At 39.2% G+C, this 248,809-nt stretch overlaps 14 protein-coding genes, 2 long non-coding RNA genes and 1 other non-coding gene across 22 annotated transcripts; 6 read left to right on the forward strand and 11 right to left on the reverse strand.

Moving 5' to 3' along the window:
- Positions 1-29,011: 29,011 nt before the first annotated feature.
- LOC129782105 (uncharacterized) lies at positions 29,012-30,798 on the reverse strand. Its single transcript, XM_055789519.1, has 2 exons — positions 30,650-30,798; positions 29,012-30,497 (listed from the first exon to the last, which is right to left on the reverse strand). Exons 1-2 carry the CDS (start codon positions 30,796-30,798, stop codon positions 29,012-29,014), a joined length of 1,635 nt encoding a protein of 544 aa, XP_055645494.1.
- Positions 30,799-33,270: 2,472 nt separating this feature from the next.
- Positions 33,271-34,374, reverse strand: LOC129782116 (uncharacterized). The gene has a single exon (XM_055789527.1). The coding sequence runs from the start codon at positions 34,372-34,374 to the stop codon at positions 33,271-33,273; it is 1,104 nt and encodes a 367-aa protein (XP_055645502.1).
- Positions 34,375-54,557: 20,183 nt separating this feature from the next.
- Positions 54,558-88,647, reverse strand: LOC129773605 (putative aminopeptidase W07G4.4). 3 transcript variants are annotated; one of them, XM_055777243.1, is made up of 4 exons: positions 88,489-88,647; positions 73,614-73,713; positions 54,926-56,294; positions 54,558-54,865 (listed from the first exon to the last, which is right to left on the reverse strand). In XM_055777243.1, exons 2-4 carry the CDS (start codon positions 73,622-73,624, stop codon positions 54,698-54,700), a joined length of 1,548 nt encoding a protein of 515 aa, XP_055633218.1. In that variant the 5' UTR covers positions 73,625-73,713; positions 88,489-88,647; the 3' UTR covers positions 54,558-54,697. The 3 variants fall into 3 exon arrangements, with proteins under 3 accessions (XP_055633218.1, XP_055633224.1, XP_055633230.1); XM_055777249.1 differs by lacking the exon at positions 88,489-88,647 and adding an exon at positions 73,812-73,963; XM_055777255.1 differs by lacking the exon at positions 88,489-88,647 and adding an exon at positions 73,777-73,905.
- LOC129773623 (uncharacterized) lies at positions 64,356-89,375 on the forward strand. Of its 4 annotated transcripts, none has more exons than XR_008742695.1 (4): positions 64,356-64,452; positions 64,704-64,945; positions 65,011-65,287; positions 71,689-72,082. It is a non-coding gene; the product is annotated as an uncharacterized LOC129773623 (long non-coding RNA). The 4 variants fall into 4 exon arrangements; XR_008742693.1 differs by having other exon boundaries at positions 64,388-64,475; XR_008742694.1 differs by lacking the exon at positions 71,689-72,082 and adding an exon at positions 87,183-89,375 and having other exon boundaries at positions 64,394-64,648.
- On the forward strand, positions 80,295-80,435 carry LOC129763891 (U4 spliceosomal RNA). The gene has a single exon (XR_008741065.1). It is a non-coding gene; the product is annotated as a U4 spliceosomal RNA (small nuclear RNA).
- Positions 89,376-91,791: 2,416 nt separating the features above from the next.
- LOC129777120 (protein BCCIP homolog) lies at positions 91,792-93,160 on the reverse strand. The gene is made up of 3 exons (XM_055783196.1): positions 92,902-93,160; positions 92,711-92,837; positions 91,792-92,482 (listed from the first exon to the last, which is right to left on the reverse strand). The coding sequence occupies exons 1-3, from the start codon at positions 93,010-93,012 to the stop codon at positions 91,830-91,832; spliced, it is 891 nt and encodes a 296-aa protein (XP_055639171.1). The 5' UTR covers positions 93,013-93,160; the 3' UTR covers positions 91,792-91,829.
- A 4,832-nt stretch (positions 93,161-97,992) lies between these two features.
- Positions 97,993-98,727, forward strand: LOC129782125 (uncharacterized protein K02A2.6-like). The gene has a single exon (XM_055789533.1). The coding sequence runs from the start codon at positions 97,993-97,995 to the stop codon at positions 98,725-98,727; it is 735 nt and encodes a 244-aa protein (XP_055645508.1).
- Positions 98,728-100,039: 1,312 nt separating this feature from the next.
- Positions 100,040-100,879, forward strand: LOC129782153 (uncharacterized protein K02A2.6-like). The gene has a single exon (XM_055789534.1). The coding sequence runs from the start codon at positions 100,040-100,042 to the stop codon at positions 100,877-100,879; it is 840 nt and encodes a 279-aa protein (XP_055645509.1).
- A 2,269-nt stretch (positions 100,880-103,148) lies between these two features.
- LOC129761743 (COX assembly mitochondrial protein 2 homolog) lies at positions 103,149-103,589 on the forward strand. Its single transcript, XM_055759490.1, has 2 exons — positions 103,149-103,348; positions 103,413-103,589. The coding sequence occupies exons 1-2, from the start codon at positions 103,268-103,270 to the stop codon at positions 103,587-103,589; spliced, it is 258 nt and encodes an 85-aa protein (XP_055615465.1). The 5' UTR covers positions 103,149-103,267.
- Positions 103,590-103,598: 9 nt separating this feature from the next.
- LOC129761742 (protein Abitram) lies at positions 103,599-104,223 on the forward strand. The gene has a single exon (XM_055759489.1). It carries the CDS (start codon positions 103,599-103,601, stop codon positions 104,154-104,156), a length of 558 nt encoding a protein of 185 aa, XP_055615464.1. The 3' UTR covers positions 104,157-104,223.
- A 4,753-nt stretch (positions 104,224-108,976) lies between these two features.
- LOC129774768 (regulator of telomere elongation helicase 1 homolog) lies at positions 108,977-112,648 on the reverse strand. Its single transcript, XM_055778721.1, has 5 exons — positions 111,520-112,648; positions 110,526-111,466; positions 109,793-110,469; positions 109,425-109,724; positions 108,977-109,370 (listed from the first exon to the last, which is right to left on the reverse strand). Exons 1-4 carry the CDS (start codon positions 112,567-112,569, stop codon positions 109,615-109,617), a joined length of 2,778 nt encoding a protein of 925 aa, XP_055634696.1. The 5' UTR covers positions 112,570-112,648; the 3' UTR covers positions 108,977-109,370; positions 109,425-109,614.
- A 14,047-nt stretch (positions 112,649-126,695) lies between these two features.
- Positions 126,696-128,285, reverse strand: LOC129774808 (myeloid differentiation primary response protein MyD88). The gene is made up of 3 exons (XM_055778778.1): positions 127,808-128,285; positions 127,533-127,741; positions 126,696-127,475 (listed from the first exon to the last, which is right to left on the reverse strand). Exons 1-3 carry the CDS (start codon positions 128,175-128,177, stop codon positions 126,816-126,818), a joined length of 1,239 nt encoding a protein of 412 aa, XP_055634753.1. The 5' UTR covers positions 128,178-128,285; the 3' UTR covers positions 126,696-126,815.
- A 21,608-nt stretch (positions 128,286-149,893) lies between these two features.
- On the reverse strand, positions 149,894-177,423 carry LOC129774763 (zinc finger CCCH domain-containing protein 13). Its single transcript, XM_055778707.1, has 13 exons — positions 176,939-177,423; positions 176,440-176,546; positions 155,380-155,469; positions 154,722-155,320; positions 153,971-154,354; positions 153,739-153,873; positions 153,509-153,649; positions 152,775-153,347; positions 152,334-152,655; positions 152,104-152,276; positions 151,229-151,420; positions 150,903-151,166; positions 149,894-150,841 (listed from the first exon to the last, which is right to left on the reverse strand). Exons 2-13 carry the CDS (start codon positions 176,498-176,500, stop codon positions 150,431-150,433), a joined length of 3,345 nt encoding a protein of 1,114 aa, XP_055634682.1. The 5' UTR covers positions 176,501-176,546; positions 176,939-177,423; the 3' UTR covers positions 149,894-150,430.
- A 6,088-nt stretch (positions 177,424-183,511) lies between these two features.
- LOC129774852 (uncharacterized) lies at positions 183,512-184,292 on the reverse strand. Its single transcript, XR_008742790.1, has 2 exons — positions 184,154-184,292; positions 183,512-184,092 (listed from the first exon to the last, which is right to left on the reverse strand). It is a non-coding gene; the product is annotated as an uncharacterized LOC129774852 (long non-coding RNA).
- Positions 184,293-191,705: 7,413 nt separating this feature from the next.
- On the reverse strand, positions 191,706-193,508 carry LOC129774810 (endochitinase-like). Its single transcript, XM_055778795.1, has 3 exons — positions 193,375-193,508; positions 192,617-193,235; positions 191,706-192,403 (listed from the first exon to the last, which is right to left on the reverse strand). Exons 1-3 carry the CDS (start codon positions 193,385-193,387, stop codon positions 191,818-191,820), a joined length of 1,218 nt encoding a protein of 405 aa, XP_055634770.1. The 5' UTR covers positions 193,388-193,508; the 3' UTR covers positions 191,706-191,817.
- A 14,327-nt stretch (positions 193,509-207,835) lies between these two features.
- LOC129774793 (endochitinase-like) lies at positions 207,836-209,719 on the reverse strand. The gene is made up of 4 exons (XM_055778755.1): positions 209,634-209,719; positions 209,224-209,289; positions 208,600-209,155; positions 207,836-208,541 (listed from the first exon to the last, which is right to left on the reverse strand). Exons 1-4 carry the CDS (start codon positions 209,644-209,646, stop codon positions 207,917-207,919), a joined length of 1,260 nt encoding a protein of 419 aa, XP_055634730.1. The 5' UTR covers positions 209,647-209,719; the 3' UTR covers positions 207,836-207,916.
- An 8,021-nt stretch (positions 209,720-217,740) lies between these two features.
- LOC129774775 (endochitinase-like) lies at positions 217,741-232,864 on the reverse strand. The gene is made up of 5 exons (XM_055778734.1): positions 232,707-232,864; positions 219,030-219,802; positions 218,775-218,972; positions 218,422-218,715; positions 217,741-218,367 (listed from the first exon to the last, which is right to left on the reverse strand). The coding sequence occupies exons 1-5, from the start codon at positions 232,708-232,710 to the stop codon at positions 217,843-217,845; spliced, it is 1,794 nt and encodes a 597-aa protein (XP_055634709.1). The 5' UTR covers positions 232,711-232,864; the 3' UTR covers positions 217,741-217,842.
- Positions 232,865-248,809: the final 15,945 nt, after the last annotated feature.

The following is a 248,809-nucleotide window of genomic DNA, read 5'->3' on the forward strand; positions in this document are numbered from 1 at the left end:
AGATGAAGATCAAATTCGACATGGATAACTGTGTTTGAGAATTCCCCAGGCAGATATTCGTGAAATGCTTCAACGCGTGATTGAGTATTGGATCTCCAGAACGAACCATGAGAACCACTAAAGGCATCGGACCGTTTATGCAGAAAACATGTAGTAAAGGACAAAGCTGATAAGCAAGACATTTGCATATAATATCTAATGTTGTTTTGTTCAACATTTTTCACAAATGCACCTTAATAGAATAAGTTCACCATAAAGCCGATCATAATGCAATTGCCATCATCATCAGCATTAAAACCGTCAATATCGACACACATACAGGATTCCTTTTCCTTTTCCTACCTTCCAAGCCTCGTTCTCACGTCCACTGGCCCATGCGAACATACCGTGACCACTCCGAGCCGGTAGGGGCACAGCGCGTTTATTAATATCGATTTATTTACGGTCTGCCCCTTGATCCCCCACCTCGAGCACATTTACTTTCCAAACGAGGAAGAGGAGCGTAAAATGATATTAATAAAAAGTTCACGAACACGCACTTTATCTTATTTTTATTATGACCACGACCGCGAAAAATGTTTCTCCGCCGCGCGGTGTACTTTCTCACAGAAACGCGCGTGCATGCAAAAGGTTCCTGGTACACGGCTCCACCGGTGACCCATCACCGACATGCTGTGGTCATGATGAAGTGCGGAAGTGGTTCAGAAACGCACGCAGAAAAAGGTTAAAGTGGTCAGAGAGAAAGAAAGAGAAAGAAAGCAAGCAAGATGGAAATGATGGAAGTTTGGTTGATCAGTGAAAAGTGTTGGGTTGACAAGCTTATCGGCACTACAGAGCTGACCCCGCGCAAGGCAGCGGCGAGGGGTAAGTGATAAGTTCACCGAATAAGATGACAACAACGGATACGGAAGAAGTATCGCTGCGCAAACTTATTCTCTTTGGTACTGACTTTTATCTGGTACCACACAGCTTCCAATGTTTTTGGATTGCATTGAAGAGGATGAAAATACGGAGGGAAGAGAAAATACCCCCAGGACAATCGATGTAGATTGACAATGATGAGGAAACTCAACGAGGAAAGCTCCAACCATGTGATTTGGTTCGCGCTGGCAGTGGTAGCAAGCGTTCGGCGACAGTTGGGACCACGGAAGGGATCGTAAATTTTAGCAGTTGATTTATAACGACCATGTCCCCCGAAATGAGCGCCGAATTGATTCGTTTCCCACAATTATAAAAATTACAGCGTTGAACTTCGTCCTTTTGTCTCGATTCGCCTTTCTCGGCCACGGTTACATTGGTTTGTCGCAGACCGAGAGAGTCGTTTGTGTTGAATTACAATGCTTGGGGTCAATCGGGTACGATGTTGGAGCTTGGGTCTCAGCAATAAAAGAATTAAAAAGTTATTTGATAATATATGAGCAGGATGTGCAATTTGTCGTTTGTGCTCATTTCATATTCGATAACACTAAATTTGGAATGATCGGAAAAATCTTATTTTCTTTTTTTATTTTTATGCATAAAAGTAGAATGAGAAAATCAAAATGGAAAAGTTTGATAAAGACATAATCGAACAGAATAAATAATGGATAGAATTTTGTGAAAGCTTCCAGTACAAGAGATTTTTAGGTATTTTCATGACTGAGATAGAAACAAAAAATATATGAGGAGTTTAGAATGAAAGGGGTGTAAGTGATTTGATCGATTTCACTACATCGACTTTCTCTTTTGGTCATAACTTAGCAAGAAATACATTCTCAGCTGTATTTGACAATGCGGAAGATAGGTCAGAACCTCATCTATCGGATTCTATAGCAAACTCAAATTGGAACGTTTTTGCAGTTGAGTTATTAACTGAAGAAAAAGTTGATGAAGAGAAATCGATCAAGTCACTTACACCCCTTGCATTCTAAGCCCCTCATATAACACTTATTATTGGTGGTTCAAAATCTACCCTTGCCATTTATTTTTGAAAGATTGTTCCATGTAATTTTTTGTCACGACCAGTCTTCAGAATGCAACGCGATGCTGATGTGTAATCAGTTCTTTGCACTCTCTTGAACTCTCACTTCTTGTATACACATGCGCTCTGGCGAATGAGCGCGCTCCGAAACACAGATGAAATGTGTTGTTGTCAGCACCGAGTTTTGCACCGTATTTCTATACCTATTGCACACCGCGCTTAAATATGGATTGCTTTCTTTGTTGAGTTATTTTTCTTCAGACAAGCGTATACGGTTGGTATGGAGGCGCACTGTTGTTTTTTATGCATTGCTTTGCTCGAGCCGAGACAAAACGGGCGCTAGAATTGGATGTGTGTGTGTACAGAATGAGGCGCCTATCACACAAGTGAGAAGCGATGTTTAGTATTCAAAATCTGTGCCGTGTTCATTCTGCGCTCTCGTGTTTATGAGTTCTGCACACTTCGCACCAGGGGAGAATACGCGTTTTTATGAACGCGCGCTGATGAAAACTAAACTCAAGTGCAGCGCAGCGTATGCTTTCTGAAGACTGGTCACGACTAGAGATGGGCAAAATGGTTCACTTTAATGAACCGTTCACTTAAGTGAACCAGTTCTTCTGAGCAGTTCACTCACTGTTTCGTATATTAGAGGGATCTACCAAGGCAAGTATAAGAAAGTGTGGGATGTTATTTAGAACTGTTCTGTTCATTCATAAAATGGTGTTTATCAGTAAATAATGATTTGTCCGAAATTTGTTAAAAACATCTTAGGATGATAGCAAATCAAACTATGATTTTAAAATTTTGATTTAGTTTGAGCCGTTTATCATTCTTTCAGCACAACGCGCTGCTTTACTTACGAAGTTTAGCAATAAGGCGTCGTGCACAAATTACGTAACGCTAAAAAGCGATCTTGTGTTCTACTAGTTAAGCCCTTTCATTTGATACCCATATTGATGGGGTTTTGAGAAAATATGTAATCCGCCATTTTGTGGTGGCGGCCATTTTGAATTTGCCTTCCTCATAAAAAACTGTGTTCTACTAGTCAATCCCTTTCATTTGATACCCATATCGATGGGGTTTTGAGAAAATATGTAATCCGCCATTTTGTGGTGTGATGGTTTTAGTGAGTAAAAATCTCACACACCCAGTCAACATGGCAACTGGGTATCTATTGAAGATTTCCACCTCCTTGCCAAAAAAAAAAACCAGTGGAAGTATCGCTACGATTTTCATGTCGTCTGGTGAAGAGTGTGTTTATATTTTTGCATCAAACTGTAGGATTTAATCGAAAGTTAAAAAACCACAAATAAAAAACAGGGGCTACACTTTTAAGGTCGGTTCAAGATCACCTCGATTTTTTTCGAATACTGAAGGCAGCTGGTAGATTAAATTTATATAGCTGGTTTGATGAGCGGAGCATGTAGAACCAAAATTGGCATGTTTTATAGTTTTTCCCCATCTAAAATAACAATTGATTCATTCCCCAGACAGGGAGAAAAATCTATTCTTCGCTTTTTGAAACACTGAAAACACAAAATGGTTCTAAAAAGCTAGAACGAAGGAAGCAGAGAAATGGTCATCATACAACCGAATTGCAAGCAGTAAGACACTTTTCATTTGACACTACTAAAACATCAGTAGGTAGCATCATTCTTGAAATACAAGGACTGCTGTAAGTGATCTAAATGTCAATTTTCAGTGCAATCTGTCATTTAGTTTGTTTTCAGCTTCAGAACAGGTTAACTTTAATTTTGCTCGGCGATTTTCACATGGATAATTGTATTGTTGAAAGATAATGTGAGAAATTTGGTATTGCAAACACAACTTCTAGAGTCAAAACGGTGATGTTCCGGTGTACATGTGGTGACTCAACTTTTCGAAAACACGGGTGTATAAATGGTATAAGGTATAAATGACATTCAATGACGGCCGAGAAGTGATGAACGATTTGCCACGACAAGAACGATCAGCCACCTCTTCCACTGATGAAAAAATCAACAAAATAAAAGGAATGATGTTCGGAAATCGTCATTTATGTTCGAGAGAGCTGGCCTGTGAATTAAATATCTCTGTAAGTTGTTAACTCTCGATGAGATGAGTGTTCCGGAGTTGGATGAAATCTTTTGATTTCATCTAACCGGTCACTCCGAAGACGGCGTGCTCTGGACAAGGCTTGCTTTCGAAAGAAGTTTACTCTAGGAATGCTTGATGAATAATGATATATTTCAGGAATTTTACAAGTATTTATATGCTTTTGAAACTGCTCCGCCCGTTGTTGCTGGCCGTACCTCTGGCCCCTAACTCTCGTTGATAGATGTGAGTGTACTGTTGTTGATGCGTTCGCTTGCTCGATGATATGATGGTGCGTTGCTTTGGAACAGGGTTAATTTAACTTACTCCATTTTCTCCCCCCCTTGGGGCGCAGTCTGTCGCCCCAAATTGTATCTGCAGCTCTAGGGGGCGGATCTTCTTCGACTTCTTCTCGCAAGGAATCTTTAGACTGCAATGATACTTCAGATATTGGCTGTGATGAGTTATTCTCGCTGATACTGCCGGCTTGGGGATTTGATTCATTATCGTAGTCTATTGGTAATGGGGCCAGCAGCCGAACATTTCTCTTGTATGTACCAGAGCTGGTCTTAACTGTGGCTACCCTGATGATGTTATCGGGACCCGCGAAAACTTCTCTTACAATTCCGATGGGCCACTTTGACACCGGAATATTGTCATCGCCGATTAGAACTATTTGTCCCACCTGGATGCTCGGATTGGCCTTGATCCACTTGGCATAATTGCGGAGAGTGTGAAGGTACTCGGTCCTCCATCGGGTCCAGAATTGCTCCGTTTGATTTTGTATCCTCTTCCATCTGACTTGAAAGTTTGGGTCAGCCTCTTCTTGTATTGAAATGGGAATTGCTGTCATTGGTCTTCCTATGAGGAAGTGCCCGGGTGTTAACGCCTCGGGCGTTCCTGGTTCTGTCACAACTGCTGTTAGTGGGCGCGAATTCATGATCGCTGCTATCTGGTAGAATACGGTTTGTAATTCTAGTATGTTGAATTGAGCGCCTCTAGCTGCGCCCTTAAAAAGTCGCTTAGCAATTTTTATATTTGACTCCCACAGTCCACCAAAATTCGGACTCCTGGGAGGTATAAAGGAGAAGTTGATTCCTTTTTCTCCAGCCATAGTTGTATTTTATCCTGCTCTATTTTTTTGTTGTACTTTCTTCTGAGTTGCGTAAGCTCTTTGCTGGCTCCTATAAAGTTTCTTCCGTTATCTGAATATATAACGTCTGGTGTGCCTCTCATCGACACGAACCGCAATAGAGCAGCAATGAACGCGCTTGTGGATTGGTTTTCTACCACTTCCAAGTGCACCGCCTTTGTTGAGAAGCACACAAAGATGCAAACGTAGGCTAAAGTTTTGATACGAGATTTGCTGTTCAATAAAACTTCGAATGGACCACAGAGGTCCACTCCTGTGTGTGTGAAAGCGGGTGAGGGATTCACTCTGGCTGATGGTAGTTGGCCCATTCTTTGGGTCAGTTGCTTAGGTCTGTTTTTGGCACAGATTACGCATCTACTTAGAACTCCTTGTGTGATTCTCCGTAGGTTCCGCATCCAAAAACTTTGTTTGAACTCCGCTACAACAGTTTCAATCCCAGTATGAAATCTCCTCTCGTGTATGTGCTGGATCAATGTTCTAGTGAACGGATGTCTACTTGGTAAAAGCATTGGTTCTTTACATGTGGGAAGTACATTTGCCTGACTCAAACGTCCCGATACGTGAATAACTCCTTCTTTCATTGTCAATATAACGTGTTGAAAATGTCCCCTTTGATCCAGTGATCCACCCTTTTCTAGTGTATTCCATTCGTCAGGGTATATCGATCGTTGCATGGTCGTTACAATTAATTGTGTGCCTCGTTCAAGATCTTCGGATGTGAGAGGACCCGTGTGTGCTTGCCTTATTATCCCTCTTTCTTTGAGAGTTCTAGATCTGCTTGTGAAGTTGAGAGCAGCTCGGCCTAACCATGCGAAGTGTCGTTGCGTCTTCATGAATGAATTATGATGCTTGTACTGAAACAAGTAATCCTCGGTTGCTATCACCTGTACGATATTTATGATTCTTTCTCTGTTGACTTCTTCGTCAGTCTGGAAATTGTGCTCCTCGTTGGGCCATGCATATCTATCTTTTAGGTATTTTGGACCGTACATCCAAAACTTTTGCTTTGAGGTAATAAATGTTTTCACAGATATACCTCGTGATATTATGTCTGCCGGATTATTTTCCGAAGAAACATGTTGCCATTGTTCAGGCTTAGAATGTTCGTGGATTTTGTTCACTCGGTTTCTCACATATTGTTTCCAACGATCTGTTGGACCTTTAATCCAAGCTAATGTTACTGTAGAATCACTCCAATAGTACTCTGAATGGATCCTGCTTTCAATCACGTTTCTGATTCTGTGAGCTAGTTCTGAGAGAAGCACTGCGGCTTTAAGTTCGAGTCGTGGTAGTGAAGTTTCTTTTATGGGCGTAACTCTAGATTTAGAGCACAAAAGATTTGTGCTTATATTGCCTTCCTTGTCAACATGTGATAAGTATATGCACGCTCCGAACGCTTTAGTTGACGCGTCACAAAACCCATGCAGTTCTAACTGGTGAGGCTTGCTTGGAAGTACTTGTCTGGGAAATTCGACTGTAGTTAGTGCTGGCAAGTCGGCTTTCAGTTTGAACCATGTTGATGCCATTTCTTCGGGAATGAGGTCGTCCCAATTCAGTTTGTATCTCCACAACTGTTGAAACAGAATTTTTGCTGTTATTATAATCGGTTGGATGAGACCCAATGGATCATAAAGCCTTAGTATCTCAGAAGCCAATTGCCTTTTAGTAAGAGAAACAGTCGAAAACGTTTGATTTTCCTCGGGCTTGAACGAAAATGTATCGTTTCTAGGTGCCCAGTTGATACCTAGCGTTTTTATCGTTTCTCTGTCGCCTATTTGAACGGTTTGCTCCAGATCATCAGATGGTATACCTTCTAGAAGCTCCTCTTTGTTCGATGCCCATTTTCGAAGTGGGAAGCCACGTTTCGCAAGAGCGTTTGTAACACCTTCTTTGATTTCCTTCAGCTCTTCTACGGTTGCAGCCCCAACCATCAAGTTGTCTACGTAGAAACATTTCCTTATTACTTCTGCAATTTTCGGGTGCTTATCCTTGATTTCTTCACCGACTTCATGTAGAGCCCTACAGGCCAGATAAGAAGAGGATGCTTCACCGTAAGTCACGGTGAGCAGTCTATATGTGCAAATTTCATCATTCTCGCTGAATCGGTACAATATACATTGTGCCCAAGTTTGGGTCTCTTCAATCATTACCTGTCGATACATCTTCGTTACATCCGCGCTCAGAACTACATCGGCTCCGCGAAACTCGATGGCTAGGTCAAATTGATCCCTCTGGATTACAGGACCAACCGCTTGAAGATCGTTGAGCGATTTTCCCGTTGAGGTTTTAGCACTGGCGTCAAAAACAACCCTGAGTTTGGTTGTACTTGAGTCTGGTTTAATTACGCACGAGTGTGGTATGTAATAAACTACGTTCTTTTCTTCATGTTTGCTCACCAAAACCATGTGTTCCAAATCAATGTATTCTTGCATGAATTTATTGTATTCGACTCGCAGGCTCTTATTGAAATGTAATCGTTTCTCTAGTGTAATTAGTCTTCTATATGCTTGTTCATAAGAATTACCAAGCATGCTGAATTCCTTAGTAAAAGGAATCTTGACAACATATTTTCCGTTTGAGTTTATCGTTGTGTTCACTTGAAATTCCATTTCCAGGTCATCTAAAAGTGGCTCGGTAATCTCCACATCATTTTTATTCGTGTCTTCGATTTGCCAAAACCTTTCGAACAGATTTACTAACTCTTCATTCGTCACATGTTTGCCGATAGCTGGTACTGTCACTGTCTGCATCCACGAATTGGATGTGATGCTTGTTTCTTCTAATAATCCCACTGCCAGCCAGCCTAATTTTGAATTTTGAAAGGTTGGCCCTCTCCCAACTCTTTTGCGTTCGGATTTTATTACTTCGTAAAATATTCGTGCTCCCAGGAGTAACTCAATAGGTCTTTTAGTGTAGAAATGTGGGTCTGCTAATTTTATACCATTTGGAATATCCACTTCATCGTTTCCAAAGTTTTGAATTGGTTGATCATTTAGTATTTCTGGTATAATGGTCAATTCCATCTTCACTTTGAAGTTACTATTATTTGAGGTGAGCTCCACCGTGGCCTTTTTATCGGATCTTATTACCGCTCCAATTCCTAATATCAATGTCGGTTCATGTATATAAGATAATTTCAATTTTGCGAATGCTTTTTCTGTGATTACTTCTAGTTGACTGCCCGAGTCAAGCAGGCATCTGAATTGGTGAGAAAGTCCATTTGTCGCACGAATTTGAACAACAGCGGTGGCTAGAAATATGTATTTATCATCCAGTCATTTAGCGAAGCTAGTGGATGGAACTGCATCGGCCTCTTCGCTGTCCTCGTGCAGCATCGTGTGATGTTTACCATTACATTTGTAGCATCTGTTTAGTGATGAGCATATGGTCACCGAGTGTCCTTTTTTTAGACAATTGTAGCACATGCCGTTCTTCCGGGCGGACTCACGTCTTTGTTTTTGATTAAGTTCCTTGAATTCGAGACAATAGTATATATTGTGTCCTGATTTATCACATGCAGTACACTTCGGTTCTGATTGGGACTTTGTATTTTGCCATGTGTTAACGTCAGTAATTGCTGCTAGGGTTCTCTGCGGTAACATGGCCTTGTTGAATTCAGTCTTGTAACTGCACGTCAGTTGGTTGGCGTATTTCTCCAATTGGGCCTTAAACTGATCCCAACTGTAAATGGTACTCAAGTCCTGTTTCTCCTCCATTTTTGCAAGAGTTACGTCATCAAGTCTTTCTTTAGCGATACATATCAAGAGACCGTTGGCAATGCAAGAGAGCGAATTATTATTTTCGCCCGCAATTTGTCTGGTGGTGGTGATCATCGTATCTATAGAATCGATCAAGGCTAGTAGATTTTTGCCTGATGGTCTGACACCTTTCTTCATCTTCAACGTTTTGAAGAAGTGTCCCTCGAATGCAAGTCGCTTTTTGTAGAAACGTTCTTCCAATTTTTCCCATGCTTCATCGAAGGATACACCGGAATTCTCTAGCGCGTCGCACATATTATGTGCTGGCTCAAATTTATCCATACATTTTATCAAGAATGCGTACTTTTCAGCGTCCTCTGTGAGAAATGCAATCCTGCGCTCGAATCTTGTCTTAAAGGAGATCCATTCTGTGACTGCACCATTGAAGCGGGGCAGCTCGAGACGGGGCAAGTGGTCTGCTCTTGCTACTTGATTCATCGTTTGGTCGAAGTTGCCTCCAATACTAGGCATTGGAGTGGGTTTTCCATTAGTGATTCTACTATTTTGTTTATCAGCGGCCGCCGTCGATCGGACGGACCAACTTCTCCCTCTATTTTCAACAGCACCGCCGTGGCTTGATCGAAAAGGACTTTAATTGTTTCTCTCTGGATAATGATTTCCTCCAGTGTAGGAGGGGTCTCCTCATGAATGCCATCCACATATATGGCTATCTCATGGATGGAACCTTCTAGAGCCGTGAGCTGACGTCTCCAGCGCTGTACTGATTCGCTATCTGTTTCACTTCTTGCCATATTGAATTGTTTCGTAATCTATTCGCACTATGAAATCACTGTAGTATGAGGTAAACGATAATGCGTTATGGACCGAACACTAAATCAAAGCTCTAAATTGCACAAAATCACCCTGGGGTTTACTTAGTCTCGTCTCTTTTATAACACTGTATAATTTTTATTCACACTTCTTGGGATCTTTTCTATAATTTTTGCTTTCTAAGCTTCGTATGGCCACCACACTACAATTACTTCAGCTTGGAAATAACAACGATAGTTCCGAAATCTCACGATAGTTTGTCACTTCTATTTCTGTTTGGAAACTACAATTTATTTTGAAAAACTCTTCTGCTTCTGCTCGGAAGCCACACTTCTTCAATTCTGTTTTGGTTCGGGGTTCACACTATTATTTTAAAGTTTCTTCAGCTCGGAAGACACACTGTGTTGTTTTTTCATGTTCGGTTTCACCACAAATCTAAAATCTGCTTCAGCTCGGAAGCGATAGTGCAATTCGGCGATTCTGCTTCAGCTCGGAAGCGATGATTAGGTTTTAGAATCTCCTTACCCTGTCCCGCTGTGGATTTTTTTTTTAATTTTTTGAAAACTCTTTTGAAAGTCTTGAGAAAGACTATTTTACTCTTTCGATACAACAAAGGATTTATTATTCCTTTGTTATCTACTGCTGCTGATCGACTATCGATGGTCCAACACTGCTGCTCTGCATAGGCTACTCGGAAGCTTGTGTTCCACTCGATGGTCGGTTGAAGAAAGAGGCTGATTGCGAGATGCGCAGTGCTTTTATAGCAATCGTTGATGCTATCATCTCCTCTATTGTGTACGAAACAAAGCCTTGTTTTCCGATTGCTCGCATCGCACGCGGGACGAGCAATCACGTCGGGGTCACCATTGTAAGTTGTTAACTCTCGATGAGATGAGTGTTCCGGAGTTGGATGAAATCTTTTGATTTCATCTAACCGGTCACTCCGAAGACGGCGTGCTCTGGACAAGGCTTGCTTTCGAAAGAAGTTTACTCTAGGAATGCTTGATGAATAATGATATATTTCAGGAATTTTACAAGTATTTATATGCTTTTGAAACTGCTCCGCCCGTTGTTGCTGGCCGTACCTCTGGCCCCTAACCCTCGTTGATAGATGTGAGTGTACTGTTGTTGATGCGTTCGCTTGCTCGATGATATGATGGTGCGTTGCTTTGGAACAGGAATAATTTAACTTACTCCAATCTCAATTAATGCGTCATTTATGTTCGAGAGAGCTGGCCTGTGAATTCACAAAAAAAAAGGTTACAAATTTAATATTCAATGTATTGCCCATCGCTAGTCACAACTTTTTCCCATCTTTCTGACAATTCACGGATCCCTTTGCGGAGATAATCGGCTGGTTTGTCGGCTAACCACGAAACGATCCAATTTTTGACTTCATCAAAATTGGAGAAGTGCTGGTCAACCAGGCCATGTTGCATCGATCGAAAAAGGTAGCAATCGGACGGATCAATGTCTGGAGAATATGGCGGGTGGGATAGCACCTCCCATTTCAGCGTTTCCAAGTATGTTTTGACCGGTTTCGCGACATGCGGCCGAGCATTGCCGTGCTGTAAAATAACATTATCGTGCTGTAAAATAACATGGTCCTTGCTCGTATTGTGGCCTTTTTTTCTTCAGTACACGGCTCAACGCATCAATTGTCGTCGGTAGAGTTCCTCCGTAATGGTTTCGTTCGATATATATATTTGACAGAATATATATTGGGCCTGATTCTCGAATACACTTCACGGTGGAAACGAAATGAAATGTATCCGCGATGACAACGGTACGGCGTCGACATCTGGATATAAAATTAGTTTCCCACTAAAACTTATCATTATAATATTAAATTATCTTCAGATAAAATTTTTGTATGAGATTATTATACCACATGAAGAAAACATAGTTTTCCATTCACATTGAATACCAGTTTGATACGAAAAAGTTAATTTTCATTAATGATTTTTATTTGGAAAGTGCTCATTCTGCCTGAAAACTCATTATTATCTTCGACACTTCACTAACTCGTAAAACGTAGTTCAATGGCGTGCCGTTTATTTCGTTTCCACCGTGAAGTGTATTCGAGAATCAGGCCCATTATTTCTCATGTGGAATCGCATGTAGATTCCATTTCAGATTATTTTTCTTAAATGGTAACGATGTCGCAAAGTATTGTAATTTCATAAAGTTTGGAAAATTCATATATTCATTTTGGAGAGTTCGAAGCAGACACCACTATACGTCAAACTTTGTTAAATTGAATGAGTTTTCTAATATTTTTTAATAACGAAAGGGACTAATTTGAATTGGTTTCATTTCACGATCTGTTATGTTAGTTAAGTAGTCCATCAACATCACCGCTTTCTTCCCATTGTTGAGCACACTTGGACCTGTTTCTTAACTGCTTGTAGGAAATTCGATTATTTATTCAAACCTACAATTCATGAATGGCAGTGATCAATCACTTTTCGTCGTTTCTTTTCGCTATCGTACGGATTCTCAGAATCTGACTTTACTTTATTTGGCTAACCTCAGTTTTAAGCACCTTCAACAATTCGGATCCAACTCGATATCTTATCTTCCTAACTCGGGTACCACCCAGGCACACTAGATATGACCATAGATTCACAGACCCACAACAATCCACAATTCCAACATATTGTATTACCTGTTGGAATTGCGGCAATTTTTGCGTTCCGGCAACTAGGGGTTCATCGTACCGGCAGTAGCGCCTGATGTAACAGTTACAGATAGCGCTAGCGCTAGATCGCACCCTTTTCCCGCGATTCTTGCGTTCCAAAAGCGAAACCTTAGCAACAGCACCCAAAAGTCAGTTAACCAACCAGCCAGCCAAACACCCAGGTGCGTATGTACACACACCCAGAATGGGAGGTAGGATGGAGGGCGGACGTGACCGCGAACTCCCGCTTCAGCAAGCTTACCACAACAAAAATAAACCGAAATGAAAACATTCGTTTCGATGCGTGAGGTCATTGACCACTTCGGTTGCTGCGATTTGGGGGGACCGAAGCGCACCGAAAAAAAGGGGAGTCACGGTGGAGTCTCGTTGCGGGTCGGTGTGCCGAAATTTGGTTTTGACCCTCTACTACTCCCTCTACCCCCATTTTTTTGGGAAGGGGGGGGGGCAATACTTGGTCTTTTGGGGGAAGGGAAATGGGGGGGGGGGCTCCAAATGGGGTGAGAGGAAAAGAGAACAAAAACCTGCTCGGGCTCCGGTGTGCGTGAGCCGGGCGCGTATATGCGTAGTGGTCATCGTCCCCACAGCCCTGGGAGGGAACCACTGTTTGGATACATACCCCTCTCTCCAAACACCGATTGGACCACGATTTCATCATTTTGTTCGCCGCTCCCTGCCATCGCTGTATTTACGTTGCAACTTTACACGTTGACAACTTTCCCACAACTGCGAGAGGAAAGGGAGAAAGATCTTTCACCTTGCGTGAAGGTGATAAAACGCATAAAGTTTGTGCGGTAAAAAAGAATTTCACTAATTATGGGCAGTATTTCCGGTTTTCGGTGTCATGACACCGCACAGCTTCGCATCTTTGGTCAACTTTAGCAGCAAACGCACCTTCTCGTGAAGAAATGAAACCGAAAATGATTTGTACAAAACAAGACTGCGGTAAGCTTACAAAATGAACTCAAAAAAGCATCCAAACTTTCTCGAGTTGTGATGATATTTTCATAAATAACCTCAATCACCTTTCCTGTTGTGATTTTTTTGTTTTCCCTGCTTGTCATTTTTTTCCTCTGGGCTACCTTACATTGTGTTTGGTTCGAAAACGCTGCCATATCTTTCGCGGTATTTCACGCGACGCGGAGTTGGTTTTCGCTGACGTCGAAGACGCCGCTAGCGTTTTGTTTTCCTTCCTTCTTCGCAACTAGCCTAGCGCGCAGCGAGAGTGCAGCCGACCAAACATAACATGTTTACTATACACATCGACTTAACGAAGGTAGAATATTTCACTTCCTGGTAGTGTTGGACATAGAAATGAGCGGAAAAAAACATGCAGTGACGGGTGCCGTAACCATCGTCGCCTGATCTACTGCAGCTCGCTGTGATGATGCGGGTGTTGAGTTGATCTTAGGGTAGGTATACCCTCGAAAATCACAGACTCGTGGTATTAACTGAAATTATGTGGTAGTAATAGGTGAAACATGGATTTCTGATTTGATAAATTGACAAAACTATGTTTTTTCGATATCAGAATATGATAAACCTTTAAAATCACACAAGAAAATAAACGCGTTTTTATTTCAGTCTCATCATGCCTCATTTCTGTTTTCTTACAGTGACTCATCTATATAGAAATCAAAAACCTAGTCCTACATCAAAAGTCCACCTTCTTATGTCCCAGATCGTGTTAATTTTCTTATGTCATATATAACTTTGTTCTACTAGCCAAGCCTTTTCATTTGATACCAATATTGATGAATTTTTGAAAAAAATTGTAGTCCACCATTTTATAGCGGCCGCCATCTTGGATTTTCAAGATCATCGAATACGCAATTTTATAATGACAGCATAGACAAAGATGTGTCTAAATATAAAGATCAATCAGTCAACAGAAAGGGGGTTCAAAGGGGGTTTAGTGTGGGACAGCGCTACATACAATTACAAAGTTACACACGTAGAGGAGGTGAGAGTAAAACGAACATGTTAAGAAGAACCTTTAATTATATCTTTAGAAACTCGTGCTTCCCAAAACATAAATGCAGCTTCTTGCAATCCGATATACTTTTTTTCGAATTAATCGGCCAAATGTTTTACAAAAAAGTGTTTTCCAATGTTTTTTACTGAAATTAAAACAGACCGAAAAGTGAAACATTTTTGTCGGTGCGGGTGGGGGGAATATGGACAGGTTTGTAATATATGAAGCATAGAGGTTTATCGCTCGCGAGAAACATAATTTTACTCCCTCTCACCGTTTGTCTGTCCAACAACTGAAATAGAACAAACAGGGCCTGATTCTCGAATACACTTCGAATACACTTCACGGTGGAAACGGAATGAAACGCATCCGCGATGACAACGGTACGGTGTCGGCATCTGGATACAAGATTAGTTTCCCACTAAACTTATCATCATAATATCAAATCATCTTCAGATGAAATTTTTATATTAGATTATTATATCACATGAAGAAAACGAAGTTTTCCACTCACATTGAATACCAGTTTGATACGAAGAAGTTCATTTTCATTAATCATTTTTTATTTGAAAAGTGCTCATTCTGCCTGAAAACTCATTATTATCTTCGACACTTCACTAACTCGTAGAACGTAGTTCAATGGCGTGCCGTTTATTTCGTTTCCACCGTGAAGTGTATTCGAGAATCAGGCCCACAGAGAAGGTGAGCGAAAAATGAGTTAAATACTCTTTCCATCACTTTCCATCATGTATTGGATGTGATCTAAACATATCACTGTCCATTTCGCCCCACCAGTAGAAATATTGCAAAAAATTGAATTTTCTACTCACAAATGCTCACAAATACCTAATATCGCTTCTCTGTTAACTCACAATACGAAATATAACCATCAGCGATTTCAATTTTGATATTAAACCACTCAAAATGCTTAATATCGAAGCCGCCAAAATTACATCCTCACGCGGAATCATGCAGGATTTTCGGTTTTTTTTCTATTCTCTATTTTCAGTATTCATTGCCATAGGGTGGTTTAAGTATTGTAGAATATCATGTAGAAGGTGTTCTCATTAACAGAAATCTGTAATTCAAAATGTACCTATACAAATCAACCACCTGTCCATATTACGTCCCCTGTCCGTATCACCCGCAATTCCCCTACATACAAACGGGTCAAACTAAATAAAACAGTTTAAAAATCAGAGCATGGCGAATGTGTTAACGTTGGAATATTTATCTAACTTTTTTTCAGCAGTTTACTTTGGAAATAGAAATGATTGATAATTAATGGGTTCGGATTATTTTTTCCTTTCTACAACTCTCTACCATAAACATTTTTTCCAGGGTGATCATTTTGAGTATGGGATGAGGTAAATTTACAAATTTCTGAACAGTTACAGACACACAATTCAAAAGCAGTTGTCCCAAACAATCAAAGCCCCAAGTCCCAAGAATATCATGTATTTTAATTTTTTAAACACATTTTTAAAGTGTATTCGAACTTATTGAACACCCTGTATATCAATTAGTTTTCTGCTCTAATTGGATGCCTGGTCTATCCGCATGTAGGTTGCATCGTCTTCTAGACAATTTAGTATTCGTAAGTCGTGGTTTTGGAAGACTATCCAATTATCAAGCCTATCAAATGTTAGTGCTTTCTCAAGACGCTACGGTAAAAAATGGGTGGGTTATATCTATGATATAACCGCAAGGTTGACGTGGGACTAGCTTAGCTTAGCTAGTCCTCATTTGTTTGTATTAATTAAACAATTTCCGAATTCACTCGAATTCAATATATTTGCTTTGTGAGTAAAGAGATTGAACGAATGCCATGTAAGGTAAATTCATGCATTGTGATAGATTATGTCCTTCGTTACAAGTAAATTTTATGACAGTCCTTTTACGTTTGGTATGATGCCTAGAACAAAATATGTGAACGGAAGAATTGTCAAACGATTATTTTATTTTACATTTCCCTCTGAAGATTGCATCTCTCAAGTGTACGTACTTCTCGAAATGCGAATTTACTTGATTTGATGAACTTTAGGCACTCAGTGCCAGAAATTCAGTGAGCACAAGAATTGAATAACCGAGCCAAGCGTTATGTTCGTACCCGCTTTTGTAATCCGTGTTAGGAAAACACTTTTCGGAGTGCAAAAAAAACATGCGGGTGCAGAAGTACCTCCGGCTTGCATGAATCAACAACTTCAACTTCTACTTTTTATACTATAGAGGCTTTAAACTTGAAAGTTTATTCGCCTCTAATGTCTGCACGACTTTTTCAGGATCTTAAGTTTACAAGACCGTGTTAAGGAAACATATTCTAGTCTGCACAAAGGCAAGCGAGTATTCGAACTCGCAGTTGTCATTTGTAGTAGGACCCCGACTATCCGCGAAAGCGAGTTCCATAGTAATTCTATAGAGCTTCCCAAAATTTGTCAGTGAGACGTAGGCGCTTGCTTTTTTGTTATGGTCATAACTTTCATATTATCTGACCACTGGTGCACACGACCTTGCAGATGGATAGTTTAATGCTTACTGTGTCGATAAAACATAGTTTTCATGCTGAAATATTTTTATTTCGTGTATACACCTCATTTTTAGTCGTATATCTTGTTATCCGCGATTTTCGTTATTCGCGGTAACCTAGCCAGACTATTTCGCGGGTAATCGGGCTTCTACTGTATTTGCAACGATTTCCCCAGACACCTTGGTTTAGAAGTCTGTATTAGGTAAACACATTTCAGTCGGAGCAAAAATACCCCCGACTTGCATGTATTTTCAATAATAATTTCCCTACGCTCCTTGGATTTGAAGTCTGTGTTGGGGAAACACATTTCAGTCGGAACAAATATACCCCCGACTTTCATTTATTTGCAATGCCAATTTCTCCAACACTGCTTGGTTTTGAAGTGTGTGTTAGGGAACACATTTCGGTGAGAACAACAGTCCCCATACTTTCATGTATTTGCAATGCCGATTTCCCCCAGGCTGCTTGTTTATGATGGCTGTATTGGGGAAACCGTAAATCGGGCCAATCAAAACGAGGTAGTTAGAGCGTTTAGATAACGATTAACATTTTACAGTAATTGAGTGTGTGTGATTATCAACATTGTAATAATTTCCTTATACCCCATCCTTTTCCTGAGAAAAATATGTCACCCTTCTAATCTCGAGTTCACCGCGAGTAATCGGTTTCCCACATTACTAACCATAGATTTAAGAAAATTGTTCATATATATAGTGTTAAAAATATATTTAAGATTTCGGCTCCTTTAAACTTATGCAACTGAGCCTGTAAAAATAAACGAATTTATAAAAAAAAAAAAAACATTTTACAGTTATCCAATTATTTATCTAATGAAAAATAACATTTTATTAACTGCAATTGATGCGTAGAAATATTCCCTATCAATTGATGCAAACATCTTTCCGATCCAGTAATAAATGTTCAAGTTATAAGCATTCGGAATCTTTCATTTTTTCCTGCATGTTCTGTGTTTAGGTTTTTATTTTACCCCTCATATACTCCGGTTAGACGTAGTCCCACGTCAAAAAAAAAACTCGGTAAATAATGGTATTTCCGTTTGAATGAAAAATTTCCCCTTCGTCTTTGATGATTAATTGTTCCACAAATAATGATCGCATCGCTAATCGAAAGGCAGGTACAGGTCGGACTCGACTATCCGGAGTCCGACCTGTACCTGTACCTATTTGTTTTCATAGCCTATTTGTTTTTTATAGCTTACATCGTTTCGGGACCAAGGGCGCCATATTTTTTGATATTTTTTCCAGAAGGCTGAGGTTTTTTCACATAATATTAGGCTGTCAAAAAAGTCCTGCGGTATTTTTTTTGAATTTTCATTTGTTCATAAAATTAGTTACAATCATCTGTTTTAAGTCAAATATGCGCCGTTTTGTTCGATGACTTGTTCCCAACGAGATGCCAACTTCATAATACCCCTGTTATAGAAGCTCGCTTCCTTATTGGCAAAAAACTCGGATAGCCAATTTTCACAGGGCTCTTTTGTGGCTAACTTCTGACTACCTAGCTCGTTCGCCATGGACAAAAACAGGTGGTAGTCACTTGGTGCAAGGTCCGGACTATACGGCGGATGAAAAAGAACCTCCCATCCGAGCTCCCGGAGCTTCTGGCGCGTCACCAAAGAAGTGTGTGGCCTGGCGTTGTCCTGATGGAAGACAATGCGGCCTCTGTTTATCAAAGATGGCCTCTTCTTCATGAGTGCTACCTTCCAGCGGTCCAGTTGTTGGCAGTACATGTCCGAATTGAGCGTTTGGCCATAGGAAAGCAGCTCATAATAGATTATTCCTTGACAATCCTACCAAACACACAGCAGAACCTTCCTGGCCGTTAATGAGGGCTGGCCACCGTCTGAGCCGCTTCAGCGGGCTTCGACCACGACCGTTTGCGCTTCACGTTGTCGTAAGTGACCCACTTTTCATCGCCAGTCACCATCCGCTTCAGAAACGGGTCGATTTTGTTGCGATTCAGCAGCGATTCACATGCGTCGATACGGCCAAAGATGTTTTTTTGCGTCAACGTGTGTGGCACCCATACATCGAGCTTCTTTGTGAATCCAAGCTTCTTCAAATGGTTAATAACGGTTTGATGACTTATCTCCAGCTCTTGGCCGATGCTACGGCTGCTACTATGCCGGTCTTTCTCGGCTAATTCAGCGATTTTGTCGCAATTTTCGACGACAGGCCTTCCGGAGCGTGGCGCATCTTCGACGACCTCTACACCAGAACGAAAACGTTGAAACCATCGTTGTGCGGTGGAAATGGAAACTGTATCGGGTCCATAAACTGCACAAATTTTATTGGCAGCTTGAGATGCATTTTTGCCTTTGTCATAGTAGTACTGTAAAATATGTCGGATTTCCTCTTTATTTTGCTCCATATTTGCGACACTATAACTCACGAAAGACTTAACCAAACAAAACACTGTCAAGGACTATATTATAGCGCGCAAAAATACCTTTCCAACAAGCTATAGTAAGACTCGATACAATGAATACAACTAGAACTACGCGCTTACAACGACACCTCGCGGAAATACTGCAGGACTTTTTTGACAGCCTAATATTATCGTCCCGAAGTGGGAAATGCAGTGTTACCATCGACGGAGCGTAAAAATAAATTTATAAGGAGCTATTCGATTATTTTACGTGAGCGTTTAATCTGAAAGACCCTGTAATATGTTTCATTGAGATCAATACAAACACTTTATAAAACAAACATGGAAAAAGGTAAAAGGATATTTAACTCGTTGCATTTAGAAGAAACACTATCCGAGATCAGCCGACGGGCGCCTGGGAATTGCTACGCAGGCGACCGGTAGACCGCGGACTACGCTTTGGCCACCCATGGTATAGCGCTCTCTTAATTGGCCGTCCTGACGCCTGAAACCAACGCCAAAAACCGTTGAATTAAGTTGTTGATGATAAATTCACATTTCGCATCGATCCTTTTCGAGGGTCGTTGGCGCTTAAGCGGAGTAGTATAGCTCAGGGACGACAGTACAGGATTGGCTATTCCTCACGATCGGACAATTGAGTTTTAGCAAATGATAGCCTTCCTGACACTTCTTCTTCTTCTTCAATGGCACTAACGTTCCTAGAGGAACTTCGCCGTCTCAACGTAGTATTACTTGCGTCATTTTTATTAGTACTTAGTTAAGATTTCTATGCCAAATAACACGCCTTGAATGCATTCTGAGTGGCAAGCTCTAGAATACGCGTGATCACAGTGCAAGTCGGAGGAAATTTCTTTGACGAAAAATCCCCCCGACCAGAACGGGAATCGAACCCGAACACCCGGCATGTTAGTTATGACGCTAACCACTCGGCCACGGATGCCTTCCTGACACATGACATTCAAAATTTAAATTTTTTCAAAGGTAAATATGTGTTATTCCTCATGTAAGGATTATGTTCTCTGAAGTTGGAGTCGATTCGTTGCCTAGTTTCCACGGTCCGTTAAAGGATTGATGAAAAAAATTATCTGATAGAATTTTTCCAAGTAACTTATTCCACAAACATTCCATTGAAAAATTCTCAAATAGTCAACGTTTAAATTATTCGAACTAATGTTAAAATCATTTATACCGTCATCGGAAAAGTTAGCTATATTTGTATGAATCATTCATTAAAAAAAATTGAAAGAAACAAGAAACGAGTAGAATAGTCAAATAAATAAATAAATAAATAAAAGATCAAACATATTTAAGGCTCAATACTTCCTGCGATTCACGCAGTTCAAAAGAAAGCGGAGTCAAATCATCACGAATGGAAACAGAAGTTGGTCAACCATTCAACAAAAGAATGAATCAATTTCTGTTGACAATAGTTTACCTTTCTGAGGAGGCGATCTGGTGTGGTGGTAACATCCATACCTCACACGCAGAGATCACGAGTTCAATTCTCACTCCCGACATTCTTCCAAAAATGGAAGTAAAAGTGACGAACCAGCCGAAATGTCTTGAAAGTCACTATAATAGAGAAAAAAAAGTTTACCTTTCTCTTTATTGGCTACATCATTAAACCCCTCTTTGAATCAACGATGTATTATTGTTCTTTTTTGTATGAAACCTGGCGGCTGAAGTTATATATCCTGTTTTCAGTTGTACCCCAAGGAACAGTATTGTTTTATCAATGAGTTAAATTATATTTTCATTATGTGATCTGCAACACATGTCCATAAACAAAGCGTTTTTTTCGTTCATTGCCCGATTTATTCATTACATGCGTAGAGAACAAATTTCCACGATCTTTTCTCAGTAAGGGCCTGGCCGGGTAGGGGAGTAAAAAGTGCCCCCAAACCAAAACACTAGCTGTATGGCAAATATTGTAAAGGATATTAAATAAGAAATTTTGGCGGTTTATTTGAACCCCTATGTGGTTTGACGTAGGATCTATAGTGAAAAACGTACTTTTACGTTTATTTCACGTCATCCTCAAAAGATCCGAGATAAAAATTTGAAAAAAAAAATACTAAATGTGCATCTTACTACGGTGTATCAAGAAAAATTATCAAAAAAAAATTCATCAAAAATTTTAGTACCAAAAAAATATTTAAATTTTGAATTTTTATTTATTTTAGGTTTAGAGATTCAGTACTACTCTAATTCATATTTAAATGTGTTTCTACGGCTTTTCTAGATATGTGTGATTTTTTTCAGTTTTTTCCTTTTTGCGCGGTATCAAATATATAATATTTTTTTTATATTTCCAAGGAGTGGTTAGGTAAGGGAGTAAAAAGTGCCCCCAAACCAAATCACTAGCTGTATGGTAAATATTGTAAAGGACATTAAATAAGAAATTTTGGTGGTTTATTTGAACCACTATGTGGTTTGACGTAGGATCTATAGTGAAAAACGTAATTTTTGTACAAAAAAAAATATTTAAAATCTGAAAAAATAATTTTTGGGATTTAGAGATTCACTCTAATTCATATTCAAATGTGCTCTTACGGCTTTTCTAGATTGATAAATATCTTCAAACTGTTTTTTTTTCTGGCATTTTCTGGCATTTCGAAATTTTGAAAAAAAATATAACTTTGAGACCCACTCCTGCTCAAATTTTTATTTAAATGCGTTCGTATGTGTCTTTTTTCTACATATGGCGTAATTTTTCCTGAATTTTTAAGAGCATTGTGTGACACAAAAATAATTTTCTTCATCGTCTGCATTATTTTCATTTTTTTTTTTTAAATCGATTATTTTATTGTATTCGTGGTTTTCAATTGAAAGATTAAAATAAAAAAAACAAATCAGATTTGTGGTCTCAAAGTTATATTTTTTTTTCAAAATTCCAAAATTCCATAAAAATCTATAAAATTTTTTTGTACTGTGTATTATTTTTTTTATTATTTTATTTTTATTATTAGATATTTGAAAAAAACAGCTTGAAGATATTTATCAATCTAGAAAAGCCGTAAGAGCACATTTAAATATGAATTATAGTAGTACTGAATCTCTAAATCCCAAAAAAAAATTCAAAATTTAAATATTTTTTTAGTACTAAAATTTTTGATGAAATATTTTTTTCATAATTTTTCTTGATACACCGTGGTAATTCAGTATTTTTTTCAAATTTTTATCTCGGATCTATTGAGGATGGCGTGAAATAAACGAAAAAGTACGTTTTTCACTATAGATCCTACGTCAAACCAAATTCGCCAAATACTACGCCAAATAGGGGTTCAAATAAACCGCCAAAATTTCTTATTTAATATCCTTTACAATATTTGCCATACAGCTAGTGATTTGGTTTGGGGGCACTTTTTGCTCCCTTTACCACTCTTTGGAAATATAAAAAAAATATTTTTTGATACCGCGCAACACTGAAAAAAAACACACATATCTAGAAAAGCCGTAGAAACACATTAAAATATGAATTAGAGTAGTACTGAATCTCTTAATCCCAAAAAAAAAATTTCCAGATTTCAATATTTTTTTTTAGTACTAAAATTTTTGATGAAATTTTTTTTGATACACCGTAGTAAGATGCACATTCAGTATTTTTTTCAAATTTTTATCTCGGCTCTTTTGAGGATGGCGTGAAATAATCGAAAAAGTACGTTTTTCACTATAGATCCTACGTTAATCCACATAGGGGTTCAAATAAACCACCAAAATTTCTTATTTAATATCCTTTACAATATTTGCCATACAGCTAGTGATTTGGTTTGGGGGCACTTTTTACTCCCTTACCCGGCCTGGCCCTTTGCCAAATGTTCATGCAATGTTTTTTGTATGCAATTAACACCAATGTTAACACAATTTTACACAAATGTCGACCAGTTCAAGCATCGATATTTTCTGGTACCACAGCTGTTTTTGGACGACCTTCGCGAGGTTCGTCAGTGAAGAGCCTCCTTACAACAAATCTTTTTGAGTAAAAATATGTTCCAATCTATCAAACTTTTTGATGGTGAGGTTGCATTTTGCCTAACATCGTCATCGCCATATATATTATTCATATCCATGTTATTAAAAATAATTTCAGTGAGAAATAAATTTGTTTTTTTTACATAATTTAAGTGTATCATTTCCCTGTTGTACCGTGAAAAAATGGCAGAAAACCAATTCACACTGCGAAAAATAATTTTGCAGACACCCTAGCGCCATGGTGCGTACGCATTATGCGTTGTATTGGTTGTCTTGCCAAACCAATGTCGGTATATTCATAACAAAGAGCAAGGTTTGTTTACGTTCGCCACCAGCTGCGGTTCGATTACGGATAATATACACACTTTTCGTCGATATCACCAGCGACCAACGTTCGCGGTTGTCGAGGGGAGCCAGTTAAAGAGGATGGTGGAGACAGAATGCAACCGCACCGTATGATATAGTAAACATGTTATTATAATAATTTCTTCGCTCTTCACGTTTGCCACTCTTTTCTCCGACGACAGTGTCATCGGAGGTTTGTCTACGAATGTGGCATGCGATGACCATATTTGCATAATATATTAGCTATGCTGGATATCAAGTAAAACCAGAGCTGTTTTCGAGCGTTTTTTTCTCTTTCCTCTTCTTTCCTTCCTTGGATTGTGAACATTTTTCTCCTCCCAACCCTACCCCAGTTTTTCCCATTCTCCCTGCGAGCCGGCCCGGTCAATGGCCTTCGATGTTATCTAATCGGCTAAATGATCTAGGAAATCTAGCAGCCGCAGAACGCGCGGCGATCAGCTGGGCGGGAATAAATGCGTCAACCGGTAAGATGCATATGGATGTTTGGTTGTGTTTATGAATATGGTTTTGGTAATAAAACAAAATTAAAAACCATTCCAGGTAAGGCATTGTTATCTTCATAATCAATTTCAATAGTGCGCTTGATGCGCTTTTCGGACAAGAATGAAAACACGAAACTAATCAATTTTTGACTCACCCTTTTTGCTTTTTATTAAAATTTGGAGCTTTTCGCTCATACGAACTTTTACCACGATAGATCAACGATCGCTTTTCTTCCACGCCAGCGGATAGTTTTTTTTTTTTTAATTTTATGTTATGTAATGCGCTAACATCGCGCATCTATGAAGCCGGCTGAGTTGCTACCGTTTGGAGAAAAATTCAATCAAACACATATATGTGCGATCTTGTGTGTACGGAAGAATCGCCCGGAGAGAGAGCGCGAGAAATAAGATATTGAGAGAAAGCATCGAACTTACGATGCCAAAGGAACTACGAAAATAGAATCGCTGGAAGGAGAGTAAAAATGCGCGCGACCGCGTGACTACATGACGTAACAATCACGTTGCCAGCGAGCGCGAGCGAGACGGACAGACAAACGGGGTTATTGCACCGAACCCATGTTAGTAGGTCACTTTTGATACCGGTCATCCACCTTTTGGCCTCCACATTCGCAAGTAATTTATCGGCCTTCTGTTTTCCCTCTGCATTCGCGTATTCTGTTCTGTTTTGACCCTATCCTATATAACGCCGGCTATCCGCTTGACGAGTTCCAACCGCGAGAAGAGGCACACACTCGTACACAGACAGAAGGATTCTACAAGATTGTCGTTTAGGCGACTAATTATTGTCTACCGGAACCCGGTGGTTTCTATAAGAGCAAAACGCTTCGGAGGAAATGAGAAATTGGTTCTTTTATTGTGTCCAATCAGTGCCGCGGGAAATTGATGGTTGATGAATACTCGCTAATTGACCCATTATGCTTATCAACACAACAGATGATTATCGAATATCCGCTTTCTAGACCTTTAGCGATGAACACCGGGAACAGAAGATACATCATTTTGCCTTTGGAAGAAAACATCTTGCGCGGTGTATTGTTCCAGAAATGACCGCCAATTACTAAAAATAAACAACTAATCCAAAATTAGTATATTTTGCATCATTAGACGAAGCGCTTGGTATATTCCGAGGCAAAACCATTTCGATTATGCCCTCGACGGGAAGGGAAACCAGACTATATGCCTTGAAGGGTCAAGAATTCCTGACCTGATCTTGGGGATTAATTCTCAATGTGGTAAAAAAAAACCATCGAGAAATGAGTACAAAAATACACACCCAGAAAACCAAACGGAGTATTTGAATTGATTTCTTTAAATAAAAAACCATATTTTCTTGTACACTATGGAAACTTTATAAAAAAAAATATATTTATTTAAGTGTTCTCTGGGATGTCTAGGGTTCAACAAACCGGCTGCGGCTATTCAGTATAGTATATCAGTATATATTCAGTATATACCATATAAAACTGTGATATCAGAATAATCATAGTAATTTATTTTCTCGATTAAAAAAGTCACGAAAATCACATACTTTTTTCATGATGTTCATAGTGTACTACCCCCTTAACAGACACTTTTTTAACAATTTTGTGTAGGACCTGTGGTTTCGAAAAATAAACCAAAAACCAAATTTTGGAGTGAGATGAATTATTGGTTCAATCATTGGTTTCCCCTTCCTAGATCTTCCGAAATCTCAGAGGAAAGTGAGAAGAATTCACGAAAAGAACTAACACAAAAATTAGTACATATATAGCTTCCTACAATACAGCAAAATTCACATTTAACAAAATTTCCTTTTTTTGATTTTGTGAGAACCCTTTTGTGGAGAATGATTTTTCGCACAGAGCATGTTTCACGTCACTAAATGCATGCCGATATTTGCAATATTCTTGCAAAGTTTCTGGAAAACTTAATATACTGGAATTTACTTTCATCTATTGTTTACTATTCACAGAACAAAGTTCATTTGTATGTCTTGAAACGGAGCTGAAAATACAACATTAACCCTCTACAACCTAACCCCGCCTTTAGACGAGCTTCACGGATTTTGTTTGTAATGTATTCAGACATTATTTTTAATGTTCACCCACACACTCACGTCTTCAAAATACTTTTATCTAGGGTAAATGATCTTGATTTGTCCGATTTGGGGTGTTTTTACACAACTAGTAAATGCAAATCGATTTTTCTTGATGAAAATCACGACTTTGGGTTTATTGAAAAGCCCCAAGTCTGTAGTTGCCAATACTACCATAAGGCGTTGAAATTATTCAAATTTATATGTTTTTTAACGATTTTCCTTAAAGAGGAATTATGATCATGGTTTGACCACCTTTGATCATGGTTTGTCCAAAATATGATCATGGTCTGTCCAGCTTTAGAAATCACCATTTTTGAATGAAAACATTCGAGTTCTCAAGTAGATGTTGCAGTTATCATTGCTTAAGTTTACTGTCATCATACTCATCCATCATAATTTAGGCTTCCTTCAGAATATTGCCTTTTCTTGGGCATTTTAAAAGTGTTACCCTCAACACACTCAACACACAAAAACTTTATTTCTGCTATGTGCGAAGGACAGAATAGGGTAAATGATCTTGGTTTGTCCAGTCGAAAATATGATCATGGTTTGGCCACTTTTTTGAATGCTCTAATTCAGTGCTCCTGTGTCAAATAAGGCCTTCGAATGTTTCGAAACATATAAATGAATTTGCCTTTTACATGATTTATAGTAGTTTGATAGTATATTTTTACGAAATCACATGTTTTAAAGGATTATAAAATACACCTTCTATTTGTGTCAATGCGCCCCTCATTCGAGCTAACTTTTAATCGATCACCAGATGATTATTTGGCACGTATTCAGACCTTTTCTGGATTACAACACTTATAAATATTGTAAACATCATGGCTTTCTTCAGAATATTGCCTTTTCTTGGGCATTTTAGAAGTGTTCACCTCAACACAATCAACACAGAAAAACCATACTTCTGCTATGCGCGAAGCACACCATAAACAAACATAAACAAACTGCAGCGCGCCAAGCGGTTGCCATAGAAATCATGTGGACAAAACAATATTATTGAATTGGACAACTCATGATCAGAATTTAGTTCATCAAAATGCGTTAAATCAATGGTTTAGCTATGTAAATCTGATGCAAATAATGATGTTTACAATATTTCTAAGTGTTATAATCCAGAAAAGGTCTGAATACGTGCGAAATAATCTTCTGGTGATCGATTAAAAGTTAGCTCGAATGAGGGACGCATTGACACCAATAGATGGTGTATTTTATAATCCTTTAAGCATGTGATTCCGTAAAAATATACTATAAAACTACTGTAAATTATGAATAAGACAATTTTATTTATATGTTTTGAAACATTCGAATACCTGATTTGACAAAGGTGTGCTGAATTAGAGCATTCCAAAAAGTGGACAAACCATGATCATAATTTCGACTGGACAAAAAAAAATTTCGACAAACCAAAATCATTTAACTTATCATACATTGGTATTTTATGTCGGAAGTCGAAAATTCGAGATAAAAGAGGAAAAAAATATATCGATTTCGGTCGCGCACTCCAAACGAAAAACAAAAACAGTTTTTGAACATTTCATTGGTGGAAAAATGGGTCGGTAAGTTTATTTTTATTAGTATTTTACGTTCGACATCAAGTTTTGTTGTTATGGTAACAAAAAATTACAGTTTTTCGATAAAAAAAAACATAACCCACCTTGAGGTGGTGTTGGGCAGTTGAACGAAAAAAAAATCAGACTCCTGCTGAAGTGTAATCTACTGAAAATTACTACTGCGACATCAATTTACATCTGCAGCTGAACCAGAATTGTTTTTTATGCTTTCCATCATAAGGAATAACTACTACGAGCAGTTTAAAAGAAAAATATTTTTTTTTCGACCAGATACCCAACCCCGCCTTAACACTTTTGTCGCCCCGTCACCCAGATATGGGTGACACTTTCCTCGTTCAAATTGAATAGGATTTCCAAAAGAAATTTGATAGAATAGGCACCTTAGTGTAACTATAGGATATGTAGAAAAATAATAAAATTATAACCATATCATGATAATGTTGATACTACACTTTTTATTAATTTATAGTACGGATGGTTTGTACTGCAGCTTTTTGCGGAACCCATATAATATGACTTTGCAAATGTTATTGTTGTCAATTCATCTTCAAATTAAATAAAATATTGCAAGATCATGTAAAAATTGTCTACAAACTATGTTTGATCTTCATTTAATGATTTATCCGCAATTTGGGTTCCGCTAGAAACTTAAAAAGGTCACTTTGGGCGACGAACGTGTTAACAAATTAAAGACCGCACGTTTTGGAGCAAACTTGTACGCTTTATTTGTACGTGTTGATGGGGAACGCACTTTCTCAGCAGCTTCTTTTTCCTTATTCGGCGTGTGGTTTTATCCGGGCGAACGACGTTGTGGGAGAGCCTTGAATTACGCTGGATAAAACACCGCGACAATCAAACGATGATCGTGCCTAGCTTCGAGAAGGGCTTCTTTTCGGGTAACGGAGAGATTACACAAGGCGCCTGATCGGTGCAAATTTCCTATTTCAACTGTTTATTATTTCTTATTTCAAATGACAGATAATATCCAGATGCGTTTAGTAGTTTACAAAGGTGAGTTCAAAGATTACAATTCAGGTTTGATACAAGGTAAGTATAATTGGAGTCCAAGGTAAGTACAAATACTGTGTATTATTAATTAATATTTTCTTTTTTCTTTAATTTCTTTTTCTCCTTTCAGGTAACAATCATCATCAACACGCCGGCCACCGTTGAAACGATTAGATTCAACTTCCTACGACATAGTGGTCAACGTTCTGGGGTCATCTTCTACGTTTGCAACTGGTTCTTCAATGGGGAGCAGGTAGACTTCGGTGACAGCTCGCTTGTAGAGACCCTTGGCGGTACGGACTTCAATCACACGTACGTGTCCATCTTTACCTGGAGCGATGGCAACTACACGACCCAAATTCCACTCCAATGGCGGAAGATTCTCTTGCTTCAATAGGACAAGAGATCCTATCTTCATTTCGTCTCGAACGCGTTGCCACTTGGAGCGTTGGTGTAGTTCACTAACATAATCACGAGACCAGCGTTTCCAAAAGTCCTGGACGCTGCGTTTCATTTCCTGGAAGCGTTTGAGTCGGCTGATGGGTTGCTCGGTGTAATCGGGTTCAGGGATAGAGTACAAAGGTTCTCCGACTAGGAAGTGACCCGGAGTGAGACTGCTCAGATCTTTCGGGTGGCTGGACATCGGTGACAACGGTCTAGAATTCAAGACACTCTCGATTTGAGCAACCGCTGTAGTGAGCTCTTCCAACGTGAAGGATCGGCTTCCCAATATTCTTCGAAGGTGAAATTTAAAGGATTTCACCCCAGCCTCCCACAGGCCTCCATGGTGAGGGGATCTAGGCGGAATGAAGTGAAAGTTGACACCGCTTTCCAGGCAGTATCCGTTCCAGCTTTCCGTAGAGAATTGCTGAAGGAATTGACGACGCAGCTGTTTCAACTCCCGATCTGCGCCGACGAAGGCCGTCGAATTGTCGCAGTAGAGATTCACGACCCGACCGCGACGCGCAACAAATCTTTTTATTGCATTTACACACGCGATGGATGTTAGATCGTTCACCACTTCGAGGTGTACCGCTTTCACCACCATACATACGAAGACGGCGACGTATGTTTTCACGTTCGCTCCTCTCCCAACCAACGGACGAACACTGAATGGCCCACAATAGTCCATGCCACTATTCAAAAAGACGCGCGCGGGAGTTATTCGTACTGAAGGCAAATGTGCCATTAACTGTTCAGTTTGTTTCGGGGAACACCGGAAGCACATGACGCACTGGCGAAATACTTTTCGCGCAAGATCTCGCCCTCGAAGTGGCCAAAACCGTTGTCTTATGGTCGATAGAAGCAGAGTTGGTCCTCCGTGCAGCGTTCTGATGTGGATAGAGCGTGCGATCAACACGGTCAGATGATGACAAGCAGGAAGCAGAATTGGTGCTCGAGTGTCGAAAGCGGCTGACAGTTTGGCCAAGCGACCACCTACTTTTGGATTACTACTACGTAGTAATCCAAAATCGTCTAAAAACGGATTGAGAGACTTGAGCGACGATTGTAGCTTCCTGTCCTTTCTTGTTAGCTTACGTTGAGGGTTTGCTGTTAGATGGTTCAACTCTTCCGAAAATTCCGTTGCTTGGACGGAGCGAATAAGCGATTTGAGAGCGTGATCTATCTCACCAGGCTGCAAAGGACCAGTTTTCCGACCATCCGTTGAGCTTCAGGCGTTGTTACGGAATCGGATGCAGTACCCGATTACTCGAAGCAGTTTTCCCAAGTCGGAGTACCGATTGATGATTGAGTGATCGATTTGCGTTGTTGTAAATGTTACGACTCGGCGAGCTTCCGAATCTCGAGCTTCTTGATTTACTTGAGAGAGGTTAACCACGTTTCTAGGCCAATCTTCGACGGGCTGTACGAGAAATTGTGGCCCATGCCACCATAATGAATCATCGATAATCTGGGACGGGGAAACACCGCGGGAAATGCGGTCAGCAGGATTCTCCTTCGAAGGAACATGTCGCCAGCAATCGTTGTTGGTTAACTTTTGGATTTCCGCAATTCTGTTCGAAACGAATACCTTCCATACCGTGGGTGGAGAGTTGAGCCAGTGTAAAACGATGCTGGAGTCGGACCAGAATATAGTCGGTTTCGAGAAGGTAGTTGTTTTTCTGATTTAATCCATTAGCTGGCTACCGAGAAGAGCGGCACACAGCTCGAGTTTTGGTATTGTGAGCCCACGAAGTGGTGCGACGCGGGACTTAGCGATGAGCAATTGGCTTTTGTACGACCCTGGACCATCTGGCGAAACAACGTAGACACAGGACCCGTATCCGTGGTCGGAAGCATCGCAGAAGCAATGGAGAGCGAACTGGTTATCCATATTGGCCAGTACCCGTCGTGAAACTTTTAGCTTGGACAGTTCCGAAACCTCTTCTCGGAAACGCAGCCACCAGATACCCAAATTTTCTGGAAGTTCCTCGTCCCAAGGAATATGAATCGCCCACAGCCGTTGGATGAACATTTTCGCACTCATAACAACCGATCCTACTAAGCCGAGTGGATCAAATAGCTGTGCCATCTCAGAGGCCACGATGCGTTTCGTGACATGCTCTAGTGACGGAAGTGTTGGGATTTTAAAGCCAAATTCATCAGTGACGTGTGACCACAGAAGTCCCAAAGTTTTGACGGTTCCAGACCCTTCAATTTCTGTTTCCGGCGAGAACTCCTTCAAATCGTCCGGTACGTGGGTTAGAACTCTTGGATCGTTGGTGCTCCATTTTCTCAATTTGAATCCCGCCAGCTTCAGAAGTTCTGCCAGCTGTTTGGTCGTTTTGATAGTGACTTCCAAATCGTCGTCACCAGATAAAGCATCATCCATATAAAATCCATTGAGGATCACCTTCGCACCCAGCGGGAAGCGGTGGCCTTCATCCTCCGCCAGTTGGTTGAGCACGCGAGTTGCGAGGTATGGGGCGCACGAAGTGCCATAGGTCACTGTAGTGAGTTGGTATCGGTGAAGCTGTTGAGATTCGCTCGCACGCCAGAGAACTTGTAGGGGGTTGAACGATTGGACCGACGAGTAATACATCATTTAGGGACAGCTGGGAGCTGCCTTTGCAAGTAGCATCGAATACAACGCGGGTTCGCGTGGTTGAACTGCCCGGGCGGAAGATGGCATGATGTGGTAAAACAAATTGGGGATTTTCGCTGCGAGGACTCAACTCCATGTGTCCTAGTTTTTTATACTCCTCCATAAAATTGACATACTCGTTCTTGAAGCTGGTGTTCGCCGCAAAATTTCACTCGATCGCCAAGAATCTACGTTGTGCCACTGCAAATGAATCTCCTAACATTGCGAGCACATTTTCTCGAAGAGGAAGCCGAACCATGTAGCGACCATCACTAGTCCTAGAAGCAGTCCTTTGAAAGTGTTCTTCACACGCCTCTTCCATGGGAGTCATCGCCTTATAATTGTCGAAATTCTCGACCTCCCAAAAGCGTTGTAACCTATTGTCGAGACTTGCAGTTGTACTCACAACACAAATGGATGAACCATTCGATGGTTCCGATAACCTTCCAGCCACTACGTACCCGAAGACGGTTCGTTGAAGCATTGGATAACCAGTTGACAAGTGGATCTTATGTGTCTCTAGTAGCGAGTAGAACAGATCTCCCCCAATCAAGATGTCGACCCCAGAGCTGATGTTGAATCTAGGGTCCGCGAGAGGAATTTTGTCGGGGAGATTCCATCGAGAGATGTCAAAGTGCTTGCTAGGAAGCTTGACCGTGATTTGTGGTATGATCAGACATTCTAGCAGATAGTCAAATCTTCCGAAACGAGACGAGATTTTCATAACCACTTTCGAGCGTATGTGAACTATGCCTTGACCAATGCCGCTGACGTCGACACTTATATGGTAGCGTTTCAAATCCAGTTTACGAGCCAATGATTCGGATATAAAATTTGCCTGAGAACAGCTGTCCAGAACTGCTCGAACACAATGGTGATTCCCAAAGACGTCCTCTACCTTCATCAAGACTGTTGACAGAAAGACTTCATCATTGTGCGCCTTCACGGAATCCTTTTGCGGAGCAACGTAAGATGCCACAGGGAAATTGTGAACACTACAGATCGATTGCGACGGTGGTGGACTAACCGGCGACGGGGAGGGAGCTACGACGACCGAATACGAAAACGTGTTTACCGAGGCGGGTTCAACGAACGACGACATCGAACGCGATGGTGGGGAAGCACTTGATTGCGGTCCGATTGCGGACAAATTCGACTGACCTGAATCCTCAGAAAACACCTCACTGGATAACGTGGAGCATGCTAGTGCTGTTCGAGCGGAGGTTGCGGGGGACGACGACATATGCAGAAATGTATGATGCTTTCGTGAACAGTTTCTGCAGCTTCCACTACTACAATTCTTCGCCAGGTGTTGTCCCTTTAGGCAATTGATGCACAATCCATGCTTCTTCGCCAACTCAAAACGTGGCTTCGTCTCCATGCTGATCGCATTTGTAGAGTGGGTGGGCTTGTTTGCAAAGAGAACATTTGCTTGTTGTCTCTGTTACTATATGAGTGGAAATCGGTTTGGGTTTAGTGGGTTTTGCTTCGGAAGATTGACTCGGAGACTGCAACAGCGTTACGGATTGCAGCACACGCGAAGCTTTCCGTACAAAATCTACCAGGTTCTTGTAAGTTGGGCGCTCTTCTACCTCACACGAATTTTCCCATTCCTTGAGCGTAGCAGTATCTAATCGCTTACTCAGGGTTTCAACGAGCACAGTGTCCCACAGACTAGCTGGGTCGTCCAGCTTCTCTAAAATTCCCACCTGATGGTCGAATTCGTCAACGAGGTTATATAAGCTCGACGACGAAGCCCTTTTTACACAAGGAATTGCAAAAAGAGTAGCGAAATGATGTTTCCGTAGAAGATTCGGATTATCGTATCGCTCACAAACCGATTTCCATGCGATCGGATAGTTTCCTGAATTCACTCCCAAATTAGCAACAATACGAGCAGCATCGCCTTTGAGAGCCGCCTTCAGATAGTGCATTTTCTGCACCGACGAGAGTTGCACATTCATGTGTATCATGGACCGAAAAATGTCCCGAAATACAATCCAGTTGGATGGATTGCCGCAAAACTCAGGAATGTTGATCTCCGGCAACCGCACAGAATGCGTTGGTTGAACCGGTGGACGATGGTCTTGTGGCGTAGAAGCAACCGTAGCCGAAGCGCCTGGGGCCGGTAGCTTGCTAATGAGCGACGCTTTGAGCTCAAAGTACAAATTTTGGAAACGGATGCGTTGCTCGGACAAAGTTGGCTCAACATCATCATCTTCTTCGTCGAAATCTACGTGACATTCGAGCTCTTCGATTTCATCTTGCACCCGTGCAAATTCTGCCCACAATTGGTCTAAAGATTCAATCCGCACTTTAAGTTGGTGAATTTGTCCGTCTTGGTATTGTTCATCAAATTTTCTGACCAACGCGGCAGAACCGAGAATAGTTGTTCTTTGTCGAAAAAGCCTTTTCAGTCTCGCCGCCGTGGAGCGTGATTCGTGCTTCTTCGGTGGTGTCATTTTATTTGCAACAATTAACAAAATTCGCACCCACCTTGTATCCTTGAGTGAGGTTACCTATTGTTTCCTTTATCGTCGTAGTAGCGTGCCCGTGAGAAAAGCCGAATTTCCTTCAGGGACACCAGCTTGGATCCAAATTCCGAGGAATATCGTAGTGCCGAGGTGATTGGAGCGGTATCTTCGATGTCCAGATTCGTCCAGTTGCAAATTTCACAACGATGATTCTCGAACAATCCAGCTGCGTTACTGTGACGATGCGTACAATGGCTGCCTTCGAGAAGTTTCTGCAACGTGCTTCCCGGGTTTCGGCACCAAAATGTTGATGGGGAACGCACTTTCTCAGCAGCTTCTTTTTCCTTATTCGGCGTGTGGTTTTATCCGGGCGAACGACGTTGTGGGAGAGCCTTGAATTACGCTTGATAAAACACCGCGACAATCAAACGATGATCGTGCCTAGCTTCGAGAAGGGCTTCTTTTCGGGTAACGGAGAGATTACACAAGGCGCCTGATCGGTGCAAATTTCCTATTTCAACTGTTTATTATTTCTTATTTCAAATGACAGATAATATCCAGATGCGTTTAGTAGTTTACAAAGGTGAGTTCAAAGATTACAATTCAGGTTTGATACAAGGTACGTATAATTGGAGTCCAAGGTAAGTACAAATACTGTGTATTATTAATTAATATTTTCTTTTTTTCTTTAATTTCTTTTTCTCCTTTCAGGTAACAATCATCATCAACAGTACGGATTCCACGAATGAGATCGTTTTATTCGGTGTGGATGAGACGAAGGCGAGCCATCGGTAGGCCTTGTTAGATTCTTGGCAGACCAAAAATTTAACCATCAAGTGTAGAAAACACGGGTAATAGACGGAACGTGAAACACGAGAAATCTCGTGAGCGGTCCGCAATGTGTTAAGGCGGATTACTGGTTTTGTGGCATGAATTAAAAAAAATCCGTGACTCAAAAATTGCCGTTATGTTTTTCAATATTCTCATCAAAAATATGATCTACTATAGTTTTTTCATCCGAATAAAAAAATGGTTTTTAGAGGGTTAATGTTCAAGAATCGGAAATCGCACAAAGGTCAGGTGCTGTCACGTCACAAAAATATTTGATTGGCAACAAGCGAATTTAATTATAAAATATTCTCCAACTGATGAAAACTATATGAAAATTTTACTTTTATATAATTTATTTTTGGTAATCGTGCGCCTTACACATGAAAACATGAAAAAACATGTTTTTAGTGAGTAAAAACGTTGTCACGGCACGAATGGGTCTTAAGCGTCTTTCGTCATATTGTCCCGGTACCGGTAAATTTCTTCGGTTTTACAACAGATGGCGTAACTTGATTATTGTTCCAGTGAATCAAACTTCCAGACTACTGTCATTGCGCATCTTTTTCAGTATATGTCAAAAAATTTGAAGCGCAAACAAAATTGTTTTTTGCCACTTCGAATATGTCAAATTTCGTACCAATGAGAGTGTTTTTTTGCGGCGAGTGCTACTTCATTACTCCAATATGAAGAAAAAAGCTGCGGAAAGTTTATGGTGAACATGCTCCAACTGAGCGAACTTGTCAGACGTTGTGTGTACGGTTTTAAAGTGCTAATTTTGACTTGGAAGACGAAGAACGTTCCGGACCGTCAAAAAAGTTTGAAGATGAAGAATTGGAGGCTTTACTCGATCAAGGTCCGTCACAAACGCAACAAGAACTTGTAGATACACTTGGAGTAGCTCAGTAAACCATATCCGATCGTTTAAAAGCAATGGGAATGATCCGAAAGATAGGACATAGGGTGCCGTATGAATTGAAGCCACAAGACGTCGAACGCCGGTTTTTAACGTGCGAACAACTGCTCCAACGGCATAAAAAAAAGGTTTTTTTTGCATCGAATCGTTATTGGCGATGAAAAGTGGGTCCATTACGACAATCCTAAACGTCGGGCAACGTATGGATACCCTGGCCATACATCAATATCTACGGCCGAGCGGAATATTTACGGGCAGAAGGTTATGCTGTCCATTTGGTGGGACCAGCAGGGTGTGGTGTACTACGAGCTGCTAAAACACCGAATGAAACCATTACAGAGAACATCTACCGACAACAATTGATGCGTTTGTGCCGTGCACTGAAAAAAAAACCGCCACAATACGAGCAAAGACACGATAAAGTTATTTTGCAGCACGACAATGCTCGGCCACATGTCGCGAAGCCGGTCAAAACATACTTAAAAACGCTTGCGGGTGATTTGCTCCGTTTCGACAAAATGACTGTAAGTGCTGAATGAACTGCTACTAAGCTTGTACGATAAAAAAATACACTCCCAACTAATTTTACTCCCAATTTTAAATTTTTTACTCACACGGGTAAAAAGATACAAACAAGATTTCAGGTGCAACTATACTTATAATCCTTCCCTTCCCCTGGTGACTGATTATTAAAAACTCGAGTCACCAAATATTGCACGATGCGAATGGTTTGCTACTCCCAAGCGTCATTCAGTGGGTTCCTTGTGCAATTTCGCTGGTGCAGGTCAATCACGGAGAGCAACTACGAAGTGTACAGTCTACTCAAGCTCAAGTAATTTTTACAGAATACCTTTATTAAAATTTCGTTTTAAATTGGCTTCAGCTGCTCGCTCCTTTTTTTGGTTCTGAATCTGGGTAGCATGCAATTTATCATTCACGGAATTGGCAGTATATAAACAATACATCTAAGAGTGAAACTCAGCAAAATCTGAATTATTTCTGTAAAGTAAGATCTATGAAAAAAATAATATGATCTATCTATATATATAAAAATGGATTTCTGACTGTCGTATAGGAATTGTCTGATTTAGGGCTATCTTTATTATATCATATTTTCTGTATTAAACATTTATTCCATGTAACGGAGAAACATGTTATTCGCAAGTGGTTGAAAAGTCTTGAACGAGAATTGTGTCTGAATATAATCTGATATTATAATGATGAGTTTCGGTAGAAATACTAGGAATTCTATAGTAAAAGATAATTTTAAAGGTCGATTAGAAGATCAATCAATGAACAGTTCTGCGATTGGACCCATGAACTTGCTCATAGTAAGAAAACGTGAATGTTTGGAGGTATTGATAACAAAAAAAAAACAAATTTTGGGCAGGACGAAGCTTGCCGGGTCAGCTAGTTTCAATATAAGTCTACCACAAATGCTGTGGTGGTTGATCGAATCTTCGCAAATCTTTCATCATAACCTCACACTTGCAATACTACCCGATTCTTCTTCAAATTTCCTGCTCTCATCGGTCATCCCAGCGTCAGTGAAAATCTAGCAGCGATCTTTAACAAAGCAACTAGTGCGAAGAGAATAAAAACACAAGCCACAAGAAGCTCTGCCAACATGGCCAGCAACAATGTCTATAATCATCACTCGTTTCGCCATAAATTCATTGATATTAACCAGCAGCTTCGAAACCGCGCGGCTGCTGAGATGGTTATCTAGGCGTACAGTGGACCGAGCTCCGGGACACCTTTCTCCCAACTGTGCCCCCATACGAACAGAGGCGACCAGCTTCCGTATACAATATGTTATCTTTGGCTCTGGGGCTGAATCGGCAACCTCGGCTCGTCCAATGTTTGATATATTTGCTAATTAAAATTACACATACAGGTTTGGTTGTAACTATGATACGAGGAGAAGAAAAGGGTTGAAGAGCAAAGGAGTCATTGCAGAAGCTTGTCATCATGTATCACGACGCGGGGCACCCGGATCGACCACTCGAGCCCGTAAGATCCCGAGAATCGACGCACGACCATTTGCGGTGAGTTGATTTGCTTCTTCGGCGTGTATGTACGTTGCTATTACATAATTCTAATAGTAGAGCCTTCCTAATAAGGCATTTCACCACTCGATGGGCGGGAAGACTCAGCTTCTTTGTTTATGCCGTTTGAGTTCCTTGCTCTCGTTCGGTTTCCATAGCATCGGTTGTTTCGAAGGCCTGTGATGATTTATTTGATGTGGGAAATTTTTCTCAACAAGACACCTCTTTTTGGCGGATAGCTAAAGCCATGGAGATGCTGAGAATTTCTCTTCTCTATCGGGAACTCCAACATACAGGACTCGGATCACATTCCGAATGCATCACGGACAGCTCAAATTGCTCATCATGTAGCGATTGGTTTGCCCTGTTTTTACTCGTTTTTTCCTCCAGTAAAAAGGAAAGAAGATACGATTTGTTTGTGGAATGTGCAACTCAATCGTTGTTACGTGCACCGGAGGAAAGGGGGGGGGGGGGTGCGAGAACCGGCAGGGCTTCGGTCAATAAGGAGGTAATAGCATTACTCGACGGAATGCGGCAGCGAAACAGAAGAAATTTTCCTGCAATTTTGCTATCCGTTCGCATCGGATGGCGGATGGTAGTTTTAATTAGTGCTTGTGTCGTTATGTCATGGCCGAGAGTGGAATTGGGTCTTATGGGAAAGTTTAGAGGCCTACGATTGAAGATGATTGAATGCTTTGGAACAACAATGTTAACCCTTCAACTGTTTATGTTGAATAAAGATCATTTAGGAATGGAACAGATTCAAATGTGTCAATTCAATTCAATGATTCATCGAATCGGTGAAATATGATAACATGTTTTTAAGAAAAACAAAACTGAACAAATTTTTCATCGTTATTTGGGAGAAATTGATATGTGACGCTAACCACTTGGCTCTGGGAGCACATCATGAAGGATAAAATCTGTTTCGAGACACTCATATCTTAGTAGAGATCTAAGTAGAGCTCTGCACAACGGTCGTCCGGCGAGACAGGGAGTTGGTGCAAGCCCGGAAAGCCATATGTAAAAATGAAACGCACAGGAAAATTCACAAAGAAATTCAGACAGGACAATCGGACTAGACCCACGCAAAGAACACGGACTGGAGATTGAGAACTCGGAACATGGAACTATAGTACCCGAGTACCCGACTTTTTTCGGAAATATTGACAGTCCGCAATTTCAACATCGTAGCGCTGCAGGGGGTGTGCTGGAAAGGTTCGATGGTGTGATCGTTTCAAGGAGGTTATACCTCTACCAGAGCTGCCGCCACACACACGAGCTGGGTACAGCTTTCATTGTGATGGAGGAGATGCAGAAACGGGTGAATGGCTGATGGCCGATCAACGAAAAAATGTGCAGACTGTGGATGCGAGGTCACTTCTTCAACATCAGCATTCTCAACGTCCACAATCGCCATCTAGCTAGCACCGATGACGATGAAGAAGAATTCTTCGCACAGCATGAGCGGCCTAAGAACACCGATGACGATAGAGAGGAATTCTACGCGCAGTTAGAACGGCCTATGACTTATCGACTTCGCTGCCTCCAAGAACATAGCCATACGTAGCACCTTCTTCCAGCACAGCTTCCAATACCGTTATACCTGGAGATCACCTCAGCAAACAGAAACACACATTGACCACGGCGGTCGGCACTTCTCGGATATCATCGACGTCACAACTTTAAGTCGTCAATAACATAAGACACCAGCGCCCTCCACGATACCACCTACGACGACTGCTTAAGCCAAACGTTGCTACAACATACTCGTAGCGCGTCTTGAAGTCATGCAGCACGCGCAGTTATGCTGCAACGAGCAACTCGACAAAATGGGGAACGATACGGACTGAAGCGAATGCAGCAAATACATCTGTTTCAGAGAGAGAAAAAAGCGCCGCCTGGAAGAGAAAGAGTGTGAAGAGATGGAGCTGCTTTATCGTTCCCGAAAATCGCGGAAATTCTTCAAGTAACTAAACGCTTCGCACGAAGGCTTTGTGCCGCGGGTCGAAATGTGCAGGAACAAGGAAAGAGACATTTTGACGAACGAACGCGAGGTGATCGAAAGGTGGAGGCAGTATACGATGAACGCCTGAACAGTGCGGAGACAGGAGAACAAGACGACGTTGACGAGGACTACACCGGTGCAGTGAACAAATACGACGTACAACCCCCGACGATGGATGAAATTAAGTAGGCCATTAATCAGCAAACGAACCACAAAGCAGCTGATAAGGATCACCTCGCAGCGAAGCTCTTCATGCAACGTTAGCGAACTTGTACACTCGACTGAAGCATAAAGCAGGGCTGATTGGGCTCGGGATTAATGCGCCTAAAATACATGCCAGCAGGAGTAACTGATCGCAGCAGGAGTAACTGATCGCAGCAGGAGTAACTGAACATAATTCTTCTTGGTAGTAGTGTTGTGATCGATGCTTTACATATCTATATATTAGGCTGTCAAAAGTCCTGCGGTATTTCCGCGAGGTGTCGTTGTAAGCGCGTAGTTCTAGTTGTACTCATTGTATCGAGTCATACTATAGCTTGTTGGAAAGGTATTTTTGCGCGCTATAATATAGTCCTTGACGGTGTTTTGTTTGGTTGAGTCGTTCGTGAGTTATAGTGTCGCAAATATAGAGCAAAATAAAGAGAAAATCCGACATATTTTACAGTACTACTATGACAAAGGCAAAAATGCATCTCAAGCTGCCAATAAAATTTGTGCAGTTTATGGACCCGATACAGTTTCCATTTCCACCGCACAACGATGGTTTCAACATTTTCGTTCCGGTGTAGAGGTCGTCAAAGATGCGCCACGCTCCGGAAGGCCTGTCGTCGAAAATTGCGACAAAATCGCTGAATTAGCCGAGAAAGACCGGCATAGTAGCAGCCGTAGCATCGGCCAAGAGCTGGGGATAAGTTATCAAACCGTTTTAAACCATTTGAAGAAGCTTGAATTCACAAAGAAGCTCAATGTATTGGTGCCACACACGTTGACGCAAAAAACATCTTTGACCGTATCGACGCATGTGAATCGCTACTGAATCGCAACAAAATCGACCCGTTTCTGAAGCGGATGGTGACTGGCGATGAAAAGTGGGTCACTTACGACAACTTGAAGCGCAAACGGTCGTGGTCGAAGCCCGCTGAAGCGACTCAGACGGTGGCCAAGCCCTCATTAACGGCCAGGAAGGTTCTGCTATGTGTTTGGTGGGATTGTCAAGGAATAATCTATTATGAGCTGCTTCCCTATGGCCAAACGCTCAATTCGGACATGTACTGCCAACAACTGGACCGCTTGAAGGTAGCACTCATGAAGAAGAGGCCATCTTTGATAAACAGAGGCCGCATTGTCTTCCATCAGGGCAACGCCAGGCCACACACTTCTTTGGTGACGCGCCAGAAGCTCCGGGTGCTCGGATGGGAGGTTCTTTTGCATCCGCCGTATAGTCCGGACCTTGCACCAAGTGACTACCACCTGTTTTTGTCCATGGCGAACGAGCTAGGTAGTCAGAAGTTAGCCACAAAAGAGCCCTGTGAAAATTGGCTATCCGAGTTTTTTTGCCAATAAGGAAGCGAGCTTCTATAACAGGGGTATTATGAAGTTGGCATCTCGTTGGGAACAATTCATCGAACAAAACGGCGCATATTTGACTTAAAACAGATGATTGTAACTAATTTTATGAACAAATGAAAATTTAAAAAAAATACCGCAGGACTTTTTTGACAGCCTAATATATAAAAATGGATTTCTGTCTGTCTGATTCTTATGGACTCGGAAACTACTGAACCAATCGACATGAAAATTGGTTTATAGGGGTTTTTGGGGTCGAGGAAGGTTCTTATGATAGTTCGAGGCCCCTCCCCCCTCTCGTAGAAGTTTGGCTGCCTTACAAATGAAACTCAAATTTCTGCATTACTCAAGAATGAATCAAGCAAACGAAACCAAATTTGACATGTGGAGGTTTTAGAATGCAATAAATGTTTCTATGGTGGTTAGACACTCCTCCCCCCTCTCTAGGAGGGGGGGGGGCTTCCATACGAATGAAACACAGATTTCTGCATTACTCGAGAATTACCCAAGCAAACGGAACCAAATTTGACATGTGGAGGTTTCAGGATGCCTCTCTAAGAGGGGGCTGCCATACAAATGAAGCATAAATTTCTGTCTAACTCAAGAACTAATCAAGCAAATAGAGTCAAATTTAGCATATGAAGGGGGCAAGAAACGTTTCTGTGGTAAATAGACACTCCTCCCCCCACTCTAAGGGGTGGACAGTCATAAAAATGAAACACAAATTTCTGCATAACTCAAGATCTAATCAAGCAAACAGTACCAAATTTGGCATGTTTTAGGAGGCAATAAACGTTTCTAAGGTGGTTTGACACGCCTCCCTCTCTCTAAAGGGGGGTTTTGAATAACTCAAGAACTAATCAAGCAAATGGAATCAAACTTGGCATATAGAGGTTTTAGAGATCGATAAACGTTTCTATGTAGGTTCGACACAAATGAAACACAAATGTTTGCGCCCGAAGCCTAACGATGACTGCCTGCTGATAAGACAGCGGAAAATATACCGAGTACTCTGCTTGATCGGTAAACTAACGATGCCCGTGTTGCCAGAACTAGGCATGCCAAACATCTTCTCTCTTCTCCGGAAAAAAAGAATTGAATTAAAAAAAAAGACAAAAAAGACAAATACATGTGGATTTTATTTCACTTCACAGAAAACATTTGAGCCACCTTTGGGATGTATGAGCTAATTGATGTAGTTTAACTAACAAAATATCGAGTCGAGTTGTGTTCTCCATACGGTCGTCCCGAGTCCGTACTTGTTCTGCGCGGTCATCCCGATCTGCAAATAATGTTACTTTCATTTTCACACAGCACGGTCCTCCCGTTATCGTCCAGTTATTATAAAAGATTTATCTATTTTTACCTTGCTATATTAAAAAATAGTGGAACATATCGGTGTTAATAATTTATTCGTTTCCCTTGTGCAACATTAGAGTAAAGCTCAGTATTAATATACGACCCGTAAATTTGTGTTTCAACGCATTACTGCGAAGTAATATGTGTTAATGCAATGGATTTACAAGACTGATGTGCATCAGTAAAGGGCGAACACGAAATTATTGCGACACATTCAACAGGGCATAACTTTTTTACCATTGGGTAAAAACCAACCAAATTTTGCACACTTTCGCATTAACGTGTATTGTCTACATGCTGTCAAACTCGAAGTCGTGTTTTTCGATTCAACGAAAATGGAGGTGAACCAACGCGAGTCGAGAGAACAAATTCTTTCCAAACACCTGGAATTTCCTGACCTGTCGCACCGGCAGTTGGGAAAAACGTTGAACATTCACCATTCAACCGTTCCAGAGTGTTGAAGCGGTTCCAGGAGCGGTTGACGTTGGACCACGGCAAAGGAGCTGGAAGAAAACCGGGACCGGAGTACAAAAAGACGGAGGGAAAGGTGAAGCGGATGATTAAAGCAAATCCCAACGTCTCAAGCCGTGATTTGGCTAAAAAGATCGGCATGTCACAGAGCTACGTCCAGAATGCAAAGAAGAGAGCTGGACTACATACATAAAAGGTACAGAACTACCCAAATCGCGATGAGTGGCAACAATCGACGGCTAAAACTCGGACACGGAAGCTCTACGAGAAGATGCTGACAAAATATGGCTGCTGTGTGATGGACAACGAAACGTATATAAAAGCCGATTTTAAGCAAATTCCGGGGTTGGAGTTTTTCACCGGCAAGAGCAAGTTCGATGTGGACGACAAATTTAAGAAGAAGAAAATGTCGAAGTTCGCCTCCAAATATCTCGTTTGGCAGGCCATCTGGTCTTGCGGACTGAGGAGTGAGCCTTTCGTGACAAAGGGCACAGTAAATGGCGAGATCTACAAATCTGAGTGCCTCGAGAAGCGCCTTTTGCCGTTCTTGCAGCAGCACGACGAAGTTCCGCTGTTTTGGCCAGATTTGGCGTCATGCCACTATTCTAATAGTGTCCTGGAGTGGTATGAGGCCAATTCTGTCCATTTTGTTCCAAAGGACATGAACCCGCCAAACTGTCCGGAGCTGCGCCCGGTGGAGCAGTACTGGGCAATAATGAAGCGGGAACTTCGGAAGAGCAAGAAGACAGTCAAAGACGAGAAGGACATGTTAAGAAAATGGAAAAAAAACTGAGAAACTGGTACCGGATGACACTGTAAAGACTTTGATGGAGGGCATCAAGCGAAAACGGGTTTAATTTTACACTCAAGGCTCCATCGATTAACTTTTCTTTTGATTTTTGAAGTAAATATATGTATAAGCTTTATACATATATACCCTAAAATTTTGGTTTGATTCTAAACATTATAAGAAAATTGGCATGACATTTTCGGTGTCGCAATAATTTCGTGTTCGCACTTTACTTATTTTTTTTAATATCGCCTACTAAACAGAGAAACATAATTTAAAAAAAAAATTAAAAACATAATTTTTCGCACGGGCACTTAGTTATCTTTTATATTGTTGTTGCCTTGTTGTTTGCAGTATTATATTTTCAGTTCTACGAAAATGCATATTTGGGATTTGTGGTATTCACGTATGAACGCCACCGGAGCGCAATTTTCATTATGAATTTATTTTTTCGTAATGAAAATTATTCTAGGCTCAATGTAATGGTGACGAAGTCTCCCTCTAGCGAGGATAATTAAACGAAGCGGCCCCAAGCCGCAGAGGTGGCGCAATCCGAGTCGACCGCCGACCCGCCATCGGAAGCGGCGGACTCTCGCAAGCAATTCTGTATTCCATCGATTTCCCGGTTGGATTGAAACATAGGAGACGATTCTTCAGTTTGACCGAGCATTAGCGAGCATCGGACGGGATACGTTTGCCCGGTTAATTTTTGCTTTGAAATATGAGTGACCCTCCGGTGGCGTTCATACGTAAATACCGCAAATTCCAAATACGCATTTTCGTAGCACTAAAATATAATAACTAAGTGCCCGTGCGAAAAATAAAATTGCTATCTATCGAATTTCGGCTCCGGTGACGCTAATACATATGTACCCATTGCTGTATTGGTTTGAGCAGTATCACCAAATATTGTTTCAATTGCATGTAAATAAACAACTCCGGCAGAAATTCTGAACACACTGGTAAAATGTGTTTTATATCAAGCTCGCTCTAACAGTACTTTCCACGACAACAGGCTAGTCAGCCAATTTTGCATTCGTCGTGTGCCTCCACTTATGCAGCTTTCTCCTAAAAGGTACGAACGAAGAAAACAACAAAATCAAGATTTTATAAAAGAATAAAATTGTTGCTCCCCGAGTTAAACTCTCATGAGTGCCTCCAACGAAAAATAACAGACCGAAGACTTACATGGAGCATATAAAAATCGTGATTAAACCAGTCCCATCACCCATGGGGGATAATCCCACAACATGTCGCGCTTCAGTTAGCGGTCCGTGTGGAGAGCTGCGCATCCCTGCAACACCATTGTGCCTCCTGACCGTCCTCTGGTTGAGGTATATTCTCGTTCTCCGTTGCGCCAAGCAATGCTCCAGCCATTGCTCGGCACTTCCTATATACCTATATGACATACACTGTTGACCTACTTTAGCGAGCTGACCAACCACAGAACCAGTCGGCGGTACGGACAGAAAGAACGAAATGTAACGTTATTTTCGCTTCTGCAAACCAGCCACCTTACCCCGACTGGATTCCTTTGATTTCGCCACCCCGCCCGGCGCGTTTGTTGTACCTTTCGGTGGCATCACCAATGAGCGCATGTCTACCTTCTGGATAACAAGAACCAAGAGCATTCGGGAGGAAAAAAATAAAACAAGGCGATAAATTTACTTTTTTATCGTCTACCCCCTTGTTTAGTGGGGCAACTCTCTACATTAAGTCGTTTTTTGCTATGTTTAGGGAGTTTTTTTAAAGTTATACTTCTAAAGAAAGTTGAAGCGGGATGGCAGCGATTACGTTTTAAAATCACCGTCAATAAATCGTATCAACACCAAACCTGGTTGACAGGAACGTTATCCGATAGAGGTAACTCATTGAGCGTAATTGAAAATAGCATTATTTCGGCTATCCAAAGTTTCGCCATCAACATTCAATATCCCTGCTTTAATATCACACCTACCAGAGTTCATCGTTCTGGATACAACCTCATTCTTTCCCCATTTGGCCATGCCGGGCAATAATTACATGAATCTAGCTGTTACATCACTTCTCTTATTTTCCGCGAGATCAACGCTCTCACGGTGCACTTTCTCGATCTAGCGCAGAAAAAAGCCAAGCCAACCCAACCCAACCCGCAAGGTACGATCAACTTGAGGCGAACGAAGCTACAACATTAAACTTCCGCATTGAAGAGCTTGATCCCGCATTCCTCAACTCCAACCCACTCTGGTCGTGTTCGTTTTGCACCGTCCCCTCGCCCAGCGAAACTCCTCCCGGGTTGACTGACTCCGGAGTGAACCAGCTGATGGCTGAAACAATGATCAGACCCCTGCTAACGGTTCTTTACGGGACCACACAAAAAACCGCTTTGCAAACGTAACCTGGCTAACGGAGATAGGCCTAGAGCGGGATGTTTCACCGCACACGTCTTGCCATGGTACCCGCCCCATGTTGGAAACAGCTCCAGCGGCTTCAGCGAGGATGAGATTTAAAAATAACAATAAACCAGAAATAGAAAACGCCGAAGAGGAACGGATTTCGGCTCTTTAATTCATGTTATTTCTTATCTTCTAACGGCTGCGTTCTATTACAGCATGGAATGAATGTGATTGTCTAATTATTTTTGCACACGTAATGTTCCTTTTTTTGTGTTTGAGCGTTACTGCGATTCTATAACATTTATTCCGATGAAGAAAGAAACATGAATAATCCCATCAAATTCAACACTAACTGATTTGATAAAGGAGGAATAATTTCATAAATATATCACGTTTTGATTTTAGCTAAGAATTCTGCATCAATGTTTGAAACGAAAAAAATAAACGCGAAGGAACAACTCGGATTGAACAAACGGAGAAACCTCTACAAATATCATTCAGATGCGAAACTAAGTTCTCACTGTTTTTTGAGAAAATGCAACTTTATTGTAAAAATTTTTACAAATGAAGCATTCAAAATTTTACCCACTGCTCGTTATATCCAGACTCAAATCCAATGAGAATAATCATGAAAGTTAAAAAACAGGAAGTGGGTTATATCTATGATATAACCGCAAGGGTGACGTAGGACTATCGTTGATTTAGAGATCATTTGTTTGAAGTTGAATCTGAATTCATTCTGAATGAATGAATATTTGGAGAACTTCGAAAACGAGAGCGTTACGTTGGAGCCACAAGGTTTTATGCATCCAACGATTAGATATTTGCACATTTTCCTCGATACTGGAAGCCCACCAGTGGTTAATGCTAACTCGATAACCATCTGTTAATAGCACTTGATTGAAACATATTTGGTCACAGTGTTACATGGATAGAAAACATTCAATTAAACTCTTTCACATGAATATATTTTGAAAATTCCCAGAGGGACTGGCAGATTATTTTCAGTAACGATTAGTTATTTCCACATTTTCCTCGATACTGGAAGCCCACCAGTGGTTAATGCCAACTCGATAACCACCTGTTAATAGCACTTGATTGAAATATATTTGGTCACAGTGTTACATGGATAGAAAACATTCAATTAAACTCTTTCACATGAATATATTTTGGAAATTCCCAGAGGAACTGGCAGATTATTTTCCAGCAATGATTAGATCTTTCCGGAACTTTCCCGATGCTGAATGGCATCCTAACGGAAAGAGTTCTGCGCGTGAATGTGTCGATCCTTCGCCGTCCACCTCCTCCAGCACGTTAGGCAACGATGTTGTCTTGTCGATGTCCTCACGAAAAATGAATGTGTCTCACCACCAGAATATCGCTTAAGTATGCTTTTTGTGTGTGATTGAATCGAGAGAAGGTGTGGTTTACGATGGCAATTTGGAAGGCAAACTAGAGGGGAATGAACTCTCTGAGCTCGGAACTTTCGGCGACTGAGCAATAATCGATTGCGGGCGCATACAATATTGGATACGGAAATATCCTACTGATGGAGAAGAATAATCTTCTGAAGCTATACTGTTAATTGCGATTGATTGAAAAACCACAAAACCAAATGTATTTGGTCACAGTGTTACATGGATAGAAAACATTCAATTAAACTCTTTCACATGAATATATTTTGAAAATTCCCAAAGGAACTGGCAGATTATTTTCAGTAACGATTAGATATTTCCACATTTTCCTCGATACTGGAAACCCACCAGTGGTTAATGCCAACTCGATAACCACCTGTTAATAGCACTTGATTGAAACATATTTGGTCACAGTGTTACATGGATAGAAAACATTCAATTAAACTCTTTCACATGAATATATTTTGAAAATTCCCAAAGGAACCGGCAGATTATTTTCAGTAACGATTAGATATTTCCACATTTTCCTCGATACTGGAAGCCCACCAGTGGTTAATGCCAACTCGATAACCACCTGTTAATAGCCGCGCGTGTATGTGTGTGTAGCGATGTCTTCCCAGGGAACCGTTTGTGGCATCACTCTCCTCCTGATAGATTCCCTTCTGGCCTAGGGTGCACAAACAGGCTCTTGGTGACACCGTTCATCCGCGCTTTCATGATAAATAAAGAGCTTCACCGCAACAGCGACAACATGCTCCAATCGCTGTTCAATTAGAACTGAGTGGATTTCCGAGCGCCGCTCGCTTATATACCGATTGGTGATTTCAATAGCCTGTTTTGAAAGCAATTTTAAGACTATTGAAACAAGTTTTTGGATCAAAAAGTAACAAGTATATAACGCGTAGACATTTTATTTTTCGAATGAAGTGTTTATCATACCATTTCGTAAGGCACCTTGGTTCAGATGGCTATGGCAGGTAGGCGTTTAGATAACGCTCAACATTTCACAGTTGTTCAATTGTTTATCTCATGAAAAATAACATTTTATTAATTGTGATAGATGCGTAGAAATATCTCCTATCAATTGATGCCAACATCTTCCCGATCTATAAAGAAATGCTTGAGTTTTAAGCAATCGAAATCTTTCATTTTTTCCTGCATGTTCTGTGTTTAGGTTTTCATTTTACCTCCCATATAGCCCGGTTATATGTTGTCCCACGACAATAATCCATTACATAGAAAAATACAAAAACATTCAAATTAATAAAAGTGAACGAACAACTTTTTTCATCAATTAATGCCAATTAACGCGTTCAAAATGATAAGGGCCTAATTGAAATTTTGACAGAAACTGAAATTTCAGTATCATTGAAATGCTCGAAACTTAATTGCAATTCAATTTTACATGACTAGTTAGGCTTTTATGGTTCTGAAAAAAAATAGGATTTGAATTGTGTTCAGCGATTCTATGAAAAAACGCTCCGAATCGTGGCAGCAAGATATAAATGTTAAAACCGGCAATTTCGCCAACTGACCGGTAGTCCTGAACATGTAGTACACGACATACCGTTATTTGAAAAAAAAAAGTCGGGATTGCCCTGAAGCGACCTCAAAATTATGGTCCTAAAACGACCTTCTGTTTTTGCTTCGTAATTATTCAACACACTCAGGTGCTTACCATCAATGGCTCGCACAAGCCTAGCTCATCGGGCAGAACTCACTACCAGGGTAACGCATATGATTGTGCTATTGGACGCCTTTCATCAACATGCGTGTAGCAGGAATCTAACGTCTCAAAGTAATAAAAGATTTCTTCAGAAGGATGATCACGTGATTTGTCTATTGACTTTTGTAGCAAAACAATGTAGCGGTTTATTTCAAATTCAAATTGACCTTAAGTTGAGCACACCGATAGGACATTGCTTTTAATTGCACTGAATTTCTTTGGTAAAATTCTGGTTCGAGCACAAACGAAAATAAACGAAGCGCGAGTCACGACAACGTTTGTTCCTTGATCGGAAAAATATGACTGATAGAAGACGGAGAAACATACTGCAAGATTTTTTTTATTTCAAGCACAATAACTTAAAAAATAAACTTTATTGACTCCGCGTGACCTAGGTTACAACATTACTCCATCTTTCTAGCAGAACTGGAATACCGTTACGGTCAAAATTTCGTCTTTTGAAGCTATTCGCGAATCAATCCTTTATTGACGTGGGACTACGTCTAACCTTTCAATATAGGGGCCTACATATTTCAAAGTTTCGGGTGGACAAAGTGGAAGATTTTTAACGTTAATATCTCTTCAATTAATGGATGGATTTTGATTCCGAATACACAAATTAAGAGAAAAGATCCCCACGTATGTTTTTGTCCGTGACATATAGGGGAAAGTCGGGAAAAACGGACAGGGTGAGAAAGGCGGACACCTATGTATGATTGATAAATTACATTTTTGTTTTAAACTAGCTGACCCTGCAAACTTCGTCTCGCCCAAAAATTTTTTTTTGTTATAAATACTTTCGAATATTCACGTTTTCTTACTAAGCGAACGTCCATGAGTTCAATCGCAGAACTGTTCATTGATTAATTTTGACCCTTTATAAATTTCTTTTACTATAAATTTTCTAGTACTTCTACCAGAACTTGTCATTATAATATCAAATTATTTTCAGACCCGATTTTCGTTCAAAATTTTTCAATCACGTCAAATAACATGTTTCTCCCTTACATGGAATACATGTTTGATACTGAAAATATAATGGAATTATGACATCCGAAATCGGACGATTCCGTCCTCGAGTTTTACCCTTACTTACTTTACCCTCACTTTGCTTGATTAGTTCCCGAGTTATGCAGAAATTTGTGTTTCATTTATTTGGCAGCCCCCTCCTCCCCTTGGAGAGGAGGAAGGAGTATCGAACCACCATTAAAATATTTTTTGCTCTCTGAAACCTCCACATGTCAAATTTGGTTCCATTTGCTTGATTAGTTCTCAAGTTATGCAGAAGTTTGTGTTTCATTTGTATGGCATACCTCCCCTCCTTAGAGAGGTGGGAGGTATGTCGTACCACAATAAAATCATGTCTTGTCCCCTAGAACCTCCACATGCCAAATTTGGTTCCGTATGCTTGATTGATTCTCAAGTTATGCAGAAATTTGTGTTTCATTTGTTTGGCAGCCTCCCCTTCGTGAGGGAGAGGGGCCTCGAACCACCATAAAAACATTTTTTGCTCCTTGAAATCTCCACATGTCAAATTTGGTTCCGTTTGCTTGCTTTGTTCTCGAGTTATGCAGAAATGTGTGTTTCATTTGTTTGGCAGCGTCCCCTTCGAGAGGGAGAGGGGTCTCGCACCACCATAGAAACTTTTATTGTCCCCTTAAACCTTCACATGCCAAATTTGGGTCCATTTGGTTAATTAGTTCTTGAGTTATGCTGAAATATGTGTTTCATTTGTATTATTTTCTCATTTTTACTCCAAAAATATTGATAAAAAAAAAACTGATCAAGTCGGGTAAGACGGACACTCCACCGAAGGGAAAGGAACTTTGTTTTGAAAACAATTTGATTATTTCCTCCTCTTTTTTTAACATATGCCCACTAAGTTTGTAAATGCAACAGGATATCATGGACGAATCAGCAGAGCTGTTTTTAAAACGCAATCCGAATTTGTCACTCCGAATAGCGGAAGCTATTTTTAAACAGTTTTATTTAGCTTGCCCTGTAATTTGTATGTTTGTAACATGTTCGTCTGTAAATAGAAATATGAACCCCTTCCGGTCGACCGATTGATCTGAAATTTGGAACACACCTTCATTCCTGCAGTCATTATAAAACTGCGTATTTCATGATTTTAAATATCCAAGATAGCGGTCGCTTCAAAATGGCGATTAAAACCCCATCAATTAGGGTTTTTTCCCAAACCCCATCAATATGAGTATCAAATGAAAGGGCTTGATTAGTAGAACACAGTTATACATGAGAAATGCAAATCCAAAATGGCCGCCACAACAAAATGGCGATATATATATTTATCTAAACCCCAATCAATTTGGGTATCACATGAAAGGGCTTGACTAGTAGAACACAGTTATTTATAAAAAAATACAAATCCAAGATGGATGCCACCACAACCAAATTAAAATGGGTATCAAGTGATGGGGCTTGATCAGTAGATCACATATACTTAGGAAAATTCATCATTCAATTCATCCAAGATGGCCGCTGTAACAAAACAACCAATTTCCGAAGGAAACTAGGAAGGAAATAAAAAAAATGTGGAATTGTTTTATTGTAGACAAGTACAGTAAGGGAACTTTATTTTTTTTCTCGAGTTACGTTATATCGAAGCAAAAAAAATTTTTTTTATTGATACGAAACTGTTCATGATTACTTAAAAATGCGCAAAAACTTATTTTATTATCTGTTCATAAACTAATGTGATGAGTGAATATTAATTTAATTTAAAGAAAAATCTGGCATTTCAGTAATGAAAACTTATTTTTAATTTTTAATTTATGGTTTTGCTATGTTATGCTAGCTAGCTTATTAATTTATTTTGTTATAATTTATGTTGTTTTTCATCTTCGTTTATTTTTTGTTGGCCTATTTCCGCCACTTCAGTGCCAATCACCGACATCAGGGGGGCGATTACATTTGTTCCTACCTGTCAGACTCAACAACTCATGAGCCGGTCCAACTTTTTTTACTTTCCTTCCGAAGGAAGACTAACCCAGAGATTTTTCGCCTCAGAAAATCCCAACGACGCCAGCTGGGACCCAGGCCGATCGGATTGTGAGGTTGTTACGCTAACCACACAACCACTGGTGCCGTCCGTTATTTATGTTGTGTTAATGAGACATTGTGGATTTTTTCCAATATCCGGTATCCAGCCAAATATTGGCCGGATAGGCCGGATATCCGTTTCATCTCTAGTATCAATGTTTATTTTATAGCTTCTATGTTTGATTTACTTTATCTTCAAATGGTAATTTCTATGAATTTTGTTCTTGAAACATGTTCAAGGTTATGCTTAAAGCTAAAAAAAATGCCATAATAATACCAAGTGGAAAGACCGCCCAAGAATATCAGGTTGAAGGCATAAGGGAAATTGTCGTGGACTGTAATACAAAACAATCCGTACATTGCTTTTCTACAAGGTCCTTTTTATCAAGAAATAAAATTGAGATCCAAAATAAAAACTACCAATGCTACCCTATTTTACGGTACTTATTTGTTTGAAAACTTACTAGAAACATTTATTCGAAATAATTTATACTCCAAAAACTATTTTTGTACTGTTTATTTTTACATCTTAAAAAGTTACGTTATATCGAGTTACGTTATATCGAGGTTGCTTTATATCGAGGTAGCCTTATATCGAGGTATGACTGTACGCTAATCATACAAATAATATACTATAAATTTGAAAATAAGAAAGGAAAAAATTACTTTCTAAGTTGAACGGTTTAATGTACTAAAAGCTAAAAAATAATTAGGCAAGTAGCAGTTAACAGATATCACATCCCTTTCTTCATTAATCTAGGGCAATGATGAGACTAAAATAAAACCGAGGGCACTTCGGATTTCCGTTATCCACAGTTAGTTGTTTCATCATATGCCCACGATGTTATTTTAGTCTCATCCTTGCCCTAGATTAATGAAGGAAGGGATGTGATAACTATTAACTGCTACTTGCTTAATTGTTTTCTAGCTTTTAGTACACAATTAATTGTTTTAGTAGTTTTGTCCGTCTTTCCCGACTTGATCTTATTTTTTCAAAGATGCCGAACACATTCATTTTGCAAAATTTCTGCTTCAAAGACAAATTTTATTATAAACAGAGACCTAGACTATCAATTTGTGGTGAGTCAGCTATGTATTTTTTGTGAAACACACGAAAAAAAAACTACGTTTACTTAAGGCGTCCGTTTTCACCACATCTTATCGTGAGCCGTTACAAATAAGAAAAACCGCTGCAATTAACAGTAGGTATACAATCCAGAACATATCCAGCAACTGAAATTTGCGTTCCTTTCGATTTCGCTGTGGGTTCCGCTAGCACAGGAAACTTTCGGCATCACATTTTGAACTCACGTTCCTCCCACCGCACGGTGGGGGAAAGACTTGGACCGTTAGCCATTGCCGATCGTTGGCACTGCTCGAACAACAAAAACCGCTAATATAGCGGAAATAAAACAACTAGACGCTGGTGAAAGTTGATCTTTCTCTTCTCGCGGGCTCGAAGTTCAATGCGCCTTCTCCTTTCCTGAACTAGCGTGGCTTTGTTTCTTCTTGTTTTTCTCGCTGCCGTAGTTTTCGCATTTCTACGAAGTTCAAGGGTTCGTTCAACCCGGTCGGACAATTCGGATCGAAGTAGAAGAATAAGCGCTTGAAAAATGTTTTTTTATTGTGAAACCCTCTTTGTCTTGTGTTATACATAAGTACATTGATTACAATGTAAAACGGATAAAAACAGCGAAGCACATTTTTCTACTGTTTTCGCTGTGTACATGGTGATGTATAGAGTTATCAATGCAAATGAGTTCTGGCCAGAGCCAGAATGGGAGCACCAGTTGGTGGGTCCGGAATATCACCAGCACTGCCAGCGATGTCGAGATGGGAATACTTAATTGGACGGTCTGACTTGAGCCCATGTTTATCCAAGCCTGTGGATAGTATCATGAACGCAGCGGGACTCTGAAAGATAAACCTGTGTGAGTGCATCCCTAGTTAGAGAATGAATTAAATTGCAATTACCTGATGTCCCCTAACGGTTCGGCTGGACGGCAGGTTATTGGCTTGGAGAACATCTTCTCCGTAGCATTTGCCACAATGGAAATCAAAGTCTTCCTTTCGCAGGATAGAAATCTCGAATGGATCGCCAATCTTCTCGCCCTGTTCCTGCAACCGTAGTCCATGTCCGGCAGCCCTGGCCGGGCCATTATCCATAACAATTGAACTATTGCCAACCGCCAGGACGGCATGTCCGGTGAGCGTGGCGATCGTGAAAAGATGTGCATCTGGCATATTCTCGGCGATGATGCGTTCCTTCATATGACACAACGCGTCCGCCATAGCCATGCGGCCTTCGGCATCAGTATTGCCAACACGTACCCGTACACCGGCTCTCGATGTAATCATCTCGTCGGACACGTAACATTCCTCGCCTACCGAGTTACGGACCATGCACAAAACACCGATCACATGCACTCCCTGGGGTTGCATTTGTTCTACAACCTTCATGAATCCGGCGACAGCGGCTGCTCCACACTTGTCACGGCTCATTCCAGCCATAACACCTCCCGCCTTGATGTCAGCGCCACCTGTGTCATAGGTAACGCCCTTCCCCACCAGAATCAGTGTCTTCTTCGGGGGACTGTTGGATGTGTACTCCAAGAAAATCAAACGACCTTGGTGCCGAGGAACAACCGCAGCAGCGCGATTAACAGCGGCGAACAATGGATAGTTCTTCAACAAAATAGCTTCATCCGAAATCACAGTTTTGGTGATCAGATTTCGATCTAAAACACTCTCATCCAGATAGCTGTCAACTCTTGGAGGAGCCATACGTTCGGGATCTCCACCTCCAATGTCTCGCGCAACGTGTCTACCACTTTCGAATGCCTTAGCTTCCTTGATGATCTTCGCCAACTTGCTGGCATCGGTGTGAAAGAAGCCGATCTGCGCAAAACGTTGCTTTTTCGCCGGAACATCCTCACGAAGTTGCAATGGGACGTACAATTTTGCCAATGCACCCAGTACCGCAACCAAATCCGCTTCCAAAAAGTCCTTGCTAGATGGAAGAATCAGCAATGGTTGTTTCGCACCTGCCTTGATCGCGCGATTCAAAGCATTTCCAGCGACCTCAGCGTAACGACGAACGTCGTCAAAATCCGTTAGCTTCCCGACAGGAGCATAAACCACCCGGCAATCGATGACGTCCGATTTGAAGCAGCATATCTCGCTATCGAAGGCATCGTCGACAGCTCTATGTGTGCTGAAACAAGCTTCCAACTCAACCGGAACCTGCGTCCCATCGATTACGCAAACTGTGTCAAAGTGGTTGTCCTTGAGATAGCCACGTTCTAATGACGTCACCGGCTGTAAGATCCTACACGGCAGAAATCTGCGAGAATCGAAAAAAATGGGTAAAAGAGAGAGAACAAAACAAAGCAACGGGCTGCGACCACAAAATTTAGGTCAAAACAACTGAAATTAAAAATCGTTCGGCTTTTTTTTCTCTCCAGTCGAAATTCCTTTCCTCGTCTGGTCGGAGGACCGATCGTTACCTATAGCTTGGATGTGTTTTGTTGTGCTTATTCCGCGGGCTGTCTGTGTGGTGTGATGATAATTTAATTCAACAACCTGTGCGCCATGAAGAGGAAAATAAATCTCCCCCCCCCCCCCGCGGCCAGACCTTCCCGCAGTGCACAGCTTCGTCGGGTAAAGAGCCGCCACATGAAACACATAAGAACAACCGCACAGTAAAAGCACAAAACAGGCTCCACCGAAAGAATACGCGGGTGCTTCGGAAAGCATCCAGTAGAGATGCCAGATCTACAGATCCGGAATATAGTGCAATCTGTATGATTTTTTTTTATTTCAGAGTGTGCTGTTCCGTACGCTTGAGAAGTATAATATAATTCCAGCCGGGTGACGTCTTTAGAGAACCCCCATTGAACTGACAGGAGCCAACATATTGGGTATCCCACTGACATTTTCCCTTTGTTTTCATATAAATTGGGTATCCCACTGACAGTTCTGCTTGAGATTTTGCTAACGATCCTAGCATCAATCATAGCACCCGGCTGTATAATTCACACAGAAGCATGATATGAAATACACTCTAAATTCACTCTTCAGAGTCAAATGTTTTCTCTTTTCAACTCTACACTGGAGAAATAGTTTAGTAAAAGCAGCTACCAAATCTTTAGTAGCAAAAACATTGGTAAAATATACACATTTTTTGTAAATATTACTAAAATTGCGTAAAAAAGATGTCAGACGCAATGAATGTTCCTACCAGGAATTCGTATATTTTAATTCATACCATTAGTAAATTTGTTTTTATTGTCATACCTAACAACTGTGATGTGCGCACTTTGTCTTTTGTCTTTTGGAGACGAAGCGATTCGGAGGTAAGCACTTTGTTTTTATTGAATTCAATTATGTATTCATCTCCCCCGAGAATTTGTTTTCATATTTTCGGCGGGGAAAATATCACAAAAAATTTTGATCCATATTAACATAATTGACCTAATACCATTTTTTTCTTTTTAGTTGACCTTAAAATTATATGCAGTACAATCATTCATCATAAACAAATCGGAGATAAGTATTCGTTTTTTTACATCATTACATCAGTCACCTCGGTCGGGAAACTATTTTCATATTCCCGCCAAGGATTAACATCAGTTATATTCTATACATTACAACACTTTTGACCTTTTTCCTTGTCTTTACAGCTGGCATGATCCCAGACTCGTAATACTTATTTACCAAAAACCATCAAAGTTATGGGATTGAAGGTAACGGCGAGTTTGTCGCTAAGATTGGAATCTTTCTTCAACACATCATCGACCGTAAAAAAACTTAAGGTGAACATACATAATTTATTGCATATTTAATATCATTAACATATGTATTTCTTTTCTTCATAGGGACACGGAGAACAAAATACGGATGAAACGTGCTAATTCTACCGTCACTCTGCTAATCAGCTGCTAATCAGCTAATGCAAATCAGAGCGATGCAGCAGGAAGAGGAACGGGTACTTGCTTTGGAAATGCTCATCAAATTGAGGTGGTTGAGGCTGCGATTAAAATTTGGCTCTTGTACGCAGTTTATAGAATGATTCCAACGAGAATTATTGATGTTGTTTATAGAATAAGTTATTAGTATAATGTATTCTAAGTATGTAGAATTAAACGCAATCAAATACAATTTTTTAAATTAAAAATAATCATTAAAAAATATTGTCATTATCCCTGATGATTATTTCTCACAAATATGAAGCAAAATTTTCACTGTTATTGCACCAATGTTGGACCAACAATTTGTAGTTTTTTTGACATATGTGCCTACCAATCTTTTTTTGTAACATGTACCAATGATTAGTAGGGTAGAAAATGACTAGAGAATTGGTAACATGTACCAAAAAATTCGTCATATTTACTAAATTTTCCTCTCAGTGTATGAGCACTTGTTGGGGCGTGTTCTGTTACATATAGTTTAGCCCTTGTCTAGATTCATGTTCATATACAAATCTAGAGTCTTCACAAGGTTTTCAATAACTAGGTTACCAAATCGAACTATATCCTGATTCTTTCATAATTTCGAAGTCGTCACTGTTTTGATTGAGAGGGTCTAGGACTAACGGTAAATCCGCCCCCGAGAGGATACAATAAAAACGTGCAGACGACCATATTAAGAACTATTCTTTGTATCATTAATCTTTGAGAATTTGACTTCCAAAGTTATGAAATATATATTGGGTTTGGGTAGGGGAAAAAGAAAACCATTATTTTTGCGTGAAATTCGAAACATTTTTCAAGATGTTTCGGGCTGTACGATTTGGGTAAAAAAGACACCGTTTTGTTGTATAATTTGTTACCATTTTAAAGGTAGCTTCATAATGCCTCATAGAAGTCCTTATTGGCGAAAAACTCTAGTAATTGCTTTTTACAATCTTCTCTTGATCCTTATTTCTTTTCTTTCAGAAAATTTTTCAATTCGAGAAAAAAATGGTAATTGCTTGGTACCAGGCCTGAACTACTACATGGGCTCAAAAGGCCTCAGATTTTTGGCGCCACTAAAATTGAACAAGATTAATTTCTAGAGGTTCATCTGTCACTAGCTTATGTGTGAGGTTTCATCATATTTCGTTTATTTGTTCACAAGCTACAATTGTTTAAGTGTCACTACCTAAGCATTCGTATAGAAAATGGAAAAAGAGGAATATCGTATTTTGATCAAACATTGTTTTGACGTAGAACTACATCTTTCATTAAAGGTGCCAAATCAGAAGACAGGACGAATCGGAAATTCCCTAAGATTTGTTTAATATGCTATACATTAGAATCCCTTGGTTTGTAAATGGTTAAAATTCCTTAAAACTTTAAGCGTTTCCATTTACTCATACATTTGTTCTGTCCATTTGTGTGCCTTCCCGAACAGAGCTGTCAATAACGAGGAACTTATCGACGACCAACGAAGGGGAAATCGTAGGATTTAAAGCCTCCGTGAACAAAGGAAAAGGTAGAAGAATGAAGGGGAATACTTGCCTAGAGTATGAACAGTAGATCTCGCTGAGGCAAACTTTCATTCGGCTTCGGACTGAGCAATCCAGTTCACTTTGCTTTCGCTGCGCTTCGATCTAAGATTGGACCCCAAAACGAAGGCATTGTCAGGGGCAATAAAATTTCGAGGCAAGCGTCATCTAATGATGCAGGCGATGTTGGTGCAGTGAAAAGCACTCGCACTGAACCGAGCCTTCGCGAGTGACACCGCATCGAACAGCAGCGAAGTAGGCGACTTCAACGGTTCGGTTGAAAATGTAAACGCCGTTACCCAGGCAGCAACCAGAATCAAGCTCCCCTCGCTGGTGGTGAAGGCGATCGCTCTTGACAAACTCATCAGCGAATTCGCATCGATGGGTGTTACAGCAGAGTACAAGCTGTATGGCATAATTCAGCCTTTTTCCAAGCAGTTAACATTGTTTGTTTTCTGTCATCATAAGGGCTTCGTTGGTGCCTTTAAGAATGCATCAATGCATTAAACTGACGCTATGGCGAAGCAGGCGTTAAGGTTGTGCGCCAAAAATTATTTGTGGAATACCAAGCACCTTGAATGTCTTACTGGAATGTTTTAAGTTATTTGGGTTCACGTGCCAATCGCAAGTCTGCCTTCAACTGGGATTGCATTTGCGCTAATCTTGATCATAATGAAGCAATGCTACTGTTTTCGAGGTTGTTGATATTAACAAAAAGAGTTTATTTCGCTTGTTAAGTCACCAAGAAAGTAAATATCGTTCTGGAATTTTGTATGTGATTAGGTTCCGCTTCTTCTTCTTCTTCTTCAATGGCACTAACGTTCCTAGAGGAACTTCGCCGTCTCAACGTAGTATTACTTGCGTCATTTTTATTAGTACTTAGTTAAGATTTCTATGCCAAATAACACGCCTTGAATGCATTCTGAGTGGCAAGCTCTAGAATACGCATGATCACAGTGCAAGTCGGAGGAAATTTCTTTGACGAAAAATTCCCCCGACCAGAACGGGAATCGAACCCGAACACCCGGCATGTTAGTTATGACGCTAACCACTCGGCCACGGGTGCACAACGGCTTACCAGTAGCAAAACTTCCTCCACTAAGAGTGACAGCTGCGCTTCTCTCGAGCATGAGAAAGTAATGCAATTTTTTTTCGAGGCCAGTAATATAGGGTTGGGGAAAAAGAAATGTCGTATTCCTGATCGAAATTTGACGCTTTATTTAACAAACTTAAAATTATCCAATTTAAGTCAATGGATAATTTTAAGTTTGTTAAATAATGTTTATGCGCCGTTTTGTTCGCAAACTTGTTGCCATTTATAAGGCAACTTCATTATCCCCCCCTTATAAAACCCCCCTCCATATTTGCAAAAAACTCAGACAGCCAGTTTTCGCAAGACTCTTTTGAGGCCAACTTAGTATCACCAAGAGCGTTTTGCATGGACCGGAAGAGATGATAATCACTTGGAACCAGGTCCGGACTATACGGTGGGTGCAATAGGACATCCCATCCGAGCTCCCGTAGCTTCTGGCGGGTCATCAAAAATGTGTGAGGCCGAGCGTTGTCCTTGTGGAAAACAACACCATTCCTATTGATCATTTCTGGTCGCTTCTGGTCAATCGCCTGCTTCAAACGGTCAAGCTGCTCACAGTAGAGAACCGAGTTGAGGGTCTGACCATAGTTGAGCATCCACCAAACACACAGCGAAACCTTCCTGGCCGTCAATCCGGGCTTGATGACAGTTTGGACCGGCTCACCGCGCTTCGACCACGAATGTTTTCGCTTTAGGTTGTCGTACGTGATCCACTTTTCATCACCAGTCACCATCTTCTTCAAAAATGGGTCGAGTTCGTTCCGTTTCAGCAGTGCATCGCAGACGTTGATTCGGTCTAAAAGATTTTTTTGCGTCAACTCGTTTGGCACCCATACATCCAGCTTTTTTTGGAATCTAATCTTCTGCAAATGGTTCCAAACGGTTTTGTGGTCTATACCCAGTTCCTGACCAATCGAGCGAGTGCTCACATACCGGTCTACTTGGATGATTTCAACGATTTTATCGGACTCCACGACGATTGGCCTACCAGTACGGGATGTAACTTCAACAGCCACTACACCAGAACGAAATCGATCAAACCAACGCTGTGCTGTGCGAATCATTACAGTATCGGGTCCATAAACTACACGATTTTTCGGCCGCCTTCGTTGCAGTTTTACCTCGCAGGTAGTGAAAACGTAAAATATGGCGAATTTCTTGCTTGGTGGACTCCATCTTTGACGCGCTATAACTTGAGACTGAAAAGCAAAATCACAACACAACACTTGTAGCACAGATTGTCGTCTTTAAATAGCCGTATAGTATGACCCGATGCGATAAGTATAACACAAGATATGTTCAAGTGTTGCCATATATTGACAATATACGACATTTCTTTTTCCCCAACCCAATATAATAGCGTCGTACACAAATTACGTAACGCTAAAAATTAGGTTTTTGGACCCCCTCCCCCCCTATGCAACAAAAAGTAACGCAAGACGAACCACCCTCCCCCTCATGTTACGTAACGCTAATCTGTACACAAAGACAAAGTCGTTTAAAAATTTGTTAGCTTTTTTTTAAGGAATGATAATATAAACGTAAAAAATCAGATATCTGCTCAAGTCGGAATCAAATGTTTAGGCGAAAGTTCTTTATATGCAAGTAGTGACTTCGGAAGAACTTTCGACAAGTTCATAGAATTTCGAATAAACGGAGATGGAAAATGAATGCTCACATCTGTCGAGATTGGTGCTTTCAAACCATCTGGCGTTTAGCTGAGAAGACCATGAACTGTTAGAAATTGATGTTGATTTACACAAAAATAACTACTCCTTCGTTCAATGCGGCAGTTCCTTCCGTTACATTTCACTACCTGCAGAAGGTCTAAGGATGTCTTTACGTGACGAGCAAACAACTTGACTTGATATTGTACTAATTCCGCTTCGTCGATTTAGGAGTTTGCGGACTTAATAGGGGAAAGTCGGGAAAGACGGACACCCCTGTATTATTAATAAATTACATTTTTATTTTAAATTCCAATGATATACAAACTTGCAATACTATGTACACTTAGCTGGCTTTCTGTTCAGTTTATTAATAAAAACAAAAAATAATCTGCAGAGAACGCTCGATGTAAATTTTCGTCTGCAGAAGATAAGGTTCTCATTGTTTTCGAGTAATTTTTTGGGGTATTTTTCGCTACATGAGTGTTTTACCATCACTTCTCTTCCAATTTATCAAATCAGCGGTGAAGTTTTATCATTTTTACTCCAGAAATATTTATAAAAACTAAATACGAAACAAGTCAGGTAAGACGGACACTTCTTCCACTAAAGACAAACATTTCGTTTTTGAAACAAATTGATTATCTCCTCCTTCTTTGTTTAACAGATGCCCACTAACTACGTTTGCAAGTGCAACCAGATATCATGGACAAATAAGCAGAGCGGTTTTTAAAACCTAATCCGAATTTGTCATTCCGAATGCCGGAAGCTATTTTGGACATGAAAAAAATTGCAAATTGCAAGCCTTTTAGGTGATTTTAGTCTAGCCTTTTTGTTCGATCATTTTAAGGCCTATTTGAAGACCACCAAAACTTATCAAGTACATAAACTTGAATTTTCAGATAGTGGTCATCTTTCCCACTTCAGGTGTCCGTCTTTCCCGACTCAATCTTATTTGCTTCAAAGACAAATTTTATTATAAAAAGAGACTTAGACTATCAATTTGTGGTGAGATAGCTATGTATTTTTTGTGAAGTTCACGAAAAAATCAACATTTGCTAAAGGTATCCGTCCTCACCATCCTTCCCCTATATTCTGCTTTGACGGGATATCCATCGATCGCTAGGTTATTCCACAAATCAGCTAACGATTCCCTATGCATACTAAAAATGTTTTATTTCCAATTCCGGGTCCCTTGTTTCCCTTACGATCACGAGGAAGTATTTAACCTGCCGGAAAAGAGACAATCCAACTCAGTTGAATGCACTGCGTGCTGGAGAATTTGTAGCAACTAATATTGCATCAAAACTCAATTGATTAAAATAATAGATCGAAAATATCTATGACCTTTTAAAACGAGAGTTCTCGTCTGGTACTCCATCCACATTAATTATGATTACTGGCTTGATTATTCTTCGGTACCGAATAATCTCGAATTCAGGCATCTCGCACATACTTTGATAATCGATCCCATGAGGAAATGCGTTCGAAGAACAGTGCCTTCCTGAACAAACTGCAACGTATATTGGAACACTGCATAGAACAACTTCAGCAAGATCGAGGTGCCCTAGCTTTATTTGCATCCTGCGATAACAGACGGAATAAGCTTATGTTTTCCAGCAATGATTCGGTAGATTAACGCAATATTCGAGATGCATTAAGCAGTGCCTGCTTACTGCCCATTACAACACGTGCTTTATCATCTTGGCTCAGGAAACATACCTCTTTTAGTCTCAGAATCGAAGTTAGGGGCGCGTGAATTTATTTAGGAATAAAAATGGAATTTTGTTACGTAACGATCACGACTAACACCCCCGCCCCTCCCCCCTATGTCACATTAAGTAACGAAACCTCGACCCGCCTCCCCCCCACCCTCTACTCGCGTTATGTAATTTGTGCACGACGCCGATCGGGTCCGACCTGTATTCGTATTTGATGCTATTTACGCAGAAATATTTATCCGGTTGGATTATTTACTGGGAAATATGACTTCTTATTGCATGCATCGTAGAAAATAAACGAAAATCCTATATTCCAAAAAGTTTAGGGATTCGCTCAAAAAATATCTGGCATCCGATAGAACTAGGAATGAGCCGGTGGGGAAGAGGAGATGATGGAGGATGTGGTGCTGGAAAAAGCCCCAACCGCCCCAACCGAACATCATCTGCTGACTGGAAGTCAAAAGCGACACGAGTGTACGTGCGTGTGTTTGCAAACGACCGTACCGCCTTCGGGAAGATCAGGTTGAAAATAGGTTAGGAATACTTTGCGGTAACGGTAAATTTGATGAGCACGTTAAGAGCGGTTACAAAACCGGCATTAAAAGTTTGTTTTCTTGCACAACGCAAGACTTCCAATTTAGTATAACTAATTTGACTCAAAGAATGTTCAATGGATTTAATTTTTGTTTATTCTCATTTTGATCATCGTTATCCGATAATATCTGACAGGTATTTTGGAACAACAAATTAATCAACGTAATAACTAATGCCATTGCCATTACAGGTACACACGGACGATGTCTTGATGCTCGTAAAAAATCTTGCAGTTCGACGGCAATCCCTTCGGCCGGTACTCTCACCTGTCCGGCACCACCAATGAGCATTTTGATGCTTATTAACCTACATTTCGTGGTACGAGTGCCCCCGCCGCAGACAGTTCCTGTCGAGAGGGGTTAACCCAGGTGCCAGGGGCGGAGAAATCACTATAGGAAAATCCCAGCAATAGTCTGGAACGTTATCCACAAAGTTTGTTGACTTGTAGCACACAGGCCTGCGCTGTATTTTTACGGTTAACACCTTGTTGTTCACAGGCTGACCATTGCTCTTAACGGGCCATCGGCTCTGACATTGTGTGGGTCGGAGGGGTTGTTTTCGTGCTCTCCTTCGTTTCGGCTCGCGTTCGAGAAGGATGAGTAAGAGACATGATTTGCAAGAATGGCCGCTCCGAAAGTGGGTCAGACAGGCGCGAGAACTGTTATCTTCCGAGTATTCCTCGTCTCTTCGTACGGGGGTTCGCACTTCCTCGTTTGTGGTTGCAAAGCGATATTTGTGCTATTTGTTTTGTATTACCGGAGAAATCATCTGAAGGTGAGTTGAAAGTGACACATTTTCCAGGTAAAGGAAAGTAATGATATTCAGGAGATCACTTGTTTGTTGCGTATGAGATTTTATTTGCTGGTTTTTGGGGTGAAATTGGAAGGTTACTCAAAGGTGTTTCTTTGTACATCATTTGAGTGGAACATTCTTAAGATTTTTTTTCACAATTATTTACTTGGGGCTTCTGGATAATCATTTCCAGTTGCACTGTTTAACTAAATAAATCAATCTAAAATAGAGAAAATAAGTTTATTGAGTGTGCAAACGAAATGAAGTTTGGACTACCAAGAAATGAAGGTTGGTGCCAGACGATTGATTTAGTATTATTTCTTAATTCTGTTGCAATCAAATGATTTCACAGATAGATGACTTGACTCACGGTTCGTTTTCATTGTTTTGGATTCTGGATTTCTACTTTTTTACTTTGTGTTTTGAATTTAGAATGAATTTGGGTCCTAGACCCCTGAATGTAGATTCCTTATTTCAAAGGGTCTGGCTGGGTAAGCAAGTGACAAGACCCCCAAACCTAATAACCAGTACACCCAAAATTATTTTAGCGGACATGTTTTGGCATCCAGATTTATTACATAAAATGTCTTTAAAAAAAGATAAAGACGAAAGTTACGAATAGTTCATTCTGAGAGTCGCGTAGGATTTTGTAATTCTGATACGATTTGCGATTAAATGCTCCTCTAATTCACTCCAAACTTTGAAAAATCGACTAGAAAAAACGGCTGAACGTATCAATATGAAACGTTCACGGATGTTTAGGGAATACACTAGGCTATAAATTTGCCTGCAAACATTAGAACTTACTGCAATATTTGCAGAATTACAGTAGATTTTGTAAAGCACTTTAAATTTGGAAAATTCACACATATCAAAAACAGCACATTGAATCAAAAATAAAAGCAGTACTGGGTTACAAAAATTGAAAAAAATCGACATGCCAAAACAATATAAAATATTCTTTGTACAACGCAATATTGATTCAAAAATTCTGAAAAAAAATTACACATTACCAAGCCTTGTGGATTTTTTCGAAAAATTTATCCGTATTGATCCTTCATATTCTATTCTGTTCAAGAGCAATCTTTCCGGTGATCAAAGTTTGGTGCATACCCTCAAGATGACCGAATTTATAACACCGGTATAAATCACAATTCGCTTTCTGTGACATTCCGGAGGATCGTTAAATTGAAGACGAACACCGAAAAACAATTCTCAACAGTTATACAAAAGGAAATATTTTTCCCGTGTTGTTCAGCACTTTGATTAATAAATACAACAAAATTAGAGCTAGGACTCAAAATTTTGAAAAATTAATAAAATTCCCAAATTCCTAAAAAAAAGAATTTCAAAATTCCAAAAAAATTAAATCTCTAAAAATTCTAAAAAATCACACTAAATGAAAAAGTCACAGGACGCATAGTTGACGTAGGATTCCATTAGACTGTCTGTTGCATGCCAATTACAAAATTATCACAATTGTGGAAACAATTATCAGTGTTTCTCAACACAAAAAAACATGTTACTTTATTATACAGAAAACATATTTGAAATGGGAAACGTAATTTTCTTCCCTTGGGTGAACATGAACACAACAATCGTTTAATTTCGCAAGTCATTTTTAACACAACCGCTACCATACACAATTTTTCACTTACACTTGTGGTAAACATTTTACAATGCATGATCGGTCATTGATGTGAAATTTCACGAAGCAACCAACATTAATGTTAAAATTCAAATTTTATTTGTAAGAATTAATCGTATCACTCACCTTACTTACAATACAAAAATGCTCCCGACTTATATATTGAGTTGGGGAAAAAGAAATGTCGTATATTGTCAATATATGGCAACACTTAAACATATCTTGTGTTGTACTTATCGCATCGGTCCTTTTCAGTCTCAAGTTATAGCGCGTCAAAGATGGAGTCCACCAAGCAAGAAATTCGCCATATTTTACGTTTTTACTACCTGCGAGGTAAAACTGCAACGAAGGCAGCCGAGAAAAATCGTGTAGTTTATGGCCCCGATACTGTAACGATTTGCACAGCACAGCGTTGGTTTGATCGATTTCGTTCTGGTGTAGTGGCTAACGAAGATACACCCTGTACTGGTAGGCCAATCGTCGTGGAAACCGATAAAATCGTTGAAATCATCCAAGTAGACCGGCATGTGAGCACTCGTTGATTGTCCAGTAACTGGTTATAGACCATAAAACCGTTTGGAACCATTTGCAGAAAATTGGATTCCAAAAAAAGCTGGATGTTTGGGTGCCACACGAGTTGACGCAAAAAAATCTTTCAGACCGAATCAACGTCTGCGATGCACTGCTGAAACGGAACGAACTCGACCCATTTTTGAAGAAGATGTTGACTGGTGATGAAAAGTTGATCACGTACGACAACCTAAAGCGAAAAAAGTCGTGGTCGAAGCGATAATGATAATGAAGTTGCCTTTTAAATGGCAACAAGTTTGCGAACAGAACGGCGCATATTTGACTTAAATTGAATAATTACGTTAAATAAAGCGTCAAATTTCGATCAGAAATACGACATTTCTTTTTCCCTAACCCTATATATTTGCAATGTCGATTTCCCCAGGCACCTTGGTTTTGAAGCATGTGTTAGGGAACACATTTCGGTGGCAACAAAAATTCATGTTTCATGACATTATTTATCCGATGTAAAAAAATGGATATGGAGTGCCGAAATCGATTGACGCAAAAATCTCATCAATCCACCATGAAATGACTGAACAATAAGTGTTTGAAATTGGGCATTTTTTACGATGCGATTTTCGTTTTTTAATCTGTACCCCGGATATGTTCCCGAAAAAAGTATTCCTATGTCAAAAACACGTACGAACACATTTAAATTTTAAAAAAAAAACATCGAAAAATGCACTTTGAGTATTTTTTCTTCATATTTTTATCTCCAAGCTATTGAGAATGGCGTGAAAAAAACGAAAAATTACGTTTTCCACCATAGCTCTTATGGAGAACCAATTGGGGTGCCAATAAAAACTGTCACCCGAATTTTCAAACGAGACTTCCTGAAAATTGTTGATTCCTGCGGAAAAATGCCCGATGCAAAATTTCAACTCAATTTGACTTCGTTTACTAGTGTCACAAAGACGTCGAAGTTTGAGTTTCTCGACATCTAAAAATCACCCGCAATTTTCCTCGAACAGAAATTATGGTCATGTTCGTCCACCTCTGATCACAGTTTGTCCGAAAAATAATCATGGTTTGTCCGGTTTTTGAAATCACCATTTTTAATTGAAAAAAATCGAATTTTCAAATAGATGTTGCATTTTTCATTACTTGAGTTTACTGTCATCATATTGATCCATTCATGATTTAGGCTTTCTTCAGAATATGTCCTTTTCTTTGAATATGGGCATTTTGAAAGTGTTCACTCAACACGGAGAAACTTTATTTCTGCTATGCGCGAAGGACACCATAAATAAACTACAGTGCGCCAAGCGGTTGCCATAGAAATCATGTGGAAAAACAAAATTAGTGAATCGGACAACTAATGATCAAAATTGAGATCATCGAAATTCATTAATTACATGGTTTAGATATCTAAATCTGATACAAATGGTGTGCAAGCACGATGTTTACAATATTTGTAAGTGTTATAATCTAGAAAAGGTTTGAATACGTGCCAAATAATCATCTGGTGATTGATTAAAAGTTATCTCAAATGAGGGGCGCCTTAACACCAATAGAAGGTGGGTTTTATAATCCTTTAAAACATGTGAATCCAATCTATCCGCAACTATCAGAATATCAAAATACGTTTCGTTCGTTGATTTTCAAAAAGTTCCTTCGGTTTAAGGTTGTTTGTAACCACAATGAAGCCTTCTTCGACAAAGTATGATGATGGAAAAACGAGAAGATATTTTTGAGCAATGTCTTAAATCGCAGGATACTATGTTTCAATGTTGCGTTGTAACCAGAAGATATGACAACATTGGTTGTTCTTTAGTTTGAGCTCCTCATCTGTGCTGATGATAATGAACTTTTCTTGCACCACCACCTTGGGACATTCCATGGCTGTGATATAGTACGGATTTCTTATTTATTATTTATTGAGGAATTTCAAAATTTTGAAGATCTTAAAACATGTCAGTAAAATCCTTGTGTAATGCGTCCAAGTAATGACATATAATTATATAACATGGTATTGAAGCTATTGCGATAATTTTGAAATACGGAAACTGCTTCTGTGCTTAAATTTTGTTTTGACGTAAGACTACGTCTTTCGTTTCTGTACCGGGGTGTAAGATCAAAGTTTTGAAAACGAGAGAGTGGCGCTGGAGTGCAAGGTTTTGAACGTTAATATCTCTTTACCAGCCGAATGGAGTGGTATAATAATCACTTCATCCGAAAGATAAAATCTCAAAGAGTTATATGATTGTCACTTATTGATCCAGATATCGATTCTATAGCTTAAAAATTGCTTTGAAAGCAACCTATTGAAATCATAACAATCTAGCTCATTTATAATGATTGCTATTGTGGGGATCGCTATGTGTTCCCGAACACGGACGCAAAATCTAGGCACCTGGAGAAACCGTCATCTCGAATACATGAAAGCTGTGATTTTTTTTTGCTCGCTTGTATTGTCTGGGAAACCATAGCGGACACATGCAAGGCGTGAGTACTTTTACTCACAGTTTCTCTTCTGCTTTCGCATGAAACAGTCGTAAAAAAATGTTTGCTTGTGAATGCGTCCGAGCGAAGGAATATTCGCACACATTTACACATTCGACTTGGTGTTCACGTGATGTAATCTGATAGCATCACTTTCTGTTCTGCTTTCGCATGGAACAGTCATGAAAAATTGCCACATCACGGTAAAAGCGAAATGAATTTTATGCAAGGTTATATACACTTTAGTCCCTTTTCACCGTGAAGTGGCGCCCTCAGTTTATATGAAGTGATCATGAAAAATCTCGTATTATTCTCAAGCGAACAAAAATGGATCATGTATCGAACATTTTCAGTTGCTTTTACAAGGTTCGTTTCGGGACCACCAACAAGTTCGAAAGAGTTGAATTTTAGGTTAATAGCAATTTCATACTTATACCTACCACCCACACACTAACAAGAAAAACTTTCAGCAATCTTTAAAAAGATTCATTCATTCATTCATTAACAAATAATTCAGATGCAATTTTAAATAAATGATTACCGAGCCAACGGTAGTCCTACGTCTACCTTGCTGTTATATCACAGATATAACCCACTTCTTGTTTTTAAAGTTCTGGCAGAAAGGCCAAATGATATTATTAATATTGTTTCAATCATACAATCAATACAAAAAAGCTGAGAATCTTGCTTCGCGACCCATCTCAAATTTCCTGAGATAAGTAAAAAAAAATTTTTTTTTGCTACGCCATGCACATAGGAAATCGCATTTTGTAAATTCTTTTTCAATCACTTTATTGTAGTTCGCTTTATTTAGCTATCTAAACATGTTGTTGTTATGTCTACCTTTAATACAAAACATTGTTACAGTGTAGTCGGAGCTGGACTCCGTGCGGTCACATTTGACAATAAAATCAGTTCTATATTCTACCTTCAACAAGACCACAAGTAATTCCATATACATCTCCCAAAAACCTTTTCATTACTTTTACAGTGGCGACGAGGAAAAAGTTTAAAAAAGTGATAAAGGCGAAAAAAATTTAAATACAACGCCATCCGCCATCTAATTGAGATTCTTTGTTCCTACAAGGAAGAAATTGGAATCGAGGCTTCATTCCTTCGTTCCTGAAAAAAGGGGTCTTTCATTATTTCGGAAATTTATTCGAACAATCGGCTGAGAATCCGGCTCCGGAGGATAATTCCGACGGTAAATTCAATAATTTCGTCGGCAACGGTCGTACGGCTGTATGGATACTTCTTGGAAACGAGGAGGTAATGGCCCACCGAAGTCAGCTTAGAATGTACCACAGCAAATACCCGAAGACTAGACCAAACATCGTAATGCAGCCGGGTGCACAGAACAAGAATGCCGATGTTTTGAACAAGAACGTTGAAGAACGTGTAGCTGGAAGCGGCTCAGGACGACTGTTTTGTCTACCTTTAATACAAAACATTGTTACAGTGTAGTCGGAGCTAGACTCCGTTCGTAACGCTCAAGCTCATTACCTTACACGAAGCTGTTCACGTTTTTTACTTGCCGAATTTTTCATCTTGTGCTTTTTTCTATTCGTCGTGCGCACACGCTCATCATCTTGTTGAGTTTCCAAAATGTACAGTAATAATATTTTCTACTTAAATATTAGTCATTTTTATAACAGGGTGGTTCACACAACTTATGCAATAAGAACTTGTGTTATTTAATCTGTCCATTTTCTATTTTCAGACCTCGTCGACCACCAAAATCAATTTTCGTTCATATCGACCCCTGCAAAACCGAAATCGACCCCATGGGGTCGATTGGACCACTTTGAGAAACCCTGATCTAGACGTTTACTCGGCAAGGTTTTCAAACTTCCTCTCTCAGCAAGCGGGACAACAGTATCATGCATGAAGCGCAATTTTTTTACTTCACATCGAACTTCATAGATATGTTTTGTTCTGTTTTTATTCGTGAACCTTATTCATGTAAACATAAAATTTCTATTAATTCAAGCACCAGTTGGGTTGGAACTAATCTCACAATGAGATGTAGAATCATTGTAAATAATTAAAAACAAAACAATTCGAATTATTGCATTATAACTGTGACACCAGATCATACTGCCGAATACAGCCGTCATGACAAAATTAGACTATCAAATCCTGTTGAGCAACCGTCGTTTATTTCCGCATGGCATTTTTCGTAGCTCACGATGAATTTTCTCCGCCCGTTCTGCATCCATTAAACGGTGTGCAAAACTTTCTATTTGTTTTCTTTACTCCCAGAAGCCTCTTTCACTGAAATTCCCACCCGAACGCATGAGGCAAAACACATGGGCGCAGTGTAGCATTTGCGAGTCAACGTGATTTCAGGTTCCTTAGCTTATTTACTCCGTTCTTCCCGGCACTGCAATTCTGCTGTGCAGTGGTACAACATGCAATATCCGGGTTCATGAATAAGGAAAGTACCCTTTAGTTCATCATAACGGTACCGCGGTGAAGCAATTGGTATCCAGTTTCTCGACGATTCCGCAGAATCAACCGAGAGACGTGTCAATAGAACCGCCGCTCGAGCCGGATAGAAGGTTCAATGATCACAGCCCAGCCAAAGTACCGTTTTTGCAAGATGACCCCTTTTCGAGCCTCCAGCTCGCGGTGTAGAATTTCCCATTATTCATCGGATCAATTCAAGAGTGCGCGAAACTGTTTGCTTTCCCTTCTAGTGCTGGCGATAATCGAGCTGCTGGATTTTAATTTTATTTTCTCTTCCCACTGGTGAAATGTTCTAATCGGCATTTTTCTCATCTCATCGCAGGCTGATGTAACACCGTCATTATCTCCGGCTGATGGTATTCGCAGGTTCGTTCGAATTACATGGTTAAATTTGGAGGTTTTCGAAGAGCTTGTTGCTACGGGTGGCCGTGTCACCAAACAAATCGAATTGTTTTTTTTGTGTATCCGTTTCTGAAATCACCAAGCGTTTCGTTCAGTTTCGAGCCCTAGTCAACTAATATTTATCAAAGAATTTACAATACCAAAATCTGGATTAATTTTGAGATGTTGCTATTTACCAGTTGCTCTAGCAACACTGCACGCGTGCGTAGCGAGAAAGCGAAGAGCCACAAATTAACGGAAGGTGCCCGCTAAATGATTCTACGCAAATCTCGCTACTTTGCGTTCCTCTCTCCATTATTACGTATTTATTTACGAGCTAGCACTTTCAGATAGTACCAGAATAGAAAACACGTATCAGAATTAACGGGATTTCTGCTGAACCTTTTTCTACTACCGACTAGCAAGGGCTCCCAGCAGGTTTCAGACACGCAAATGAACCCCAAAATAAAGCGAGGGATGCGCGCCGGGCATTGACCGGCGAAAGATCTCCGAGACACAACCACATCATTACCACCGAAAAAAGAAGCAAAAAAATGATGAATCACTTTGACCTAGCGGATTTTGGCGGCGTGCGGCATTTAAAGCGCAAACGAGATGGGCGGATCTAGCCGCAGTAACGGTGCTAAGAAATTGAAAAATGGATACAAAAATTACCACGCAGTGTTTATTCGCGAGATAGCGAATTTCAACGGAATTTAATCGGAATTTTCCACTCACAAGGAGCCACCACAATCACTGGCCAACTACAAAATAATAACTTCAAAGAATACTCACCTTTCAGCCATTTTTGTAGCCGACCTTTCGTGTCTGTATATCCGTCACTGGAAGTCCCCCAATTTCTCACGTTATCTGCCGCAACGTATTTGTCCGACAACTGAAAATAGAATGCAGCATTTAGTTTTGGACAATCACAATGGAATCGGTGGAAGATAAAAACCGATTATAAAACAACTTCTATTTTGAGAGCCCCACCTGAACGACACTCCAGGTCTATCGGATGCCAATCGGGGAATGATGGATCGGAGCTGTTCACCAATGGATGCAATATAAAACAATTAAAGTAGATAGGGAAAGAGGGTGGCAATGCAACCGTTTTCAGCATAAATAACGTTTCGAGTTAGCGATTGACGAATCAACGCTGTGGCTTTGTTTATTCTGCTCAAACATTCACGATCGTTGTACCGTTTTATCAGCAACAGAGTATGGTCAACTGTTATCAGGGTACAGTTGCCTGACTTGCGCTTGACTGACTTGAGAAATGGGCAGCTTGAATTCATCAAAATACTGCATTTGATATGAATAAATAGAGCAGCATCTATCGTATTTTTAGCAGAAATCACAAACGACGAAATTAATGGTTGTCTTGTTGATCTAAACTGATCTCATTCGCAGATCAAATCTGATTGATTAAGAATAGTTTGCTAATTCATTTGGTCCGTATTTGTTTCCCTCCATCCTTGCGCCTTCCCGATTCTTGATTAGACCGGTTCCATATGGTATCTATGAGGGATTGGTATCCGGTATTCTAGCAACATATGCTGGTGTTCTTCTAGAATCTAGATGTTGGGTTTGCCGTAAAGTTCGTAATACAAAAAGTAACGATATTAAACAATCTTTTTTTCATCTCAATACAAACTTTTAACATATTATTCGTGTTGCTTAATGAAAACATAAGCTGTTTTTAAAGTAGAATTGAAATCCGAATTACACAAATACACCTCGTTGATTCAACCGGGCGTTATGGGTACAAAAATAATTAACTTGTTTACGTTATGCCTAGATTGTACCTGAAGTTAGGTATCTTTAAGGTGCATCTGTATATGTATCCGCGTTGACGGCATTGAGCTTCGTATTACGAAATGGGAAAGTAGGCATGACAATATGGGTTTGCAGAAGAAATGAACACACTTTTAAAATAAAAATTATGAATGAAAATTATTTTTTGCAAATCAAATTAGTAAATGTTATGTAAATGAAAATCACTTTTGCTTGCAAGTAGTGAACAAATATCATACAAAAATTGTGTCTAAAGATAATTTTATATTATAATGGTAAGTTTTGGCGAGAATATCTAGAAATTCATAGAAAATAGTTTAAATTAGGGTCAGAACAACGTACTTCTAGTAGGTAAATAACGCCAAGAAAAAAAGTTCATACAAATTTTAGCAATTTAAAACTGCCTTAGGGCCGACTAATCCGATAGAGAATAGTTGGCCTCATACAAACTAATGTCGTATCCAGATGTCGACACCATTCCGCCGTCAACGCGAATACAGCCATTCCATGCCAAACCAAATACTGCCATGGTCTCGCAAAGTGACGCAAGCGTCAAAATTGACACTTTACTTTTTATGTTACAGATCGATAAAGAATATCAAATCCTTCCAAACGACTGCAAAGTTTTACAGAAATGTGAAAAAATGGCCCCGTAAAAGCTTGAAAACGGAATTGAAAACGAATGGAATATGCGCCATTTCCACTGTGAAGTGGCTCAAGCGCCACTTCCCTTATGATGTGACGTAATTAGATTGTGATGCTGTGATTTTTTATCTGTTCTGATGGCATAGAATGAACGAACATAGACAGCAAATTTCACATAACAACATGTTCCGTAATGAACTTTTAGCATAATGAGAGTCACATGTCTTCTTCATTGTGAAAAAAATACTTTTCCGAAAAGCTCGTCATGCCAAATATTTTTATCAAAAACAGTCGGAACTTCGATTTGTTTTAGAAATACAAACCATGTACTTAGAAGCTCTGTTTAAAAGTGTCGTCAAATATTTAAATTCATAAAATCAAACGCATTCAAGATGAAAAAAATATTCTAGATTGAATTGTATTGTTGTTCTCACATATTTCACATAACAATTGTTTTAGTTACAATTCATACCCATAAATGTGATTATTCATTACAAGGATTTCCCAATAGTGTCCTTTATCTTCAGGAATCAAGGGACAAAGTTTCTTGACGATATTTACTTACCTCATCTGCTCAATGTCTCTTTCGCTGAGTGAAGCTGAGTGTTGATTGAATCTTGAATTGATTCTAAATTCTCAATTGAAACGCATCTTATAACAATTCAAGACATCTTCGCGAAAACTGTATTTGCTTTGCATCGGATAATTTCGGACGGCATTATCTTATTTAACACGGATGTTTTCAATGTCATTTCGGATTGGAAGAAATGGTGCTGTCTACCGTTTTGTCTCAAATTCCGAGCACTTAATTTTAAAATGTAAATTTACTGAACTTTAATGTTATAAATAACTTAATAATAAAAACTCTGACATTCTTTGTGGTATAGGCTTCCTTTTAACATCGTTCACAGGTATCGATACTGCCTATAACTTATAATACTAAGAATTTGCAAAAAAGTGACTGCGAAACCAGCGATAATATGTTTGCGCTAGCAAATTCGGAAGTTGAATCAAGTTTCAAAGCACAAAATCCAATTTTTTGGGAGTATAGTATTTTTCCAAAGAAGAATACCTAATTGGCTTTAATTTGATGTATCGATCGTCTGAATCGGTCTAGTAGCTCAAAAATTGCATTTCTGGTGTTCGAAATTTGAGACAAAAGTAATCAAAAATATTTTTAGTTGTTCTCCTTGAATATGTATTTGTGTATCAATTTTATGGTGGGCAAATGAAAAAAAATGCTCTATTGTATCCAAAAACCAGATTAATTTCGCGAAAAAGCACCTTTTTGATTAATGAGACACTATTTAATGGCCAACAAAGCTTAAGTGTTCGGAATTTGAGACAAAACGGTATAACTGTTACAATCGGGTTCTCCACTACGTTAGCCTGCTCGACGCATGCTACAGAGACGGAAAATGTGTAGAACTTTTCTCCCTGATGCTTTCTCATGCTCCGCTCAACGGCGGCACTTTGGAGAAAATAATTGGAAACAGATTCTCGCATACTTTGATGGACGAACTCCAATCGGTTGTGAAAACAGCGATTAAAATTTGCTGTTTCCACAACAAACTGGCGTTGGTAACATAGCTTAAATAAAACTGCATTTAAAGCTGATGGCAATGTTTTTCCATCAATTGTACACAATTTGGTCGGTGTTACGTCAGAGAGGACAAAGTCACAAAATGGAAAATTTCGAGTTATTGATTACGTTTGGTTAAGCATCATGTAAGCTACACCCCAAATTTATCAACTTTGAAAATTCATGCATACAGCAAGATTAACGGATCGAAATTGTTATGATTGATCAACGCAAACCCCTCATAGTATGCAGTCAGAGCCATGTATCATTTACCATGGCGAAATGGCTCTATACCATGTGCAGACAGAATGAACCATGTGTCAATCATTTGTATATTGAATTTAAACAATTTCCAAGCACCAAATTCAAACCAACAAAACTCTTCTTGCAACTAATAAGGTTTAAATGTGCTTGAACTCGTTAGTGTAAAATGAGCACATTCTGAGTATATTAAAAAATAAACTTGATCCACTCTGACCGAACAGATCAATGAAAAATGCTGGCTTTCAGTGTGAATGATTGCAAAATATACTATTTCAGAGTGCCATTTAGACTGTAGCGATGACAATAAACTCGAATTCTATACTGTCTAAGATGATTGAAAATGGGAAGTTTATGCTTTAATATGTTTGCCGTGCAATTATTTTCATACCTGTAAAAGATTTGGTTATGCTAAACCAAATGTTTATGCAGTTCCAATCTCACGCTCCTTCTCGCTCTAATTTTCATAACAGAATGGCACACTTTGACTCACAACTGCTAATAGATTGAAACATATTTTGAAATTGTTCATTCATAGTGAACCAAATCTTAAAAAATGCTTCATTTGGTTCAGTCAGAGTGGACCATGTACGTTTAGATAGCCAAATAACTGCCTTTTTTGGCATGATACTTGATGTTTTTTTACAATTACCATACGTCGAAGTAGCTAACATTTCTGAGAACAATATCAAACGAAAAAATTAAATGCTTTGAAAATTGGAGAGCACTGAACTTCAAGTTCATTTTTCTCGAAATCAAAAATATGTCACATGGTCCGGTCTGATTTAACACCGACCATTTGTACAGATCAGATTTTCGTAATGTACGCGAATGCTGATTATACAGGCAATTTTACGAAAAGTCTCGTACTGAAAATTCTACCCTCTGGTGCTTGCATCACTTTGTGAGATTACGGCAGTATAGTGTCTCTCAGATTTCCATAAAAAGTGGTAGTTTTGATCTTTATTGCAAAATAGTTTTTTTATTTTTTTTTTCCTTAGGGTGGCCATTTCCATTTTAGGGTGATCCGAGAAATCATTTTTTCCCACTTTTTCCCAAAAATGTCTTTTTCCAAAAATTCATAACTTTTGAACCACTGAACCGATTCAGATGATCGACATATCAATTTGAAGCCAATAAAGTAGCATTGATAAAATATTGAACTAGCAAATGCATTTTGTTTTCATAATTACTGATTGTAGTCGTTTTTTTGTTGTTTTCATGACTTTGGACTAGAGGGCGCTATATTTTAAATTTTTTTTTTGAAAGCTGAGGGTTTTTTACACTACATATCTTGATATCAGAGATGCTATTTTTTTCGTTTATGAGATATGATTTTTCAAAGTTAATCGGTGGTCCAAAAAATCATTTTTCCCCTTTTATGCAAAAATGACCTTTTGCAAAAATTCATAACATTTGAACTACTGAACCGATTTAGATGATCGACATATTAAGCGGGAAGACTGGATTCTAGTCGCATAGGTTTAGTCAAGTCACATATGAACATTGAACGAAGACTTAAAACATGCTAACTTTGAAAAATAATATCTCAGAAACGAAAAAAAGCATCTCTGATATAGAGATATGTTACACAGATGGGCAAACCATTCACGAACGGTACGAAAAAAAATAGTTCGCCAAAAAGAGTGAACGAACGGTCACTCTTTTTTAAAGAACGGTAGTTCGCCCCACGAACTGATTGCGAGCGAACTGATTCCGAAAGAACTGTTAGCGAGTGAACTATTCAAGAACAAACTGATTGAGAGTGAACTGTTTGTGAATGAACTGTTTGTGAACGAACTGTTTGGGAGTGAACTGTATGGGAAAGAACTGTTTGAGAACAAAGTGTTTGCGGGCGAAATGTTTGCGAACGAGCGAGTGCAGTTGAATTGATTTGCGCGGGACGGAATGGATAAATATAACGAGAACGTTCGTAAGAAAAATAAAACGATATTGTCAAGTTGACAAAAAAAAATCGTTGCATTCAGTCCATTGTTTGACCTATTGCGTGTACGTGTTATCATGATTGTTAGTGCAAATACTGGATTTTGGACTCTGAATGAACCATTATGAAACACGATCTTACATGGATCCTTAGTTTTGTCCTAACAGAAAATATGAAATATTGCGCATCAAATTATTACATATACTATTCTCGGCCGATAAATATATATTCACATTCAGTTTGCGATTTCTAGGAAGCATCTTATTTTTCTCCACTAAATTTTAAAAATATAAATCCGATGCGGATCAAAAGATCTATCCAATTCAACGATATCAATTAATAACTGTCTATTGATGTTGGGTTCCAGCTAATATTCTAAGTTATTTTTAATATCGCTGAACGAAAGAGCGAAAGTACAATTCAAAAGAACTAATACACTTAGTTGAACCGTTCATCAAAGTGAACTTTTTTGCCCATCTCTGATATGTTATGTAAACTGTCCTCAGCTTTCCAGAAAAAATATAAAAAAATAGCGCCCTCAATCTTCAACCGAGAAAACTATGAAAAACTGATTCATTCAATGATTACAAAAACGAAAATCCAAATTTTTGGCAAAAGTAATACTTTTTTCGAAGAAACCCAACTCATAAGCTTTAATTTGAATATATCAAATTAACTGCTAGACCGATATCATCTGAATCGGTCTAGCAGTTCACAAGTTATGAATTTTTGCGGTGGAAAAAAGATGGAAAAGTTATTTTTTCGAACCATCGGTTAACTTTGAAAAACCATATCTTAAAAACGATCAAAATCTGATATCAAGATATGTTATGTAAAAAAAAAGGCTCAGCTTTCAAAAAAAAATGTTTAAAAAAAAATGTTTAAAAAAATAGCGGCCTCTAGTCCAAAGCCATGCAAACAACAAAAAACGACTACAATCAATAATTACGAAAACAAAATAATTTTTTTTTACAGTTCAATCTTTTTTAATAAAAGGCTAGCTCATTGGCTTCAATTTGATATGTCAATTATCTAAAACGGTTCAGTGGTTCAAAAGGTATTCATACCATTTTTGGAAAAAAATCTTTTTTGGGAAAAAGTGGAAATAATAGATTTTTCGGACCACCCTAAACAGCATGTGACATGATGCAAATAAAATGTTAAATGTAAGAAAGAAATAAACACATTTTTAAATAAAAATTTTGAACGAATATTAAATTTTCCGTTTAGAATAAGTATCCAACCTAGCTTTGCGCAGTGGCGATATCGTAACCAATGAGGTTATACCGAGGTGCGATTATTGCTAATTGAAAAAAAAATCTATTTAATAGTGTATCATGTTTTCTACAAGGAATTTAGAACAGTTTTAGTCTGATAATGGTTTTATATTATTAGAAATAAAATTTTGTGAGTGTATTGAGATAATTCGAATACTGGCCGAGTAAGAGCAAGAGTTACATGCAATCAACAATCAATTATTTTCATTTAGATTGAGTTATGAGTTATGATCGGCGACAAACTCACTAATTTGAAGACTCAACAAGTGTTATGCTTGGTGGAGAAGTGCTCTGGGATTTTATATATTCGAGGTAATTCCACATGCTCCTGCATCAAAAAAGTATTTGGATAAGAACCAGACTGCACAAAGAACACCGAACTTACTTCGTATGAGAACATATTTAAATGCTGGAGAGGTCGTTTTAACTATTTAGAAGAAAATCAAAATTATCTGATTGCAACCTTTTTAGACCCGAGGTTCAGGTCAGACCATTTAGGTGTTCTCGAAACGTAAACAAACGTAAAAAATAAAATCTCACAATATCTTGAGACGAATCTTCTGAGAATAACAGCTCATTGCACACGACACGACCGCATATTTTCGACGTAGAACTACGCAATTATATTATGCGATCCACTTGTTTACCACTTCGAATATTATTTAAGAATGCATCGAGGTTTTGTAATAGATTATGTTCTTCGTTACAAATAAATTTGATGAACGTCCTTTTACGTTTGATATGATGCCTAGGACTACCAAAATATGTGAACGGAAAAATTCAAAACGATCATTGTATTGATTCCCCTAGGCATCAAGGTATATTTGCAAAGCGGATTTGCACAGGTACATCGATTTTGAAGTCTGTGTTGGGGAAACCGTAAATCGGGCCAATCAAAACTTGGCAGTTAGGGCATTTAGATAACGCTTTTACAGTTATTCAATTGTTCATCTCATGAAAAATTACATTTTATTAATTGTGATAGACGCGTAGAAATATTTCTCATCAATTGATGCAAACATCTTTCCGATCTGTTAAGAAATGTTCGAGTTATAAGCATTCGAAATACGGATAGGGTTAGCACACAAATCGGCAGAACAAATGTATGGGAAAAAAGTAAGTTCTTTCAGTTTTCATATATTTAAACCGTTTAGAGATTAGCGAATTGTAATGTATAGCGTATCAAACAAATCTTAGAGAATTTCCGATTCGATTAGTATGCAAATCATGGGAATTCGTTCACAGTGAAAATAGTTATTAACGTTAACTTTTTTAAAAAAATTGTAGGAGCTTGTGTTCAAGATACGACCGCATTGTTGACGTAGAACTACACTGTTATTTTGCATAAGTCGCTATACATCGGTGGCATGAAACTACTAGAAATATAAACACTTCTCATCATTTTATGCTATTCTCAAAACAAACACTTATGTTAATATTACTGGCCTCGAAAAAAGTTACATTACTTTCTCATGCTCGAGGGAAGCGTAGCTGTTACTCTTAGTGGAGGAGGTTTTGCTACTGGCAAGCGAAACCTAATCACATACAAAATTCAAGAACGACATTTACTTTCTAAACAAGCGAAATAAACTCTTTTTGTTAATAACAACCTCGAAAACAGTAGCAATGCTTCATTATGATCAATATTAGCGCAAATGCAATCCTAGTTGAAGGCAGTTTTGCGATTGACACGCGAACCCAAATTACTTATAACATTCCAGTAAGACATTCAAGATGCTTGGTATTCCCCAAATAATTTTTTGGCGCCCAACCTTACCGCCTGCTTCGCCATAACGTCAGTTTAATGCATTGATGCATTCTCAAAGGCACCAACGAAGCCCTGATGATGGCAGAAAACAATGTTAACTGCTTGGAAAAAGACTGAATTATGCCCAGCCGGGTGCCATGATTGATGCTAGGATCGTTAGCAAAATCTCAAGCAGAACTGTCAGTGGGATACCCAATTCATGTGAAAACAAAGGGAAAATGTCAGTGGGATTCTCGATATGTTGGCTCCTGTCAGTTCAATAGGGGTTCTCTAAAGACGTCATCAAGGTGATTATGCCACACAGCTTGTACTCTGTTGTAACACCCATCGATGCGAATTCGCTGATGAGTTTGTCAAGAGCGACCGCCTTCACCACCAGCGGGGGGAGATTAGTTGCTGCCTGGGTAACAGCGCTTACATTTTCGACCGACGCGCCGAAGTCCCCTACTTCGATGCGGTGTCACACTCACGAAGGCTCGGTTCAGTGCGAGTGCTTTTCACTGCACCAACATCGCGTGCAGCATTAGAAGACGCTTGTCTCGAAATTTTATTGCCCCTGGCAATGCGTTCGTTTTGACGTAGGATTACGTCTTTCATTTCTATACCGGGGTGTAAAATCAAAGTTTCGAAACCGAAAGCGTTACGCCGGAGACTGAGATTTTGAGCGTTAATAGCTCCTGAACAACTGAACGAAATGGTATGATAAACAATTCATTCGAAAGATAAAATGTCTACGCGTTATAGACTTGTTACTTTTGACGTAGGATTACGTCTTTCGGGAACATATTGGGGTACAAATTGAAAATCGAAAATCGAGTACATCGTGAAAATTGTCCAATTTCAAATGCTTATTGCTCAGTCATTTCAAGATGGATTGATGAAATTTTTGCGTCAATCGATTCCGGCACTCCATAAAAAAATTTTATATTGAAGAAAATAATACATGTCATGAAATAAAATATCGAACAATTGAAAAATCTTAACCCCCATCCTAACGGAAATACCCATTTCTGATTGGTCGAAATTGACGACACATGCGGCGGGTCCCTAACAGAGACATCAAAACCAAGCTGCCTGGGAGAAATCGGCATTGCAAGTCGGGGGCATTTTTGTATTGCAAGTAAGTTGAGTGATACGATTAATTCTAGCGAATGAAATTTAAATTTGGAACTTTAATGTTGATTGCTTCATGAAATTTCATATCAATCGTGTATTGTGAAAAATTGGGCACAAGTGTAAGTGTAAAATTGTATCTGGTAGCAGTTGTGTTAAAATGACTCTATTTATTCCAATTTTCATAAATAAGAACCAAGGTGTGATCCTGCTCGAGAATGGGTCGTTTGGTTCAAGCTGTCTGTTTTGTTGTGTTCATTTTCACCCAAGGAAAGTTTATACGGCGAGAAAAATTGGAAAAGTGAAGAAATATTAGAAAAAGTGATTTCCCATATTATCTACATATTGTATTAGGTGCTGTTAGTCCAGTAAAAATTCGCATTGGGTTGAACAAACACTCAGAAAGTGAACATTTTAAAAGAAAATTACCTTTTCCATTTCAAATATGTTTTCTCTATATTAAAGTAACATATAAACACTGATGAGAAAAATTGATAATTGTGTTCGGTATTGGTAGTTATCTTATATTATATTGGTGAGTTTTTTTTCCTTTATTTCATCCATACATAACACAGGAGGCATCTCGTCTAGGATCACAGAGGGTGATTTTTATCATATCTAGTTCCACTTCGGCATCTTTTATCTGATACGCACCATCCCACGACTGTTTACTATCCTTCTGTTATCATCGCTCGGTAAACACTGGTGGAATGAACAAACAATACCCAACAACCAAACAAAACGGCCCTTCTCAGGGCCACCAAATCATTATCAAAGAGTTTAACAATGTAATCTTTCAAACATATCCAAAAGCAACAGAAAGCCTAACGGAATCCTACGTCAACTATGCGGTCGTGTCTCGGACACAACCCTCCTGTGAGTTTTTTTTGATCCAAAAACTTGTTTCAATAGTCTTAAAATTGTTCTAGAAACAGGCTATTGAAATCACCAATCGGTATATAAGCGAGCGCCGCTCGGAAATCCACTCAGTTCTAATTGAACAGTGATTGGAGCATGTTGTCGCTGTTGTGGTGAAGCTCTTCGTTTATCATGAAAGCGCGGATGAACGGTGTCAGCCTGTTTGTGCACCTTAGACCAGAAGGGAATCCATCAGGAGGAGAGTGATGCCACAAACGGTTCCCCGGGAAGACATCGCTACACACACACATACACACACAATTCTTTCCGTTTGGATGCCATTCAGCATCGAGAAAGTTCCGGAAAGATTTAATCATTTATGGAAAATATTCCGCCAGTTCCTCTGGGAATTTAAAAATACATTCATGTGAAAGAGTTTATTTTAATGTTTTCTAACCATGTAACACAGCGATCAAATTCATTTGATTTTGTAATTTTTCAACCAAGTGTAATTTGCAGGAAAGCTTCTGAAGATTATTCTTCCCCATCAGTAGGATATTTCCGTATCCAATATTGTATGCGCACGCAATCGATTATTGCTCAGTCGCCGAAAGTTTCGAGCTCAGAGAGTTCATTCCCCTCTAGTTTGCCTTCCAAATTGCCATCGTAAACCACACCTTCTATCGATTCAATCACACACAAAAAGCATACTTAAGCGATATTCTGGTGGTGAGACGCATTCATTTTTCGTGAGGACATCGACAAGACAACAACGTTGCCTAACGTGCTGGAGGAGACACATACACGCGCAGAATTCTTTCCGTTTGGATGCCATTCAGCATCGAGAAAGTTCCGGAAAGATCTAATCATTTCTGGAAAATAATCTGCCAGTTCCTCTGGGAATTTAAAAATACATTCATGTGTTCATGTGAGTTTATTTTAATGTTTTCTATCCATGTAACACTGTGACCAAATATTTTTCAATCAAGTGCTATTAACAGCTGGTTATCGAGTTAGTATTAACCACTGGTGGGCTTCCAGTATCGAAGAAAATGTGGAAATATCTAATCGTTGCTGGAAAATAATCTGCCAGTTCCCCTTGGAATTGAAAATTACATTCAAGCGAAAGAGTTTATTTTAATGTTTTCTATCCATAAAATATCCATATAATACATTTGGTTTTGTGATTTGTCAATCAAGTGCAGTTAGCAGGAAAGCTTCTGAAGATTATTCTTCAGAACAAGGTTTTTCGTATCCTATATTGGATGCATAAAACCTTGTGCCTCCAACGTAACGCTCTCGTTTTCGAAGTCCCCCAAATATTCATTTATTCATTCATTCAGAATTGATTTTGATTCAACTTCAAACAAATGATCTCTAAATCAACGATAGTCCTACGTCACCCTTGCGGTTATACCATAGATATAACCCACTTCCTGTTTTTTGCAGGGCTCGAACCTGCCTTCCTCTTCTTTTTGCTCATCACACACTACGCGAAGCGTCCAATTTATGACGCGGAAAGAAAAACACACGATACGAATAACACGAAAAACGAACAGAAAAATCAAACGACGATATCCAAGTTGGATTACCACTGGTGGGGTCCAATCTTAGATCGAAACGCAGTGAAAGCAAAGTGAACTGAATTGCTCAACAGTCCGATGCCGATTGAAAGTTTGCCTCGGCGAGATCCACTGTTTATACTCTAGGCAAGTATTCCCCTTCATTCCTTTCCTTTGTCCATGGAGACTTCAAATCCTACGATTTCCCCTCCGTTCGTCGTCGATAAGTTGCTCGTTATTGACATGTCTGTTCGGGAAAGCACACAAATGGACAGAACAAATGTTAGGGAAAATGGAAACGCTTAAAGTTTTCATGAATTTTAACCACCTTCAAACCAGGGGAATCTAATGTATAGCATATTAAACAAATCTTACGGAATTTCCGATTCGTTTAGTATGTAAATCGCCAAAATCCGTTCGCGACAAAAATAGTTATTAACGTTAACTTTATTTCATAAAAACGTGACCTGTTTTCTGATTTGGCACCCTTGATGAAAGACGTAGTTCTACGTCAAAAACGTGACCTGTTTTCTGATTTGACACCCTTCCTGAAAGACGCAGTTCTACGTCAAAAAAATTAAAATAATTTTTGGAAAAACAAAATTTATGATTTTTTACAAAAAAAATATAACTTCAAAACTATAATACCTACGAAATTCTTGCCAGAGGATGAAATGTAGGGAGTTATTCAAATTTTCATGAAAAGCTGTCAAAAATTTAAAAAAAATCGATAAAAAATTATTTATAAAATTAAAATTTATTTTTCTCAAAAACTTTTTTTTTAATTCTCAAAAAATTATACGAATAGCCCTTACAATTTCCAACAAGTCATCTATACTTCGGAAGATGAGCACTTGTACAGGGAAAGTTTTTCCATCAACAACTTTTTCATGTTTTCTTTGAAAAAATTACAACTAATCCTAATTTGAAAATTTGAATGAAAAAGTTGTGGTTCGAAAATTTTTCTCTAAAATTATGTTTCACTCGTAACATTTTTATGTTTAAATAACCGTAATTGACATGCTCTGAAAACTTTTTCCTATTTAGAACATGTCAAACGGAAGAATTTACACACAAAAATGTTACGAGTGAAACATTATTTTTTCAGGAGTCTTCATACAAAAATACCTTATATTCCAGAAAGTATTATAAAAGATTGAAGGTTTACGTCTTCGATAGTTCATATTCTAATAGGATCTATTGCATTTTCGAATACACTGTACTGCTATCTTGACTTTAAGCCCATTTCCAGAAGACGAGATGAGGTGACGAGCGCTCGTCTCGTTTGTTTTCATATTCCAGAAGCCGAGCTCGACTAAAAACAGACGAGTAGCTCGTCTGGCTCAACGAACGTTTGGCCGCGCTCACCGATAAATCAGTCGAGTCGTCTAGATTGTTTGATATGTTTGTTCACCTTGTTTATTTAAAGCATCGGTAATCTTCTGTTCCGACTTTATTTTCAAAAATTGTCTCACGCCTAAAATAGTATTGTGTAAGCAATGTATGTTTTCAACTGCAACCATCAAATTCAATTCAGTAATTGCAAAATTTTACAGATTTTCAAATGGGCCTCTTCCAAACAACACAATCAAATGTAAACATTGGAATCATATCCAGGGATGCTAGATGACTGTTTTGAACATATTAATACGGCACGAAAAGTCTCTCAACATCATATTGAACGAAAATGAATAATTCAAATGTGCATTTTTGATAAACCAATGTTTTTTATCTACTGATTCACATTTTACAATGATGCGTTTCATTCGTCGTACCTAATGGTTTCGAAGTTTATTGCTATGAATGTGAAAAAATAGACTACTTTATAGTATAACTGTAAATGGAAATACAAGCATATAGATTTGAAACTTTTCTTGATAAGGTGAATTAGGTGAACAAAAATTGGTTTTAATAGATCCATAATAACAAAACGTCTGAGTGATGAAACCATATGCTGGTAGAAAAACTATCAATGAAACCAAAAGATATATGAATCAAATTCCTTTTTGTTATGATTTTAGTATTTTGGCACTGAGAAAAGAGTATCCATTGATCAATTTTAAAAATGTTTGTTGTTTTTCTCAAAATAAAAACATGTCGTCACATCTGACATCACTGATCATACCGAGAAAAAGTGAAAGAAGTCTTTCCAGTCTACCAAATAAAACATTTCAATGAAATTCGTGTACTGGAATAGGATATTTTGCTCGTCTCGACAATGACTGAAGCCGAGACGAGATGAGACGAATTGCTCGTCTCGTTTTCTGGAATAGGGCCCTTTGATCGTAGTTGACTTTAAGTAATCCACTCTTTAGTTCATTTCTTCTATTTTTTTATCGTGAATTTTTCAGGCTCAATTCAATTGTGTTACTTTCCGACATAAGAGTACATTTTTTCTTTCTTTATTGTAGAGATTTTCAGCCGTAGGTTGGTTCGTCTCCAACTATATGTCCCTGAAATCTCTTTGCATGTTTTCAGGGCATCATATGTTCCTACAAAATACAGTAATCAAGGAATACATTGAGATTTGTGGAATTTTGTAACCGTCAAACAAACACACTTCCATAGTTGCATCCTAACTGTGAGGCAAATTATTTTCGTCCTTATTTAGAACCTTTTCAATTCAACACATCATCATCCTAGCTCAACCAGATAAGGTAAAGATGTGAGAATTTTATTATTCCGAAATAATCTACAAAACAGACCAAACTTATTGAAAAAAAAGAGTTCACTTGAAAAGACTGCGTCTGGCCCGACTTCCGAGACGAAAATAATAAAGACAAAATAACCTCGACCCGAGTACTATCAACATTTTCGCTTAAACTTGGGCAAGGAAAATATGTCTAAATAAACAGAATTTACCTTGTCCGGTGCGCACTGATGCGATGATGGTGGTGCTTCAGCACTTTTCTATTTTGTTTTTAATTTTCAAGGGAAAAACACACGAGGAATCAAGTCGCTGATGACGAACCGGGCGGCTGACTAGACAGTTTTGCTTTTACCATATGACAAAAAGAGGCTCGCGTGAAACGTAAACATCCACGCACACAACGATGTCCCCAGTGCGGATGTTTACAATCTAATTCACACACACACCCAGACAGATTCGGTTGACAGCTGTGAGCTGCACACGGTATGATCCGTATGATCGAATACGTGGTAATCGATTTAGTCCGGTGTTGTATTTAGTCTGGAAACGAACCATTCGATGCTCTCAATCAAACTCAAATTTCAACATTTGATAAACGAAAAATCGTGAGACTCAATTGAATTTGATCGTTCTGCTCCATAGATGTAAGCGTTGTTTGCTTAGACTATCATTCTGCTTCCGTTCTTCGCTTAACCGACGATAGCCATTAACGCTTGATAAGGCGTTTTTCGTTAATCGCTATGAGCTTGCCCGACTATTCCGCGGATAATCGAGGTTCTACTGTAGAACACTTACAGTGCGGAACAAACCCAAGCGTTTCGATCAGTCACGTATCGAGTCATTTGACTACTCTGCTGACCGTCTGCACGCCCTACGATATGCAAACGGGAGACAGGCTCGATGTATCGATTTTAACCAAATTGACGAATCTACGTTCAATTTACAACCAGGTGGCGCAGCAAGTGAAATGATGATTTTGATTTGAATTTCTCTTGAATTTTTTAGAAAAATCCTAATTTTTCTTCAAATTTCCCGGTTTTAAGTATTCTTTTTGCGCAAAGACATCATTTTACATTGTTTGATTTATAACACATGAAGAGTGACTTGGTATATGTGTTGTATTTTTCATTTTTGCTAGGCAAACGACGTGTAACATATGTTGCGCCTCAAATACTGCAGATCCATATCCTGCATAATCAATGATATCAGCAAACTCAATATGACATCGATTGTATTGCCATTATCCCCAACATGAGCTTCTGAAAAATGCCCGGAAGTTAGTACTCATAACCGATTTGCATTATCAAACTTCAATATTTTGAAGATTGTCTATGACTTTGATCCAATCGAGTGTTAAAATCTTTGTAAATATACAAAAATCTAACTTTCTTTACCATTAATTGACAACATTTAATGGTTAAAATGAATTTAAATAGAAATTAATTAAAATAATATGGGTGACTTCAACATGCGTTCTATCAGCTGGTCCCAAGGTACTTCGGACTATCTCTATCCGAACCTTGCTCGCTCATCGTACGTAGCTTGTAACAACAGATACAAACGGCTTAACAAACATTGTTCAATTCCTACTTGCATAGAATCCAACAGAATCTCACACTCAACCCTCGAAAATTTTGGTCTTACATCGACGAACAACGGAAGGAGATAGATCTTCCTGTGACAATTAACTTGGGCAGAAAAGAAGCTTCTCTCTCATCGATTGGTACCTCTTCAGGGACCAATTTTTCAGCAAATGAAATGCTTGATCCACAACAGGTGTCTCAAGCGGCAGCCAACGTACCACTTCGCCCAGCCATCGAACCACATCCACAGATCTCGCTTAACAGTATTGAATCCAGTTGCGTTCGTTTAAAATGTTCAACAAATCCGGGTCCAGATGGTATACCATTTATTGTTTTTAAAAATATGTAGCTCTGCAATTTCCCAACCTTTGGCAACTATTTTCAACCGCTCTGTCGTCAGGCACATTCCCGAGTATGTGGAAGAAATTTGTCATTTTCCCAGTGTTTAAAAAGATGATAAACGAGAAATTTCCAACTATAGAGGAATCGCTGCTTTGTGTGCCACGTCAAAGCTATTTGAGCTCACTGTTTTGGACTTTCGCATGCATAACTACCTAAGCTACGTGTCTGAAACTCAGTATGGATTTATGCCCAAAAGATCCACTTGCACCAATCTCCTCACCTACACATCCTACATCATTAAAACCATTGAAGATTGCCAACAGGTCGATGCTATCTACACAGATTTTTCGGCTGCCTTCGATAAACTGAATCATGAAATCTTGATAGTCAAACTCGAACGTCTCGGTTGTTCTAGCACTCTACTCGGCTGGCTCAATTCCTATCTAGTTGGTCGCTCAATGTCTGTCAAGATCGGTGACACTATATCGGAGCCATTCTCAGGCACATCGGGTGTTACACAGAGCAGCCACATCGGACCTTTCCTATTTTTACTGTACCTGCATGATGTGAACCTTTTACTGGAACGTTTCAAGCTCTCATACGCCGACGACTATAAACTTTACTGCGTAATAACCTGTCCAGAAGACGCACATTTCCTTCAACGTGAACTTAATAATTTTTCCGAATGGTGCTCAACTAATCGGATGAGTCTGAATGCCGACAAATGCTCTGTCATTTCATTTGCTCGTAAACGCTCCCCATATTACTTCAATTATACCATCGACAATACGTCTCACAAACGTGAAACCATCGTTAAAGATTTAGGTATTCTCCCAGACTCACGCCTAACCTTCAAAGATCACGTAGGTTATGTAACCACTAAAGCCTCAAGAAGTCTTGGCTTCATCTTTCGCGCTGCACTTTATTGCTTGTTGGTTCGATCCTCCCTGGAGTATGCAGCAGTTGTATGGGCACCACACTACCAAAACGGTATACAACAAGTAGACGCAATTCAACGCAAATTTATCCGCTTTGCTCTTAGACGATTGCCTTGGAACGATCCTTTTAATCTCCCAAGATATGAGGATCGCTGTCAGCTAATTGATCTAGATCTTCTTATGAACCGAAGAAATGTTGTTGAAGAAATCTCACATCGACTGCTTTGCTTCACTGGACATGTTAAATTTCGATATTCGGTCGCACGATTTCCTACGAATTCCGACATTCCGCACCAACTACGGCCACAATGAGCCAATTAGTAGTATGTGTCGTGTGTTGACCCGTTGTTATTGTGTTTTCGATTTTCATTTGTCCCGCTCTGCTAATAAAAGTAGGTTCCGTGAAGTGCTTCGTTAATTTAGTTTAGTTTAGTATATTGTGTTCCGTTGGTTTAGACTAGGTTATCATTAAGTAGAATAAGATATATTGATGTTAGATGTAAGTTGTATCATTAGGATTATATAATCTGTTGATGCTTCATATATAAAAAAAATAGTTCAATAAAGGTAACATCTTAATAATAAAAAAGTTACATAACTTTCAAATCAAAATCTGCTCTAGTTGATTTCCTTTTTAAATAAATGTGAGTCATTTTGATACAGAAGTCACATATACTTTATTTCCCCTCATCAATTATTGACCGCACTTGCGACCAAACTCTTGATTGTATTGACAGTTTCCTGGAATTTGTTTGCGTCGATCAGCAGAACCTTCCTGAACGGCTGCAGTTCATCGTCATCCTCCAACCAATTTCCGGCCAGTGCCGTAGTGGTTTCCTTCTGTACCGAGTAATCAAAACTTGCCACCGAATCCTTAATAAAGTACTCTTCCTCGTCATTGGAGTACAAAACTTCGGCCGGTTTTCCGCCGCCAGCAGCTTTCTGGTAGTACTTTACAAACATCAGATAGTAATCAAATTTGTATGGCATTCCCTTCGCCCTCGCACGGTCCATCTCCACCAGCAGATTCTCAAACATCGGCACGCACACAGCGGCAGGAATGTTCACAAAACGTTCGTTAAGCAGTAGAGCTGTGGTTTTCGAGCCATTTTGCAGTGCGTCGCGGAAGGTTTGTATGACCGAATCAGTGGCATATTTTTCCGCCTTATCAAACACTATTTTTTGTAACTGCTTGACGCAGTTTTGGTCCTGCTTGTTGGTGATGTTGACGGCTGTCGTCACACCGAAAACAACCTGACAAGGATCATCCATATCATCGTCCTCGTCGTCTTCATCATCATCATTGTAAGCCTGTTTGAGAACGCTGCCAACATAGTTTTGTCCTGCAATAATAAGTTCCTAATTTAATATGCATTGCGCACTACATTCAATTTCCAGAACCAGAAACTCGATCTAACAAAAAATAATTATAAACCTCTGCCGTTATTCGCAAAACAGCGGAACTGTACTATTTCAACACCCCTTTAAATTGAAAAGAGATTGCATATCGATCGAATCCCACAGAACAATGAAACGGGGAAAAGGTACACTTAGCATCACTCCTATCTCACCGATAATTAACCCCGCTAACTCGTTGAGATCGATGTGAGCTTTCACGAAAAGCTGTCCAAGCATCTGTTTGATCCCATCTATGTCGGCATCAATTGGATTACGACCCTCGAAATCGACGGTGATTCCCTAAAAAAAATATAACATTTTCACAATTTTAAGCCGAAACTCCATTGCTTTGAAGCTTCGATACCTCGTCACCCTTATAAATATCCGGGTTTTCGTCATCACTGGAATCATCACCACTTTCCATCCGTTCGGTTTCATCTTCCTCGTGTTTTACTTTTTTGCTGGTCATTTTCATTTCACTCTAAAATCTTGTTTTCAACTTAAACTGTTATTGTTAAAGCCGGTAGGAAAACGTGTTAGCGAGAAATGAAGAAATGCACATTGAGCAAAATGTTGAAATGCGGCTGATGTCAACCTAGCTGTTGTTTGTTTTCTTTTCTTTACCCATCATTCGCGTGACTCCAATTTGGTGCTATCGGTGCTATCAGCTACTCAGTGAACGTGATCCAGACCAAGATAAACACATATAGCCCTATTCTCTATTCCGACGGATTTCCATTTCGTTCGAAATCGTTATTTCGTTCGAGTTATAATTTCGCTTTACCTATTTCGAACGTTTTACCCATTTTATGTTCAAAGAGAAACCTATGTTGTTTTTGTTTATTTGTCAATAAATCTGGAAAATGCCGAAGGGAAAAGTGCTCACACGACTGTGTACCAAAATTGTACAAAAATGTCAAAATAATGATAATCTTTATATAGATACACAGTTGCATGTTAACCCTTTGTGGTCGTATTCAATTTGGACAAGGGTGACATACTGTTCGGACTTTTTTTACTTTAATGAGCTGTGATACTTAATTTGTGAGATTATGACAGATAAACAAGATTTTTTCAATTCGTTGTGAACTTTAGATGTGTATCTACTAAGTAATGTATTTTAAAATGTTGTTTTCATATAAAACAAAATATATTCTATAACCTTCGTTCGTGTGCTATTTTTCAAAACAGTTCCTCAACATGCAATTTGGGTTTTACACTGAAGCACAAAGGCTCAAAGCAGACCTTCACGGAAGGTTAGTTTTCCTTTTGCATTATTTTTTCCAAAAATGTACACTTTCGCGAGGCATTGAAATTCGAGCAATTTTTAAAACTTTGATACATTTCGTGTCACTTTACAAAATTAACAGCAAATTTCGCACGAACTACAACAAATTTACAATTCGTAGACAATCTTTAGTTGTCAATCAATTCAAACAACGTATTCTGCCAAGATACGGCATGTGGAAATTTGAATCTTGCTTTACGCTGCTCGTTTAAGCTCGATAAAATTCTCATTCTGCCTGTTTTTTATCCCACCTGTTTATTTTATTAGGCTCATTTAGCAATTCTCCTGTAACAGAGACGAATTTATTCGTGTACATTTTTATCTAAAGATGATTTTTGTTGTATATTACACTGTAGCCATTTTCTAAGGCGTAAGAGTATTCCTATTCTATCGCTACACATGTCGCCTTTTTCGGCGTAAGAATATTATTATTGTTCGAATGTTCACAGTCGGATTGTTCACAGCGAGACTGTTGATATGAGGTTTCCATTGTTATGTTATTAATACAGTAATTTACATTTAATGCGACATGCCGAGGTACCACTCAGTGTCGCATTGGAGGCTTTTTCGACCTGTAATTGGACATTGTCGATGAGAGTGTCACAGTGTCGACTTTTAATGTGAGTTCATAATTTGGGCCCCGAACTCGATGTTTACAAAAATGTCCAATAGAGGTGAAAATGTCCAATAGAGGTGAAAATGTCCAATTGGACGTGTCGCATTACAGGTCTGTCCAATTAGCTAAATGTCGCGTGAAATGTAATTTACTGTAGCGCCAATTGCGATGCAGCAGACCGTAATGTGAGCGATAACACACAAATATGTGCAGTTTAGGACCCTGAGTTATAAGCTCATGATCATTCGCTTAGTAGTGGACACGCAACCAACTAGGCGACGAAGACCTCCCATACTGCCTGTTAGCTGCATATTTTCTTCGTACGACCAATCATGGGGTTTTAACTGGTAAATAAGCAAAGTAGTCCAGAATCTGAAAGCTCCAGTCCAATAAACCATGTAAAGGACTTCCGACTTTTATGAAATGGTGCTTTATTCTGTAGCAAATGATTCAGGAACAGGGATGCAAAATTTCTAAAGAACATGCTGAAATCGGAAAGTAAATTTTGTCAGAGCAAAATATCTCCTCCGACACTCTTCACTTCTTTCTATCACGGTGCCTATAACACTTTGGTTGCTGGTTCACCATCACGTTTGTTTTGATATAGGGCCTGATTCTCGAATACACTTCACGGTGGAAACGAAATAAACGGCACGCCATTGAACTACGTTTTACGAGTTAGTGAAATGTCGAAGATAATAATGAGTTTGCAGACAGAATGAGCACTTTTCAAATAAAAAATCATTAGTGAAAATTAACTTCTCCGTATCAAACTGGTATTCAATGTAAGCGGAAAACTTTGTTTTCTTCATGTGATATAATCATCTCATACAAAAATTTCATCTGAAAATAATTTCATATTATAATGATAGATTTACTGGGAAACTAATCTCATATCCAGATGTCGACACCGTACCGTTGTCATCGCGAAAACGTTTCATTCCGTCTCCACCGTGAAGTGTATTCGTAGTGTATTCGAGAATCAGGCCCATAGTCTTCGTTCCATCGACAGAAATATCAGTTCATTCTCGATGTCACTGAATGTTCATGCCGCAAATATCACCTGTCATTACGTTTTGGTGAAATTTTCGTTTGTCATAAATCCATAAACCCAGTACTCGATTATGCCGTTGCCCATCGAAGTGTGTGCAATAAGCGGCACGAAAATGGGTCCGGGCTAAAAACAAACCAGGAAAACATACACACGAACACGCGTATAAACGTCTGATGCAGTGCCAGTGGGATGATATTTCTCTGAATGTAATTTTGTTTTCTTCCACTATCAGTTGATCGTAGATGCGTATGAATATTTCGGATGTTCATTCTCAATGAGACAGTGAGACGAATGAGTGTGGGAAATAATGCAAAAACTAAATGTTCAACGTGACGGAGCAGCCGTTGCATGCAATTTAGTTCGTTTCATTTGTCATGAGCTGCGGGGCAATGGTGATCGAATTCAATGTTGTCTCAATATCTTCCGCTGTCAATAAAATGAAAATGGGATTTTTCCACCCTGCTTCCTTTAGCTTCTGACTTCTTATTCGTGTGAGTGGAAAAATCATTTGATACAGTACTTTTTGAGAAGGTTCTTCCCAAAATTTATTTCCTAAATGTCTAAATGTCCCTAAATGACATGCTTCCATTTTCCCATACATAAGATCTACCCATTTGTATGCTTACCAGAGATGCCAGGATTTTTTTTCAGATGCCTTTACATGTTACGAAAAAATGTCTTCAAATGTCTCCACAAACAAAGGAAACTAAAAAATTTAATTTTGAACAATGTTTGATAGACTATTTCATGTAATTGCTAGGCATGTTCCAATGTTATTTAGCACGTTCCATCAACACTTTGACGGCCATGGTGTTTTGGCCAAAAAGATTGTAAAAACCTAGAGAGTCCAATGGTTGATTCTTATACTAGATGGTGCCAGGAACTCTTCTTCTTCCTCTTCTTCTTCTTCTTCTTAAATAACACTTACGTTTCTAGAGGAACTTCGCCAGGAACCCATCTAGCATAAATTTCATCCTCATCTGCAATATAAGGATAAATACTGCCCGTGTGTAGTACTGCACACGTGGCCCCAACTCAACGTAAACGAGTAAAATGTCGATAAAAATCATTATAAAACAATTCATTTTTTCGAAATTACATTTTTATAACATTAATTCAAACTCGTGAAATGTCTTCTATTAAAACAATCCAAACATATAAACTTTTCGGAGCATTTCGTACAGTGATAAATTATATAATACAAGCAGTGATGCCAAACTATGAGATCGATGTGTCCTACTATGTATTGAGGCCAGTATAAAACGAAAAACAAATTAGCTGTAGCGCACACGTTTGGAACTCTGGAAGATTTTGCGTGTGCAGTGCTTCACTCATGGTCCCAGCGGAATAATTTTTGAGTGCAGTGAGGTTTTGAAATTTATTTCAATAATATGAACAAAGGATACATTGCGCAACTGCGAACTAAATGTTATAAGTTTAGAAATGATAATTGACTTCCTAAACCGTTGATTGAGCGAATATCGTCCCAAATCCACAAAACGTAACCACGAAAAGTATTGTATTAGACTTCAGTTTCGCGCAGACAGTAGAAAAATTGAAAGGACTGTTTGGCGCGAAAGAGTCTTTTATCAGTCGTCGATATCGATGTCTCCAAGTTTCGAAAAATCCGACGGAGGATCACATTGCCTTTGCATGCCGTGTCAACAAATCCTGTGTTCAGTTTGAGCTAGGAAAGCTCACCGAAGAAGAGTTCAAGTGTTTAATATACGTCTGTGGACTCAAATCTGAAACTGACGCCGAGTTGCGGACCCGACTTCTTTCCAAAATTGAAGAACGTGACAACGTCACCCTTGAACAGTTATCAGAGGAAAACCAGCGGTTGGTCAACCTCCGACATGATAATGCAATGATCGAGTCTGCTTCTCACTTTGATCAGATGAATGCAGTGAAGCAGAAATTCGACGGGCGACGTTCCAGGAAACGAGAAAATCTGGCAATCAGAACCGACACCGGTGACAGAAAAAGCAAACCTAAATCACCGTGTTGGTATTGTGGCTCGTTCCATTATGCTCGCGAATGTACCTATAGAAGCCATAAGTGTTCCGATTGCGGACAGATCGGACACCGGGAAGGACATTGTACCAGCGCAAAGAAGTCGCGTGGATCTGCAAAGAAACGGAGGAAGTTCTCGGTAACCAGCAAAGTGGTTGTAGTAAAAGCATGCAGTGTGGAGAAAAGAAGGAAATTTGTTCCTGTTTTATTCCCCGGAGGTGAAATAAGGTTACAGCTTGATACAGCCTCGGATATAACAGTCATTAGCAAGAAGAATTGGTAGACGATTGGAAGTCCAGTGTTAGCCCCAGCTACAGTGAAAGCGAAAACCGCTTCGGGAAATGTTTTGCCTCTTGTAGGCGAATTTAGTTGCAACGTTAGCATTGCAAAGAAAACCCACAAAGCAGTGATTCGTGTGACTGAAAAACATTTGCAACTTCTTGGATCTGATTTAGTAGACAGTTTTGATCTCGGATCCGTGCCGATGGACACATTCTGTTGTCAGGTATCCAGTGCACCCGTGTCTACCAATTCCCTGAAGAAAATATTTCCGAAGGTGTTCAGTGAAGAACTTGGTTTATGCCATAAGATTAAAGTGAAGTTGAACCTAAAAGAACAGTGTAACCCAGTTTTCTGTCCGAAACGCCCAGTGGCGTATGCCATGCAGGATGCTGTGAATCAAGAGCTCGATCCTCTAGAGAATGTAAATATCATTTCACCGGTAGATTATTCGGAGTGGGCCGCTCCGATAGTTGTGGTACGCAAGGCTAATGGTTCGATCCGGATCTGCGGAGACTATTCGACGGGTCTAAATGCCGCCTTACAGCCTCATCAATACCCGCTTCCCCGTCCGGAGGACATTTTCGCAAAGCTCGCAAACTGTAAAGTATTCAGCCAGATTGATCTCTCCGACGCATTCCTGAAAGTAGAAGTTGATGAAGCAAGTCGTGGTATGCTAACAATAAATACGCATCGTGGGTTGTTTCAATACAATCGCCTTCCACCGGGCGTGAAGATTGCTCCAGGAGCATTTCAACAATTGATCGATACTATGCTCGCCGGTCTCGAGGGGACGTCCGGTTATATGGACGACGTCGTAGTCGGTGGAAAAAGCGATCAGGAGCATGATTCTAATCTGAAAGCAGTTCTACAGCGCATCGAAGACTTTGGGTTCACGATTCGATCGGAGAAATGTTCATTCCGCAAACGTCAGATCTAGTATCTGGGCCATGTTATCGATCATCAAGGGCTGCGTCCAGATGCAGCAAAAATCGAAGCGATCGCAAAACTATCGCCTCCCATTGACGTTTCAGGAGTCCGTTCCTTCCTAGGCGCAATAAATTTTTATGCGAAGTATGTGCCGAATATGCGGATGTTGCGTTATCCACTTGACAACCTACTCAAATCGGATGCAAAGTTCGAGTGGAACAAGGAGTGTCAACAAGCATTCGAAAACTTCAAGAGAATTCTCTCTTCAGATCTGCTTCTCACCCACTATAATCCGAAGTTAGACATCATCGTGGCGGCTGATGCTTCATCCATTGGTCTAGGAGCAACGATTAGCCATCGATTTCCTGATGGATCAATAAAAGTGGTACAACATGCTTCAAGAGCACTCACCAAGGCGGAGCAGAACTACAGTCAAGTAGACCGTGAGGGTCTGGCCATAATATTCGCCGTCACCAAGTTCCATAAAATGCTGTTTGGTCGGCGCTTCCGTCTACAAACTGACCACGCTCCACTACTTCGAATTTTTGGATCCAAGAAGGGCATTCCCGTCTATACTGCTAACAGATTGCAACGGTTCGCTTTGACTTTACTACTGTACGACTTCGAGATTGAGTATGTGGCGACAACAAAATTCGGTAACGCCGATATCTTGTCACGTCTCATCGATCAGCATGCGAAGCCAGAGGAAGACTATGTGATTGCCAGCATCCGTTTAGAGAATGATATCAGGTCTGTAGCATCATGTACAGTTAACGCTCTTCCTCTCAGTTTTAGAGTCGTCGCTCAGGGTACACAGTCCGATCCACTCCTACGCAAGGTATTCCGGTATGTGAGAGATGGTTGGCCGCAAACGCAACTCATCGAGCCGGAACTGAAGCGATTCCAAGCCAGGCAGGACTCGCTCAGTCTAGTGGACGGTTGTATTCTGTTTGGAGAACGACTCGTGGTCCTCTCGCAATATCGGAAGCAGTGCCTAAAACAACTACACCTTGGGCACCCTGGAATCCATAGGATGAAAGCACTCTCAAGAAGCTATGTGTACTGGCCTTCGATGGACGAACAAGTGAAGGACTTCGTCGAGACTTGTCAGCATTGTGCGTCAGTAGCACGATCTCCTCCGCAATCGGATCCTGTTCCATGGCCCAGAGCATCTGGTCCGTGGCAACGCCGGTCCAGTCGAAGGTGAATATTATCTCGTCGCCGTCGACAGCTTCTCCAAGTGGCCTGAGGTGGTTCAAACTCGACGGATCACTTCCCACGCTACCATCAGCATTCTCCGTGGACTATTCGCTCGTCTTGGGATGCCCACAACCCTGGTATCGGACAATGGAACCCAGATCACCAGCGCTGAGTTCGCAAACTTCTGCATGGCAAATGGAATAGAACATGTAACTACTGCACCGTTCCATCCACAGTCGAACGGGCAAGCCGAACGATTTGTGGACACGTTCAAACGCACCGTTAAAAAAATTCGAGAGGGGACAAAAGCTATCGATGAAGCCTTGGACATTTTTCTGCTTACGTACCGGAGCACGCCAAACCGCTCCCTACAGGATAACAAATCGCCAGCCGAGGTCATGTTCAATCGTCAAATCAGAACGTGCCTCGAGTTGCTTCGTCCACCAACAGTTCATAAGCCGGAATCAACTACAAAACCTGATAAACAGCCGAGGTTTTATAGCAAAGACGATCCAGTTTACGCCAAGGTCTTCACTAGAAACAGTTGGAAATGGGTACCTGGCATCGTATCAGAACGACTGGGAGACGTCATGTATAACGTATGGTTAGAAGGCGATCGACTGCAGCGCTCACACATCAATCAGCTACGAGGTCGAACCGTGACTGATTCAGTACCAGATCAGTTGGCAAATCCAGGGAGCAATTGCGATTCAAAGCTACCCTTGGATGTTTTACTTGAAGCCTGGAACTTACCAGAACCAGGTTCGACTACACAAGGTTCATTTCCCACTCCTGCAACACCACCATCTCAGCAAGCATCCTTATCAGGCAGAACATTGCAACCTTCTATTTCGCAACAAGTCCTGTGTCTAGTCCTTTGTCGTCTGGCCAGTCCCCATCAACGTCAACATCATCAGCTTCAACCGAATTTGAATCAGCAGTTGAGGCAGATCCGGTGGTAACAGTTCCTCGGCGATCTTCTAGGAATAGAAGGACGCCGAAGTGGTTCAACCCGTATCACATTTATTAAAAAGGGGAGATGTTGGAGACAACTGTATTCTGTTGGAGTGGCTCCACCTATGAGCGGCTCCCTACGACGCTGGGCTCTCGAGTGACAGTTGCCTGCTACTCCGACGATGCTGTAAGGCGCATAGATGTGTGTGATGACAGTTGTCATATTGTCTAGACACTTCCGTTTCAATCGTTAATTGTAAGGTCTGCCAATGTAATACCATGTGTTCTTTTACAACAATAAATTATATTTTAATGTGTTAATGGCGCGTCAGTATTCCCAATGAAAGACCATTGTATTTACAACTTGACACAACAAATACAAAAATATGTAACCGGGAAACCTTCGATTTGTAAAGTGGTCGTGAGATAAAGCGAGTGAATTATTACTAAAGACAATAATAAATAAGTGACACTATTAAAAAACAAACGAATGACACTGAGAAAAAAGCTTTACTTCTTTTGACGATATTTTGGGCCAATAGTAGGAACTTCATGAAAATAATATTCCCAAAACAATCAACATACACTATCATACTGAAATGTCTTCACATATTTTATAATGTCTTCAAAATATCTTCACAATAAGTCAAATGTTTTCTAAATAAAGACATACCTTCAAACCTGGCCTCTCTGGTTGTAAGTGACATGACGATGATGTTGTATGTGAATCGCACTTTATCCAATAATCTGAACTTAGTCCATTTTGTTGACAGGTTTTGACGTTTTGTTCGGATTTATGTCAGACCAAGGAGTGTATATATAACTAAAGGTGTGAAAGGTGTGAAGGTGTCAATAAGTGCACGAGGTGGCAATAAGAGTATTGAAAAGTTGAAATAGAGGCGAATGAACTGAAAAGTTTGAACCCTCTTAAAGCCAAAAAGAAGAAGAAGAAGAAGAAAAGTTGAAAGGTAAGTCTTTTACGGTTAAAGCTAGGTTTGTATTATACTCTATCTTATTTTGTGTTTCAGCTCAAGAAAACAAATCGACTCTCGGTGTTGTCTCGGTTTCTCGCGTTTTGCGGTCAAATCCCTTTCCGCAGTCTTCTGTATATTTATACCGTTTCCCCTCGCGCACTTATTGACGAAATGGTCGAACCTTTAATTATATATACACACCTTGGGATATACACCCTTAGAAAAATCCTCGGTCGAAAACTACTAAATACATTTGGTAATGCAAAATTAGTAGAATGTACAAATTTTTTGTACATATTGTCAACAAACCCGCATCCCTACCAGAGATTAGTATATTTTACTCGATAACATTAGTAAGCTTGGATATTGTCATATCTGAAAACTGGTGAGAAAAGCGCGTATTAACCATTTTCATTGTTCCCATAAGGCAATACGGAGGTAAAATAAGGATATAATTCTGATACTTGCATTTTCGGGAGAAAATGTAGCCGATATTGGGCTTCCGAATCATGGTTCTGCTTGACATATGTGTTTATTAGTACGGTCGAAAATGACTATAGATTGGTAGTATTTACCAAAAAATTCGTTATATTTACTAATTATTTCTCTCAGTGCAAGAAGTATATTCTGAGCAAGACGCTTAGAAGTATATCCTAAGGTGAGCCAATATGTTAGAATCACTGCGTCCGTCTTGAATGTAAACGGAATTGTTTGTGAACAAAAAACCAATACGCTGCAGTCAATGCAGCGAATGCAGCAATTCAGACGTGTTCGACCTCTCTCTTCCACGCTTTCTTTCGATCTGTTTTTGCGTACCGCTCCCCTAACTGACTTAGTGACAAGATGGACCCACCTAGTACCATAGAAAGTCTTGTTTCAGAATATTTATAGTGATGTCTAACTTTTTCATTTACTTGATTATCGATTAATCGTTGGGGCATTTTTCAATATTCGATTCATTCGAATAATTGTTTTCCAATATTCGATTGATCGAGCGAATATTTTTTTCTTGTAATAATCACGTATCACGTTGTCATTCTGGTCGCGTGGCCTATCGGGATGTCGCTGTTAGATGGTTGGATGAAAAATTGTTGGATAAAAAAATTATATAGTCTAAATAAAAAAATTGATAAACTAAAAATACATTAACCTTGGGAAAAATTTCTTCTTTCATTAATCGCGATTACAGTGGCAATTATTCGATGTATTCATATTTTGATTTTAAATTATTCGATGCAAAACTACTCGATTTTAATTTCAGATATTCAATTATTTGAATTAATCGAGCGATTAACCGACATCTCTATATATTTACTCTTCCATCATGTTTCCATCCGCAGAGAACGTTGTGTAACATTAGTTTATATTCTGTTAAATATATAACGTTGTCTCTGTGAAACAATAACGGCATTTGAACTAGTAATGCATACGGATCTGTCCCCTCATTTACACACTCCGGAATGTAATAGTCTCATTGATTTATTAAAAAAGTGTCACGACGAGGTAAACCTTTTACTTGTTAACTGAAGAATAACTATTTTCAACATTGCTATCACTTCGTTTTCAGAACAAATTTGCCAAATTTTTTGGCGCATGTAACACCTTCGACCAGCAAGTAGTCGTGTGTCTCAAAAAGGAGCGCCAGGAAAGAAGTCGACGGAATCGAGAGCAAGCTCGTGAGAAACACCTTCAAATACGGGAACGGATGCGACAGCTTGATGCGGAAGAGGCATCGAAAAACTAATCACTCAACATGACCGATTTGGAAAGCTATTACCTACAGGAAGAGCCGCAAATAATTTGCGGTGAAACAGTACCATCAATCGTGGAGGATTACGCCGTGAACTATCCTTCGATTGTGGATCGGTTCTTCACACGATACTATTATGTGTATCCCGGAAAGGAAGACGAGCCACATTTGGTGCTGTTCCATTCAAATAGGATCTGTCTGATTGGGCTGAAACCCGGGCATGTGGCTTTCAAACTTGGCATCGAATCGGTTTCGTTCGAGGTGGGTAGAATCGATCGCAGCCAGAATCATGTGAGTGGGAAGAAGAAAAGCGGAGGGATGATAGTACAGGCTGACTCGACGTTGGCTTTGATCACGTGTAAAGATGGTAGCGTCTATAAAGTTCGTGGCTGTGTACAGGGCAAACTGGTTGAGGTGAATCAGAATGTAACGCGGGATTTGGAACTGCTAGGAACTGAAGGAGAAGGATATATTGCTGTCGTTATGCCTAAACCAGAACAGTGTGAGACTATCAAAGGGAAACTGAGGACACATTTGGAGTCTGACACCTGCGGATATTAGTTGATTTTACGTTTCAGTTTTATCGTTGAACTTCAGATCAATCCAATAAATTGATTTTGTAAAGCAATTAGTAGAATTCACTCATTTCAAGATATCACAGAATTTCGTGCGCAATCAACACTTTCAGTTATCGTTATAGATGACCAAATGATCTACAACTGTCAAAAATTAACCCAATGTCTATGTCGCTTTAGTCGTGGAGATGACTTGCTTCATATATTCCTAAGAAACATTCTCGTGTCTGGCTTTCATGAAGCAGCCTGCTGAACCCACCTTTGTAAACATCCCTTTACAGTATCGAAATGCGCTTTGGGATATACAAAACAGTTAATAGGATATGATATTACGTACATGAGCTTAAAATGTCGACCATAAATAAAGTTGATTATTCTATAATAGATTACCAGAGTAATTCCCGATCAATCACGGAATATCCAGCCCCATGCTTTTGGTAGATTTGGGATGCAAATGAAATCGATTGCTCTGAATCATTCGATAACACATGCATGATAACTTCTCATATGTTCTTTTTTGGAAGCGCCCCAACATACTCTTACATGTAAATAAGAGTCACAACTTCCCTCGAAAAGAATGGTTTCATACGATCAAATGCTTTTGTTTACACTGCCGTTCTACGCATAGTTGTTCCATGTTACATGCCACGCTTTCAGCAGGACAAATGCACTCATTTCTGGTTTGGAAGAACGAAATCAAACGAATGAAAAAAAGTTTAACAGAACACCAGGGTTGCCACAATAAAATCTGTATTTTTGGTCTCAAAAAATCTTTTTATCTGAATTTTTTTTCTCTGAAAATCTGTATTAACATTTTGCGGTCGTTTGTCTGCTCTTAGCCTCCACAGCAAATAAGTATATGTACTAATATAATTGTTGCGTACACCCATGATGTACAACAACGCGCCGACGATTTAACGGCGAGAACTTAAACTAACAAAAGAGTCCACCTTGTTCGTGTACTTCAGGGATACTCAAACTATTTTCGGCGAGAGACCCCTTTTCCAGAATGAAATGATACCATCGACCCCCTATAGTCAAAGTTCTGTAATAATTCTATCTTTATCTAATTCATTCAAAATACTTACCAATTCAAAAAATTGCGGTTGGTTAAGTGAGTAAACTTGACATCATTTTCTCATCAATAAATAGACATAAAATTCAGTAAATATCAGGTGAAATTAATAATTATAAATACAAATTACAACAATAATACTTTCTATTAAAATATTTGTCATTCTTATAACAAGTTTATTCACGTCACGCAACTAGTACAGTAACTTGAAAGTTACAAATGAAAACTTGTGTTAATAAATAGAGATCGACCACCAAAATCAGTTTTCGTTTATGTCGACCCCTGGAAAACTAATATCGACCCCAAGGGGTCGATATCGACCACTTTGAGAACCCGTGGTGTACTTGATGATGCTGTTTCCTCAAAAAGCTCGACTTGGTTATCCTTCCTAAGTAAAACAAAGCAAGTCGAACTGTTTGAGGAGACGTGACAGTATACATTCAGTGAAAAGCAATTAAACTTAATTTGTACCTAAAATAAATACGCCGAGAGGTAACTTAGATAGCCTTATTATTTGAAGTACCCACTAATTATTAGAACCTTAAATTTAGGAAATAATACTAATAGATTCTAAATGAATCCAGTTCGGATATGAGTGTAGGAGAAACCCACAAACGTGAGTCGTAACGATAATTTTTTTCGATATCCTAACCTAACCAATGTTTGTAAATCGCAGGAAAATTTTAATCGATTCCGTGAAATAAATTGTATCAAAATATCGGAATTTCGTTTCTTCTGTTGCTTCGCAACAATAATAATTTATGTAGCAATGTATCAGTTCCCATTTTTTCTACACGTATTTTAATGTGTTGCGAACTTATTTACGAACCAAAACGGTGCTACTATAAATAATAGATAACGGTACTCAGTATTAACAAAAGTTGTCATCCGTGCTTGAGAAAAGGATTAAGATTTTTTAATTACTCCGTTTATTTTTACAGTCTCAGTTACATAAGTTTGAAGGAGCCAAATTCTTAACTAAACATATTAACTATATCTATATATCTATGAACAATTTTCCTTAATTCTATTGTTAATAAGGTAGAAGACCGATTACTCGCGGATGACTCGAGTTTAGAAGGGTGACATATTTTTATCAGGAAAAGGATGGAATATATGGAGAAGAAACAGGTGATGGTCAAACTGAATAATTGAATGAATTGGGCTTATTCTCGTACATACTTCACGGTGAAACGAACTGAACGGCACATTATTAAACTACGTTTTACGAGTTAGTGAAGCGTCAAAGATAATAGGTTTTCAGGCAGAGTGAACACCTTTTATATAGAAATCTTCTATATATATAAAATTCTCGTGTCACGATGTTCGTGGTCGAACTCCTCCGAAACGGCTCGACCGATTTTCATGGAGTTATGCACTGAAAACTTGGTAGGCATGAGAATAGGACGTAAACTATATATGATACCACTAGGGTACCGATTACCATATGTTTTATACCGATTAGCGTGGTCCTATGTAAAAAAAATCTAAATAATCTTTATTTCTTTTTTTATAAATTTGGCATAAAAGTACATATAACCTCAAAGGTTTACTTCCATTTCCTTTTTTTAATCGCGATTTTAGTATTTTGGTATAAATAATATCCAAATAATCGACACGTAGATTGTTTTTCAAATAGAACGAATGTCATCCGTGTTCCATTCCTGTGAAGCGTAAAAACAAAATTTTTAAATGAACTATGGCTCTATTGTGTGTTCTGTGTAACAGAATAACATATTCTTTACAGGTAGGGAAAATATCGGACGAAAATAGTCTCTGATAATTATTTTATATTCTGGATAATATTTTGGCTGAAATGCAAGGAGATTTATAGAAAAATAGTTGAGTTAGGGTCAAGGCTATGTCTACTAAGTATTCAAACAGCATCGAATAAACATTTTCATTGAAATTTCAACAATTTAAATTGCTTTCGGGTCTGCTAATGACGAAAAATGGGTTCTTGTTCGGTATTGTTACCACAAACATAGCCTTTTTTTATAGCCTTGCATGGCAGATGGAAACTGTACAATGCATTTTCTTAAAGATTTCACCAACGACACGACCGCAAGCCTAGGTGGATGTCCAATATATCAACGAATAAAAACTGATAATGACGGACAATCATTCATAAAAATTTTCAACGCAGACATTGACATGGAAAACCGTTCAGTAGTGCCATATTCGCCTCAGCTGAGCAAAACATTTGATGAAGAGCAACAAATTTGCATCAACGAAATTTATTCCTTTTTTCAATTTACATTTAACGTTCAAGAGAACAAACATGTGAGATTCGTGAATGAAATACATCGGGAATGGAATACAAGGTATGTTTTGTTTTTTTTTTTTAATTTTTGTCATCGACTTGGCACTCTATACCTCGGTATGTCAAACACAAGTATGAAAGAAAGAGTAACGAACGTTTCATTCATGTTTAGATCTTTAAAACATTTGAACACACTTACAATACATTAGCTATTTTTTATTTTAGAATCAACATATTTACAACTGTCATACAAATGAAACACACATTTCTGCATTACTCGGGAATTAATCAAGCAAACGAAACCAAATTATGCATGTGGAGGTTTTAAGGTGCAAAAAAAGTTTCTATGGTAGTTAGACACTCCTCCCCCTCTCTAAGGGGGGTTTGCCATACAAATGAAACACAAATTCCTGCATTACTCGGGAATTGATCAAGCAAATGAAACCAAATTAGGCATGTGAAGGTCTCAATAACTCGAGAATTAATCTAGCAAATAGAATCAAGCTTGGCATATAGAGGTTTTAAGGATCGATAAACGTTTTTATGGTGGTTCGACACTCCCTCCCCCTCTCTAAGCTGAAGCTGCTATACAAATGAAACACAAATTTCTGCATAACTCGAGAACTCCTCAAGCAAATCGAGCCAAATTTGGCATGTGGAGGTTTTAGTAGGCACAAAACGTTTCTGCGGTGGTTATATACCCCTTCCCTTCTCTCTAAGTGGGGGACTGCCATACAAATGAAACACAATCTTCTTCATAACTCGAAAACTAATCAAGCAAATGGATTTGGAATGTGAGAGTTTTTGGGTACGAAAAATGTTCCTATGATGGTATGATACCCCTCCCTCCTCTGGAATAGAGAGGCGTCCCCTAAAAATCATACACATATTTCAACCAAACATGACAATTGAAAATTTTCTGAAAACTCTGATGAAAAATGGGAAAATTCCAAAAAAACAATTCACATATGTTCTACAATTACATATTGACAAGCGTTGTTAAATTTTAAATTTTTGCGCTAACGAAATTGATCTTCGTTCGAAAGTGGAAATGGATTTGATTGTGATAGAACGCACTCCTATATCGTCTTCTATCTATACAAATAAAAATTAATCGCCGAAAACTCGAGAAAGAAATTGTCTGATTTAGGGCTGTCTTTATTCTATCATTTTTCTGTATCAAACGTTTATTCCATGTTTGGTAGTTTTGGTAGAAGTACTAGGAATATTATAGTGAAAGGTAATTTTATAGGGTAGATTAGAAGATCAATCAATGACAATGACAAGAAAACGTGGATGTGATCACGAAAAATCAATTTTGGGCGGGACGAACTTTTCCGGGTCAGCTAGTATCTGATAAATATGGTATGTAGTTTACAAAATGCTTAACCTAATGCAATCAATAGCTGTTTTTTTTTATTGGCTTGGTCCTCTCTGACTTCACACCGACCAATTGTAAATTAATTCAAAGAAATTTTAACACTGAAATACACGCGTTAAAATTCAGAGGTTTATTTGCTCTTGTTGCAAACGCAACAGTAAAACTAACCGTAAAACATAAAAATTATAAATTATTTCAGTAAAGTTCAGAATAAAAAATATTCATTAAAAGGCAGCTTCTAGTGAAATTTGTTAATGCTTTCTTATCGAAGTATAAAGCCTAGCTGTCTGTAGAACGACATCAGAAGTGTTCATTTGCGGAAACTAACTCCTAATCTTTAAATACTCACGTAACAATTTAAAAACATTGCTGATCGGAATATTGATGAGTTTTATCTTGTAATATTATCACTAGCGGCAACGGAATTCAGTGACCCAGAAGTGTCGCAGATTGTTACATGCTTTAGTTTTAGCTGTAGTCGCTGAAAACACCAATCGATTAATCGTTTTATCGAGTTGGATATTTCACTATATACCTGTAATTCATCAAGCGCCGCCCAGTGATGATTGATGACACTGGAAGGAATCTAGCTCTCCAATGTGCATTTTGTCGAACAAAATTCATAAATTCATACATAGATTTCAATTTAACAGTCATAGATTTCAATGCATGCTTAATGCTACTCATGCGGCGCTCAGACTTATCTATCCTCTCATAGAACCAATTCAAAATCTTAGTTGTTTAGCTGCACTCGGTGCTCGTACAACCCCGTATTCTTGTTTTATTCTAGCATCGAAAAGTGTCCGATGTTCTGCCTTCATAGATCCCCGCATAGCTGAAAAAAGATTCCAAACATGGAGATGAAGATACAAATCATAGATTCGTTTGTCTCAAGAAACTCACCCCTCAGCAAATACAGAAGATCTGGTCTACCGAATGCTTCCATCATAGCCGACATAACATGCGCAAAGTCATCCGTTCTTCTGTAGCTCTCGAAAGCACGACGAAACTTTTCATAGCTCTCCGAACTGAGTAACGAACGGATCACTTTCATTAGATCATCCCGGATGCGAGGTACCTGCCGAGTAGGACTATCATTCTCCGCTATCAAACCCTGCGTTGTACCTGGCATCGGGTCCGTGTTCATAACGTTTTCCGATCTATCAGGGAGGTGATCTTGTATGTAAATTTGAAGGATGGATTCGGGGACTACATGTTTATCGGATGTTCTCTTTCTTGACTTTGCTACGGGCACGAAATTGTGCTTTATATATTGCAGGTTCTTTTCTTCTTCTAAACTTTCTACTAACTTTGCCCGCGCAAGGCTGAGAGGGGGTGGCATCCATGAATATTCGAGTTTTTCCGCTCTTCGAAAAAATTTCGCGACCTCACCAATAATCGGCCCGAACGTTTGGGACTGGGTAGTCGGTAAATGCTTCTGGACCCAGGTTGAAAGCTGTGCCTTCTGTCGAGGGTTGTGAAAACGAACGTCACAGAGAAGGATGGCACCGTAGTCATATCTATGGCTAACCATGCATCCGATAGCTTTGTTAACCGCCCTAGTTGCCTCAATTGAGTACCTAACAACAGATATTTCATATTAATTTTTAAATTAACAAACTAAAACTCCACTCACCATTCATCGCCAGTTACTAACCCATTTTCTTCAGTTCGAAGGCCTTGTAGATACTCTTTTTTAAGCATCACTCGTGTGTCTTTCGAAGGTGGCAACGGAAGTCCGATCATCATTAGAGCTCGACCCGTCACCTCGGTGGAATCGATTCCTTCGGAAAATTTTCCTCTGCAAACAGCAATAAAAATGGCTCCATTCCCATTTGGTTTCTGTATTTTCCTAGTATATCGATACGCGCTATTTTGGGTATCACCCTTTTCCCGAGACTCCAAAAAAATTGGCTTAATTTGACTAATCTGAGCCCAAAGGTCAGATGCCTGCCACGATTCTTGACATTTGCGCAACAATTGATTGGAGCCGAAGAATACTAACAATCCACCTTGGATGACCGGAGCGAAGGCCAAAATCGTTCGACCCAGGCTTTCGATATACTTTGGATTGTTACGGTTGTTGAAGCTCGAATCGAGACATTCCTTATCTGGACCCTGTCGCAAAATTTTAACGCAAACCTGATTGTCCTCAATAATGTGTGGGTTCTCCAGTTGAACCGCTATTGGAATGTCCAGTTCACTAGCGAAAGGCTTTACCGGTGCTAGTGTACCGCTCGTCAAAATAATACTTCTTACATTATCCTCCAACAATTGGCGCATAACGAAGCCCGGATTCAAGCACCAGAAATTGAGCTCCTTAGCGTTCACATTGATTGTTTGCTTTACCTTTCCACGAACCTTCTCCGGTTCCTCGAGATCGATGTGCACCTTGTAACATTTATCGATCGATTGTCGGTACTGAGGGCCCCTACCGGCGAAAACAGTTGCCAGAAACTCCGCAAAGTTTTGCAACCCTCCACGACGCATAAACGAGTTCTTCCGGGTAACGACAGCAATGTATTGAATGATATTATCCAGTAGATCAGTCAAAACATGACAGTTGCTTTCTTTTATCTGAAAACAACCTCATTAAATGGTATGAAACTCCCAAACAAAAGCAAACTTACATTAACCTTCTCGAGAAGATCAAATATATACGTCCCGGAAAATGTTCTCCCTCCCTCTGATGGTACCTTAATATTATCAAGCACATTTCCTAGCCTGAGTAACAGATCTTTCAACCCAGTCAATTGATGCCTAGTAAAATTTTTTGTACAGCTTCTTGGAACAGGGTACGAGTTTTCAATCACCGAGTTGATATCTCCAATACAAAGAGCAATGTCGGACGATTTGAACCGCGTTGAAGCATACTCCTCGCACAATTTTGGTACGATGTGCGCCTCATCGAGAATGATGATTGTGTTCGAAATGTCAAATTTGTTCGCCTTGCGAACTCTTGGGTCTAACAATTCATTGTGCAGCATAAAAATTATGTCCGCATTTTCTGCCAATTGCTTTGAAAAGAAAAATGGACAGGTCTTAGTGCTCTTACCAAACTGCATCATATCCTCGATGTCCATCAAACTGCAGTCCGTTACTGCTGACTTGCTTCTGTTGTTTTCCACTTTGCTGTAGAACGAGCAATTTTGGGACTTAATTGTCGCGTTGCACATAGACGTTTTTGCCGAATTCCCCTCCCCCGTCGACACATCAGGATGAATACACAGTCGTTGACGAGATCCCAGAGAAACAGCGTTCATGGAGCTGTAGCTTGTTTTCTTCAGCTCCCGCATTGCTTGCGTCAATTGCAAATGTGTTCTCGAAGCGTAAATTATCCTCGGGACGCTCCGTTTTTCCTCCTCCGCGTCAGTGTTTCCGTTCAGACTTCGAAGCACTTTTCTGTTCGCCAACCGATTCAGCTTTTCCTTCTGACCAATCTTCAACTCAGTTGTTTTGCTTTTCTTCGCGTTTGCTTGAGCTAAAGCTTTTCTGCTCTGTGTCCATGCTAGAGTCGAACAAAGCAAGCTCAGAGTTTTTCCGGTCCCTGGCGGAGATTCTAGAACACCGTTGGTGCCATTCCACAAACAATCCATAATTTTGGCCATAAAAACTTCCTGCACTTGGTAGGGCTCGAAAGGAAAATCGACCGCAATACCTTTGATTACGTTTTTTGGCATAGCTTTTTTTACGGCTAGATACTGCCAAACGCTGCTACGATGCACACTGCACTCAATGCACGCACTGAATGCGGTGGAAAAAAATCATTTGAAAAAAAATGGCGACGTTCTGGTATGGTGAAACGGGTGAAACCGGTGAAACGGTATGCCAGTCAAGTCAGCCCAGCGTATTCGTGTTGACGGCGGAATGATGTCGACATCTGGATACGACATTAGTTTTTGTGAGGCCAACTATTCTCAATCAGATTAGTCGGCCCTAAGGCAGTTTTAAATTGCTAAAATTTGTATGCTTCTTTTTTGCGTTTTTTAACTACTAGAAGTACGTTGTTCCGACCCTAATTTAAACTATTTTCTATGAATTTTCCGATATTCTCACCAAAAATTATCTTTAGACATAGTTTTTGTATGATATTTTTTCACTAATTGCAAGCAAAAGTGATTTTCATTTACATAGAGTACTAATTTGATTTGGTACAAATAATTTTTATTTAAAAGTGTATTCATTTCTTCTGCAAACCCATATTGTCATGCCGGTCATGCCTACTATCCGATTTCGTAATACGAAGCTCAATGTTGTCAACGCGGATAGAAATAAGGGTGATGCGGACGGCGCAGTTTTAGGTGAGATCGTTGTGTTTTCGTACCATTTTTTACATCGTGACGTCGATATTTGTATTTGCAATCAGTTGGCTATAGCTTCTACGTGAAAACATCAAACATATGCTTTTTGGAGTTCCCGTTGAATATGATTGTAATATGACAGTGTGCAGTAAATATTTGTGGAATCATACAGAGAAAAACCTTTAAAAATGATATTTTGTGTATCATTTTTATTCGTTTTTTTATTGAAACCAGACTTCCTGTGTGCGCGTTTTATTTTCAAGAGACGAGTATCGATTTTCTCTTCTTCACAACCCTTCCATATGCAAGCGATGAGATCGAGCTTTAGCACACGGGCTTGGGATTGGCTTTTTCTCTTTTCTTTCGTAAAATATTGAGATGTGTCCAGACTTCCTGAGCGCGCGGGTCTAGATTTCGATAGACGAGTATTGATTTTCTCCTTCCACAACCTCTTCATGTGCAAGTGATGAGACCGGACTCTAGCACACGAGCCTGGGTTCGGCTCTCTTTCTTCTCTTTCGTAAATATTGAGATGTGCTCAAGGATACCTTGTTGCACCTTAACATGAGCGATGCACATGTGTTGGTGATCGCGAGACTTTCTCGTGTACCTGCCTCAAAGTGACATTTGGTTCTGTCGGGGAAAGTTGTGCTTCTGGTGTTAAAATTTTAATCTTCGTACAATGGCACGTAGAACTAGGGCCCGAAATCTTCGAAGGTGAAAAATGAAGACCGACTCTACTCTCAGTAGCTTCGCTTCGACTAGAACTGCTTCGGCAGTCGCCCACAACAAAAAGTGACTTGACTAGAAAATGAATTGACTACCGTTATTTAGCGAGGATGACTGGTGAACTAGTCCAGTCAGTGGTTATTTCAACTGACTCCGACTAATGAATACAAATCTGCTTCTTCATTCAACTGACTTCAATCCACATTTCTGCCCCCCTAGGAACGAAATTGTTACCCGCGTACGCAATCTTATTTTTACGTCCATATAAAGAGGAACGAAAACATGATTTCTGATGCAAAAAAAGAAGTTACCCCATCAATGGACGGTTTATTGTCTACCCATCGTGAACTCAAACCAACGAACTTAGACACTTATCAAGCATGCTATAAAGGTCCTCTCGTTAGTATTAGTTAGTATTAGGCGTGCAAAACAGCGCACACACATTGCACGCTATTTTATACGTGTGAGTAATTATCGTGTACGATACGAAAGAATCTAGCTCACCTGTAGTGTATGTCAAACCACGTTCAACTAAAACATCGATGCATGCACATGTACATGGGAGAGAGAAAGAGAGGAACGAATTCGATTTGGGGCAAGTCACTTCAAAATGCAATGAGGACAATTTTACTGGGAAGAATGAAATGATATAGTCGAGTCGGAGATAGCGACTAAACGCCCGACTGACTGTTTAGTCGTTTTGGCGGAGAAACTGCGCGAAGAAGCAAAAAGTCATTACTAACTGAATACGGAAATAGTCAGTCAGATATTCAGCTGACTATCCTCAGTTGACTATGACTATGCAGAGCCCTGCGTAGAACAATTAGTGATGAAGAACTGTTTCACATAAATATGGCTACTAAAGTCATCCAATCAATTCTCGCGTAACTTTTGAAAAGGTCCAATGTACCATTTTCGCCAACTCGAGAAAAACGTAGTTGAAGACCCGAACATTATTTCGCGAATTGTCTTAAAAGCTATCAATCATTATCACTGTTTTCACCACTAGCTGTCAAGAATAACTTCGTAAAACCAATCGTAACTATTGTTCCGTGATTTGAGATTAAGGTTGAAGCCTCGGAGCGAAAAATGTTACATTGGACGTTTTGACTGCCCGCGTTTGCCCATTGGACATATTACGTTGCACTATAAAAATTTTAAACTAACTAATAAACAACAATCCAAATATCAGCATTTCGTTCTAAAGACTGATTATTATTGTTATCACTCGTTGAATTGCACTGAAATCGATAACAACACCTGTAAGAAACAAATTCCAAAACGACCGAAGTACGACTGCGAGTTGTTTTCACTGCTTTGTTACTTCGGACGTTTCGGCCGTCGGAGGAAAGTGGCGTCCGAAGTAACAGCCGGGTGCTTAAAATTCGAATCTGTACATTGGATATTTTTTGTATCGGCGACAAAAAGATGAAGAAGATAGATACGTGAACGATTGTTTTTGTAATACATTCAATGATTGAAAACTAATAGCGTGCATCCATTAACTCGATTTGTTTACATTTGTTACATGGGACCTTTTCAAAAAGTTACGCGAGAATTCATTCATTTATTGCACACAGCTCGCAATGATTGTGTGAGATACGAGGCTGAATAGGGCAAAGCACATTGTCTCTTTTACGTGCTGTGCGAGATCTTAGAAGGTCTAACCAAATGTCACTTTGAGGCAGTTACACGAGAAATTCTCGCGAGCATTAGTGCACGAACATCTCTTCGTGTACACAACACTTGTGCATCGTTCGCATCGAAACGCGACGAGGTATTACTGAAAACATCACAAAATTTTACGTAAGAGAAGAGAAAGGGCCAATCTCAAGCTCGCGTGCTAAAGCCCGGTTTCATCGTTTGAACATGGAAGAGTTGTGAGGAAGTGTTCATCATGTTAATCATCCAAAATCATCCCTTCTTTAGGCATCGTTCGAATAAGCGTCGTAGCAATTTGTAGAGAGCTGACGGCAGCGTTCTGATGATTTTTCTGTTCTTCCGACCGGGTAGAGATTTTCACCAGAGCTGTTTGTAAACAATACCGACAGCAATTCCAATATGGCTTAAAGTGCAATTCATATGATAGTTTCACCTGGTATATATAAAGGCGCCTTGCAGTCAACGTTGGTAGACCGCCGCCTAACATTTGAACAATTATAGTGTAAGCGTAGAAGAGAAAGAAAAACAAAACTTTTGACAACCCCTCGAATGTGCAAGTAGAGTCAACCCTGAAATGTACACACCCCTGACTGTGAGGTTCCCCTCCATTATAAAACCGTTTGTCAGTCTGAGAAAATCATCCGAAGAGAATACATTCAAAATATAATAAAACGTTGAAACAGTGTAATTTGTATTTTTTGAACACGAGTCTACAATAGCGAATTCGTTTTTGTTCAGTTTCAACCGCAGTGTCGCACTAAATGCTGTCAAAACGTGTTTTTATTCACTCAGTTTAAACCAGCCCCGTCCTAGACGGCCATGTTTTTGGTGCCAACATCTCGAGAACAAAACAGCCGATATGTATGCGGTTTTGAACTCGTTTTGTATTCAACTGACAGCTCTGTCAGCTCAGGTACAGGCACTTCGAATGTTTTGAACCCTGAGATGTTGGCACCATTTGAACACATAGGCTGTAGCAGGGAGCTGGTTTCAACCTAGTGTCGCACTAGGTTCGCCCCGAAAGCTGTTAGTTTCGCACTGAGATGTTTCACAAGTTGGCACTAGAGCTCACCAATACAACTATACTGAACTGTCAAGTTCCGAGAATTGTTTTGGAAAATCTAAAAATAAAGACTATGAAAATGGAAAATCTGTTGCTTTTGCTTTTGTATTATTGGAATCGTAATCGTAATGTGCTTTCATTGGGAGGCGCAAATAATGATGGATATTCAGGTGGAATAACATGCTATCAAAATCAAAATTATGAATGAAAATTTACTTTAACGTATGAGATATTTATTTTATGTGATGAAATAAGAGGAACATATTGAAAGAAAACTGTGTTCAATGATGATTTTATATTATAATAGTCATTATTTGTGGAACAAACAGGAAATGCATCGACAAATGGTTAAGTGAGTGTCAGAACTATATGTGTTAGGTAATCGAAGAATATGAAGTAAAAATTTTCATTCAATCTTTTATATTTTTACACTGCATTTGATCCTTCTGATCTGATAGAGAATCATTTACCTCCCAAGCACTAAGGGGCTGTCCACATACCACGTGGACAGAAAAAGAACGATTTTAGACTCCTCCCTCCCCAGTGTTGTAAACGGTCGACATTTCTCTCAACCATCACATACTGCCCTTGCTCAAGAGTTACGGCTCAATATGTATTGCGAATGTAACCAAGAATGCATTGCTCGGTTCTAACAGTCACATCAGAAATAAACGCACAGCCGCAAACACGACTATCAATTGAACGTTTATATGTTTTCTCTTTCTGTCGACCGTACCCAGAAGAGCGATGAAAATATGCTATTTCCATTCTACCATTCGTGCTCATAACCATCCCTCAATTCCGGCTAATATGACTGTAGTTTTAATGTCATTTGACATTAAAACTGCAGTGGTGTGCATTCTTTTTCTCCCTTTATTCTGCATTCAAGCGTAGCTGCACATATACATCCACCTGCTCACTCACACATCCATACACGATGGATGGTATACAGACGGATTGCTATATCAAAGGAACCGTCGAACTCTCCCCTATCAAGTGCGAATGTGTTGAATGAAAGTTTTCAACGGTGAGCGTTCCACGTGAACACTGTTGTTTAATTAAGGTGGCCGTACACTGTTTGCCCGGAGGTCAAATATTTGATATTTTTTGACAGATAAGGTTTGATTTGATATTTGTACAAACACTTTTTTGTTTGCCACTCTTCAATTTTCAACAGTAGTAAACAATATCAAACACCGAACATGGAAAAAATCAACTGAAATATTCAAGGTAACCTAACCATATACCGATAGGTTCGAAGAACAGACTGAAAAAATATTTTAGGCATCCAATAATTGAATATTTGCTTGTCGTGTTTTGTGTAGAATATATTTGATCAGTACACGTTGGACAAAATTTATCTGTCAAAAAGAGTCAAATATTTGGCTTCGGTCAAACAGTGTATGAGCACCCTTAGGGGGCGATGGATATCTAATGCAAGGCGCGTAGAAGTATATCCTAAGGTGGGCCAACTTGCTAAAACCACTCTTCAGCCATCTTGGAAGTCTACTGTGTTTTGTTTGTAAACAAAACACAATACGCTAGGGCCGAAGCTCGTTCCTGATCCGTCTGTCTCTTTCACGCTTCAAGCAAATAATTCCCCTTCTGCTTTCTTCCGTACTGTTTTCATATACCGCTCCCCTAACCAACTTAGTGACGAAACGGCCTCACCTAGTACCATAGACCCGTCTTGATCTAATGTATAGGACGAAAAAAAGTGTCATATAACATTTTTAGTTCGACGGTTGTTTGACTGTTCATTTTATGATGTTCATTAATGACACAGCACATACGCCACAGTCATACGATGGTGACTATTAGCAACACTGTCCCTCCCCCTCCGTGGACAAGCGTGGACATTTTCATACCCCTACCCCTTTTTAAATACTTATCGATCATTTTGCAATTCATTAACCTTTTGCGGTCTTATGTCTGCTCTCAGCCACCACAGCAAGGAATCATACTAAATACTTTATGCAACCACATGCAATAATTTACACTTATTTTGTCCACGTGGACATTTTTATTTTATTTCAAGTTTTATTAGCTGTACCCTGCTGTACCAGCTTTGATGTGGCTCATTGTTGTTGTACGGTAGAGTAATGAGTAGCATGACAAAGCACAGGTTTCATTTAATTTTGAAATATTTTTGAGTAAACAAGATTTTTTTTCCATTATCAGCGAAGATATGCAGGCTATCTAGTTTGCCAACACGGAAACTCGTAATGTAAAGTTGACCAGGTGAGGAGGAACAATCCGCATCTGAATATAAACTGCACAACTTCAAAGATTGATCTTGAGCTTTACTAATTGTGATTGCAAACGCCAATCGAATAAAAATAAGTGAGTTTAACATTATTTTCAAACACAATTTTAGTTCAGGATTTTTCAACACTTGCAATGAAATGTGTTGATATCACATATAATACATTTATACAATAATGTTAATTTGAGTTCCCAGCTTCATTTCAGAAGTGTACTTATTCCATCTGGAAATCGAATGAAAAATTATCCTTTCATTTTGGATTATGCATATTTCATGACATAACGATCGTATTCGATGCCGCATTTTAGTCCTTTTTTTTGTTGAGTGCAGATCTTTGCCCACTCCGGAATATGATTGATCACAGCAAATGCCGATTCATCTTCACTCTGGATCTCCGACTCACCTTTAAGTGCGATTCACATACAACATCCACGTCACGTTCACGTTCCGTTACGTCAGTTATTCTACCATGCAATTCTCATGAAAACATTCACATACACCGGAAACGTGACGCCCCGTCAGCATACGTTCAACGAAAACGACCGGCAGGATTTGTAGAAAACAATAATTGACGGAGACGTTCGTTGGGTTTTTGCCTGGGCTTCGTGTCTCGGCTTTTGTTTTGATTTTGGTTATATTTTTCATGCCAGCATATCTCTTGGTTCCGAATTTCGGAGTCAAAATCATTTGTGACTAGCTGAGAAAAATAGTCTATATATTATTATTGTTGAATAAAGGTCGGGACTACGGGGTTTAAGCGTTTACATAATATTTACCTTAAATTTAGAATTGATTCCAGGCATGCTGATTCGAAAGAGGACATTGCAATTTAATAGTGTTGTAGGTGGCGACACCATGAATAACATTAAATAAATCATTCGTTTGACATTTGACGTGACGGTGCTGCTGCAAGCATAGACTACATGTGTGTATTGGTGGAGACGGTGACGGAACGTGGACGTTCTTTTCCGTAACGTTCAATGTGAATCGCACATTAGTCGGTAGCGCAATACAAAACCTTTTCCGCCATACTTCGGAGAATTTTCAGAGGGTATTGAATGCGTAGCAAAATATTATATTATTTTTTAAATCCTTATCGATCATTTTGCAATTCATTAACCCTTTGCGGTCTTATGTCTGCTCTCAGCCACCAAAGCAAGGAATCATACTAAATACTTTATGCAACCACATGCAATAATTTACACTTATTTTGTACGAATTTCAATGTCTAGTGAATTTGATCACGAATTAAGGTGAAGGTGGAAGCTAGCCACAAATGGCTGCCACAATGGCGCTCATTTCTTTCATCTCCCTCCCTCACCTCTCGCCCGAAAATCAATAATTTTGCGAAACAGTGTGAAGAAAATGATCGTTTTCGCACACTTCCCATCAAGTAATATCAACCAAACTCTAATCGATTACTCACAAGATATTAAATTTTCATCTGCTTTCGCACCGTATAGTGAAGAACGTCGGAAAACTCGAGCAAGTGCTCTGAAAGTTAAATTTTCGTTTTTCAATCTTCTGCAATGGTTTTGTTTGTGTTGGTGGAAGCATCGTTATTTTTTCGACACTGATGCCAAACAACATCATCGAAACAGCTATAAAAACCACTCAATAAAATGTTATTCCGGAGTCATAGCGTCCCATGTCATGAAAATCAATAGAATAAAATTGTGTTGATATCAATACAATTATTATTTTTACGTTTAATGGGTCTATAATGTAAGTTTTAGCAACTTTAACATTGGGTAAGAAAATTGTATTGCAGAGCTCGGAACACTGCCACGGCTGCCTATGCTTTCAAAAACAGTAAACGGAAAAGTATTAAATTCAATCTAAATGCCTCGGCCAACGAAGAGAAGGGTTAAGGCTTTCCAACGTGAATATGTGAAAACAATACGATCAACGAAGGAAAATATTAAGGAATTATCAACATCGAGTTACTATGCGGAAGAACTTGTTAATACCAAAAGTGCCCCAATTCGCATGTGTTATAAATTTGCTCATGTTACGCTCGCGTATAATCAGAATCATATGCAAATGCACCTTCTATATATATTTATATTTGCAATTGTTCATCGGAACATATCGTTCATACATTTTACTTTAGTATTGAATTGTTATTTGTTTTTTTTCAAATGTATTCAAAGACTCGTGTCAATGAAGCGCCACACAGTCTGATAAGTGAATTGATCTATTTACGTGTGCTTTGCTCTTCTCTCACAAACACTATTACCCCATTTTTACACGAGGGTTTACCTATACTACTACAATGGCTAGCTTCCACCTTCACCTTAATACGCAGTTTCTATGGTTAATAGATAACGGTACTCGATGTAAACAAAAGGTTATTAGCGTACAAAGATAAGAGGATCATAGGAAATTATGACGACTAGTGGTGCATGGATTATCTTACGCAAATGTAAATATTAAATCCTAGGAATTGATGAAATTCCAATACTTTGAAAATTGTAACTTTTCGGGAAGAGTAATACAAAAAAATGATTTTACACGTAATTCTGCATGAAAAACTATACAGTCATTTTAATTCTAACACTAACTGTTCTCGAGTTAGAAAAAAATCTATAGAAAATTATATTTGATGAAAAAAACATATTCGTAATATCATGAAAACTCAATCATTCTCGCGTAACTATTGAAAAGGTCCTATCTAACAAATTTAAACAAATCGAGTTAATGTGTGCACGCTTTTAGTTTTCAATCATTGAATGCATTACAAAAACAATCGTTCACGACGTATCTATCTTCTTCATCTTTTTATCGCCGATACAAACAATATCCAATGTATAGATTAGGATTTTAAGCACCCGGCTGTTACTTCGGACGCCACTTTCCTCCGACGTAACAAAGCAGTCAAAACAACATGAAGTCGTACTTCGGTCGTTTTGAGTTTTTGTTTCTTTCAGGTGTTGTTATCCATTTCAGTGCAATTCGACGAGTGATAACAATGATAATCTAGTTACGATTGGTTTTTCAGAGTTATTCTTGACTGGTAGTGGTAAAAGTAGCGATAAAGATCGATAGCTTTGAAGACAATTCGCGGAATAATGTTCGGGTCTTCTCGAGTTGACGAAAATGTTGCATTGGAGTTTACGTGAGTTTTTTTCTTCCAAAATATGGATTTCAGTGAAGAAGTCCAATGATTTAGTAAAAATATATGAGGTACAGGCAGCTTAATCAGTTTATTGATAATTACGGAATACTCAGGTTGGGCGGGGTTTTAAAATTCTTGAATACGGAACAGTTTTTATTTAATTTAGAATGTATTTGTGATTATATTTGAAAAAATATTTATTCTTCGTGTCCACGTGGACATAGTCTATACCCCCTTCCCCTCTCCGTGGACATTTTGATACTCCCTACCGCCCTAAAGTTGTCCATGTGGTATGTGGACAGCCCCTAATATCGCCACCAGACGTCGACACTACATTTGTCGCTGCAAATATAAACAAATTAGACTATATAACGCACACCAACAAACCACCGCATTCGTGAAACTGAAAACGTTTTTTTTTATTACAGAGTCAGTTTGGCACTGACTCAGTTTTAAAAAAGAATTCGCTATTAGTCGCCCATAATGCCATAATGGACAGGTTCATAATAAAAGAAGCGTAGAGATTTATCGCTCACGAGAGGAATAATTTCGCTCTCTCCCAGTGTTTGTGCGTCCAGTAACTGAAATGGAACAAAAAGAGAAAGCAATATAAAAAAGAGTTCAATCCCTTCTTCCCTTCACTTTCCATCATGCATTGGATGTGATTATGGATATGACTGTCCATTTGATATTCATTCTACTTATGTGCATTGATAGTATTGTTCCATAATACTACGTTGAGACGGCGAAGTTCCTCTAGGAACGTTAGTGCCATTGAAGAAGAAGAAGAAGATCCACCCCACAGCGAAGGAGTTGGACATCCTGAGGCACTTTGTGTCCGCCAGATATAGGCGATCTGGTATTTACAACATCATCTCTTTGCCGCTCCTTAAGCCGGGAGATCGAAGCAGCCGGCCAAACGGTGGAGAAGAATCTGGCCAAAATGGACATTTTTATGCGGAAGCGTCAGACCAGACCGGCCGTATTTGAGCAGCAGGCAATGACCCAGAAGGAGTAGCTTGAGGTGCATCTTTTCGGCAAAAGAAGTGAAAAACTTCTTCTCGTCCATTTGATATTCATTCTACTTATGTGCATTGATAGTATTGTTCCATATTTGTCGACTCTCGCTTGAGCAGTAGGGTATCAATTCTAAGTAGGCTGAAATTTGCCGTATTTGAATGTCGTGAACGTGGATATTTTCGGCATTTGCGACACTGGTTTCAACAAAAACAACTAATTAAACTCATGATCGGACTCAGCAGGTCCTAAACAGTTCATATGTATTGAAAACCTTAACAAATAGACTGTTTTTCAATGACTTTTCGGGAAACTGGCTCTTGCTGCTCTAAGTTGATAGTTGTAAACACGAAAATAATTCCAAAACGAATAGTTTTGTTTATTTATTTCGCGCTCAAAAAAATCGGGCATGTTGCTAGATATCAAAACTTGTTTCCACATAAGGCTAGAAATGATAATTTATTGGTAAAAAGAACAAATAATTAAAATCGTAGGTGGCTATAAAGTAAAGTGGCCAGATGGTCAGAGGTCTAACGCGGGACACAAAAAACAAAACGTTATGTATATACGTTATGTGAACATTAACCATAGTTTAGCGAGTCTAAACTGATCAATATTATTTCTTTCTGAGTATCGGCACTGTTGTGATTTTTCGGTGGTTTAGATTTTGTTTACGCCCGAAAATCACTCGCTCAATCAGAGCATTTACGCCTGGCAAGCATGATTCAAATTCTACAATTTTCTTCAATTACCGAATGGAATGCTCGAAAATTCCAATTCATTTTTCATCGATTTTAATGTTAATGTATGCATTAAAAAAATGGACTAATTTCGGATGGCGATGAATGATAATTTTTGGGAACAAATTTTCCTTAAGTCTTACGTTTATTAAGTCTACATCAAAAATTATTCAAGGCTGTTGATTCACAACAGCAGCACTGTCAAGCAACTTGATGATTTTTCCATACTGTAAGATGCACTGTGATCACGCGTATTCTAGAACTTGCCACTCAGAATGCATTCAAGGCGTGTTATTTGGCATAGAAATCTCAACTAAGTACTAATAAAAATGACGCAAGTAATACTACGTTGAGACGGCGAAGTTCCTCTAGGAACGTTAGTGCCATTGAAGAAGAAGAAGAAGATCCACCCCACAGCGAAGGAGTTGGACATCCTGAGGCACTTTGTGTCCGCCAGATATAGGCGATCTGGTATTTACAATATCATCTCTTTGCCGCTCCTTAAGCCGGGAGATCGAAGCAACCGGCCAAACGGTGGAGAAGAATCTGGCCAAAATGGACATTTTTATGCGGAAGCGTCAGACCAGACCGGCCGTATTTGAGCAGCAGGCAATGACCCAGAAGGAGTAGCTTGAGGTGCATCTTTCCGGCAAAAGAAGTGAAAAACTTCTTCTCGTACACATAATGAAAGACGAGACGTACTTGATGCTAGAATTCAACGAATGGCCGGGTACTTTACGATGCGGTAAGCGATGACGTCGAATATATCATTCACATCAAGTTCACGAAAAAGATCCTTCTCTGACAGATGTCAAGGGAATGTCCAAGCCGCTCTTCTTTCGAGTTATATGGTGAACGGGGAGATATACAGTACGAAGTGCATGCCGGAGTTGGATAGGTGATGTGGTCTTTATGCCGTACCTGGGATCAACCCATTATGCCAAAAGACCACTGGAGGATGGATCGGCTGGAGATAAATAAACCTTCCCAACATTCCCCAGCTGCGCCCGATAGAAAACTTTTGGGCGATTGACCAAAATAGAGAGACAAACGACCACCAAAGCCACGAAAAGGTAAAATAACACGCCGATATACATCTTTTCATCGGTCATGGTTCATGTTCCGGCCAACTTCCGTAAGACCGTCCAGCGCTTCATTTACGATACTTCATCAAAAAACTCTGCCTCTTCCTGTAGAGTATACACTAGTTCTTCCGGCTTATTTAAAACGTTAGGTCCTGACCAAGGCGCCTCTATATATACCAGGTGAAACAATCATATGAAATGCATTTTCAGCCATATTGGAATTGCTGTCGGTATTATTTACAAACAGCATCAGAACGCTGAAGGCGGCTCTCTACAAACTGCTGCGATGCTTATTCGAACGATGCCTACTATGTTCGGCTTTCGCGAATTTATGTGAAAAAGAAGGGATGTTTTGTAGAATTTCATCCTCATTTCCACTACTCTCGCATGTGAAAATGCAAAAATGGCGTATTCTAGCAATAACAAAACAAACAACCCCCGCTCCACAAACCGTAATACCCTTCTCATTGAAGTGATGATGTTGCTTCACCTGTTATACATTTATACAAGCGCCTTGGTCCTGACCGAGCTAGGGGACCAAAGATGAACTTTTCGCCTGACTCACGTTGGTCCCTGCGGATCAATAGGGGACTTTAATAAAAATCATTTTCCAATTTTGTTGCTGTCGCTTCCAGTTGACACCCTCTAAACAAAAAGCTAATGTCGGTGCGATAGACCAGCTCAACGTATTAATCTTTGGATGCATTAGAAGCGCTCTTGAACAGTCTGCCAAATAAAAGTTTTTTTGAGGTTCATCCATTTAAGAAAATCAACATGATCAAATTGTAATATTGAAATATATTGATATCGCGGGACATTTTTGTTTCTTTTGCCAAATGCGGGACGGAATCTTACGCGGGACATTTCGTTGAAATGCGGGACTGTCCCGCGTAACGCGGGACGTCTGGTGAGTTTACTATATAGTTTCCACTACCCGTAAAAATGTGCGACAAAACGACTGCCTTCTTCTTCTTTCTTTGTTTTTAAGAGGCTTTAAACTTTTGCAGTTCATTCGCCTCTAAGCGACTGCCTAGTCTTTTCCTTTTTAAAAAGGCGAGTGGATCATGTCGTTGACATACCCGGAGAGACGTGGGACCTTCTCATTCCTTTCCTCCACTTTTCATTCGACGGAAATATCTCGATGCTAATGATGATGGGCACCATAGCCGCCGCCGGCAACTAGTTGCAAGCGGACTGGCTGTGGAGTTGTTATTGATACTAAAAATTTGAACCACAGAACGGACGATGTATACATCTATTTCTCTCAATGCAACTTATTCTATTTCTAGTTCCCAGGCACATTGATTTTGAAGTCCGTGTTAGGGAAACACAGCTCGGTGGAAATAAAAATACCCCCTACTTGCACGTATATTTGCAAAGCGGATTCCCACAGGTACATTGATTTTGGAGTCTGTGTTGGGGAAACGGTAAGGCGGGCCAATCAAAACTTGGCAGTTAGGGCGTTTAGATAACGCTTGACATTTTACAGTTATTCAACTGTTTATCTCATGGAAAATAACATTTTATCTATTGTGATAGACGCGTAGATATTTTTCTTATCAATTGATGCAAACATCTTTCCGCTCTATTAAGAAATGTTCGAGTTATGAGCATTCGGAATCTTTCATTTTTTCCTGTTTGTTCTGTGTTTAGGTTTTCATTTCACCCCCATATACTCCGGTTAGACGTAGTCCCACGTCAAAAAAAACCCTACTTAGGCTGCATACAAGGACAATCCAAACCAGATATCAAAACTGCAACAGAACGAGTGAGAGAATTATGCAATTACGAGGGCTTCCTTTCGAAGTGTGTCACATCGAATGTATTGAGCTTTTTAACTGTATTTAGTTCAACAACATACAAATATCTTGTATATTTCACTGGTTTATTAATTTGAGAGCTTGAACTACATTGTTAAAAGTAGGGAAAAAGGCACGAATAAATATCACAAAGCAGTTGCCATTTTCTTGTTTGATTTGTACCACTTTTTCTTTTTGTCAGGTTTGTCTTTGGATCTGTTCAAGTTGACTTTTGCTGATGATTTTCCCAGTATAGAATACCACTTCTTTTTACATAACTCTTTAGTATTGTTTTCGGAATAAGTTAACATTTTCTCTGAATTACACGATGATTTCCGGATATCTACGGTATTATTAGACGTTGTATTAGTTTCTTCTGGTTGTTGTTCTAGTGGTTCATGAACAATATCAGCTTTGTCATTAGGCACATTTACAATTTGTGGAACTGTTACCGATGCAGGAAGATTTACTTCCGGCAGAGCTCTTAGAGATTTATCTATAAGGGCATCCTCTAATTTTTCCCAGAAATTGTAAAGCTTATTCGAGCGCTTATAATCCAATGTGAAATAGTATCTCAAATTGCTAGGCAATTGCATCCGCTCATACACGCAGGGTATGATTTTTCTTTTCTTCTGTTCTATTTGCAAAGCTCGCGCGAACATAACGAAGTATTCATTTAGTGGACTCTTTAGGAACTCTTCCGAAATCACTATAATCAGTCGGCGACAACGTTCCGAAATAAGCCGTACGAACACATCATGTTCAAATTCTATCCCAGCGAGGATGTCACGATCTTTTACACACAACTGTAAAAAAACGTAAAAAATCACGCATTATGTAAAATGTGTACCAAAAATTACTACCTTCAAATTTCTTTCTTCCATACGCTCAATTATCTCGGAAGCGAATTCAGCATCTTTATCAGCGTAAAGTATAAATGCATCGTATTGCTGTTTGTGACTTGAGGTGTCATCTCTGGTGAGTATGTCAGCATCGGATTTTTCACAACTCACAATTTGCTTCTGACTTACATGGTTGAGTTCGGCGATCAAAAAACTTCTCGCATCATCATCTGGAATATCCAAACATTGCAACAATCTAGATCATCTATCTTTACAGTTAGAGTGTCGATACTCACTTATCCGTGCCTCGCTATCGTCCCACACATCGTGACGTGCCATCAAAACAAGGATACGTTGCAGTTCCCATAAGTTTGGTTCATATCTTGCTCTAGCTCCCGCTTTTTGCCAAAGATGAAGAATGTGCGCAGTGGGATTGGCATGGTTCTGCAGGTCTGAAGTATATTGATTGTCCAAGCAAATAACCTGGAATAAACCTCTCCAATCTCGGAAGTAACCATCATCCGTTCGGAACACTTTTCGTTTGTTCAGCATAGCCGACAAATGTTTGCAAGTTTCATGTTTAAGAGCACTTAACGGGATAATACGCAGATTCACATCGTCTCTATTTGAGCCATCCGGAGACGGATCCAATGCAGAATTTACCATTATAAATGAAGAAACGTATCGTGATCGAGACAATAATTTGCAGTTAATGTTGATTAGAATATTTTTTTATTATTATGTGGTTTATCCGCGATGACAGTTGTACAGTGTCGACGTCTGGTGGCGACTTTCAAGTTCGAGGTCATAATTTAAGCCGGGTTCAGACGGTGCGAGCAAGCATACGAGTCGGTCTAGTCAGTTACTGCAGTGCAGCTACTCACACCGTGTGAACACATCATGCCAGTTATTGTCATGTGTGATCCGGCGTGCGAGCTACTTCAAAGTTTTTTGAATTTACTCGCACTCGCATGCTTCAAAACGTCAAAAACAGAATTTAGCGTTCGAATCAGGGATGCCAAATGTAAAGAAATGTCTCTATTTTTAAGATATTTGAAAATATGCGAAGATATTTATAGACTTGAAAATTATTGGAAAAACAAATAAAACCCTCATAGTTTCTTAACGAAATCATTGTTATTCTGTTTTGCACGCTGGCGGGGCACGCTTTCTTTTTGAGATAGTTTTCTGGAGAATGTCTAATATAGAATCATTATCAGGCACAATTTTCATTCAAAATTCACTCACAACTTGCGAAAAAAAGTAAGGTTCTAAGAAACAGAATACATATTCGATTTAAAAAAGTACATTTTCATTCATTATTTTAATTTTTGACGCGTGTGAATAAAATTTTAAAAAGTCTTCTAGACTATCATTTAAAGCATCACATACTTCCGGAATTATCTTAGCTATGGATGCTTTCGAGATTCTAAAAAATATCGACAACAATCTGAACAATATTCCAGAAGAAAGGCATATCAATGTCATTTATATTATCACTCTTGCAGGTACAGCATCCTTCATGAGTGTATCTTGGCGTTGTATTTGTGGAGCAATTAAATTCAACAGTTTTTCCACTTGTTCAGGTGTTATTCTCAACACTGCTCTGTAATCTCTATAAAATTGTGTAATGATACATTCAACTGAAAACCTAAGATGAAAACTACCAATAAAGAAGTCGATTTCGGACCAATCATTTGACAAATTCGGACCTGATTGCTGTTTCTGACTATTTGATGGACATTTGAAAAATCGCCTGGCATCCCAGGTAAACCCGTGCCGTAGTATCTAGTTTCTCGCCAGCAGCTCACACTATGTGAACGGACAAGGCGAGTCAACCAATTGTCAAGCGAGTCCACCGGGTCAGTAGCTGCTCATTGTCAAGTCAGCTACTAGCAACGTATAAATGGGCCTTTAAGCCGGGTTCAGACGGTGCGAGTAAGCATACGAGTCGATCTAGTCAGTTACTGCAGTGCAGCTACTCACACCGTGTGAACACATCATTCCAGTTAGTGTCATGTGTGATTCGGCGTGCGAGCTACTTCAAAGTTTTTTGAATTTACTCGCACTCGCATCCCTCAAAACGTCAAAAACAGAATTTAGCGCTCGAATCAGGGATGCCAAATCTTTACATTGTCTTGACATGTCTCTATTTTTAAGATATTTGAAAATGTGCGAAGATATTTATAGATTTGAAAATTATTGGAAAACTAATACGTTTTCTTTTTGAGATAACTTTATTGGGAATCTGAATATAAAATCATTATCGGGCACAATTTTCATTCAGAATTCACTCACAACTTGCAAAAAAAAGTATTGTTCTAAGAAACAGAATACATAATCGATATAAAAAAGTAGATTTTCCTTCATTATTTTAGTTTTCGAGGCGTATTTGTTCCTTCTGCAAATCTACTATCATTTTCATTTTCCTCATCTGACAAATTCGGACCTGATTGCTGTTTCTGACTATTTGATGAACATTTGAAAAATCGTCTGGCATCTCTGGTAAACCCGTGCCGTAGTATCTAGTTTCTTGCCAGCAGCTCACATTGTGTGAACGGACAAGGCGAGTCAACCATTTGTCAAGCGAGTTCACCGGGTCAGTAGCTGCTCATTGTGAAGTCAGCTACTAGCAACGTATAAATGGACCTTTAGGTACCAAACTCGAAAGGGGAATCTAAACAGTAAGTTACCTCTAATTCGACATAAAAAAAAGTGACGAACCAGCCGAAATGTGTTGAAAATCACTATAATAAAGAAAAAAAAAGTACTTTCGTATTAGCGTTACCGGAGCCGAAATACAATAGATAGCAATTTTATTGTACACTCTGGCACTCAGATATCTTTTGTATTGTTGCTGCCTTGTTGTTTGTAGTGTTTTGTCATTTTTTATTGTTACGAAAATGCGATTTTATCATTTGCGGTATTTAAGTATGAACGCCACAGGAGCGCAATTTTTATTGAAAAATTTTAGTACTAAAAAAAATATTGAAATTTTGAAATTTTTTTTTTTGGAATTTAGAGATTCAGTACTACTCTAATTCATATTTTAATGTGTTTCTACGGCTTTTCTAGATATGTGTGATTTTTTTCAGAATTTTTTCAGTGTTGCGCGGTATCAAAAATTTTTTTTTTTGTATTTCCAAAGAGTGGTTAGGTAAGGGAGTAAAAAGTGCCCCCAAACCAAATCACTAGCTGTATGGCAAATATTGTAAAGGATATTAAATAAGAAATTTTGGCGGTTTATTTGAACCCCTATGTGGTTTGACGTAGGATCTATAGTGAAAAACGTACTTTTTCGTTTATTTCACGCCATCCTCAATAGATCCGAGATAAAAATTTGAAAAAAATACTGAATGTGCATCTTACTATGATGTATCAAAAAATATTTCATCAAAAATTTTAATACTAAAAAAAATATTTAAATTTTGAAATATTTTTTTGGGATTTAGTGATTCAGTACTACTCTAATTCATATTTAATTGATTGATAAATATCTTCAAGCTGTTTTTTTTTCAAATATCTAATAATAAAAATAAAATAATAATAAAAAAATAATACACAATACAAAAAAAATGTTATAGATTTTCTGGCATTTCGAAATTTTGAAAAAAAAAATATAACTTTGAGACCACCAATCCGATTTGTTTTTTTATATTAATCTTTCAATTGAAAACCACGAATACAATAAAATAATCGTTTACAAAAAAATAAAAATAATAATGCAGACGATGAAGAAAATTATTTTTGTGTCACACAATGCTCTTAAAAATTAAGGAAAAATTACGCCACATGTAGAAAAAAGACACATACGAACGCATTTAAATAAAAATTTGAGCAGGAGTGGGTCTCAATTTTAGTTTAATTTTATTTTTTTTGTACTGTGTATTTATTTTATTTTATTTTTATTATTAGATATTTGAAAAAAAAAACAGTTTGAATATATTTATCAATCTAGAAAAGCCGTAAGAGCACATTTAAATATGAATTAGAGTAGTACTGAATCTCTAAATCCCAAAAAAAAAATTGTTTCAGTATTTAAATATTTTTTTTAGTACTAAAATTTCTTTTGATAATTTTTCTTGATACACCGTGGTAAGATGTACATTCAGTATTTTTTTCAAATTTTTATCTCGGATCTATTGAGGATGGTGTGAAATAAACGAAAAAGTACGTTTTTCACTATAGATCCTACGTCAAACCACATAGGGGATACGACCGCATTGTTGACGTAGAACTACGCTGTTATTTTATATTAGTCGCTTGTTTATACCTTCGGATATTATTCTAAATGCTGTGAAACTTTAGAAACAACTACTTAGTAGATTAATCTCTGAAATGGTTTTTTCATTGTAGAATCAGTTGACGATAATTGATTGATGATTCATTCTTGCCCTCGCAAAACAATGCACTAGCTGATCGTATGTCGCAATTTATTTCTTGGTTTACATTGGTGGCTTGAAACTACTAGGAATATAAACACTTCTAGCATTTTGCGCTATTCTCAAAAGAAATGCCTCTGTTAATATTACTGGCCTCGAAAAGAGTTGCATAACTTTCTCATGCTCGAGAGAAGCGCAGCTGTCACCCTTAGTGGAGGAAGTTTTGCTACTGGCAAGCGAAACCTAATCACATACAAAATTCCAGAACATTTGCTTTCTTGGTGACTAAACAAGCGAAATAAACTCTTTTTGTTAATAACAACCTCGAAAACAGTGTCAATGCTTCATTATTATCAATATTAGCGCAAATGCAATCCTAGTTGAAGGCATTTTTACGACTGGCACGCGAACCTAAATAACTTATAACATTCCAGTAAGACATTCAATATGCTTGGTATTCCCCAAATATTTTTTTGGCGCACAACCTTAACGTCTGCTTCGACATAACGGCAGTTTAATGCATTGATGCATTCTCAAAGGCACCAACGAAGCCCTTATGATGACGGAAAACCAAATGTTAACTGCTTGGAAAAATACTGAATTATGACACACAGCTTGTACTCTGCTGTAATACCCATCGATGCGAATTCGCTGATGAGTTTGTCAAGAGCGACCGCCTTCACCACCAGCGGGGGAAGCTTGATTTTGGTTGCTGCCTGGGTAACGGCGTTTACATTTTCGACCGACCCGCCGAAATCGCCTACTTCGATGTTGTTCGATGCGGTGTCACACTCGCGAAGGCTCGGTTCAGTGCGAGCACTTTTCACTGCACCAACATCGCGTGCATCCTTAGATGACGCTTGCCTCGAAATTTTATTGCACCTGACAATGCGTTCGTTTTTTGCAGGGCTCGAGCCTGCCTTCCTCTTCTTCTTGCTCATCACACACTACGCGAAGCGTCCAATTTATGACGCGGAAAGAAAAGCACACAATACGAATAACGCGAACAGAAAAACCAAACGACGATATCCAAGTTGGATTACCACTGGTGGGGTCCAATCTTAGATCGAAGCGCAGCAAAAGCAAAGTGAACTGGATTGCTCAACAGTCCGATGCCGAATGAAAATTTTCCTCGGTGAGATCCAGTATTGACAGTTCTGTTCGAGAAAGCACACAAATGGACAGAACAAATGTATGGGAAAATGGAAACGCTTAAAGTTTTCATGAATTTTAACCATTTACAAACCAGGGGATTCTAATGTATAGCATAATAAACAAATCTTACGGAATTTCCGATTCGTTTAGTATGTAAATCGCCAAAATCCGTTCGTGGCAAAAATTGTTATTAATGTTAACTTTATTTCATAAAAACGTGACCTGTTTTCTGATTTGGCACCCTTAATGAAAGACGTAGTTCTACGTCAAAAAATTTTTTTTGATACCGCGCAACACTGAAAAAAATCACACATATCTAGTAAAGCCGTAGAAACACATTTAAATATGAATTAGAGTAGTACTAAATCTCTAAATCTCAAAAAAATAATTCAAAATTTAAATTTTTTTTTTTGGTACTAAAATTTTTGATGAATTTTTTTTTGATTATTTTTCTTGATACACCGTAGTAAGATGCACATTCAGTATTTTTTTTAAATTTTTATCTCGGATCTTTTGAGGGTGGCGTGAAATCGAAAAAGTACGTTTTTCACTATAGATCCTACGTCAAACCACATAGGGGTTCAAATAAACCACCAAAATTTCTTATTTAATATCCTTTACAATATTTGCCATACAGCTAGTGATTTGGTTTGGGGGCACTTTTTACTCCCTTACCCGGCCAGGCCCTTTTAAGAGTTCTTATGCGAATGTTTCAATGGATTGATAAGTGACTCAAAATTATCGAACCATCTACTTGCATGAATTGCTTGAAATGATACTCACCGAAGGCGTCCAAGATGGAGAACTGGAAGTTGCTCAAAATACTGCGTACCTTTCTTCCTTTACGTGAGTGAAAGAGAGAAAGAGAAACTTATTGCCGTTAACCACATGTTGGCATTTCAAACTTTTCCCGCGACAACACCATTAAGAGGTCAACAACGCTTGTCTGGCCTAGAACCACCTTTGTTCAAAATGAATTTTCAATTCATTTGGAAGAGGGACGCTATTGTGTCCCTTATACCAGGGACAGACATACAGCTGTACTTGCACTGTAATACTTATGACAGACATACAGCTGTACTTGCGTTGTACTTCGAAAATTGTATGTCTGTCACCATGTACAGCGCTAGAACCATGCAAGCAACTCGGTACAATCGCTGTACCTGTACCGACCTATTTTTCCGCTGTACATGGCTACAGTTGTACTGTGCGCAGCGCCATAGACGGTTAGTGGTGGGTAGCATGAACAAAACGAATCAAAACATTTGGTATACATTCTTTTCATTGACTTTCTCTTGAGTTAATAACTCAGATTGGAAACATATTTGTTGTGTTCGATAGTTTAGACGCTAAATAAAAACCTTTTTCATTGAAACCATGACACCATGACAGAAACTAACATGACACCACGACAGAAACTAACAAAAATGCATCAGCATGTCAGCCCCCTGCTCTTTGGCGACCAAAAGCAAAGTTTGTTTGAGCTATTGTGTCCCTTATACCAGGGACAGACATACAGCTGTACTTGCGCTGTAATACTTATGACAGACATACCGCTGTACTACCGTTGTACTTCGAAAATTGTATGTCTGTCACCATGTACAGCGCTAGAACCATGCAAGCAACTCGGTACAATCGCTGTACCTGTACCGACCTATTTTACCGCTGTACATGGCTACAGTTGTACTGTGCGCAGCGCCACAAATGGTTAGTGGTGGGTAGCATGAACAGACTGAATCAAAACACTTGGTAAATATTCTTTTCATTGACTTTCTCTTGAGTTAATAACTCAGATTGGAAACTTGTTTGTTGTGTTTGATAGTTTAGACACTAAATAAAAACCTTTTTCATTGAAATATGTGGTGAAAATTGGAAAAATTTCTGATTGTCAGTTTGACATACGGTACAATGTACAACCAAAGTATGTCTGTCATGGTACGATAGTACCTGTACAACGCTGTACTCTTACAGCGCTGTACTTGTATGTCTGTCCCTGGTATAAGTATTAGCTTCTGTGAGTCCTACACAATGCTTTATGAGCAGAGTTCTCAACCAACCAATAGCAGATATCGAAACCCGACTGTCGGAGTTGGGTTTTTCTTATTGATCCTGACATAGAGGCGAACAGACTCGGCGGATTGCGATATCCGGTCTTTCCGCCTAGAGCTTTAATCGGAAATAGAAGTGCGCGTCGTGTATAATTCAAAATTGTAACTGTTACTTGTGGTTTTTGTATTGAATAGTTTAACAGAAAAAGTTTTGTTCTAGGTCTAATATATGTCGAAATCTATGTGTTTTGTGCATATTTGTTATATACTTACCTGAAAATAAGACGTGATTACCAGCAACCTGAAAAGAAAGAATATTGAAGAAAAAAATACTTACATGTATAACGGAAACCTACCTGTAAATTAATGTAAAAACCTGAAAATTTATATAAACGAATAATAGAGAAAAGGTAAGAAAATTGTATATATATATATATATATCGAGCATGTGGGCAGCAAACGGTGGTTGACTCTTTGAAGCGATTCTAACCTGGAATGTGCAGGTCTGCACAGTGGACCTTTTCTCTTTACACGCAAGTTCGTGGACTGGAAACCTAGGCAGAAAGGAGGAGAACACCATCACCGATCACCGTAAGGACGTGGATGGTCAGATATAAACGTGGACTAGGAAATCCCGCCTGAACCACATGCTAACTTGCGCAAGTATAAACGAACATTGTGACGTCACAAATAGGGTTAGAGTAGGAATTAATGATAGAAGGTTGATAAGAAAATACAACATTCTTACAAAATTATAACACTTATAATACAAAACATTAATATTTTCTTGCGAATGGGTCTTTTTCTGTATAAATTGTGTTGAATCCTTTTTGTGAAACCGCAACCGAACTCAAACGGAGTTGTAGGGTTTTGCCAGGGGTTAGACATCAATTGAATATAGGCTACCCAAAATCAAAATCAATATGGCGTCATTTGTTTACTAACATATCATTTACGAGGATTGAAATCATTGAAATCACGGAGATAGTATGCTTTATTTTTAACTGCATGAGCGATTTTCATATTTCGGTTTCACATGGAGGTGTTCAAATTTAACATGGAATTTAAAGTTAGCCACTATTCGACTATATAACCGGACCGAGTTGTAAACAATAGTAATTGATAGAACCAAAATGTCAGTAAACCGCAGCAATATTGGGTACACTGGCAATACGAGGGATCTGACGTTTTAGTCATACCCCTGGGTTTTGCCAATTGACGTACCTTGAATAATTGGACGAACCTTGATTTAGGCGGGGAAGCATGAATGACAGTTAGCGAGAGGGAAGGATGCGGGCGAGATGGATTAGCGGGCAGAAAAAAGAAGTGACTGTAAGTGAACGGTTGTGCCGAAAACGAAGTTGGAATATAAATAATTATATTGAATTTAAACCAAGTGTTTTAATTAGATCTCTATAGGAGTTACCAAGCCTCGCCCCATATAGCTTAGTAGAAAGAGGGACCATCGTAGCCTGTGAGAACAGGTTAGGAGGTGGTTGAGGGCTCTACAAATTGGGAAGTGTGTATAATCTCTAACAGAATTACCCTCAGTTCCCAACTGACGCCTAATAGTTGACGGTGAGCTTTGGGTGTAACGACCCTGGCAAAAGAGCTAGTTCTTCATAAAGTAAGGCTAAGGTTACTTTGGATAGGAGTACGCACGAAAATTTGATTGTACGAATAGAAACAAACAATTTTGTTCGATAGAAACAGACGAATTCGAAAGAAGCAAGGGGGAAGCAATGTAACCACACCAATACAACTCAATGTGGTTGTTTACTTTCACTATTGCATACAATTCGTACGATCACTTCTCTGCATCCAGTGTCACCGCCGCCTAACTTCAAAATTACAGTCGTCATCAGCAACGACCAACGAGTTTCCATCAAATGGACAACCGTAACCCATGGCTTTCATGTAATCAATCCTGCACACAGTCATAATACTGATGTGAAATCAAACTTCATCTCTTCAAAATTTACAGAGTGATAAGACATTGGGATCAAGTGAAGATTTAAAAATGTATTACTAGAGTTTTTCGCCAATAAGGACCAAGACTTCTGTGATAGAGACATTGGGCCTGATTCTCAAATACACTTCGAATACACTTCACGGTGGAAACGAAATGAAATGTATCCGCGATGACAACGGTACGGTGTCGACGTCTGGTTATGAAATTAGTTTTCCACTAAAACTTATTATAATATTAAATTTTCTTCACATAAAATTTTTGTATGGGGTTATTATACCAGATGAAGAAAGCAAAGTTTTCCATTCACATTGAACACCAGTTTGGTACGAATAAGTTAATTTTCATTAATGATTTTTATTTGAAAAGTGCTCATTCTGCCTGAAAACTCATTATTATCTTCGACACTTCACTAACTCGTAAAACGTAGTTCAGTGGCGTGCCGTTTATTTCGTTTCCACCGTGAAGTGTATTTGAGAATCAGGCCCATTATGACATTACCTTTAGAAAGGCAACAAAACAACAAAATGGTGCATATTTGACCCAAATCAGACAATCCGAAGCACATTAAAAATAGTTTTGAATTCCACCCAAAAATAATGGATTAATTTTTCCCCAACCTAATATAACTTTTTTCATTCACTCAATCAACGGCAATTTCCATTTTCATGTGCATATATTTTCCAGAGTGCTTTATGATAAGCCACGGTCAACGGTATATGGCAAATGGAAAGCCCTTAATGTAATATCGTGTTTTTTGGAACTCATTGCAATAAATACAAAAAAACATCATAACTGGTGGGAACTTTGATAGTTCCTGCCACTCTTGCTGCTGCTCATGTCACTCCTGTCGCTGCTCCTTCCCCTTCTGCCGCTACATGCTAGAACGCAAATATCAAATCCAATTAATAATTATGAAAACAAAATCATTTTTTTTCGCAAATGTGATTCGGTCCAGTAGTTCGAAAGTTATGATTTTTTTTTAAAAAAGTCATTTTTGAAAAAAAAGGAAAAATTTGATTTTTGAACCATCGGTTAACTTTGAAAAATCATAACATAAAAATAAAAAAAGACGGGTGGGTAATGTCGGTGACATAACCGGAGTGACGTAGGACTATACAAAGGGGACAGCTTTTGTTAAATATATATTTTAAATATATTGTTTTTTTTCTTCTCCTACGTGAATACCTACCTATCTACCTGAAAAATGGATTAGTTTACTGTTTACTCTTTATGCATATGTTGATGGTTCTGAAAAGAACCTTTGGTGTTGTGTTTTTGTTATCACTCGATATTCCCATCTTGTTCGGTTAAACCTTCCTGTTTAGCTATTGCGTTTGCCACTCGCCACAGCTTTCACAGTTGGAAAATTTCTTCCCATCCAGCTTGTGACATATTGTTCAGTAAATTACATTTAATGCGATGTGCCGGAGAAACACTTTGCCACTCACTGAAACTAATTGTTGCCTTGATGAGCGCCGAACCAAAGCTACTCTGTTCTTGATGCGGGTTTTCTGATTGTCGTGAGCAGCTTTGCAAGCCAACTCGAGCACTCCGACGGCCGAAACTCTATAATCGCTGTTAGATATACTGGTGCTCCGGCACCAATCTGTTCGGCCTAGTTACCCTTGCGGAGCAATCAGTGAATGCGACCAACAGGGAACTGGAGACCTGCACGGTTCGAGTGAGACTGCCTTTCCCTTAACTTGTCCTCCTTTGTTACGTCCACGATGCCGATGCCGTACAACCACACGGGTTTACGGTTTGAAAGAAAATAAGATATTTTTTTGGGGTCCGCGTGTTTTATACTCTAGCGGTACACACTCACAGGATAGAGACAAATCGGCAGACTCAGCCAGAGGGGCGAGTCGAACGAGACGAACGAATGAGCGTTAAAAGGGAGCGATGGCAAAACAATACATTCATTACGATTTGTTCGCTCGTTGGATTCACATGTAGGCTAAAAAGGGTCCTTTTCAGGATCACAAAATTATCTCAAATCTAAAGAGTTTATTGTTTTGTTATCACTCGATATCCTCATCTTGTCGGCTTTCTGTTTAGCGATTGCATTTGCCACTCGCCACTGCTTTCACAGTTGGAAAATTTCTTCCCATCCAGCTTGTGACATATTTTACAGTAAATTACATTCAATGGCACGTCGCATTACCACCACTCAGTATCGGATTGGAGGTAATTTTAACCTGTAATTGAACATTTGCGATGACAGTGGTACAGCCCTGAAAACGCCTTGTTTTGTGGAATAGTTCCAATTTAGAAAACTTAGTATTCGTGGTTGTGAAAAAAACCATTTCGAACGCCTTCGATGCCGCCTTGTTCTGGATTTGCCACCAAAGCAGTTTGTATAAAGAACAAACTTTTTTCATATGCTACCTGCTGCCGCCGTTTTGCGATTGCGTCTGACACTCGCCACTCGCTGCAACTGCCTGTTGTCTTGATGTCCACCGAACCGAATGTGTTCTGTTCCGAATGCGGGTTTTCTTTTCGTTGCGAGCAGCATTGCCAGCTAACTCGATCACTTCGGCGGCCGAAACTATATAACGCCGGCTTGGTGGACTGGTGCACTGGTACTAACGCGCTCGGCCTAGCTACCCTTGCGGGGAACTCCAGATCAACACGGTTCGAGCGGGATTTTGTCTTTCCCTTCACTTTTCCTCCTTTACCATGTCCAGACATGGCTGCTTGGGTTGGTTTGTTGATGTGTTGTGATGCGAACCGATGTGGTGTACGGTTTGAATGAGAATGATCGTTACGGCAGCGGAGCGGGGATTTTTAAGCTGACTGGCTGGCTCGAGAATTACGCATGTGTGAGACTGCGACCAATGTTTCGTTCATTTTTGACGTAGGACTACGTCTTTCATTTCTATACCGGGGTGTAAAATCAAAGTTTCGAAAACGAAAGCGTTACGCCGGAGACCGAGATTTTGAGCGTTAATAGCTCCTAAACAACTGAACGAAATGGTATGATAAATACTTCATTCGAATGATAAAATGTCTACGCGTTGTATACTTGTTACTTTTGACGTAGGACTACGTCTAACCGGAAGATATAGGGGGTGAAATGGAAATCTAGGCACTGAACAAGTAGGAAAAAATGCAAGATTTGGAACGCTTATAACTCGAGCATTTCTCAATAGATCGCAAAGGTTTTTGCATCAATTGATAGGAAATATATCTACGCATCTATCATAACGAATAACATTTCATTTTTCTTGAGATAAATAATTGAATAATTGTGAAATATCAAGCATTGTCCAAATACACTATGTGCCCATTTTTGATTGGTCCATTTTGTGCTCCTCAAATCGTACCGACCAAAACGGGCAACCAGAGCAGCAGCGAAATAGAATGAAGCACCATTGGAAAGGAAAAAGAAAAACATGAAGTGGGTTATATCTATGGTATAACCGCAAGGGTGACGTAGGACTATCGTTGATTTAGAGATCATTTGTTTGAAGTTGAATCTAAATCCATTCTGAATGAATGAATAAATGAATATTTGGGGGACTTCTAAAACGTTACGTTACGCGTTACGTTGGAGGCACAAGGTTTTATGCATCCAATATAGGATACGAAAAACCTTGTTCTGAAGAATAATCTTCAGAAGCTTTCCTGCTAACTGTACTTGATTGACAAATCACAAACCCAAATGTATTATATGGATATTTTATGGATAGAAAACATTAAAATAAACTCTTTCGCTTGAATGTAATTTTCAATTCCAAGGGGAACTGGCAGATTATTTTCCAGCAACGATTAGATATTTCCACATTTTCCTCGATACTGGAAGCCCACCAGTAGTTAATACTTACTCGATAACCACCTGTTAATAGCACTTGATTGAAAAATATTTGGTCACAGTGTTACATGGATAGAAAACATTAAAATAAACTCTTTCACATGAATGTATTTTTAAATTCCCAGAGGAACTGGCAGATTATTTTCCAGCAATGATTAGATCTTTCCGGAACTTTCTCGATGCTGAATGACATTCAAACGGAAAGAATTCCGCGCGTGTATGTGTCGATCCTTTGCCGTCCACCTCGTCCAGCACGTTAGGCAACGATGTTGTCTTGTCGATGTCCTCACGAAAAATGAATGTGTCTCACCACCAGAATATCGCTTAAGTATGTTTTGTGTGTGTGATTGAGTCGAGAGGTGTGGTTTACGATGGCAATTTGGAAGGCAATCTAGAGGGGAATGAACTCTCTGAGCTCGAAACTTTCGGCGACTGAGCAATAATCGATTGCGTGCGCATACAATATTAGATACGGAAATATCCTACTGATGAGGAAGAATAATCTTCAGAAGCTTTCCTGCTAATTACTGCAAAAAAAATTACAAAATCAAATGTATTTGGTCGCTGTGTTATTTGGTTAGAAACATTAAAATAAACTCTTTCACATGAATGTATTTTTAAATTCCCAGAGGATTGGCAGATTATATTCCAGAAATGATTAGATCTTTCCGGAACTTTCTCGATGCTGAATGGCATCCAAACGGAAAGAATTCCGCGCGTGTATGTGTGTGTGTAGCGATGTCTTCCCGGGGAACCGTTTGTGGCATCACTCTCCTCCTGATGGATTCCCTTCTGGCCTAAGGTGCACAAACAGGCTCTTGGTGACACCGTTCATCCGCGCTTTCATGATAAACGAAGAGCTTCACCACAACAGCGACAACATGCTCCAATCGCTGTTCAATTAGAACTGAGTGGATTTCCGAGCGGCGCTCGCTTATATACCGATTGGTGATTTCAATAGCCTGTTTTGAGAACGATTTTAAGACTATTGAAACAAGTTTTTGGATCAAAAAGTAACAAGTATATAACGCGTAGACATTTTATCTTTCGAATGAAGTGTTTATCATACCATTTCGTTCATTTTTTTAGGAGCTATTAACGCTCAAAATCTCGGTCTCCGGCGTAACGCTTTCGGTTTCGAAACTTTGATTTTACACCCCGGTATTGAAATGAAAGACGTAGTCCTGCGTCAAAACTTTTCTAAACTCTAATCCATCAAATCTGGAGCCCTGAAAAGGGCCGATGATTATATGCTAAGCTAATATAGCACCCTCTCCTTGGATTCGATGGGCCAGCTGAATGTCCTTGGGCATGATGTGACGCGTTTTGCGTGGATAGCACACAAATTTGTATCTTCGAATAAGCCTCCTGCAGCGTCATAACCGCGGAACTTTAGAAGCGCAAGTCGGTTTTGAAGTCCTGAGCAATTCCACGATCCAAAAGCTGCAAAGGTAGCTTGCGGATCAGCAATTCGGTCGACTTCCGATAGCGATGAATTTCACGCAAAGTTCCCGGTCGATAGCGATGTGGCTTCTTCACCTATCCTGCGGCTGGTGCGCTTATCCGAGCTGCTTTCGTGTGCCTTACCACTGAAAGACTAACTAGCTATCTGCTTGGTCCCAAACAAACGAGTCGTCACGGTGCGAGAGTAGAGTAAGAAATGAACGAAAGCAAAGGAAGCGTCATTTTATAAACTATAAAAGTATAGAATCTAAACCCTACCCTTATTATATTCGTTGCTTACCCTGAGAGAGAAACGAATAACATCGAAGTAAGTATACAGTAATGTATTTGAATCCGGACACTTTGCGTTACATTTAATACCATACCGCAGCCACAACATTTTCTGCATGTTGAATTAATGCGATTGATAAGTAACTATCAAGAAACTATCAGTAACTATGTTAGCAACTATTAATCGCATAAATTCAACATGAAAAAAATGTTATGGCTGTGGTATGATATTGAATGTAATGCAAAGTGTCCGGATTCAAAAGCATTACTGTAAAAAAGAGTTAACTCGACTGAAATTTTTTCGGTTCGACCTGCAAAAACGAAATTAAGAGCCCCCGCCGACTGCAGACTGACTTGTCGACCGATAGTTCGGTCGGCTTCTTAATCAGTACGGAGAAAAAAAGTCTGTAGTGTACAGCATAATGCATAGACGTAAGTATGAGCTTCCCCATCTCACATTCCAATAAGAATTATGGGTTTCCAAGTGGGCGCGCTACATACGGATACGAATGATTTCAATAACCTGTTTTCGAAGCTATCATTAAGCTATTGAAACAATTTTTCGATTCAATAAATAGCAATCATATAACTCTTGGACATTTTATCTTTTGTATGAAATGATTATCATACTGTTCCGTTGATCCGAAGCAGAATGAATCACGCTTAAAGATAGAATGGTTTTTTTCTTGGAATTTAGTCAGCAGAAATAATGCCCTTTCCCAACAATTAAAAACGACAAACGGTAAACAGTTTCATCAAAGTGATTTCTTCGATATGGGGATATATTCACTACATCATGTCATATATTTCATATTTTTCATTATGAAATCCATATCCATGGCACCTATCGGTATCGAATTATCATCGACACCACGATTTTCGCTAAATGCTCCTTTCAGTTCGGCCTGTAAAAAACTTTTCTGAACTCTAATCCATCAAATTTGGAGCCCTGAAAAGGGCTGTTGATTATATGCTAAGCTAATATAGCACGCTCTCCTCGGATACGATGGGCCAGCTGGATGTCCTTGGGCATTATGTGACGCGTTTTGCATGGATAGCTCACAAATTGGTATCTTCTAATAAGCCTCCTGCAGCGTCATAACCGCGGAACTTTGGAAGCGCAAGTCGGTTTTGAAGTCCTGAGCAATTCCACGAACCAAATGCTGCAAAGGTAGCTTGCGGATCAGCAATTCGGTCGACTTCTGATAGCGACGAATTTCATGCGAAGTTCCCGGTCGATAGCGATGTGGCTTCTTCACGCTTCCTGCGGCTGATGCGCTTATCCGAGCTGCTTTCGTGGTGCCTTACCACCGAAAGACTAACGAGCTGTCTGCTTAGTCCCGATGAAACGAGTCCTCACGGTGCGAGAGTAGAGTAAGAAATGAACGAAAGCAAGGGAAGTGTCATTTTATGAAACATAAAAGAATCGAATGTAAACCCCACCCTCTTTATTGTATAAGCTTACTGTATACTCACGAATATAATAAGGGTGGGATTTAGATTCTATACTTTTATGGTTTATAAAATGACGCTTCCTTTGCTTTCGTTCATTTCTTACTCTACTCTCGCACCATGAGGACTCGAGCTCGTTAGTCTTTCGCAGACAGCTCGTTAGTCATTCGGTGGTAAGGCACACGAAGTCAGCTCGGATAAGCGCACCAGTAGCAGGATAGGTGGAGAAGCCACATCGCTATCGACCGGGAACTTCGCATGAAATTCGTCGCTATCAGATATCGACCGAATTGCTGATCCGCAAGCTACCTTTGCAGCATTTGGTTCGTGGAATTGCTCAGGACTTCAAAACCAACTTGCGCTTCCAAAGTTCCGCGGTTATGACGCTGCAGGAGGCTTATTTGAAGATACCAATTTGTGTGCTATCCATGCAAAACGCGTCACATCATGCCCAAGGACATCCAGCTGGCCCATCGTATCCGAGGAGAGCGTTCTATATTAGCTTAGCATATAATCAACAGCCCTTTTCAGGGCTCCAAATTTGATGGATTAGAGTACAGAAAAGTTTTTTACAGGCCGAACTGAAAGGAGCATTTAGCGAAAATCGTGGTTTCGATAATAATTCGTTACCGATAGGTGCCATGGATATGGATTTCCTTATGAAGAATATGAAATACATGACATGATGTAGTGAATATATCCGAAGAAATCACTTTGGTGAAACTGCATTATAAAATTATTTGTGTACGAATGCCGCAATCGATAGTCGACTCTAATTTGCGCTGGGTAATTTCCTCGGAGGACTCGATTCCTCCTTTGAGCATTAATAATCTCTTTCTGGCAAAACGATGTGGTATGAATCACATTATTTGAATGATAGAATGAAGAAGTTTTCTGCCAATTTCCTTCAACCTCCAAACGTATCTTTCTCCCGTTTGTCGTTTTCGCGTTCGCTAATCCTTTCTCACAACACCCATTTCTAGTTTGAGAAATTGTTGAGTAAACATTGTTTGCCAGTGCGCGTAGAGCGGGAATTCCTAAAGATTCATTGCACCTCTAATAAATTGCCGAAAGACGTGGTCTTACGTTGATCGCACTTGATTGAAAAAATCCAAAACGAAATGTATTTGGTCGAAGCATTATATGAGTGGAAAACAAATAATCGCTCGAAAATGACTTGATTTTCGCGATGTGAAACATTTTCCGTTTTTCATGTTATGCATCCAATATTGGATACGAAAATTTCCACTGATGGGGAAAAAAATATTCAGAAGCTTTCCTGTTAATTGCGATTGATTGAAAAATAACAAAACCAAATGTATTTGGTTGCAGTGTTATATGGATAGAAAACATTAAAATAAACTATTTCGCATGAATGTATTTTTCAATTCCCAGGGGAACTGGCAGATTATTTTTCAGCAACGATGATAGCAACGAGAATTCCGCGCGTGTATGTGTGTGTGGCGGCTGCTCCGATGTTTCAAACGGAACCGTGGCATCACTCTCCTCCTGATGGATTCCCTTTTGGCCTTAGGTACACAAACAGGCTCTTGGTGACACCGTTCATCAGCGTTTTCATGATAAACGAAATTAGCTTCACAACAACAGCGACAACATGCTCCAATCGCTGTTCAATCATAACTGAGTGGGTTTACGAGCGGCGCTCGCTTATATACCGATTGGTGATTTCAATAGCCTGTTTTGAAAGCAATTTTAAGACTATTGAAACAAGTTTTTGGATGAAAAAGTAACAAGTATATGACGCGTAGACATTTTATCTTTCAAATGAAGTGTTTATCATACCATTTCGTTCAGTTGTTTAAGAGCTATTAACGCTCAAAATCTCGGTCTCCAGCGTAACGCTTTCGTTCTCGAAACTTTGGTTTTACACCCCGGTATAGAAATGAAAGACGTAGTCCTACGTCAAAAAATGAACGAAACATTGGTCGCTGTCTCACACATGCGTAATTCTCGAGCCAGCCAGTCAGCTTAAAAATCCCCGCTCCGCTGCCGTAACGATCATTCTCATCCAAACCGTACACCACATCGGTTCGCATCACAACACATCAACAAACCAACCCAAGCAGCCATGCCTGGACATGGTAAAGGAGGAAAAGTGAAGGGAAAGGCAAAATCCCGCTCGAACCGTGTTGATCTGGAGTTCCCCGCAAGGGTAGCTAGGTCGAGCGCGTTAGTACCAGTGTACCAGTCCACCTAGCCGGCGTTATATAGCTTCGGCCGCCGAAGTGATCGAGTTAGCTGGCAAAGCTGCTAGATTGAAAGTACAGTAATTTATATTTAGCTCGACATTGAGCTAATTGGATGGATCTGTAATGCGACATTTTTGTAAACATAGAGTTCGGGGTCCAAATTATGACCCCACATTGAAAGTCGACACTGTACCACTGTCATCGGAAATGTTCAATTACAGGTTTAAATCGCCTCAAATGTGACACTGAGTGTTTCTCCGGCACGTCGCATTAAATTTAATTTACTGACCAACATGTCACAAGCTGGATGGGAAGAAATTTTCCAACTGTGAAAGCTGTGGCGAGTGGCAAACGCAAAAGCTAAACAGGAAGGTTTAACCGAACAAGATGGGGATATCGAGTGATTAAACAGTAAACTAATCCATTTTTCAGGTAGATAGGTAGGTATTCACGTAGGAGAAGAAAATAAAACAATATATTTGAAATATATATTTAACAAAAGCTGTCCCCTTTGTATAGTCCTACGTCACTCCGGTTATGTCCCCGACATTACCCACCCGTCTTTTTGATCCAAAAACTTGTTTCAATAGCCTTAAAATTCAGGCTCAAAACAGGCTATTGAAATCACCAATCGGTATATAAGCGAGCGCCGCTCGGAAATTAACTCAGTTGTAATTGAACAGCGATTGAGGTACCATCGCAGGAATGAATGGATGTTTCCCTAACACAGACTTCAAAACCATGGAGCCTGAGGAAATCGGCATTGCAAAATAGATGCAAGCAGCGGGTACTTTTGTACTCGTTTGCGCTTCTGAAAATCGGAATGTTTCCCTAACACAGACTTCAAAACCATGAAACCTGGGGAAATTGGCATTGCAAATGAGATGCAAGCTGCGAGTACATAAACACAGTTTTTCCAACACAGATTCCGAAACCAAAAAGTTGGGAAAATCAGCATTCCAAATCTCGGCAGTACTTTCTATACCCCCATGCATTTTTACACTCCGGAATGACATTGCTAACACGGTCTACAAAAGCGGGTAGAAATACAACGCATTGGCTCGGTTATTCAGGACTACATGCCTCTTCATGTCGCCAGCTCACTGAACTTCTTCGCATACCGTTAGATGATTAGGCAAAATGTTGATAACTATTTGCGGCGATAACCACTACTATAATACATGAATTGACCTAAATAGGGATTTGTTTGCAATTGAATTTGTAAATTGTTTCATTCATTCACTAGTTCAATCAATAATTTAATCAATAGTTTAATCAATAATTTACCCAATGAGGAACATTCGAAGTGCGATTATTGCTAATTGAAAAATCACAAATGATTACCAACGGCAGTCCTACGTCAACCTTGCGGTTATATCATAGGTATAACCCATCCACCGTTTTTTCTTTTTCCTTTCCAATCGTGCTTCATTCTATTTCGCTGCTGCTCTGGTTGCCCGTTTTGGTCGGTACGATTTGAGGAGCACAAAATGGACCAATCAAAAATGGGCACATAGTGCATTTTGACAATGCTTGATATTTCACAATTATTCAATTATTTATCTCAAGAAAAATGAAATGTTATTCGTTATGATAGATGCGTAGATATATTTCCTATCAATTGATGCAAAAACCTTTGCGATCTATTGAGAAATGCTCGAGTTATAAGCGTTCCAAATCTTGCATTTTTTCCTACTTGTTCAGTGCCTAGATTTCCATTTCACCCCCTATATCTTCCGGTTAGACGTAGTCCTACGTCAAAAAGACATCTCTGATTCTTGGATATTTAAGGTAAAAAACCTTAGCTTTCAAGAAAAAATATAAATAATATAGCCCCCTCTATCCAAAGCCATGTGAACAATAAATACAAATACAATCAATAATTAAGTAAACAGAATCAATTTTTTTGCAAGTGTAATTTTTTTTCCTTTATTGTAATATTTTTTAATATTTTTTAAAAAACCTTTATTGGCTTTAATTTGAAATATCGATCTTCTAAATCGGTCCAGTAGTTCAAAAGTTGTAAATTTTCGAAAAAAAGTCATTTTTGGGAGAAAAAATTTTTTTTCGGATCACTCTAAAATGGAAATGGGCACCCTAATGAAAAATAAAAAAAATTGTAAGGGGTTGTATCTAGGACATGACCGCAGAACTACGCAATTATATTATGCGATCCACTCGTTTACCACTTCGATATTATTTTAGAATGCATCGAAATTTCTTTAATAAATTATGTTCTTCGTTACAAGTAAATTTGATGAACGTCCTTTTACGTTTGATATGATGCCTAGGACTACCAAAATATGTGAACGGAAGAATTGTCAAACGATCATTGTATTTTACATCTCCCTCTGAAGTTATTGCACATCTCATGTTTACGTAGTTCTCGAATCGCGAAAGTTCATTCACTTCTAGTATCTGAAATGACGATTTTCCCAGGCTTCTCTTAAACTGAGATATATATGTTTCCCTTAAACGTACTTTTAAACTAAGTACGTTTAAGGGAAACATATTCCGGTCTGCACAACGACAAGCGAGTACAAAAGTACTCAACACCAAAAAATACCCCCGACTTCCATGTATCTGCAAAGCGGATTCCCCCAGACCCATGAATTTTGAAGTCCGTGTTATTGAAACACAGCTCGGTGGGAACAAAAATACCCTCGACTTGCATGTATATTTGCAAAGCGGATTTCTACAGGGACATCGATTTTGAAGTCTGTGTTGGGGAAACCGTAAATCGGGCCAATCGAAACTTCGCAGTTAGTGCGTTTAGATAACGCTGGACATTATACAGTTATTCAATTGTTCATCTCATGAAAAATAACATTCTATTAATTGTGATACACGCGTAGAAATATTTCCTTTCTTCTCGATCTATTAAGAAATGTTCGAGTTATAAGCATTCGAAATACGGGTGGGGTTAGCACACAAATCGGCAGAACAAATGTATGGGGTAAATGAAATTTTTCCAGTTTTCATGAATTTAAACCGTTTAGAGATAAGCGAATTGTGATGTAAAGGATATCATACAAATCTTAGAGAATTTCCGATTCGATTGGTATGTAAATCATGAGAGTTCGTTCACAATGAAAATAGTTATTAACGTTAACTTTATTTCATAAAAACGTGACCTGTTTTCTGATTTGGCACCTTTCTTGAAAGACGTAGTTCTACGTCAACAGAGTCTATTATTTTGCAATAAGGAACAAAAGTACCCTTTTTAACGAAAATTTAAGAACCACTATATTGGTTTGGCATGGAATCGCTGATATACATACTGCATAAGCAAATTTCGATCCAACTCATATTGCCAGTAACCATCATATTTATAGTTCGCTCGGGTTTTCGAAAAGAAATGAAAGAGTTGAACATGTATATCACCGATTTAGTTCGCCAGCGATCAGTCACTTGTTACATCGAAAAATTAGAATCTTGAGTTTTGCGGTTTTCTCTTTCCACGCGATCGTTGGCAGGGTGTAGAGTGTTTTTGTTATTCACTCATGAGAGGGCGGGAAGTTAATGATTTTTGCTGAAGAATGCACAACTGCGTTCAGAGCGGTGGATGACTCGATAATATCCATGTTCATTCTCAGAAATAGAATACACTAAAAGCAATCTCCAACACTGATGATATTCATCTTTTATTTGCGACAATTTTGAATTCACAACTTCATTCAAACTGCAATTAAATGCTGACACGTTCCATCTGCTGATAAATTCATACTGTTTCGATTACTTCAAATTGAACTGCGTTGCGACACATCGTTGTTTGGTCGCTTTCCATAAGTTTCAGTTTCGACATTTCGACACCATGTAACGGAAAAAAATGTTTACCTAATGCTGGACGTTCATGTGAAAATGCGGAAAACTATTCTAATTCAGAAATAGAAATTATAATCATGGTAACATTCGTTTTGGTTAATGCGCGGTCAGGTTACAGTTTTTAAAGATTAATTGCCTCCTCAACAGTTTGTAGATCATTGTGTGAATGTGTGCAATTGTGGACTACACCTTAAGCTATAATTACATAAACGAACCAAATTGGAAACAAAAATAAAAACTCAACTGCTGTACAGAGTGAAAACGAAACAAAAATAATTCGTGGGGGAAGTTCTTTTGGAGACTTCACCGCCCATATCGTGTTTACACTCAACTGCTTGATTTGCCTCGTCCGAAATCAGTAGTTGTAGATGTTAGATGGAATTTCCCAAGGGCCTCTTCGGCCAGCTTCTTGTATTTGCCCACTAGTTCGGGTAGATCGTACGCGATTGCAATATCGAGCCTGTTGATAGGACAGCCGCGGAAGTATGTGCACGTCTCCGACAGCTTCTTGAACTCGTACAGTGGATTCAGTTGGAAGAAGTCACGGTACACGTCTGGGTCAGGTAAATCGTAGCGAGAGATATTAGTTAGCGTAGACAGGCCTTCGTAGATGTGGTATTGTTGCGGGTTGCCAATAATTTGGTCGGAAATGTGCTTCTTGTTTGCGAAGAGTGTCTTGTGGTTGTAATAGGTCGTTAGATAGCAGTCGACCATCTTCGCGTGGTTGCGCACACGAACCTGTGAACAGAAGATAGTGGGTCATTTATGCGTTCTATATAACTTCAAATGCGAAACTTACAGCGAAACGACGTGCACTCGCAATCTTGTTTTCGATTCTCTTATCGATAGCCTGTCCTAGATCGAGCAACAAAGAGCGTTCTTGTGCCTGAAGCAGACGGACTGGAGCTCCAGATTCGAAAGGATTCGACCAAAGTGAGACTGTATACATGACCGGTGGTTGAGCCGAAGACATCAGGGGTGAGATGTTCCAGATAAGAGCACCCTGCACACGTAGAAGTTCTTCCGGTTTCACCTGGTCGGCTTTGTTTAGAAGGATTCGGGTCTATTTGTAGATAGAGTGTTGAATTTTATACAGGGATTCTTTACTCTTTTGGTTTTTCTTACCTGATATTCCCTTCCTTTGAGCTGATCCAAGATAGCTTCAGTTTCTGGTCCAACATCGAGCTTGGAGGGATCGTACACCAGGAAAATAATGTCCGCCCGATCGATGAACCATTGACAAGCGTCATTGAAGGGGAAATACTGCGAAACTTGTTTGCGTACTTCTAAAATGCCGGGAATTTCAACAATGTTGACCTACGAGAAAACCGAGATGAAACAAATGTATCAAGCGAAACTCGCTCAAGTATAATTACAGGTTGATACGCTAAGAGAGAAGAAGTCTCTACAAAGCCAATGTTTTGAACACAACCTTTCCCAAAACCATCCTGATTGTCATACACTAAACTATTTTCCCCACCTCCCCTGACTTATCCAACGCTAAAAATATCCTTCCATTTACTAACAAATTTAGAATCTCTCCGAGCATGGCTAGCGCACACGAGACGCTCAAAATAGATGAAATCTTGCGCCAGCTATTTCAGTGAAATACACTTATTTGATCTTGTCTGCGTCTGCTAGAAGAAGTAGTTGACCGCCACGTCGGTGCAAATGTCAAATTCGCTCTACCTCCACGCAACAGCTGTTGGTACTAAGTTACTAACAATTTTAGCGTTAATCAAGGGAACATAATCTGACATTTTCGGAAGAACTTCGCGAATGTGCGGGACTCAAGCTGATGTGATTTAGTATACGTCCCATGCTCTGACAGCTAAGGTATGTCACAGTTTGTTTCACATTTTCGTGATTCATCACTAGTACACATTTTTTTGTAATAAACCTATTTATATCATTCGTTGTGCACAAGAAAACATCAAATTGTGGCTAACTGCATTTGTTACATTGCCTAGCCTAATTTCAGTAAACATAACTCAACTCACCCGTTCGAGTAGTTTATTCGGAAGCTTTTGGCTACGAAGACGATCCAGAAGACCTTGGCCGAATTTCTGGAGCCCAGAGAAGGTCCAATCGGCCGCGAGTTGAGTTCCGTCTAGCACTTCTGGTTCGTCGCCGTGCATCAGAATGTTAAAGTAGGCTGGTGATGGTTCGGCACCTAGAATCGAACAGGTTATCTTACTCTATTTGAACACCCATGAATAAAGCGACTCACCAGTTCGGACCGAATTCGGAGTGTATTCGTTGTGAGTGAGGTAATTGAGAATCGTTGACTTGCCACCGCTCCAGGGTCCCATGAACAGAACAAGTGGTTTGGAGAAGATTTCTGGATCCCCGAAATGGCGGTTACTGAGATCACGATACTTGTATAAGGATTCCAGAGGTTTTATCGCGTTATCATAGACTTTTTTCAGATCTCGCAGGATGATGTCGGAAACCTTCTGGAGAGCCTGTTCCTTTTCTGCGGCATCGTCGTTAATATTGAGCAATTCGTAAATGTGCGAAGTATCTCTAAGGTTTGTTGGGATTTCGTACTCCTAGTGAGACACGAAGAACACACATATATGGATACAACAAAAGGAGAGAGGTCAGACGATTATTCGACATTATTGAAAAGAGCGTGTTTATGAAAAAGATAGAGAATGATTTTCATTACCAGTAGCAGATCTTCCTCTGGAAGTGGTTCAGATTCGTCGGCGCTTTCTTCAGTGACTGGTTCCTCTGCTTCCTCTGCTTGTTCTGAGACTGGTGCGGCTGCTTCGGATATTGTTTCAACCTTTTCTACTGTTTCGTCGTCAACTTCCTCGCTAACGATAGTTGCTTCCATTTTCTCGGATTCTTCATCCTCTTCTGCACTGACAGCAGCTTCTACTTGTTCAGTTGACATCTCTTCCTCGTTGTCTACTTGTTCTTCTTCTGTGCTGACAACAGGTTCGGTTTCCTCAGTGCTAGCAACTGGAACCTCTTCAGAGACTTCTGCTTGCTGTTCTTTTTCTGCTGATGCTGGTTCTTCTATCTCCTCCTCGATAGATTTATCTACTTCTGCTACTGCTTCATGAGCCTCTGCACTTGGCTCCTCACTATCCGCAACCACATCATCCTCATTTTCGTCGTCCTCATCTTCTTCGTTTTCTTCTTTTTCTTGGCTACCTTCCGCATCTACTGTAGTCTCAGCGCTTTCTTCGACGGCACCTTCTTCTTCAGCAGATTGTTGTTCCTCATCTTTATCCTATAATTGAACATCAGTGCTACCATTTAACAATAATTTTAGCATAATTATTATATGGGAATGCATCTTTAAACTTATTCTCCCCCCTCCCCGCCAAAACTTTCGAGAGATAGGTAGTAGTTGAGGGTCTTGTGTGTGGAAAGTGGGGGGCATTTCTATACCTCTCCATCGACGCCAGTTCCGTCGTCTTCATCGTCACCGTCCATGTCTCCATTTTCGCCGTCGTCTGCGTCATCATTTTCCCCGTCGCCCCCATCGGCTTCCTGACTCGCAGTCAGATACTCTTCCTCATCGTCTTCATCCTAGATAGCAAACAAAATGTCAGTTATTTGGAATCGAAATAAATTTCAGTCCTCAAAGTCATTTGTACTGTGACAACTGTAGACACTACCTCTTCGGCACTTTGAGTGTCCTTCTCTACGTTTTCACCCTCGTCTTCGTCATCATCATTATCAAATGTGGTCTCGGTACTAGTTTCAGTCTTTTCTTCATCCTCATCGTCACTCGCTTCACCTTCGTCATCTTCCTGTAAGCATATCGCGACAAGTTGCACATAAGAACTAGTTTTGTTACGCCTGTTTGTTAAGGTTTCTCAACATAACTAGCGCCTATGTGCTTCCTACCTCGTCTACTTCATCATCATTGTCATCATTATCGTCTCCTTCCTCATCATCTTCATTGTCAATCTCATCATTACGACCCTCTGCTTCAGCGCTCATCGTTTCAGTATCTTCATCATCATCGTCATCTTCTGCATCCAGATCATGTTCCTCATCTTCATCTGTATCATCCACCTCCACAGCTTCCTCGCTAGCAGCTTGTGTCTCAGTTTGATCGTCATCCTCCTCTTCGTCTTCATTCTCTTCGTCATCATCATCTTCTTCTTCACCATCCTTGTGTTCATCTTCATCGTCTGCAGCACCAACTTCCTGACTGTCAGTAGTTTCTTCAGCATCATCTTCCTCTTCCTCAGCACTGACTACACTGTCCTCAGTCTCCTCTTCATCCTGGGCGAAAGACGAAGAAGCTAATGGTCACATATCTATCTTATATAAAAACAAATAACAAAATAACTCCCCCGTCATAACAGGATTGAAGCGGTCATGAACGGCGATCGAATGGTACAGCGCGGTTTGGTTTTGGCGGGGATTGAAGGTCGAGAGAATATGTACAGTAATGTAATCGTAAGCATTAAACAATGGTGCCAAACAATATTTACACATCACCTGAAACGCAAGGACTGTAAACATGGTTAGATTTGAGAGTGATACGATGGCGAATGAACACATGAACACGTGAACTAGATCGCGGAAATATAAAATGATTTGTAACTAGACGGGTGAAGGTAAATTATTGTTTATGTTCGCTTGTTACCTCAGCCTCAGCGCTAGTGGTTTCGTCAGCTTCCTTCTCGTCCTGATCGTCTTCTTCGTCCGCCTCCTGCTGACTATCAGTAACGGCTTCGACAGCTGGTTCGTCTACTTCTTCAGAAGCGGTGTCTTCCTCATCCGCCTGTTTATCTTGCTCCGCAGAAGCGGTGTCTTCTTCATCATCTTGTTCATCCTGCTCTTCAGAAGCGGCGGCTTCTTCATCCTCCTCATCATCTTGCTCTCCGGAAGCGACGGCTCCTTCATCCTGCTCTTCAGAAGCGGCGGCTTCGTCATCCTGCTCTTCGGAAGCGGGGACTTCAGTTACCTCATCTCCATCCTCCTCGCCATCTTCGTCCTCTTGCTCACCCTCTTCCCTTTGTTCCTCACTAGCCTCGATGGGCTGTTCGATGGAATTGTCGAATAGTGCTTCTTGAACTTCTTCCGACGCGGTCAGTTGTTCGGGCGAGGCAGGAACGTCTTCCTCAATACTTGTTTCCTCGGCGGCAGTGTTGTCCTCTTCTTCTTGACTGGTGGCATCTATTAGCGATTCTTGACTACCGGGACCCGGTGTCACTACCTCCTCGTCGTTGCTAGTTGTCGTTTCTGTGGTAAGCAGACTGTACTTCAGCACTTTAAGCCATTGAATCATGACGTTAGCTTACCCGATTCTGTTCTTAGTTTGTCCTGTAATGCTTTTTCAATGTATGGTCGACATTCATACTCTGTCGGGACTTCGGCTTTGACGTGGAGATCTGAGAATGAGATGGGTGCAATGTAGTATATATTCCAAGTGGTAAAACATGAGTGAATGCCAGTGAATGCGATTTCATTACATCACACAAATAATTGGGCACTCGCCTCTACAGATATACCAAGACAAGGCAACATATCCAAGGCAATTTTTATGGAGCTTCGTTTTTCCCACATTCATTTCTAACAGCTCACGCGTCTTTTGTTACACGTGTCAATGTGAAAACGCACAGTTTGTAATGTCATATCAAAATACCGACCAACATTTATAAATCATTGATATTTCTTGTCAAAATTTGTGTTCTGCGAATAATTTGTTTGTGATGTTTGTGATGGTGTGAAGTTTCACAGGAAATACAAGAACTGAATTGAAATCATTAGTGTGATTTTTTTTCAAATATCAAGATGGCCGTCCAGTTACGTAAATGGAGCCCCCTATCGGTCGTTGATTACGGATAAGTTTGCTTCTTCCTCCACGTAAATTAAACTGTTCGTTTTTTTTGACACCTCCATACAGTTTGTTATCTGTATATACTTTTTGCATGATCAATATACGAAATAATCACATCTCTCTAAGGGCTTTGACTTTTTTTTTTTTTTATCCCATTTATTTATTTATCAGGCTCGTTAGCATTTTATTTGTAACAGAGCCGGGTTTTTATCGTGTACATGTACATATGTTTATGTTTCTATAAATTGTAAATTACACAGTAGAAGTAGTAGCCATTTAGGCGTTAGGTTTTCTGTTCCATTACATTATGGTAAATTACACTCTAGTAGCCATTTCGGCGTAAGGGTATTCTATCTGTTCTTCCATTGTTCAGCAGACCGGACAGCGGAGACAGTTGATATTGATCATTGTTGGGTTATTTATAGAACAGCAGCCCGATGTTTCTTGCAGAGCAGAGCAGTTGTATGGATGAATCGATCTTTGTTCCACCGTGGATCGATCTCCATAGCTGATGATGGTTGCGTGGACATAGTTATTCTATAACAACACAAAGATGGTCAATTGAGGGCCCTGAGTTTGAACTCACGATCGATCGCTTAGTAAGCGAACGCGTAACCAAGTGGCTACGGAGACCCCCGGGCTTTGACTTTGATTTTTGCGCAACTTTGAAGGTGAAAGTTTAATGATGTGGGGATGATACTCTTAAAACGGACTAGTAGAGATTGCTTTTCCATCAACATCAATAATCATTCCGAAGTACATCGAAGTACTTCGATATATTTGTTTCCGTTTCTACAACAGAATACAGCATCATTTAATAAAAGTAAGGCTACCATGACATGGTTCATTGAACATACGCTTCAGGTTTCGTGTGTGCGTGTAGAACGATTCCTCTGTTATGGTTTTGACGAATGCACTTCAGTTCTCTGAATGGAGTATAAACAAGATGGGAAAGTGGGAAGAAATACCCCCGACATGCATGTATATTTGCAAAGTGGATTTCTACATGTACATCGATTTTGAAGTCTGTGTTGGGGAAACCATAAATCGGGCAAATCGAAACTTGGAAGACATTTTACAGTTATTCAATCGTTCATCTCATGAAAAAAAACATTCTATTAATTGTGATAGACGCGTAGAAATATTCCTTATCAATTGATGCAAACACCTTTTCGATCTGTTAAGAAATGTTCGAATTATAAGTATTCGAAATACGGGTAGGGTTAGCACACAAATCGGCAGAACAAATATATGGGAAGAAAGGAAGTCCAGTTTTCATGATTTTAAACCGTTTTGAGATAAGCGAATTGTAATGTATAGCATATCAAACAAATCTTAGCGCTTTCTTCAGTGACTGGTTCCTCTGCTTCCTCTGCTTGTTCTGAGACTGGTGCGGCTGCTTCGGATATTGTTTCAACCTTTACTACTGTTTCGTCGTCAACTTCCTCTCTAACGATAGTTGCTTCCATTTTCTCGGATTCTTCTTCCTCTTCTGCACTGACAGCAGCTTCTACTTGTTCAGTTGACATCTCTTCCTCGTTGTCTACTTGTTCTTCTTCTGTGCTGACAACAGGTTCGGTTTCCTCAGTGCTAGCAACTGGAACCTCTTCAGAGACTTCTGCTTGCTGTTCTTTTTCTGCTGATGCTGGTTCTTCTATCTCCTCCTCGATAGATTTATCTACTTCTGCTACTGCTTCATGAGCCTCTGCACTTGGCTCCTCACTAGCCGCAACCACATCATCCTCATTTTCGTCGTCCTCATCTTCTTCGTTTTCTTCTTTTTCTTGGCTACCTTCCGCATCTACTGTAGTCTCAGCGCTTTCTTCGACGGCACCTTCTTCTTCAGCAGATTGTTGTTCCTCATCTTTATCCTATAATTGAACATCAGTGCTACCATTTAACAATAATTTTAGCATAATTATTATATGGGAATGCATCTTTAAACTTATTCTCCCCCCTCCCCGCCAAAACTTTCGAGTAGTCGAAGGTCTTGTGTGTGGAAAGTGGGGGGCATTTCTATACCTCTCCATCGACGTTCCGTCAGTTCCGACAGTTCCGTCGTCTTCATCGTCACCGTCCATGTCTCCATTTTCGCCGTCGTCTGCGTCATCATTTTCCCCGTCGCCCCCATCGGCTTCCTGACTCGCAGTCAGATACTCTTCCAGATAATTGTAATGTATAGCATATCAAACAAATCTTAGAGAATTTCCGATTCGATTGGTATGTAAATCATGAGGATTCGTTCGCAGTGAAAATAGTTATTAACGTTAACTTTATTTCATTAAAACGTGACCTGTTTTCTGATTTGGCACCCTTCCTGAAAGACGTAGTTCTACGTCAAAAAATGTTGTTGTATTGAAAATTTATTTCAAAAACTCAAAAAAACGAGCACATCTGCAACATGTTGGTGAAAGTGATGATGGTTGTAAAATTTTGCAATGTAAAAAAATGAAATCGCGGAAAAATGAAGTTAGGACAAAAAACAAAGCTATTCCGAGCGCGAAGTGCGTAGCGTTCAGCTTTTTGAAGTATGATGTAACTGCGTCACGAATTTCTTCAGTGTTATCGAATCGTTGACAGCCGAATGCCTGTTTCATCACCGTACTATTGTAAAATTTTGGACCGATTAAGAACCGCGGTTAAGAACAAAATGCTAGGTTTATTGACGAAAGGAGTGTTCCTCATACACGATAATAGACGGCTCCATTCTGCGTAACTCAAGAGGAATTGAAAAAATTCAAATGGACTGTGTTTGAGCATCCTTCTTACTCCCCAGACCTTGCCCCTAGCGACTATCACTCATTCCCGGTGATGAAACAGGCGTTCGGCGGTCAACGGTTCGATAACACTGAAGAAATTCGTGACGCAGTTACATCGTACTTCAACAAGTTGGCCGCTACGCACTTCGCACTCGGAATAAACAAACTCGTGCCACATGCCAAGCAAACGACTTCTTCGAATAAGAACGAGTTACGTTGAAACTGGAAGATGTGAAGTAACGGTTGAAAACGCGACACATACTTGATACGGGCTCATTATACCCATAATTGGTACGTGAGGAGGGAATACAGAGAAATATATGAGTGCGCAAGATTCGAGACCTTATAAAGGGTGTGTCACATCAAATTGCATCACGGAAAAAACGCTGTAGAAATTTAATTTTTAGGAATTATATCTTCAGCTTTCGCTTATAATCAGATAAGAGTGTATAGATCACGTTGGCCATGCTTCACTGTCAATTTTTCGTAAATTTGGAAAAATGTCGTCGAACGAAAAAGAGCGTCGTGAATTAATCCTGTGCACTCATTTCGAAAATTCAGAGTTGTCACATCGGGACATCGGTAAGATGCTGGGAATCGTCCAATCCACGGTCAGCAGAGTACTAAAACGATACTTCGAGAACCTAACCATCGACCGGAAGGTGAAGAACGGCAAAAATGGATGCTCCGTCAGTGAAAAAGATCACAAGCGCGTAGTTAAGCAGTTTAGACGTGATCCGAGAAGTTCGATCCGGGATGTCGCCAATAAGCTGAATTTGTCAAGTTCATTCGTCCAGCGGACCAAGCAGCGGGAGGGCCTGCGTACATACAAGGTTCAGAAGGCTCCTAACCGCGACGAAAGGCAAAACATGGTGGGGAAGACGCGAGCCCGGAAACTGTACACCGAAATGCTGACGAAGCTGCATTGCCTGGTAATGGACGACGAAACTTACGTCAAAGCGGACTTTCGTCAGCTGCCGGGCCTGTTGTTCTTCTCCGCAGAGGACAAATTTAGCGTTCCGGAGGAGATTCGCAAGCAGAAACTATCCAAGTTTGCCAAAAAGTACATGGTGTGGCAAGCGATCTGCTCTTGCGGAATGCGGAGCGCCCCTTCGTGATGACCGGCACGGTAAACGGGCAGGTTTACCTTAAGGAGTGCCTACAGAAGCGCTTACTACCACTATTGAAGCAGCACGAGGGCCCGACCATCTTCTGGCCGGATCTCGCTTCGTGCCACTATTCAAAGGACGTGTTGGAGTGGTACGAAGCCAACGGGGTCACCTTCGTGCCAAAGGAAATGAACCCGCCCAACGCGCCGGAGCTTCGCCGAATAGAGAAATATTGGGCGATTATGAAGCAGGCCCTCCGGAAGAACCCATAAGTTGTCAAATCGGAGGCGGACTTCAAGAGAAAATGGATTTCTGTTCAAAAAAAACTACAACCTGACGTTGTACAGAACCTTATGGACGGGGTAAAGAGGAAGGTGCGAGCATACGGGCTTGGGCTCGAAGTATGAATAAAAAGAAAATGCCAAAAGTTGTTTAATAGTTTTTATTTTACTGTCTAAAATTTTCAAAAGGATCGGTCTACTGGGCGAATTTCTACAGCGTTTTTTCCGTGATGTAATTTGATGTGACACACCCTTTATTAAAATTGGGAGCTTCGTGAAATCCACAGAAAAGAAAAACAGTCTATATTCGAGAGAATTAGGTCAGCTATGAAGGTCGCCTCAGCGACGTCTCTTCGTAGACTCAGTAGAACGAGTCCAATCAAATTACATCGATCTTCATAATTTGTAAGATTTGAAGGATCGTTTCATGGCAAATTACGCAGAGTGAAGCGAACAACTTTACGCTGAATTGCTTCGATGCGCTGAACACCATTCTGGTAGTAAGGCGATCATACGACACGTGCATACTCAAGGATTGAGCGAACCAATGTACAGCAAAATAAATCAATTATTTATCTATTGCCACTATTTGTGTTTTACGTCGAAAAAATACTGGGTAAATTACCCGTCTAAAGGTACACCCAAACTAGCGTTGGCAGAGAACATGTCATCTTTGGCAGAAAAGATGCCATTTCCTGTGCATGAGAGTCAAATGCGTAAATAATGAGCTATTGTAAAAGCTTAAAAATGGTTTGTATGTATGCAGACATCTCTTTCTGTTTTCTTTTCTCATTTCATTTGGGATTGTGCAAAAAAAAAGTCCACACGACGTCAATGGGGATCGAACCAAGGCCGGCTGGAATGCAAAGTTGCTTTACACGATCACGCTATCCATATAGCTGCCAGCGCTATTATAAAGGAGCGTGATAATATTACACCTCATCATAAAATGAAGTTGGAAGGTGTTTTCTAAGACGATAAAGAAGAACATGAACGAGAATATATCTTTCTCTGTCTGGGCCGTGTATTTGGCAAACTATACGAAAAGCTTTCATATGCTTTCATTTAAATGTGTCTCCTGTTTCACTCCTTCATATTGGCTCTAGCACACTCTAGCTCTAGTTTCACTCCTTCATATTGGCTATTATACAAATGATATTCATGTATTGGGGAGTAGAACATTGTATGTTATCTTTCAGCTCATTTAGAGCCCCCGCACACTACAGACTTTTTTTCAGCTGACAGTTTGGTCGGATCGGGCTACTGGTGCAAAAACCGACCCAACTTAATCGGTGTAATGTGCGCACATGCATACCTCTCCGTACTGATTAAGAATCCGCTAAAGACATGTGCCAGACATGTGCTAAAAATTAACTTTGGGTGTATACATGAGAATATAGATCTCAATAGCAATTTTGCGTAACATGTGATTGAAATCTCTTACATTTTCGTCAAATGTCTCATCTTCAATTTCGTGGGTGTCACTCTACGAAATTCTCAACATTTATATCGATGACGTACGTCAAAAATTCCAAGAAATTGGCTCTGTATTTGATGCGAAGGTGACGAATCGTACAGGAAAACCTGCTTTCGTGCGATTCTTTTGTGTGGTATATGAAAAGAAGCATATTTGACGAAATTATCGTCCATTTAGTTTTCGACGTAGAACTACTAATCCCATAGTCTGTATATGGTTTAAATTAATGACAATTGGAAGCATTCCCAGTTCCTCATACATTTGTTCTGTCCATTTGTGTGCTTTCCCGAGCAGAGTTGTCAATAACGAGCAACTTATCGACGAGCAACGATGTAAAGTCTCCGTGAACAAAGGAAAAGAAGAGAAACGAAGGAGAATATTTGCATAGAGTATAAACAGTGGATCTCGCTGAGGCAAACTTTCATTCTTTGTGTGGACACCTACTTGACAACATTGTTGCTGGACCAGCTGGACGGTGAGGAATCGAATTCCTTTCTCAAGGCAATGGAAGTGGAGGAGTTATATTTTGGATAAAGTAAAGTTTTCCAAGGACCTCTTTGAAGGTTACAGACGAATGAACTGAAGAAGTTCGAAGTATCAAGCAAGAAAGGAAGGCAAACTTTCAATATCGTTCTGTATTCAAAGCAATGAATATCGCTCTTTCTTCTTTGTTTTGCGTCATCACATGTCTTCGTTTCTAATTGAGCTGTGGACGCGACCAAATTACTCACTCGTTGATGTCTCTGACACTGCAATCATTGCATTGCATTAAGGTTCCGAGCTACACAATTGTGTGGGTGATCATCAAGCTAGGCTATCGCCAGCTCACCAAGAAAATAAATGTTCTGGAATATTGTCAGTGGTTTGGTTTCGCATGACGGTAGGAAAACTCTCTCCACAAAGGATGACAGCTAAGCTTATTTAGAATGGCAACATTAACAGAAAGGGCTTCTGTTGAGAAGAGCGCTAAACGGAGAAAAGTATGTGTATATTAAGTTGCTTCAAGCCATAGATATATGGATATTTGTATACGTACGTGCGTGCTTCATAGTCCATACGTAAAAATAGTGCATCTTCCCTATGCTGAAACCCCATTTTTGTATCTGCTCCCGTGTGCAACAATCGCCTAATTTTTTATGCTTTGATTCACAATTGTTTGGTGTTGCCAATGATGCGGTCGTAATGATAAATATGAACAAGGAGCGAAGATAGCGGGAGGGAAATATTTACGCTACGGTATTGGTAATGAATCTCTGCTGAGGCAAATATTCAGCCTTTTTCCATGCAGTTAACATTGTTTGTTTTCTGTCATCAATGCATTGAACTGACGCTATGGTGAAGCAGGTTGTGCACAGAAAAATTATTTGGGGAATACCAAGCTATTCAATAAGTTATATTAAGTTATGAATTTATTTGGGCTCGCGTGTCAGTCACAAAACTGCTTTCAACTAGGATTGCATTTGCGCTAATCTTGATCATAATGAAGTAGTGCTACTCTTTTCGAGGTTGTTGAGATTAACAGATAGAGTTTATTGCGTTTATTTGGTCGTTCTGCAATGTTGTATGTGATTTGGTTTCGCTTGCCAGTAGCAAAACTTTCTCCACCATCTGTGAAACACGTATATACACTGCGTTTCATAACTATAGAACCACTCCATTATTTTTTCAATTTTCAGAGATAGGTAATAAGTCGGTTGAATTGAAGTATATAGTGTAGAATGCAATAACTAACTTCATTTAGAAGACTGGCCATTTGAACTTTATTTGTGTGTTCAGGCGCAAAACATTCAAAAAAAAAAAAAACAGAGAGAAATATATCAGAAGTGCAACGAAGTACTTCAAAATCATTTACTGCTGTTTTAGCATCAAAATCAATGGGTAATTTTGGGTAATTTGACATCAATTAATAAAATCCGGAATGTCATGGCATGGTTTAATGAATAGGGGCTTCGGATTCTGGACTGGTCAGCTTGTTTACCAAATCAAAACCCTGTCAAGAACATATGAGTAGTGATCGTACAAATAGTAGATGCAGCTTACAAGCGGTATGAGTGATTTGAAGAGCTTAGACGAGCAATATCCTCTGCGTAGAACGAAATCCACACTACAACATGGCGAAGCTTGGTCGAAGCCACCCCGAATGGGTTATTTGAACTAATCGAGAACTAAAGATTACTCACGAATTAGGAACTTATTGTAATTTATATGAAATTGTCGTTAATTTTGTGAAGGGGTGAGAGTTTTTCTATTTGGTTCTATAGTTATGAAACACTGGAATTTCAATTTTTTGAACAATTCACGTCTGGACATAACAATAAAGTTCAAATGGCCAGTCTTTTAGATGAAGATAGTTGTTATATCATACACTATATACTTCAATTCAACCAACTTCTTACATATCTCTGGAAACTCAGAAAAATTGAGTAGTTCTATAGTTATGAAACGCAGTGTACGTATACAAGTATGATAAACATTGTATATGTATTTAATAGCGACGTTCTTCAGTCGATATTCCCATTTGTCCGTACGCCAGGGAGAGGTGCACCCTCAGCCACTCTCGCGTATAGCAAGAAATACATACGTATAGCAAGAGTTCCATCCCACAACAAGTGTGTAGGCTAGAAATACAAAGCGCATCTGATAAAGGCAGCGCTGCATAAAATGTGTTTTTCAGTCTCATTAAGCAGCTCATTTCTAAAATTAACAACAAAATATTTACGATCACACCGGGTCCACTAGAAATGATCTGTTAATATGCCTTAGTAGTATGATTTCTGCTGTTCTAGAACACAGAGATATGTTATGACAAAACAAATTGTTTCTATTTGTGCATTCGTTGCAAATTGGGGTATTGGGGTTCCAATGGGAAGACGGTGGTGTAGCGTGCAGCGTCTATAGTGTTCGAATGCTTAGTGATTTATTAACACTTTGATCGCCCCGCCACCCAGATCCGGGTGACACTTTGCTCGTTCAATTTGAATAGGATTTTTAAACGGAATTTGATAGAATAGGCACTTAAATGTAAATATAGGATATGTAGAATAATCAAAAAATCAAAAACATAAAATTATAGTTTTTATACCATACTTTTAAACGGTTTAATTTAGCATTACCTATTGTAAGTATGTTTGTATGTTTATCTGTGGGGTTGTCCTACATCAATAAAAATTTAACCCCCTTCCTGTTGACCGATTAATCTGAAATTTGGAACACGCCTTTATCTCTGCTGTCGTTATAAAACTGCGTATTGCATTATCTTGAAAATACAAGATGGCGGCTGCTACAAAATGGCGGATTATATACTTTATCAAAACTCCATCAATATGGGTAACAAAGGAAAGGGCTTGCCAAGTAATCACAGTTATTAATGAAAAATGTAAATCCAAAATGGCCGCCATCACAAAATGGGACATTTTTTATAATTCATCAATATGCGTATCAAACGAAAAGGCTTGACTAGTAGAACATACTTATTTGTGAAAAATCACATTTTAAATGTACTGTTAAAAAATCAATATCTTTATGTCGTCTATACTAATTCTTCTAGCATATCGTCCAGGTCTTCACTTGGGTATAGTTCCTCAATATTCGAATCGGAACTCGATGAGATAATACTCGTAACTTTTCTTGTAACGCTTCACTTTTTTCATCGTCACTACTTCCCTCGCTTTCCGATTTACTTTTACGCTGTCCGGTGAACATTTTGAGGATGAAAAACACATATGTGCGTCTAGGAAAAAACAGGAAGTGGGTTATATCTATTGTATAACCGCAAGGGTGACGTAGGACTATCGTTGATTTAGAGATCATTTGTTTGAAGTTGAATATAAATCCATTCTGAATGAATGAATAAATGAATATTTGTGGGACTTCGAAAACGAGAGCGTTACGTTGGAGGCACAAAGTTTTATGCATCCAATATAGGATACGAAAAACCTTGTTCTTAAGAATAATCTTCAGAAGCTAACCTGCTAACTGTACTTGATTGACAAATCACAAACCCAAATGTATTATATGGATATTTTATGGATAGAAAACATTAAAATAAACTCTTTCACTTGAATGTAATTTTCAATTCCAAGGGGAACTGGCAGATTATTTTCCAGCAACGATTAGATATTTCCACATTTTCCTCGATACTGGAAGCCCACCAGTGGTTAATACTAACTCGATAACCACCTGTTAATAGTACTTGATTGAAAAATATTTGGTCACAGTGTTACATGGATAGAAAACATTCAAATAAACTCTTTCACATGAATGTATTTTTGAATTCCCAGAGGAACTGGCAGATTATTTTCCAGCAATGATTAGATCTTTCCAGAACTTTCTCGATGCTGAATGGCATCCAAACGGAAAGAATTCTGCGCGTGTATGTGTCGATCCTTCGCCGTCCACCTCCTCCAGCACGTTAGGCAACGATGTTGTCTTGTCGATGTCCTCACGAAAAATGAATGTGTCTCACCACCAGAATATCACTTAAGTATGCTTTTTGTGTGTGATTGAATCGAGAGAAGGTGTGGTTTACGATGGCAATTTGGAAGGCAAACTAGAGGGGAATGAACTCTCTGAGCTCGAAACTTTCGGCGACTGAGCAATAATCGATTGCGGGCGCATACAATATTGGATACGGAAATATCCTACTGATGGGGAAGAATAATCTTCAGAAGCTATCCTGTTAATTGCGATTGATTGAAAAATCACAAAACCAAATGTATTTGGTCACAGTGTTACATGGATAGAAAACATTAAAATAAACTCTTTCACATGAATGTATTTTTAAATTCCCAGAGGAACTGGCAGATTATTTTCAGTAACGATTAGATATTTCCACATTTTCCTCGATACTGGAAGCCCACCAGTGGTTAATACTAACTCGATAACCACCTGTTAATAGTACTTGATTGAAAAATATTTGGTCACAGTGTTACATGGATAGAAAACATTCAAATAAACTCTTTCACATGAATGTATTTTTAAATTCCCAGAGGAACTGGCAGATTATTTTCCAGGAATGATTAGATCTTTCCGGAACTTTCTCAATGCTGAATGGCATCCAAACGGAAAGAATTCCGCGCGTGTATGTGTGTGTAGCGATGTCTTCCCGGGGAACCGTTTGTGGCATCACTCTCCTCCTGATGGATTCCCTTCTGGCCTAGGGTGCACAAACAGGCTCTTGGTGACACCGTTCATCCGTGCTTTCATGATAAACGAAGAGCTTCACCACAACAGCGACAACATGCTCCAATCGCTGTTCAATTAGAACTGAGTGGATTTCCCAGCGGCGCTCGCTTATATACCGATTGGTGATTTCAATAGCCCGTTTTGAAAGCAATTTTAAGACTATTGAAACAAGTTTTTGGATCAAAAAGTAACAAGTATAGAACGCGTAGACATTTTATCTTTCGAATGAAGTTTTTTTTCATACCATTTCGTTCAGTTGTTTAGGAGCTATTAACGCTCAAAATCTCGTTCTCCGGCGTAACGCTTTCGTTTTCGAAACTTTGATTTTACACCCCAGTATAGAAATGAAAGACGTAGTCCTACGTCAAAAACGTTTTGGAATAAACAGGGGCCTATCCGAATCGCGCAATTTTTATTGTCATTCTCAGGAAAAAAAAACTTGCAACCAGTGTTGCTAATGGTCACCTGTGCTGTGCTGTGTCATTAATGAACATCATAAAATGAACAGTCAAACAACCGTCGAACTAAAAATGTCATATGACATTTCGGCTTTTTTTCGTCCTATACATTAGATATCCATCGCCCCGTAATTAAACAACAGTGTTCACGGGGAATGCTCCCCACTGAAAACGTTCATTCAACACATTCGCACTTGATAGGGGAGAGTTCGACGGTTGCTTTGATATAGCAATCCGTCTGTATACCATCCATCGTGTATGGATGTGTGAGTGAGCAGGTGGATGTATATGTGCAGCTACGCTTGAATGCAGAATGAAGGGAGAAAAAGAATGCACACCACTGCAGTTTTAATGTCAAATGACATTAAAACTACAGTCATATTAGCCGGAATTGAGGGATGGTTATGAGCACGAATGGTAGAATGGAAATAGCATATTTTCATCGCTTTTCTGGGTACGGTCGACAGAAAGACAAAACATATAAACGTTCAATTGATAGTCGTGTTTGCGGCTGTGCGTTTATTTCTGATGTGACTGTTAGAACCGAGCAATGCATTCTTGGTTACATTCGCAATACATATTGAGCCGTACCTCTTGAGCAAGGGCAGTATGTGATGGTTGAGAGAAATGTCGACCGTTTACAACACTGCTTGCAACTTGCTTCTCCTTTTAGCTTCTTATCTTCCAAGCGCAAAGAACAATGAAGACGATTCACGTGAAAAGTCGCCAAAATGTGATATAGTTTATGGCGATTATTTTCCCACAAAAGTGACATATGTTCTTAGTATGATATATTCACATAATCTTCACAATCGATTGAACAGAATGTTCCATATTCTTCAATACAATTGTAGTTATTCATCGGCATCGAATATAGTATATAGAGCAAGTACGTTCGGTTGAAATTCATTTTTTATTAACATTGGCAACAATGTACATATAATTGATCGAAAAATTATTTTTATAAGTTTTCTAATCAGTTGCGGCGGTTGATTTCATTTGGATTCAACAGAAAAGTAGTCCTGAATCGAACCGGAATTTATTATTATCGTTGCCCGTTTATTTCTCTACCGCACCGACAGTTGAATTTGGGCCCCGTAAGAAATTCAACCGAATCGCGCTGGGCGACGAAAGTGTTAAATGAAATTGAAAGAATCAAACAAAGAGAAGGCAAATGGCAAGAACATTATGATAAAAATTATCACCTTATGTTCGATTTCAATTGAGATTCCCATGTGGGGGCGTTGTGATCCATGTGTCGTAAAATAGTAAAACGTCATTCGTTGGACGCACAAGCGACGATCCTGGTGTGAGTTTACATTTTTGGTAAACTGTTATATTATGTTAACCAGACGGGGCTAGGTCGCATTTGCCAAACACGTATTACTTGCTCTTGACATAGATTTCCCCAAGTTTCGTCTGTTTCTGCGAGCAGAAAGACTCATTCTATTTTAATCCAATCGAAATCTGGTGCTTTCCACCCCCCACACCAACCAAGAAATGTATGGAAATTAATGATCAGCCACGGGTTGATTTTTGTCACACATTCGCGATGTGTTTCTCTATATACTCTGCTCACGCAAGATGGCATCGGTATAACGAAAATTTAAAAAAAAAACATCGCTTCACCTACGCTACCTAGTTATTCGGACTGTTCACATAATTCAGCGAACGCACCGACTTGATGTAGTGAGATTAGTAATAGGATCCCACGGTTCCTCATTCGGAAGGCTATGTTGAGAGATGTTTCAATGCTCCATATATCACTCGTTCGTAGAACAAATTAACGTCACTCAAAGCCTTAATTTGTGTTTGATACTAGCTGATGATATTCGACACTTTATTTGATGAAATTTTAAACAATAAAATAAATCATGGATACTACGGTCAAGATGAACTGAGTCACTTATAATTCGCACTTGTTCGCTTGTCTTTCACACATTTTCGTGTAGTTTTTGCTCTTCTTTCCCAAGGTCATGTGTGGGGCGCATGTATTTTGAGTTGATTAGACAGTCTCAGTTTTCCTCCTACAACTAGATTTTTTCTCCTACTGCACTTTTTTACATTGGTAAATATTCGCCTTATCAACATATCATTCTTGAGTCACGAATATTGTGAAGCTATTCAAAGAGCACAGATCGATTCGCTTCAAATCTGGACGCACTGTTAACTTTCTTTCGAAGCGCTCCTGTAGCCAGATTGCGAATACTTTTGACAGCAGACTGTTTGTAAAATTATCATCTTTCAGTGATAGAAGTTCTGTTACGATGTTTACACGAACGAAAAGCTATAGTTTGGATTGTTCTCAATATACGTTGTAGTTAGACTCATGATCGGTCGCAGTATTGAACGGTACAATAGAACAATCGGTACATCCGAAACTCTTGGATATCGCAAAGAAGAACATGCACCAAAAACGTTAAAAAACTAGGGGCGAGTAATATTGGTGATATAACCGAAAGGTTAACGTAGGGCTACCGTTGGCTTAGTATTCGTTTGAAATTGCATCTGATTATTTCTCAGTAAATAGATGAATGAACTTTTTTTTGCACTTGGATAGAATGATACACGTTGGTTGACTATTACTTTTTTTCGCAATGGTATGGGTATATTTAAACAATACTTAGCTGCTCCTTTAGACGGTACAATTTGAGGTACACAATTTGGAACAATCATAACGTGGAATTGGGCGCCTTTGAATAATGCTTTACATTTTACAATAATTCAATTGTTTGTTTCAAAAAAGTCAATTTCAATGGAAAATCCAATTAAGGGCGAAAGGTCGGATTAGGAGCGCTCAAATTTTTTTGTCTATTGGGGATGGTACACAAATTATATCACCAGCAAAGGGCCCAATGCAATTTAGCGTGATGCGTTGGTTTGTCATTCGTTTGGCTGAGCTTTATGCCTTCACTGTCTACAAGTTGGGCGACGTCAATGCATTGGGTTGGGAAATGTGTTCATAGCGTTTTTATATTTCTTTTATTTTACAACGATTTATTTACTGTTAGGCAAACGGTGAGTATTCATTCGATATAACTCTTTCTGCTCTACAAAACTGTGACAGGTCACTTGTTTGCTCGGGCTTTTGCAACCCGGGACATTTGCGACATGTATGGAGAAGGTGTTAATAGCGAGTCTACAGCACGGTAATGATTTGCAAAGTTCAAAAATGCCGAATTTGACGTCGATGACAGGCCCCTTCTGAATTCGATAAAGAACGCGGAAAAAATGGACTGCGATCATTAAACGATCGAGGTTATTCGACTGAAAAGACCTGATCGACATGGCCAAACAAACTATACTGCTTCACGATAACGTCAGGCGCCAAGTTGTCGAAGCTGCACTTGCTTGAATGCTTGAATGGGAGGTCATTCAGCATCCGCCGTATTCTCCGATCCTGCACCTACCGTTTACTATTTTTTTCGCCGCCAAACCATATGAAAGGTGTTACCTTCGATAACAAAGACGTCTTTACTAACTGGCTAAACGGAATCAACAAATTGGTCGAGATGTGGGAAGAGGTTGTAAACGGCAAAGGCGAATATATAACTGATTAACTTATTAACATAATTGTTGTTTTTTTTTGTTTGAATGAAAGTCTTCGGTAAAAACGCTACGAACGTATTCTTAAACCCAATACAACCGAAAACCAATGGATACCGCAACTATAGGTACAACTTTTTATAAAATATCCTCTCGTTGAAGCTTTGGGAACAAAACGCTTGTTGCCCGACCAAACATTTTCCAGAACCGATAGCGAATGAAGAACAATCGCGACCAAAAAAAATTTCATATGAAAAGAGCATAATGGTTGTGAAATAGACTGTTTTTTTGTGTTAAATGAAAAATTTAATCACGCGGTGAAGGGTTTGATGAGCTAGCTTGGTGTCCTTGAAAATGGTGGCGAAACGCTTGGTATGGATAGTGTCTTCAAACTGGGCGCTAGATAGGCCTGAGTGGGTTGCTGCTAGGTCATCTCGGTCTAACTTTGGAAGCGTAGTTTTTTCTGCTTTCAAATCCTGAACAATCTCGGGAAGCACATCCTGGGAAGGGAAGGCTGTTTACGTTGGCGATGAAACTTTTTCACTCCTCTCGTGGTGGAAGCCGTTGGTAACGATGAAACTCTCACGTGTTTCCTATCGTTCATGCGAGTGGCTTTGGTGACCGAGTTTAGTCGGCGCTAAACAATGCTACGAACACCCCCGAATGTTGGACGCTCGATGGTTCGACGCATCGTGTAGTCTGCTGACGAGCTAAGGTAAATGATTTTTGTTTGTCCAGTCGAAAATACGATCAAGGTTTGTCCACTTTTTTGAATGCTCTAATTCAGCACACCTTTGTCAAATCAGGTATTTGAATGTTTCAAAACATATAGATAAATTGTCTTTTTCATGATTTACAGTAGTTTTATATTATATTTTTACGGAATCGCATGTTTTAAAGGATTATAAAATACAACATACATTGGTGTCAATGCGCCCCTCACTTGGGCTAACTTTTAATCAATCACCAGATGATTATTTCGCACGTATTCAGACCTTTTCTGGATTATAACACTTACAAATATTGTAAACATCATTCTTGCACATCATTTGTATCAGATTTACATAGCTAAACCATTAATATAACGCATTTTAATGAACTCAATTCTGATCATGAGTTGTCCAATTCAATAATGTTGTATTATCCACATGATTTCTGCGGCAACCGCTTGGCGTGCTGCAGTTTGTTTATTGTGTGTATCGCGTATAGCAGAAATAAAACTTCTCTATGTTGAGTGTCTTGAAATGAACACTTTTGAAATGCTCAAGAAAAGGCAATATTCTGAAGAAAGCCTAAATTATGAATGGATCAATATGATTACAGTAAACTCAAGCAATGATAAATGCAACATCTACTTGAGAGTTAGAATGATTTCATTTAAAAATGGTGATTTCTAAAGCCGGACAAACCATGATCATTTTTTGGACAAACCATGATCAGAGGTGGTCAAATCATGATCATTATTCCTCTTTGAGGAAAATCGTTAAAAAACGTAAAAATTTAAATAATTTCAACGCCTTATGGTAGTATTAGCAACTAGAGACTTGGGACTTGGGACTTCGTGCTCCCGTGGCCGAGTGGTTAGCGTCATAACTAACATGCCGGGTGTTCGGGTTCGATTCCCGTTCTGGTCGGGGGAATTTTTCGTCAAAGAAATTTCCTCCGACTTGCACTGTGATCACGCGTATTCTAGAGCTTGCCACTCAGAATGCATTCAAGGCGTGTTATTTGGCATAGAAATCTCAACTAAGTACTAATAAAAATGACGCAAGTAATACAACGTTGAGACGGCGAAGTTCCTCTAGGAACGTTAGTGCCATTGAAGAAGAAGTTGAAGAAGAAGAAGAAGACTTGGGACTTTTTAACAAACCCAAACTCGTATCGAATATATGTTATTTTCATGAAGAAAATACGATTTGTATTTACTAGTTGCGTAAAAACACCCCAAATCGGACAAACCAAGATCATTTGCCCTATGAACCTCCAATGTCGAGAGTCGAATATTCGCGCTGGAAGGTAATCCATTCGTTGTGGGTTTTTCGGCACGAGTCAAAGGATTTTTGTCATTCACTCGATTCGACACTCGATGATGTTCGATACACTGCTACATAATTCGTCCGAATCTATCTTTAACAGATTGGATTGTTTGAAGTTGTGGATAAAGGAACTATGGAATTGATTCGTAAAATTCAAAATATGCGGCAAAATATTGCAGTTTAATAATGTTAATTTGAAGTATTTTTAATTTACAGCCCGATATCAGTATAATTGCTACGGCCGCAATTTCATTACTCGCATCATCATCCAATTTCCAAACGTTTTTGATGGTATATAAAAACAATAAACATTCAATCCAAATACTCACTGATACTGAATGCATTGGATCGAAAATTTACTTCACCGTGTAGCAGCACATTCGTCATAACATTTGTCGATTCATTGAGTCAAATGTTTGAGTAAAACATTCGCGTCAACCGTTGGACGAGTCGTGTAGCGCCGGCATTTCTCGAGAATTCAGTGTCTGACTGGATGTTTACGGTTTACGAGACGAATAGCGACGGAACTCGTATAATGCTTCGGACTAATACTTTAATATTTAATATATAATATTTTTTTTAAAAACTGGAAGATTGCTCTTTAAAAAATGGAAGGAAACTGGATTCTGTAAAATCGTTGTATTTTAAGAAGTTCGACTTTGATTTATCTTAAAAGATTTTTTAACCTATTCCAATGTTGGTGAATAAAATTTCCTTCGAAGCTTCGTGTAGTATTTATATATAATTCATAAAATAGCAAAAAACATTAATTAATCATTCGAGCAGATCACGTTTTCCACCACTCGAACATTACTGTGAAATAATATTTGAGGATCTTTTCTTCTAGAACATCTAGCAAATACGGTTTTATTTGGATAAAACTTGAAAAATCTCATACTTATTGCTCGACAATAAAATTAATTAAAGTGCATGGGGACACGGTTTCTGGTTGTAGATCACTGCATCAAATCTAACCCCAATATTATGTATAGTAGCATGTCTGAAAAACAACTTGAAACTATTGAGAACAAGACCAGAGGGTCCAAAGCCCCTAAGAAGGACGGTTATAATAGCTGTTATCCATCACTATTACGTAGAGAAAGATAACTCTCCACCTTCGCAATCCAATTTGATACAGAGTATCCGCGATTGATAACGGAACATGTCGCCGGAAATACTGATTTAAGAGGAGTTCTCGCGGTTATTTTCTCAAATTTCCAAAAGATAACTCTCCTCCTTCGAGATTGATGATGAATAACGGAATATATCGCCAGTTCGATTGGATTTATAGTTTATATGATTTTGGGTACCAATAAAAATATTTATCTCGATTATTCATTCGGAACTTGATGCGAAATGTTGATTTGCACGATAATATACCCTTTGCAAAATATTAGCTTATTCGGACTTCATTTATTAGTGTCACAGACGTAAAAATCTGAAAAGTCGATTTTCAACAAAATTTTTTTTTAAATTTTACGGTCGATTTTTTCCCATACATTCATTGGCACCCTAGTGTATACGCTATGAATAACTTAAGATATTGCCGGGACGATTGCGGTTAGAGGAGTTCTTTCAGTTACCTTCTCAGGTTTCCCAACATTCCGTCGTCGTGATTGAATTTCGACTGTAAAAGACGCGATGAATAATAGGATATACAGCCGGTCCAACTAATTGCACAGGTTTTCCTTTTCAGGTTACCTAAAGATAATCCATGCCGTATGTTGTGCTACATGAGATTTGCACAATTTGCAGATTTTAATTTCGTCGAATGGTCGATTGATGTAAGCGGAAACAAGATTATATAAATTAAAGTCAATGGAGCACATTGACCTTATGATCTTCTGAACTTGATAGAATGATTTGAGGTACCTATAACCAGTGTCTTAAAATATCAACAAATATTCACGAGAAACGAATATAATTTTGTTCCGGTGTAAATGACTTTTTTTCAGCTTGAAACACACTGCCCTCATTATTTTGATGACAATAACAAACGAGTTCATTTTGTTCATATCGCTGTTGCATGAGCAAATTTGCTATAATGAATGAATGTATTTCTGACTTTCATTCATCCATATGGTCATACAATTCCAAACATTGTTGCTGATTTTTTTTCTCTATAATATAAAGTTGTCTTCATAAACAATTTTCGTATGAGACTTTTTTCCCACCTGCAAACAAAAATGTTTTTAATTTAAACAGAATACTAATTTGATATGGAAAAGCTAATTTTCATTCATAATTTTAATTTTGAAAACGTTCACTCCGACTGAAAATCAGCTGTTCTTTGACGTTTCCCTAAACTAGTAAACGAAGCTCACTGCCGTCAACGCGGATCGCTGTTTTGAAGAAAACAAATACTTCTGACGTGTGAGATGTTGGCACCAAAAACATGGCGGGTGCCATACGGCTGTATTCAATGGTTGCCTAGATCTGTCATTTTAATTTTCGTTTGGAATATATAGGTTTTCGATGCAACCTAGCCCGAAAATCTATTCATTTGATCTTATCGAAGATGATTTTTTCCAACACTAGCTCCATTACCACACTCCTGAGTCTAATACGCAGTCTGCAGAGTGGCACTGAGGCATATTCCGAAGACTTAGACGTTTTGTACTACAGAAAGGGAATCGAAATGTTGGAAATTCGTTATACCAAGTGTATTGCCCTCGAAGGTAATTCGGTAATAATACTTAAAACATAAAACATAAATTTAGAATTTGTACGTTCATCGGCTCTCCTTCTGCTGATGAAAATCAGTGTATCATAATGTGAAATTCTCTCTAGAATCTAATAAGCGACATTTTGTAACAATACTTTATTTTGTCCTTATTTTGGTTTTTCAGATCTTTTAAAATTGTCAGCAAGAAATTCTGCAAACAAATTTTCAATATCAAATCAGCCAGGGTTGATATCCGTACCACGAGGCAAAAGCCGGGTTCTATTCTCATTCTCATTGAGTGATTTTCGTTAATTAATACTTTCTCGTAACTTCGAGTTTGCCACTCGAAAATCTCAACTGAATACTCATTAAAAGTACGTTAGTTATAATCCGCTGAGACGATGTAGTTCCACTAGGAATGTTAGCACCATTGAAGATAGGATCGAGTCGAGACCACCACAAACTCTTCAATGTATAGTGCTACCTGTTAATATCGTTTTTCTAACACGATGAATGATTTTATCCAATACGATCTCAGTGTATGTTCTCAGTGCATCTTCATATAATCCACTTCTCAGGCTGTCAACCAACGATGATTTTTGACGGTACAAGGGTTAAAAATATTCTTCTAACGTAATTGACTGTCGTTAACACATATACACATACATACGATCTGGTGGTCCTGACTGGTCACAGAATAAGTGTTCGAGGGATCAGCTGAATTTTTCCCTCCGTTGTATAATATGGTTACATAATAGTTCTCATTCGAATATTTGCATTATTTTTCAAAAGTTGTTGAGCTGTGCCAACCAACCAAACAAGATGATCTAATCGAACGTTGCATTCGAGAGTTACAGAATCGGGAAAAATATCCGTTGTTTCTTGCTTTATTATTTTTCCATTCGGTGCGGTTTCCCAGAGAGATATTTTTGAATCGCACTCACTGATTTCCACAAGTTTTTTTTTTCATTCTTCACTGTGATAATTTTTACACCATCAAACCTACCATGCACCGAAAAGGTGAGCAGCGCCAGTCCTAAAAGGACCCACACCGATGCTCGCGCCATTCTGGAACCACGTTACGCTTCTGCTATCTTCCGGAGACGGCTCTTCCTATTTTTTTAGTTCAACGTGGAGAAAATTGAAGGAAAATCAGTATATTCATTGAATAACCGAGTAACACTGAAATTTTTCGGCAAAATGCTCACTCTCCACGGCACGCTCAAAATGAAAAGAAAAATCAGAAGCAAGAAGCACTCAATCTTTTGAATTTTGTCGTTTTCTTCTTTTTTCGTAATGTCGTTTCGTTTCCGTTGATTTTCTACATTTGAAAAAAACAACGTGATATCTATCGATCAATCTTTTCACTATCACATCTGCGTTTAAAACTAATCAGTCTGTTAGTATGCTCGATACCCGATTAGTAGCACCATTATCAAACTACTCAGATTAAATTCAGACAAAAATCAAATCTTTTCTCTTCTGCCAAAAATATAAATATTCACAAGCGAGGACGAAGATGTGGAATCTCCCGCACGACCTCCACCTGGCAGGCAAGTTCGGCTGGTTCTTGGCGTGGATTGGCCTCTAGCCTCACGGCACTGATCTCACGGCAGTATCGGAGAACAAGAGAGCGAAACCGAGAATCTCATAACTCGACCGGCTTTGCAATTTTCTGGGAAAACGACGGATGCTGCTAGATCCGCATCTCGCGCACTCTAAGATATGTAAAATCGAGAGAAAATAGTTATTTTTAAACACACACTTCAGTCTTCGTTTTCGCGTTACGTAGAAGTTCCTTTGATAGAAAAGTTCGAGTGTCTGTCGACGGATGATGTCACACACAATGCGTTTTGCGGAATTTGGATCTGACAACCGCGATCACAGGTGCAGGTGTAAAAACCAAAAAAAAAATCTTCCGCCTCCAATTGCAACTTCATCGACGACCAGGCGTCCTCTTCTATTGCAACCGTCACATGAATTCAATGATTCACATAACAAAGCAGATATAAACTCACGCGGCGCTCTATGGATTAAACTAACGCGGGCTGATCTATCCCGACCGAATCCTAAATCGAAACAGAAGCACATGCGGCTCGTGAGATCTCCCCCCAAGGACCACGCGCAGGTGTTAGAACCGAGAGACACTTTCATTGGCTATATTTACGATGCGCTCTCACAGGATCTCTCGTTTTTTGAGCGCCTGCTATGTATGAAATCACGTACGGTTTATCGATCGTTTGAATACGACATCATCGTATTAAAGGGTGTGTCACATCCAATTGCATCACGGAAAAAACGCTGTAGAAATTCGCCCAGTAGACCGATCCTTTTGAAAATTTTAGATAGTAAAATAAAAACTATTAAACAACTTTTGGCATTTTCTTTTCATTCATACTTCGAGCCCAAGCCCGTATGCTCGCACCTTCCTCTTTACCCCATCCATAAGGTTCTGTACAACGTCAGGTTGTAGTTTTTTTTTAACAGAAATCCATTTTCTCTTGAAGTCCGCCTCCGATTTGACAACTTTTGGGTTCATCCGGAGGGCCTGCTTCATAATCGCCCAATATTTCTCTATTGGGCGAAGCTCCGGCGCGTTGGGCGGGTTCATTTCCTTTGGCACTAAGGTGGCCCCGTTGGCTTCGTACCACTCCAACACGTCCTTTGAATAGTGGCACGAAGCGAGATCCGGCCAGAAGATGGTCGGGCCCTCGTGCTGCTTCAATAGTGGTAGTAAGCGCTTCTGTAGGCACTCCTTAAGGTAAACCTGCCCGTTTACCGTGCCGGTCATCACGAAGGGGGCGCTCCGCTTTCCACAAGACAAGATCGCTTGCCACACCATGTACTTTTTGGCAAACTTGGATAGTTTCTGCTTGCGAATCTCCTCCGGAACGCTGAATTTGTCCTCTGCGGAGAAGAACAACAGGCCCGGGAGCTGACGAAAGTCCGCTTTGACGTAGGTTTCGTCGTCCATTACCAGGCAATGCGGCTTCGTCAGCATTTCAGTGTACAGCTTCCGGCCTCGCGTCTTCCCCACCATGTTTTGCCTTTTGTCGCGGTTAGGAGCCTTCTGAACCTTGTATGTACGCAGGCCCTCCCGCTGCTTGGTTCGCTGGACGAATGAACTTGACAAATTCAGCTTATTGGCGACATTCCGGACCGAACTTCTCGGATCACGTCTAAACTGCTTAACTACGCGCTTGTGATCTTTTTCACTGACGGAGCATCCATTTTTGCCGTTCTTCACCTTCCGGTCGATGGTTAGGTTCTCGAAGTATCGTTTTAGTACTCTGCTGACCGTGGATTGGACGATTCCCAGCATCTTATCGATGTCCCGATGTGACAACTCCGGATTCTCGAAATGAGTGCACAGGATTAATTCACGACGCTCTTTTTCGTTCGACGACATTTTTCCAAATTTACGAAAAATTGACAGTGAAGCATGGCCAACGTGATCTATACACTCTTATCTGATTATAAGCGAAAGCTGAAGATATAATTCCTAAAAATTAAATTTCTACAGCGTTTATTCCGTGATGCAATTTGATGTGACACACCCTTTATAATACATTGGACAAATAATTGACAAATTCTGTAGGCGGAATGCATTTGGAAGCTGTAATAAAAAAAATTCGTGTCAAAAACATTCAGTTTATGTGAACTGTGCTCAACGAAACATGAATTGAACAATTTCATTCTAACTTTCGTTTAGACAGCGAACATATCAAAAGTTGTTTGAAAAATGTTTGGGTCTGATAAGTGAAGTTACATGTAACTAAAGATAAACATAAAATAACATCGACGCACAACCAACTAATTACTTGGCGTCTGTTTTGAATGTTTTTTTCTCTTCCGGCTGTCAGAATCTTTCGCACGGTTTGTATGTTCGGATGTTTTCTGACCTTGTTTGTTCTAGTACGGCGCCAGAGTCACCAAGCAAGTCGAACATTGATTTTTTTGGTTAGTTAATTTACATTATATTCCCCTTTATTCCGCAATTCCCTTTGAATTAACAAATCGCTTTATTCCACGCGATGAATGACGTGAGATGGCAAAGTTTCTCGCTTTATTGTGGAAGCTACCTTACTTTGCAGCTCCTATTGATACCCGATTCGATAACATGTGAGGACAAGACTTCAAATCTCATCTAACTGCCAAACTATAGTCACGTCATTCGCCTACGGGAACTCCATGACTAGAGTCATCTCACGTCATTTGCCACGCGTAATAAAGAGGAACTACTTATCTAACAGTTCGGCTGAAAAGTTTATGAAGTAACACAGTAAAACTATTTTTTTTGCAACATTCAATTTTATTATGCAACATATTTAACTTCGAGGGCAATACAGCGATTATAGCGATCTTGAAACTTTTCGATACCATTTTTATAGTACTCTTTCTGTTTTTCCTCAAAATAGACCTCAGATTCGGTAATTTAGTTAAAATTCCACAGCTGCATTAGCTGGTGCAGAGTCCGGATAACGTTTGTCAAGCCATGCATTGGTTTACACTGTATTTTTTTCCATCAAAAAGAAATGCTTTATCAATACACGAAATTCGTATTTTTCCTTTTTTTTCACAATAACAAAAGTTGCTTCACTCTCGACACTGTAACTCACGATCCAATCGACTGATTGCTGTCAAATTTTGACACGTATTCATTGAAAGATGGTGCTTTGTGATAGTCAAGTAGATTTATGCAAGGCGCCATCTACACGTCAACCTTATGAACTTTTCAGCCGAACTTTTATATACACTAGAGTCGCTTTTTACGCGGGGGATATAAGCCGCGTAAACAAAACCGCGTAAATCCCAAAAACCGCGTAAATTCCAAAATTTGCGCAAAAATTAACCGGGTAAATTTCTAAATCCGTGTAGAAATCTAACAAACAGTGAATTATTAGTTTAAAATGCAACCCATATTCTAACAATTGATTAACTGATTTTTTTTGCATGCTACAATCGTGATATCTGTCTCTCTTTTTATTTCTCAGCTCCTAGTCCGTGATACAATATAAACTTATTTCGTGAAAAATCACATCAGTTAGCACATTAAATTTTGACATAGGACTATGTCTTTGATTTCTATATAGGGGGGTCACTCTTCGAAAAATGTAACGATTTATTAAGAGTTTTCAAACGCATATTACTCAAAATGGTTATTGCGACATATGTTGTGTTATATATCATTAGATAGGAAATTTATCCAGATTTTTTTTGCTTGAAACATGAACAGTGGATATAGTGAAAAAAGTTAACAATTTGACGATTTAATTGGGTATGTTTTCTTTCGATTGAACTATCCACTCGCTTCTTCCCCGACGCAACGAGCAATCTTTTTGCCAAAATTCGGGCGTTAGCTCATAATGTGGGTTGATGTGTAAAATGAATTATTCTCCATTTACCGATAATAGGCATTAAATTTATATTATATTGTATGTTGTCCAATCAATTTGTGCTCAATTCATGTTTTTATCGTGTAGGTCTCACTACTAACAATTTGTGTAATTGTGGTCCAGGATGTCATAATATCGAGTATGTGGTTTGGTTCTTTGAAAATGCAATAAATGAATTTAAATAGCTGCTGATTTAGAAGATCGAACGGATATACCCACGTAAATCAGATTATTATAGCTTGAGTAGTCGCGATCTTACAGGGCTATAAAGTTATTACAAACCATGTTCCGGGCAACGTGGTAACGAAGGAGTGTTACCGACTCTTCTTTGCGGGTCGTTTTCGGATGTGGGAGTTCGAACAGAGAACAAATTATAGGATCTTTTTTGTGAACCAACCTCTTTATTTTCTTTAATAAATTTGTGTACCGGAATTGTCCACCAGCTCGCGTCGCTCGGCCTTGTCCGCAGCTGCATTGCAGCTTTGATATTTGGTTGACTGGTACCACTTTCAGTACGGATGCACAATGGCACAATCTTCAGTGCATTGCTCTTTTTGTACTCCACTGGCACAACCTTCAACCCGTCGAGTTGATGATCCTGGGACAATCTTCAGCCCGTCGAATTATTAGCCGGCACAACCTTCAGTTGTGGTCAAAGTTTTGAACTTGTGAAGAAAAACGTCCTAATAGATTTAATGCTAATCGCTGATTGACCCCAATTGGGTCATGGTCATTTTTTGCATGACGGCCTCGGAAATACGCTTTGGCGCGATAGGTGGATATTTTATAGCATTATTTCTGGTGAATATTATCCAAGTAACAAACAAAACAAAATTTGTGCCAATGTCACAAATCCGCCCAGAGGAGGTGGAAAAAAATTTTTTTTTTCTTTAATATTTGTTCGCCGAACATTTAATTCCAACAAGAAATTCAGAAATCTCATATTACGAATAATTCGGGTTTCGCGTTAATAATCATGTGTCTTGCATACACGCCTTTCGCATATATGATTCCTCAGTCCAAAATGTCTTTTCATGTCACAGAATCTTCGTCCTTCTTCTTCTTCTTCAATGGCACTAACGTTCCTAGAGGAACTTCGCCGTCTCAACGTAGTATTACTTGCGTCATTTTTATTAGTACTTAGTTGAGATTTCTATGCCAAATAACACGCCTTGAATGCATTCTGAGTGGCAAGCTCTAGAATACGCGTGATCACAGTGCAAGTCGGAGGAAATTTCTTTGACGAAAAATTCCCCCGACCAGAACGGGAATCGAACCCGAACACCCGGCATGTTAGTTATGACGCTAACCACTCGGCCACGGGAGCACAATCTTCGTCCTAACTTATTTATATCGCTATCCGTTAAGGCCCATTTATACGTTGCTAGTAGCTGGCTTCACAATGAGCAGCTACTGACCCGGTGAACTCGCTTGACAAATGGTTGACTCGCCTTGTCCGTTCACACAATGTGAGCTGCTGGCAAGAAACTAGATACTACGGCACAGGTTTTCCAGAGATGCCAGGCGGTTTTTCAAATGTCCATCAAATCGTCAGAAACAGCAATCAGATCCGAATTTGTCAGATGATTGATCCGAAATCGACTTCTTTATTGGCAGTTTTCGTCTTAGATTTTCAGTTGAATTTATCATTACACAATTTTATCGCTAAACACACACTGGCCGTGTTTAAAAATACTTTGTGCTGAATTTCTTTGAACTGAAGGTACTATCCGGAAAAAGCAGAAAGAAAAAAGGATTCGGTCCAGGAATTGGATGCAAAAAAAAGGAGCAACAAATACAATATTGAAGTAACTCTACGATGATGATCCCCGAGAGTACAGAGCAGTGTTGAGAATAACACCTGAAAAAGTGAAAAAACTGTTGGATTTAATTGCTCCACAAATACAACGCAAGATACACTCATGAGGGATGCTATACCTACATAAGTGAAACTAGAAATGTTGTACCTTTCTTCTGGAATATCGTTCAGATTATTGTCGATATTTTTTTAGAATCTTGAAAGCATCCATAGCTAAAATAATTCCGAAAGTATGTAGTGCTACAAATGGCAGTCTAAAAGATTTTTCAAATTTTGAATTATTTCGCCTTGACAGCAGCTTCGTGTACCAATTTGTGAAATGAAAATGATAGTAGATTTGCAGGAGGAATGAATACGCCTCAAAAACTAAAATAATGAATGAAAATCTACTTTTTTAAATGGAATATGTATTCTGTTTTTTAGAACAATACTTTTTTTGGAAGTTGTGAGTGAATTTCGAATGAAAATTGTGCCCGATAATGATTTTATATTTAGAATCCCAAGAAAACTATCTCAAAAAGAAAACGTGCCCCACCAGCGTGCAAAACAAAATAAAATGAGTAAAAAAACTTTTTAAGTTAAACGGTTTATTTGTGATTAAACATAATAATGTACTAAAAGCTAGAGAAAATAATTAGGCAAGTTGCAGTTAGTAGTTATCACACCTCTCCTTCATTAGTCTAGGGCATTGATAAGACTAAAATAAAATAGTGGGACATATGATGAAATCACTAATTGTGGATAATGAAAATGAATGGATTTTATAATTTAAAAAGTTTTTGTTTACTCATTTTATTTTCTAGTTTTTAGTACATTATCTGTTTCATTAGAATATTTCTCTACAATAAAGGCATTGTACTGTATTCTATCAGTCAAAAAATTTCATTTGATACCGATATTGAGTAGATTGCAGAAAATACATAGTGTGTTCTCCAAGTCAAGTTCGTTGGTTTGATACACATATCTCAATCAACCTTTTTTTTTGAGATGATATGGAATCAGCGATTTTGAGCGGAGGCCAAATTGGATTTTTCAAGATAAGCAGTTTTAAAATGACAGCAGTTCCTATCCGGTCAGTTCCTATTGGTCAAATTTCTATTACTGTGGGACAATCCTACAGACATACATACATACATACGAACAGTTCAAGCTAAATAAAACCGTTTAATAAAGTATATTGCTATTTTGTGATTGCGGCCATCTTGGATTTTAATTTTTCATGATCTACTGTGATCTACTATTCAAGCCCTTTCATTTGATACCCATATTAATGGTGTTTTGACATAATATGTAGTCCGCCATTTGGTAGAATTTTGATGGATTTGCATTTTTCATAAATAACCGTGTTCTGCTAGTCAATCCCTTTCATTTGATACCCATTGTTACGGGGGTTTCGGAGGTTCTATTCAGCACGCGTTTTTATCAATGTATAGCGAGCTCAAAGCTGTATTTATTAAGAGAAACAATAATTAAACAAGAACTTTACATTATTAGGTTTTACCTACATTTGATCTCCTCGTTTTAAATTCAAAGCACGACAGGATGATTCAATTATTTAACAATTTGGGAATTCAACTTTATTTTGGGTTCTATCTCTACTCCTTTTTTGTGATTAGCAAAGAATGTGTGGTACGAGAGAAGTTTTCAGAATGACAGTGATGACAGCTAGCTGTCAATGATTGTCTGGGTGCGTCATGGAGTGGCACCGTCCGGATGCGCAGGTTCAGATCAAGTCATCAGTGGCGTAGTTTGCTTCCCCCCAACACCCATATTAATGAAGTTTTGGGAAACTATGTAGTCCGCCATTTAGTAGTGGCAGCCATCTTGGATTTGCATTTTTCTTAAATAACTGTATTCTGCTAGTCAAGCCCTTTCATTTGATACCCATATTGATGGGGTTTTGGAAAACCCACATTGATGAGGTTTTGAGGAAGAAAGGGATCCGCCATTTTGTAGCGGCCTCTATCTTGGATTTACAAGATAATGAAATACGCAGTTTTGTAATGACTACAGAGATAAAGGTGTGTTCCAAATTTCAGATCAATCGGTCAACAAGAAGGGGGTCAAATTTCTACTAATGTGGGACATGTTACAAACATACAAACAGATTACAGGGCAAGCTAAATAAAACCGTTTAATAACAACGATTCCGCTTAGAAACTATGAGGGTTTTATTTGTTTTTTCAATAATTTTCAAGTCTATAATAATCTTCGCATATTTTCAAATATCTTAAAAATAGAGACATGTAAAGACAATGTAAAGATTTGGCATCCCTGATTCGAGCGCTAAATTCTGTTTTTGACGTTTTGAGGGATGCGAGTGCGAGTAAATTCAAAAAAATTTGAAGTAGCTCGCACGCCGAATCACACATGACACTAACTGGCATGATGTGTTCACACGGTGTGAGTAGCTGTACTGCAGTAACTGACTAGACCGACTCGTATGCTTACTCGCACCGTCTGAACCCGGCTTTACAGTTATCATCAAACTAGTGGCCCGCCTTTTTACTATTCCTTGGATACGTCTAACAACAATGCAACTCGAACACTGGTCAAACCTCAAACGCTCTCTCAAACATACATGTCATTATCAATTCTTTGGACGTAATCCCCAACTGAACCTACACTCACACTTCTTACAAGACCGCAATCATATCGACTCTAAACACACCCTAATCATCCTCGATGCACAATTTGATGACTCCTGAACTAAAATTCTATCGTTCCTATTATCCTTCATTCTCTTCAGCGATCGAAGAGTAGAAGATAAGAAAAATTTCCGTAACTGTCTAGCAGTATGTAGCACTTCGCTAATAGCTGACAAAAGATAAGTTCAAACTATCACGACTGTCATACTACTACAGTCAAGGTCAAAGAAGTACCCCTGAGTACTGTGAAACAACGATGCTACTAAAACAATGACCATTGTTTCATCATTCGAGTGAGTACGGTACGCTTATCTGCACCTTACAATGGCGCCAACGCGAAAGCTTCTGAAACCAAAGTTCATTTCGTCGAATTCTGAAGATATTCTAATCTTCTAACTGGTAAGTTACATAGTGTTAATAACCGGCCTCCGTGGAGTACACCATTTTGCCGCGGGACGCGGAAATGTATCTTACCTCTTGTGTAGCTGGAACAAGAAAAGCGCCCGATGTTGTGTGTGACGTGCTCAGATGAGCTGTCGGGCCGAGGCGCAAGGTTGCTTTGATCGAGGTATATACGAACGGTGGAATGAACGAGTGTGGCGAGATATTTATAGCTGACAGTGTTGCCAATATGCATTCTAGCGTCCACACATCCTCCCCCCTCTCTAAAAAAACGGAACCTGGGAAATGAATGAAAAATGTTTTCTTCAGTTTTATTTTAATTTTTGAAATTTCATGCCATCCTTCTATGAAGCAGCATTATATGATCATCCGCTTTCTTCTCATTCTTGTACAACATTAACGTAATCTTTTAAATTTGCCGGTTTCCGTCTGCTACGTGTTGGTCGCTGTGATTCGTTACCTTTTGATGTGTCTTCCTGAGCTGTGGCTTGTGCTTTGGTGGAGTCCCTATTGCTGTCTCTATTGTTGCTGATCGGTGTTTGGTAATCCCGCCACTGATGAACTTTTTTTGCCTGTGACACGTGCCTTCTCATCACGTGACCGTTCTCATCGCTCAGATCAAGCATACCGTTACGCTCTTCCATCACGGTATATCTGAGAGGGTCGAACCGCGATTCTGCTTTCGCTCGAATTTGTCGTTCAATGATAACCGTGGTTTATTGGGTCCATTTATCGATTGGTTCGAATCCAAAGCTTTCACAAGTTGGTTTAGAGTGGCTTCCATCTGCTTCATCCGCTCGTAGTACTCGCGATTTTCGTTCCGCATCGCCGATAGCCTGATGTGCATTTAATCTTTCGTCGTCTCCGGTTTCAGAAGTGGATTCATCGCTTCCATTAAGCTCGCTTCCGCAGGTTTCATTTTCACTTCGTTATCCGATGCGCTCGATGGAACCTCGTCGAGTTTTTCCGAGTCTCTCTGGAACTCTGGGGCACAATTGAAAATTCTTTTTAGATTGATTTCTTGGATAGCTGCCCTACTAGTGGGGATTCTTTATAAATGGTTATTGTTTTTATAATTCCCATTTATCCCGATGCATTTACAAATGAAATTAAATTCTCGATTATCACGAGCCTCTCAATCAAATGTGGCACGGTCGTCACGATCCGTTTTAAATTGAACATAACGCGGTCGTCTCGATCCGCTTTAATAATACTTAGTGCGGTCGTTGCGATCCGCTTTTGATTATATCTAGCGCGGTCGTCACGATCCGCTTTAATAACACTTAGCGCCATATGTTTCGAAATTAGTTAGCCAAATTTAGTTCCTGTTTTCAATCAGCTGCCAAAACACACCTCATTAAACTCGAGCGAATTCAGTATCTTTGTCTCCGTATTGCGTTGGGATGTATGCCCTTAACGCATACCATAAGTCTCGAGGTTTTGGCAGGCGTACTCCCACTAAAAGATCGCTTCAATTTACTATCTCTTCGGTTCCTTATCCGATGTAAGGTTATGAATCCAGTGGTGATCGGAAATTTTGAGCAGTTGATCGAGCTAAATTTTCATTCTGGCTTCATGAGTTCATATCATGAATTCATCTCCATGCAGGTTGATCCTTCTTCGTATATTCCCAACCGTGTTTGTTTTCCTGACTACATCAATTCCTCTGTGCATTTTGACCTGTCCATGAAGCAAGATATCCATGGAATATCAGATTATCTTCGATCGAGGATCGTTCCAACGATCACATTGCTCCATTCCGGGCTATGAGAGGGCTGACTCATTAGCAAAGGTAGGTGCAACTGAAGGCGATATTTATCGTCATTTACCCGAATAATAATAAAATTTAGTAAATTTAGCGTCAAATCGCCTTCAATGAATTTTATTCTTTAGTCCGCAAAAATATCATTGCTAACTGGCAACGCAAGTGGAATGAAGATGAATTGGGCCGGTGGTTTCACTCGATTATCCCTAAGGTTTGCCTCAAACCGTGGTTCAAAAGTCTGGACTTGAATCGGGACTTTATTCGTACCTTCTCCCGACTCATGTCCAATCACTGTTCGTTAGATGCACTACTCTTCCGCTTTAATCTTGCCAGCAGCAATCTCTGCGTTTGTGGCAAAGGTTATCACGACATTGAACACGTTGTTTTCTTCCTTCGCGAGCAATCGGTTCTCTTCTTACTAACAATAGAATAAGTTGAAATGATAGGATTAAGAGTTGAGTGTGATGAGTGTGAGTGAGAGTGTGAGTGTGAACATTGTCAACATATTCTTATATCCCATCCTATTCCTGATAAAAATATGTCACCCTTCTAAACTCGAGTCTACCGCGAGTAATCGGTTTTCTACCTTATTAACAATAGAATTAAGGAAAATTGTTCATATATATATAGATGTAGTTAATATGTTTAGTTAAGAATTCGGCTCCTTAAAACTTATGTAATTGAGCCTGTAAAAATAAGCGAATTAATAAAAAAAAAGCAATAACATTCCATCGCAGATGCATCTCGATGAAGATGTAGGGCATTCTTCGAACGAAATTTGTAATCTCTTTCCAAATTTCTTTCAGGAAGTATATACCACATTTTCCGAAGAAAACTGCGATCGTGACTACTTTCATTTTTACCGGAATATCCAAATGACATATCGGTAAACAACAAGAAATATGCCATGCATTGAAGAAATTAGATAGAACGAAAGGACCAGGACCTGACGGAATAGCACCTGTATTTCTGAAGAACCTGGCTGAGGAACTCACCCTTCCCTTATATCGCATTTTCAATATGTCACTACAAACTAGAATATTCCTAGAAAAATGGAAACAATCTTTTTTGGTACCTATCTTTAAATCAGTGCATTACGTTTGCCCGGTTCCGGTGCATAAAAAAGGCGACAAACGCGATGTTGGTAATTACCGCGGTATCACGTCCTTGTGCGCATGTTCTAAGCTGTTCGAGATAATAGTAAATGGATCTTTGTTTGCTTGTTGCTAAAAATACTATATCGACACACAACAGCACGGTTTCTACCCAAAGCGATCGGTTTCCACCAACTTGGTGCAGTTCACATCGTTTTGTTTAAGAAGTATGGACTCGGGATGGCAAGTTGATGCTGCATACATGGATTTGAAAGCTGCTTTCGATTCAGTGAACCACGAAATTCTCCTCGCTAAACTGGATAAACTCGGTGTTTCATCAAGAAGTGTTAATTGGTTCAGATCCTACTTATTAGATCGCTCAGTTCGGATCAAGATTGGCCTCTCAGAATCGGAGACGTTTTCCAACAATTCTGGAGTCCCGCAAGGCAGTAACCTCGGGCCGCTATTATTTTCATTATTTTTGAATGATGTTTCGTTGCTGATACCTCCGGAATGCCGTTTCTTTTTTGCTGACGATGCAAAAATATTCAAATTGGTCAAATGCCATTCGGACTGCCAGGATCTGCAAACTTTGGTATGTACCTTTGCAGATTGGTGTTCCAGAAACATGCTGAGTGTCAGTGTCGAAAAATGTAACGTGATCTCCTATCACCGCAAAAATCAACCGATCATCCATGACTACATCCTGTTTGGTTGTCATCTTGACCGAGTACAACACCTCAAGGATCTCGGAGTTATCCTGGATAGCGGACTTTCTTTTCGGAATCACTATCACGATATTGTTGCCAGAGCCAATCGCCAATTGGGCTTTATATTCAAAATTTCCGACAAATTTCGCGACCCACTGTGTCTCCGATCCCTGTACTGTTCACTTGTCCGATCAATATTGGAATCAAACTCAGTAGTATGGTGCCCCTATCACACCAGATGGATCGCCCGTATTGAAGCTATTCAAAAGAAGTTCGTCAGATACGCCCTCCGATTTCTTCGTTGGCGCGATCCTCGGAACCTGCTACCCTACGAGGATCGTTGTCGTCTGTTGAATATTCAACCACTTGAAGTTAGACGCATAGTCGCTCAAGCTACATTTGCTGGGAAAATATTCTCAGGAGACATTGACTGCCCACCACTGCTGGCTCAACTGAACATGTACGTGCCTGAAAGACCATTACGCCAACGTAATTTTCTGCTGTTGGATCCACGAAGCAGAAATTATGGGTTGCATGAGCCCATCCGTTCGATCTGTCAGCATTTCAACGACAATTTCAAACTCTTCGATTTTAATATTTCTGCCAACAATTTCCGACAACGGCTTCTCGACCTATTTCGTACTGCTGGCCAACTAAGATTAGCATAAGTTTTTTATTCATTGAGACAACAATTGTCAGTTGAATTGAGAAATAAATACCAATCAGGATTAAATATGAAAAAAACTTCTAATTAAATGTAGCTGTGAATATTACATTCGGGTGAAGGTTACTTTTCGGGTAAATATTGCATTCGGGAAAATGTCGTATTCGGGTATATGTTGCATTCGGGTAAATGTTGAATTCGAATAAATGTCACATTCGGGTAGATGTGCATTATGGTACCTGTCGCATTCGGGTATTTGTTACTTGCGGGTGAATGTCTTTCTGGTAGCTGTATTTCGGGTAAACGTGACACAATTATAAATTAGACATCTTTTGAGAATTCAAAAAATCATTTTGGACTATCCAAACGGATTCAAAAGTTTATCACTTATTTTGTATTCTTTCGAACAATCTCAACACTCCCACCCCAACCTTTGCTTTTCCTCACTACGTCCATGACTATTCAAATGAACATATCATATATGTTTATTGAATTAACATTTTCATTTGAAATTTATGATTTTTAAAGAAAAAAAAAGTACATTGTGGATAAACGGATTTGAACATAACTAACGGACCCTGCTCATCCTAGCTACATCCATGTTTCATTGAATTATCATATAGGTATGTTTAAATATTAAATCCGTGAATTCATTTGAATTTAGAATTTTTAACGCATATAAACCTACTGCGGAAAATCGAAACTATTGTATGGAACAGCCCTTATTCCAAGCCCCTCCTCTACCTAACTACGATCAATTTTGTTCAAATGATCATATTTGTAAAGTATATAATCAAATTATTCAAAACTTCTGATCTAAAAATTTAAAAAAAAATTCAACTAAAATACTCCGGATAGTCGAGTTTAAAATTCCGAATAATCGAGTCCGACCTGTATTATGGATTATACAGTGTGTTGTACGAATGGATACAAAATACTGTATACCGCCAAAAAATTCAATGTGATGCTATGCTTGAGTCAACGGCGAGTAATTGGTCTGTATGCACTATTGAGCATTGTATTTACTAACAAAGTGTGTTATAAACAATGATTCCTCTGGCCTGTCTGACTGAGGCTTATGAAAAAAAAATGGGACAAAAAAAGTAAATGAGGACCACAGATAAGTGATCATTTTTTAAGTTATTATTGACACTTTTTTCACGTCATATTCCACGGACGAAAACTATTGGTTGAAAAAATATTGAGCGCAATGGAATGCAGTAAATGAAGTTAACAACTTCATTGGTGGAACAACTTTGCGTTTGTCCGATGCCATGGACTAACAAAACAATTTTTGTATACTATCAAGCAAAAATGGATGAGGTAAACTTTGAGCTCGTTTTGAATCTGTTTACGATACATCAAATTTCCAATATTTTACGTCATAAATTCTTGCGGACCATTTTTTTAACCGCCACGAGCGGGCGGCAGAAGCGTATTTAATTTGGTGACAATCAATCACAGCATGAGCGAATTTACCCAAGAATAATTTAATTAGAATATATTTTCAACCGTGAAGTGGCTGCTCGTACGGCACGAGTTATTGTGTTCGATTCACTTGATTCGAAACGATACCTTATATTTTTAAACCTCTCTTTTTCACGGGTGTGAATTTCCCAAACACACAACTCGAAATTTCGGAAAGCGCAGACATAAAATTTGCTTTGCTGCTACCGCCGTTATATTTTCAGGTGCGGATGAGTGCGCCATAGCCGTCATTTCATCTGTCGCTAGGATGGAGGGGAAGTGCCAAAAAGGTGGCTTCATTAACGTCTTTCTCATTAATAGTAATTTGCTAGTATTTATTTTCAGTAATTAAATAGTTTTTGACACACTTGTTGGCCGTATCAACATAAACAGTATACAATATTTTATCACATTCTAGCTCAAGGCCACGTTACTAGTGTTTCGTTTTTGGTTTCTTCGTAATATTTATGCAGCACTTTCGTCAGTGGATACGACTCACCACAGTGACCTCGATAGTCGTCTAAGTCGAGTGAAAAGGCATAGATTCCGGCTAGTCTGTTCTTGATAGCCCAATCAATCTTAGCCCTGATTGACCGTTCGTCTTCGTATCCGATCCATTCATCGGTATTGTAAGCAAACGGACACTGCCCTATCTCGTCGTACCGGATAGTCATATTTGGAAGAACTTGACAAATTTCACAATAACCAAGGTACCCAGGCTCATTGGTGTATTCGCCGGCGGCGCCTGCGCCTATTGTAGGAGCTCCGACGCCATTCTCTTCCGGGCTGGATAGAAGATACGTTCTACCAAACAGTGGCACTCCCAATATCATTTTGCTAGCGGGACATCCCTCTATCAGCCATTGACCGACTCCGTTATTAACGTTGAGTCCAATGAAGCTACCCTCGTCGTGGGGTCGATCCATCATCGGACTATGCACGTCCGCAAAGTTGTTCCACCAGCCGCGCAGATCGTAACCGATTACGTTGATAAAATCGGCCGCCCTATTGGGATTAGATAGAACAACATGTTTTAAGAATACGTAAACTATAGGATTTTACATTTTGATCGTACAATATTGCGCAGTGGTGATGTTCTTTATATGACATAATATAATATAATATATTCGAACGATTGTTGCCTTTGAGTCGATACTCCTGAACAAGCTCTCCAACACAATTGCACAAACGTCACAACGCACACGAACTAATACTCACTCACAAAGTGCATCCATTTGATAGCCACTTTCTATTCGCTGTTTATCCGCGGGCACTTGCACGCTTACTTCCCAGCCCCAATTTTCCTCCTTGAACGCCTTGGACAGTTCCCGAATAAGATAGTAGAAATTGTCCTTATCGTTGATGCTTCCGCCGCGGTCGAAGTTCCCCGGGTATAGCCAAACCACCTCTAAACCGTCAAACTTATATTTGTGCAGAAACTTCACAGCACTTGCCACGAATCGCATCCGCTGCTCACGGAACTCCACCATCTTGCTGAACCGTTCGCCTCCGTGTGCCCACCCACCAACGGCTGCTATCGTTTTCAAATGCGGATACTTGTCCTTCAAGGCGGTGAACCGGTGAAGAGCATTTTCCTCGATGTCATATTCCGGCTGCAGCGCAGTCAGTTCAAAGGTCTTTTCATCGACAGCAACAAAATTGTACACAACATGCGAACACATATCGCCAGGGATGTCTTCGATAGTGTATGCGCCATCCTCTTGCCTTGTCCGGGACCAAGTCGTATAGTGGCAGATGAACCTCCGACCTTTGGGGCTATTCACAGTGAGACCCGCTACTAGACTCAAAGCTACAGCGGCGAACAACAATTGTATCACTGCAAACGAGATAAAGAGATGAAATGATTACACATTTTCTTCGCTGTAGTCAATCGATAGTTTAATAGAAACGATGCAGCACTGATGCGCAATTGCAAAAAAAAAACGTAAGAATCTCAGTGCGATTGCCACACTTACCAGTCGTTGCCATGTTGTGTCGGAGACGGCGCGTCAGTTGCAACTGAGCGATACAGGCCTAACTGCCCAACTCTTTATTCACTTAAGTTGAACTGAAAACTGGAATTGCCACTAGCGAATCTGAATATAAACAATTAATGACTAATCTGCGAACTGGAGCCTGCCGGTTGGACTGCCCATCCGTTTGGTTACCTGTCCCACATGCTGACGGTGTGCGTTGACCTCCCCCAAGTTCATGTTGTTGTTTCTGTGTGCTCTAACCGCAGCCTACCTCTAAGAGGCGATATTTTTTGGAACTGGTTTCTTAGTCACATTCTAATTGATACTAACAGTGTGACGTTGAATTTATGCATCACTTATGATAAAATTTACACATAAAATAATACGCGTAACTCGCAAGTTATGCGATTGGATTGAAATCTGAGAATGTTTCTATTCAAAGTACGAATACCGCGTAAGATCATGTGAGAAACAATACATTACTCGTGAACCAACAGGTTCTGAACTAACAGGTTGGGAGTTTATTTCGGTTTTTTCGATACATTTGCTCGTGTCCAAGACATGGGCGCATTGTTGTCATGTGACTACAAAATTGGTTCACTCAATTCGCATGTTTGTCACATCGGTTAAAAGTTACCTGCGGTTCTTGGTAAATTTTTCAATGAAATTTGTCTTCATTGTAGAGCAAATTAAATTTAATATTTGTTGGTCATTGAGTACTTGTCGTCATTTTCGGAGTAATGTCACCGTGAACTTCTGTGCTTTATCGGCGAAAAACTTTCACAATCCGCTTAAGACCGATCTTAGTGCTCGAGTCATTTAATATCTGGACGTACTGTTTATTATACTGCGGCGTTTCTAGTGGTCGTAGCTGGAATGTTTTGGCCGAAAAAAAATCCCAAGAAAGCTTATGGCAAGGTATTTGCAGCTACGAACAAAAAAAAAGCCAGATTTTCGTAACAAACAAGATTTTGTTTTCATAATTATTGATTGTATTTGTTTTTGTTTTGAACTTAAGGGCACTATGTTTTTTTATATTTTTCCTTGAAAGTTGAGTTTTTTACATAACATATCCAAAACTCAGGGATGTATTTTTTTTCGTTTTTAAGTTATGATTTTTAAAGTCAACCGATGGTCCAAAAATCAGTTTTTGCCTTTTCTTCCAAAAATGACTTTCATAAAAATTCATAATTTTTGAAATACAGGACCGATTCAGATAATCGACATATAAACATTCATAGAAACAAACAAAGTTTCATCATTTTTCCGTTATGAAGTTGTTGTTTCGAAGGCTCTCAGTGTCTGTGCGTATGCTGTGAGATAATAATTGCCAATTAATCAAAATTTCACCGAAAATTTTACTGCTTTCGAGAACTAAGCATACGACTGCTCTCTGGACCTTTTTACCACATGAATAATCGAAATAAGCCACGATATAATTGTCATCTGTTTAAAAACAACCAGTTGAATGATTTCATGAGAATTTTGGCTCAAATTATCATGCAACCGTGAGTACTTTCAACATTGTTTTGTTTCTTCCATATACATTCCATATTGAAGGCAAATAATTACGACACGATATTTTACTTGCCAATACAGATACACTTCGCCTACTGCTCCACCTCTATATGAATCTCACTGGAGTAAAAGAATGAAGGATCCTAGGTGACTACCCTGAGGCACGCCAGAAGATACTGGAAACGATTCGGAAATATGATCACCTATTTTTACTGCCATATGTCGACCGGTAAGGTATGAGCGAAGCCAATTAAGAAGAGAACTGTGGAAGCCAAGTAACTCTAATTTGGCAATTGCAATTTCATAATTAATTTTATCAAATGTAGCTGAGAGATCGATGTAAATAGCGTCGACTTGATGTCCCTTTACCCTCTCGCGTATGATTGAAGAGGTGTATTGTACGAGATTTGTAGCAGTAGATCTCTTCGGCATAAACCCGTGTTGCTCAGAGGCAATGTAGCTGGAACAATTGTACTTCAAATAATCCAGCACCAACAGTTCAAATAGTTTAGAGACTGCACATAAAGCAGCGATACCGCGATAGTTCGTAACCGATTGCTTATCACCCTTTTTGAATATAGGAAAAACGAACGATAACTTCCAGATCTCGGAAAAAATTCCAGATTTCAACGAGAGGTTGAAGATCGATGCTAATGGTGAGAACAAAACTTTAATGCAGTTCTTAATGACGAGCGAAGGTATTCCGTCTGGACCAACGGAGACAGAATTCTTGAGACGGAGGCTAGCTTTCCGTACGTCCTCACCCGAAATTGGCGGATGCGACCTAATGGCACGATGTATAGGAACCTCACTAGCGGCAGCTGATATATGGTCTCTAGACAAATGTTCGATGATGAAAACACTGCTAAACTGCGACCGGAGCAGATCAGCAATTCCCACTGTATCCGTTGCTTCTTGATCTGCATTGAACATAGAAGAAGGTAACCCTGACTCTTTCCGTTGATCATTCAGGTGTCTCCAGAAACTTTTCGGATTCACTTTAAGCTTGTTTCGTAGTTCACGTTGATGGGATTGGTAAAGCCGATTGTTAAGTCACTTATAATGTTTGTTGGCGTTGTTTTTGATACGACCGTACGCTGTTTGCAAAATTTCTTTAAAGCAGCACATTTATATGAAAATTAAAAAAAGCGATCATTCCCTCGAAGTCAGCTTTACGATAATCGTAGGAAACGGTGTCTATTGGACTACGAAACGAACAAGCCTGACGGAAACGTAATGTTACTTGCAGCGGTGGATGATGTCCGCATCGTTTGACTAGTGGTTTGAGTGCCTCAAGAACCGAGCAATTAGAAGCAAGTTCGCGACTGACGAAACAAAGATCGAGTAATCTGTTGTTGTCATTGAAGACCCCATTCAATTGCTGAAGATCAACGGTATTATAGCAGTCCAGCAAAGATGTTACTAGAGATGTTGTACTAGAGCCATTGATGCGAAAGTGGTAGAATCCTGTATCATTTTTGGTCCAGTTGATTGCAGCCAGGTTGAAATCACCGACAACAAATATATCGTTCATCGTCGATTAGACTCAAAAAATCGAATTGATGTGTTGATTTACCAACTCAAAATCGCGGAGTCGGTCCGGAGGAAGATATACCACACAAATAAACATCTTTTTTGTTGGTAGGGTCACAGCCACCCACACTTGCTCGACACCCGTAGATCATCACAGATTGTCAGAATCCTGCCATTTTCGCCGCGTTCATCGATAATAATTCCGAATTCTGTTTGAAAACCACTTTCGAATGAGTTATGAAGCTTTGCCTATTCAGAATCGGTGCGCTTTTTTTTGCACAGTACAGCGCTCCTAGTGGTCGGCACTGGAATCTTTGTGTAAACATTTTGAAAAAATTGTCACCAACCAAAAAATTGGTGTTTTCTTAAATTGCCTCATGGAACATGACATGGAACAAAGAAGAAGAGGATTAAAAAGCACAAAAGTTATAAGAACCAGACACGGTCGGGTACAAAGATAGCAAAAAAGTTAAAAATGGCCAAAAAAATTAGCTCGCTTCAAATAACGTTTGATTCTTTCCCGATGCATCGATTCCCACAGAAACGGTTTTTCCGGAATTTCGTCGTTTCAATTTTCAATTCTTTATCGCGAAACATAAAAACAAAGAAGAAGAGAATTAAAAAGCACAAAAGTTATAAGAACCAAACATGGTCGGGTACAAAGATAGCAAAGAAGTTAAAAATGGCCAAAAAAATTAGCTCGCTTCAAATAACGTTTGATTTTTTCCCGATGCATCGATTCCCATAGAAACGGTTTTTCCGGAATTTCGTCCTTTCAATTTCCAATTCTTTATCGCGAAACATCAAAACAAAGAAGAAGAGAATTAAAAAGCACAAAAGTTATAAGAACCAAACATGGTCGGGTACAAAGATAGCAAAAATGTTAAAAATGGCCAAAAAAATTAGCTCGTTTCAAAGAACGTTTGATTTTTTCCCGATGCATCGATTCCCACAGAAACGGTTTTTCCGTAATTTCGTCGTTTCGCGCGGTTTCAATGTACTTTGTAGTGATAGAGGATTTACGGTAGCTCTACATGTTACATCCATTTAACAACGAGACTAATCTCCTTTATCTCCGCGAATAGCAAAGTTTCTCGCTTTATTGTGGAAGACACCTTACTTTTCAACTCTAATTGATACCATATCGAATCTCACCCATTGACAAACTATAGTCACGCCATTTGCATTTGGGAACACCGGGACTTGAGCCATGTTACGTCCTTTGCCGCGAGGAAAAGAACTGTACATCATGCTTTTTAATCGCCTTTTTTATCCAGAAATAACGGTAGCAGACCGTTGTTTTGACATATCAATGATGATCAAGTTTTGCATGCGTTCACAAGGCCTCTCATTCAAAATCGGAAATACCTTGCTACATGTCAGCTGGCACAAATCTCATTAAACACCACAAATTCCCGTCTTGTCGCACAAATTTTGTGGGCCATTTTACGACGTCACGATCACGAGGGGCTTGGTTTGAAAACCAGTTCTCAAACGAATTTATTGTGATTTGGCCAAACATTTACTTCCGAACATTAACACACCGTACACGTAACTGAAGAATGTTCGCTGTTCACATAAACTGCGAATATCTTAATCATTTCTTTCGTGTTTTGGTCAGTCAATGCAGCCTCGTTTGAAAAAGCGAAAAAGCAAAAACATTCTTCTATTTTCCATCGATATGCTTTAGTTGTTTAATCATGAGATTACCGCTGCGATCAAAATGCTGGCTTTTACTCGTATCCGATAGTGAAATGTGATTGACAAACGTGTAGCGTAATTTCCCAGCTTCCTCACTTACGTTTTGTGTCATCCGAGGGAAACCCGATTATTCAATATGGCGAAATTAAAATAAATAACAGATTACCACCGGACACTCCTTCTTACTGTGTTTTATTACGATTGCACAATTTGCTCGCAGTTTTACGACGGTGATGGATTTCTGAATGTAAGTTTCTTGTGAAGTCGTAGACTTACTGGAATGTATGGATTCTTCATTTTTACAAGACATCCTCAATAAAACGTAACATTTCGCGTAAAAATCGACCCGAGTCAATACTTTTGTATTTATTTTAAATATGAATATTTTTTAAAATTCCAAGCAAACAGTCCTGTATACTAGAAAAAAATTTATTGACAGAAACTAATATTCTAACATTTACAACATCTGAAATTTTGGTTTATTTTATATAAAGGTTAATGTGAACACGCCGTGGAGAATTTTCTCAGTTCTAGAAAGAAAATTTAAGAATTTGGCAATTTTTCGTATTTTTAGCTAGAGAGTAATTCCAAATTAAATCGACAATTGACAAAACATGAGTATTTCTGATTCGAATGAAAGTGTGTATTCCATTTGGGTTAGAGGAAATATGAGTTTTCCACAGCAATTGGGAATTTTTTGACTCAAGCGTAACTTTTGAAAAGGGCGTATCGATTTGAGTAAGAGAAATCTTTGATAATTTATATCTCAAAAAATATGAGTCGTACCGAAATAGTATATTAGAAAGAGTTATAGAGTATTGTTGGCTTAATTTGAAAAAAATATACACTGAGAAGATAAATTAGTACTCTTTTTTTATTTACAAAATAAAATTTTAATTTGCGATATCAAAAAATATGTATTTTTTCATATTTTTTTTTCAATTTCTTCATATAAAATAGAAGTTAAAGTCTGCTTCATTTAATATTGGAACAAATTCTTTTGCTCATTGTGGCGCTCCTAGTGGACGGATTTGGAAACTTTTTTCACCCACGTGTCGGGAAATTCATTACCTTTCACCATGTATTTATGTCATAACACCAAACGATAGCATTTTGTAAACAACCGCCATGGAAGCCGAACGGAGAGATAAAATTGTGCACAGTTTTCTTGAAAATCCATTGTTGTCGGCATCTAAGCTAGCTAAACAGCTTAAAATGCCCAGAAATACCGTATGGCGTGTTATCAAGCAGTACAAGGAAACATTGACGACGGCTCGGAAGCCGCATTCGAAGCGTCGGAGTGGAACTGTCGACCGGAAACTGCGTGGGAAAGTCATCAAGGCCGTCAAGAGGAATCCCAATCTTTCAGACCGCGATTTGGCCAATAAGTTCCAGGCCGCTCACAGTACGGTGCGACGAATTCGTCTCCGGGAAGGAATAAGGTCATTCCGAGCCAGCAAACAGCCAAATCGGACGCTGAAGCAGAACAATGTGGCCAGAATCCGTGCTCGAAAGCTGTACGACCAAGTGCTGACCAAGTTCGACGGATGTATTCTGATGGACGATGAGACCTACGTGAAGGCGGACTTTGGGCAAATCCCAGGTCAAAAATTTTATTTGGCGACGGCTCGGGGGGATGTACCTGCAAAATTTAAGTTCGTGTTTGCGGATAAATTCGCCCGCAAGTACATGATTTGGCAGGGGATATGCAGTTGTGGACAGAAAACCAAAGTCTTTCTCACTGACAAGACAATGACATCAGAAGTCTACAAAAAAGAGTGCCTACAGAAACGGATTCTGCCGTTTATTCGTGCCCACGACCGTCCAGTAATGTTTTGGCCGGACCTCGCAAGCTGCCATTACAGCAAAACGGTTATGGAATGGTACGCAACGAACGGGGTCAGCGTAATACCGAAGGACCTCAACCCCCCAAACTGCCCCCAGTTCCGGCCGATAGAGAAATACTGGGCAATCACGAAGCGGAGGCTTAAGGCAAAGGGAAAACTTGTTAGGAACATGACTCAAATGAAGAACTGGTGGAATCAAATCGCCAAAACGGTGGACGAAAAGGGTGTGCGCCGCCTAATGTGCCGTATTACGGGAAAAGTACGAGAATTTCTTCGAAACAGCAATGGATAATTTTTTAAATTTTTTTTTATGAAAGAGTAAAGAAAATGCTACATTTGTATGAAAAACAAATTATAATTAATAAATTAATAAATGACTGAACTACACGCAATTGTTTGTGTTCCAATATTAAATGAAGCAGACTTTATGTAGAAAATTTAAAAAATGGACCCAAGATGGTAAAACTATTTTTGACAAACTTTGTGGAACATCGAATTTTTAGGAATTTTCGAAACTTCGAATTTTTGTATGTTAGCAATCATTCTTAGCCACAAATTATGAATTCTGATGTGATTTAAAACAAAAAAGTTTATTATCAATCTCCTTCTAAATGCAACCATTCTCGAGATATTTAAAAAAATATTTCTAATTTATAATCTTTTTTATAGTAAATAATCTCTTTTAATATGTTTGTCGTGTTATACCGTCATGTTCATGAAATTTTATGAATTTTCTTATAATTTCCAACAATTTTTTTGATCGATTGAAGTTTGTATTAAGATAAAAAAGATTTTTTAGTTTCGCTACGTTTTGTATTAACCCACATGTCTTCGAATGTTTCGCAACGTAACTCCTAAACATATGTCTTTACCATAACGATGTATTTGGAAAAGTTGTTGGAAATTATAAGCGAATTCATAATAACTCATGAACATGATGGTATAATACGACAAACATATTTAAGGGCCTATTTACTATTAAAAAGACAATAAATTACAAATATTTTTTTTAAATATCTCGAGAATGGCTACATTTAGAAGGAGATTGATAATAAACTTTTTTGTTTTAAATCACATCAGAATTCATAATTTGTGATTAAAAACGACTGCTAACATACAAAAAATCGAAATTTCGAAAATTCCTAAAAATTCGATGTTCCACAAAGTTCGTCAAAAATAGTTTTACCATCTTGAGCCCATTTTTAAAATTTTCTACATGACTTCTATTTTATATGCAAAAATTGAAAAAAATTAAAAAATATGTATTTTGGATATTGCAGATTGAATTTTTATTTTGTAAATAAAAAAAGAGTACTAATTTTTTATTCTCAGTGTACATTTTTTTCATATTCAACCATCAATACTCTATAACTCTTTCTAACACACTATTTCGGTACGACTCATATTTTTTGAGATATAAATTATCAAAGATTTCTCTTACTAAAATCGATAAGCCCTTTTCAAAAGTTACGCTTGAGTCAAAAAACGAACCATGATGATGTATTTGGAAAAGTTGTTGGAAATTATAAGCAAATTTATAAAATTTCATGAACATGACGGTATAACACGACAAACATATTAATAGGGATTATTTACTATAAAAAAGACAATAAATCAGAAATATTTTTTTAAATATTTTGAGAATGGCTACATTTAGAAGGAGATTGATAATAACCTTTTTTGTTTTGAATCACATCAGGATTCATAATTTGTGGCTAAAAATTATTGTTAACATACAAAAATTCGAAGTTTCGAAAATTCCTAAAAATTCGATGTTCCACAAAGTTTGTCAAAAATAGTTTTACCATCTTGGGCCCATTTTTTAAATTTTCTGCATGACTTCTATTTTGTATGAAAAAACTAAAAAAAATTAAAAAATATGTATTTTGGATATTGCAGATTGAATTTTTATTTTGTAAATAAAAAAAGAGTACTAATTTTTTTTTCTCAGTGTACATTTTTTTCATATTCAACCATCAATACTCTATAACTCTTTCTAATACACTATTTCGGTTTTGAGATATAAATTATCAAAATTATTTCTCTTACTAAAATCGATACGCCCTTTTCAAAAGTTACGCTTTAGTCAAAAAATTCCCAATTGCTGTGGAAAACTCATATTTCCTCCAACCCAAACGGAATACACACTTTCATTGGAATCAAAAATACAAGTTTTTAAAATCTGCATTTTTAGGACGATTTCATTTGGAATTGCCGTAGAACGAGTTCTGGTACTTTTTCTTCTTTTCTCCTCCAACAAGATAAATATCTTGGAATCACGTTAGTTCAAAAACTGCGAAGAGATAGTTTTAAACTGCGATACAGCGCAGCTAAAAAATAAACTGTTCAATTTATAAATGATCTGGAAATTGTAATTTCCATTATCGTATAAACATTTTTAATTGCGTCAGCGTACGTATAAATTTTTTTAAAATGAATCGGAGATGGTCGAGGCGAGGAGATTCATATATAAAATTAAACCTAGATAATGGCGAGACCATAATCAACATAACATGTCCTAACAGTTTATAGAGCTCAAAGACGTAATGTACAAGTGTCAGATGTTCTAGATGTTCATTCAAAGGGTTATGTAGCTCAGATCAACTGATCAATTTGATCTAGGCTTAATGTCATTCGGAATGGGGCAGCTTCCTACAATAATATGCATTTTCCTATTTCCTTTCCCAATATGATATACTTCATTGACTTAATTGACATGTATGTTAGGTCGACTATCTTTTTTAAATACCTCTGAAGTTCAGATTAAAAGATTTTTGAATAACCAAATTCTGATACAATGTCTTTTTTACAAACACAATACATGAAAACAACTGACATTGACAATTAACATGACGAAATAATAGCGGCAGGGGTATATTCCATAACTCACAAGTTCTGTTCTCCTTCGAGCAGTCAATATCATACCAACATTATCATTCAGAATTGTGCAGGTAACGGAACAAAATATACTGGAAAAGTAGAAAAAATCCAAAGAGATGGTATTAAACATCATGAATTCGTATTCGTATTTTCGTAAAATTCAAACAAATTTTTCTACCTGCGGTGCCAACTATAATTCTCAAAAATCAGGAAGAATGAACAAAATCTAAAATAAATCAGGATAGTTCATTTTATTTAGCCATTTTTACAAACTTTAAACATTATATCCTCCCCAAATATGTTTGCTCTCTCGTCGAAAACTGTTCAACATTTTTTTATGCTGTCCATAGAGTCGAAGTTATGGCAGTATTCTAGTCTAGAAATTGAAAAACAATAATAGAATCTTCGGAATAGATAATAGATGAAAAAAGGATTAAATACTATTCAAATGCGGACCGAAGAGTTTTTCTTACAACTAATCTTAATTTTGTTTGAAGCAAAGATAGTGATATAGTGTAATCGACAAAGTTTTAGATCTTATGAAAATATGAGTTTTCGTCCAAGACGTCAACTTTATATCTTTTAAAGTTTCTGGAATAAAAGGCATTTTTGTATGAAGATTCCTTAAAAAATAATGTTTTACTCGTAACATTTTTGTGTGTAAATTCTCTTGTTTGATATATTCTTGACATGTTTCTAAATAGAAAAAAGTTAGCAGTAAGTAAAACGCGATAATTCATACATAATAATGTTATGAATTAAACATTAATAGTTATTTTTCAAAGAAAAACATGAAAAATATGTTGTCAGAAAAACTTTTTCCGATGTATGGGTGACTTGTTGGGAATTGTAAGGGCTCTTTACATCTATTTTTTCAGATATTCAAAAAAAAAAGGTTTTCGAGAAAAATTAATTTTAATTTTCAAACCTTTTTTTTCATTCAATAATTTTTTTCCAAAAAAATTTGTTTGATATTTTTTAATGAATAAATATTTTTAATAATTTCCTACTTTTCATTCTTTAAACAACATTTTGTAGATCTTATACTTTTTAAATTGAGAGTTCGTTTTGGGCTGAAAAATCTAAAAAAATAACAAATTTCTCAAAAAAAATCAATCAGATCTACAAAATTGTAGTCAAAGAATGAAATGTAAGAAATTATTTTTGTTTTCATTAAAAATATCGATCAAATTTTTGAAAAAAAAAATCCTTGGCAAAAAATTTTTGAAAATTTGAATTTATTTTTCTCAAAAACATTTGTTTTAAAAATTCTGAAAAAAAATATATATGAATAGTCCATACAATTCCCAACAAGTCTTCCGTACATCGGAAGATGGGCACTTTTACAAGGAAAAAGTTTTTCGAACAGCAAATTTTTCATGCTTTTCTTTGAAAAATAACTATTATTTTTCAATACGAAACATTTTTATGTATGAATTATCGCGATTTACATGCTCTGCTAATTTTTTTCCTATTTAGAAACATGTCAAATGCGAGAATTTACACACAAAAATGTTACGAATAAAACATATTTTCTTCAGGAGTCACCATACAAACAATGCCTTATATTTCTGAAACTATAAAAGTTAGAAAGTTGACGTCTTTGACAAAAGTTTATATTTTTATAGGATCTAAAACTTTGTCGAATCCACTATATCGCTATATGGACTTCAAACAAAATTAATATTAATTGTAATGTTTTCAAAGAAAACATGAAAAAGTTGTTGTTAGAAAAACTTTTTCTCATCTTACGATGTAAGGACGACTTGTTGGAAATTGTAAGGGCTTTTCATATATGTTTTTCAAAATTTGTAGGTATTATAGTTTTTGAGATATTTTTTTTTGTAAAAAATCAAGATTTTTTTTTTACCCTTTTCAAAAAGTAGTCTAATTCTTTTTAGAATATTTCAAGTATGCAAAGTTGCTTAAAAGACCCATGTGTTTACACTCACAACGTTTCCCTGCTATCTGATATGGTACTGCCAACGGCCAGTCGAGTTGGCATGAAATTTGTCTATTATGACAGTAGTCATTTTTAACCAGGAAAACTTTGTATATTCATTACCACCCCGATTACGCATTCCGCTGGATTTGCATTTCGTTCGAGTTATAATTTCGGTTTCCCTATTTCGAACGTTTTGCCTATTTAAAGGTCGAATGGAAGCAGATCGAACGAAATGCAAAAATAACTCGAATGGAATACAGAATGGAATTTAATCAAGTCGTTCGAAATATTTCGAATCGATCGAAATACAGAATAGGGGTGCACATATAATTTTCATTTAAAAGAAGAGAAATGTACAAAAATCAGGAAAGGTGAGGATCATTTCAGAAAAATCTGGCAAAATTGAGTGTTTGTCAGGATATCAGAGAACGTGCCAAACAGTCTGGAAAATTCTGAAAAATCAGAAAGGTTGGCATCTTTGCCTTGAGGTATTTTCGTAGATTTGGTTTCAAGTATGATCCTCATTAGAAAAAAATAATTTTGTCGGGATAATCTATTTTGTGTATTTATAACGAATGTCCACCATATGACACGTGAATTGCAGCATGTAAAAGAAACCTCATATATTTCAAAAAATAAACAATCACACGTTGAAGAAAAATTTTCGTTCCAATGCTGCCTTCTCTATTAACGTTAAGGGGAGACCCCGGTCTGGAAAATCGAAAAAAAATCGAATTTTTGTTTTTTTTTTGCATTTTTGAGAAGTTTGTGCCTTCAGAAATGTTGTCCAAAAAGTATTTTTCGATATTTGATTTCGTTGGAAAGTTACAGCCAAAAGTATGAAGTCACCTCGAGGGGTATAGTATTGCTGTAAGAATTTTTAAACGCGTTTTTCTCGAAACCATGTTTTTTCATCTGGTGGTGTAGATATTTTTATTTCTAGCATGTAAAAATGAATTATCTAAAGCGTTTTTTGATATTTTATTTTTGACGTAGGACTACGTCTTTCATTAAGGGAGCCAAATCAGAAAACAGGTCACGTTTTTATTAAATAAAGTTAACGTTAACAACTATTTTTGCTGCGAATGGATTTTAACGATTTACATATCGTCGCTAGCGTATAAGTATTACATCTCCTCTGAGGAAAATTCTCAGAGTTTTTCTGTGCCCGAAACAACAAAGGTCGCTTATTCTGCTCGTTTTGTTTCCTATGTTTTATGTGCATCTGGCATTGCAATTAACACAACCATCTGAGCCACGGCAAAGCAGGCAAAAAAGAGAAGAGTGCCAATGATTATATGTCGCTCCTAGCCATCAGTGTTTGGCTTTGTGTGTGTTGCTTGTTATCGTTGCGCGAAACTTAGATTTCCTGTACATGTGAATAGCACATTTGCGATACTTTTTGTCGACATTCGTATCTGCTCCCGTGCGCATCGGCTCTGTAGCTTTGTTGATGGTTTTGACCGAAAGTCGAGAAACGATTTTTCATAAACGGTCATTCTCGCGATGTTTCATTTTTATCACTGTAAGGCAAGGCGCAAATTGAGACGCATATAGCGCGAGTAACTTGGCGCGATATAGCGCCTGTTTTTGTGGCTAATGAAAACAGATAGAACGGCGCAAATTGGCCAGATGACGCGAGATGGTGGAGCGCTCGTGAGACACGACTCGCACGACGCAGTGGCTGAACCACAGTTTCTCGTGCTGGTCATGCCGGTTGTGGTAGTTGTGTTGGTGAACAATCATGTAGCGCCGTGGGTTTGACACTGTATGGCTGTACTGGTCGGGTGATTGTGTTAGTAAATAAATATATCGCGCAACTCTGTGTTAATCAGTCATTTTATGCGAGTGGCATATTATTTACACCAAACTGCGACTCAATATGCGCTCCACCACGCTACGTTTATGGCACGTATGAGTCGTGTTGGTAGTCTCGCGTTCGCTTACGAGCGCTATACGCTTCTCAATTTGCGCCTAGCCTAACTGTGTGCATCTGTTAGACGCGTGTTTGATGTTTGTTGACTGGCGATGTACGGTAGATGCCTCTCGTTAAATACTCAGTGCAGTGCGTGCATTGATATAAAGAAACAAATTGCGACATATGACTAATTAGTGTATTGCTCTCGCAAAGGCAAGAAAGAATCGTTGCTTCTCGAAATGATTCTACAAAATCACGCAAGCCATTAAACCTCTTCAGGGTCCCCGAAACTTTCTACTACAGAGTTATTTATGAAATTTCGACGTATTCGCAAATAATATCCGAAATGATAAACCAACAAATTAAAAAAAATAAAGATTGCGTAGTCCTACGTCCTATGTTTCTAAACAGCGATTTTTCATGAAAAATAATTAATTTTTAACAAAAATGGCCGTCATTTTGGCAATTTTTCAAAACTTCAAAAACCCCTATGTAACGCCTCAGGTATTGTCCTAAAGTTTCGAAATGTTCATTGGAATTCGTTCTGTGACATCCCGTTGCTTTAGAACCGATACCACCAGGTATCGGACATCATAGATTTTCGGACAGCAATTACGCACCCAGCTGTCAACAGCGTAGTAATCATAATTCGTGCACCCAAAAAGTGGAAAATACATCTTCGAATATACCTTGAACAATAATCAAAATACCCGAACACTCCACTTTGCTCTTAACATCCGAAAAAAAAAATCACGAAAATTCATTATTTTCCTACCTTCCAAACAGGGCTCTCCCCTCAGAACCGATACCACCAGTAAGGTATAGATTTTCGGAAAGCAATTACGCACCCAGCTGTCAACAGCGTAGTAATCATAATTCGTGCACCCAAAAAGTGGAAAATACATCTTCGAATATACCTTAAACAATAATCAAAATACCCGAACACTCCACTTTGTTCTTAACATCCGAAAAAAAATAACGAAAATTCATTATTTACCTACCTTCCAAACAGGGGTCCCCCCTTAAGTAACTTCGTTCGGAAGTGTTTTGTTTTTGTATTTTTATCGTTTGCTTAAAGATGGATTAAAGCTCAGTTGAATTGTAAAGTAAAAAGAAAGGTTTTATTCATATTATTGAAGGGACCATTTTTATTCGAAATATCCGAGTGCAAAAAAATATAATACAATCACGAAGTTCGACTCATTTTGTCTCCCATTCACGATCGATGACGGGCACGATATCACCATCGTCTTTTGTTTCCTCAATATATTTGTACAATTCTTTCGTGAGCGGATATGTTTCTCCACCACAGTCTCCTCGATAATCGTCCAAATCCAGCGAAAATGCATACATTCCAGCCAGTTGTCTCTCCTTAACGAACTTAACCTTCTCCGCCACCGATCGGGTGTTCTCGTAACCGATCCATTCTCGACCAAAATATGCATATGGGCAAAGGCCGACATCATCCCATAACTCCCGCCACTTGGCACGTGGAGTCTTAAACTTGAGACAAATCTCAAAGTAACTCAAATAACCAGATTCATGCGTGTAGCGCCCGGCTGGACCTCCACTTTTGGTCGGGGACCCGAGTGCATTTTCCTGCGGGTTGGCCAGGATGAAAGTTCTGCCAAACATCGGCACTCCGAGCACTAGCTTACCAGGCGGGCATCCTTTCGAGGTCCACTGCTTAACTCCCTCGGGAATATTGATTCCCCGGAAGTTGCCAGTATCATGTGGACGGTCCGCCATAGGGCTGTGAATATCCGCAAAATTATTCCATGATCCACGCATGTCATATCCGAGCAGGTGAACAAAGTCAACGGCACTGGAAGCGCAAACAGTTCAATAGTGTCTCCAATATGATATTTTCTCGGCACACTTACTCGCACAACGCATCTATTTCGTACCCAACACCCAATCGAGATTTATCCGCAGGCCCTTGGATCGCCAGTTCCCATCCTCTGCCTCTCTTTTGGAATGCTCGCGAAAGCTCCTCTACCAGATAAATATAATTATCTTTATCGTTAACGCTGCCACCGCGCTCTGGATTTCCAGGGTACAGCCACGCAAGCTCTAACCCATCGAAACCATACCGTTCCAGGAATTTCACCACGCTCGCCACGAAGATCTGACGACGATTTCTACGCGCGGCCATCTTGCTGAATTTCTCGCCCCCGTGAGCCCATCCTCCGACGGCTATCGAAAGGCGCAGATGTGGGAACCGTTTCTTCAAATCTATAAAACGACCGTAACCATTTTGGATGACATCTATTTCGCGCTGTATCGGCGTTAATTCGAAGGTGTCTTCGTCGATACCGATAAAGTTATACACTAGATGAGTGCAAAGTTCTCCCGGAACGTCTTCTATGCGATACGACGCATCACCGGCGCGGCCTTGTGACCAAGTGGTGTAATGACACACCAGTCGCCGAGGCTTCTCTGAAAAAGGAGCATAATGTTTCACACTTATAATTTTTTTTCGATTGCTTTCCGCATCATGATGTTACCATCTCCGATTGTTCGCACCGGTGCAGTTAAGCCAAACAAAAATACTGCTAGCAGCGCCAGTCTACCTGTTGAAAGAATAACAAAACCTTAGGGTCGCCTGACAACTACTGTTGCGAAACGGGTTTTTAAATCATTGGGGGGATTCCCTGAAGTTATGGAAAGTAAACAAACAACAGAGAAACGTCGATCGACCGTTATCAGTTCGCTCGCCGAGATGCGATCAATGTCTTCTGGAGGTCTGAAAAAACGTATTATCTCCAGCAGTATTGATGACGTATTAAAACTAAGCACACGTCACACCGTTGCCCGCCACTTATTGCAAGTGCACTCACTGTGGTCGTGAATGCATGCAACGTTTTTTAGATCTACGTTCACGATATAGAGTGGCGATCGGACAGAAAAGCTTTACCTTCAAACTCCATGTTGCTGGACTGAAGATCCGACGAAAACTACGGCTCGATCAGTCGCACTGTTTTGTTTTGATCCGAAAATTTCAGAGAGGAGAGCGATAAATCATCATCTTCTCACGAGCTGTGAAACATAGCTTGAGATTGAACTCTCAAGCTAGCCTGAGTGGACAGTTCGCATTTTATAGCAGATTGATAGCGAATAATCAACTCTTCTTTTCCGTTTCGTGCTTTGCCAACGGATGATCTTTTTGCTGTTTGTTTTTCAAATGCACTGTGTTCGACATATCACGCGTGATTCGTGCCATGTGCCTAGATGGAAGTTGTGTAGTTTTCATTGCCATTTCATTATGGAAAGATATAAAAACAAACTTCGCTCATAACAAATTAATTTTATCATCCAAATCAATGATTTCTTGAAAATGTGTTTTTTTTATGTTTTATCGAAAACTTATCTTTAGCAATGAGGTACATTTTTAGTTGGACGGATAGTCATAAGCAAAATTATATATTTAGTCCGATGAGCAGCCACAACCAATACAAGAACTGTCAATGCATCCCGAAAATTGTACTGTGGTGCGGTTTGTGGTCTGGAGGAACCATTGGAAAATTAAGATGAGAATAACGTTACTGTCAATTTTTTTTTCCAAAATATATATTTTTATCACGGCTCATATGGCGTTAGCCTGACGGGGCCGGGAATTCAATATTTTGACAATTTTTCTTATTATCTTTATTAGTTATAAAGGGTGTGTCACATCAAATTGCATCACGGAAAAAACGCTGTAGAAATTCGCACAGTAGACCGATCCTTTTGAAAATTATAGACAGTAAAATATAATCGTCCAATATTTTTCTATTGGGCGAAGCTCCGGCGCGTTGGGCGGGTTCATTTCCTTTGGCACGAAGGTGACCCCGTTGGCTTCGAACCACTCCAACACGTCCTTTGAATAGTGGCACGAAGCGAGATCCGGCCAGAAGATGGTCGGGCCCTCGTGCTGCTTCAATAGTGGTAGTAAGCGCGACTGTAGGCACTCCTTAAGGTAAACCTGCCCGTTTACCGTGCCGGTCATCACGAAGGGGGCGCTCCGCTTTCCGCAAGAGCAGATCGCTTGCCACACCATGTACTTTTTGGCAAACTTGGATAGTTTCAGCTTGCGAATCTCCTCCGGAACGCTGAATTTGTCCTCTGCGGAGAAGAACAACAGGCCCGGCAGCTGACGAAAGTCCGCTTTGACGTAGGTTTCGTCGTCCATTACCAGGCAATGCGGCTTCGTCAGCATTTCGGTGTACAGCTTCCGGGCTCGCGTCTTCCCCACCATGTTTTGCCTTTCGTCGCGGTTAGGAGCCTTCTGAACCTTGTATGTACGCAGGCCCTCCCGCTGCTTGGTCCGCTGGACGAATGAACTTGACAAATTCAGCTTATAGGCGACATCCCGGACCGAACTTCTCGGATCACGTCTAAACTGCTTAACTACGCGCTTGTGATCTTTTTCACTGACGGAGCATCCATTTTGCCGTTCTTCACCTTCCGGTCGATGGTTAGGTTCTCGAAGTATCGTTTTAGTACTCTGCTGACCGTGGATTGGACGATTCCCAGCATCTTACCGATGTCCCGATATGACAACTCCGGATTCTCGGAATGAGTGCGCAGGATTAATTCACGACGCTCTTTTTCGTTCGACGACATTTTTCCAAATTTACGAAAAATTGACAGTGAAGCATGGCCAACATGATCTATACACTCTTATCTGATTATAAGCGATAGCTGAAGATATAATTCCTAAAAATTAAATTTCTACAGCGTTTTTTCCGTGATGTAATTTGATGTGACACACCCTTTATGTAACCGATTACTCGCGTTTGGCTCGAGGTTAGTATTGCAAGTGTGCTCGTAATTGGGGTGTTGCTGTCTCCAATGCTCTGGACGTGTGCCCGACACGGGATACCCCCTATTGGGATGCAGCTGACCATTAATCAGCAACGTCCCCTTAGTCTGTACCCCATATCTAGCTTCTCGACTCGAGGAATCCAGGATAGAATGATCACTAGCCGGCACAATCATCAGCTCGTGTAGAGTTGTCATGAGCTGAAACTAAAATTCATAACTTACTTTTGAACAAAGTTTGATAGGTTATGTTAATTCTAATTAATATTGTTATATAGAACGTTTCATAAAACATAACTTGACTTCTCGCACATCGAGTGGACAAATGTGGGCTCCCATTCCAATCATAAAATCTACCAAACTGAAATGAGAACAATGAAGTTTGACTATGAAGATTTGGCAATGCACGGGCCAAAGGTTGTGCAGTCCACTGATCATTCAACAAGAGCCAAAGGTTGTACCGCTCATGACAACTCTACACGAGCTGATGATTGCGCCGGCTAGTGACCATTCTATCCTGGATTCCTCGAGTCGAGAAAGACGCACCACGCTAGATATGGGGTACAGACTAGGGGGGCGTTGCTGATTAATGGTCAGCTGCATCCCAATAGGAAGTAGCCCGTGTCGGGCACACGCATAGAGCATCGAAGACTGCAACATACCAATTATGAGAACACTTGTAATACTAACCTCGAGCCAACCGCGAGTAATCGGTTACATATTACTAACATAGTTGTAAGACAAAAATTGTCAAAATATTGGACTCCCGGCCCCGTCAGGCTAACGCCACATGTGCCTTAATAAAAAATATATTTTGGGAAAAAAAAAATAAAACATAACTTGGGGTTTTGAAGTTTATTTCAATAGATGTGAACAAAGAATATTCGAACTAAATTTTATGATTTTCGAAATGATAATTTGCTTCATAAACCGCTGAGTGTCACGAATGTACCAGTTCTTCCTCAAAAACGGAACTCAATTTGTTTATTTAAGCTATGAAGTTTTGGTTGTAACTCAAACCATATCCACAAAACTAATTATTGAAACGGAAGACCGGAACGATCTAGGTTAATCTATTGTATAGTATAGGCCCAAATTTTAGAATTTGGGCCTATACACAATGTCACGATCAGGACGGCGCCATTGGTTGTGTGGATAGCGTAACAGCCTCACAATCCGATCGGCCTGGGTTCAATCCCAGCATTTGTCGTTGGGATTTTCTGAGGCGAAAAATCTCTGGTTACGTCTTCCTTCGGAGGGGAAGTTAAAGAAGTTGGCCCGGCTCATGAGTTGTTGAGTCTGATAGGTAGGAACAGGTGGAGTCGCCTCCCTGATGTCGGTGATTGGCACTAAAAGTGGCTGAAATAGGCCGACGAAAAATTAGCGAAGATAAAAAAAATAATGTCACGATCATTAGAATTCTCGAGCGCAAATGAACTAACGTCTTCTAGAGACAATATGTATTCAGACCGCTTGATGTTCTCCAGAATTTGAAGTAAAAGTCGCTTTGTTGTTAATTTTTTTCTATATACTTGTGAATTTCCGGCTTGGAAAAATCTGAAAAAAGCAAGTGAAGAACCCCGAGACAAAAGTCTCCGTTGATTACTAAGAACAAAAATGAACAAGTGACACTGATAAAAAGCGAGCGAATGACACTCAGACAAAAGTCCTACTTCTTTTGACGATATTTTCGGCCAATAGTTAGAATTTCATGGAAAATATCTCTCAAAAAACCACGTACGCTATTATACTGAAATGTCTTCCATATTTCATAATGTCTTCAAAATGTCTTCACAGTAAGTCAAATGTCTTCAAACCTGGCATCTCTGGTTCCAAATTTCATATCAATCGGTCAACAGGAAGGGTGTTGAATTTCTATTGATGTGAAACAGTGTTACAGACAAAGTTACAAAAGTAACGGGTGAAGCCAAATAAAAACGTTTAATAAAACCGTTTAAAAAGTGTTTCGATGATTGGATTGTTCGTTGGAAAAAGTGTATTGCTTGTAAATTCCCGGTGAATATGTGACAAAATGCATAGAGTAATACCACATCATCTTTCGGAGCAATTCAAGTTTCGGAAGGGCAATTCTTCAGTTCAACGGATGGTTCGTGTAAAAAGTAAAAGAAATCGGGGGCGTTACAACTGTTCAACTGCCAACATGGATAAAACTTTTGTAAATGCTTTGTCGGGAATGACTGCCATTGATATCAAGATGCTTTGCTGTGGATATTGTGGCAAATCATCTCACACACAGTGCTCTAGAGTGTCACGTGCTCTGACGTGTTACTTCACCTCACATCGGAAGAACCTGTTTCGGATGTGTGATCAATGCGCAGAGCTTTTCGAGAACTCGCATCTCCGTTCGATCACCAACTTGGCCAATGAGAAATCACCTATAGTTTCCTCAACGGAAGCTATCAGCAACCTGCAAACGGAAATCAAGCAGTTATCATCGAAGCCTGTTCCATCAATCCTGTATCCTATTGAACCAACTCGTCGTTCAAAGCGGTTCCGGGGATCCGACTCTCCGGTGCTTAAAACATCCGAGTGTCAGGCTGGTTCAAAATTGTTGGGTCAGAATGTTGTTTCGGTGCATATCTGTGTACAACCAGAGATCAAATTCTAGCTTTATTTATCACTGCATCGTCGAATTAAGGATTTTTTCCCAAAATGTGGAAGCATTCCTATATGTTTCCAATTCATAAGAGGGATGACAAACGTGATGTAACAAACTACCGTGGCATAACAAGTCTTTCTGCTGCTTCAAAAATATTTGAGATAATTGTGAAAGATGCTACCTCTTTTGAGGCCAACTTAGTATCACCAAGAGCGTTTTGCATGGACCGGAACAGATGATAATCACTTGGAGCCAGGTCCGGACTATACGGTGGGTGCAATAGGACATCCCATCCGAGCTCCCGTAGCTTCTGGCGTGTCATCAAAGATGTGTGAGGCCGAGCGTTGTCCTAGTGGAAAACAACACCATTCCTATTGATCATTTCTGGCCGCTTCTGGTCAATCGCCTGCTTCAAACGGTCAAGCTGCTCACAGTAGAGAACCGAGTTGAGGGTATGGCTATAGTTGAGCAGCTCATAGTGGATGATTCCCTTCCAATCCCACCAAACACACAGCAAAACCTTCCTGGCCGTCAATCCGGGTTTGGCAATGGTTTGGGCCGGCTCACCGCGCTTCGACCACGACTTTTTTCGCTTTAGGTTGTCGTACGTGATCCACTTTTCATCACCAGTCACCATCTTCTTCAAAAATGGGTCCAGTTCGTTCCGTTTCAGCAGTGCATCGCAGGCGTTGAATCGGTTTAAAAGACTTTTTTGCGTCCACTCGTGTGGCACCCATACATCCAGCTTTTTTTTGGAATCCAATCTTCTGCAAATGGTTCCAAACGGTTTTATGGTCTATACCCAGTTCCTGGCCAATCGAGCGAATGCTCACATGCCGGTCTACTTGGATGATTTCAACGATTTTATCGGATTCCACGACGGTTGGCCTACCAGTACGGGGTGTGTCTTCGACATCCACTACACCAGAACGAAATCGATCAAACCAACGCTGTGCTGTGCGAATCGTTACAGTATCGGGTCCATAAACTTCACAAATTTTTTCGGTCGACTTCGTTGAAGTTTTACCTCGCAGGTAGTAAAATATGGCGAATTTCTTGCTTGGTGGACTCCATCTTTGAGGCACTATAACTTGAGACTGAAAAGGACAATCACAACACTGTCAAAACGACACTTGTAGCACAGATTGTCGTCTTTAAATAGCCGTATTGTATGACCCGATGGGATAAGTACAACACAAGATATGTTTAAGTGTTACCATATATTGACAATATACGACATTCCCCAACCCAATATTACATATATTTACTGAATTTTATGTCTATTTATTGATGAGAAAATTATGTCAAGTTTATTCACTTTACTTGAATGAAGATAAATGTTTTAAAGAAATTGGGCTTTAAGGGTCGACGGTATCGATTCACTCTGGAGAAGGGGTCTCTTGCTCAAAATAGTTTGAGAGTCCCAGGACTAGCGAACTGGCTCAAATCATACCTGTTCAACCGAACTCTCCGCGTTAAGCTGGAATTTTGCATCTCTGCGCCATTCATCGCAACGTCGGATGTTTCTCAGGGCAGCAATTTAGGACCATTGCTGTTCATAAAACGACGTAAACTTTATTCTTCTGAGTGGTTGTGGGCTCACATATGCCGATGACCAAAAAATCTACATCGTCGTCAAGAACATCGAAAATCGTCTTTGGCTTCAAGAAATGTTCAATCTTTTCGGTAACTGGTGCCCCGTGAACAAACTTTTCAGTCAGTATGTCTAAATGGGTAGTAATGACTTTTTTTTTGAAAAAAAAAAAACAAAAGTAGTCTACAAAAGTTTGAGCGTCGCGCGTGTACCGCAGATATAAAGGATATTAAATTGAAAGATTTTGAAGTGCCGCTCTAGGATTTTTTCGCAAAGGAAATTTTCTCGATTTCTCAGAACGAGGATATTCATAATCAATCCAAAACAAGGCTGGCGGTTGGACTTGTGCTCTGGTGGATCACTTGGCTGCAAGGGCCTCGTCGGGACCGTATCGGTTTTGTGGCGGACATGACTGAGTATTGGCTTGTTTTTTGACATTAAAATGAATTACCTTTAGATAACTCGTCTTGCTCAAACCTCTGTATGGGAAGGAGGCGGGACCATCATCATCATCGAGCATGGACACCGATTACATTCGACTACACGATTAATGAAGTTGTACTGGAGAGAGTTGAACAAGTAAGTGACTTGGCAATTATGTTTGACCCAAAGCTTGCTTCTGACTTGCGTCGATCAATGGTAATCAGTAAGGGGAATCGGCAGCTAGGATTTATATCTAGAATTTCGAGAGATTTTTGCAACCCGTACTACTTAAAAGCACTATACTGCTCACTTGTGCGACCAATTGTCGAGGTCATTCGTCGAGCCCTGAGGCAACTTCCTCGGAGAGATCCTCTAAGTTTGTTTCAGTATGCAGAAAGATGTCGTTTGCTGAGTATGAATGCATTAGAACGCCGCAACTTTCGTTGCAAAGATTTTGACCAATATAATAGACTCCTTCTACATACTCCCGCAATTGAATCTGCGTGCACCAAGCAGATCTCACCGGTCAACGTACCTGTTGCGGCATGACCCAAAGCGCACTTCTTATGGACAACACGAGCCTGTTACGAGTATGAATGTTTTCATCAGTTGAGGTGCTTTTTGAGTTTGGAGAACTGATTCAAGGTTCATATAGTATTAAACCCCCTAATTCATTAAGGCTTATGTCAGATTAATGTATCTTATAATAAAATAAAATAAAAATACGTAGCGTATCTTCCAAGCTGGAAAATAAAGATGAAGAAAGGTAAAATACAAGTTATTTTCTTGAGGCATCGCCCATCACAGAAGTTATCACATACACTAGATTGCTACATCAGTATGCATGGCTGCCCGGTAAAATGAATCTGCGATGTAAATGACCTTGGTGTCACTATCGATGAGCTTACACGATTTTAGATTGTCTTCAATTTTTGCCTATTTCAAGAAAAGAATCAGTATCAAACTTTGTGTGAAAAACAAAATAAAGTACGCGAGAGCATATTGTTTGCAGAGCCCCATTTCTATACTAATTTACTAACAAATCTCCCAATTTTCTTTCGTGGAAGTGCTTGCAAAGATGACGAAATGTTGGTTAAATTTTTCTTATTACATATTAATGAAAAGGCACAACTTCAAATAATAGTTATTTCTAATTAATATTTCGGGTTAATATTGAGAAAAAATCCAAAAGGGGGGTTTTGAGGAACACTTTCATTAAAAAAGTTTTGCGGAGAAATGCGGGGCAATTTTTATAATTCCATCCGAAGCAAAATTAAACTTCCAAAATAGTACTTACATTGTGTGGAGTTAACACATACTACAACCAACCGAATTTTGAAACTGACAACAAATGTTTCAAGAAACATAATGAGCCAAAAAAAATCGTTCAAAAACATTACCAAAACACATGCTAGAAAAACACACGCGAAATAGTGGCACCGGCGACCATGCGAAACTGGTATCTTATCGCGTTGTCACCACGTGATCCTAGATGCCTTGAACATCATAGAATATAGGATAGACTAAATTTCCTCAGGGACCACTGTGCGACGGGTCGTTTTGCGAATAACTAATAAATCGTAATATGTTTCCTACTGTGCGTTTACTGACAATTCGAAAAACTAATCTCATTATTTGACAAATCAGTCGAGTTAGGGCTTGCTTATGACTAAAAATAAATATTGTTTATTCCTCCAACTCATCATTATCTTCTCTACTGCTGTCGTCCTGCTGTTCATCAGCCAGGCCTTGCTGCACGAAATCTTTTACTGTTTTTGCCTCTCCTCTACATTCCGGTCGGTCGGCGTTTTCAGTCCAGTCGCACACATTCAACACCGTGTGGAACGCCGTATCGGGCTTGCAAGAAAACTCGACAGGTTGCCCGTGTACACATCGATAATACTTGGTGCAATCTGCCGACGGTACAAAGTCTTTGCCTTCAGAGCAATCTATATCCGAAATTTCCTCATAGTCCACAGATGGTGGAGCTGGTACTGGTGCTGGCTCTGGCTGCATGATTTCTTCCTCGCTGTCTGGAGGAGCTGGTGCCGCAGTTGTTGTGGTCGTTGTCCTCCGAGTGGTTGTCTTTCGGGTGGTTCGTTTGGTCGGAGCAGCGGTGGTTGTTGGCTTTGGTCGACTGGTAGGTGGGCCACCCACAAGCGGACCTTCCTCGTTAGTTGGCTGCGTTGATGGTGGTCGGTTCCATTCAGGCTACAAAGAAACACGTTAGCTGTGATTGCGACAATTCGAACGGATAGCACCAACCCTCGGAGTTGTACTGATCGACGGTTCCGGAACAGTGTAATCCTTCATAGCATCATAGAGCACATTCATAAGAACGTTTTCTGGACCGCACAGCCCGCGGAAATCATCCATGTCCACAGCCCATGTCATTGCGCCCGCGTATCCCTTTTCCTTAATCCATTCCATTTTATGTTGTAACGATTCAACATCCTCGTATCCAACGAACTGAGTGTCTTTATACGCATACGGACAGAGACCAACAGAATCCCATTTCTTCGACCAACCTTTCTGGTCGTCTTGCACTTCGGTGCAAATCTACAGTTCCGATAACACAATTCAACATAAGTTCCACGAAATCTAACGATTCAAGTTACCTCGTAGTAGGCTAAGAATCCACTTGCGTTTGTGTAGGGTCCAGGAGCACCACCTCCAGCTTCTTTGTTTATATAGGATCCGAGAGTCGGGTTCTTAGTGCTGGCGCTGAGAGTGAATGTTCTACCGTAGAACGGAACTCCGACTACCAGTTTTTTAGGTGAACAGCCGTAATTGACCCAGAGTTGTACACCGTCGTTCTGTTGAGTTAAAAGAATTACAAATTTCTGTATAAAGTGAAAAAATGGAATACATACAACGTTCAGTTTCTCGTACGCATACTGATCATGGGGTCGCTTATACAGCGGACTATGAACATCAGCGAAGCCGGCCCAGTTTCCTCTCAAATCGTACGTCATGCAATGAATTGCGTCCAAGTTTTCACAAAGTTCCGGCACGTGATAACCCTCCTGTAGACGGAAGTTCGCCACCGGTACAGCCATCGTAATTTCCCACCCTCGGCCTTCGCGATCGAAAGCCCTCCTTAGCTCTTCAACAAAGTAGTAGAACGTGTTCTTATCGCCAAAACTACCTCCACGATCAGCCGCTCCCGGATATTCCCAATCGAGATCGAAGCCATCGAAGTTATACACCTTCATGAACTGTATCACGCTGGCAATGAACGAATCCCGTCGTTTCTTCACCGCCACCATCTGGGAGTATTTCTTGCCTCCCTCGGCCCAACCCCCGACGGCAATCATGAACTTGGCATGCGGATACTTTGTCTTGAGATTGGTGAAATTTCTAAACCCATTCTGTTCCAAATCCACCTCCGGGTCGATCACTAGCACCTTGTAGTTGCTGTCGTCCACTCCGATGAACGAGTAAATGATGTGGGTGCACATTTCCCCAGGGATGTCATCGATAGTGTAACGTCCGACATCGGGCCGATAGATGGCCCAGTTGCTGAAATAGCATACGATACGTGACTGCTGGCCCCCGCCTTGGGCTTCCGTAGTGGGAAGTAGTGTCGCGACTCCCAACAGCAGCAGCAGCTGCAGTAAACAAAGCAATAGCGACGGTCGTGTATCTGAGGTGAATTTTAAACATATAGAGTTGAAAACAAAGAATGGGAAAAGTTAGATTTGAGCTGTTACTGGACATTGTTTACTTGTGCGTTGGTGGTGTACATAATGGAAATGTGTGTATGGAACAGCTCATAATCATTGAAACACATTGTTCAGCAGCATAACATGATGACTAACGACATTCATTAGCGAGCTCAAGTATGGGCGAAAAACATGTGCTTATTTGACATTTTGCTACTCATTGAATTTATTCAAGAGAGAATATAAGCTGATTGATCATGTATTAACAGTGCGAGGATTTTACACTTTTTCTAATGAATTTTATAGCACTGAGACTACGACACAACTTTAATGGTTCAACAATGACACATTATAAATGGAATAATAATAAACTGAAATCATATGGAGCTAATTTGTTCCCAAGTGACTCATCATATACCCCTATGTAATGTAAGGGATCGCATTTCAATATTCCTCACAATTCTCCAAATTATGTTTATATATGGAGCAATTCCACAACAAATCAGCCGGCCGCTAACCCGACCTTCTCCATTTTTTTAAACTTGGTACTTATGATGGGAACTACCTAAAATCACAATTTTCATTGTCATATTACCGATTTGAATTACGACTGATATTTGAAAGGGCCGTATTCAAAATCATTGTTCTTTGTTTCAAAAAATAGTCATTTTAAATCCAGATGTCTGATTAAAATATGATGTTTAACAAATTTCTTGGAAAATTAATGTACTATTTAGAAAAAAAAACATTTTAAATGCACTGTTCAAAAAACTTACTCAAAAATTGAATTTAATATTAAAACTATTATATCTCAAAACCCCATCCCGTCGATATATTTTTTTGTATATTTTTATTGGAAAACGCTTCTTATTTAACAAAGTTTGATGTATAGTGGTGCCGTGTCGGACTCACCAAAATGGAGATGCAAATTTTTGATAAATATGATATTCAATACTTAGTGAAATCGTAGCCATTTAAGAAAAGTAACATGAAAAATAGGATCTACATTTCAACATGAAAAACTATGAATGAACCGGTGCTCTAATTACGATAATTCAACTAAAAACCAATCGATACTTCTTGATTATCCTATTCTTAGAACATATGAAGCTATTTAAGACACCCTGCTATGCATGAAACGGTCAAATGTAGAAAAAAAAATAAAATCAAACAGAAATTTTTCACACAGTAGCCATTCAGGAATTTTCCGTGCAATTTAAGTTATTCGATCTGACATCTTCGACAAAGATCAATCATTTTAATTACGCCTTTTTAAAAAATCAGTCGTAATTTAAATTGGTCATATAATAATGAAAATTGTAATTCTAAGTAGTATCCATCATTCGTACCAAGTTTTAAAAAAATCGTAGAGGGTCGGGTCAGCAGCCGACCGATTTGGGGTGGAATCGTTCTATACGGGAGTTGTATAAATAAAAGTAGTTGGCCATTTTGAACTTGGAATTTTCATGATCTAGTGTCACTAGTCAGGGCTTTTCTTTTGATATCCATATTGATGGCGTTTTGAAATAAAAACATATATCGCTATTTTGGATTCGCATTTTCACAAATAAGTATGTTCTACTAGTCAAACCTTTTTCGTTCGATACCCATATACAGTGATAGACATTCGTTTAGCCGCACTTGAAAAAAAAACTTAAAACCCTTACAAAACAACTAGGAATGTTCTTTTTATCGGGATTCTTATTTGCTGTAGTGATTGTATATTTGAGTCACACAAGGCGGCATTGGTGGATATAAACATTCAAACGACGTTTTTCCCGAGACATACGTTTAGCCGCAGGGCATAAAAATCACCATCTGTGTTTTTTGAAAAAATACTTTGGAATGTTCAATTTACAAGATAACTATTAGATGTGCAACGTAAGAAGTTGGTCAGATTAGTGCTTTACGTAGACTTTAAAGGAATGGCGAAAGGTATTCCATTGACGGAAAAGGGGCGGAAAACAATAATGATATTCAGTGAACAAAAGTTTTCTAATCGCTCGATCGTAACAAAAATTGGTCTATGTGAGAAAGTGGTACGGAATTTCTTTAAATAGTGCCAGAAATATGGGATATAACGACCAACAAATGGGAACACCAAAGTTACTTTGTGTCTTAAAGGTCGAATAAGACACGAAACAACCAGGAAACGATGTCCTGCTCATACATTAAGGCTGAATCGGTTGTTCCAGTAACGAAGAGGCATATTGCGCGCATCTTGAATGAGTCACCAAACATCATGTGGAAGAAACTTCAAGGGAAGCCGAAACTGACCGCCACCCATAAGCAGACCCATCTCATTTTCGCCCGGCAATACATGGAATGGAAACTAGAATGGAGAAATGTTGTATTTTCCGGCGAAAAAAGTTCAATTTGGAAGGTCCGGACTGTTACAGTTGCTATTGGTATAATTTAAGTCAACGGCATGCCGTGAGATCGAAGCGAAACTTTGGGGGCGGAAGATTGACAGTGTGGGGAGCCGTTTCCTATCACAGCAAGCTTCTCATTTGTTTCATTTTCACCCGAATGAACTTCGAAAAGTATCTTCAATTACTGGAGGACGTTTTGATTGGCCATATTGAGAATAACGCTACCGAGGATGTCGTTTTTTCAGCAGGATTATGCATATATCCACGTTTCCAAGCAATCGGAGGCATGGTTTGCCGAGAAGGACATTCCGCTTCTTGAATGATCTGCTTGCAGTCGATTGCAATCCCATAGAGAACCTATGGAGAATCTTGGCCGAGATGGTCTATGCAAACGGATGACAATTTGACAACATTTCCAGTCTCAAGGGAGTAATTCAGCAATGTTGGGCTATAATCAATATGGCAACACTTTAAAAGCTGTCTGACTCGATGCCAAATCGAGTTTCCAAAGTGATCCGAAATGGAGGTGGACATACTAAATATTGGCTACCGATTGGACTCGAAATTTGCCGCACAAATTTTCTTTTATTGAAATTTTAGGATGCGGCTAAACGAATGTCCACCCTGATTCCACATATTTGAATTACTCAGAAAACAAAACGTGAATTCATACTTTTTTTTTAGAATGAATTCGATGAAAATAAACAATAATCGTCTTTTATGAGCAAAACTGTACAAAAAATTGACTTATTTTTGAAAATATTGTGGAAAAATAGGGTGCGGATAAACGAATGTCTACCACTGTAGATTGATTGAAAAAAATGTCGTCATTTTGTGATGGTGGCCATTCAGAATTTGCATTTTCATAAATAACTGTGTTCTACTAGTCAAACCCATTTTTTGTATGCCCATATTGATGGGGTTTTGATAAAATATGTAGTCCACCATTTTGTAGCAGCTGCCATCTTGGATTTTCAAGATAATGGAATATGAGATAATGAAATGGTTCCAAATTTCAGATCAATCGGTCAACAGAAAGGGGGTTAAATTTCTATTGATGTGGGACAACCCTACAGATAAGTATCACAAACATACAGGGTTTTCCATTTCGGGCTTCCGAAAGTATACAGCCCTGCGCTGACAACCGTTTGACATAGCTGTCAACCAAAGCGTCATATCGTTAGTTGAATGTCTGCCATTTTACAATATGGATCGTTTTAGCATCGCACAACGTGTTAATTTTGTTAAATTATACTATAAAAATGATGAAAAACCGGCAAATGTTTTTCGAGCATTACGGACGGATTTTGGTCGTCATGGACGGCCTACAGAGCACACAATCGCTAATGTAGTGCGTAAATTCGAACAAACTGGATCCGTAGCGGGTGTTGTGAAACCTGTGCATCATCGTAATGTGCGTTCGGCCGAAAATATTGCTGCTGTTGCTGCCAGTGTGGAGGATGACCCGAATGTTTCGATTCCACGGCGTGCTCAGCAATTGGGCTTGTCAAACACATCATTGTGGCGAATTTTGCATTTGGACTTGCACCTACATCCATATAAAGTCCAACTGGTACAAAAATTAGAGCGTGGTGACCATGGAATGCGTCGGGCATACGTCGATTGGGTGAACGAACAACAGCAGCAAAATGCTGAATTTTCGCATCAAATTTTCTTCAGCGATGAGGCACATTTCGAGCTCGGTGGCTATGTGAACACCCAAAATTTCCGTATATGGGGCTCAGAAAATCCACACGTGATTGTTGAGAGGCCATTGCATCCGCCAAAATTCACTGTTTGGTGCGCATTATGGTCTGGTGGAGTCATCGAGCCGTATTTCTTTGAAAATGAGGACGGCGAGACGGTAACTGTGAATGGTGAGCGCTATGGCCGCATGTTAACCGATTTGTTTCTCCGCAAATTGAATATATGGATACGGATGACATGTGGTTTCAGCAGGACGGCGCCACGTGCCATACAACACGACCGAACATGGCCATATTGCGAACGAAATTTGAGGGACGCATAATTTCGCGTTTTGGTGATGCCAATTGGCCGTCCAGATCATGCGATTTGAACCCGCTAGACTTTTTTTTGTGGGGTTATGCGAGAGACCGTGTCTATGTCAACTCTCCGCAAACTCTTGAACATTTGAAAGACAACATTCGTGAAGTTATCACCGAGATACCGCCTCATATGTACCGAAAAGTCATCGAAAATTACCTGTTCCGGATCAAGGTGTGCGAGAAAGCCCTAGGTGGACATTTGAATGATGTTGTATTTCACACATAATGGCATAAACCAAACTTTAATTTGAAATAAAAGTTTCATCGAAATTCGAATTCTAAGTGTGTTTTATTTCAATGTACTTTCGGAATTTAAAGTTGGAAAACCCTGTACTTACAATAAGTCGTGCTAAATAAAACCGTTTTAAATTATAGTATAAAGACTATATTTTTATGTTTTTGATTTTTTGATTATTCTACATATCCCATATTTACATTTAAGTGCCTATTCTATTAAATTTCGTTTGGAAATCCTATTCAAATTCAACGAGGAAAGTGTCATCCACATCTGGGTGACGGGGCCTATGAGTCCTACCGAAATAGTGTCTTATAAAGAGTTATAGAGTATTGATGTCCAAACTTAAACAAAAAATTACACTGAAAAAAAATAGTACTTTTTCTTATTTACAAAAAAAAACATGAATTTGCAATAACTAAAATACGAATTTTTATTTTTTTAAAAATTTTTCATATAAAATAGAAGTCAGGTAGAAAATTAAAAAAATGAGTCCAATAAACTATTTTTGACGAACTTTGTGGAACATCGAATTTTTATGAATTATCGAAGCTTCGAATTTTTGTATATTAACAATCATTTTTAGCCACAAATTAGGAATCCTGATGTGATTTAAAATAAAAAAGCTCTTTATCAAACTCCATCTAAATGCAGCCGTTCTCGAGATATTTGAAAAAAAAAAACATTTCTAACTTATTGTCTTTTTTAATTTAAATTTTTTTTATAATTTTTTTAATATGAAATAGAAGCCATGTAGAAAATTTAAAAAATTAGTCCAAAATGGTAAAACTATTTATGACGAACTTTGTGAAACATCAAATTTTTATGAATTTTAAAAACAAATTTTTGTATGTTAACAATGACTTTTAGCCACAAATTATGAATTCTGATGTGATTTAAAATAAAAATCTTTTCATGTTTTGAAAATCTTCATTTTTAGTTCAATTTCATTTGGAATTGCACCCTAGGGCTAACCATTCTTGAGATATAACCAATTTATAATAGGGTAAATGATGTTGGTTTGTCCAATTTTGGGTGTGTTCACGCAACTAGTAAATGCATTTCGATTTTTCTTCATGAAAATTAGATGTAATCAAGATGGGATGTAAGGGGTTTGTTAAAAAGCCTCATGTCTCTAGTATGCGTTCAAACTATTCAAATATTGTATTTTAAACGATTTTCTTCGAAGAGAAATTATGATCATGGTTTGTCCGAAATATGATCATGGTTTGTCTGGTTTTAAAAATCAACATCTTTGAACGAACATATTCGAATTCTCAAATAGATGTTGCATTTCTCATTGTTCTGAGTTTACTGGCATCATATTGATCCATTCATAATTTAGGCTTTCTTCAGAATATTGCCTTTTCTTGGGCATTTCAGTGAACTAAACACCGAGATTTTTTTTCTGCTACGCGCGAAAGACACCATCAACAAACTGCAGCGAGCTAATAGGCTGTCATCGTAACCATGTGGACAAACCAATATCAGTGCATCGGACAAACCGTGATCAGAATTGAGGTCATCGAGATGCATTGATTCCATGATTTAGATATATAAATCTGATACAAATGGTGTGTAACCATGATGTTTACAATATTTGTTAGTGTTCTAATCCAAAAAAGGTCGGAATACGTACCAAATAATCACCAATATACATCAAACTCTGTTAAACTAGAAGTGTTTTCCAATAAAAGCATACAAAATAATATCAAAGGGGAGATATAAATGAGATACAGTGACGTCTCGATTATATCACTGTGCCTTTATATCATGTCTAGTTTAATTATCTAGTTTAATTAATCACTTTCGAATTTATCACTGAAAATGTTACGCTGATATCACGTTTTTCCAAATATAAGAAATAATGTGAAAATTTCAATTGTTCATTAAATTATTGAACAAAACATGAACATTAAGTAGAAAAAAAATATTTTAAAGCATTTATGCTAATTGTATTGGTTAGCCGTATTTACGGTGCTTTTGTAAAATTTTCTTACTGCTTATTTTGTAGTGACACCACCTATTTCTTTTGAAGATCCCTCGTTTTACTTTCAAAAGTTCTGAATCAACATTCAACGTTACTCTGAGCGAATTTCTCTCTGAATGTGTGAAATGAGAAATACGGTCTGTGATTTTTTCTATGTTTATCCTGTGCACAAGGTACTGAATTCCATTTCAAGGTAGTCGGTGATACATTTTTGATACCTTTTACGAATTGAGATTAGTGTTCCTTCCTGTGTAGCGAACAGCAGGAAAATTAAGCTAATTGCAAAATTATCGTTCCGAGTGCGAATCGAATTAATTGGTGGTAAATTCAAAATGTAGTATCTTGGCTATTTGAGTCCAGCACTGAATGCAATCCACACAGAACGGGAATTAAAAATTTGAGGGATACGATAGAATCCGCAGAACAAAACAACCTAGATTGACCTCATATACTGTCTTTGAGAGCAATACGAAAAAATACTATGAGAAAATACTGCAACTATAGTTTCGTTATACTATGTTATATTGTGTTGTTTTACCTGTCCGTGTAATTCATATCGTAATAAATGTTTTTCCATAAATTTATCATAATGCACGAAAAACAATGTTGAAATCATACGTATTGGAGATAAAAAAAAAGATTTATCATTTAAAAAATTATCTGTTTCAAATATAACACGATTCCATTATATCACGCGAAATTTTTGTTTAGCGTGAAATAATCGAGACGTTATTGTATTGAAGTTTAATGTAATGAAATTTTAAAAGATCCCCTCATTTAAATCAATTAATCTTGGTTACGGGTTTAAAAATTCTTGGTTGGGCAGTTATGCCTATAAAATCAACATGGGGTTGATGTTGTTTTTTGAAATACTGGAAACAAACAAAAAGTTTTTTGTGTTTTTTCCGAAAGATTATGCACAAAAACATCGTTTTATGAAGAAGGGAGTGATCTGCAATACATTTGCTGAATATAAATCTCAATGTTATAAGGCATTCGCTAACAAGGTGTACACGCGTTCTGTTAAACTTTTTTTTATTTGTTTGAAAATTAGTTCATTCCAAACCAGAAATGAGTACATTAGCCCTGTTGAAAGTGTGACTTTAAATTCTTGAACACGAACCGATTTTTTTGATATAGATCTACAAAAAATACATGGTGGGGCAGTTATGAATAGAATATCAACATGGGACAATTGTTGTTTTTTTCAAAGTTGGGAACAAACTATAACATTTTTTGTGTTTTTATTTGTGTGACTTCTCTCAACTCCCTGGCAAGGATTTTTTTCAACGATGAAACGAGGAGATGTCAACGAAAAATTTAAAACAAAGAAGGAATCAAAGTTCCCAAAGTAGTTTCTGGTTTGGCAGTGCGATTTGTAGTTTTGGTGCCAAATGCAAATCGTTTTTGACCACTGGAAGTATAAATTCTGAAATTTATATTGAAGAGTGCCCACGAAAGCGTTTATTGCCATACATAAGGAAACACAATGTGTCTGCATTTTTTTTGCCAGATTTGGCTCCATGTCATTCTGCCGAAGCAACTTTGAAATGATTGAAATAATGATTGAAAGATATTGGACCTTCAAAAAAAAAAAATTTGAAGTCAATGAAGAGGCGAAGCAAAAACATTGCAGAATTCAGTAGTGAGTGGAACAGCACAGTCAGGAAGGTATCCGAAACTACAGTAAAACGCCTAATGGGAGGCATACCTATGAAGACAGAAAAGTTCTGCAAAAAATAAAATGTGTAAATTGACTTACTATCAGTTGATTCAGAAATTATGCATTACGTTCTGCCTCGGTTCTTATGACAACAAACATTGTGATTCTATGAAATTTCCATCATGAGTTTATCTCTCAAAACTAGCTTATTTTTGATGAATTCAAGACGACAATTTGTGACTCATTGATGTAACCTGGATATGTTCCGGATCAGGTTTCGGAGGGAAGTGACCACTTTATAACCAGAGCCGAATCCCATCATGTGACACTCCGAACTTCATGGTTTGTCAAAACTAGCTCATTCACGACCACTTCGAAGCTTTTTGGGCACATATGGGTAAAACCGTATGGTGTCCGGATGACTTACAGATCAATCATAAAATCGAGTTAGGAAAAGGGCACGTCTACATTATTAGGTGGATTAAATCAGGTTTGTGTATCCTCAAACCCTTGAACTACTATTCAAATGATCGTGAAACGATCGTCGTTGAAGAAATCAGTGAATTTCTATACTTTTTTGAAACTAGAAAACCAACTAGATTGATCAATTTCACTCCGAAGCTATGTTTCGAGATTTGCCGCTAAAACTTTTTCAAACAAACGTTCAAGGAAAATGTTTAACAAAAATTTTCATACCGTTTTGTGACCTTTGCATCAGTACTGGTTTCAAAAATAATCGGGTATCAATTCAACAAAAAATTCCGAAAATATTTACATTTTTCCGAAAATCGTGATCAATATGCCCTCGGTTTACGGTGCCAATTTAATCGAGCCCTACGCCGTTCAGAAAATCGATTCGACAAGATCGATATTTTCCTGGAGGTCGCCCAAAACTAGTGTGAAAGCAATACTTCGTCTCCAGAGCGAGTTAGGATCCAACAACCACCTCAAGTTATCACCGTTTTTTGCACGAAAAAGAATTTTGTCCTTGGATAATCTCTAAATTTGTAAAATGATAAACTCAAATTATTGTTGCTTTTGGTCTAGCTGGATGGAAGCTTGCGAGATCTAGTTTACAGAAGATCACTTCTAACAACTCAAAGAACCACCGCGAAATCAGTAAATTGAGGTACTAATTGTTGCAAAATCCCTCTTCATGGACAGGATTTGCTACCTCTGACTTCCGGCTGGTAAGAGGTAGGAGCAGCTGTCTTCCGTTATGTCACTTCAGAATTGGAATTCATAACAAGAAGATCGCTGGTACAAGAGTTTTGAATATCAAGAAAGTTTTACTTAATAAGAAAATGTATTTCAAACCGTAATAATCGTGTTTTTCTTACTGAACGACAGAATGTTCGAAACAACATACGAGATAATTATTTCTGTAGGCACATCAGAAAAAAACGTTCATATTTATATTATTTCCAGAACAAACAAATAGAAGTGCTATGAAAAATAAACTGTCTGGTTATATTCACATATCTTGAAAATTGCAACCTTTCAAAAACATCTAAAAATATTCTATGTTGTCAACTGGTACGCTATCCAGATGATGGAGTGGTGTCTGTCGTAGGATCAAACGAATCCGACCTGCAAGAACCCTTACAAGATACTTTGAACAATTTTTTAACCTGGGCCATTGGGCTAGGGATCGAATTCTCCACGAAGAAAACAGAGATGGTGGTTTTTTCTAGGAAGCATAGACCAGCAAAACCAAAGCTTCAACTTTTGGGTAAACCGATCACTCATGCTATTTCATTCAAGTATCTTGGGGTCTGGTTCGACTCCAAATGTACGTGGGGGGCCCATATTAGGTATCTGAGTAAAAAATGTCAACAAAGAATAAACTTTCTCCGTACAATTACCGGCACTTGGTGGGGAGCCCATCCCGAAGATCTTATAATGTTGTATCGAACAACTATTCTCTCAGTGATGGAGTATGGCAGTTTCTGTTTTCAATCAGCTGCCAAAACACACCTCATTAAACTCGAGCGAATTCAGTATCTTTGTCTCCGTATTGCGTTGGGATGTATGCCCTCAACGCATACCATGAGCCTCGAGGTTTTGGCAGGCGTACTCCCACTAAAAGATCGCTTCAATTTATTATCTCTTCGGTTCCTCATCCGGTGTAAGGTTATGAACCCATTGGTGATCGGAAATTTTGAGCAGCTGATCGAGCTAAATTTTCATTCTGCATTCTGCGGCTCATATCATGAATTCGTCTCCATGCAGGTTGATCCTTCTTCGTATATTCCCAACCGTGTTTGTTTTCCTGACTACATCAATTCCTCTGTGCATTTTGATCTGTCCATGAAGCAGGATATCCATGGAATTCCAGATGATCATCGATCGGGGATCGTTCCTACGATTTTCGAAGCAAAGTATGGGCGTGTCAATTGTGATAATATGTACTTTACTGATGGGTCCTCTAAGAATGAGTCCACAGGATTTGGAGTGTTCAACAAATTTTTTAGCACCTCACACAGTCTTCAGTATCCTTGCTCAGTGTATATTGCTGAATTGGCAGCAATACACTGGACGCTGGACAGCATCGCCTCACGACCTGTTGAACACTATTACATTGTAACGGATAGTCTGAGCTCTGTCGAAGCTATCCGTTCAGTGAGGCCGGAATAGCACTCGCCGTACTTCCTTGAGAGAATACAAGAAATTTTGAGTGCTTTATCCAGACGCTGTTATGTCATTACCTTTGTCTGGGTCCCTTCACATTGCTCAATTCCGGGTAATGAGAGGGCTGACTCATTAGCAAAGGTAGGTGCAATTGAAGGCGAAATTTATCAGCGTCAAATCGCCTTCAATGAATTTTATTCTTTAGTTCGTAAAAATACCATCGTTAACTGGCAACGCAAATGGAACGAAGATGAATTGGGCCGGTGGCTCCACTCAATTATCCCTAAGATTAGCCTCAATCCGTGGTTCAAAAGTCTGGACTTGAGTCGGGACTTTATTCGCACCTTCTCCCGACTCATGTCCAATCACTGTTCGTTAGACGCGCTGCTTTTTGTTGTTTCTTTGTTTTTAAGAGGCTTTAAACTTTGCAGTTCATTCGCCTCCAAGTTGCTTTTTCGTTTTAATCTTGCCGACAGCAATCTCTGCGGTTGTGGCCATGGTTACCACGACATCGAACACGTTGTTTGGTCGTGCGAGTTGTATCTTGTCGCCAGATCGAATTTAGAAAACTCCCTTCGGGCTGGAGGAAAGCAGTCCAATGTGCCGGTGAGAGATGTGTTGGCTCGGTTAGACCTTGATTACATGTCCCAAATATATGTTTTCCTTAAAGCTATCGATCTTCGAGTGTGATTGTTCATACATCCTTTTCCCCTCCTTTTCGTCCTTCGCGAGCTATCGGTTCCCTTCCTACTAACATTAGAATAAGTTAAATTGTAAACACATATTAAATGTAAGGATAGTTTTAAGAATTGAGTGTGAAGTGTCAGTGTGAATGAGAATGTGAATGTGAATGTGAATATGAGTGCGAGTGTAAACACACATCTCCTTACATCCCATCCTTTTCCTAATGAAAATGTGTCACCCTTCTAAACTCGAGTCGACCGCGAGTAATCGGTTTCCTATTTCATTAACCATAGAATTAAGGAAACAACATGTTGATATATGCTAGTTGAAATATAGTTAAGAGTTTGGCTCCATTAAACTTATGTAACTGAGCCTGTAAAAATAATCGGATTAACAAAAAAAAAAAAAACTGGTACGCTATACTTCCTCACAACATATACACAACAACCCATATAACCCTTTTTAAAATCGATTATTGTAACCACTATTCTACACAGAATATACAGCGTGAATGATGCTGAATTGAAACTACAGTTGATCTTATGAGCACTTAACCGAAAGAGCACCGAAAACACGATTCATATTCGAACTCGCTTAAGTACATGCTGTTATCCGTAAGATATTCTTGCCAAATAAGGCTAAAGTCGACGACCCGTACTTTCGAATTTTCTCTAATCAATCACCCAACCGTTCTCTTTTCGACTGTTGATCTCTTCCGCCGAATGGATTAAGCGCGACAGATAACAGCAAAAGTGGGCCATGCCAAGTTGCTGATTTTGGCACGGAGCCGTATAACAACTGTTTATGTAAATTTCTGCCACTCTCCAGCGCACATCGCGGTCCTCTTACTTGGCGACACGCGGGGTCGCTTGTTCCACAACGGAAAGATTTACGAATTGGGACTGGAATCAATGAGATGATATGTCGTTCCGCATCGTACACTTGATGATGCAAATCCCGAATGTACCGTTAAGTATATACACATAAGTGTGAAAGATTCTTATCCAAACATCTCTTCTTCCGTTGGTTGCACTCTTGGACTCAAATCTCAAAACACGGTCCTCGACAATCCTCGAAACATGTCGTCAGTATTGCATTTAATCGTCGTAACTTGCACTTGAACTCGAATAGCGGCACACAAAATAACTTCTTTCGCCTCGACACTGAACTTCAAAAAACGAGCTGCCTAGCACACAACAATAACAATCGAGGCACACCTTCGCCAGTGGGCGGGGGTCACTTACCCATGTTGCTCGGACTCCAGTCGATTCGCGATTGAACATACCCCCACCGGGCGGCAGGTGTATTTATACAGTTCAACCGGAATAAGTGATCAATCGTCTGGGCATGTGGATTTGGTCACCGGCTGTCGAAGTGCCGGACAACGAGGTGCGGGTGTGATGATCACTTTTGCACGATTCTGCTTTGTTTTGAATTCTTGTAGTTTCACCGAAACGATCAGATAAATAAACTTGAGAATGTTGATCTCACGGGGGAGAAAAATTAACCTAATTTTCTCCACGATTTACCGCTGATTAATGATTCTGCATGACAATCGTTTCTTTGTGTCTCGGTTGTGGCGATTCTGATAACAATGATAGGCTCAGAAGAAATTCCACTTCCAAATGCCACATGAACACGCATTCTGGTCACGATCACTCACTGGATGCATTTTGCAATATTGTTCTACGATTCATGTGCGTGGTACAGCATTACGAGGGTTGCCCGATAAGTTTATCGATGCGCGATCATCGATTACTTTGAATTACTATCATAGATATCACAATCAGCGTTGGATGGTTTGGCATTTCCAATAGTATACGTCCTCGGAACGTTTTGACATTCAAACCCAGTTTGGGTTACAATGATATAAAAATACGGCGTCGTCGTCTTGCGCCCAGGACGAATTTTGTGGGTTGAAGGGTCATACGCCACATAGCTTCGGTTTATGGTCCGAAAGTGCGGTTGATGGGCGTAATGCATCAAGAATTGATTTGAGCGCATTTAAAAGTTTATAGAGTGTGTAACAATAAAGTCATAATCCATATTTGTTTTCACTCTTTCATCTCAAGAATTATCGAGCACCCCCATCGTATCGTCGTCGATCGTCAATAGACTTGCAATTTATGCTCCCTGATTGTAATAAAGCGTACGTGAAATAGCTTCCAAATAGCCAACCTGTTCATCGCTGGACGCTGATTAGAATGCCAGACCGTGTAGTCTGGCTGAGTTGACAGCAGCATTGCTGTACCAAAACAAACTCTGTCTCACACCCAGCTTGTAACTATCGGGCTAGCAGTGTAAGATAAGACAAAAAGAATCACGCCCGACGTCAGAAACGGTTCCAGGTTGTGGAGATCGATTGATGGGCATACTAATTCCATTTCATTTGCGATCGATTCCACTTCCGAGTGTCAACGGTAAACGCCATTAGCGGGTGATATCGTATTCGTGATTCGTGGCGGCCTGATAGCCGCCGTAACGATTGTGGCCACGTGCTGTATCGATGAGTATATCTGTTTCCAGTATTGTATATTGGTCATATGCGTTTTCCTGATTTAGCTAGTTTTCAGTTATGTTTTTCTTTGTTGTTTATCTAGAAGATGAGTGATGTAAAATGAATGCAAAGTTTGCCAAAAGCTTTTAGTTCAAATATCCATTCATACACCTTATTTGAATAAAACTAGAAGTGGGTTATATCTGGGATATAACCACAAGTTGGACGTAGGATTACCGTTGGATTAGCAATCAATAAGCAACAAACATATCACATTTAATTTTTGGATAGGACCTATCTGTTTTGATCGATTCTCTTTATTGACTTTCTCTTTGAATTACCACGGCCTTGCAGACAGATGTTGAGCCAGTTTTGTCACATAGTTCGATTTACGAGGTACCTTTCTACGCTCCTGGTCGTCGAACAGATCAGTAAACGCTTTTAAGACTGAGTTATTGACGGTAGAGAATGTCGATGAAGAGAATCGATCAAAACAGATTGGTGCTATTGAAAAGTAAAGCGTGACGTCGTACAAAGCGTTTTGTGAAAAAAAAAAACGTTTTTTTTATGTAAATACAGCCATTTTATGCCCCATACCCATATAGTGGTTCTCAGATTTCCGTTGAAAGTTTCAATTTTTTTCTTCTTCGCAAAACGTTAGACCCGTATTTTTTTTTCATTAGGGTGACCGAACTTTTTGAAAACGCAAATATCAGAGCAATTTTAACTCGTGCTGACGATCAGGCTCCGCTGATTACGCTTACTGCGGCAATATCCGAGCTTCGCGCTGAAATAAAACAGATAAATTCAAAACCATCTGTGCCAACTTTATCTCCTGCAAACAACAACTGGTCATCACTTGAACCACATAGAGCCAATCAGCGAACACGGGATATCGATACTGTAGAGATCGTATCTGATAAAAGCCGATTTAGTAGCAAGCAGCCTGTGGACGATGTTGCAATTGTACCCATAGGCAACGACACAAGAGATAACAAATTTTGGTTATATTTATCAAGAATTAGATCAGATGTAACAAATGACACAGTCAGTAATATGGTTAAAGCCAACCTAGCACTAGACGTGAATCCAGACGTAGTGAAACTTGTCTCCAAAGACAAGGACATAAGCACACTCAGCTTCGTGTCTTTCAAAATCGGTCTCGATCCGTCAATGAAAAGCAAGTGTCTGAATCTAGCGACTAGTTCATCTAGTTCAGAGAATTCGAAATTCACTCAGTGGATTTGCGAGCGGCGGTTGGTGCTATTGGAGCATTTTGTCACTGTTGTGGTGAATCTAACTTCGTTCATCATGAAAGCGCTGATGAAAGGTGTCACCAAGAGCCTGTTTGTGCACTTTAGGCCAGAAGGGAATCCATCAGGTGGAGAGTGACGCCACTGAAAAGACGACCAAGAAAGTATCAGCATCAAAAAACGGTTCCGCTTGAGGCTTCGGAGCAACCGCCGCACATACACGCAGAACTTTTTTCGTTTGGTTGTTATCCAGCATCGGGAAGAATCCGGAAAGATGTCATCGTTTCTGAAAAATAATCTGCTAGGTCCCCTTGGAATTGAAAAATACATCCAAGCGAAAGAGTTTATTTTTATGTTTTCTATCCATATAATACTGCGACCAAATACATTTGATTTTGTGATTTTTCAATCTAGTGCAATTAGCGGGAAAGCTTCTGAAGATTACTCTTCCCCATCAGTAGAATATTTTCGTATCCAATATTGGTTGCGCGCGCAACTGAAAATGTTTCGCATCGCGAAAATCACATAATTTTCAATCAATTATTGCTCAGTCACTGAAAGTTTCGAACTCAGAGAGTTCATTCGCCTCTAGTTTGCCTTCCAAACTGCCATCGTAAACCACACCTTCTTTCGATTCAATCACGGACAAAAAACATACTTAAGCGATATTCTGGTGGTGAAACGCATTCAGTAAGTTTCGAAATGTGAGGGAACGCAGAAGGTCGATCCTTCAGGAGAAGAGAAGGCGACCAAGAGAGTACTAGCATCGAAAATTGGCTCCATTCGATGCATCGGAGCAGCCGCCACACACATATGCACGCGCACAACTCTTTTCGTTTGGTGGTTATCGAGTTAGCATTAACCACTGGCGGACTTCGAGCATCGAGAAGAATGCGGAAAGATGTTTTTTTTCCAAAATATATATTTTATTAAGGCACATATGGCGTTAGCCTGACGGGGCCGGGAGTTCAATATTTTGACAATTTTTGTCTTACGACTATGTTAGTATTATGTAACCGATTACTCGCGGTCGGCTCGAGGTTAGTATTACAAAGATTCTCATAATTGGGATGTTGCAGTCTCCAGTACTCTGTATGTGTGGCCGACACGGGATACTTCCTATTGGGGTGCAACTGATCATTAATCAGAGACGTCCCCTAGTCTGTACCTCATATCAATCGTGGTGCATCTCTCTTGACTCGAGGAATCCAGGGTAAAATAGTCACTGGGCGGTACAATCTTCAGTTCGTGTAAAGGGTGTGTCACATCAAATTGCATCACGGAAAAAACGCTGTAGAAATTCGCCCAGTAGACCGATCCTTTTGAAAATTTTAGACAGTCAAATAAAAACTATTAAACAACTTTTGGCATTTTCTTTTTATTCATACTTCGAGCACAAGCCCGTATGCTCGCACCTTCCTCTTTACCCCGTCCATAAGGTTCTGTACAACGTCAGGTTTTAGTTTTTTTTTAACAGAAATCCATTTTCTCTTGAAGTTGTAACGTTTTTCCGCTGTCAATATTAAAAAAAAGAATAATTGCCGAATATTTTTTTTAAAAAAAAACAACAACAACGACATCTATTAGGGGTCCAGTTTTCCTCAGGTATCCATTATCGATAATGACTATCGATAAGGGAACGACGTACAGTTTCACGGCGAAATCGTTTGCAAGAAACTTTCGGGCGGAAATAAGTCGCCATTTGGCATGCTACGGCCTCGGCCTACTATTTTCAGGAACTCTCGGCCATTTCGTTTGCGGAGCGGTCGGAGAGTGGAACGATTTTTTCCTAAAGTGAAAGTACAAAAGGTACTTAGTGGAGATGTTGTTTCGATAGATAATAGAAACGGTAGTTTTCAAAGTACGTTTAGTTTATATAGATTTATTTATTTTTTGTTTCATTAGTGAACTGAAATTACAAAGAAAATATTATTGTGTTCCGCTTGAATTTTATTATACAAGGATAGCAGGTAATTCCGCTTCTCTCATTCCCATTCCCAAAATTATGAGTTTCCCTTACCGTTGAACAGAAAGCCTGTTCAACAGGCGGCATACGTGGGACGGAGATATTCCCCGATTCAATGAGCTCTTTCGGAGCACGATAGGTTTTTATTCCAACCGCAACGAAACGGATGTGTGACATTAAGGATCATCCTACCGGCATTCGACGAAGTCGCAGTGTCCCCCAGCGACCGCCATTACACGCTGGGCTTTTTGATTTGTGACCCGACCGCAATATACTGTGAGGTAGTTGCTGGAAGAAACATACCGGTGGCATACCGACGATAAATCGGGCTTCATCTGTATCCAGCCTGTATCAGCGCACACAGCATAGCACGCAGCCAGTCAGCAACGTCCGGTAAAACCCTGCGCGCAGGTAGGTGCTAACTTTACGCATGGCCATGTCGTGAAACGTAACACGTTACACGTTACGTTAATTTGTGTTGAATTTCTTAACTTGGAGAAATTTGGGAAGAGAGAAGGATAAAAGGGAGAATTAGGGTAGGAAGAGAAGAAGGAGAGAGTAGGTAACAAGTAGAAAATAAAATTGTAAATAGGGTTCTAAACACTGTTTTCTTTCCTTCATTGAGATAACATTTCCTAATAGATTTTATTCATTTCTCGAAGATTGGTGATTGATTCGCTCTCCCAACGCTTTCATTCGGTTTGGTGAGATTTTTGAAAGTGTTTCTTTGTGCGTTCGTGAAATCCGCGCATTGGTCGGACATGATTTCTTGCAAGAGAGTTCACCTGTAACTACGTGACCTCTTACTGGAATCGTACGTGATCGTTCGAGGCTAACTTGACCCTGAGCTATTCTTGTAGTTAGTCGGGCATTAATTCAACACGACAGGTGGTCTCCCTACTGGGAGTGGCGCTAAAGCCACCGTGTTTCACTACACTCGCGTGTCGGGACTTCGAACGGTTACATTGGCGCCCAACGGAAATTCGTTTCCTTAACTCACAGATTTCTACGTTATTCACCATTACAAATTATAATCACATATATTAGAATATTACAATCATTTTAGTTCTTAGAATATTATATGATTTTACCTTTTCCAATATTGCGTTATTTTGTACATAAACATAGTTATAAGCTTTCTCATTTTTCTTTTTTTAAATCTATTATTCTATTATTTTTAGCTTTAAGAATATATTTTTTCCTACGTTCTGAATTATTTTCCAAAGAGTAAATTTTAATTGGATTTCTAATCGTTTGAACTGAATTTTTGAAGTGTCCAAGATGAGTGGTCCTTATATTTTACCAGTAGCGGATCATCTCACTGAAGATGAAATTAATTTTGAGCTTCGTCTTAGACGACAAACTATCGATCCTCGTGAACATCTAGAAGATAAAAAGAGACTTTTAAGAAGATTATTTATTGAAGAGAAAAAAGAGCAAATAGAACATCGTGGTACTTACAATATTAGAGATGAATCTAAAACAATCGAATCCAATGTCTGTTCAATAACAGAAACGTTGAAGAGGAAATTTGACCGTGCGCTTATCTCGAGATTGCGCCATTATCTAATCCGGGCAGCATGTGCCTCTACGAGTGATGAGAGCCAAGAGACGCTCAAAAACAAGCTATGCAGTGTCATTGAAGAAAGTCTGAAAGAGTTTAATCAAAAGATACATATTAATTCAGGTAGCATAAATGATGAAGAAGAAATAGAGAAAGAAGAAAATGCTTCAGCACAGGCATCATTAGAGGAAATAGCAGAAGGGAGCATTAGTAGTGGCATTCAACAAATGAGATTATTAGAAGAAATTTCGAGACCAGAAATAAAGACGAAATTATTACAAGCAAATGTTAGAAATGTTGGGCATAAAGGAGCTATTCCGAAAGATTTATATGTACGAGATCAAGAGAAACATGTTAGAACTGTTCATGAAATCGCGCCTCGTGAGATACCAAGTCGTAATAGAGAATATAACAGGAACGAAGAAAAACGTTATGATGATAGAAATGAAGAAAAACGAGTAAAACATGATAGTAGGGAAAATGAACGACATACCACGCGCTACGATCGGACAGAGAATAAACATTCTCACCGAAGAATAAAGCAAACTAAACATCGAAGATCAGACATATCTAGTAGTTCGGATAGTGCAGAGACAGAAGGTCGATATTCCTATCCCAGCTCATCAGATAGTGAGCATGAAACCCGCAATAGTAGACGATATAAAAAGGAAAGAAATCGAAGAGATAATCTTAGATCTAGGCGATATTCAAGAACACCAGACAGAAGTTCGAGTAGAAACAGGAAACAGTACCGAAAATCAAGAGTAGAAAATTGGGATCTCACTTTCTCAGGTGATAGTAGATCGATACAAGTTGAAGATTTTTTGAACCGTGTAAAAAAATTGGCACGTCATGAAGGAGTTTCAGATAAAGAACTGTTACAAAACATTCATAACCGTCTGAAAGGTGAAGCTTTCGACTGGTGGTTCACCCGTGAGGACAGGTTCACTCATTGGCACAGATTCGAAGAAGAAATTCGTTTTAGGTATGGAAACCCAAATAGAGACCGTGGTATTCGAGCTCAGATTAGGGAACTGAAACAAAAGAAAGGCGAAACCTTTGTAGCATATGTTACTGAAATGGAAAAATTGAATCAGTGTCTTCAACGTCCTTTTTCGTCCAGAACAATTTTCGAGCTAATCTGGGAGAACATGCGCCCACATTACCGCTCTCGACTGTCCGTTATGGATATTCACGATCTAGAACATTTGATAAGAATAAATCATAAAATAGATGCGAATGACCCGAACTTCTTTAGACCTTTGAATACTGTCAGAAATGAAATTCACAACATCGAAGCTTATAGTTCTGAGAACGAATATTCAGAGGAAGAAAATATACAGCTTAACACGTTACAGAGAAAACAGAAAGTCTGGAAACCGCAACAAATGGCAGTAGAATCCGGCCAGTCACAGCAATCCAGTTCCAAGAACATTTGCTGGAATTGTCAGAAAAATGGACACTCGTGGAGATCTTGTAAGGAGCCAAAACTGGTCTTTTGCTACGCGTGTGGTAATTTAGGACGAACTACTAAAACTTGCGAGAAAAATCACCCAAGTTTTAGCACGTACAATGTTTCTGAAACGCGCCCATCAACAAACTGAATGCGGGGTGTTTGCCTGGGAATTCAGTCATCTCGCATATAGAACCAATTCCCAAATTTCGCAATACAATGATTGAGGAAATAACATCAATTTTAGAACTACGTGTTAACCCTAACGTCTGTCCTCATATAAAGATTAACGTGCTCGGGACGGAAATCGTAGCCTTACTCGATTCTGGAGCAGGAGTCAGTGTTACGAACTGCATGAATTTAATAGAAACACATGGTTTCAAAATTTTGAAGTCCAACATAAAAATATGCACTGCTGATGACACAGAGCATACATGCCTTGGTTACGTCAATATTCCTTACACCCTTGGAACCGAAACCAAAGTTATTTCAACTCTAGTGGTTCCTCAAATACGAAAGCCTTTAATATTAGGAATGGATTTTTGGAGAGCTTTTCAAATTCGTCCCATGATAGCTTCTCAAAATAAAATCGAAGATTTGGAACTCACGTGGACATCAAACATGGCTGAAAACCCATCAATTAACTATCTACGAATCGAACAAAATATAGCTTCGGAAAAAGCAGAGCTAATTTCATTATCAATCCATTTTATGGAAACAAACAATGAGGGAGAAATTGTAATGAAGTCTCATCCTGAAGAAGATGATTCACTCGATATACCCACTTTAGATTTACCGGACGATACAGACCATGTAATCGATACAGTAGAAACTGAGCATATACTATTAAATAAAGATAAGAATAGGCTTAAAGAAGTTTTGAAATGTTTCGATTGTACAACAGAGCATCGCCTAGGACGCACATCGTTAATCACACATGTAATAGAGCTTAACGAAGGTGCTAAAATAAGGGAGTTACCTATGTACAAATACTCACCCAAAATGTGGGAGAAAATAGAACCAGAACTGGAACGCTGGAAAACTCTGGACGTTATTGAAGAGTGCACTGCAGAAATGGCAAGTCCTCTAGTGCCCGTCAAGAAAGCCAATGGGAAGATCCGCGTTTGCCTCGATTCACGTAAAATAAACTCGATCACGAAGAAAGACGCTTACCCTATGCGTAATATGACCGAAATATTCCACCGTCTGCAAAAATCGAAGTACTTCAGTATCGTTGACCTTAAAGACGCGTATTTTCAAATACCTCTCGAAGAAATATCCAGGAACTATACAGCATTCCGAACACCCAAAGGGTTGTACAGATTCAAGGTTGTTCCATTTGGACTCAAGAATGCACCTTTCACTATGAGCAGGTTAATGAACCTAGCCATAGGGTTTGATTTAGAGCCAAACGTTTTTATTTATTTGGACGATGTTATAATTGCTACCGAAACGCTTGAAGATCACTTCCGTTTACTACAGATTGTAGCTTCCAGACTTAAACATGCTGGACTGACTATTTCCGTTGAGAAAAGTCGCTTCCTGCGCAAACAAGTTAGGTACCTTGGATATTTACTGAACGAGAATGGCTTGTCCATTGAGAGTACAAAATTGGAACCAATTCTAAATTATCCTCGACCTAAAAGTATACGAGAAGTGAGAAGATTATTAGGTTTGATTGGATTTTATCAAAAATTTATAAATAAATACAGCCATATTACTTCACCTATCACCGATTTGTTAAAAAAATCTAAGAAATTCGCGTGGTCTGAAGATGCAGAGAAAGCACTTTGTGATTTGAAGTCAATATTAACATCGGCACCGGTTTTAGCAAACCCGGATTATAGCCGCCCGTTTCTCATCGAAACAGATGCATCTCAATTAGCTGTTGGTGCTGCTCTTCTTCAAGAGCATGACGATGGTAAACGCATAGTCGGATACTATAGCAAAAAATTGTCAAGTACTCAGCGTAAATATTCAGCTACAGAAAAAGAGTGTTTAGCAGTTCTGTTAGCAATTGAAAATTTTCGACACTACGTTGAAGGAACCACGTTCACTGTGATAACCGATGCCAAAAGTATCACTTGGCTATGTTCAATTTCAGCGGCAAACGCCAACTCCAGATTGTTGCGTTGGGCCTTGAAATTACAATCTTATGATTTCGTGATTCGATACCGAAAAGGCAAAGACAACGTACTGGCAGATTGCCTATCAAGAATAGAGTCTATTGAACAAGTTGACCAAGAATATGAACATCTTACGCAACAAATAAAACAGAACCCTGAGAAATTTAAAAGTTTCATGGTTTCTGGTAATAAAATATACAAGCATGTCGATGAAAACGGAAAATTTAAAGACAAGCGTTTTGAATGGAAGTACTACCCAACGACATTGGAACGTACTGAAATCATTCGTTCTATACATGAACCTTCTCATCTTGGGTATGAGAAAACGCTAAACAGGCTTAAGGAGAAATATTTCTGGCCGAAAATGGCAACAGAAACGAGGAAATATTGCAAAGATTGTCTACCTTGCAAAACATCGAAAGAGATTAACATAAACCCGACACCTCCGATGGGCTCACAGAAGAAATTTTGTGAGTACCCATGGCAATTCTTGACACTCGATTACCTGGGACCTTTCCCATCTTCTGGCAAGGAAAGATACACTTGTTTACTCGTGTTAACCGACGTCTTCACGAAATTCGTCCTGGTAGAACCATTCCGCCAAGCAACGGCTTCTTCACTGGTAAAATATCTCGAGCAATCCGTATTCCTCCTATTCGGTGTCCCAGAGGTTGTGTTGTCAGACAACGGAACGCAATTCTGTTCAAAAGAATTCAGCAATCTACTGAAACATTATGGAGTGAAGCATTGGCTCACACCCTCTTACCACCCACAGGTGAATAATAGCGAGCGTGTAAATAGGGTCATAACGACTGCAATTCGAGCATCCATTAAGGATAATCATAAGCGATGGTCCGATAATTTACAACAAATCTCTAATTCGCTTTGTAATTCAGTGCACGAATCAACAAAATACTCACCTTTTTACCTAATGTTCGGTCGTAATCAGATTATAAATGGAACCGAATATGAGAAAATAAGAGAGACCAATCCCCAAACAAGTGATAGCGAAGAACAGGATAAACTTATGTCGGATGTCAGGAAGAACTTAGCCGAAGCATACCAAAAACAATCCAAATATTATAATCTACGATCAAATAAAAACGCACCAACATATCAGGTGGGGGAGAAAGTATTAAAAAAATCCACAATACTATCAAGCAAAGCCAAAGATTACTGTGCGAAACTCGGACCAAAATACACGGTAGCATTTGTGAGAAAGTGTTTAGGAGATAGCTATGAATTGGTAGACGAGAACAATAAAAACCTTGGTATATTTCATGCCAATTATTTAAAAAAGTTTTAGATAAAGTTGATCAAGCTATGACATTATCCAAAGATGGAAATGTACGAGAAAGAAAGAAAATATGTCAGGTAGATTGAGCGAATTAGATTTGTAAACCTATGTTAGCCTTGTTTGTTTACATAGCCTAACCTTATCGATGTCATCACCGAAGCGGAACATCGTTACAATATCAATCATGCAAATCTAATCTCATCACTTTTTTAGCATCGCTCACCAACCTGAACATAAAAACATAACAAAAGTGTCGATATAGTCGATGTCAATGTTTTTTTGTTCCTAGTGTCGATGTAGTCGATATTACACCATCCTCTTTGTTCTAAACCTGAAAAAAAATATGGAGAAAAAACCTGAAAAGAGAACCTGAAAAGATCTGGAAAATAACGCAGATATTAGTAAACAGAAAAAACAACAAAATGATACAGATAATCAAATAGAATTCTTACCTTTTTTTTACAATATTTCTCAAATTTTAAAATTTCCTAATCGGCATGTGCATCACTCCAGAGCTCCAAATACTTTTCACGTAACGCAATGACAGTTGTACCGATGACAGTTCGTATTTCGATCACAGGGTATAGCGTTATGCTGTCAGTTCAATTCGATGTTTTTATTCCGCGTAGAGCGGTGCGGTATTATATATTAAGTAGTACACTATTATATGAAAGCATATACTCTGATGTAGGTCAAATTGGTATTTGATGAGCAGAATTATTTTTTTTTGTATTAAAATATATCAGATTTATGGACAAGATAAAGTCTTTTGCAATTCCTATTTCGGTAACAGAGTTTCCAGTGGGTCGAAACATCAGCGATGAAATATTTCGATGAGGAGAAATTCAGTTCAAACGAAGCATAGCAGAATTTTTTAGTTTGGTCAAGTTTACGTAATTGAGTATATCAATTGAATTGTTGTAGCATACATCTTGTGATTGATCTGACATATGTGGTTGTAGAAAAAAATATCTATGATCTGGATTATGAAAATTTGATCAATTAATTGATCAAATTTTCATAAAACTGTGAGGGGTGATGTAACGTTTTTCCGCTGTCAATATTAAAAAAAAGAATAATTGCCGAATATTTTTTTTAAAAAAAAACAACAACAACGACATCTATTAGGGGTCCAGTTTTCCTCAGGTATCCATTATCGATAATGACTATCGATAAGGGAACGACGTACAGTTTCACGGCGAAATCGTTTGCAAGAAACTTTCGGGCGGAAATAAGTCGCCATTTGGCATGCTACGGCCTCGGCCTACTATTTTCAGGAACTCTCGGCCATTTCGTTTGCGGAGCGGTCGGAGAGTGGAACGATTTTTTCCTAAAGTGAAAGTACAAAAGGTACTTAGTGGAGATGTTGTTTCGATAGATAATAGAAACGGTAGTTTTCAAAGTACGTTTAGTTTATATAGATTTATTTATTTTTTGTTTCATTAGTGAACTGAAATTACAAAGAAAATATTATTGTGTTCCGCTTGAATTTTATTATACAAGGATAGCAGGTAATTCCGCTTCTCTCATTCCCATTCCCAAAATTATGAGTTTCCCTTACCGTTGAACAGAAAGCCTGTTCAACAGGCGGCATACGTGGGACGGAGATATTCCCCGATTCAATGAGCTCTTTCGGAGCACGATAGGTTTTTATTCCAACCGCAACGAAACGGATGTGTGACATTAAGGATCATCCTACCGGCATTCGACGAAGTCGCAGTGTCCCCCAGCGACCGCCATTACACGCTGGGCTTTTTGATTTGTGACCCGACCGCAATATACTGTGAGGTAGTTGCTGGAAGAAACATACCGGTGGCATACCGACGATAAATCGGGCTTCATCTGTATCCAGCCTGTATCAGCGCACACAGCATAGCACGCAGCCAGTCAGCAACGTCCGGTAAAACCCTGCGCGCAGGTAGGTGCTAACTTTACGCATGGCCATGTCGTGAAACGTAACACGTTACACGTTACGTTAATTTATGTTGAATTTCTTAACTTGGAGAAATTTGGGAAGAGAGAAGGATAAAAGGGAGAATTAGGGTAGGAAGAGAAGAAGGAGAGAGTAGGTAACAAGTAGAAAATAAAATTGTAAATAGGGTTCTAAACACTGTTTTCTTTCCTTCATTGAGATAACATTTCCTAATAGATTTTATTCATTTCTCGAAGATTGGTGATTGATTCGCTCTCCCAACGCTTTCAATCGGTTTGGTGAGATTTTTGAAAGTGTTTCTTTGTGCGTTCGTGAAATCCGCGCATTGGTCGGACATGATTTCTTGCAAGAGAGTTCACCTGTAACTACGTGACCTCTTACTGGAATCGTACGTGATCGTTCGAGGCTAACTTGACCCTGAGCTATTCTTGTAGTTAGTCGGGCATTAATTCAACACGACAGGTGGTCTCCCTACTGGGAGTGGCGCTAAAGCCACCGTGTTTCACTACACTCGCGTGTCGGGACTTCGAACGGTTACAAAGTCCGCCTCCGATTTGACAACTTTTGGGTTCTTCCGGAGGGCCTGCTTCATAATCGCCCAATATTTCTCTATTGGGCGAAGCTCCGGCGCGTTGGGCGGGTTCATTTCCTTTGGCACGAAGGTGACCCCGTTGGCTTCGTACCACTCCAACACGTCTTTTGAATAGTGGCACGAAGCGAGATCCGGCCAGAAGATGGTCGGGCCCTCGTGCTGCTTCAATACTGGTAGTAAGCGCTTCTGTAGGCACTCCTTAAGGTAAACCTGCCCGTTTACCGTGCCGGTCATCACGAAGGGGGCGCTCCGCTTTCCGCAAGAGCAGATCGCTTGCCACACCATGTACTTTTTGGCAAACTTGGATAGTTTCTGCTTGCGAATCTCCTCCGGAACGCTGAATTTGTCCTCTGCGGAGAAGAACAACAGGCCCGGCAGCTGACGAAAGTTCGCTTTGACGTAGATTTTGTCGTCCATTACCAGGCAATGCGGCTTCGTCAGCATTTCGGTGTACAGCTTCCGGGCTCGCGTCTTCCCCACCATGTTTTGCCTTTCGTCGCGGTTAGGAGCCTTCTGAACCTTGTATGTACGCAGGCCCTCCCGCTGCTTGGTCCGCTGGACCAATGAACTTGACAAATTCAGCTTATTGGCGACATCCCGGACCGAACTTCTCGGATAACGTCTAAACTGCTTAACTACGCGCTTGTGTTTTTTTTCACTGACGGAGCATCCATTTTTGCCGTTCTTCACCTTCCGGTCGATGGTTAGGTTCTCGAAGTATCGTTTTAGTACTCTGCTGACCGTGGATTGGACGATTCCCAGCATCTTATCGATGTCCCGATGTGACAACTCCGGATTCTCGAAATGAGTGCACAGGATAAATTCACGACGCTCTTTTTCGTTCGACGACATTTTTCCAAATTTACGAAAAATTGACAGTGAAGCATGGCCAATGTGATCTATACACTCTTATCTGATTATAAGCGAAAGCTGAAGATATAATTCATAAAAATTAAATTTCTACAGCGTTTTTTCCGTGATGCAATTTGATGTGACACACCCTTTAGTGTTGTCATGAGCGGTACAACCTTTGGCTCTTGTTGAATGTTCAGTGGACTGCACAATCTTCGACCTGTGTATCTGTAAAGAGTATGTGTATGTATTGCTGCGACTAAGTAAAAGTTTATGGATCGGATAGGAGGGATATGATACAGGGATACAACGGAGGAAACATCATTAAACGTTGACATCGGCGTTTCTGAGGAACAGGTATAGATGAAGCAGAAGGTCAGGATCGCGGCTACATAAGATATCCCCGACGGGGATATCCGATCGTCTGCCTTGTGCTCTCAGTGCTCTAGAGAGCTGAGAGCGAGCAGCATGGAACCGGATACACGACCAGACAACATGCTCGATGTCATGGTAGCCATCGCCACAATCACAAAGATTGTTTGCTGCGAGCCCAATGCGATAAAGATGCGCGTTTAGGTTGTAGTGATTGGACATAAGCCGAGATATCACGCGAATGAAATCACGACTTACATTCAACCCCTTGAACCATGCACTCGTCGAGACCTTAGGGATAATCGTGTGTAACCAACGACCGAATTCATCTTCACTCCACATGCGCTGCCAACTTACGAGCGTGTGTTGACGAGGAATCTGGAAAAATTCATTATGAGCAATTTGCCTTTCAAATAGTGTGCCTTCTGATGAACCCACTTTAGCTAGCGAGTCTGCTTTATCATTCCCCGGAATCGAGCAATGAGAGGGCAACTCCACCAAGACGCACGTTAGTAAGCATGCAGGAGGTCTCCAACTCTCCCGAACCAGTCGCGTCACCAATATCACCTGTGGTATCGTCCGTCGCCTGTTCCAGTCAACAAAGTCGTCTTGGCCCTCAAGTCGTGGTAGATGCGGATAACTTCCAAAAATCTCCCAACAGGCGAGTACTCACTTTCTGGAACACGTGCGCTGCCTGATCAATTTCACTATTCCAGCTCGACAAGTGACGATCCTGGTAAAAATCTGCAAGCTACCGAACACGCAACGCTCACACTTTATTGTCCGAACCAAAACGAACGATCTGTTTTTCTGCTTGCCCAACAGTGACTACGACGTCATCGCATCCACTGAAACTTGGCTCAATAGTGACATCCAAAATTCTGAGCTCACACGGAATTACACGATCTATCGCTGCGATAGAAACTCAAGCACCAGCTGTTTTCTGCGTAGAGGAGGAGAAGTTTTGATCGGCTTGAAAAACTTTGACTGCAGAGCAGTGTTGCCACATTGAAATCTGTATTTCCGAGCTAAAAAATCTTTTTTATCTGTAGAGAAAATAGAAAATATGTATTGGAATCTGTATTGCTTCTTTTGCTTGATATAGTCTGCTTATCCATATTTTCAAGCTCGTGATCATTTGTATAGCTTGCCAGTAGTTTTCTGAATAAGACTATTTTCCAATTTTCAGGCCTATACAATTTTACTGAACAATTCTTTCTCGCAAAGAGGTTTAATTTGATAAAAAATGTGTAATATCTCAGATGAAGAGTTTAAGATACATAGATAATTTTGCCAAATAAAAAATAAAAAAAAAACATTTCAAAATGTATTTTCCGGAAAAACCGACAGAAAATGTTTATTTCATTTATTTTCACGTTATAAACATTCATTTAATGCTCACTTTCCTCGTAGTGTTCATACATGGTCTTGCAGAATTTAGC

Source organism: Toxorhynchites rutilus, chromosome 1 (assembly GCF_029784135.1).
Source record: "Toxorhynchites rutilus septentrionalis strain SRP chromosome 1, ASM2978413v1, whole genome shotgun sequence".
Taxonomy (NCBI): Eukaryota; Metazoa; Arthropoda; class Insecta; order Diptera; family Culicidae; genus Toxorhynchites; species Toxorhynchites rutilus.

Bases quoted from the DNA above. Each gene is read 5' to 3' on its own strand.
- LOC129782153 (XM_055789534.1), top strand. From the start codon at position 100,040: ATGCCCACAACCCTGGTATCGGACAATGGAACCCAGATCACCAGCGCT.
- LOC129782116 (XM_055789527.1), bottom strand. From the start codon at position 34,374: ATGACACCACCGAAGAAGCACGAATCACGCTCCACGGCGGCGAGACTG.
- LOC129782125 (XM_055789533.1), top strand. From the start codon at position 97,993: ATGGACACATTCTGTTGTCAGGTATCCAGTGCACCCGTGTCTACCAAT.
- LOC129761743 (XM_055759490.1), top strand. From the start codon at position 103,268: ATGCATACGGATCTGTCCCCTCATTTACACACTCCGGAATGTAATAGT. The intron at 103,349-103,412 runs GTAAACCTTTTA...CTTCGTTTTCAG, and splicing joins TAAAAAAGTGTCACGACGAG to AACAAATTTGCCAAATTTTT.
- LOC129773605 (XM_055777243.1), bottom strand. The intron at 54,866-54,925 runs GTAATTGCAATT...TTTATCTTTCAG, and splicing joins GAACCGTTAGGGGACATCAG to AGTCCCGCTGCGTTCATGAT.
- LOC129774763 (XM_055778707.1), bottom strand. From the start codon at position 176,500: ATGGCGCGAGCATCGGTGTGGGTCCTTTTAGGACTGGCGCTGCTCACC. The intron at 153,348-153,508 runs GTATAGAAATGC...GTTCAATTATAG, and splicing joins GAACTGGCGTCGATGGAGAG to GATAAAGATGAGGAACAACA. The intron at 152,656-152,774 runs GTAATGAAAATC...GTGTCTCACTAG, and splicing joins CAGAGGAAGATCTGCTACTG to GAGTACGAAATCCCAACAAA.
- LOC129774810 (XM_055778795.1), bottom strand. The intron at 192,404-192,616 runs GTGAGTATTAGT...TAATCCCAATAG, and splicing joins CAAATGGATGCACTTTGTGA to GGCGGCCGATTTTATCAACG.
- LOC129777120 (XM_055783196.1), bottom strand. From the start codon at position 93,012: ATGAAAATGACCAGCAAAAAAGTAAAACACGAGGAAGATGAAACCGAA. The intron at 92,838-92,901 runs GTATCGAAGCTT...TATTTTTTTTAG, and splicing joins ATATTTATAAGGGTGACGAG to GGAATCACCGTCGATTTCGA. The intron at 92,483-92,710 runs GTGAGATAGGAG...TTATTATTGCAG, and splicing joins GTTAGCGGGGTTAATTATCG to GACAAAACTATGTTGGCAGC.
- LOC129774808 (XM_055778778.1), bottom strand. From the start codon at position 128,177: ATGGTAAATTCTGCATTGGATCCGTCTCCGGATGGCTCAAATAGAGAC. The intron at 127,742-127,807 runs GTGAGTATCGAC...TGGATATTCCAG, and splicing joins CGATAGCGAGGCACGGATAA to ATGATGATGCGAGAAGTTTT. The intron at 127,476-127,532 runs GTAGTAATTTTT...GTTTTTTTACAG, and splicing joins TGGAAGAAAGAAATTTGAAG to TTGTGTGTAAAAGATCGTGA.
- LOC129774768 (XM_055778721.1), bottom strand. From the start codon at position 112,569: ATGCCAAAAAACGTAATCAAAGGTATTGCGGTCGATTTTCCTTTCGAG. The intron at 111,467-111,519 runs GTAAGTTTGCTT...GGTTGTTTTCAG, and splicing joins ATCTTCTCGAGAAGGTTAAT to ATAAAAGAAAGCAACTGTCA. The intron at 109,725-109,792 runs GTGAGTTTCTTG...ATCTTTTTTCAG, and splicing joins TCTTCTGTATTTGCTGAGGG to CTATGCGGGGATCTATGAAG.
- LOC129774793 (XM_055778755.1), bottom strand. The intron at 209,156-209,223 runs GTAACATCATGA...CTCCTTTTTCAG, and splicing joins GGTGCGAACAATCGGAGATG to AGAAGCCTCGGCGACTGGTG. The intron at 208,542-208,599 runs GTAAGTGTGCCG...TTGCGCTTCCAG, and splicing joins GAAATAGATGCGTTGTGCGA to TGCCGTTGACTTTGTTCACC.
- LOC129782105 (XM_055789519.1), bottom strand. From the start codon at position 30,798: ATGTTCCTTCGAAGGAGAATCCTGCTGACCGCATTTCCCGCGGTGTTT. The intron at 30,498-30,649 runs GTAAATCAAGAA...CAACGCCTGAAG, and splicing joins ACGTGGTTAACCTCTCTCAA to CTCAACGGATGGTCGGAAAA.
- LOC129774775 (XM_055778734.1), bottom strand. The intron at 218,716-218,774 runs GTAACTTGAATC...TCGGAACTGTAG, and splicing joins GATTCTTAGCCTACTACGAG to ATTTGCACCGAAGTGCAAGA. The intron at 218,368-218,421 runs GTTGGTGCTATC...GTTTCTTTGTAG, and splicing joins CGATCAGTACAACTCCGAGG to CCTGAATGGAACCGACCACC.
- LOC129761742 (XM_055759489.1), top strand. From the start codon at position 103,599: ATGACCGATTTGGAAAGCTATTACCTACAGGAAGAGCCGCAAATAATT.